The sequence below is a fragment of the Plectropomus leopardus genome, chromosome 1, assembly GCF_026936395.1.
Source record: "Plectropomus leopardus strain MGB_pleo_1.0 chromosome 1, ASM2693639v1, whole genome shotgun sequence".
In the NCBI taxonomy this organism is placed as follows: domain Eukaryota; kingdom Metazoa; phylum Chordata; class Actinopteri; order Perciformes; family Serranidae; genus Plectropomus; species Plectropomus leopardus.
In genome coordinates, this window is record NC_142176.1 from 18,460,656 (window position 1) to 18,732,071 (window position 271,416).

Sequence of the window (271,416 nt, forward strand, 5' to 3'; positions counted from 1 at the left end):
GATAATCTTCATAAATGAATACCACTTTTAGGATTTTTGAAGCCTAAACGCATTCACCAGAAATAAAAAGCTATTGTAGGCCAGAAACGATCTGTACCACTGCTGCATCCCTCTACAAGGCTGTAGAGCCGGGCTCTGTGCGGTTCTGCATGATGACGTTCTGTAGTCTCATTTAGCCACTTGTTAGAAACAGCCTTTTCAAAGACAAGTCAAAGCTTAAAAGTTTGCCTGTGGGGTACTTACTAATGTATTTTATGATGCAGAATAAACCTGAAAGTCTCTTAAGCTTGTGTTAACCACAGACCTTATTCAAGGCTTCTAACATCAAAACAATTCAAAAACCCTGTTGACTTTGAGAGGAGGGAACTGAGGGTGCATAAATGCTAAAGGATTTCTTGGTTTTAGGACTCATTACTGGGGTTCTCAAAGTGCCCCTAAATCCTACATAGCGGACCTTTAAAGGAGTGCATCATGTACATTTGGAACAGCTACTGAGACTGGATGAAAAACAGTTTCAATTCCTGTATTCAAATAAAAGTGATTTGGGTAACTCAAAAAGAAACTGTCTTTCAAATTCTCATAAAACAAACCGAGCTGCCTTCGTGTTGTGATCTCCAATTCACCAAGATTGACCAAAAACTCACTGTTATCCTTTATGTGATTTTGCGTGTTAACTGAGCCTAAATGTGAACATCCACGACTTAATTACTAGCTGGCAGATTTGTTCATTGGGTTTGTTATCTTCATTTACCCACCCTTTCAGTAACCTCTCCTGAAGTCTCCTCCTGAATGTGGAAAACGTGTCTGCAGTTCTTTGGGCTAAAGTAACTTCCTATAATCTCCCGTGGGGCGGGATCCATGTCTGTCCCGGGTCTCCCCTCCTCCTGTTTACAGTTTTTTCTCCCCTCCAGGATCCTGATACGTGGCTGTTTGGGGGAGCAGCGGTGGCGGACAGTAACTGCCGTGCTGCAGCTAGCGGCTCCCCGCCTTCAGCTGCTGGGAGTCTGGAGAAAGTCAGCGGCGTCAGCCTGCATTCATTAAGTCGGCCTGGATGGCAGGGACACACTGGTGCAACGACTGCCGAAACCACAAGGTATTTAAACACAAAATGTCCCATTCGTGTTTGAATTTGACGGTAGCGGGTTTCCCGGCCCGTAACGTTAGCATGAACTTAGTCAAACTGATGCTAGTTGAAGCCGTTAAACCCGTTAGCGTTGATTTGCAGTGATTGCTAGCTAACCTCTGTAGCTGTGAGCGTCTACATGGCACTGAGTGTTTACTAGCTAACGTTAGCTTGCTAACTTTTATTCACAGAGTTAGCTAGTGAGTAAGCCGCGGTTAAAAAGCACGATTATCAGTGCAGCTTAATTAGCTGTTTGTCATTTTAGCACCGTGCCGTTTTAATTTTATGTACATTTTATTTTTAACTGTAGTGAGTTAAGTGGTACTTCATCTGGTCGCCTTGTCCTGTCAAGTCCCAGACAGGAAACTGATGAGCAGCATGCTTTAAAACGCTGATAAATACTTGTTGTAGAGAGAAAGATGAATAATCGGTTGCATTAAGGTTAATGCTGCAATAACTTAAAACTGCACATCTGGCCAGACAGCCGCAGGCAGCTGCTAAAGGGAAGCATACACTATAGTATTTCTGGACTTTTCTCTTCTTGGCACAACTTATCTGACAACTGAAGCATGTCAGCAGCTGGTCAGAGTGACATCAGTTTACATCTGGCTGGATTTAACATTCATTTGTTCAAGCAAAAATGCAAGCAAGCTTATTCCGCTTTGACTTGTGTCATAGACACATTAATATTTTTAGTTTTAGATTGTCAAACAAAACAAGTTGTTTAAACTATTGGCTTTAGAAAGTTATAACAGGAGTTTCTTCTGAAATTTAACTCCAGACCAGATTTAGTGATAAGTAAAATAATTGTGAGTTGCTTAATTTAAAGGCTTAGTGTGGGGCGTATATTGTCAGAAATGGAATATGGTTCTATAGTGTATAATGATGTGAAAATTAGGAATTTTTTTCTAGTATTTTTTACCTCAGAATGAGCTGCTTTTATGTGCATATGGAGCGGGTACTCGTTTGTGAATATTGCACGTTGCTCAGCCATGTTTCTACAGTAGCCCAGAACAGACATATCAAATACTGGCTGTAGATAGGGCCATTTGCTGTTTTACATGTTTGACCACCATAGTTAATATGAGAGCAATGAGATGCAAGCATGAGAGCAATGAGAATACCAGAAAACAATGATTTTAAAAAAAAAAAAAAAAATTTTTTACATGTCACTGCTTCATTCAGTGTTTTTATCAGTTTAAACACTGGGTCTGTTTGGTTTGGAGAGGAAGAGACCTCTACGGATAATTCAGCATCAATTAACATTGAAGGAATTCTAACCGGGACAAGTTTCAGCAGATTGCAATCTGCAGTCTGCACTGTTATATGCCATTAAATCCTCCTAAATCTTTCACACTGTTCCTGTAATGCTAATTAAAAATGTTCATATGTGTTTGAGAAGGTTTGTGAGAGGCCTGTTTGTCTAAAAGTGTGCCCTTCTTGCAGCATTACTGGTTGCAAGTGCTTTTTGGACCGTGGGACGGATGAACGGTAGAAGCTGTAGGAAGCCCAGCTGGGCTGTAGCTGCTCTTTTTATCCCCGTTACCCTGCTGATGCTGACCTCCAGGGGGGCATCAAGCAGCCACAAGATGACACAAACAGCTATGGCTCATGCAACAGACAGGGCTGCAGGACCAGGCCCCAGCCTGACAGATGACCTCCCAGGCCTCCAGGCAGTAGCAAGCTTCTTATCCAGCGAAAATGCCCATGTGTGGCTCTTGTCCCTCGTGGGCTCTGTTGCTGTAGGCCTCAGTGGGATTTTCCCCCTTCTTGTCATTCCCATTGAAGCTGGAGCAGCCCTCAAAACAGAAGGTAAGAGACGGTAGCATGTAACCCAAAAATGCCTGTAAATTGCTTGCAATGCAATATTTTGCTCATGGCAAGAATAATTAACAACCAGAGTCATGAAATTCCTGGAAAAGTTATGAAATTTGAAGTACTGTTTTCCAGGCCTGGAAATGCTTTGGAATTAACAGAAAGTTTTGGAAAAGTTTATGATATTCATTGTTTCAACTATCTTTGAAATTCTGTCCATAAAATTCCCAAAACATGTTGAACATTGCGCACAATATGTAAAATCGGCGCTGCGTGGCCATGGATTGGACTGACAGTTTTTTATCCCCAAAAAAGGAGATTTAGCCTTGGCATTTTGTGAAGTACCGGTATGTGATGGTTTGGTCTAATGGTATATGCAACTAGCTCGTGTAAATTTCTAACTCGCAAGTAGAGATATCAAAGCTTTAGCAGTTTGCTTATGTAAATGCGTGGGAAGTGTTTGTTTACAGCCTACCCGTTTTAAACTACTTAAATAAAGTCATGGAAAAGAAATAAAACATGATCTGGAAAAGTTTTGAAAAGTAATTGGTAAAAACACACAATTGTGCAATATTCAATATTATACAAAACAGTCATCTATAATAAATCATAGCATCTGTGTAGAAGAAGAGGTGCCTTTTAAATGTAATGTAACTTTTTGACAAGCAGAAATCAAGTCATGTCCTTTCCCAATGTACTTCATTGGAGATTGTCTTTGTGATACTAAGACTACTTAAAAAATACTACTTAAAAATAGGTGCAGTATTTTTTATGCATGCATGTCAACATAACTACAAATGGCACCATGAAAATGCTTAACGGCTATAAACTGACAGAAGACGGAAGCATTTAAAAGCAGAAGAGTTCAGAGTTCAAATAGTCGCAGTAAGGAAATATTTCTGCCTCATTAACTATATACGTAAAATTCCAGCTCTTTAGTGGCTCTGTAGTAAATGTCAGCTCTCCACACCCCATAACAAGAGAAAACAACTGCTGTTGGGTCAGAAAGTAGTTCTGTTGGTTTTTTTGTCAGTGAGTCCTAGACTCAGCTGTACCTTCTTTAAATTCTTAAGTTGTGTACAGTTAAAGATCCCATAAAATGGGCACTTGAACTTCCTGGAAAACAGCAGCTTCCTGGAAAACAGAGCATCTTCAGTCTAGTCTAACTGAGAGTGCGGGCTTTGAAAGCAGGCTGCCCAGTAATAAGTATGTAAATTTATGTGAAACTTTTCCTTAAAAACTTTTTTTCTCTTCTGTAACATGACAAAATTGGTTGCAAGAGTTGCATTTTGTAGTGAATAGGAGGAATGTCAGACTGTTAGTTAAAAGGTCAGCCAGTTCCACATTAAATAAAACTGAATGGAAAAATATACGGTGGAAAAAAAGAATATTTAAAAGTAGGTTGGGTAATTAAAGGCACTATGTGTAAAATTTCCACATTGTCGTGTCAGGCACCTCCAGAGGTACCGTTAAACCATAATGAGAGTCTACAGCCTTGTGTTTAGCTTTGTGAGGCTGCACTGAGCATACTAATATGCTTGCAATATTAACAACTACAATTCATCCTGAGGGGGACATGAATGCATTTAGTGGAAATCCATGTAAGTGAGACATTTCACTCAAAACCACAAACATGAACCTCAAAATAGCACTAGAAAAGGGCACAAGGGATCACTGAAGCCATTAGGACGCATTGTCTGTCAGGGAAGCATGAGTGTCTGGACAAAATTTCATCACAGTCCATCCATTTGTTGATGTCCTCTTAGTCTGGACTAAGTCGGAGGAAAAAATGACACAGAACAGACTCCAACAGACACTGTGGCAGACAGTAATGTGCACTGGTTATGCCCAGAGTCCATGTTGATAGCTGTTTCATCGGAGGGATTTTCGTTCCCTTTTTGTAGCCCCTAACACCCGGACCGTCGTCAGTTTTCATGTGCTGCATTTAGATGCCTTTCACAAGCATTTTGACCTCTGAACCCCAGACAGTTGGTTTGATTTCTCTCAAAACACATAGTGAACAACTTCGTGAGAAATATCCCTCAAACTGAAAAAAGAAAAAAAAAAAAGTAAAAGGGGACATGGAAATAATAAAAATGAGAAAATAATTCCCAGAAAACTTTATTAACAAATTTCTTAATTATATATTTAAATTCATGTTACAGAAATAAAGGAAAGAAAGTCATTTTAATTAGAAAGAAAATTATTTTTGGGTACTTTCTTGTGGTTATTTTCTCTTGTTTTGTTTGTATGTTTGTATTTTTACTTCACGCCTCCTCACTGTTTCAGCGGCTCCTCCTGGCTGCGTGCTTATGATCTGGCACCTGGCGGCTACGTTTTAATAGAGTCCTGCCCTCACACGCTGTACACTGTTATTGGCTGGGGGTTATTGCACACTGCCCAAACGGTGACACCCAGAAATGTCCTGAACACAGTACAATAAGAAAATACAGGCAGAGGGCAGACTCTCTGCAGATACAAATACTGCTGAAAACTTAGTCTATACATTTTGAGTCTATACATTTTTTTTTAGATTTTTATTTTTCTGCCGAGTATGCCTTTTAATTTATGCTTGAATACACAAAGTAGGTTTCAGTGCACCTGTTTCTATGTGCATTTTCAATTTGCACATTCAATAATCCAGCCCAAGTGATTGTAGGTCAGCCTGCAGCCTCTTTAGTGGCCCCACCCATAGAAACGTGGCATTTCAGATGTATTTTAGGCCGTGGGGTTTTCATGTGCAGTCCTGACCGGAGGTTAGTCATTACAGAGGAAACTCCTTAAGAATAAAAATGTTCTGTGGGGTGCATGAGTGATCACTGTGTATATTAGTAGCCAGAGACACATTTGTGAATTTATGAGTGCGTCATGTGATTTAAAACATATGATTTAATCAGTAGAAAATTTCCCATTAAAAAAAGGAAAAGGCAGAAGGAACTGTAGAGCTGTGAATTTTTATTTGGGGCTGCAATCACAAGCCAAAATGAAAGAAGATCCTGTCACAAAACTGGCCTGAAGTTGGTGTCATAGAAAGGGAATTACTCATAAAATAAGGTCAAATAAAAGTAATGATGTTAATCAAAAAGGAAAGTAGAACAGTTGATGAATGCAGTAGAAGGATAAGTGTTTGATGAGTGTAAACAAATTACAAAATCTGAACCAAACGTGCTGGTGGAGGCCTGGGAGGAAGAGAAGAGAGGGGTTAGAGATGAAGCCGTTTAACTAGGCTGAGACAAATTCATTCATGTGTAGGCTTTTTCCTCATGTCCTTTCCCACTCTGCCCATTGACTCCCGAACCAGGAAGCCAAGCCAACCATACAACCAACAGGCAGAGAGAAATGTCACAGTCACGTTAAAATCAATATGCCGTTCATTATTAAACACACCGTACAGTAATTGCTACCTTTTCCCCCTTCTGTCTTTCCCTGTGTTTTCTCAGCTGGAGGCCAGAAACTGAAGCAGCTCTTGAGCTTTGCTATTGGCGGTCTCCTTGGCGATGTATTCCTTCACCTCCTTCCAGAGGCGTGGGCGCTCTCTGGCTCCTCAGGTGGGCTTCCTTTCCACGAATGCCATCACCACTATTGTATTAAAAGTTTTTTCATGTCTTTGACCCCTTTTAAACATACATGAGAATAATGAGGACAGGTCTCATCAATTTATAATACTTTGTTAGAACACACACAAACCCCAATAGGATGAAACATTGTGGAATAAGAACTTCTCTGAATCCACAGACTGGAGCAAACTTTGTGGAAATGTTTTTCACAAAACTTCAATAAAATTAACAAATGTGAATTTCATGTATAAAACCTATTTGACACCAAAGTTACTGTAAACTATGTGACTACATACTTAAAGGCTGCTATGGCTAGTAGCATGCACTGTTGCTAAAAAAAATGTTGGTGGTTAGGTGCAGCCACCACACACTCTTTCTGTTTAGCATTGGATTCATTCTTTAACTGAGATTTTATTTGTGGAGCTCTCTGTTGCTAGGATAAATCATGCAGGACACTTTATGCTTGAGGCAGGGGAGGAGGCACTCAACTTGACTAGAGATATGATATGAGTTTGCATTCATCTTTTTTCCTTGTTGTCACTCTGTAATGCACATACGAGAAACTTTGAACGTGTATATTGGAATTTAGAAAAAGACCCAAGGGGAGGAGGCATGTCAGGTAATGTATTAAGAGAATGTCAAATATGTATTTCATTTGATATGTCTTTTTTGTTATTTACCTGTCTTTTATTGCCCTGATATTTATGTGTTGTGGTAGTGACACAGTTATTGGTTGATGTAATCTGTGCTGAAAAAAAATACAGATATAGATATGATTTTATATTAACAATAATGATTAATATATAATATTAATATAATAATAATATATTAATCATGCCTTATATTGCTTTTAAAAGTAAATATCTATTTTGCAATAATTTATTTTTATTTAATGCAACTCTTAGTTTTAGTCATTTTTAACCAGGGATCGAAATAATTTTCCTCTTTGTCCATGCACTGGTTTACGTATCTTTTCAAAATTACATGCACCAATTTTTTTTAACCTGCATATGAGACCAATTTGCTGTCATTTTAATCATAACGTCCATTACTATTGTTATGTCAGCATGAAGGTGTGGAAAAAAACACTGGTTTTGCATTATTTAAACAGTAATACATTGATGATCCCTAAATTAGCCCCTCTAGCAGTTAAACAAAGGGCTGTGAGGTGACCTCGCCGTCCTCCTACTGACTGCATCGGGCAAAACTGCGTAAGATGCTGCTGGGTTCGGAGTGAATGTCGGTGAAATATCCAGCTTAAAACTGACTTCATCGTGGCGCACCAGCCACAGCTGGCTTGACAGCAGTGTTTTATGATGCTGCACTGCTCTTTCTGTCTTTCTGTCAGTGTCATCTTTTCTCACAGCAACGTTAAGTGCGTTTGTTTGAAAATGGACGAGTAAACAGTCAGTCATGTTCGATGTGTGACAGTTGGCAGCTGTAGCATTTTACATGCACAAGTGCCTGTGGAGCTGAGAATTATATGCATAGCTCAAATTTTATGGGCATTACCATGCATTTGCATGAGGTATTTCGATCCCTGTAAACAGTGCTGTTTGTAGCGCTCATGTTAAAGTTTCGTTGTCACTTGCTGCCTTTGCTTACACAGTCTTATGTGCAATCTCTCCATTTCCATCCCAGCTGGTAAACACAACCACTACATGACCCAGGGCTTGTGGGTAATCGTTGGCCTGTTGGCCTTCCTCCTCCTGGAGAAGATGTTCCCAGACGAAGACGGCTATGAGGAGCCCACTTCAAATTCAGACCTGAATGCTAACTCTGCTGTAAGTGTTTCAGCTGAATATATATATACATTTTTTTAGGAAAATAAGCTCATTGCCGTCCACTGCAGGAGTCTCACTGCAAACAGACATGTCACTACAAGCCTTCACATATTTGTTTTGCATAGGTCTGTTAGTGCTCAGTCTGCATATTTATGACTGTAGCATCAGATGACCTACTGTACCACCGGCCTATCAGTGATCTGCTCTAACAGGGAGGACTTTGAAGGAATTTGTTTGACATTTTCTTGCTGTCTTGTTGTCACTGTAAGGATGCCAGGCAACCACTGGAGATTGGGGGATGTTACTGCGCCCAAACAAGAAATAGCCCAGCATGTTACCCCCACAAAACAGCAAGGTGTTGCTTTTACACTGAAGAGTTTGTTCAGATTTAAACAGACAAAAGATGAAAACTTTTATTAGTGAGATTTAGAGACAATTGTTGGTGGATTTTGTTACCCTTGGACAGAGCCAGACCGCCTGTTTCCAGACTTTATGCTAAGCTAAGCTAAGCAGACAGACACAGAGAGTAGCATCAATCTTATAATTTAACTCTCGGCAAGAAAGCAAATAAGCCTCTTTATCAACATGTCAAACTATTATTTTTATCCTTGTAGTATGAATAATTGCAAAATAGATGTTTATCAATGAGCAAACTCAGACATGAGGTATTGTGTCTTTACTGGGTTGAAACATTTTTTCATATCTATTATTTAATGTGTTAAAGTAATACTTGATCCACAAAATGACAATATGTATATCAATAAGTCATGCCATGTTACCTTGAAGTCATAAGAAAATGTTGATTTTGTGCACTCCTTAATAGAAAACACTACACATATTAATTTATTAATTAACTGTTTAATCAATGTATTTTGGAGTATAGCTTTGAATTTATTATTAAACATTGACCCCAAGTTTCACTTTCAGTTCTTTTATTTTTTTTTATTTATTTCTTTTTATTTTATTTTAATTTTTAAATGCATGTATTTGGGAATTGCTGAGCATATGACTGTATAGATGAGACTCGGATTACACTGCAGGAGTTGTGTAAGAGTATGTTAACATATATTAGGATATACTTTTGCTGTTGTTATAAGTGGTCCTCAGTCACTCAATAAATTGTTGTGCTCACCATTTTCTAGTGATGTGAAAAAAAAATGAATTCAGGGTAACAGTATAACTAATTTATACAAGTAGTCATTTTGTGGGTGGAGTATTACTTTTTACTGATGTCAAAATGCTTGGTAATGATAGAATAAACAGTATAATCTGAAAAAGCCCCTGGAAGACTGACAAATACAACTTTTGAATCCTTGGCCTCTTTATAGACAATGAATGGCTGACTGCAGCGTGTGTGTAAAGGTCGTCTCATCCTCCCTCTTGTCTTCATATTGCCAGTGAGGGAGAAGATTGGAATCCACGGCTCAGCTCCTTCACCAGTGTCTATTTATAGTGCCAGGGTGAAGCAGCTGCTTTAGCCATTTCAGTGTCCACAGGAGAGCACTCAGTTTATAGACAGAGGCAACAATAGGCGAGGACGGTGTGTGACAGTGTGTGAGAGAGAAAGTTACAAGTGTTTTTTCTTTAAAATATTGTGTTTAAGCATATCTTACAAAATCTAACTGAACTTCTTTTTACTTGAATTGGGTCAGTGTTTCTGATGGATGTGTGATATGTGTGGAGAGCTCTGATGCTTGATGTAAAGTGCGATGAAGAGATTTAATCACTTTCTTATTTTTAGGTCATTTTAAACTAGTTGTGTTGCAACTACAATTTAACTCCAATCTGTCTTACAGCAGGAGGAGATTTATAGCCCCGAAAAATCATCATACTCTATTACTTCCTCATGTTTCAATCACAGACACGGAGCAAACATTTCCTCTTTGCAACCAGAAGACAGCAGGCTATTTTCCTCCCACGTAATTTAACTATCAGTCTAAATGGCAGCGTAAGTGTTTTCTGAATGAGGGAACAGGGAAGTTGCACTGTTCTCGGAAAAGGAAAGGCCATAGCCTGAAATGAATCTGTCTCTTGTTTTATATTCAAAATATAAACATGTTTAGCAGTTTGGGAATTTAAAGGTCATCTGTTGTGTCGGGAAATTAAAAGCAAAAGTACAAATGGCTGCTTATTACTAAATATGTAGGATGTTAGAAAAATAATCAGGACTTTTTTTCAGCAGCTGTTCTGCCGGCAGGAGGTGAAGGCCTTTGACGCACAGTAGGAGCAACAATAAAATGCATGTTTATTGCGCTGTGGAATCCAGGGTACCATTAACTTACTGTTTTTAGAAAGACTGGTGTTTTTCTCTCCACGTGGTTTTCTCAGGGGAGATACAGTATGCCCTTCCAAGTTAATGGCATTTTACTGATGGTGGAACTTGATGGTTGATAATAACATAAACAGTATTTATGGAAAAAAAAACTTTAGTAGTGTGTAAAACAAAGGTTATAGTGGAGAATGCATCTTCATTCTTGTCTTGTTATTCTATATTTTTTCCTCCACAGTCACAGTCAAATTCAGCTCTCAGTGGAAAGGCAGTGGCAACGCTCAGAAATGGGCACCATGCTGAGTCATGGAAATCCTCCAAGCAACAGAGTCTGCAGGAAAGATCAGAGAAAATCAAGGTAAATCTGACAACCAAAACATTTTCCACTTAACTGAAAAGACAGAAATTTATTTTGTATTTTTTTAAATAGACACCGCTTGGGGTAAATGCTTGATATAGGTTGCTTATATGGGGCAGCAGTAGCTTAGTCGGTGGGGACTTGGCTTTGGAATTGGTGGGTTGCTGTTTAAAGTCCCGTTACGTACCAAGCACGGAGTGTGGCCCCGTAGCTGAGCAGCCAGTTCTCCTTGTGGACACTGCTGGGGTGCTCTTACGCCAGGCACCAAACCCCCAAAACTGCTCTAGGGGTATCATACTATGGCTGGTTATGTGTGTAGTATCTAGGAGGGATGTGTGGGAAAATATATTTCAGCTTCCTTGTCTGAATTACCTGGTGTATTTTTTTTTTTTTGGATAAACATAGTGTCTGTCTTTTCTCTTCTTATGTAAGAGATTTTGCATTTTCATTCCTCCAAACTGATTCATGTAGTTTAATTGATAACCAGCAAGTTGGGCAAGTTGGCTCAATAAAATAAAATAAAATAAAGTTTGGGTTAAAATCTCCTCAACCAGCTTTCATCAGCCAAACAACAAGCAATTGCCAATATATTTGTGTAAGTATGTGTGCAGGTCACACTTAACTGTAGTTTCAGCTGGGAGATGTGTTCACGCAGCAAGTGTGCTTTATTCCACATGCCCTCCGCAGCTGCCAAGAAACTCACAAAATAAATATTCTTACACGTGTTTTCCTTCTAACACACGTCTTGTTAACTCATCATAAAACACACCTCATTTAAACTGGACAGAGACAAAATAAAACTCTCCAAAACCATCTCAATCAATGTTTTTCCACTGTTTCAGCAATCACCAACTCTGGTTTGGTTAAAATAAAACATTAATTCACCAAGCTGCGGCTCTCACTTGTTTTTCTGACATCATTAATCATTAATCAAAGATCATTAAATTACCACAATAAAATATCAAAAATATTCCAAAAACAACTAGCAATGTGAAACAAACAAACAATGAAAAACAAAAAATGTAAAGTAATGTAAATAATGTAACAGTGGCATTATTTTATGTGTGTTGCAGACAAGTGGATACCTAAATTTGCTCGCCAACTGCATTGACAACTTCACCCATGGACTGGCGGTAGCAGGAAGTTTCCTGGTTAGCAAAAAGGTGAGACGCTGTGATAATTTTAGCACTAAAAAGTAAGAAAATAACCATCTTATTTTGGAATATCTGTCTTTCTCATTCAAATGTGGTTAACACACACAAAGAGAAGATTTGTTTTTATCAATGAATGGGAGCACCCACAGTCTTTCACCCTTTCCTACAGTTATACTAATATGTAGTATGTAGATTAAGAACTGTTTGTGTCGCTTAGATGTTTAATGTTTCTCTTAAGTAAAGATCTAGTCTCGAATTTGAGTTTTATAGTCCTATAATAGCTCTGACTATACAGCAGTAAATATTACAGTATAGTTCTGACGATCTCAGAATGCAGCATATGTAATACACGTTTAGTTATTTCATGCAATCAGTCCTTGAATCAAAAATTTAAATGTTAAATTTGATGGTAAAATGTCTTTCAACTGCTTCCCAAACACAGAATATGAAGCAGTGAGTAAATTGTATTTTAAAAGAAGAGTGCACTGCAGTAACAGACCTGATGCTTCAGTTATCAACAGCGAGTAAGCAGGGTTTTGTGCCAAAAATGTGTATATTTCTAACTATAATGGTAAGCGAATGACTCATGCGTAAGGATGTGATTACATTCACATTAAGTCCTCAGCATGCATATTAATACACGAGCTCCTGGTCTTCATAAAGTATAATTGCAGGTGAAATAGCTCCCTGGGGTTGCAGACCAAATAAGCACACAATTATGAACTGACAATCATTGCTAATGAGTAAAATGCTGATAACTGACACTGGACTGTCTGTCACTTCAACATGTGGGACTATTGAGATACCTATATAAAGTTGTTGTTCAGTGTCTATTCAGTGTAACATTAGGCTGGTTGTTTGCTCTTTAAAAGTATGCAGGAGTGCTGTAAAATGCCCAATGAGGAGCGCTATAATACCTGATTTAAGCAAAGGACTAAAATATATCCAGGGAATTTGGACATATAACACCTTCCTTGTGAGTACAAGGTTTGGCAGCGTGTGCTGGCTCGCTGGCAGAGCAGCAGATCTGTTGTATCGGCAGTCTCACAGTCCTAAGAGTTTAAAGCTCAATGGATATTTAATACGGAATATAACAAACTTTTTTTTTAGTTTGAAATGCATTCTTGTGTTATCTCACAAGCTTAGTTAGGAAAAGGTGCACTTTAAACTGCAGTAAGATGTGTTTGCGTTGCCTCAGTAGGTTACTGTGTATATGTAGCTGTGGGAAGGAGAGGGTCCAGCTGGAGAGACATAAGGCTAGCAGCATGAACTTTGGATCATTGTGCCAGAGAGGAAGTTAACTAGATTCCTCAAACATACACATACAAAACATCTCACCAGTGTTTTCTGTTTTCTCTCATGCACGTTTATCACAATGTGACTTTGCCACAGTGAAATGCTGTATGAAAATGATCTGTATCAGCGCAGTGTTGATTTAATATGTAGATGTTCGAGTTCACAGTTTTTAATTCTGAATGGCCACTGAACATGTTAAACTTTGATCTTTCATTAATTAATAGCAATTAAGGGATATCAGGATAATGTACATTTGTGGATTTCCTGCCTGTGGTCAATAAACTTTTATTTTGAAGGGAGGTCAACGCTAGAACCCAATTAGCTTAATGTGGCTTAAACCACAAACCACATTACGTCATTCAGTTATCATGTTTTCATCCTACAGTGCTGATTTGATGAGTGGAATTATGAGCTTTTGCATCCCTCTGCTTCCTGGACAAAGTTTAATATTATAATCATCATTTAATTAGGCATCATTGTGCTTTTCATTTTTAATTTAATTTTGATGCTAACAGATTTTTCTTACACTTATACTTGAAAACATTTCTCATTTACTATGATACACTCTTTGGCTCTTATCTCCAAAATATAATATAATATAATTGTAACATTAAAATAAAAAAATTAAGATTATTTCAGAAGTAAGTTATTAAGCTTTATGATACCTCATGGCATTTTGTCTGTTTTTCCAACTTTTGTCCTTGAGATGATGAAGAGATACAGCTCAGCTATGGTTATCAATCGTTTACATAATCCTTAAAATTCAGTTAACTTTATTTTGACATAACATTTCACCTACATGGTGTATAAAACTACGCTCCCAGCTTCATTCTGATGCACACAGTTGATAGGTCTCATCTAGGGTTGCAACGGCAACAGATTCTCACAGAACCATAACTGTCTCAGAAAATATCACATTTCACAGTATGACAGTATAAGGTATTGCATAATTGTTGTTTTCATTTCTTACAATGATTCTTAAAGGAGTGAAAACAGAAATGCTTTTTTGATTGAATAAAATGCTTTATTACTATAATTGAAATTTAAAACCATTGTTTCAATGGTTTGATTAATATATATCTCCCTTTTAGAAATAAATTAAGCTGAAATTCATCTGGTTGCATCTTTTTTTCAAAACCATAAAAAAGCAAATGTACACATGTGATAACTGACATTTTTCAGACCACATTATACCTTGAAACTGGTAAACTGCTGCAACCCTAGTCTCATGCTCTTCATGTCGGATTATAAAAAACGTATAAAGACTTTAAGCTGTCGCAGCTTTACAGCTCTTTTAGTAGCTCAAAGTCTGTACTTTGTCTTTTACATTTTCCCTCTCTGCTCTATGCACTGCAAGCTGAACACATACAGTAGAGCTTAGCACTTGACTCAAGTGCTCTCTAGGATGAATTTGTTGTATATTTTCCCTTTGATACTTTTGAGCACATTTCTGTACCGAGCAAGACGAAACATTATTAATGAGACTTTTCTTGCAGGTTGGGTTCCTCACCACCCTCGCCATCCTACTCCATGAAATCCCGCATGAGGTGAGATTTACAAATCCTTGGTTAAACTGTACAATATCATTTCTAAAGGTTTACTTGGAGGTTTTGTATTTACATAGCAGAAAGTGCATAGGAAAATTTGACTGACACTGTGCTTGTAAACACACTGAATGTTTAGCCATTCCTCTGCTGAGGGAAATGTCATCGTCTGCAGGTGGGGGACTTCGCCATTCTGCTGAGGGCCGGGTTTGACCGGTGGAGTGCTGCCCGCATGCAGCTATCCACAGCGCTGGTTGGGGTCTTGGGCGCCTGCTTTGCTCTGTGCGCTCAGTCACCAAAAGGCACAGGTAAGAACCTCAGTGTGAAACACATTTTATTCAACTGGAGACCATTTTACAGTTTCCAGAATCAGTCTCTCCTACTGTTTCCAGAAAATGCCACAGCCTGGATATTGCCATTCACCTCTGGAGGCTTCCTCTACATCGCCTTGGTTAACGTGGTGCCAGACCTGCTCGAGGAGTCAAGTTTAAGGTGTGTATCGCTGTGGATGTCGGCATTACAAACAGAACAGTGACTCAGAAAAACATGAATCCATAGCACAGTTAATGACTTCAAACAGCGCAGTGTGTGCAGAAGAATAGTGTGTCTCTTTACCTAGAGCACCACGCCCATCCCTCACCGCAGGGCAGGGCACTTCCAGCACGAAGGGAAACCAAACACTGTTCATCTGCACACAATGACATGACATGACATATAGCTGATGAAATATCAGCAAAGTTTTTCTTTAACAGTGTTCCCACAGTCATGGAATTAGTAAACAAATATTGCAAGTTTTGGAAAAGTCATGGAACTTTGTTGTGGGTAACGACATTAATGTCTACAGTAACCCTCTGCGGATATGCATTGTGTGTCGACTCAGGGCTGCACGATATATCATTACATCAGTGTCAACACTGTGATGTGCAGTAGCTGCATCCAAGGACCTACAGCGCCAACTCAGGCAAAATTACTCAAACAACTAATTTGCTGCTTGGTACAAAAGGAAAACTTGCACAGTTTTCTCATTTTCCATGACTCATACTGACCAAGCCCTCCCCTTGGATACTTTTAAGCGCATCTTTGTACCAAGTAAAACATTATCAATGAGACTTTTCTTGGAGGTTACGTGTTTTTGTGATGTAGTATTTAGTTTTAAGCTGTTTTCAGTGCAGAGGGAGTTAAACATTATGGAAACATCTGTCAAATGCACATTGCAGTCCCTTATTTTTGCTTCCCTCTGAACACCCTTTTTGGTTTTTGTGTTATCGTTTTTTTTAAATGCTGATATTTCTTCAAGGAGTGCAGTTAGCTCCAGTAGCTTCCCGGACATTCACAAAGGGGCGTTTACCCAGGGGCAAGTTACCCCTGACTCCTCCTAAAATAATCCTTGAACTATCATCCAGGCAAAGCTGGGAGAGCTGGTGATTTCTCCTCTTTCTGAGGGTCGCCAATTTCTGTTTCCCTGCGACATATCAGTGACGGCAAATGCCCTCCGACTGTCCAGTTTTCATGCAGATTTTAAGGTACATATCTGCAAGTTTGTTTCACGGTAAAATAGTGGTTACGCTGAGGGCAGGTGATTCTGTGGTTGCCTAGCAACAATTGGGAAAAAAAAAAGAACCAGCAACCTGCAAAACATGTTCCTTCTTAGCGGGGCTAAGAGGGCTGTTTACTGTTGAACAAAACTTTGTATATGTTGTCCTGTGGTGTGTGAATGTGGCAGATGGTATTTTTCTCTAATATCCTTGAAACTGTCTGAATCTGCCCCCTTTGTTTGTTTTTTCAGGCAGTCACTTCTGCAGATCCTGCTCATTTTCTGTGGTGTGGCCGTCATGGCTGCGCTCTCTGCCATTGTTGACTGAACATGGAGTTACCCCCCCTCTTTGCCTTACCAAACACTAAAGCTCAGCATTCACAATCTACCCGTCATATCTGGTACCTTTCATTTATCATGTTACATCAAAACAAATATCTGACAAGAGAACAGCACTTTATGGATGGATGACTGAACGGAAAACCCTCTTGATCTGCTGACAGGACATTTGTGTGGACACTTTAAAATGTGCCAAACATCAAGGGAATTAAGAGGGTTTGTATGGATATGTGTTACCAAATTGTCTTATATTGTTGATCAGACAATCATGTTGTTTTGCACATACATTTACACAGGTACATCTGACGTACCAGCTCAACAGAACAGGTATTATTGACCCTCTACAGGGGCCTCCCTCTTTAAAATGTATTCAACCCCGAATTGTTAGGACATTGTATGTATTGTTACTTTTTCTGATTTAGCTGCTGCATATTTATTGAAAATTAGACAAGCAACATATAGTTTTATGAGATGTGCACCACCACCACTCCATAAGTTTTTCAAAGAAATAAGTGCCGAAAAGTCAGGATGGTCTGTTACACCAGAGTCAGGTCTACACCAAAGTTAAGTTTTTTTCTGTTTTGTATCTTCCTCACTCAATACTGTCTGTAGCTTTTGATCTCTGCTTTAATACGTAATTGTGATAAAGTGGAAGTTATTGAAGAAAAAAGATTGGTACTATTTGTTAATTCAGTGGAAACCACTTTAAGTGATCTTTTTTTTCTCACGCTATTAATTGACATTTATGAATTCATTACATGACTATTATGGACTAAAACAGACATCTACTTACAGTATTTCACTGACTGTTTCAAAATACAGCACAGCTGTTTGATTTCGTGGGGGCATTATCAATGCAGTTGACAAAGGCGGCTTCAACCACAGGTGCTCTCCTTGTGTGCATTTGTTTTGTGTCTGCATCACCAGCAGACTTTTTTATGTTGTTTGGATTGACATGAGTTGGTCAAAAGCTTTTAGGAGACTACAGTTTCTCAACACAATTGCCAAACACAAATGTTGGCATTGTACTTTTCTGTAAACCTCTGATGTTATGTTTGCACATTATTATGTTGTGGAGACATCGTTAAAAACACAGAGTGATGGGGGTTCAATCCTTGCCAGAGAAGCAGCAACGTCTCAGTAAAACAACAGCAGAATTTCATGCCACTGTTCTGGCAGTAAATACATTGATGTAATTGCTCTTCATGGCACTGTTCTTGCAGGAAAAAATGATAGCGGTCGCTACGAAACACCCACAGTTAGCCTAAAAAGATGCCAGAAACAAAGGTGTGACTCACTAAATCACAACTGGTTTTCTTGTATTCTGGTCTGGAACAGTGGTCTGCAGCTCAGCAGGAACCTCACTAAAATGACACCATATCCACCATCCCTTCCACCTCCCAATAATGAAGTCAGCTCAAATATAACGCCACTTTAGAAACGTTGACATGATATGTCTAAAATTTGAAAATGTTACGTATTTGTGTTTTGCAGAAACAAACATTGAAAACATTTTCTTATGGTGAGAGAAAATGACTTTCTTTTTCCCGTCATGATGTCAGTGAGCACACAGCACCAGCTGAAAGCTGACGGGTTACCATGCAGCAGAGTATCATGGGGCTAAAGTAAAAATGAAAAAACTTACACTGTAAGAAGAGTACTTGATTATTATTATTATTATTATTATCATTATTATATGCAAATTATTTAAACAACATTTGTACAGGAAAGATCTTGTCCCAACCTTTTTTGATCCATATAAGAGGTTTCCACTGTATTAAGTTTTGACTTCTATTTGTTGCCAAGGATTTTGTGAGACTAGGGACCGATAACTCTTAAAAAGCAGGATTATTCAGAGCATTATGTTTTTGATACACATCTTGGTGAAAGTTTCCATTCTCAAAGAAATAAACTGTAAAATCCAGACATCTATGTAAAGATAAGAACTCTGTTTATCAACTTAATGACAAAAGCAGCACACACAATGCAGAAGTACGATGTAAAAGTACTAATACTACACTGTGAAAACACTTTTTTTCAAGTAAAAGTCCCATATAGAAAATGTTACTTAATAATGTAAGTATAATAAGGAAAATGTGCTTTAACCATTAAAAGTAAAAGTACCCAATGCAGAAAAGAAAAACTCAGAGTTATATATATTAATTATATTATATAATTTTAGATGTTTATACATAAATCTTAGTTTGTAACTAGCAACTAAAGCGGTCAGATAAATATAGTGCAGTTAGAAGTACAATATTTTCCTCTGAAATGTAGTTGAGTAAAAGTGTAAATGAAAAGAAAATACTCACGCAATGTAAAAGCACCTAAAATTTGTACCTAAGTGCAGTACTTGATTAAATGTGCTTTGTTGCGTTCCACCGCTTACCACACATACGAGCAGACAGTTAGTATGAAGAACTGCGTCGCAGGTGTTTTAATGATCTCAGAGGGATTAGGATATCCTGATATTGATCGGTGTTCCTGTGTCGAGGTGCTGAGGCAGCCTGGTGTGTTGTGACCTCGCTCCACAGAAACCTGTCCACCGTGAGCATATTTTTACCGCAAAGATCCCATGCCTAAAAATGTCATATGGGAGTGGAGGGAGGGGGGTATTGATTGTGTGTTCACACTTGTCCAATTTCAACACAGTCTGTTTGGCAAGCTTCTGTTGCCATAACGACTCCGCGGCGGGTTGCCTTCCTTAGTCATCAGCCTGTGAGCAGCCTATTGTCTGTGGGAGCCTTCCTCAGTCACAGCACAGAAGGACAACAAGCAACCACTATGTACACTGTAGTGCAGACGCACGAGTGACAAATCTTTCATTGATACTCAACTGCGCTCCCAAAACTTCAGAGCTCAGTCCAAGTGATAAATTCCTGGAATCTGAATGAGAATATCCGATTGATCTTGTGGACGAAAACATTTGAACCGTTTGCTCAGTTGTTGAGTGGATTTGCTCACAAAATCCTGAAATGATCTATCAGCTTTGTGATTTAATTTTCTGTGCTGGAATCAACATGTCATACACACAAACTGTGACTGTCTCCAACATGACAACAAGTTCTTTAATGAAAAAAATATGAAATATCAGTGTTTTATGCTGTAATATGGTCCTGTGCTATCAGGAATGGGTTCCAATAGGCTTGGTAACAGATGGTCATTTACAGTGGCTGACATAAAGTAAGCAGAAGTAAAGAATTAAAGGTGCAGGCTTCCTTTGTCAGCCAATGTAGACATTTCCAAATCAAATTAATTTTATTGACATGATTAGAATTTCAGAAGCAATATAAGTAAAAGTAAACAATAAAAGAGTTATTGTTTATCAGTGGAATACTATTATGTATTTATGTATGTAGAGTCCCCCTTATAGAAAAACAATCTATGCAGTATTTTACATCTCAAACTCACCACCAATGGTGGAATGTAACAAAGTCATTTACTCACACACTGTACTTCAAGTATGACTTTGAGGTACTCTTACTTTGCTTGAGTATTTTCACACCATTTTCAAACCTTGACTACATTTCAGAGAGAAATATTGTACTTTTTACTTTACTACATTTATCTGACAGTTTTAAGTATCTTCACAAATCAAGGTGTGTATAAATGATATAAGAGTTAATAAAATGTGATATGTTATAAATTAAATTACCAAAACAGTTTATACAAGTACAGCTGCAACAAATAGCTGAATAATCAACGAGTTGCTCACTATTTTGATAACCATTTCAGTCTTTTTATAATATAAACAAAATGGCAATCTCTGTAGAAGAGAACCTACTCCTTATAAAGATATTAACCCCTTAAAACCTGGTTGGACATCAGTTTTCTTGGGCTGCGTTCAGACATCTTTCACAAGCTATTTAAATCTTTGAAACTTGAGAAAAATGGTTTGACTTTTTTTCAAAATCATGGGGGGAAAAGCAATGAGCAACTTGGCAAGAAGTGTCCTGTTAATTGCAAAAAATTAAAATTAGTTTTAAAAAAGGAGGGAGAATTATTTGAAAACTGTTGAAAACTGTGGGGATGTCCAGAAAACTATGTTTATAATCACAGTTACATATTTAGTTACAGAAAGAAAGTATATACTTTTTTATTTTCTGCCCTTCTCCAGGCCATTTTCTTGCGGTTGATATATATATATATATATATATATATATATATATATATATATAGTTTCTTTATTTGTTTGTTTTTCTTATTTTCAGCTAATTTTCCTATAACTTTTAACTAAATTCTTGCTATGTTTTGACATGTGTTGTTAAGTTGCTTGTTGCTCAAGGGGTTAATTGACACATCAACAATAATATAAACACAACAATTAAATCACCAGGATTAGGAACATTAAAACTCATCACTTGCTGCTCTTTATGAACATTCAAGTTAAGAAAATAAATAATAATTGATGGAAAAGGTGATTTGCATATGATTAAAAGGTCCCCCCACTGCACCTGTGTTTAACATGTTTACCAGATCCAAAACGGGACCATCCAAGCATCACAAATGACCACTCCCCCACAACAGAGCAGCACTTTCCTGTCTCCCCATCCCGCACCAACCTGGAGGAGAGAGAGCGCAACTACATCACTGCCCCTGCCTCCTCCTCACAGCGTTGGTCGCCATCCATCCCCTCTCCTCCTGTACCATAACAGATGGTGGGAACAACATTGCATCCACCGGGCACCACAACAATAGACCGCAGCATCCAGTCCAGACGACGCTGGCCTTGCACCATCATGCTCCTCGTGCAGGGCTGCGCGAGGCTGTGAGTGCCGTCGTGATCCGTTTCACGCGGTACCACCACGGCCACGGAGGAACCTTCTTGCGACTGTTTGGGCTCTCCATCGAGCGGGGAAGATGGCCGCTATGAAAATATTAACAGGCACGGGGCTCTTCTTGGCTTTCTGTGCGCTCGGGCTGCTCGCCATGGCGATTTGCACCGATTATTGGTACGAGACCGACGCGAGGAGACATCGGGAGAGGTGTAAAAACTATGCCAACAAGCGAAACGACCCGGGCTACATCTACATTTCCAACCACAACCTCCCCCTCCAGATGCCTCCAAAGAGCCTGGAGAGGAAAGGTAACGGCCCAGATGCTGGAGCTCTCATCAGGGGGAAGCGCCACTTTCTGGCCGCCGCGTCTGCCATGGAGTCCCACTGCAGCCGGCAGTTTAACTCCACCATCTCCGGGCTGTGGAGGAAGTGTCACCGGGAGGGCTTCGACCTGGAGACCGAGGACCTTATTTACAAAGGTAAACACGAGCTGTCTGGCTTTTCTTGTGTGCACCAGGCCGTGATGCTCAGCGATGAGCTCACACCTAGCCTGACACAAACAGGATGGCACAGAGGCCCACTGTCTCCTCTCACTTCAGTGTGTGTCTGATTTTTACATTTTGAAGATTATAAAATTAGATAAACCTGTGGGGTTTTTTTTTTAAATAGAGGCTTTTGTTTTTCTGGGATTTTCCCTGTCCATGGTGCTGAGTGAACCCCCCTTTTGCTGAGTCTCTCTCTTAGATAATGGCTGCTCCTCTATTCTCTGTCTGTGAGCAACATCTTGCAAAGATTCATGTCTTAAAATGTGATTTTACACTGCAAACAAGCCGAATCATTGATATATTTGATTTGAGTTTTGGCCCACACAAGACAAAAACATAATGCACAGCCCTCCTCACTGAGCAACAATGAGAAGCCATATTTCAGGCCTCATTCATTTATGTACCTGATTTAGAGGAGGATCCCAAATCTGAGGAGATGCACAAAGAAGGGAACCACTCTGTGCAGAAAAACAGGGGTGTCACGAGCTGTTGTTGTGATTACTGCTGTCAAAGTAGACATCAGTATACTGAAAATCAGCTCAGTGACAGTTTTTCCTTTTAAGCGGTGACTCTAGAAAATGTCCAAAACATCATGTAAATCCATCAAGTCTGAGAATACACCACTTTATCTGCTTGAAAATAATGAATAATGCCATTAAAAAGAATAAATAACACACAAGGCTCTGGAATAGAACCATCCACAGTGTTATGCTTTCAGGTTTTCTAAAATCATAATATACTGACATCAGTGTAGAGTTGTTCCTTTTTTTGTCTTTTTGTTAATATTGTCTTTTATGTATGTTTTGGGTTTTTTTCTTTTGCATTCATAAATTTAGTATTAAATGAGTTACTCATAAGCGTGTGGTAAATAAAAAGGCAGATTTAATCAACGTAAACTTCAGCCTACACCTTCTCAATCTATACTTTTGTTTTTCCTTTCGTTTCCCTCCTAGCTCAATGCTTTGATGTTTATTCTTTATTATGTGCATTCCTCTTGGAAAACTGAACCGAAATATATAACCACAAACCAACAAACACTTAAAATGTATAAAATGTATTTATATACAGTTTATACAATGACAACACAGTCATGTTTTTTGTTTGATTGACCCTCAGTCCAACACTCTTTATGGTCTGACCACATGAATCTGATACTTCTGTAACACATAAAAACTTTATGAAGTGTCTTATCTTACTGTTTTTGTTGACAAGTCTGAGAAAGGTGTGGATTTAGTCCTGTTTTTCAAGTTTTATTTTGTAGTGTTATTAATCCTGACTGCATACAGTCTAAAAATAATGAACTGTTTCTTAAAGATAGTGTCAGTGGGGCTGGGCGATATGGAGAAAATCAGATATCACAATAATTTTAAACAAATCCTTCAGTATCGATATTGCAACAATATTGCCATGTGGATTATTGGTGCTTTAAAAACCTATTTACAGAAAGAGAGTTTTGAGAAATAATCATCAGCAATATTAATATAATGACTGTGTGGATAAATAGAACAGCTTGAACAGTCTGGTAAGTTAAGAAAATGAAATCACTTTATTGTAATGCCCCTTTAAAACATTGAAAATACAACATTTACGACATTACGACATCCAAAATCTAAGATGATACCTAGTCTCATATCATGACTTGATATAATATCAATGTATCGCCCACCCCTAACTGTAAACTAAAAATGTAAATCACAAGCTTCCCACAGGTAATATTTGTTGCTGTGCTATAGGCAATCTACTGTAAATGAACACATTACATTAATCAGTTTACTGAGCCTCGTCTAATTACTAAAATCAGATTAAATCCTTTTCCATAATCATGTTTAGGCCCAACATAGGTATTGATTTCTGAGTAAGCTGATCACATATTAGTAGACTACTGTTTTCACAGATTATTTTTAAAGGTTAATAACTAATAAATGTGCCTCCCTCTGTCATTTGCATGTTCACTACAGAGTAGATATATTTTCACATTATTAGATCTGGCACACCTGCCAAAGTGACACAAATGTACATAATTCAACAACATAATAGTTTATGCTTGTTCGTTTAAGAGCACATTACAACAGCCAGACTACTATACTTTAAGAATATATTTACAGCAATGCAGTTTACAAAACTCTGTTAAGAAATATGTCCTCATGCACAGGTAAAAGGTATCTGCTGTTTGTTTAGTCATGCTTAAAGTTTCAGTGATCACAGTGTTGATGTCAGGAAAATAACAAATGCTGCTGGTGTGGACTCACTAGTAAAGTGTTAAAATAACGCATTAAGTTTTGAACACGTTTCACGTATACCGCAGAGTGCCAGTGAGTGTTGATCTCTGAGTGGTATTTCATTAGGCCTTTTACACCCACACAGGTGTTTTCACTTATTTTGGCTGATTAGACGTCTGCTCAGATTAAAGGGGAGCAGAGAAATGCTGGGAATCAAATCAAGTCACCAAACTCAGTGTACCAGTGAGACTTAAAAAGACATACTTTGTCTCAACCCAATATGAACTACAAAGCCAACAGGAAAGTCAGGGAGCTGTCAATCAAGCACGGTCCTGAGAGGAGCTCTAATCAGGCAAAATAACTGAAATCACCTGTGTGGATCTACCACAGCTGTGCAGGGCATTTACAATTTTATCAGGTAGCCACTATTTTCTCTGTTAAAGTAACTTAAAAACATAATTTCTTTAGAATTGTGACAGTGGAGGAGTCTTAACTGAAGTGATTTTTTTTTTTACAACATGTTTCACAACTGCATTCAAAGCAGCTTGGTACGGGAATCTGGAGTCTTAATAAAAGTGCTGCTGAAGCTTTTTAGATGTGATGTACTTATGTCATGTTGACAGTAAATGGTGTTTGGGATACAGTGCTTTCCATTTCACACATCAGGTTTTTGTTTCTTTGTGTTTTGTTGGGGGTTTTTTGCGTGATTTTGAATACACAAAATGACAAAACAACAAATATAATACAGTGCATGGGGATGCAGAAAACCCACTGGGCTTACTTGAAGCCTTCACCTAGTTAGAATTTCTCAGTCATCATAAAAGTGATGACAAACTAATAACACTAATGATGTGGTTTAGGCTCTAGATGTACAACAGAATACCACAGGTGCCTAAACGAAGCAGCAGGCTGCAATTTGGCACCAGATGTGGGCTTTTCTATACATCAGTCCGTCTGCAAAACATGAAATATTTGGACTAAAATGCTGCTGTGATATTGTAATGGCAGCCTCGGTGCTTTAACAAAGAAGATTCAGATCAAAGTATGGAGATCACAAATCTGACTACCAGAAGGAAAAATTTGAGATTAATGAAGTTTGACAAAAGCTTTTACAGCTATGGGAATTTAAAATTGTATTCTCACATCATTAAGCTCCCATTATCAAAGAAAGACATCTCCTGTGGTTGTAGCCGGTTACATATGTGAAGTAGAAAAAACCTGGTCTTCCCTAAAATGTTCAGTTAGTTAAAGGTCTATTGTGTAGGGTGTAGGGGATATATTGGCAGAAAGGGAATATAATATAAGAAGTATTTTTTCTTTAGTGTATAATCACCTGAAAAACAGTAAAAACTTTCTGAATGTCTGGATCTTAAGTAGTTGGAGAAAATGGTGAGCAAAAAGACCAGCTAGTGGCTCATCTGCCATATGCCAAACAGCATAGGAGAAACACTTGTAACATGAAACTGCTTTATTCATTGTGGGCAGCGTTTTAAATCACTGGGTCTGTTTGTTTTGGAGAGGATGAGACCTCTGTGAAAATTTGGCTCTGGTTCATAAAAACTCTGAACAATGAATGCTAAAGAAATTCTAACCGGGAGTCAATGTTTGCCACATTGGAGAAGGTTCAGCTTGTTGGATGTCTTTATATACGTTGTAGCTGCTTGACTAAAATACTTGTATATGTATTTTGAATATATAGAGCTCTGAATGCTTAGTTTAAACGCAGTTTACTGCACTGACAGTTAAATCAATATAAGTAGATTCACTTGAAATGACAACAGTTAAGATTCTTTATGTAGCCTTCAGTAGAATAATTCATAGTTTTTTCTCCTCCCCCCTTAATAACAGTGTAGGAGTGGCTTAACACAAGGTTAATAAAGCAACCTCAGTAAATTAAAAGTGAGGGTGTAAAGTAAATATGAAGTTTTTCTATAATGTCTGTATATTATTTCACAATCCTACAAGTTGGGCAAAGGTTCTGAATGATATTTATACCAAATTTTCTTCTTTGTTACTTCTCTATACTTGTATTAAAGATATTTGTGCTCCGGTAATAATTGTCTCCATCATATTCTTTTTATTTTCTTGTCAGGAATTATTCAAAGATGTACCCCAGTCAAGTATCACTACTCTTCGTCCATCCTACCACGCAATTTACCCATCAACATCACAAAGACCATACGACAGGATGAGTGGCATGCACTCCGTAAGTCTGAAAGTTTATGTTTGTCTTTATGTTGGTTGGACTTGTTAGTTTAGTCACCGATTATCTACTTTTTGCAAATTTTGTATTTATCAACATTCAGTGTTTGGCCTCATGATTCTACTATACATTCAACGAATAAAGTCACATTTAGTAATAAATAGAGAAAACAAGGAAGAGAAAAGGTTGAGAAAATCCACAATCAACCATTTCATTATACTCCAAGGTCAATTTTAAGTCACTTTATTCAAAAAACATTTTAAAATGTTATCCTTTAGACAAGCTTGTCATTTATTTAGTTGGCTATATGAAATTTGATGTTCCTCAAGGCACACTTTTTGAGACCTTTCTTTTTTCATTGCACATATTTCTATTTTATAACATTATTCACAAACATGTCTCTACCGCTGGCATTCTGGGATGTTTGGGAAATTTTAAGAATAAATCAAAACTGCTATTATATTTTAAATTTACCCCTTCAAAGACTTTTATCAAATGCCAGTTTATTTGTTTGTTTTTTTTACAGTCAAACTAGTGAAAAAATTCATGCCATTACCTCCCTGTGCCTTCATTCTCTTCAGTCCCTCATAAATATCTCATCTACACTTACAGCAGCCAGGTTGTTTACCTAAACCAAAACAAAAAAGAGTCTATATTACAATAGCGTTTGCTTCTTTACACTCATAACCTGTTAATTTCTGAATTTTTTGAAATATTATACTACATCTTGCTCCTGAATATATATCACTGACCTTAAAAGCCCTTCTGTGCTGTGTCTAGACTCATGACCTGAGGTTGTCAATATCAGCTCATCACTGTTAGGAAGCCATTAGCTTAAGAGTGGCTTATCTGAGGGCATTACATCTGACAGATCAATGTCGTCTTTCAAATTTCTACTTAAAACACTTGGATAGGCTTGTATTTCTTACTTGATATCCTTGTTCAAAGCGAGGGGGTAAGGGAGTTGTTTGACCTTGGATTGCATCAGTATGATTTTCAGTTTTGAAACCTTTTTTTTTTTTTTTTTAATCCAGTGTTGTTGTGAATGTGCTTTGATATGTTCTGTTTTGAACATGCTGTACCAAAACCTTATCTGAGCTGTTATTCATATTCGTAGTAGTATTTATGGATACCACAACTGTAAGCTACAAATATCTCTATACTCATGACTGTTTATATCATTGTCATCCATGAAGATTTTATCCTCTATTGTATATTTTCAGGGTAAAGCTAACTGGTACTGACTTTAGGGATAATGGAGACTGTGTTAAATGTATACACTTAATGTACAAACACTTAGTACACTTAATTAATCAATAATTAATTAATAAAGTTGTTATCATGATCTAGTATTAATTTCATTATACATGAAGACTAAAGTTTCTAATTTTAAAAAAAAAAGAATATTTAGTTGGGTTTAATTTGAGGTTTGTTTCAAGGATTGTCTTTCCTTTTTCCCTATACCGCTTTTTTCAGAAAACAAAGAAAATACAATTTTCTTTTAATTATAACAGTAACAATAATGACCATAATAATAAAGCATATTTAAAACAGCAAATGGGATGATATAAATAAATAAAATGAATGAAAAGAAGACAGCACACAAAAGCAAGTCTATAAAGATTGGATTTGGGTCATTTAGTTCTTTAACATTCAAATAATAAAAAAACCCACCAGTGCATTTAAAGGATCACACATTTTCCTACTGACAATACAAAGAAAGAGAAATGTTATAATCATTTTCCAATTATCTGATAGATCAAAAACATTTCAGTGTCCATCAGGTCTGACAGGCCTTAAAAGCATAACTAAAAAACATTTTTCAGCAAACAATTCATAGAAACATACACATAATTGCATAATAAACCTACTCATCCCCCTCGCAACTTCATGCTCTGGTGATTTGAAGACAACAGATTCTAGATTCTAACGCAATGCAAAATTAGTATACACCAATTTAAACAAGAGTCTTCAGCTACACTCTTCAGTTTCGGCAGTGACGTTTCTGCCTTTGCCTGCAGATCTAAGAAGAATGACGGCCGGCTTTGTGGGCATGGCTGTGTCCATCATTCTCTTTGGCTGGATCATTGGAGTGCTGGGATGCTGCCAGCAGCATGACCTCATGCAATATGTAGCTGGGCTACTCTTTCTCATGGGAGGTACTGTGAGAGCACATATGGCCACATCGACACACAAACATGCAGACAAAATCCAATTTGTATTCAATTTCTGTATTTATTTGGTGACAGCTGAGAGCTTCTCTGGCTAAACGTGAGATAGTAGATCAATCATCTGCAGTAACAAGACTCCTGTCCTGCAGTAACATGCACAGTACATGTAGGAATTTAGTATTTCTCCAATATAAAGAAGGCCCTCACAAGACGCAAATACTTTTGAAATTGGTGCTACATGGCCAGAGAAAACTGAGAAAAAGGGTACTTTTATTCAAGAGGTGGAAAACCTACAATTACCAGAATGCTATGTGCCTGACATAATGTGGACCTGTCTGTATGAAACAATGGCGCTCGGACAGATCTTGTATTCCAGCTAAAACGTGTTAAAACATTTGAGGTGAGAAATATGCAACTCAATAACAGAATCTTGGTTTGTATTTGATCAGTACAGCTTAGTTCTTTGAGTACATGATGGTGGCAGCATGGTTCGTGGCGGGCAATACTAAAATGCGTAAGTACAGCCTGTAGTTTAAGCAACAGCCCCAGAGCAAGCGAAACTCGTTCAAATGATATAAATTATGTCGTTTGGAGGATTTTCACCGGGGGGCAAGAGGGATATCTGGGCACTGGTTAGATGGAAGTAAGTTTACCACAGTTCATCTACAAATAATATCGCACATTGTTTTGATAAAAAGCTGGTTGAAAATCGGTGCGATATCCCTTTAAGTCACTGTTTGTCTCCTCTGCTCACACAGGAACATGCTGCATCATCTCCTTGTGCACATGTGTGGCAGGAATCAACTTTGAGTTATCCCGCTACCCCCGCTACATGTACGGCCTCCCTGAGGACATTAGCCATGGCTATGGCTGGTCCATGTTTTGTGCCTGGGGGGGCCTCGGTCTCACATTGCTGGCTGGCTTCCTCTGCACCTTGGCCCCCTCCCTGAGCACGCCCGCTCGCACAACAACCCACAAGCCCAGGCAGGAGAATGGAACCGTGTGACAGAGGCGTCGTGAAGCGACTGACCCACCGAACGCACAAACCACACCCTTTCAACCTTGATGTTTAACTCAGAAACAGTTTTTGTCTGATCACCATCTCACACCACCCTCGACATCGCCATCTCCCCTTGAGTGTTCAGTGTGCCTGAGTTGTGACCGAAAGGAGCGACAAACTTCACACACCTAATCTAGAAATTTCCCAGAGGGACCTCCAGGAACACCAAGACTATCACCTGCAGTGACATACGACTGGGGCACAGCTCTCATAGCACAAATAAGACATTTTTTTTGGTTCAGATGTTTGACATGCTGATCTAAAGGTGACTGTTTTCTCTAAAGAGAATTTGTCTTAAAATGGTGCTCTCTTAAATACGTAAAGCCACACACACTCCCACACAGCACACACACACCAGCACATGCTTTTCCACACATGCTCAATTACTCCGGATGAATCATGGGAGAAAAAAAACCCACATCAGGCCAGAGCATCTTGTCAGCATTCCTCTTTCAGTCGAGTGATGTGCACTGTGTTATTGTTCGTAATGAAAAAAAAAAATCTGGTGTTGACTGCCCATTGCTTATCTTTAGCATAGCACACTAACTGATATGAAACATGAGCCCTGGGGGGAGCGTCTACAGCCTCTGCAGAGCACAAAATGGATCTAGCAGCGTGGTCAGTACGATAAAATAATCTAAAGTAAAACAGCATTGAAGAGAAAACAGTTTGACTTCTTTAAAGATTCTATATGTATAAATGCATCTCTGTGTAGATCCAGATCATTGTTTGTGAAGTAGATTTTGAATAAGACTGTTTGTTTTCTGTTTGTTTAGAGGTGATGATGGCTGACAGGGAGGAGAGGATAAAGAGTTACAGAGTGGTGTTACAAGAGCGTGAATCCATTCTTGGATTCAGCAACGTAAAGGTATTTTACCAAACTGACAGACGCAACCCGGCTGTTTGCTGACAAAACAAGAAAACAAAACTGTGGAGGGAGTGTTTGATTGCTCCATTGTTTACCCTCAATGTTGGTCAGCCTTTTTGTGTAATACAAGCAAGTTAAGCGATTTTTGAAGGGAGAAAAAAAAATGAAACTTCAGTGATCCTGCGAAAAACAAAAGCACAAGCTGCGTTCCAAATCCTCATCTACACTAAGCACAGTAACATAGTAACATCACACATCAATAGAGGGCCAAAGTGTCATCACATCTTGAATATAATCAGCTCAGTGGTGGTTTAAACAATGAAACAAGCACAGTATGGATGATCATTTATGTGACTGATAATGTTCTCACAATGAATTGCACACAGGAAACAGAGGAGCTGTTTTTTTAAAACATGTGGACATCATAAATCCATGAGACGTTTGATTTTAAAGTCTAAAACTAGATTCACAGTTTGACTGATGTGTTGAACACATCTTGTATAATTTATTGAGGCAGAAAATACATATTTATTGTGTACTTACATAGAAAATGGTACACTATGTATCATGTAGTGTACTTAATTTTTGGGATTCAATTGTTGGATTAAAAGTACTTCCAAATTTGGTGTTGAAAAAAGCACAAATAGTAATTTAGAAAGGACTGCAGTCATGTATGTTTAGAGCTGTATTCCAAATACACACTGTAAGCTTATTTTGTGTTTTAATCGGAAAATGACAAAATGAAGTTCACTTAAGAATCAGTACTAAAATGACAAGGTATATTATGCAGGATTTCCATAAAAACAATGTGTAGACTCACGCAGAATCATCCATTATTACCCCCTTGAACTGTGTGGAAGTGTATTTTCCTGCAGAGACTCTGCACTCTGCCTGTATTTTCTATTTTCTGGGTTCAGAATAGTTTTTTGGGCGTGTACCCCCACAGCACTGAGGTGAGGTCGGGGCTTTGGTGTCACCTGATGTGGACCCAAATGCAAGAGAAGGCAGGCGACAGGAATTTGATTTGATCACTTTGTATTACAATGATGGAAACAGCACACTGAAAATCTGACAAATCAATGATCCAACAAAGACTGAAATGATAAATGAAATACAAACTAGTCTTGACGAGGGGATGAATTGCAGGTGGAGAGAAATGGTGGAGGAGCTCAAGTGAGGGAAATGAGGTGATTAGGCAGGAGAACAGGCAGCGAGCTGATTGGCTGGGAGAAACTGAGGAGCAGGGAAGGACTAACAAGGCTGATGCGGGACAGCTGTGTAGATGGACAAATAAGGGAGAGGCAGCACAAAAACACAGCAACAGAATCTTCTAAAAAAAAAAAACAGCAGAGTAAAAAACAAGGACAAACTAATTCAGGCAACTTAAATGAGTCTTTTACACTCAAAAATGCAAATATAGTGAGGGGAAACGCCAAATGAGAGTGAATCTCAGGTTGGCTTTTACGATGATCTTCATTTTCACTGGAGTCTGTTTACAAACACTATCCAAGAATCCTGCATGGTATACCTAGAAGTGTTTGACAGCAGTTCAAAAACTAGGACATTTTGCGTGAAAAAAAGTAATAAAGTCAACATTTCTTAAAATTGTGCTGTTTCAACTCAGCAGTCGGATTGCTGTTTGGTGCACAGCTTGAACTATGTGTCTTCAGTACAAATCAGACAAACACCAGTTTGTGTGTCTCAACTTACAAAATTGTACACTTCATAGTACGTAGTATGGGTCAGGGCCATGTTTCAGACTTAATTTGTTCAGTGGAAAAATGAGAAACAAAAATGATAACCCACAACAGCCATTTTTCTGTTACCCCACCCCAGTTATTAGAGCTCATTTATTTTCAAACTCATGTCACGAGTTCATGAAACAAGAATACTACAGCCATGTGTGTTGAAGTTTTTATAAATCGCTGGAGATGAGTCATGAGATATTCTATCAGCTATGTCAATTAACTTTCATAAAAAAAGGTGTTATAATGTGTGTTGACAACACTGTGTGTGATGTTCAGTCCTCTCACCATCACCATTAACCTCCTCATGAGGCTACCACTCTTCAGAAGTCGAGGAAATTAACTGAGGCATGATTGAAAACTGTATCTTCAGTGTCTTGTTGAATCTTTGCACTTTGCTGGGTCTCATAAAAGTCTGTGAACCTGAAGTCTGAGCAGGTAGAGTTCTAAGTTTTATGTTTGCAAGGTCACATGTGGGAGCAGAAGATGATCAGAGCATGTAATAAGCACCCTGTTGTGTCTTTTACAACAGGTTTGGGTTTATACCATGTTGTGTGTTTAGGGTCAGTCGGTCTAGGCTCTTATTGTGAAAATATTTATGCCAGAAACAAGGACATGCCATAAATATAAAAGTATTTATATCTATGGTCATTACACTAACACCTGAGTCAGTGTGATTTCTGACGTCCACAGAATGCAATGCTGTTTGGTGTTTTGGTTTTATAAAGTTTTAAGTTCACACCCAGACTGATGTGCAGTAATAGAAGTATTACTGTAAGCAGTAATCTGTAATGTATAAGTACATGGTGCAAGTATAATGTGTTGTTAGGACTGAAGCACAATTGCACACAACTCTTATAAGGTTTTTTCATGTATTATAGTTGGGGAATCTGACTTTTCCAGTACTGATTTGCCACCACTGCACATGTGCAGGACTTAGTATTACAAGCAAAACTTTTCAAGCAAATATTAATGACCCCGTATCGCAAAAAGTAAATTACAAGAACACTAACAATTGTCTGTATTTTCAAGCTAAGATTTTGTCACTGATTGGAGTTTCAATACAGGAGAACAGCAGCACACAGTAGCAAGATTGACAAAACACTAAGAATGATGTGCTTTAGAGAACAAATGAGGTCAACGCAGTGTAACTGTATTTGGAAATTGTTGTAAAATCCCTCTAAAGTGGCAACTTCCTTTGTCTCATGAGGAATTTAGACATGTACTCTGTGCAATGAGAGATGCCCTGTGAAAACGCCACCATTCAGAGTGGCACTTGTTTCAGTAGCACAGCTATTATTTTCTACAAGTCATTTATACTGGTTCAATCCACTGCAGATGTTACGTGGGGACTAAAAGACATTACAGTCTTGCATGATCTCATTACAGTTAGTTTCTTTCAATATATTTAAACTTGTGTCCATTTTTAATTGATTTATTTTACTGAAATAAAACATGTAATTACTAAAGTGTTGTGACTTTGTGTTCTGCAGATTGGCTCCTTTTTAAATTTACATGTATCTCTCTTAATCTTGGTGACGAGGCAGTGATGTGTTTTGTACCATTGTATCTGTGGGAGTCGCTTAGTTTATGGAACTGGAAACAGATTTTCAGTCCAACTAAGAGGTGAATGTCTAGCAGATGATTATAGCAGCAGCGTGGACAGCACCCTCCCACAGATAAGCGCGGAGGCGAGGCCTCTTGTCACTTAGGACATGGTGCCATCTAGAGGGAGTATGTGGTGCTTTGCGTCTTTGCCTCTTAAAGGCTGAGGTGATACAATCTCTGGTATAAGCCCATTATGTAAAAAAACAAATACGAAATATTGGTGGTGGTTTTTGGATCCATCATGTGTTACAGAATATTAAATGAATAATAAATTGTGATACAACTATTAGAAACAAAATGATATAGGCTAGGGTTTTCAACATTTTTAAATCTTTTAAACAGCGTTCAAAAATAGATTTTTGAAACATGTTTATTTTTAACAGAAACCAACAAAAGTATTATTCAGTAAAATACAGAAAAATAATTCCATACATTTAAAGTCATTATGCATACTGACTACTACTAAAACTGCTGCTGGAACAAAATAAAATAAAGCTCGCATATAAATTCAATCTACAGTACCATGATACATACACAAATAAATGTATGTTTGCTAACTAAACTAGATCATTACGAATGTGTAATTTAACTTATAATGACTTTATTGCACACAATGCTCTACACTTTCCTTGAAAGAATATTTGATGGTGAGTACACGAGAGTTACATAATACGTATCAACTGTTGCTGCAGCTTTCAATTATTTTCATTATTGTAGTATTGCTTTCACTATTACATATTTAATCTGTAGAATGTCAGCAAATAGTGAACAATTCCTGTGACATCTCATAACCAAAACTGATGTGTTCAGATTTTTTATTCAACCACTGGTCTGAAACCAAAGATATTTGGGTTATTATCATAAGAGCAGTGAATCCTCACATTTAAGTAACAAGGACCAGCAAATGTTTGGCTTTTTTTCCTTTATTTTTTTTTTTGAGAAGTGAGTGAGATGATTAATGGATTTTTATAATTGCTGCCAATTGATTTATACAGACTTATACAAATACCAATTATGCAAGAACCAGTCATATTCATGACTTTTAAGTAAAGGTAAAAAACTTAAAGTTAAAAGAAAGGTTTATGTTAAATCATCGACCTTGTACAGTTTGACCTGATTAAGTGAAATGTTTAGAGCAGTTTTAGGGTCTACTTCTTGCTGCGGCAATGGGCGCCAACCACCATGTAACTGTCAGGTGAGATGTTCAAACTGGGTGGCTTGGTTCTGTCCCTGCAAAGCCTGACCTCAGATCTTTTGGCTGGACCTCCTCCTCTACAGGGGTCGTGTTTCTGCAGGTAACTTATAAAGGTCTCCCAGCCGCCGCCTACACGTACCATCACATGACGCTCATTCAGCATCTGCAAAGGTGACACAAGACAGCACGGTCAAGACGGGAAAATGAGCAAAAAAATGTGCATATATTTTCTTTTTGTTGATGAATAGAACTCTCTATATTAAAAAAGCAGCCCCCCCTCCTCTCCGCACACACACACACCAATCTAATATTTACAACCTTCTTGTGTGAAGCTCTGGCTATGAAAGGTAAATGATCTCTCGGATAGCTTTGTCAAAATCTCATTAAACCAAATGAAACAACACCTCGTGGCACCAGCTGAGCACACGCACAGGACTAATCCACATATGAACATGCGTACACACACATGCAGTGATGCACAAAGGCACACCCACATGGATCTGCAATACCTAACAAACAGTATTTTGAACAAAAACAACTTCAGTATAGCCAGTCTGTCTGTTAACAGGAGTTGCAGAAAGGTCAGATGTATCTCAACACATCGTTCAAAGACAGCCGTCCTTACAGCTGAAAATGAACTGCTGCCATGGCAACTACAGCCACAATATAAAGCCTTGAGAAAAAAATGAAAGGAGAAATTGAGATGAGTTCAGCACAGACTCTCAACTCCCAGCAGACATTAATGTTCCCAGGAGGCCTTGCAAAGCAATCCATTGTCCTATCAGCACCAGCCCACCCCCCCCTCTTGCCTTGTCGCCAATAAACCCTTCATTACGGAGCCATTAAGAATGTGATAATACAAGTAGATATACTCCTCTTATGTGGCGAGGTGTGTGTCACATGCATGGGGTGAAAAAAATCAATGGCACAAGCACAGACGCACACCGACACAGAGGGAACCCCAGACGTGGTCCGTCTCAGCTGTCATCCTGCAGATTAAAATGTTGAGGTTGACAGAGGTCAAGTCTGACAAGCTGAGTAAAGCACTTTACTGTCAGACGTGGGGGGAATGTAATTCTGACTGGTCTCAAAATAAATAAATAAATAAATCCAGTCATCAACCAAAGTTTATTCTTAAGAAATTAAATATTTTTTTTAAAAATCCAGCATTTATTTCCGCTTCCAGATTCATATGTTTAATATGTTATCAAAATTTTCTTTGATTTCTGCGCTCTTTTTATACTGCGTAGTTTTATCTGTAATGTTTAACCCTTTGAAACATGAGCAAATTGGCTTGATTTCTTTCTAAAACATGGAAAGAAGGGAATGAGCAACCAAAAAAAGAAATTACCCCAAAATTAGCAAAAGAAATTAGTAAAAAGTACAAGAAAAATACCTGAAAATGTGTCTATAGAAAGGATGAAAAAAGCAGAGCAAAGTACAAGATCAGCCACCATTTAACAAGAAAATAAATGAAGGTAAATGACTGCTGTTGTCATGTTATGCCATTGTTACTGTTCAGAAAGAACATGTTATATGTCACACTAGAGACCAACACTGTTGTTTCAAAGGCCACGCCCATCACTCCTCTTTTGGTCCCACAATGCTGGCATGCTGTCTAAAATCACACACTGGAGCGGCTTCACGCTGCCATTGGTTAGTTTTATGTAAAAAATGCAAAAGCAGCATAAAGAAGGGCCTTTGGAGCAGCCCTATAGCATAATCTCTGTGTAAAACGGGCTATGACTGTTTCTTGTTACCTGCTTAGATAAACTGACAATATTAACTGTGTTTCGATATGTGATTTGTGTATTTCCATAGCTAAACTCAACCGCATATTATACATTAGAGCTATTCTAAAGCAGGGACACACACTGCAAATCTAACATGATGATCATTTAATGGAAAACAGCCAGTCTCTATCTGTACTGTAATATTAAACACAAGCCCTCTTTGTCAGGCAGACTCCTTTATTTCTGTCTCTACACCTCCCCCCTCCCCCCCGTCAGGTCTCCATACAAAGTGTGCTACGTCTGCAGACCATAAACTACCGCCTGGATTCCCCTGTGTCCTTCCTGGCAGCTCCATTGATTCCCTCTCTCCTTTTCTGCTGAAAGATGTATGAGTGTACTCAGCGAGGAGCTGTCATTTAAGCCACCACCAGTAGGAGGCACGCTTTAGCCACAGCCATCTGGCTTTGATGCTGTTTTGTTTTGGGGGGGGGTACAATCAGTCCTTTTTAAAATTTAAAGTACAGAAAGAAATTAAGTAGCACTACAGTGTATGGGCTGCTGACATATATGTGTCTCATCTCCTATCTTTATTTCTGCTGTATGCAGGTCTGCTTTGATCTCAATGAAAATGCATGATTAAATAAAGTATAATGTATATGATATATGTGGGCTACTGTATATTGAAGAGCCCCTGGGTCAGCACATAGTCTGCAGATAAACTATTCTGAAAATAACACTGATTAATTATCAAAGATTTTTTACCTCTTCTTTCCTTCAAAGCTTTTGTGCTGAGTTTTTCAAGGTTTGATGATAAAAGTTTTCATATGAAGTAAAGGTTGTAAAGCCCTTTGAGCCAAGTTTTTGCTACTAAAATTGACTTGAATTATTTCAGAAGATAAGTAAAAAGATTTAAGCCATGCTATTAGCATGACTCAAAGGATGGCAATGTGAGTCATTTTATCCGTCATTTTGACATCCGGTTCAAGTGTTATCATTCCATTAAATGACTGTTATCACTTGTTATTGGGTGCAGTATTTCTGCATGCCATTTATCTCAGGATTTAAAATTGGGCATGATGTCATAGGAGTTAACTGTGTTCCAGTACAACAAGAAAACCCAAGATATACCAGTTTTATCCAGGTTAGACATCATTAGCAATACCAGTTGATAACAATGCACCATATTTTGCTCATACAAACACAGTAGCAACATGTCCAGTACTGTGTGTATGACTAACAGTATATACATAATAAACAGTTCATTATAACAGCTTTCACTTCTGCTGATGCATGAAGAAGCCATCTTGGATTTTGAGGTTGGGGTTGGCAAGGATCTTCTGACTGTGACCTCGGAAATTACTATTACCCAGTTCAATCAGAATGGACCATATGGCCCTATTCTATCTCCCAGTTAGGCCTACGTTTATTACTAGGCGGCAAACTCTAGTGGTTGTGGTAAATAGGCAAACAAGCAAGTCAGGTGACATAGTATAAAGAGCGACAAAGTCACCATGGGGAGAAGTTCAGATTAGATGAATGGGTCAAATAAACAAAAGGCTTTGACCCAGGAGAATGCCGCTTGTGTCCTGTGAGAAACCAAAAGTCACTGTTGACTTAATTAAACTTACATGCATTTGCTAACTTACCTGACCAACTTAACTTATCTCACATATGCTATGTCCAAATGATACCTACATTATTTAAAGCCCAAACCATGACCTGTTCCCAAATCTATTCGAGTCGTTTTGGTGCATAAACCTAATGGTGGGTATGCACCTTATGGCCTGCTGGTAGGTGCAGTTTGCCGAAGCATTAATAGAAGAGCTCTCATGGCATTTTGTACAGACATTCATGTTCTTCTTAGCATTGTATTAGATGAATATTAAATGTAATGACAGAATACCTGCAAAACGAATGACATTCCCTTCAGCATTAGCATAGCTTAGCATGCTTATGCTAAACTAAAGTGGTGGACATGATAAAAATGACACCTGCTTAGCATCAAAATGTTAGCATTATACAGTAAGACTATGTTACTAAGACTACTAGTAAGACTATTACTAAGACACTAAGTTCACAAGTTACTGTTGGCATGTTACATTTGGCTCAAAATCCGAAGCGATTAATTGAAGTCTAGCTCCAGTGTAGGTCAAGGGTCACCTACAGAAGCAAGACCATGGGGCTTCTAGTCAATGACACTTAAAAAATGATGATAAGAGGGTTGTCTGCGAAACGCTGCTCCGAAGGCAAGAAAAACTATTTTATCACACTAGTTTGGGTCCTGATTTTGGTTCCAGTCTTCATAATAAGACCTTTTCATTTCACTTTTTAGGTTCATGTCTTATGTAGACAGCATGATAAACAGGAGAATTGATGCTTCATGATATTAAGAGGTGTTTTGAATGTCTTTTCCTTCCATTGACACAGTCAGACAGTGTCGCTACAAAGCCGAAGGAGAGCCTAATTGGGCGCAGAAAAGAAAGAAAAGCCTTCCTCTTTTTCAACACCAAAGAATGGCGGAGCACTCCGGGGCCAGTGTGATTGAATAGACTCCAGAGGGAATAGAGAAAGGGGGAAGAGGTGGGTTGGTGGGGTAGAAAGTTACACGTGAGGAGGGGGCGGTCATGCTCAGCCGCTCATTAACAAGCTGTCTGATTAAACCCCTCACTAATGACTCTGTCTCGGTAATCAATAGTATCTGCTCTTTAAAAAGGTCTGTACACATTAAATGGGGTGCTCTCTCCTAGGAGCTGCACAGGGGTTATCGTGGTATATGGTAATTGAGGTTTATGGCATGTTTCCCTGCACGCACGTAGGCAGCTCAAGGTAATGGATGGAGTCAGGGTCGATGGGCTGTGGTGCTCTATTCACACAGCTGAGAAGTGATTGAGAAAAGGGAGGGGAGCCGTGCAAGTAGTGTCTACAAACTAGTAATTATAGCTTGAAACTGACAGAAGGACACAGAGTTATGGTGAAATATTGTACCTGCAAGGCTGCATAAAGCAGTCAAGCACAAAAGGTCAATAAGTCAAGAAAGAGCAGAAAAACAAATCCTTGAAATATTGAAATATGATTTTTCTTGCATTTTGTTGTATCTGACTGTAAACTAATTATACGCTTTGGTTATCACATCTTTATTGCCTTTCTTTGATGTTTTGTTCAAGCCCGTGCTCCCCTGTTATTGACAGGTGTGCTGTCAAGAAACAGGTGTTCTGTGACTTAAAGGAAGGCATTTTTTTCTAAATGGGCAGTAAAAACATGTTGTCTGTCAGCTGGTCAGAAATATAGCTGTTGTAAACGGATGCTCCAGCATTGATTACCATTTTAGAGAGTGTCGGGTCAATACAATCTACAAATCATTAAATCAGTTCCAACCATAAACTGTATGTAAAGATGGACAACATGACAGTTCTCAAAAGTGAAGCAAAAACATCTCGATCGTCCTGGGTCAAAGTACACGTCAATTTTTTTTTCTCCTGAAGATGGTTTCTGTCATTTTTAGATAGTTCTTTTGAATAAATGAAAAATTTAATTGCCCCAAGGGGAATTTTCTTTGTACAAATGTGCATAAGGATTTGACATCGTGACTGACAGCAGTGGTGCCTCTTGCAGTGGGTCAGACAGGTGTATTGGCAGAAACTCGAGATCGCTACTGCACAGACTCTGTCTCCAAATGAGGTCACCAGCACAAGATGGAAGCGGCCATATCAGGGATATCGTGGCTTCATTTTTGTACAGTCGGAATGAGTGGAGATGCATCATTCTTCTTTATATATAGTCTATGGTTCCATTTAGCGACCAATTAGCCACCAAAGCTGTGATACACCTCTGAGTGACTCTGTTTGATATAGAAGATAGCTTATATGGTTACATTTATTCTGCTGAAAAATAGACCATTTTAAAATTTGCAGCATGTGCTTTTAATAGATTTATAAATAATGCCTTGCTTAGACAACATACTCTATACAGTGTTCACTAAATATATATTGAAGCTGTTATATTTCCTGTTTGTATTGCCTGAAGTAAAGTAAAACCTTCCTCTTATGTTCACAACCGTCTATACCCAGGAAGACTTGAAATCCTGAGTGGGCTGCCATTTGAACCACACATCACGTTCATATCTTTGCCAAATCATCCTGAAAGAGACATGTATGTTTTTCCTTCAGATTTGAACTCTTCGCTGAAGGTCTATGTACTGAATAAAATCACTGTCAACCCAGTCTTATCCTGACCATTGGTTGCCAAGCAACTCTGCCTCCCCGAAGGCAATTCCTCGAGCCTTTGTACAGACGCACACGGCATGGTGCACGACTCAGGGAGGCTGAAAGGCACCAACGTCTCCATCCCAAATGATTGCTAATCAGTATCTCTGACACACTGCACTTGTTGCTGACTCAGCTGTTGATTAATAACCTGAGGGCCTTCACACCTCACATCTCATTATGTTTTAGCATCTATGACGCATCTTCACCGGATGAGCCATAAGATTATATTTAATAAGTCATGGTATCAAACTACAAAGTGATAATTTCACACATCAGAATTCACACGAATGCATCTAATTTTACACAACTGAAGCTTAAATTTAGTTAGTTTACAGCCTTAATGCATGTATCTTATAAAACAGCATATAAGCAGTTTTATTATCAATCTAGTGGAGGCGGTGTGCATGAACAAACCATCAACCTGGTTATCAGAAGAAAACGTAGGCATTGCATGTTTAATGCAAACCATAGATATGTTGTATTTGTTCATTTTATTTGCATCAGTAACGCTTTTTAAGTGATGCAGTTTTGATTATATGTGTATGAGCCCAGTTCCTCATTAGGACGTGGAGGGGAAGATGGACTGTAAAACAGCTGCCAAGCTGCAAAGCACTGTTAGAGCCTAACAAACAACAAAAGGGGTTGTTTTTTTGCACAACATCTGCAGCATTTTTAGCCTTAACTGTGGCACTAAAACCTAGTTTCTAATTTAAAAACATGAATTTTTATGACTAAAGAAGTTTTGTGATTAAATATGACTATGTGTTAATCGTAGCACTGTTGAAATGTAAAGAAACATAAAGTGTCCTATTATCTGCTACATGTATAAATATTACACATGGTTTGCAGAAATTTACAATGCCAACAGTTTATTCTGGCAACTGGGTTGCAGTCTTCTAGAATATATACATTTATAGCTGATGTAGCTGTTCTGCATCAGCTAATAGGAATTCTAATAAAATTGTGAATCCTAAAATGTGTTTTTAGTACCACTAATTTGTTTTGTTATATTTTTATGTGAAACATAATTATAATTCAGTAACTATGCTCAGTGGGAGTCAATTCTCAAGCGTTAGGAAGTGCTTGATATCTACACAAGTGGTAGGAAAGAGGTCAGGGAGGATGGTGGACATATGACATACATTTTGATTAGGGAATAATTGAATGTTTGGATAAATAATAGTAAACATGTCCTGTCTCAGGCTTACAGTCTGGACTTTTTCAATATTTAGCCAAAACCACCATATTTCCCAACCTATGTGTTCTCTTATTTTGATAAAAAAAAAAAAACTGGAGTGGCATACTACGTTTGAAACTTAATTTCTAGTAGACAGAGTAAACGTGAACATACTCACCCGTATATATAGAACTTTATCCCCAACACGGTAGCAGCCTTTAGGTTGCTTTTCAACAAGGAACCTGGTGGGACAGCTGCAGGGAGGGTTTCCAATAATATTCCTTACCTGGAAGGGATTAGACACAGAGATGGTCAATCATTCATTCTCTGTTAAGTCGAATAAGCTTACTTTCACTGTGAATAAAATACGCACAATATCATCCAAAAGGTTGTTGGCACTGGTGCTCCTCCTGCTTGTGGATCTGCTGGAGGAGCGAGGAGCCGCAGGTGGGGAAACGATTGGAGGCGTAGCTGTGGGTGTGTGGTTGATTATTGTGACTTTGGTCGATACCAGGGTTTGGGTTGGCGAGGGTGCTGGCAGTGGAGCTGGAGCAGATGTATCAGCGATGCAGGATGAGGAGAACAAAGGTGTTTGTGTGGAGGCTGTGGTTGAACAGGGGTTAGAGGCTGAGAGGGAGGAGGACTGAGGAAGGGATAAACATGTAGGTACTGGGTTTGTTGTGGCTGATGGAAGATCAGAGGCGAGGGAGGTAGCGAGGGGTTCAGACAGACAGGTTGTGCTTGGAGTGAGGGGCGCAGGTGGATGAGGAGGAGGAGGAGAGGGGACTGGGGGTAGGGATGATTGTGATGGTGAATACAATGATGTAGGAGGAAAAAAGGAGAAGGGCAGAGGGGATGTTGGAGATAAGCACCCTGCCTCTTCCCTCTCTATCTCCCTCTCCAACTTCACCAGCCCCGGAGGCTCCACTCCATACCTAAGAGAGGTTTAACAGATATATCAGCAATGGTTGGATAAATCAACACTAAATTACACAGCACATTCCCAACCAGGAATTTTTGAACGCCAAGGGATACTTGTGCAGTCCCCGCAGGGCATGTGGAAAGACTGAAATTGGTATAGCTCAACTAATTTGAAGAAAACATACATTATTATTGATACTGAAAAATAAATTCATTTATTCAGCCATTTGTAACTGAACACCATGAGTTTCAAGAGTGTGTGAAAACTTAGATCTGAATAAGTTTTTCAATTAGGTCATTTAACGTATTAAATAAATGATTGACCTTAAAGGAATAAGCTAAAAATATATAGACGGTAGATTTTTTAATTCATTTTTAAACAAAGTTTAAAACTGTCCTTAATCCTGCGAAGTCTTTGAAATTTATAGAATGAGTTCGTTAAAATCAGCAGCTACTATGATAATTCCATCCCGTTGCTTGGACATGTTGCTGCTGGTGGCATCATTCAATATCTGCAGTGCATTTTTTGAATTTGCATCTGTCTTGTGTCCTTATGGCTCCCAACAAGGTCTGCAAGTGAAGCCAATATGGAAGTGCCAAAATCTGCAATTCATCAAATGGCCACTTGAGGTTGGCAGCAAAACAGAGTTAATCCTCAGAGACTCCCATGTTAAAATTCATGACTTTACAGCAGAAATAAATATGTTTAAAGTTACACATATTTCAGGGCAGGGCCACTTGAGTCACAAGCTGTCTGCGAGGCTTTGCTACAGTCTATGAGTCAGATCCACCCTCGCTTCTCCGCAGCTCCAGCCTCTCATCCAAATTTGGTCACTTCAACCTCCAAAAATTTAAGATGGCGATGGCCGAAATGCCAAAACTGAAGGCTTCAAAACGGCATTCCATAAACCAGTGGGTGACATCACGGTAACTACGTCCATTATTCATACAGTCTGTGGTTTGTATGCAGATTTGTGATGTGACTGCAGCACCCCCAAACCCCAGTGTAGCACAGTGCCTGTCATATATATAGACTTTTATAGAATTACCTGTGTTAAGTAATAAGCAATTTAAATATTAACTAATGAACACATTAGGAATATTAAGGGTTGAAAGGGTATTCAAGTTCATCTGTAAGGGGCTCTAGGGCATAGCAAAAGCAGATATAAAATAATTTAGACATGTAGGTGCTCTGTGATGGTTTAGCATGCTGCATCTTGTAAATGTAAAATCTAAAATGTAAAAAAAAAAAAAACAACAACAGATAATTTACTTTGTCAGTAAATGGACACTTTCTTTAACCAGGAGAGCTGAAGTTTTCTGCTCAGTGTGATTTAGTTGTAATATTTTTCAGTAGCTGTACCAAAGGTGGGGCAGTTACCTGGCTGCAATCCTTCCCAGCTCCATTAGGCACAGACACACCTCCCGAGGCTGCTTGTGGAGGACTTCAAACAGCATACACAGAGAGCACAAACAAAGAGGGTGGAGGGGGAGATATAAAAGCATAAAAAGTCACTCATCTGAAAGGAAAGATGTTTCCGGAGATAAACTTTTGTCTGTGTCAAAAGCAAACAGGAGCTGCAGTCTGAACAGAGAGGGCACATGTTCTGTGTCTATTGTGAATCTCTGTCTTTGAAGCTGAGCAGAAATTCCTGTGGAGGTGCAGCTGAGGGCATGATAGCATGAAAGCTTCATAAACAAGTCTCCTGAGCAGCTCGATGCAATCAGTTGGGACAAGAAAAAGTCTTGGTTTGTTAATTTGTTATGATGATTTGGTTGAGCATGCATGTCCAATATGTGCAACCAATCTCTAAAAGTCCACAACAAAACAGAAAAAAAAAAAAAGATGTAATGAGCACAGAATATGTCACTAATGGTATTTTTATTCACCTGTATTTGACATCCACCATTATCATCATCATGGCTGCAGCAAGAAAAGCAGATGAGAAAAGATAAAATGTAATAATCTGTGACTTTGTGTCAGTGAGGCAGAAAACTGCAGAAGCCTGTCAAAGTACAATAAGTTTACTCTCAATTCACCTCACTCAGTTAGTAAAGTAGGTTAATCTGCCTGCAGGATGGGGGGAATTTATTGCTAGTGGGGATTAACCTGCAAATTATCATTCTCACGCACCTGCCGCCCTGCGTAGACATGCCAGAGTAAAATGTGGACGTTTAATGATACAGAACAACGTTAGCATGTTAACTTCATGTTGTTGTCTCCTGCAGGCACACATCATAGCATCATACATGCAGAGGGTGAAAGAGAGAAATGATACAGGGAGTCTGAGAGCAAAGAATCATATAATCATCACATTTAAAATGTTACAGCCCATCCCATACAGCTAAATCAAATTCCCATGCTTGCTAAAGCTATTGTAAATCACCAACAATACCAGTTATGTAATGGTTTTCAATTAGACTTTGTTCATTTATCATTCATGTATCCACTTGGTATGTTTGTGCATTGTGCCACTCCCTTTGCTGCCCTCATTCCACCTGCTGTTCATCACTCACCTGCTCCTCATTCCCCCATTAGCTCCCAGTATATATACCAGTCCAACGTTTGGCAGCTCTCTGCGAGATTGTCTTTGTGCCCTCCTGCTTTAGCTTTTCAGCATTTTTTATCTGCATTGTGACTTTTTGATCAAGATTTTGACCCTGCCTACATTTTGGATTCCTGCTCAGCCCAACCCCTTTTTAATTTGTCAATTGCCTGAATTATTTTGCATCCTTGTACTTTGTCCTGCTCAGTAAAGACTCTGCTTTTGTTCACCTGCCTTCTGAGTTGTGCTCTTGGGTTTTTCATGAGTGCACTGTGATAAATTAACCAGAAAACATACCAATGCACAGGAAAAATTCAAACAAAACACATTTATACACAACCCTTTTGTTTTTGATCCCTTTGTTCACAGATTTAACTTAAAGAGCTAAGGCTTTCTTTATGCACGTAAAAGATATACTTCTTTGGTAAAATCCATGTAAGTGAGCACATCTTCTCCAAGACACCTGACAGGTGTGGCATATCAAGATGCTAATAAACATGACTGTTGCTTACAGGTATGCCTTGAGATGGTCACAATAAAAGGCCAGTTGGATGTAAAACCAAATTCATGGCAATGACATTAAAGTCATCTTATGGTACTTAAATGAACATTCAGTTCACAGGCATCAGGTCTGGTGAATGTTCCTGCAGCCAGCATGCCAATGGCACGCTCCTTCAAAACTTGTAACATCTGTGACACTGTGTTGTGTGATCAAACTGCACATTTTAGAGCAGCCTATAACTGTGACCATCACAAGGCACACCTGTGTAGTAATACTGCTGTTTAATCACCATCGTGATATGCCATACCTGCTGGGTGAATTGATTATCTTGGAAACAGTGCTAACTAACACAGATTTTAACAAATGTTTGTTCAAAATTTAAGATTAAAAAATCTATTGAGTGCCTATAAATGTCTTAGATCTTTAACTTAAAGCTGTGAGAACTTGTTGAGAAAACTCAACAACTCAAAACTAAATGCTTGTCCAAGAAAATGAAAATAAATGTGTTATTTCTTTTAAGCATTAAATGGTGCAAAATGCTGAGTCCCTCACATTGATTCAGACAGAGTTTCGCAGGTGGAAAAAAGCAAGGACATAGTAGACAAGAGCACTAAACACATCAGCACAGAGAGATTTAAGAGTAATGGAAAGATAAAGCACATGATGTTCTCACACAACAAACAGAGCCTACAGTAGATAGATATGAATGGAAATAAAAGTCTAGAGACGGCTCTTGTGACTTAATGAAGGTGAAAGTCCAAAAATTTTAATTTAATTAATAACACACTGTAAGTGTTGCATGACATGATTCACTTTAGAGCTTCTTAACTTCATAATGTAAGGCCCAATCTCCGGCCTTAACTCACCCAAATCCTCTGACTCGAAAAGGTAAGCCTCATCAACGCCAATCTTTCGACACCAGTAAAGGAAGTTGGCTGTGTTGTCTCGGGCGAAGAATGATCCAGAAGTTGCATCGGCTCGCCAGTTAATCACTCTTCTTATTAAAGGCTGTGATTACACACACACACACACACACACAGAAATGGTATTTCATTGTACTTATATATAAATGGTAAATGGACTTGCATTTGTCTCGCACCTTTCTCTTTTTTTGACTACTGTTATACTATGTATCACATTCTCACACACACATTGAGATATTGGCGGCTGAGGCGCAGAGGCTGAGGTGCCCCTTGCTACCCAGCGAGTATTTTTTCCCCAAGGATACTTTGTACGAGCCAGGGATCAAACCACCAATCTTACGAATAGTGGACGACCCGTTCTATCTCCTCAGCCACAGCTGCATTGAAGTGAGAATATAAAATATTCAATATGATGAATTCTGAGCTCATACAACCAATGAATCTTTTTGGGCAAATGTATCCTGGCCCCTCACTCATACGCTAACATACACATACATGTTCAGAGCTGCCAATTTTGCAACTTTCTCGCTAGATTTAGTGACTTTTCAGACAGTCTTTGCAACTTTATTTCTTGCCCCTTTGAAACCAGAGCCAAGTGGCTTGATTTCTTTCAAGAACATAAGAAGAGGATAATGGGCAACTTTACAAGAATTGTCCCAAACACCAAAAATAAAAGAAAAGAAAATCCTTAAATTAGAAAACAAGAAATTAAGAAATTACCTGACAAAGGTGCCACATACTACAGAATTTTTAATATATAATCATAAAAATATTTTTTAAAAATCAAGACATTTTCCCCATTTATATTTTTTTATCGATAATTTTCTAATAATTCTGTCTATCTCGCTTTTTTTTTTTTTTTAGGTCCTTTTCTTGTCACTTTTTAATTATCCCATGCTTTTTGAAGGACATTTCTTGCCATGTTGTTCCTTCCCTTTTTTCTATGTTTTTGAAAGAGAGCAGACCAATCTACTTAACTGTTTACATGCGTATAAAATGTGTCTGAACGCAGGACAGGAAGACCGGTGTCGATCCAGGTTTCAAAAGTTAAAAAAGCTAGCTAGCAACCAATCCGACAAATGACTCTAGATGATTTGATTTGAACCACAGTGAACACCCACCATAATGATTGGCTCATGGGGCACGAGAATGGTTATTTAGAGGCATCCCCTTCTCTAACATCGAGGCACAGCTGGCTCTGACTCATGCTATAGTTAGTTATCAGTTCATCATGAAAACACACCAAAAATGACAGCACACAATAATAAAGCTACGTGAGGACATGTGGACATTCATGGTTATTAGCTAAAGCACATATGGTCTAATTTTTTTAAGATCAAGATTAAGATTTGGTGGAATAAAAATACTGGCATGCTGTGACTTTATGTTTTAGCAAGTTGATTGAATCCTCTCTTCTGTATGCATGTTTGCGTGTGTGAATATGTGCATGATGTTGTGTTGTTGCAGCACCTTGCCATTGTTGGTGTGCATCATCTTCTCCTGGAGCAGCTGTGCCAGTTGACAGAGGAGAACGCCGTTATCCAACCTCTCCATCAGACCGTCTGCTGTGAGGTCCACACCTGAGGATCCACACACAAACACCAAACTGTGTAAAGTAACTTATAGTTACTACTCAAGGCTCATCATTTTACTTTCTGCCAAAAAGAAAGAAACCCAGATCTTTCCAAAGGAGTACTTAAAACAATATTTCTCTCACACTTTATATCCCAATTCATGCTAATACTATTGAGAACTATTTATATAGAACATCTAATACACAAAATGCAGCTCTAAGTGCTCTACAAATTTAACATCGAGAGGAAAACAACATTATCTGTTTAAATCTAGTCCTCATTTATGGATTTACAAAATACCAAATGTAGCCACAGGAATGTTTTGACTAAGAAAAGCTGTTAAGTGGCAGACTCATCCTGTTGGAGTCTTGTCACTTACCAGACACCTTCCAACATGTTGTGGCATGTGCAGACCCTTTTTGTTTTCCCTCACAGTGCAGTAAAGTGGGAAAAACATCCCTTTCCCTGGAATCCCAGCCACAATACCCGCCGTGGAGAGGTGTTTCAAGGATTTGGGATAATAAGTAGGTTAATGTGCTTCTGTGTGCAGCTTTTTTTTTTTAACCTTGTCTTCAAAATAAAAGCTCCAGTTCCAAACTTTCAAAGGTTATTTATCTGTTGATTACTGTGAGTAATTCAGTTCTCTAATCTGTTTACTGTTGCTGATGTGGAGCCGACGTTGTTAACATGAGTTTGCTATATGAGGATTAATGGAGGTAAAATGTCTCACCCATGATGGTGTTGAGCCAGAAGGCCAGGTCTTCCTTCATGGGCAGCAGGCTGGCGTCATGGCGATAAGGCAGCCACTGGTTGTACTCCTGAGGACTGGCGAGGCCGGGCCCAGAGTGTCTGTACTTTGGGCTGAGAAGACAGTTCATCCCCAACCCGGTCAGGTGCCTGGGGCTCAGGGGACTGTCGAGACTGGTGTTCATCGCTTCCACTTCACTGTCCATGCTTCAGCTCAGATTGGTCTTTGATGGACCCTGGAGGACCAGATTACGCATGTTTTTAATGCTTTTATTAGGTTTTGATTTTAACATTTTGTATAAAGTGAGTATGCTCTTATTAACAGTTAAATTTACCAATGTTTTCATCACAATCAGAGGGTTTGGTTTAGATTTAGCAACATGTTGATTGATGTACAATTGACCATGAATCTGAGTCCCTCTGGTGAATCTACTATGCTAGGGTTTAAGTACTTTAATTAAAATTAAAATCAGATAACAATTTTTTGTTTTAAATTGTAATTGCATTGCAATGAACTTTTTTGGGGGGGTACAGTTTGTAAATATTCTGATTTAGTAAACATGTTAAACAAGCTAATGAGGCCTCTTAACTTCAAGGATTAGTTCACTTCCCCCCAAAGTGTAACTTTTCAATCTGGATTGTCCCCGTATGTCTGTCTGCAGTATAGGTCATAGAGTCCTCCCCATCCATGTTAGTGAATGGGACAAACTAAAAAGTGCACGCCAAATAAATTTTACTGAAGGTAGTATTCATCACCTTGATGTTTGATCAAGAGCTAATTGATATAAGTTTGGTTTTAGTTATTCAGTCATGACTGATGACTGTGGAAGCCTATATAGACCTACATATATTATAATTTTTGTGTCTATGTATTCACATGTAAAGCTTATAAATATAAATACAAATATTTATAAGTTCTCAAACATGCAAACCCATCTCTTATAATGGAGTCAAAAAACTCAATATTAACCCAGCTAGAATAAAATTATAGGCTTATTCTACATATACTATTGAAAACTATCAACAAGCTATTAAAAACGATTCAATCAAATGATTATTTTCTTATTTTCTTTTATGTTTATTTTGCATACAGATGCAGTGTAATTGCTTTGTAAGGTATGCATGTTGTTGTCCAATCGTAAGTCTCTATTTGATCATGTGACAAGACGACGCCACTCCAGCAGGTGAAGCCAAAATCTGTCAACACCGAGCTGAGTACAGATAGGCAAGCCGAGGGAGCTGTCACGCCGTCAAAAACACAAAAGCGGTCGCAAGAAAAGCCAGGAGAGAGAACAGGAGGAGACGGCAGCAAAGCTCCCTAAATTAGACTTTAATAACAAACAGTCGCCAGATCAGGAACAAGCCCCTCGCGCTGCCCTCAGCGTGTCAACGAGCATGTAGCAGGTAAGCTAACCTTGGCAACAAGCGAGATAATGCTGGTCTAAATAATCGTAACGTTTGGTTATTTTGTCATGCGAATTTAAAGACAAGGCATGCATGTATTGTGTAGGCTACGTTGTAGGTTACTATTAAATTAATGTGTCTACCAGGTGGATAGCCAGCCTATGAATTATTATGCTAAGCTAACTAATAGCCTAGTATATGCTAGCTGTTCCTAGCATCAGATAACCGTTATATTTACATATTTTCGGTTGCAGGACTAACGAGTCAGAGTCAGAAACATTCAAGTTGGTGAGTACAAGTGACTTTTTAAGGGGATTTTGGGTGTCCGACGGGCCGCCGTGCCCTTGTTTCTAATGTTATTTTTTTGGAGTCAGGTGGCTGTTTCATTGTGTGTGTGTGTGTGTGTGTGCGTGTGCGTGTGCGTGTGTGTGGTTAACTGTGCGCGTGCTGCTGTAGCTGGCTAGTTTTCGTGATATGCTGTTGTTTGTTGATAAGTGCAGTGGTTGTTGTACTAAAATGCCTGAAAAAGTTTGCGGTCATTTCAGCAGACAGTGAAATGGAAAGCTGCTCTGCTCTCAGGTGCTTGTTGTCAAGCGTGTGAACTTTGACTGTCACAGCACTGTCCATGCTTTCTCTTTAACCTCTGTACTCTGCAAATACAATAGCACATTCTCACTTTAAAATCCAACACAAAGCGGGTATTGTATATGTACGCTTAATTGTGTTTGCATGTGGAAGTATGTGCTTATGTGTGTGTGTGCTTAGTAACTAATGAGCCCCAGGGCCCGTCATAATACTAACTTGATACTAATCTACTCTTAGACATGTCAAAGATGTTAGCCAGTTTTAACTTGAGTCAGCCAAATCAAGAGGGTATTTTCCAAAATCACTTTGTGCAAAATTCTCTTTTTCTGTCAGACATATTTGCTTGCTGAGCTCTGATGGAAAGTAAACAAAAAAAGATGTCTTAAAAAGCTGTGCAGCTATCCTACAGGAAAGCAAAAAATAATTAAAACAAAATGTTTTTTGAAAATAATAATGGTGCAGTGAAAACATAGAGCTTCCTTCCCAAAAACGTTGTTGTACAAAAGCAACAGTACTTGCTGAAACACATTTCATACACTGGCTTCACTTGCATTCACAACAAAACTACTCAATCATTAATCAAGGGGATTAAACTGACTGACTGCAGGTTTAATAAGATGTACAGCTGCAGCCCTGAGCCAGTCTCCTGGTGCCGCTATATGGCTCATTTGTCCTGTTCCCAGAGCAGCCTTCATCATAAAGCTCAGCCCCATGCAGAGACATGCTCTCACTGCCAGTAACACTCGCTGCTAGTCAGCTGGAAATAAGACAACAACACATGCAGCAGGTCACACTAGGTCTGCTGGGTTATATACAGTAGAAACAGAGGCTCAGTTTGTGCCAGATGTAAAGCAACAGGCAGACATTCACATGAAAAACAGCCAGTGGGCGACGTGAAAATGTGAATGCCAGTGTTTGCAATTTGATTGAACATAGATCTGACTGTAGCTATAGTCCACGATTTTAAGATCTGGGGTTGTTATCTGTTCCTATTGCACAGACTGAGCTGGGAAAGAAAGCTTTTATGTGCTCTCCTCCCTTCACTTGGAATAGCCTCCAAAAATATTTGAAATTAAGAGAACCGGTCTCTCTGCCTGATTTAAAAGCTTGCAGCATGTTGGAATGAACATTTGGGACTTGTCATTTTGCGTGGGTGTTTTAATATTTCCACATCTTGTGGTTTATCTTCTATGGTTTGTCATTGTGGTTGTTATTTGTAACATTGCTGATGCTGCTGTTTTGATCAGGTCTCCCTTTAAAAAGGGCTTGCTAATCCAACGGGAGTTACCTGGTTAAAATGGGTTAAATAAAAAATTGAGAGGCGCCCAGCAGCTCATATATTAGAGGCTACGTCCTTGCCACAGAGGCTGCAGGTTCAATTCGGCCATTTACTACATGTCATCCTCTCTCTTGCTCCCTTTCGTGCTGTTTCTAGCTATCCTATCAAATGAAGGCAACAAGCTACAAAAAATAAATTAAAATAAATAATTAAGTGTTTGGTTTGTCCATTTGGGGCTACTTTAGAAACATAGTGGGGTCTTCAGTTAATTTTTCACTAAAGAAAACAAACTTTTTAAGGTAATATTCATTTTCTGCTAAAAAATATCCCCCTAATTCCTACACAGTGACTCTTCACTGTTTCGGATCATCTTCAGCAGTTTAAGTGCAGTTTCTTGTTAAAGTTGCCTCATATCAGCAAAAAGCAGTTGACAAATCCCTCTCACATGATCACAAAGAAACTAGGGCAAAGGCGTACATGTATTCATGTATGTCAGTGAATCCAGAACGCAGCTTGTTTGAGACAAATGTGAGGATGTTGTAGACACACAGTTTCGACTGGACAGTGTGAAAAGGGTCTTTTGTGAACACATCGTCATGCAGAGGTGGGACAGAGACGAGGTATATGTAGAGGGGGCTGCCTGCCAAGTTTGAGGCTGGTTTACAGGTTGACCAGCAGGGCATGAGAGCGTCTGTCTCTAACAAAACATCCAGGTGCAATATTCACACCTCTGCTACAGGATGGCTCTGTAGGGAAGGGGAAGGCAAAGGTCACCTACTGGCCTAGCTCTGAGACACTACCAGCCTTTATACTCCTGCAGAGCTGAGGGTCCATGTCTGTAAACACACACACACACACACACACACACACACACACACACACACACACACACTCTCAGGCCCATGCATGTATCACTATTTCTATTCCACCTCATTTACGTTGCACAACAATCAAGTAAGATTAGCTTCAGTGGTTTTTCACAGCCTTTAATTGTGTTTTCGTAATAAAAGTGAACTTCTTCGCAGTCAAACTGGCTGTTAGGGGGGAACAGCTTAAATTACACACCAGCCCACCTGAAAAATGTGTGCAAAATGACGGATCTGCGTTGAAGCATTGGCTTTCTACATGTACTGTATGTATGTAAGATGACACAGTGATTGATGATTTGTTTGCAGCACGGCTCTGACACTGGTGTCTGTGGAGAATAAAACCAAAGCTCATGTCTGGTAAACAACTAACTTCACAACTAGTTGACAAAATTCTGTTTCTTTACATGACAGTCACGGCTCTTGTGTTTAGTTTGGAAAAAAAGTAGCACATAGGTCACTGAAAGACTTGTCTCTTCTGTCAGGAATATTTGTTAAAATCACAATCACTTGCGGGCTTTAGCATCTGCTTTTATTCTCAAAGCTTGTGCAGAATCTATATCTCTATTTTTGCATCAAAACTATTCAGAAAACATAATTGGCAACGTCAAGTGCATGTCCAAAAGCACTGCTTGTAGCTCTGTCCGTCAGCTTTGACTCATTGATCTGCTATCTAAGGTGTCAGTTTGTAGCAGCTTAAAAGAGGTAATGTTAAACTCGTGATTGAATAAAATGTATTGAATGGATCCAGCAGCATACTAGTTGAGGTATAGGTTTCAGCTATAGTGGAGCTTTCTCCCCATGGCTTTCCTTCAGCTGCTTCTAGACTAAATAAACCTCACATCAACACAGGATGGAAAGGTCTGTTGCCTGCTGAACAGCGGAGACTCACTGTAACTCCAGCTCCAGTAAAACCCAATAAAATCTATTTTGGCACCAAGATTTCAAAAAAAGAACAATCTTTTTGAGGGATTGTTATAGTGTGAGGTAAATGACACAATGAATGGTCGTCTCTGAACAGCTTCTTCATTGAGGAAGGTCTGACTCAACTTTTATCAGCTTTTCTTTATTCGAATCAGAAAACATGCACATTGTTGGAGGATTCATTTCTGTGCTGATATGCTGAGTGCCTGAGTGTTAACTCGTTTTCAAAATGAATTAACACTTACTGTTAATTTACTGATTTACACGGCAGTATAAAACAGAATATTTTAGGACATAAAAAGCGTGCAAAATTTTAGGAAGCAAAAGACGACACTCAAGGTGTTTTAAATTGTACAGTGATGTTAAGGAAACATTGATAAGAAGCCTACAAAATCCTAATATAAAGTTTAGGAATAATTTAAAACTTTTTTTGAATTTCTGAGACTACTGCATTATCCCTGCAAATGACAAGCGATATAATCATATTTTACATAAAAAACTGACCTTCCTTCAAGCTATATCAACATAACAAACAAACTTTTGCAGAAACACTGAAATAATCCCTATTTGTGATTTTCACATGCTATTTGCAGTTTGTTTTGATTGACATCATAATCTGTAACATTCTTCACTTTTAAAACGTTAAAAACACAGTATCTTTAGCTTTTTATCATGCAAAAATGTACTTACTAAATGCGAACAGTAACAGCAGGATTTTTCAGAAGGTTTCCTTTTTCATAAAAGTTTCCTCTCTGTACCTTCCCGCCTGCAGTTTTCTCTTACTTGCATGCACACATCACTCTCAGCCAGATGTTCACCGCCCTCAGGTTCTCCACATGTAAGTACACACGGCTCTGCAACAAGCTGCAGGCTGCCGTCACTTTTAAAACACTCTCTCCTGAACACGCCTGCAAGTTTGTGGTGTCAACTTACAAGGTAAACTACTGAAAACATGTTAGACATGAGAGAGAAAAAACATCCCATCGGGCTGCTCGCTTTTCTTTGTCATCTTTAAAATCAGAAAATTTTAGTGAGCAAAGTTGGCAAACTGTGATTCAGTTTATAATAAAACAATTTAAATTTGCCCCAAGTCGATGTTTATTGGTGTGGTTGCTGCACTGTAAAATCTGACAAGTTGATCTTGGAAACCGATTGCGTTGATAAAGGAAAACAAATATAATAACTATAAATCTTATATCAAATCTAAACATATCAAGCTCATACATTTTTTGCAATTTGTTAAATTTCTCCCCTGACTGAACTGACCTTTACAACCACAGAGAGTGATGAGCTTATTTTATGACTTGTCTTTAGTGTTAAATGGACAGTTACCCCCAGAATCAAAAATGCATAACCTATTTTTCCTCTTACCTATAGAGCTGTTTATCAGTTGAGATTATTTTGGTGTGAGTTGCCGAGTGTTGGCAGTACGTAGATGCATGCTTACGTCTGAACAGTGATATGGTTGGCAGGTGTAGTTCAATAGAAAGAAAATAGTTACTACGTGAAACTGCTCACAACAAGGTCCGTGGATTATCTGAGTATCTTGAGTCATGATGTCTGGAAACAGACATTGCTGTTGAGTTTTTCAAATGTATTTTTTTGGTGCTTTGAGCACCAAAAGCCGAGACTAGTTCCATTATGTCGGAGAAAAGGCAAACAAATCTAAAGCCAATATCGCCAACACTCTGCAACTCACAACATAATGATTTAGGTTGATAAACAGCACGACAGGTAAGAGGGTGAACTGTCTCTTTAAGCTTGTCTTAATTTTTTCACAAAATAAAGAGTGACCTATTGTAAGCCTACAATTTGTGATACCTGCTGAGTAGCATCAGAGGCAGGGGGGACACTCAACACTGAATTTCCCAAGTGAAAGGAGCTGAGTGCTTTGACGTGGGTTTCCCAGTCAGCCATGTTTTTTGGTCTAAAAATATATCTTTTACACAAAATTTATTACAAATTAGCCTTACGATTGTTAAGAATTAGACAGCTTCAGGCAACAGATCAACTGATTCATCCACCTGAAGTGTCTTTTAGTTAGATAAAAGCCATGGTCAAAATCTGTCTCTTTGTGAAACTGTCCTTTTTAAAACGGAGACAAAAACACCCCTGTTTTTGTGCCACTGAATCAACCAACACTTTCATAACATGTTGGAAATGTTGGCCCACCAGAAGAAGCACATATGCTGGATTAAGTTATGACCTGCAAAAATCGAATGATTGCAGGAAATCATTCTGATGGAGACGGGATAGTGTTATTAGTGTCATGCATTGTTGTCTGCTTCGGCACCATTGTCAACACTGCCACCGGATGGTGCTAAAGTAAGATATTTTCAAATCCTCCACATCGACGCTTTAAATTTTAGGCCTTGCAAACTATATTATTCATAGTTAGTATGCCAGCTACACAAGTGGGTTACATAATCTCATCATCACAAACCTCAGTGGCATTCTTTGTAATAACCCCAATTTATTGCACCACTAGTGCACAGTTATGCAGAGCATAACTTATGTCACAGTTTTCTGTCAGAAAGAGACAACGTCCACAGTATTAGATCATTTCAAACAGTTATCTTAAAAAAATGTTTTTAATTTGTACATTAACCCTCTGAAACCTGGATTGACATCAGTTTTCTTGTGCTGCGTTCAGACGCCTTTGCAATCATTTAAACTTTCAAAATCTGAGCAAATTGGTTTGCTTGCTTTGGAAAAACAAACCAGCGACCATTTTCAGGTCATTTCCATTTGTTGTTGTCTCTTATTTTTATTCTTCTAATTTTTATTTATTTTTTTGCTAATTTTTGGGCCATTTCTTCTTAAGTTGCATATTTCCCTTTTCCCATGTTTTTAGAAGAAATGACGCCAATTTGCTCAGGAATCTTAGGGTTATTGTACTTTTATGGGCAGCTTTAAATCCCAGAAATACAGAGCGAAAAACTTTAGAATCCATCTTATTACAATATCATATTGAGATAAATTGTCTCACTATCAGTATTGACAGCTAATAACTCTTATAATAATTCTTCTGATTGATATTTTTATTACTACTGTCTGGATGATGTTGGTGTTATTTACACATCCTCAAAAGATACAGTGTTTTATTTTGTTTCTTTTAGTAGCAGAAAGCAGCATCATGTTTGTGTGTGTGTGTGTGTGTGTGTGTGTGTGTGTGTGTGTGTGTGTGTGTGTGTGTGTGTGTGTGTGTGTGTGTGTGCGCGTGTGTCTGTCTGTTGTGTAGTCCCATGTGTGGCTGCTGGTTCATTTGCAGCACTCTCCCAGGGGACGAGTCCCTCATGTTGCTGCGTCTATTAGACCCTCCCCTCTCCTCCGTCAGTACACTGCACTGCTGCCTCTCTACTCATTTGCACTGGTTAGCATTCATCTGACTTGTGCTATTGTGAATTTTAATGAGTGTTTGTGTTGGTGTATTAGTCTCGCTTCATGCTACATGAAGTTTAGATTATGTATAATCTAAACATCTATTCTATCTATCATTCTATTTTTTAAATTCCAATCCCCGAGATACATAATGAGTCGTTTGAGTGAACTGTTGCGTTGGAGAAGCGTCTGAACAGTGAGCACTAAACTGAGTGTGAATCACATCCTGTCTCTGTTATATACGCAATGTGCCTTTGAGCCGGTATGGTATAGCGGACATACTGATGATGTTTTAAAGACCTGTTAAAGCAATTTAATAATGACTCAGAAGCACCCACAGAGTTAATAAATGGCCCCTCAGCATCTGGAGTGCAGCCTGGGTTGTAAAATGAAGCCAGACAAACAAAGTGACGTACACATTTTTTTCATATGCTTTTCACACAGCTTTCTGTACATTTTATATATTTAATTTAATTTTATTTTATTTGTATCGTCAACGAATACCACAAACAGACAAAAACCAACAATGAGCTTCTGCTGATAAGTATTTTTGTCTTAGCCAAAGCCTGAAGTCATTTATCTGTGCCATAGAGTTTCACTGTTGTCCAAAATCTATAAATTAATTTTGCTTCAGAGGACATTTTCTTAATGAACATGTACACTGTAGTTTATTTTGAGTCAGTTGAACATACGCAGCTGAAAAAAGTCCCTAACAAATGCATTAACTACCCAATTTTGAAAGATTTACATCTTCAGTAGAAATAAATAAACTTTGGATCAGAGAGCTGCAGATGGGGTGGAAATGTCTGAAGTACTGAAAGACTAATTGAGAACAAGTTCATTGGTTGTTTTGGTCTTTTTTATTAGATTTCTTTGATGAATATCTGCCCGTGCAAAAGTTTCACATTTTGGGAAATAAACGTATTTACTTTTTGGGCGAAGAATTACATGAAAAGATTGAATGTTAAATTTTAGACTCGAGCTTATCTTAGCACAAAGACTGAAAACAGGGGAAATGGCGGGAAAATTTGGACCAGGGCTAAACATACAGGTACTTTGCAAAAAATCAAGGCCTCATGATGTTTTTGTGGGATAGAAAACTGAAGATCCTGTAGATGTCAGTGGAATTTGACATGTGTTTGGATTGTAATTTGGACATGTCTGTATGTATTTCTTTCTTGTTAAACAAATGTTTGTTTGATAGTCGTGTCAAATCATTATTTTAAAGCCTTGCCTGAAATTCAGCGTTTGTGATACCTTAATAAATGAAGTTTGTGACTGTATGTCAGCAGCCTTGCAGTACTAACTGTCACCAGCGTCATTTACCGATTTAACACACTGACAGTGAATATTCGGGAATCTTATGTGCCTCAAATCTCAGTGTGAAAGCCTTGGTTAACATGCTAAGCGACAGCTTTTCAGCATTTTTACATGTCTGTCATTATGTGACAGCGTGTTTCCTTCCTCCAAAAGGGGGCGTGGCCTTGGCAATGACAAATAAAGTTGCTGCTCCTGCTTAGAGTAGTCCACAAAATAAAAAAAAACAGTAAAACAGTGATTTTACATTTTTACACTTTTTTTATGGATTAAACAAATGAAAAACAGGCAGAAAGTAAATGGATCTTTTTTTTTTACCTTTAAAACAAACCAAGTTAGCAGTATCCACCTATTTCCAGTCATTATGCTTCGCTAAGCTGACCAGCTGCTGTCTTTAGTCATTGGATGCACAGACATGAAAATGGCATTTTTCAGCTGTAGTCTCTGCATCGTGTCTTACATTGTTCAACGTGAAATATTCCACCACTAATTTTAGTAAAAACCCATCTTATAACTCAGCCCTGCCTGTTAAATGCTGACTGTGTTGTTGTATTTTAACAGCAGGTCTGTCTGGCAATGAGGAAATGATTGAATTAAAACAATGTCTCAGCTACACGATGTGCATCAGCACACACATGACAGATGGCATCTCAGGTTGCCAAGACAACTGAACCCTAATCCGCCTCCCTCTTATCCCCTCTGCAATGGTGGTGGTGGTGGTGGTGGTGGTGGTCGATAATTCAGCACAGGGCACCATGTGCTGTGCTACCACTCAAATTGGTCCCCAGGGCCCAGAGGACCCGAGGCCCATCAGATGGGGACACACTTATTAGAGACTCAAAAGTGTTTTATCACTCTGTCAGATTAAAGCCAATCTCATTTTGAGGTGGAATGAGCTGCGTTCATGTAATTGATTGTTTTTTGGTGTTGCTGCTGTTAGCCTGATATGTGCATGCATCCATTTTCTGTTCAGGTTTCAAATACGCAAATTGGTTTGATTTCTTTCAAAAACATAGGAAGAAGGCATGTATTTCATTTTATTATATTTTTCTGTTACATAATTTTACATATAAATGTATTATAAATATAGTTTTCTGGACATTTTTCTATTTAAAAATAAATAAATAAATAATAATTTTACAAAAACCAAAATATACCAAATACGGCCACTTCCATTTTGCACTGGGGACATCATTTGGAGTCTGTGAAGTATCGGGTCTCAGCAGTCACCTGTCTTATTCCAAGCAGCACCACTGAACGGCAGCCCAACTTTTGACTCACACAGCTGTCAATTATGACATCACAGCTCACTTTTATTGCATTAAATAACTAATTTTTAAAAACTTAAAACTTAAACGTCAGTATTTTAAGAACTAACTAAAATGTCAGAAACTGTCTTCAGAAAAAAAATGACACATACTTTGACCTTTTAGTTTGTCCCATATCCCATTTATTAACATGGAGTGGATGGGGTTTATGACCTATGCTGAAGCCAGCCACAAGGGGGCAATTGAAATGTTTTGGCTTCACGTTTGTCCTCTTATAGGCTGCTGTCATGTCCTCCATCTGGAGGAATTGTCTCCATGGTTACTTAGGCACAAGCGTAGAGACAATGAGTGCCTGTGTTACAAAGCACATGGAGTTTGAAAGATGTGTGTATTTACCAGGCAGGGAGTGTGTAATGAAGAGATGCTGAAGTGATGCTGAGGGTTTGTTTTTGGAGCTTGACTTACACTACAGACGAAAACTCAAGATATCTTGGCCTCCGCTGAGTCAAGTTTCACAATTTCTTCTTACAATGTGTCTCTTTTGAGTCCATAAACTTTATGGAAGATCAGTACTAAACTTAGGACAATTGCCATTTTTACCTTACCCTTGTGATAACCCCTGGGGTGTCATCTCTATGCTGTGCGATTTACCTGTGTGTGTGCTCCCCTGCTGCAGGCAGGTGATTGTTAGGGTAACTGGGAACACCTGAGGGTGTTTAAGTCTGTATGCAGCTGGTAGCTCTGTCTTTGCTGCTGCAGCTCTCTGTCCATCTTTGGTTTGGTTGCTTAAGTTGTTTGTTTTGCTTATGTGCTTCTGTGCAACACCTGCAAACGTTTTCCACTCATGCATCTATGACCACTGACTTCCATATTCCACAAACACTAAGATAAGCTTTAATTTGGGGTAATGTGGTTTGATTTGATAAAGTAAATATCTTTTGTTCTACTTTGCCATGGTGTGTCTTAGGGGTGGGAATGATAAGGGGCCCTATGATACGATATCACGAGACTTAAGTCACGATACAATATAATTTCAGTTTTAAATGTTTTGTGATATGCAGAGTGTTGCCATAACATATATTGAGAAATATTATGAGTTATTACCTTTTTCAAATGCAAATTAAGCTATAAGAACACTTTAACAAACGTTTTGTCTAATAAGATAGCGTTATTAGTGCATTCATCTCACCTCAATCTTTTTTTGCAGCACCAGCAGCAAAATGTATTTAGTAGACTGAAAATACAAATAATTTTATTATTCTAGTAGGCTAAAAAGTAGTCTAGTAGTAGTATGCCGAAATGTTAGCATCTTTATATTGTGATTGTATGCTGTATTGACCAAAGATTGGCCAGAAAATCAGCAAGAAATTGGTAAAAAAAAGTAACAAGAAAACTGTGAAAATAATTTTACAAAAGTTAAAAAAAGAAAATTAATTATAAATATTAATATTGATTAATAATTAAAAATAAAATTAAAATATAAATATAAATAGTTTTGTGTAATATAATTGTAAATATATAACAATTTGAAATTATAAATATAGTTTTCTGAACATGTTCCCTATTTTTGATCATAAATTATAATCTCCCGATGGCTTATTTTCAAGTCCTTTTTTCCTCATGTTTTACTAATTTTTTTGCAGCTGTCGGGACATTTTTTTTGTCAAGTTGCACATTGCCCTTTTTCCATGTTTTCAAAAGAAATCAAATCAATTTTGTCAGGTTCCAGAGGTTTAAATGCTTATGAAAGGCATCTGAATGCAGCACAACATGACCAGTGTTCATCCAGATTCTAAAGGGTTAACTGATTAAAAAAAAAGAAATATCATTCAAAGCAAATACAAAATACTTTGTATTTTTGCATTTTATTGAAGAAATGAAAATAATTTAAAAAAAAAAAACAAAAAAACACTTCCATCATCATATTATGCTCTGTGAGGAAAACCCCTCTGCCTTTTCCATCTCACAGGAATTGATTGTGATTTAGATCACATTAGCATGGTCTTAATTACCACTGATCATCCCCACAAAGCATTAAACACCTGTCTCACTGTCGCAGCCTGTCAGCAATGTGTGGCTGTGAGGCATTCATATAAATGACTAATAAATAATATGTCAGCCAGTCGTGCACATGACAAATGAATACTGGTTACCTCGGCTCAGGCTGGCAGGCCAGGGGTCAGTAGCTGCAGGGGAGACCTTTTCTTTAATTAAACTACCTGTCACACTGAGCGTCTAAATGCAGAGCCAGTCTGGAATCATAACCAGGAAATGACTGGGCTATACCTTTGAGTCTAAAGTATAAATGTGGGAACAAAGGAACCTAAACAGATTTATTCATGCTAATATGTTGCATAAATTTTGCAGTTCACTATACTATACAGCAAAATGGTTTTTAGTGAGTGTAAAGAAATGGCAACCAGAGGGCAGCATAGTGACTTCATCAGAAGCTCTTCAAGCCAGACTAAAAAAGGAAACAGGAGGAGCCATCTTTACTTTTAATGGAGTGGGGTGCAGCCATTGTGGGTTTTTTATGTATCTGCTTTTAAGTTAAAAAAATAATAAATAAATAGAAAGATTGTTCAATTCATTATAAAGCTGCAAACAGCAAATGGACAGATCTTTGATGGGAACCAAAAAGGAATACCTGCATTTAAAAGTGCATCTCAGCACCTGTATGCATTTGCAGCTCCATGGTTACCTGAAAAAAGCTATACGCACTTCAAAACCCTCAGTCAGATGTAGAGAGGGCTCTGCTGCACCGGCAGCTGCCTCACTGTCATTCGTCTCTCTGTCACTGCGATCCCAATCACTGGGATTTTAACAAGATTACCGGGAGCGAGTGGAAGCAATGGAGTACCAGTGTAATGTAATTATCAAGTGATGGAGTGCCTCAAACAGCTGTATTATCACTGGCCAGTCGCTTAACCCCTGTCAACACGTGAAGGATCACACCCTCACTCCCTGTGTGACAATGAGCAAACGTTCATCAGCAGTTATGAGTGTAAATGTGGGTTGATGTTTTCATTAATTTACAAACAACAGAAGGGTGGATGGGTAGTCTTCTGTCTTTGTGTCTATATATTTGTGTGACATAATGAATGGGGAAAAAAAGAAATTACTTAACTGTTGAGAAAATCGGAACCTTGAGTCCAGACACAGTCTGCAGGATCACTCTTTCAGCCTCAAACTCGTTAAAAAGTTTGGTGTGTGCCATCATGTTCCTGTAAAAATGCAAGTGCAACAACTCCCTTAACACCCGCAGGTGCAACACACCTGACCGTGTGGTCCCAGAGTGTTGCCTGACAACCACATTTCTCTTTTTGCCACTTCCCTTTCACACAAGTATCCCAGTCTCCATAGCAACTCACCTCAGTTTTAGAAACATGGACAAAAGACACAGGGGAAAAAAAGAAAATCAGGCAAGGACATACACCAATAATACGTGTTGACGCACATTAATAATCAATAGAACATGCACACATGTACATTCAGAATCAGGTGTACGCAAATGTTACAACAACACCTACTTCCACTATTTAGAAATTATTAAAAAAACACAGGAATTATTATTTGGATTTTGATAATGTTTCATTGCATCTTGTCATTTCGTTGATTTAATTTCCTCAGTCACAAAGGAACTAATATCAACGTCACTGACATGTTTGCACATCATTATGACATCACTCCAGCCTGAAAACGCCTTGATGAAATGACTAGTATTGACTAGTATAGTATAATATTTTTTATTAAGATGCTTCGTCACCTTAACAGTCCAATTTCTTGCTTTGATAAATTCTATAAATGAAGTTTACAGTTGATGTTTCATATGAACTTTTTCTGAGTCACTTCTTTATTTCCAACTCTGTTGGCCTAATTCCGCTTAATTCATTTGTTATGTTACAAGGTAGGCCATTGTCATTCAGTCTAACTCACGTAATCATCAGCCAATAGGTGTTGATCTTATAACATATGCATATCAGGCTGTCCTCATTATATGACTGAAGCAATAGAGGAGATCAAGTGATGTAAAGAGTGACACAAAGGGAGGCATTTGTGTTGGTTGGATGGATGGGTCAAACAAACACAGGACTTTGACCCAGGACACAGGTTATATTTTGTGAAATCAAATGTCAGTATTGAGATATTTTAAGTTACCCATGTATGCAACGTAGTCACACCCAACCATAAGTCTTTGCCTACACCTAACCTAATAAGTAGGGGACATGTGAGGATACATTGGATGGGGTATGGGAGGCACATCTGTGATATGTCATGCAAGTTAAAATTGTGTGCAAATTATATATATATATATATAATTGTCTTTTATTACTTATTTTATTTATATCTGCCAATTTACAAATGGAAAATAGTGTGTTATAAACAAGGGGTTATCTCCAGGTCTGAAAAGTGAAGCCAATGCAGGAGTCTTGCAGAGCCTGCATTCTTTCTAATGGCCAGCAGGGGGCAACTCCACCAGTTGCAAAAGAAGTCAAACAGTATAGAAGTCTGTGAGATATTTAATCTGCTTCTCACTAGATTACCTCAACAAACATTTTCCTAATGTGTTCATGGCCTCAATCACTAGTCTTTTATGGTAAATTATGGTCCCATGTAGAGTAAAACAGACAGTGAAGCAGGGTGTGCTGTAGGGCGTTGCTACCTTGTGCACCTCATGTTGCTACCACAGTGGTTTCTTTAGGTTCTCAGTCAGATCCACCCCTCACTCCTCCACAACTCCACCCTTTTGTCCAAATATGGTCACATCTGGCCAAAACGACAAACTTGAGACTTCAAAGCAGCAATCCACAGACCAATAGGTGACTTCACGGTGGCTGCGTCAACTTCTGTTACACTGTCTGTGGTTATAAACAGTTTATCGCATATATATGTTCTTTATGTAAATGCTCAACAAGGGACTTAAAGTGGAGTGTTACCTTTAAAATGGTAGTTGATTGACATGTTGCTAATTTTAATGACTTTTATGAACTGTTGCAAAGTCAAAGTTAAAAGTACAATTTCACATAGCATGGAAATACTCACATAAAGTATCTCAAAATTGTACAATGCTAAATGTACTTGTTGTTTTCATTCACTGCTTGCAGAGAGCTGCTGAGCTTGACTGACTTGTTGAAGCCTGCGAAACAAAGACTTTGCATGTGTTTATGTTTGTGTTAGTACAGAAAGTAGAGTGTGTAAGTGATTTAAAACTCTCCGTTTGACAGATGACAGATGACAGATGGACAGAGCGAGCGAGGGAATGAAGAAAAAACTTGCCCCTCTCTGTTGTAGTGGATTGACAGATTTACTCTGTGTGTGTGTGTGTGTGTACATGTTTCTTGTGCAGCAGTGGTCAGGGCGGTGTGAAGGAAACACCATTAAAATCAGCTTGTTTGTTTTGTCAGGAGGGAAGGTGCAGAGGAGAGTTTAAACATAAGCTATGTTGGATACGTCAGTCATGGCAGCTCACTGTCTGTAGAGCTGAATCTGCCAGAGCTTTAATGGATATAAGTATGTGCAGCCTTTCAGTGCCAATGTGTCTTTGTGCAGTGTTTGTGTACGTGTGGAAAAAACTTTTCAGAGGTGGACAGCGTCCGATCGGTGTGTGACTCATCCGATATACCATTCAGATGTAGCATCTCTGCAGTGTCTGAGTCACCATGCAGCAGTGACAGAGTGAGGAAAAGGGAGGGAGAGAGAGCAAAAGGAAAGGAGCTGGTAACAAAGGAAGCTGATATGATGAAAGAAAGATCATGACATTATCTTCTTTTCATCTGACTCTTTTCAGCAGCCTTACTTTAGTCTGTCAGAGGTGTTATCTGGTCGTACAAGTGATATTGTGTCAATCTAGAGCTCACAGGAGGTACAAGCTTTGTGAGTGTTTTGAATTTTCAAAATTTTCAACATCTTCCTCAATAATACTGCACATATCAATAATAGTGAATAATATTTGATGTTGAAAGGTGGGCAGGTGTTTCTGAAGCATTTCTTTTACCTTTTTATGGAGGTAGGACAATATTTGCAATTATGAGGAGAAAATGAGACATGAGAAAATGAAAGACAGCGTTCAATATTTCTACATTGAGTATAATATCAGTATTACAGATAGTACTGCTTAAATATGGATCTATTTTTTTTTTCTTTTGCTGATGAATAACTGTATATAATTCAATTTCACTGATTTCTAGAAACCTCCACTCATGACTATATCTCAAAAACTCATTAACTCTTGGTGTAATTTTACCAGTTGTGATGTAAAACTAATGGGAGTTGTAGCTTTGCTCTCTGTTTCCATGTTAAATATCAAGCTGCACATTTTTCCATCATCTTTCCAAAGCAAATGTCAGAGGCAGCATCTCCTGTGTGTTTTACCCTATTTGTTTATTGTCTGTCCCTTTTCTCTCACACACCCTCGTCCCAAGGTGTCGCCTCTCACAGGCTCAGCTCTTAAAGGCGCCATGCATCAATATTTCACCACTGCAAAATCCATTAGCTGAATGCAAATATGTGCTGTTAAGCTCACATTAAAAATGGCTGCAGGAAGTCACTAACAAAGAGTGAAAAGAGCAACCCCTTCGACTCTGCAATTTCTTTCAAATGAAGAGCTCTAGTGTTTGGCTGCTGCTGTGGATGGGGAGTAATTGCCTGCAATTGCAAAGCAATTTTAACCCTAATGGGTAAATTGCAAGGCGTTGTTGTTGTGCCATTCATACTGGCAATTACCACAAATGGTTTAACATGAGATGATAAAAGGCCTGTTTTAAAGATTACGGTTGTTAAACATGTGTTTTTATCTAACACAAGTGAAAGAAAATTGATTTATCCTGTTCAGCAGTGGCAGGGAGGAGTGCGTGCGCAGCCGTCTCTCTAAACACAGAACAAAAGGGCAGACGGTGATAGTGTCGTCCTTGTGTTATCTCTCCGCTTTGAGACCTCTATCAGACGTGTCACATCACTGTAACTAATGAAATCAGATGGACAAGGATTGTCCATGAAATCAATAAAGCATCCAAGGGTGTGTGTGCACTTAAGTGTGTGTGGTTTACCTCCATAGTATGAGTAAAAATGTTGTTTCTCTTATTTTATTACTATAAATGTTGTGATAATGTCATAAAAAAGCAACAAAAATGAATTGCAAAAAGTGAAAGTAGTCATAGTGATGTACTTTCAATGCTCATATAACACAAAATTGCTTACCTAAGTTATTGCTATTAAATATGTGTCCTCCAGTCCCCATTAGACATGAAAGCCCTCCCCCCATCTCTCACTTTTTAATGAGATTTGGAGTGTGTGTGTCACCCCACTGCGAAGCCATCGGTGACAGGCAAGAGGACAAAAGGAGGCCTGATGCTTTGGTTTTGGGAAATACCCCCCTCCTAACCACACACACACACACACACACACACACACACACACACACACACACACACACACACACACACACACACACACACACACACACACACACACACAGCTCCCATCTGGTGATGAGGCATTAAGAGGCGAGGCTGAATAAGGAACTACTGGCACACACGCATGCATGTCCATGCACACACACATACACACACTTCAATCCAGGTGCTTTAGCTGCATTAATTGAAAGAAAAAAGAAAAATGCCTCCCTCCCTTGGAGCCCCATGTTCCTAATGTTCTTCTGCTCGGCTTCCACTCGTGCTGCAGAACTGTGCCCCATCGGTTTTGTCTCAAATATTAAAGCACATCGGGCTGCAGAGGAGAAAATAAAGCAACAAGCCATTTTTGTTTGCAAAAAATAAAACCAAAAAAAGAAAAAGAAATTAGTCTAAAAAAATTTCAAAGCCTGAAATGCATTACATTGAATTTGTAACAAGTTGTTTCTTCTTAGAGCTTCTGTGAGAGTGCAATGAAAGGCGTGTTCAACAGATTTCTTCCCTATATCTCTCCAAGATATCAAATGTATGTTTTATGCTGAATAATGTAAGAATTTGTGATCAAACCAGCAGAATCCCTGAAGTATTTTCAAATTAATCCTCCTGAGAGAAAATGACTATTATTTATTTATTTTTGCCTATTTTGTCTTAGAACTGCTTCAGTTTGAAACTGGTCCAAGATCTGAGGTGGAAAAAGAGAATAAGACAAAGAAAGATCATTGTTGTGAACTGTGCACACCTGCAAACTTCTCGGTTCCATGCACATTTTTTCAGATGTCTTTCTTTGTGTGTGTGTGTGTGATCACGCAGGAGGCCTGATGGAGGAGAGTTTCTGACTTTGTAATATTATCATGCCTCGCCCCAGAGGCTCCCCCTTGACAAGCCTATGACGCACTTCCTGACAAGGTGGTAGGAGACTGCATATGAGGAGAGGTAGGGGGGAGTAAAGGGGGGGGGGGGGGGTGATGGTGAGGACCAGCTAAATATACACCAGCTGTGGTGATAGTGCTGAAGGCTGGCATGTGCACCCAATCATGCTTCCTGACTCGTGCGGGAGGAGGATCCTGCTGTTGTTTCCCAAGCCAACCAGTGCTGATCCAGAGCCTGTTGTGGAGGGGGGTTGTTACCCAGCATTCTTGTAGAAGCGCGACATATAGAACAGGATCATTTAAGGTCTTGAATACCACGATGCCATGCTGTATTCTGCATATCTATGTGCCTCTTTGTGGACACGCCCATGGTCGTGTTACGCAGTGATTCTTCATTGAGCATCATGGACAGCTCACGTGTGGATGTATGTGACTGCAGAGAGCCGGAAAGTTACAACACAAAACAAAGATATTTCTCTGTTTGCAGTTATTTTTAAGAAAGCAACTCCTAAAAATGCTAATGAGTGACTCAGAAAAGGTTTAATAATTCATGAAGTTTGGAAAAAGAAGGCAGAGAAAGCTTTGTTTGTGATACTTTGAGGATAATAATTCAGTCAAATGATCCTCAAATGCATCCTGCTTTAAGTCCATATCCTATCTAAAGACATATACTTTCTCATCATCCCATGACTCGCCCAAAGGTGCTGGAGGCACATTGTGCAAATCAGGAGCTTATTTATGGGCAGCACATGGTCTCAGGGGCCCAAACACAACATGAGCACAGCCCCCGAGTCATTAAACAGTGATTTTGGCATCCACTTCTACTCCTCTCTCACACCCCCTCTGCTCCCTCGAGACTGGAGCACCACCTGCCCCCCACCCACATGTGAACAGCCATTTAAGATGCTAAACATATGCGCACGCATTCTCTCAATTTAGCGTCCATGCTGTGAAATGCACACGCCCACATGCTGTATTTATATACAGTATGTGATGCAAATGAAGACATGAAAACCCAAGAGAACATTTAAAGAGCTGCCGGGTGACGTGTTTCTGCACAAAGACTTGCATCAGACGCAGAGGCTGATGTTACCTTCATTTTTTTTTGTTTTATTTTTTTACGTGTTTAGAGACGGTGGCAGGTTTTGTGTAATAGGCGGATTGATTGTCACAAAGGGTTATGGGTCACCTCCCTCGCTTGCTCTGGGACAGGATGACGGTTCTGGCTGGTTGACTGTGAGAAAATACCATTTAGGACTGGTGACACGTTTATTGAGCCTGTCAAATTAACAAAAGCAATGAGCTGAGTCGGGACAAGAGTCGCAATAACACACACACACACACACACACACACACACACACACACACACACACACACACACACACACACGGACAGAGAGCATGTTTTTAATATCACCTGATCCAGAAGTTGTGCATCAATAAAACTCTGATCTCAGTCACCTCTGGGCTTTTCAGGGCTCCTGCAGAGTTGTTTGAAGTCAGTGATGTTTGGGGAGAAAATGGACTAAATTTTACTTCTCTGATTTGTCTCCGCACATTGAAGGAAGCCATACTAAGGGACTTTAAAAATAGGCATCTACGTAGGGTAAACTAGCTATGTAGGAAAGAGATGAGCAGGTACACAGATGAAGAACCAGGGGGGCAGACACAAAAATGCAGATGGCCCTATCTAGAGCTAGTGTTTGGCATGTCCCTTCTGGGCTACTGTAGAACAACATGGCAGACTCTGTGGAAGAGGACCTGCTCTGCATGTAGATATAAACAGCTAATTCTGAGTTACTAAAAGCACAACACAGAGAAATTAAGTTATTTTCAGGTGATTATACACTAATGAAAATGTGCTTCTGCTTATAATATACCTTTTTTGGCCAATATGCAACTAAATCACTGGCCCTTAACCCTTTAAGACCTGGATCGACATCAGTTTTCTTTTGCAGCGTTCAGACTCCTATCACAAGCATTCAAACTGGAATACCTGAAAATATTTCTCATGTTCTTGAAATAAATCAAGATAATTTTCTCAGGTTTAAAGGGGTTAAAGGAGATAGTTTAGCAGAGCTGGATCATGTCTCGTATTTTACATAGCTGCCATTCATCATCTATCTTATCTACGTGGTCACACTGTCTACTTACTTGAATATTCATAATTGACAGTACATAAAGCTGCTTTTGAATTATTTTAAAAGCCTTATGGCACATGTTTTCAGACATATATAAATAATAGTGTCCTTAGAATCACTGTTTGGGTCATCATTTTGTAGTCAGATGTCTGGTGCTCACATGTTCTTTTGTTTGTTTATAAAAACTGAATATTGTCATGGAAAACTATGGCATCTCAGTCGCTCAGGTGTGCTGTTTTGTTTTGTTGTACAGTTTCTCCTCCTGGTGATCATCTGTGAGAGCTGTGTGCCGAAGCTTTGTTGGTGGAGGTAGGGATCGGCTTCTAAATCGAAATAACACCTCCAAATAGCTCAATAAGTGCTCCTCCTCCCCCTCATCTCCATTAAGAGGTTAGAACAGTCGATAGGTCCAGCCGAACACTGGGGACCCACCCTATTGATTTCACAGACGGGGAGGGAGGGCAGCCATTAACTGTGCACTTCCTGTGGCCTTGGAGGAGCAGCTAACACTCACTCTGTGGAAAACACAACTGTCATTTTTTTACACTGATCCCGTGCATTTTGTAAGATCATTTCTTCAATGCCAGTACGTGATATTCCTAACTTTTCTTTTGCTGCATTTAGACACCTTTTACAAGTATTTGAACCTTTGAAACCTGAGCAATTGGTTTGATTTCTTCCAAAAACATGGGTAAAAAGGCAATCAGCAACTTGACAAGAAGTGTCCCACAACGTGAAAGAAATTAGCTTAATTAAGCTAGGAAAAAATCTAGAGAAGACAATACTTTTAATGTTCATAATTTTGTATTTATTTATTTTTTTTTACATAATTATTACTACTTTTTAATTGGCTTTTTCTTTCAAGAACACAGAGAAAAAGCAATTAGCAAATGCTCCACACATTGCAACAGATTAGATTTAGAATTTTTTTTTGTCAAGGTGAAAAAAAAGCTAGGAAAAAACTATAGACCTGTTTATTATTATCGAAATTGCATATTTAACATTATGTGACATTTGCAAATATAGTTTTTAATATTATTATTGTCCTTTTTTATTTTTTATTTTCACATAATTTTCTTGTTCTTTTCACTAATTTCTTGGTAAATTTTGGATCATTTCTTCTTTCGTTGCTTATTGCCATCTTCTCATGCTTTTGGAGGAAATCAAACCCATTTGATCAGGTTTCAAAGGGGTAAGTTAACCCTAGCTCAACAAATAATGTTTTTTTTAACTCAATCTGTCAGGTGGACTCCCTAATTGTCACATGCACTTAGCCAGTTTGTGACATATGTTTGTCAGCACTGTCTGACTTGTTCCATTACTCTTTTGTTTTCAACACAAAAACTCAGGACACAGAGTTGTTTGCTTTTTTTTTATCAAAAAGGATATAGAGTATTTCATTTGGACACCAACAAATCTCCCAATTTACACAGCAACAGAAGCCATAGAATCACACTGTAACTTCAGAGGCACAAAAACAGGAAACTTTTAACTACTTCAGGTTGCACATTTGTCATTTTTGAAAATGTAGAATCACCTGTTCAGGTTTCATCCTTAATGTTGATGGAAACTGTAACGATGAAATCAGGGTTGATTGGGGGTAGAGGTACATGTGGTTAAGTAGGGGGGTCCAGCCACTGAACGAAGAACATTAATTAAACAAAAAAGTGAGGAAAGAGAGACGGAGACAGAGGGAGAGAGACAGAGAGAGGACAACATGGACCACACCAAAACAGAAACGTGAAGAAGAGCGTCCGCTTCTCACACGGAGCTCTTTTTATCATTCTCATCGGGTGAGCAGCCCCTTCACAAACTCCTTGCACTTCTTTGTGATCAAAGATGTTTGTGTTGGACTCTATTACTATATTTTTTCATACATATATTTATATGTTTTTTTCTTTACAAGTGTTTATTTTCTACATTTGTTATCACAAAAAACACGACTTTTAAACAAATGCATAAAAACCTGTTACATAATGACTGTTCGTGACATTAGACAGAACTGTTACTATGGATTTATTGCTTTGTACACTGAGTAATGTTTGGTGCCACCTGCACACTGGGGGTCCAGATGTTGGAACCTCGCTGCTGATGGTCTGTACTCCCTTAAAAATATTTGACTTCCAGCTAAAAACCCAGCTCTGCTCTTCACCTTTGGTTAATTGTGCAAAGAAATTGAAGCATCAGTAACAGTTTCTGTGACAGACAAATAAGTTTGAAAGAAAAACAGAAAATTTAAAAAAAGGACATACTACAAATTTCACTTTGTTCCATGCATAAATACACATCCACACACATCTATATTGTGAAGTGCTGACTTAAGGTCTCCACAGACAAGTGATAAATTAAACAAAATTGGCCCCCTTCAGACCTTGTCAGTGTAAGTGCAGAATGAAGACAGAACAGATGCTGGAGGTGTTGTTGCTTGTTCTTTCTAATCAGAAGACGAAAACACTTCTCATTACCAGAATCCCTCAAAGACAGGTCATTGCATTGTACATCAAAACATAAAATGTTTCATCTCACTTCCATTCTGTAATGGAAATGGACAAATAGCAGTTTGTCCAAATTGCACACATTTGTGATTGCCCCTTCTGCTGTATCTTCTCAATAACTGTAAATAGAAATCTCCTGTTTTGGTAAACTTTATGCAAAGAATTATAGATATATGTAAACATTCAAATACTAGTTTATTCATTTAAACTTCTATAATGTCATTTGACAATTTAAACTCTTCTCTCTTTACATTTAAAAGCCCTGAAACACATTTTCTCAGTCAGCTTCTCTCTTTAAAGGGGACCTATTATGCTGGAGGTTTATGTTAAATGTGGCCAAAGTTTCAAATAATGACCTTCTGTGACTGTCTTCCTCCAAATTACACCTGCACGGGCCATTTTTTCACGCCACCTCTAGCTCAACATGCAAGCCTAGTCCTTAGCAGCAACCCGTTTGCTGCATGTTATCCCCATTCTCTCTGCTCCATTTCATGTCAGTCTACACCTACAACTGTACTATAACAAAGAAAAAAAGAACCTCATTTAACCATATTTACGTGTTTTGTTTTGTTTTTTTGGGTTATGTGGTGACCTCTAGTGGTCATAGTATTTATTATGGGAGCAGAAGAAGAAGTCAGACAACGTATAGCCTACTGAAAAAAGAGAATTGTTGACTGACTTTTAAAAAATACTTCAGTCAATAACACATAAACGAATTTCGTTTTTTCATATAGTACCAATTGAAGTAATATTTTAAGTTGGCTCACAATTTTCGTTTTTCAGTATAGTGTAAAAAGCCAGCAAGTCTGCTTTGGGTGGGAAGGAGGGAAAGAAGGTGGATGGGTCAAACAAGCACCGGACTGTTATACACAAGACTGGTGTTGGTGTCCTGTGTCAAACTAAATATCAATGTAACTGCTGACGAATCAGAGCAGACTGGGCTTTTTTTGGAGGGGTTCTTAAAAAGAAAGGTGCTAAAGGGGATCGTCTCAGACAGGGTGTGAATAGGGGTGCATTTAGGAAGACAGTATGAGGAAAATAGTGTTGTTGTTTTTTTTTTTTTTTACCATTAAAGCATATAAACATGTCCTACAAGAAACTTAAACACTTGTATAAACCTGAAAAAAACATAATAGGTCCCCTTTAAGCAATGTGTGTTGAGGTTAGATTAGTTTTGATTATTTCACGAAACAGATGCTTTGATTGTTGCTTCTTTTGTCATAATTATTTGAAGATTTAGAGAAATACATTGTCTTCAGGGGCTTTATACTCTTTTATCCATTTTATTATGTAAATATCTATTTCAAGCTATTTTAGATATCCTTTTGCCTCTTCTCATTAAACATTATAAGGTTTGCTGCTCTAACGTAATAAGAATCTCATACTGATTTTGGTTAGTCTCTGCTTAACTCTTTGCATTGCACAAACCCCTCATAAGGTTGTGTACGATCATGAATCTCTTGGCCTAACCTTAATTTATAAACTCTTAAACATGTTTATTTCTAGTAATCTCTGTCATATATGTTTTATCTAAGACAAATCTTTCAACAACGCATAGGTACAACTAGACTTTTGACGGTAACGGAGAGTATAATGATGAGAATGGCTTTACTCCTGCACTACACTGCTGAGATGTGACGGGTTGAAAATGCTAAAATCAAGCGCTCAACTGCAGAGTTACCAAGTTACAAAATGGATCACACGTAGCAAACATTAGATACACGTTTCACCTTATATGCAAGTGTAACCAAACGGTCGTCACAGGTCATTATAAGCCACTCAAATCTCTACACCAGGTCACTTACATGTTAAGGACTTTAACACACACAAAGAAGCCGGTGATAAGAAAACAAAAACCATCATATTGTGCATTAAAAGGACACACTACTCTGAGTGCAGTCAGGAGAGATACAGTACAATCTAGAGTGTCTAGTTTCTGTGTACGACGCTGTGCAGTGACATAGCTACACACTGTAATGGCTGGCTTCTAGGACGTTTCGTACTGTAACAGTTAGTTTGATTAATAAGGGGTCAGTTTAGATGGGCGGCTTCTATGTAACCCTACAGGCTTCAGAGTGGTCAGGAAGCCTCTGCTGATGGGATGGAAATGTTCACATTTACACACAATTGTACTCCAAATGAATATATCTATTATCAATATGCATAATAATACATTTACAGACTGCCAATTTGATATGTGTCACACCTCTATTAATCGAATATCTTTGCTTTTTTTTTTTACACATTTTAGTCATTTTTACATCAAGTTGATCATTTTTTAGATTTTTTCTTTTAGAATTTGTGCAAACGATACAACGATGGATTGTAGTTATTCTCATTTGTTGATATTTTTTGGACTAAACTGATGCACACTCAGGAAAATAAGTCTACTCGTGTCAGCGACTGTGTGTTTGGTCTAGGAGTATCCCTCATCCTGCCTGTATCCGTAGCCTCCTGCCTGCGCCTCTTCCTGGACGTACTCCTCCGTCTTCTCCCAGCCTGAAGCCCAGCCTCCGTTCACCTGTGTAGTCGCACCGTACGTCTTAGGCTGACCTCCAAAGGCACCGTAACTTTGAGTGATGTCGCCCGTTTCTTCTGCCAGCTCATCCTCATCTATGAAGCCACACTTCTCCTCGCTGGTCAGTTCTGGGTCGGCCCACGGCTGTTTTTCTCCCGAAGCGAAAATCCCATAGAAGATCACACCACCGTAATGCACCAAGGAGGCGATCAGGAACACATACTGCCACTCCTCTCGAGTCTAAAGAGATAAGAAAAACAGAATGTTGTATATATGTAGGTTAGGGCTGCCCCAGGGCTGACCCCTCAGGCGACCTGATCCTTAAATCGAGCAGTTTTTGTGTCAGTAAGTCAGTATGCAGTATACTTCAGAGAGAGATTAAGCTGCAGAGTAAGTGCTCCTCGCTTTTAAGCTGCTCTGCGGTACAGGAAGCTGAAGACTTAGACTAAGTGTGAGTGTGAGTGAGATGGAGGCAGCTGTCTGGAGGAGAGGCTTTACCCAGTCAGGCTCTGAGATAATGTTTCCTTCTTTTTGCTTAGAAGTTGTGAATGTACAACTTAATACAATACAGTCTGTGGCTCTTGTTTGATATCTTGTGTCTGCAGAAAAAAAAATGTTGTTGTACATTTCCAATCTTTTGTTATCGTAGTTAGCACATATTCGCTCAGAAGGCTAAGTGGGCTTGTTTACTGTATTACATGCACGTCTTTGTCACTCTGAACATCCCAGTAAACCCCTTTAAAATTCTTAAACTCTACATAAAAATAAATGAATAAAAGTCAAATATTCGTTTTAACAGCCAAATCTGATTTTACTGACATAATTCTGAGTTTGGTACATGTGTGATGTAGAATTAGGTGTTAAACTGTATAAATGCTAATCAGGGGACTCAAAGTGTTGACAACTTATGGCAACAACAGTGGGGCCCCCAGAAGGTTTTCATTGGGATAACCAGATGAGGCTAATGAAAATCACCAAAACCAAAAGCCACAATGTCGTGAATTCTATAATGCTGTTGAGGCACACAAGCTAGTTGAAAAATATGTCAACATGAGGTTTAAGGATGACGTATTTTGATTTCTTATTTTACAGTTAATGTAACCAATTATCTGATGTGCAAAGACTTAAAAGAGCAGTTAACATTTTGACAATCCGGTTCTAATGTGTTTTGTGTCTCATATACACCTTAACCCATTGTTCTCCAAATAGGCTTGTTGTCCTTTTGTTAGAATGACAAAGATACTGATATAATTTGAAGGAGCATATTGATTGTTAGTTTGATGGCTGAGTGCGGAAGCCCTCACCTTGTTCTTTGTCATGGTACCAACAATTAGCGGGCACACCATCCCAGACAGGGTACCCACACCATTCGATATTCCCATTAAGATACTGGCGTAGCGTGGAGCGATGTCCAGGTGATTGACATTAAAGCCTGATGGAGAAAAAACAAAACAATACTGCTGATAAATTTTACACTTGTGAATTATGACGAGGCCAGACAACCAGATAAAAATGCCAAATTGAGGCAGACACTGGCACAGTATGTAACAAGTAGTAAAAGCAATAGAAGCAGGACACAGTTGTGGATAAAAGCAGCACAAATGGTGACCATCTTGTTTCAGAAATAGGCAGCAACTCGCCACACATCCTCCTCCTCCCCCACACTGACTGGCTGAATGAGTAAGTGTCCTCGCGATCTGCCTCACACTGCCTGCCTGGCAAATCCCCCGAGACAGCTAGCACTGAATTATTAAACACTCCAGGAGAAAGCTCAAGAACAACAGGCAAGAAACTGATTTTGCACACAGTCACAGCTCTCTGCATCTTCTCTAAAAAAAGCATAAACAGGAAAAGATCTGTTGAATGAATGGTGGCATAAAGCTGAGATATTCATTTTGCCAGTCAGTGAAAACGTGTTACAAATAATATCTGAAATCTGACGTTGATTAAGCTCAGTGTTTGTGTTATTTGGGTGTTGAACATACAATTTGAAAGAGCACACTGACATCCATCTGCAACATCATATTATCAAACATATCACTGCTTTGGATGTTAACACAATTTCCATATAATATTCACTAATTCTTCATGTTCTCAGATTGCACAGAAACCCAAATAAGGCAACAGTGTTGGTCATTCTCTAAAATTATGTGTTAATTTAGAAAAAAAAAAGGAATTTGGGTTGAAACAAAAGAAGAAATGGTCAAATAAAGACTAAAAAAAAAAATGACTAAAGAACAACTACGATGTCTCAGCTATCACATGTAAATTAGTGAGCTTTAGAGGTGGTAGTTGATTTTGTCATGCTATTAGGTTTTGTTTCCTGTTTTATTTTGTATTATCACTCCTCGTGTGTCATGTCTGGTTTTACTTCCTGTGTTTGTGTGTTTTCCCGCCCTTGTGTTTCTCTGATTAGTTTCGCCTATTCTCACTTTCCCCTATCATTTTCTTGTGTCCTTAGTTCTCCCTGCCTTTGTCTCTTCCCCTCCTGTTTCCTAACTCACCTGTTATGTTTTAGTGTTATTTGCTCTAATTTTTAGCCAGTCCCTGTTTCCCTCCTTTTCCGTGTCCATCTACCTTAGCTGTGTGTTGCTGTCTTGATTAGTTCCCTGTCTGTGTATACCTGTGTGTTCGCCTTTGTTCCTCGTCAGTTCGTCTGTTATCCTCCCTCTGATCCTCCGTGTTGTTTGCCGCTGCCTTCATCTGAGTTCTTCCTTGTTTTCCTGGTTGGTTTCAGTTTGATTCATGTTTTCTTTGTACTTTGTGTTTTTGTTACCTGTTTTTTTGGACATTATTATAGCATCAAAGCTCGCTTTTTGTTTGTATACCTGTCAGCCCTTTTTTGTTCTGCATTTGGGTCTTCATCTTAACATGAGTGTGTTCTCGAACTTCTCATCTAATGTTCAGCAAGTGTATTTCCCAAAAATGTCCAACTATTCTTCTAAAGGGAAAATTCGCCACCTGTTATGTGGATGTCCAGTCAGTGTTGATGGTAAATGTTAACTGAAGCAATAAGTTCTTCGGTGCATGACACATTGACCAAGGAAGTTGAGTTCTCTAGCCTACATGTACCAAGATGCATTGCGTGACATGTATCACCACCTTAGCCTGTTACTTTTTCGGTCAAAAAATAGCTTTAGGTGACAAAAATCCTCACTCAGTGTTATCTGCGCTCTCTGCCCTGCTGGTCTTAGTTGTCTTTCCCAGTTTATCTTAGGGACCCTGAGGAAGGTCTCCAGCACACCTCTGTCCAAGTGAGGAGTAAAACTTTAAGGCACAGTGAGGCTCTCTCGGGGCTCTCCCAAGGTCGACAACAATATCCAACAAAAACTGCCCATGCTGAAATTTATTGCAGCAGAATGATAAAGTTTACATTGGACTACAAGGGAAATTTGAGCAAAGGCACCACCAATCGATTTTTGCTCTCGGCAGTTTATGTTCTTGAGGGTCCCCACTGGTCATATCCTCAAGCACAGCTCATGCAGCTCCAGCCTCTTGGCCTCTTTCTGCTGCATGTCTTCAGCTGTATAATATAGCTTGAATAAATACATCTCAATATCCCAGTCAGTCAAAACACTAAAAAATATTTTCCCAACCATAACGTCCTCTGAATTCATAATTTGGGATGAAATTTCTGCTATTGGATTCAGAGCTATGCCATACAAGCGAAGAGAGCAAAGGACGTTCTGTTCTTGAGCGGCATCTAGAGCACGCCCTCTGGTTACCTGGAGCCTCAGACTCACAGGAAGTGTGCCAGGCTTTGAAACCGATTTTGGAAGTGGCCAAACTCCGGAATTACAACATGTGGGTCCATCACATGATGCCCTGCAGCCGAACAAAGACTTCTCCCGATTGGCTTACATTGCAAAAGACACTTCTGTAAATTAGTGGGTACATTTAATTGATTGCCAAAGCCTCAGCAAAGTCTAGAAGAGCCACACAATTGAATTAATTTATCCCTGCTCAAGATAGCAGAGTGCTACGCAGAAGTAGTAGTGCTCTTGCTTTATGGGCTGCACAGTGCAGAAGCAGTGTCGGATCATTTGGGTAATTTTATACGCAGCAGAACCATTTCGGTTTATGCATCACTGAGAAACTGTGATAGGAATGAATGAGGCCCTGCTGTAAACAGTTCTCTTGATATGACCATACTGGAAATCCAAGATTGAATAGCCTTTAGTTCTTCCTCCTTCCAACTACGTCAGTCACGTCAAATGACAGCACTGGATGCTGGAAGAACAGCCCATTTAGCAGCTGCGAACTCAGCCTTCAACAAAGCACACACTGAGGAATTAATCACTTCATTTGACTACATTTATTATCAACACTGACGATATCCACATAAATGGTGACACACTCTCCCTTTAACTACATTTTTTAATTTCATTGTTCACTTTCTCTAAAAGTGCCGGTGTATTTTTAAAATTATGCAGAGAAACAGTACTGTAACCCCAGCAATTGTTGTTGTGAGCATATATCCTCTTCAAATGTGGCTTATTATCTTTCTCTTTGTCGCCTCACATCCATTGGCCATCCATTGAAATCTATGCAAAACCAAACTACATGAGATCTGACTCCACAACAGTGGTCACATGATTTTATCTAAATAACACTGTGTTTTTCTTGTACCAACCTGATATAGCAAATCCACTGAAGCCCACTGCCAGCACCAGGAAGGAGATGGCCACCCCTTTGCTGTGGGAATATCCGACCACCAGCAGCAATGTGGCCTCCATGCCAAATCCTGACGGAGACAGACAGCAGGTCGAGAACACACAGAAACACACACACAGAAACACACACACAGAAACACACAAAGCCCGCAGGCTGTTGGTTATTGCGGTGCCAATTAAATTAAGCATGATACATGGCCTGCACTCAATTACATAAGTGACAGCTATGAAATCAATGCACAGTCACAATCAGCGAGTCAACTAAGTATTGAGCAGATAGATTTTACAAAAATATAAACCCAACTATCTCTCTGGCATTGAAGCGCAGTCAAAAAGAGAGCAGTATGGATCCAACATCATGAGGGTAACACCCTGTGGCTGTGCAGAGGGAGGTGTGAAAAATGATATTTCATCCACAGTTTAGACTTCTCACCTCCACAGTTCATGATTTTCCTGACAGTGGTAGTCGACAGGATGTTCTTGCTGCGTAGGTGGTCGGCCAGCTGGCCGCCGATGGGCACGATGATGGTCATCACCAGATGCGGCAGGGCAGACAGTATGCCGACCTACAACCACATGCAGAAAATCAAACAAAACACCATTGAGATAATACAGCACAATTAAGTCATAACGCCTTTTTGGGAAAAATCGTTATAAAGGGAATTAGGTTGCAGATATAATTTTACATTCATTTATTTTGATTCTTAATGAATCACTCACTTTTTGGCAAATTTTAAAAAGATGTCAGCGTCAAAGACTTTGTGATAGGAGTCAAATGTTTGCGTCCTCTGTGAAACCGATGCTGCCTTATTATGTAATCAGTGCATGAGAGAGACAGACTCACAGGCCACCAGTTGCACTGATATTGATATTGATTTTGATAATGAATCATTCCAAGAGCAAAGTATCACATCCTCAACTCTAAAACATCTAACAATAGTGTTGTTTTTTCCCCCATAGCATTTGAATCTATCATTTTGATCACTCGGGTCATGCTCAGTGTTTGTCACTTGTCCAGTGACTTGTATTAAGACTTGTATTAAATCAGTAATCCCACCTTGCTTATCTCAAAGCCAAAGACTTCTTCGAAGTATGCAGGCTGGCTGATCAGCAGCAGGTAAAATGTCCAGCTCCTGCAGAAGTTGGCCACGATGATTGCATAGACAGGCATAGAGGTGAAGAACTTCCTCCAGGGGGTCTTGAATTTCTGGAATAAATGATCACAAAGGATTGAATTTTATGCATAAATACAGTCTCTCTGTGGCAAAAGACAAAAGGTGATAGAAATAGCTTATTAAACTCTGTATTTTGTTGGTTCTTTTAGTGCCTTCTACAAGGCAAAGACCTGAAAACAGAGAGTGCCGGGTGGAGTAAATTATATTTATTGTCCTCCTTAAGCTGCTGTTACCTCGGCAGGACCCGCTAGCCTGGCGCTCTCTCCAATGCTCTCCTCGATGTAGCAGCGTTCCTCATCCGTGATGGTAGGATGAACAGCAGGGCTTTCATAAGACACCAGGATCCAGAACAAATACCAGAAGATGCCAAAGCATCCTGCATATCAGACAGATTACAAGTCAGAACTTCAGATGATTACAGATGAAGAACTGCAGTTTATTTTGACCTCAGCAGTAAGGCCATGCAGAATATTTGGCAGTCTGATCTTTCCAAAATGCCTGAGAGAATAAAACCCAGACAGGAAAGCTGACTGTATCCAGTCAAGAGAGAAACATGGGGGGGTTATTTATTGACACACCAAAGCATCGGGGGGAGGAAATCAATACACAGTCTGCCTGGATAAATCCATTTGACTTTCACTGGAATCTCTGAGTGTCAAACTCTTGAAGGTTTCAGCCAAGCTTACAAACACTTTAGCCAAACATTTTTCCACACATTTTGGTCATTATTTTACCTCATCTCATATTCACGTTCAATGACACACACACACACACACACACACACACACACACACACACACACGTCACATGCATCATCAGTCTGTCTTACCATAGACATAGAACACGGAGGACCAGCCTGAATACTGAACCAGGATCCCGGCCAAAGGCATCGCTATCACAGCACCAGCATAAGAGCCTGACAGAGCGTGAGACAAGGAACTCAAGTCAGATTTCTTAAAGATGTCTTTCACTCCTGGAAAGATGGTCTTTTCATAAAACTGGGCTGTCTATGCAGTAGAAAGATGCAAACATTGAAACTGGTGCTACTATATGACCAGAAAAAATGGCTGTGGTATTCGCTTTTGCTCAAAAACTAGCAAACCTACAGCTACCAGAATGCACTGCACCACACTGGACCAATAAACTCTCCCGCTGTAAGGTGATGTTATGCTAGCTTGGAGGTTTTTCCATAGGAAACAATATGGCTGCCCGGCCGTTAACAAAAAATCTCGAATAACAGACAGTAAGCTAAAATAAGTTTCTGAAAACAATTGACATTTTGTCTCTCTTTTGATCTGTTTTCTATACTCTTTGTGGTGACAGGCAGCAAATTTGCATTTCCTAGGATGGCAATGGATTGACCCGCCATACTTTCACTCTGTTGGTGGGATTGGTTAGGTTTAGTCAAGAGGAGGAAGGTTGGTTAGGTTCAGGGTGAGAATATCAGGGTACGTCTATCAGAGTGGGACAGGTCATTCTTCACTCTCTTCGGTATCACAAATTTGCTTGGGGCAATACGAAATCCAAGGCTATTCAATGACAAGGTAATTCAACAAAGGCTTGGGCACGGCCTCCGATCCCATGGGGGGTATGACACGTGCATTGTAACTGGAGCTGCGCTCACTCTGAGAGAACGTTTTGCACATGCTTGAGTGGATGGTTGCCAATATACAATAAAATCTTTTATATAGAAAGCATTTGTTTATGGTCACCCGAATCTTTTCAAATGTATTTCAACCCAAGGCCGACAGCGGATACCTGAATGTAACAAATCAGTCATGTTCTATGATAGATCGCCGGCTACTGACTCTTTCAGTAAGTGCAGACTAGATTTTATGCACGTAATATGATGCAATAGGACACTGCGACTTCTCCTCTTTTTATCCTTCTTGCAGAAATCAAGGAACCTTGATGGAAATGCAGAAGTAAAATCTATAGCCAGCCAAAATCTGCTAGATCATCCAACAGATGATGTGAAACAATTTACGCTGGGAGACGAGCAGCGAGATCTGGGTGCTGCTAAGATGGAGGAGTTTACCACAGTTCATTTAAACATACTTCCCACATTGTCGTGATACAAGGCTTGCTGAAAATTGGCAGAGTATCCCCTTTCACCAAGTTGCTAATGCTTCAACATTTCTGAACCAAATTTCGAAAAAAATAACAAAATGATGAATAATGGTTATTTACCACAGAACGAGAGGGTGGCCAGACGACTCCTTTCCAGCGGAGGAGCCCACTTACTCCAGATGCCATGACAGGCCGGGTAGGTCACTCCCTAAACACACCACACACCAACAGTCTGTGTTAATTCACGGTGAAGAAACTTGTTAGAAAATTAGCAGCAGGCTGGAACTACAAGTTCTTTAACTTATCATTTTGGGCTCTCTTACAGTTTGAAATGTCAGTGCTCCATGTTGGACATTTTTTGGCATTTGGTTAAAATAAATGTACAGATTTGTACAGTGAACAAATTATATTACTATTTTCCATTTTTTTGATGGATCCAATAAAGTATTGTTCCAGTAGATAATATTCTTAAAATCCCTTTATAAATAGCAACAAAACCATTTTACACATCTATTCTGAGCATTTCAAAGGCGGTATACTGCGTTACATTTGTTTCTGGACTCATTGAGTTTAGGGATGTTCTAACAATGAGGGAATACCCTTTCAGATATGAGCGTGAACCAACAGATGTCTGATATAATAACTAACAAAAATTAACATTTTCACCCTTGTAATTAACGTCAGCAAATTGCCACAGTGCCAGGAGAAAAGAGGAGCTGTCCGTGGAGCAAAGCAGCCCTGCAGCTATTAAATGTTCATCAGCCACTAATTTGGACAAATTGTGCTGACGTAAAATACAATCTGCATAGACTTTCATTGGAGTGCAGTCCAGTGTGTTATAGATTGCTTTTATTTATTCCACACAAAAATTAGCATGTTGTACGATGCAAAAGGTTACGGTGAAAGAATTCTTTGCCATTATGACTAAGCAACTGATACCACTTGTCCAAAAAGATTGAAATTAAATGGAAAATCCTCAGCCAGACCAACATCTTGAAATTCCTTAAAGTCTGCCATGTTTGCATAATAATTTCAGTGTCAGCTTTCTTTTTACACCATAATAGACAAATTTCTTCAACATCAGCTACAGGAGACAGATATCTGAGTTTCATGTTTTACTACAAAGCCAGGGGATTGATGTGCTTTTGCCTGTCAGCATTTCCTTTTGCATCTCTCTGTAAACCAGCACTCTGCTGTTGTGTTTCCAAGATACAAAGCGTGACAGCAAAATAGGAAACTGGACTATCCCACAAACGCTCAGCTGTAGTGGACTGGATCAATACAGCTCGCTTCACATTTCCTCTGTTGAATATCCAGTGCATGTCACTTTCCTTTGCTTTTTTGTGGTGTTGCATTTGGAGAAAGCCCCTTTGTGTTGCAAATCCTCAGACATTGATAACCACAATAACAGAAAGTCACATCACAAATGCAGCTTTTATGTTCTGTTAATACTGAGGAGGTTTTTTACTTTTAGATACATTAAATCCATCCATGATCTTCATAAAAGGCAAGAAAGAAAGAAATAGTTTTTTATACTGTAGACCTTTAGATATTAAAATGCCCTTACCTCCACTAACCCTTGTAATATCCTGACAAAGATGACACACCCATAGTGGACTCGGGCAGCCGAGGGAATGAACATGTTGAGAGTCGAGGTGAGCACAATGGCAGCACCAAATACCCTGGAAATGATAGGATGTATTTTAAATATAGCATTTTATATTTATTTGAAATGAACTGACATAGTTTAGCCTTGAGCCACAGTAACAAAGACCAGATCATTAAAATATGACACAATAGACAATAGATGAAAGGCTTTTTTGTTTTGTTTAGGAAATATTCAATATATATGTATATATTTGTGGCCTATTCGTTTTTTTTAATGACACCTTACTTTTCTAAAAGTATTGTGCAAAACTATTGATTTATATTTTACACAAAAGGCCATTAAACGTCTTTTTGTCTTAATCTCCTTCCGGAAATAACAGACATTTCCCACATTGTAGTGCATAATCCATACAAAAGCTCTCATTTGATTTCTGTGCTGGCCTATGATCATTTATTGCGATCAACAAGAGCAGCATCGACGCAGCTCGTAGATGTCTCCTCTGTTCTGATTGGCCTTGCGCCACACGCGCTTCTCTGGCGTCATTGAAATAAATATTTTAAGCAGCACCGCCCCGAGCACACTCACATCAGCACCACGCGTTGCCTAGCAGCCGTTTTCACTTAGCCTACTGTTTTAGGATTTTTTTCTTTCATGCAGAATCATATTTTAATATGGCTTTAAAATAAAGAGGCCTTATTTATAACAAATGCGGTGGCCATTCTTTGCTAATTATCTGACAAAGGAAGGCTTTTGTTAGAAAGCTAACACTTGGAGGCGATGGGAAATAAAATAAGGTTTCTTGGGCTTTTTTTTTTTTTTTTTTGTTACCGCGAGGACGCAGCTGAACAAGTGAAATCACGCGCAGGGAGGGCCAGGCCATCCATAAACGCCGAGTTATTTCTCATGTATGTCACGTTTCCCGCCCCTCTCATCTGCACGTGGGGGGCAAATCCTAATCCGGTTGAGACTACTGATGGGCACGAGACCAATTGATTCGATTACACGCTCGTGTCAATCATGAGGACGAGAAGCAAACAGGGTGCAAGAATTTAATGTAGCCTATCTCGCTTGAAAAAATATATATATATAGCTATATATATTTACATATATATTTTTTAAACTTAGGCTGTAGCAGGTAGGCTATAACTATAAGCGGTTACCTTTTTCACGATTAGTAAGCTAGGCTATTTCTCAATATTTGGCTATTTTGTTTGACTTTTATGTTAAAACATTTATTGTAGTCCTAATAGCGGTTTATAACTGGAACTATTTTTTTCTTTATCTAATGCTGTTTATGATTAAATGACAATTTTAGAGCCATATATCAACATGCAATCCCTAAAAACGTGCACTTTCGTAATAATATTATATCCTATAGTGTCTATAATAATTATACTGACGCTTTGGCATAGCTCGTGTGAATTAAAGCCTTTGGCGACAGGACAGGGTCTGGTCTCCATGCCCTGAGAGAGCGACAGATTAGACCCGGCTCTCCCCGGGGAGCTCATTAACAGGTGGCAGAGAGCCCTGACACCGGGAGCTGCAGGCCTGCCAGCCCGCTGCATCTCTGCGGAGCAGCTCACTGTCTGTCTGCTGCCTTCATGGACTCAAATCAGCCTGTAACTGTCAATTCTCCAATAATTCACAATTCAGGCAAAAATGACGCCATTTTTTATGTCTGGCCTTGGCTGCGTTATTTTTATTGTCTGAATTTATTCCAGTCCCCATGTGTTCATTTTCGTTTCCTACGTGCTTTAAAAATAACAAACAATACAGAATGACAGCGAGGGGGAGAGGAAAACCAAGCCAACTGTTCAGTCATTTTTGTTTAATTGGCCAAAAATGATTTTTTTAAATAAAATTTGTATTTTAATCACAATGATTCATCAGCCGAGTGAGTGTCGCTGTGTTGTATTTATGGTGATTCACGGGGAGCCGCCTACCTGTTTGCTGCTAGTCTAGAGGAGATGTATCCTCCCGGGATTTGTGTAACGATGTAGCCCCAGAAAAAAGATCCGTGAATCATTCCCACCGTCTCTGGATCCCAGTTGAACTTGGCTTTCTGGGAGATAATGTGGGAAAAATAATACCAGTTTAAAGAAGGAGAAATAAGCACTAACATTTTGTGTTGTCAAATAACCTCTGATGAACAAATTTTAGACAATCAACCAAGAAACAAACGAAAGAAAAAATCTGAATGAATTGATCTAAAGCCAGGCCTGTTTATTAAAGGCCTGAAACGGTTTGTTTCGATTAGATGACATTGATCTGTGCACCAAAATCATCCATGCGTCCTGCACGGTCAAAGAAAAACTATTGAGAAATGTGTGGAAGTACTAAATGGCTATCTGTTTGATGAGAATACAAGTATTTAAGTGGTTTAAAATTTGGCCTGAACGTAAAAACAAAAGTATGAAATTAATATCTTGAAATAGATATACATATAGACTATAGGCTGTTGTGAATTCGCCTACTGTGATATCTTTTTAAAGAGGTGTGTATTTTGGCTTTTTAATGCAAAACTGAAGATGTGTATTTTAGAATAACGCCAATTGTCATGATTTAGGTGTTTCACATAGGATCCAGACATGCATTTGATACTAAAAATGGCATCACGTAATACCGAAAGGAAAAGCGATAAAAGATATAAAAACTGTGTGACATTATTACATTATTGTCATCTCCATGGCGCATGAATGATTTGGGCATGTTAAAATACCTTAGGGCTATGGAAGGTTTTTTTTCTATGGTTTCTTTCTTCTTCCTCTTCTTTTTTTTTTTTTGCTTAATATGACAGTAGGCTTTATATATTCTATATCTTGCATGTAAAGGCGTATATCTTTATACATTTTTTTCTCCTGTTTTTTTTTTTATCTCTTATTGAAAATAACAAGCAGGTGTCTCGAGGCATGCAGTCTACGTTGTTTTCTACGTCAGGATGTCGCCACACCTCTTTGATGATGATCTTGCCGTTCTGGTGGATGGTGCTGTTGTTGACCATGCCCACTATGGCCACGCCCAGGTTACACCGGATACCGAAGGAGATGCAGAAGCCCAGGCCGCTCATGATGGCGATGATGTAGCGGCGGGGCAGACCGAAGCAGTTGCAGTCGCACAGCGGGGGTTTCTTCTCCGCGGCCTCCCGGGGCCGCCCATCCTCCGTCAGCTCGATCACCTCCCCGGTTTTCTGTTTCTTCTCTATCACCCTGCAACAGCCAGGTGAGGACAGTGTCTCCAAAGTGTCCTCTTATATAAAATGTCATCACATGAGAGGATGCAACCTCAAAATCTCTCCTGTTGTGGGAAATATATCTGAGGAGGCCCCCCTTTTTTTACTTCCACCTTGTATTAATATTTCATAATGAGTTGGGTGCTTGGGTGGTTCATGTGTCTGTCTTAGATTTTTTGTCATGTCAGTCAAGAAAATGCAGTAGTAAATTCTCCCTAAATCACCATAATAACGCAGCTGTCTGGATGGAGAGGCCTCAGTGTCCTTCTGTCTCAACATGAGGTTCAAAGCCGAATGACTCCAAAGACATGAATAACGATATAAAGCAAACACTTTTTTTTCTGTATTTAGGGCTTAAGAAAAATGATATTATAAGTAAAACAACGAACGAATTTCGCCTGTAGCAGAAACCAGGCGAACATGTCCCTGACTGTACCGCATTGCAGCAGCCCGCTCACTTTCACACTCATTAGCATTCACGGGACCGAGCAGCAGCTCCAGCCTGCAGACACATTTCTGTGGGCATTCCTCAAAGTCCCCCCTCTTTTTTTTCCCTCCAGGAAAGTCACTTTTACTCGGCACACTCCATTTGTCCAAATTCAAGATTTAAAACGATGCATATCGAAATATTTCAATTATTGTGTCTGCAAACGAATGCAAACCAGCAGGGCTAATATAGTGTAGAAAATAATAGCCTTTAATAAAATGCAAGTTGGTGTACGACTTGTAACGAAATCAAAGGCCTCAGAAAAATATAAAAATGCTTTTTTCCCCTGAATGATCATTTAAATCCTATTTCTGCAGATTTTCAATACATTTGCATGTGATTCTACTTCACATTATTATGAATAAAGCACAGAAACACCCCCCCCCCCCAAAAAAAAAAAATACTCGAAGGACACATGGGAATAATCTAAATATAGTTGGAGAAATCTTAAAGACATCCTGCCACATGAAATGGCCAGAGTGATGCTTTTTGAGTTAACATGAGTCGCACGTTGCAGGTTTATCATTAGCCTATGCGTGCGTCACTGGGTTTAATGGATAATTTGAAATGCATTATAAATTATGAATGAATCCCCCCCAAAATTCGCGCGTGGCCTGCACGTCCTGTCTAACCCGCCAGCTAATGAGATTCACGTACAAGCAGGCCCCTGCATCAGGACCAACTGACTGCGTGCACGCTTCCATCCAGTGGCATCTGGGTTCATCCAAACCCCCTGCCGTCACCACATACACACACACACACACACACACACACACACACACACACACACACACACACACACACATTTGATTGCATAATTTTCTTCTCACTTCTAGAGGCGTGACTACAGATCCCATAAGTTGTAAAACAGTTTTGGGTGACCTGCAAACCTACACATCTCCCTGACTTGTGTCTGGTTAAAAACAAGCATGCAAACAATCACACTTTCACGCGAGGAAAATGGCACGCGCCAATTTAGATGAAAAAAAAAAGCCTGTCCTTACCTGTACATTTGACCCAGGGTCTTCCCCGCAAATTCCTTCACCCCCGCCGCGGCTTTCGTCTTCACTGACTCCATATCCAGTTTCTGTGTGTCGGCCTGTTTCTCACTATTATTTTTTACTGCTTAATCGTCATGTTACGGCGCAGGATGGCCGACTGCAGCGGCTTTGAGGTAAACAGTCGAAGTTGTGGTCAATCTGAGTCCAGGGACAGTCCAAAAGACGAGTGTAATTTTCAGAATGAACGCGCTAAAGCGAAAAAAGAGGCGGAATCAAACGATCTGTGCGCCTTCATCCACCAGCAGCTCATCTCCTGCCTGGCGTACAGTAGCCGCGCCAAGTGCCATCACGACGGAAAAGGAGTGAAATTGATAGCCAGCGTTGAGCATCTGTTATGGATTTTTCCGGAATAATAATAAAAAAAAAAAAAGATAGAGAGAAAGACGGTGCGAGAGAACGAATTGAAAAAATAAAAAAAAAAGTTCAGAAGGCAAAAGTGTTTTTTTTGAGTAGCTTCAATAAATCAAAGAGGGAGTGAGGCTGTATCGTGTCTCCTGTGGTGCGCGCAGGTTCATCTGACGTCGTGTTCAGCACCGAGGTCAGCGACAGCAGCTCCGCGTCCAACATCTGGCCAGCTGCTCAACACACATGAAGGCCTGAGTGGAAATACAACATGCTAATGCATACATATGAGTCTCTTTATATTAGTCATTTCATAAAACACTGGGGGGAGGAGAAGAAAATGTTTAATGACCTCCTTGCTTTATGTCGTAGCCTAAATGATATAAAACATACCACAACTTTAGATATTTCGATTCTATTTTTTTTATTTTGTGTTTTCGTGATTTGAAAGCATTTAAAATAGAAAAAAAACAAGGACAGTCAACCCCGTGTATGAAAGCTGCAGCTCTCCTGAGGGCGGTGCTATGGAAACCAAATGAGTGGATTTCCCCCTCCAACAAGCTCCTCTGCTCATCGTAGGAATCCATCAATAATTCAAACCTACTTTCATCCCCCCCGATAACCACATCTTCCCACAGAAACATGCACAACATTTGGGAAGCGTTTTTTAAACATGTATATTTTAAAAGCCTTTAAAGAGATTTTAAGGATATGTTGTGTGATAACTGTCCCTCTGCAGACAAAATTTAGACAAATAATAAAAGGCAACGAATGCATAGAAAATGTATGATGATGGCAATAATACTGATAATAGCAGCAATAATTTAAATAGGCCACAAACACTACTACTACGACTGATATTATAAATTTAAGATGTAATTCTTAGATATGCGATGAGGACAAAAGAGAGAAGAAAAGCGATCAGTGTCTCTTTTCATTTGTTGGTATTGGGCATCATCTGGTGGTCACACGTGTCACTGCATCTCGCTCTCACTTTCTTGCAGGTACACTATGTATTCCGCTAAATCATGTTTTATATATTAAAGGGGAACATATCATTGATATTAATATATTATTTATCATGTCACAGTTTATATCCAACTTGACCTGTTGGATATAAACTTTTATTTATTTATTTATTGATAATTTTATCCTATTAGGCATCTGTGTGAAATTTTGAGTTATGGCCAAAAACTTGTTTATTGAGGTCACAGAGACCTTGACCTTTAAACTTATTCTACTAAATTCTAAAAAGAAAAAAGTTCATCCTTGAGTACAAGTGGAGGTTTGTGCCAAATTTAAGGAAATTCCCACAAGGTCCTCTTGTCTTGAGATATCTTGTTCACAAGAATGAGTTGGACAGATGGATGGATGGAAAAGGAAAGACCACCACAAAGTCTGTTTTTCTTGCTTGTTGGAGAGGTGGTGGGGTCTTTAGCAGGGGCCCATTGTTTCATATGTTGTTCAACATAGAAAAAGTGAAAACACTAAGTGGAGCTATTTCTGTTTATATTACTATCTGATAGCTGAGCCCAATATGTTTTTGATATTTGCATATGTTTATTTACATGGTTTGGTGAGAATTATTTGTTTCTTTTTATTTTTGTAAGTGCTCTTATTTTGAAGGCATGACTCATCTATCATCTTTAGATATTTAGGATTGTTTTGCAGGTGTGTCATTAGTAATTTAGCTCAGAGAGAGGCCAGCACACAGTTTTTCAACCTCTTTGTTTGTTTTCCGTTGTTACTTGCAGATATTTTTGGATCATAATCACTTGTATCTTCAAACTGGACCGCAGAAACCAACGTGACAATATCAACATTTTAAATAGGTAAATAATGCAACTCAACTCTCTCATCTGTTCACTGTTTGGTCTGGAAAGCATGTTTGAATCTCCGTTACATGTGGAAATTTGGGCAATTAGAGGCCACTACGCTGAGAATAGACCTAAAAGTGAAGGTGGAGACATCTAGTGTCCAGTATAAAGTCTTGAAATTAACAATATAAACATATCAATACATTTTTTTAAAAATTAAATGAGGGAGACAGAGGACTAGTACAGAGCCCCTAAAGGGACATAAGTGGGAAAAAATATGGTGGAAAAAAATGAAATGGTGGAAAAGAAATTAGATGTTGAAAAAAATATATGATGGAAGAAAATTGATTTTGAAAAATTAATTAGTGAAAAAAGGTGGGGAATTTTAAAAAGAGTGAAAAATATATATTTTGAAAAAATAGACAGTGGAAAATATGTTTTAAAAAAACATTGGATGGTGGAAAAAATAGATAGTGGAAAATAAGTGAAAAAAAATGTGGTGGAAAAGCTAGATTTTGAAAAAAATACTGAAAATTAGTGGGAAAAAGGCCTAGTCTGAAAAAAAATAGATTAAAAAAAGATAGTGGGGAAAACATTAGATGGTGGAAAAAATTGATTGGAAAAAGGAAATTTTTTCCACTAGTTTTTCTCCCTCATGTCCCTTTACAGGCTCTGCAGTTTTGTGAGAAGTTTATTGAACTTTTTTGTGGGCAACAACTTACCAGTCTAATTATTAGAGCAGAGCAGGGTTGTTTTACGTGTCATATGTCCAGAGGGGTGAAGCTCCACAGTGTTGATGTAGTGTTTCTCAGCTGATTCTTATTTCTTTTTTATCAGCTTTTGTGTTGTGTAGGCTACATGCAAATAAAATTCATACTACAACTACTTATTACTTTATTTATTGTGAATATTAACACTTTTACTGCATTTCTGTACAATAGGCTACTTTGAACTCAAAATACTTACAGCAATTAATGCACAATAAAGCAAACAAAACAGCTACTTTGCAGTGAATAGCAGCAGCAACAAATGATATGAAACAGCTTTTGACTTCGGATAGGAAACTTTGTCTTTACAAAACCATACAAAAACAAGTAAACACAGAACTTTAAGGCATTTGTTAGTTGGGATATACATCATGCATGTTGCAGCATCTGGTCTGCACACATCAGACATCTGCATACGGGATCAACAAGCACTGCTCAACAAACAGCAGATGTTTAATCCTGAGATAGTTAGTTTTTGACTATAGCTGGAATCACAATTGCACCATTTACAGAGTAAATTACAAAAAGGGTTCAATTTAAACACAAACCTTAATGTATGTCAAGCTTAAGAAGATAGAAAATGCATACTGTATCTAATAAATGTCTAATCTACTGTAAAGAACAATGATCTCAGGAGGTTTTACTTCTCTGGTCCCTTGATAAAGTAAGTAAATTTTAGCATAAAATGTGAAAAACTTTCTGAACCAGCACAGCTTGATGGTCATTTATAGATAGATGAATCTTGTAAAATAAGAAATCAGGTGTTGCAAGTTATAAGACAGATCCCTAAAAGATGATTAACTCTTAATGCAAAAGCTTCCCGCTGCAGAGCAGAAGCAGATCAATAAATTAATTGCACTACCACCCATTTAAATAGATGTAATGTTCTTTATATCTACAGCAACACTTTGTAACCAGCTAATCAGGTTACTATAAAACATATCTTTTTACTGAAATCACTCACATGTAACCAGGGTACAAGCAATTCTTTTCATTCTGTTTATCTGCGACATGAAGGTTATGATTCCACTATGTGGAGAAAATAATAATGTGAAATCTTAAAACACAAATGTAGGCTATTTATTATGCATGTGTAACACAAGGAGTAAAGCCGGCACACGACTATCTCGAACTCACGCACACAAACTGACTATTAAAACAGAAAATCTGTGGAGAGATTTTCTTCGTGGTCTTTTCTCTTGAAATCCTAATTGGTCCCGTAGCAGGTTGGAAATACATTTTGAGACACTGGCCTGCAGATGCCGTCTCAGCACATTATTAACTCGGGGTGGAATGATTGTTACAGTATGACTGCAGTGTGATGGAGGTACTTGGTTTTCAAATGCACAGTTTTTAAGAGCCGTTCCCTAAACACAATACACTCAAAAAACACAACAGGCAATCTCATAGCCCAGCAATAGATCATATGTAGCTACCAATTAAAGTTGTAAGTCTACATTCATAGTTAAATGAGAAAAAGGATATGCAATGTATGAGAAAAATATCCTTAACATGATATTTTAACTGCAAATACTTTAAAGGCTGGCACGTATCTTCTTGTCCCAACAGCTGAGTCCTTTGTATTCTTATCAGAAGAATCCCATGCAGAAAATGTGATGAATGATATCATAATTACACCGAATGTCACATGTTCAACATCACAAACTTTAACTCTATCAGTACATACAGAGATTATTTTTTTCAGTCACGGCAGATGGAGAGCTTGAAGGCATCACATGGGGAAAGATACAAGCTGCAGTTGCAATCTGTTTTTTAGCTTTGTTTTTGTTTTCCAACTATGGCACAGTTGATTGTTTCATCCACTCAAGAAACTGATTTAAAAAGAGCTTTATGAGACATTCAGAGCATGACATGCGTCATTCATTCACAATCCTCTCTCTCTTTCTCTCTCTCTCTCAAACAAATCAAATTTCATGTTGCTGCTGTCAAACTTCCTTGTATCATTTTGGGCAGAATCGTCGCACCTTCCTCCACCCCATCCACCTCCAGTCATCATTTCCAGTGCCCAAGTCGGGCTTATCAAAAGTCCAGATCCTCCTCCCTCATCTCATCACCACCATCCCCAGCGTCTGGACTTCACAGGTGAGGAGAGGTTCCCTGTTCTACTACAGCTTCACCACGCTCTAAATTATACTGTATGAAATGATGGTATGGTCTAATCGCCTAAGATTATTCACTTTCCTTTTTTGCACGTGTACATAAATATTATTTTCCTCAAAAGTCTCTCCTGATTGAACTATGATTCAGTGTCTGAACTGGGATTGTCTTCACACGACTTTCAACATGGAGGTGGTTGAGTCGGCAGCTAGCAGCTAATGGTGCAAACAGCTCGAACAGTGCTGACAACAACTACAGTGTCGACAGAGCTAACGGTGTTAATGTGGGGTGAACGGGCGGGCGGTCATTATCAGTGGTGTAATGGTTGATGAGGCGGGTGTACCACAAGGTAGACGGGTAGATTCAAATTGCTTTTTGGCTGATAGCTTTGTTATATCCAGTTTATCTGTGTGTTACCCTCCACTACACCACTGAGCATTATGCTTCTGCAACGAAACTGTTGCACCACCTTCGGTTGGGACATCTTTAACAGCAGTAACCATCATAGAAGCGCAGTGCAGACTGGCAGCGATTAGCTAGAATACACACAGCGACTTACATGCACTCTAAAATGCACGCGTGGCTGGCCCGGCTACAATAACAAAGATCAGAGAAGCTCACATTTAGATGACAACTGCCCCACTAAAAAAAGTCTTTCATATGATAACATTGTTAAAAACAACGATTCTCATGCACACAGATCTGCAAAAACAACCAGAAATGCTGTAGTATGCATGCCAGGGCAGTAGTTGGCGGTTTAACTTAACCATAGAACCACAGAAGAACACCACGCCTATGTGCGACATGCACATGTGACGTCACTGTTCTCACGGGATCCTCATATTGCAAGTTTACACAGAGACAGAAGGGTTTTCAAAAGTACTCTGGCCCCCAAAACACTGTGAGAATGAAAGACCAAACTGCAACAAAAGTTTAACGTTTCATGCAAGAACCGTTGCCGTGTAAACGGCCCATTAGATTACAACACACACACACACACACACACACACACACACACACACACACAGAGGCAGTGTGTCTTTACTGCCATTGCTCCACTATATCTTTACATAGCTAACAGTTGTTTGCTGCTGTCTTAATGCTCTGAACGTCACATAAAGCTCCTTTAAGCAAAGTGACAAGGTGAGTTTTTTTTTTTTGATGCCTCCATACAGATCCTAATATAGTAGTCCATTTAGTAAGAAAACAAGACAGCATTTTTTTCTCCCAAAAGACAGAAGCCCTTGTGTATGGATGTTCTCAGAGAGGAGAAAACTCCAGACATGTCCCGTCTTGGTTTGGTCAGCTGTGAGGTGTGAAGCAGGAGGCTACAGGCACTCAGACAACACCTCATGCTTGTCCATCATCAAGGACATCTCTGACTGTGGATCTGTGACGAAAGTGGCACTCAGCTGGAGTTTGAGCTTCTCTACCTCGTAGTTATGCAGGTACTCCTGAATCAGGTAGCGTTCTCGTTTAATCCGAGCCTTCACATCTGATGGGACGTCTGGGATCATCCACGCCACAAAGAACTTCACCACAAAGACCACATGCTGCGGCAGAAAAATGATCAAATGGTCAAGATATAATCTTTTTACTCTTAGTATTTTGTTATTTGAGTAAGGAGCAGAGGAGAGCGGTGATTTCTTACTTCCATGATGATGATGAAGGCCATTTTGGCTGCCAGGATGTGCCAGAATTGCATGGTGTGAGTGTACTCCTTCTCATGGCCTGGAGGGTAGCGGTAGTCACGATATCTGAACAAAACAACAAAAAGAGGGACATCGTTCAGTCAGTAATGTTTCATAATGTAATCAGTAAACAAAATATTCTAGTAAATCAGTAAATGCGACAGAACCCCAAAACTTCTCCAATAGTTCCAACGACAGATATAAACACTTTTAGTTCATTCAGATGGTAGGTTACACCTTTCCCGTTCAACAATGATGAACACACTGTCATAAAAAGCTTTGCATTGAGCCATTCACGCCTCCACATCAGCCATTAAAACTGATGACTAAATTGACACAGAGTCGGGCATTAACCCATACATAAATTGGATATGATGAACATGTTAGCAAATATTTGCTTATTTCAACATCCAGCAAACACAGAGCACTAGCATTCATTTCAAGTCGTGTTTCTCAAATTTTAGTTCAATATTTACTTTTAGCTCAGTTTTTGGTTTCCATCTACTCCTGAGAGAAATACCTGACTGTTTAGCCACTAAATGTACTTGTATGTTCACCGGCTGGTCTCTAAAGGTGAATTCATAGTTTCTGCGTCCACGAGGGTCCAGTTTAGTCCATGTGACATAAATGTCATCCACCCATATCCACAAGGATCCCCAGGCAGACATCCACGTGCAGCCCATTTTTTTGTGACCAGCAGTCCAAAACACCATAGTGGAGCCAGCCACAGCCGCTGCACTGCGGTGAAGTTAGGTCTAAGTTGGATATTTTACAGATGTTCATTCCAGATCCCACAGTGTCTTCTTAGTTTCAGTGCCACCCAACACTGGCAGTAGGAAGACAGTAAGCTCACTTCACAGCGCTCCCGTTTACTTTTGTGGGCTGGCTATCAGCTGTACTGTCAATAAAACTGTGTGCACATCTGTGTGACCACAGCTGTACGCACACGTTCAATACGGAAAGTTCATTGTGTATTGTGTGCTTATCTGAGTGCTCTTTTGTTGAAAGAATGCCGTGAGAATGGTGACACTGAGTCAAGAGTCTGGCAGGCTGCAAATCAAAAAGGATTAGCTGAAATATGCTAAAAAAATCTAACTAAAGAGCCTGTCAGTTTTGCCACCATGAGCGAACCCTGTCACAATACAGTTATTTGATCATTAGTGCCGCTTTAAAGCTTTTCAGATATTCAACAATGAGGTGGATGCGCAACAAGCTCTTTAAGCTCCATTACCTGCAGGTGGTCGTCGAGTTTTCAAACCAGTTGGCTCGTTCCTCGGGCATGTTGTGCTCAAATATCTGAGAGATTTTGTACACTGACAGGCTGTTGTTGACGTAGCCTCTCATGCTTTTATCTTCACCGTAGGCATACAGGAAGACCAGACGGGGGATCATGTCTGAGGTGAACGCCATTATGAAAGCCTGGGACAGAGGTAAGCACAAAAATCTTTCAATCAGATGTTTGTATCTGCACTGAAATTGCTGCAAGTTCCTAATCAACACAAACATTACACACCACTACACAGAAAACACTCACGTTGGTGACAACAGACAAAATGGCCACTGTGTTGAGGATTTCCTGCCACGCTCCGATGTTTCGGGCCTTGGACGCCACGGGACGTCTAAACTGGGTGGTGAATTTCCAAGCGTCCACCCTGATTTCCAGGATGTTGTTGAACAGAGCCAGGAGCGGAGCCAAGGGGAAAGAGGCCACAAACAAAGTGATGAAACCAAACTGGACCACTGAAACGACAGGCAGCGCAGACAGAGACATTAGGGATGAAAAAGAAGGGAAACGGGGAAACGTGATAAAGGAATAGAAAAGACAACAGGATCAATACATCAAACAGCCATTTATCTTGATCTCTGTGTTGTAAACAGTGTTAGGGAAGTATCTCACCCATCTCCAGGTACTCATAAAACAATCCCAGCTGGCTGAAGTTCAGCAGGACATGGTCCTGCTCCCAGCGGCTGTAATGGTTCTCAGGATGGTGCCGTCCTTTTCTGCCACTCCACCAGTTACGCATCAACCTGACAAGAAACAAACATAAAAGAAACAAATGTCAAACTGCTGAGACCTGATGTTGGGATTAACATAATGCCAACATAACATTTCCAGGGTAAGATGGCAGTCAGTGGATCAGCACAGTGATGGGATAAAAACATAAACACTTGACATAAAAATAAACTTACATGTTTCTATGTTTTTGGTGGGAACAAGATCAATATGCTGTGCACACAATTTACGTATTTGAAGGTAAGAAGTTGTTTAAAAGTATGCATGAAAGTTTGCAATAGTTACTCAGCATTTTATATAATATATATAAAGGCTATATAATTCTTCAGTAAAACAGCTCATAGTATCTTTAGGTATAAAATTGGCTTTTTTTATGGGCATTTGGCCAAATGACCACTTGAAGCCGTCAATACACTCAACATTACGCATAGCAACCTGTCACACGTGCCTAAAATACTGTAATTTGTTTCTTTTGACGAGCACTGCCTTCTGTGAAGTCGTTACTGTGTTTGTGCTGAACACTCAGGATTCAGCTTTGCTAATAATGTTTTCTTCTTCTAAACTCCGAAGCATTTTCTTGGCGATATGCAAAGTTTAATTTACCCTGTTAATCTTCCTCATCATTGGGTGAAGTCAGAAATGGTCTAAATTTACATTCCTCTTCCTCCTCTAAGCCGACTATTGACTGTTTGTATTTGACAGTTTGTTATTTTATTTGATATGGACCTCATGTTAGCATTAGAATTGTACATTTATGCACAAAACCAGACGTACTGTGTTTGCAGTAAAATGCTCATTTACAACACTTGTCCACAGGAAGTTAAAATAGCAAAAAGGAAAGAAAATGCATTCATGCAAAATGCAAACTACTGGTGGATCAAGTGTGAGAACAATTTTGTTTTGCTTTTAGCCATGAGTTTAAAACCACCCTCTACTGAAAACATTAAAATTGTTTTGCATTTTAAATTCAGTTGGTGGTTCTGTAGTTTAACAGATAAGACTGTTTTTGCCGTGGGTGTGTGCAACTGAATTGTGCAAGCTGCGTAATAGAAAATTATATTTATCGAGGTTAAATCTACTTGCTCCCACTTGATGATATCTTGTGCAAACATTATGATCTCATTATGATGAAAATCTGAATTTAAAATTCTTCTCTTATTGTGGCTATTTACTATTTTTTCACAGAATAAGTGGTTGTGGTGAATAATAAACAGGTGAAAGATGTGATGGACTCACGGCAGCAGAGCTTCCTGAATGTTCCCCCAGAGTTGTTTTCCTGCCATAACAATCACCAGCTGTGTGGTCAGCTCAATCAGACAGCCTCCAGGATCACACTGGAACAGCAGGAGGTTTTTAGTTTACATATCACACTTTTATTTGATGCACTTCCTGTCAGCAGCCTCAGGTTATATGAAGCTGTCCTCGCTGGTAGAAAACTGTGTTAAAGTGTTAAAAATATGACATGAACCTGTGCATAAAGTAAATAACGTTTTATAAAAACTCACCTCCTCATTCCTCAGTGTGCTGGAATTGCCAAACATGTACGTGTACTTGCCAGGATGACCCACAAATTTGCCCTTGAAGAAGGCCACATAGAAGCACGATGAGTAATAGTTGACAAACTGGAAGAGAAACATCTTCATGGTCAACCTGTTCTCGTACTCGAGGTGAGTCTTTGGGATTTCTGCAAGAAGCAAACAGCAGACAGAAAACTAGTATTAAAGGTTCAGAGTGTCTGATTCATGTTTTTTCCACATGTAAATAGAAAATAATGATTTTACTGTACTTAAAGTTTTTCTTTAATTCAGTAAATGTCAGATTAATATTATAGCAGCCACAGGGGGCATATTACTGCAAAATGAGTTAATTTACTTTTTATTTTATTTTAGTTTAGTTTATTTTTATTTGTTTATTTGTCAGAGACCATGTTCAATGGTCATAAATCAGATCAAGAAGAGATGTACTGCACCAGATATCGCTTTTAGCTAATTTGACACTTTAACTAAAATGTACTGACAATATTTCTTACTTTTACTAAAGTAGGGTTTTGAATGCACATATTGTTTAACCCGTTAAAACCTGGAGAAACTCTGTTTTCTTGTGCTGCTTTTATATGTCTTACACATGTATTTAAAGCTTTGAATTAAATAACACTGGACAAAAGGCAATTAGCAACATGGCAAGAAATATTCTACAAATTGCAACTAAAAAAATGAGGGAAACACCATAATTAGAATGATCATAAATGCATATTTAATATTATTTTACAGAAGTATTTTTTTAAGGCCTTTTTCAAAGGTCTTTTCTTTTTTGTTTTTTTACTTTCTGTTTTTGTTTTGCTTTTTATTAGATTTGTCCTAATTTTCTGGAAAAAAAAAACCTACTTTATACTAATTTCTTGCTAATTTTTGGGTCATTTCCTTTGTTGCTCATTACCTTCTTCCCATGTTTCTGAGAGAAATCAAGCCAATTTGCTCAGATTTTTAAATATTTAAATGTCTTTACCCATATCAGTGATCCAAACAGCCACCCTCTCATAGAAGAAGTTGAGGATCATGATGATGACAAAGTTGATGCAGGAGGCAGTGACAGAGGTGGCCAGCTGTGGAGTGATGAACCTGCCCACCACCTGGATCTTCCTCATAGGGTCTTTAATGATACTTGCAAAGGCAGCATACACGGCCAGTCTGTACGCTATGACTCCAGTAATACAGGCGATGATCAGACAAATCTGTGGGAACACACACACACACACACACACACACACACACACACACGTAAAGCTGTTAACGGTGTAAGACTGTATTTCAATAACACACCCTGTGTTATGGTAGACTATTTTCTTTCATGCCTCCACAGTGAACCAGGAATCCAAAAAAATGAGAAGATTCTTCTTGAATTGAAGTCGTAGGGGTTCGTGTTAAAAAACCATATCAAAACAACAGTATACAAACCCTCACACAGCTTGTGCAGTGTAATCCAAGTGTCATTTATTCAGTCAAATGTTCCCAAACAGACGGGCTTTTCTAATGGGGAATTTTTCTCTCTTCAGAGCCAGACTCCATTAACAAAAACAATAATTTTACTAAACACAGTAGCTGCTGGTCCACTGCTGCCTCCATCAGAAGTTTGTTTGTTTCCTTTCAGTACCCCGTCAGAAAAGGCTGCTGTTTGCGACGTACTGAGCATAGGATGAATAAATGATAAATGAGACTGAGATTATCCTGCGAGTTCGAAAGTGAATGTTTTGATAAAGTTTTTTTGTTGTTAAACATGTTCAACCCCCCAAGACTCCAATTCAGCAAGAAAGAAATATGTGGAAATCTCAGTTTCCAGATTCTTTGTTCACTGTGGAGGTGTAAGAGAAAAACAAAGTTTTCTTTATGAATTCAACATAACAAAGGGTAGGTGATTTATGTACAAATGGTCATTTCTGTGGTGAAATATTTAAGTATTTAGTTACCCAGAATAAAACGGTGGCACCCGACAGGCAGAAGCGAGCACACTTGCTGGTGATGGGGAGATATGGCTCCATTTCCTGTAAAATATTATATTGGATATAATGTTATTTACTGTTCTAGAAGTGTGTCCCATGTTATTATTTGCAAACCACATAGTAAATTATATTTGTCATGTTTGTTTCCATGTTTGAGGCACCTGGGTGATCTTGTTGAGTCTCCTGTTAGTGCAGCGGATCTCAAACTCAGGTCGGATTTGAAGCTGTTGCTGTTCCTCCTCGAAGTCAACCAAGTCCCACTCGTACTCCAGCCGGGCTTGGCGTCTCTTCCAAAACTCCAAAAATAGAGTTACTGCCAAAAAGATTTGAAGACAAGAAAAAAACATGCAGTTATAGCATCTAAAGTTTGGGAGTCACCTCTAACAAATAGATTTTATTGTATAATGAGAGGTATGACGCTGCGCAGGTGTGTCCATCCATTCTTTGGACAGGCCTTTTATGACCTGAGTCATGTTGTCGCTTTAACACTAACTGAAAACAGAGAGCGCCTGTGTTCAGTTTTAGGAGTTTAATATGTTTCAGCTGTGCCACGACACTTTTTGGATAACTTGTGCATGAGGCCTGTTTTTAGGCACGCTTGGCCTTCAGCGAGCTTTCCGACTGTTTAGTACATAATGACATAAACATGCTGGCATCCTTTTCTGGGCTCAAGCAGTACAGGTTAAGGTTGATGCTTTGGTGTGAAAAGACTTAAAATGTGAAAATCTGTCTCACAAGGGGGGGAACAAACTAGATCTGCTACACAGGTTAAACACAGTAAGACCAGCATCGACTGACACTTACCCCAAATCCCCATAAATATGGCAAAGAAGACGGTTCCCTCATTATCAAACAGATGGGATTGCTGGAAGAGAGAATATGAAATTAGATAAGTTCCCCAGAGAAGCAGTAGACGCTGGGCATAAACAGGATGACCTACTGCTGACTCAGCAGGATACAATTATCTGCAGATATTAGAGTAAACTACTTTTGCCACACACTTTAGTTTCTTTTATTCATTTGTAATGTAGAATATGAGGTCTACGTTTTATCATGGCCCTCGCCTGATACTCCTCCAGAGATCTTTGTTCTACATTTGTTTTGCGATGTTTGATATTCTTGGTGATCTGGAGATCTCTGACATAAATAAATCTCTAAATATGGTTTAAGCCTTATCCCCCTCTATGTGTATTTTTTCTATATTCACTGTGCGTCACCTGTTTGTGTTTTTGTGTATTATTACAAGTATGGCTTCCCTTTGTATGCCTCACAGTACTCCACTGAGTACTGAAAAACTACAGTTCCCAAGAGGTGTCGCTTCTACCACCAGGATGTGCACCGGTGTGTTGCATTATGCCAGTGATTAGTGCGGGATTTGTTATTTTCACTCACTGTTGAATCCTGTGTGCTCTTATACAGATGTGGTAGACCAAAACCCCCAAATAAGGTAAAACATGCCCTGTCTCTTCTATAAGTTTCAACATATATGTAGTAAAACTAAAGTCTGTAATGTGTCCTCTCAGATGATCACTGTTTTTAAAGTGGTTTCATATTAACATATAATTTGCACAGATGAAGTGTAAAGTTTTACCCAGGATGAGAGACACGTAGAGTTGAGTTTCCAGAAAGGGCACTTTTTGTCGCAAAGTGGACACATCACAATAGTGCCTCCAATATCTGCATTACATATTTCTTTGCTAAAAGGAGAAAAAAGAACGAGACTTTAAAAAGTTGAATGTCTAAAAAACAATTATAACAGCATCCAGTTCTAACAAGCCAGAATTTTTTTCTATCAAAATCTTTCAAGAACATGTTATTATAAAATATGCTGAAAAGTATGTGGATACTCCTGTACACCTGCGTCGAGTACTTTTGGTCAGAGGGTGTTTTTCATGGTTTGGACTGGACCTCTATGCAACAGCATCCAATTTGTGGCCACAGTTTAGGGAAGGTTATCTATTGTTTCAACATTACAATGAGCGGTGCACAGAGCAGCCTCCATAAAGAAATGGTTTTACTAAGTTTGCTGTGAAGGAACCTGACTGGCCTGCACGGAGCCCCGGCCTCAACGCCAAGAGTGTAGCTATAGTTTTAACATTTAGGACGATGTATATGACACGCATCAGTTTGTGCCCAACTGCATTATCTTATAATGTATTTAATTTTGTCAAAACAAAAGTCCTCTGCTACTTTAATGTTTCTATTGGGAGATAAAAATACACGTTATAAATATTTATGGTAATGTATCCCATGCACCCCCCAAATTCTATACCTTTGCTCAACCTAAGTCAACATTTCTGGGATAAACTAGCCAGGCCCTATTGCTGAACATCAGTGGACTTTATTAATGCTCTTATGGCTGAATGGGAGCAAATTCCTGCAACCAAAATTGTGTGGAAAACCTCAGAAGACTGGAGGTAGTTATCGCAGCAGATTGCTGCTCATGGTTTAGGAATTAAGTGGTCAAGAATTACATATGGGTGTAAAACACAGGTGTCCATATACTTTTGGCCATACATTCATCAACTCATGCATGCCCTCTGGTGGTACAAACCTCGACACATTGTCATCATAACTGAGCACTCCATAGGTGAAACATATGAGGCCCATGACGGCTGCAAAGAACAGCATCTCTGTGTAGAAGCCCAACCAGGCAAAGTAGATCCCAATCTTCTCCCCGTAGTACTTCCTGCAACCAAAAACAGCACATTTAACTCTGTCGAACTTTCTTTACACGCACTTCAGTGAAAGAAATATTCAATCTTGTGTGAAGACAAAAGATGGCAGCCTTTTGTGTTTACTTGATGAGGTTGAGAGGCTGCTCTTTGTAAAAGCAGAGAAAACGGGCCCAGTGTTTGTACAAGTTGTAGCGCTCACTCTCACACTCAGCATTTCTTGCCCTTTTCCAGTATCGACACTGAAAGGAAAATAAATAAATGCAGCGTAAAACCATTGTGCAAATAATCCTTGGAAATAAGATGAAGTTTTCTGCAATAAAGTGAATGAGTGCATTTCTGTAAATTGAAAATTATTCTTTATATTCCTTCTCTTGATATTAACATTTTAGAACAGTTTCATCATATTTCCTTCTGTTATATAATTAGTAAAGAAAAAATAAATAATGTATTATGTTGAGACCATGACGACTACAATAGAAAAAAAATGCACAAGAAACAAAAGACCTGCATTCAACATTTTTCAGGTCAATTTACTTTTACAGAACTGCTTTATTTTTTTAATAAAAGTTACAGTACTAGTAGCAGAGAAAGTAGCATTAACATTAACAATATCCTCATTTTGCTCCTGTCAGTGTGATTAATCATGGTGCATTTAAGGGCAACGTCCGTGCAACTTCTATTCTCCATGTTTTTGTATTAAAGTGATTAATGTAGACAACAATTTGTTAAATTGGTCCAGCATTTAGCAAGATGGCTGCAGCCAGCGGCTGCAAAACAGGGTGTATGCTGCTTGGGACATGTCTGTCCATTTAAAAGGGCTTGTTTTTGCCACTGACATGCTCAGATTACTATTCTAAGTGTCTGACATCATTATAGAAAGGATACCTACAAAGATGGATCTTTATTAAAGAGTAAGATCCTTTTTGTTAAACCAGAACCCCCCAGAAACCCACCAGACTCCATTTAATAAACAGTGATTTTATCATCATAAAACACAGTTAAATGGAAATTAAGCAAAAATAAAACTTACAAAAACTGTCTTAGTTGTTCTTACCAGTTTCAATAGACACCAACTCTGGTTTGGTTGAAATAAATAAATATGCTGGCTCTAATGGCTAAAATTACTGTTTATATTGTAGTAACCATGATATCCTGTTGTGTAAGTCACACTCGCACTGACTGAGATTTCTAAGACGCTTGTGTTTGCTTTAATAAAAAAGTGGAATGTCAAGATGCAACTCAAAAATAAAAAATGTTTGTTTGCCACTTGCTTTGCACTGATTGCAAAAATAAAACTTAAATAGAAACTAAATTGTACTGGCTGATTTACTGTATTATACATACATGCAAAACTATTCAATTCAATTCAATTCAATTCAATTCAAAACTTTATTAAAGACTCAGCTCAAAGAGAGGTCCATAGGTCATAATAGGAGAGGAGGATGAAATTTTAGACACACACACAGCACACTTTTAAGACTGTGTGCTTTCCAGTCAGCCAGGAAGCAGCACATTCAATGTATAAACTTTGAGATCTGCAGGGTTTACAGACTCAAAGACTGTTTTAATCACACATTACACAAAGTAAAAAGTAAATAAATAAATAAATGTAAATATTTTAATGAATAAGAATAACTGGAGTCCAGTGAGTTTGGCGATGGCAATTTTGGGGTTTGGGGTTAAACAAAAAGGTTCTTATTCTTTCACAAAAAAAGTTTATCTCTGTAGGGAATCTTTCCATAAGTTGCCAGATACTTAAAATGACAATCTGAGCCTGTCAGTGGCAAAACAAGCACTTTCAGTAAACGTGAATTGACGGTGTATAATTGCCCACAGTGGTTACACTGCAGCCTGTCTTGCTCAATTATGGACCAATTTAAAAAAATGTTGTTTCAACTGGTCACAAAACATGGGAATAAATGGTCCAGTTAGAAAGAAAAACAGTCTTTTGATGTTGTTTGCAGTCTAGGAAGCATTACCCTCAAATACTTAATACGGATTGGGTTGCTAATATTCATCATATCATAAATATTCATGTTGAATCTGAACATGGATTTAAGAAGCAGCTGGACATTTTTCTCCCTTTGTAGTGATGAAATACAGGTGAAAAGTCTTGTGACTTACATCATGTAGTGGAAAGGCTGCTGTGTACGTCCCATTGCTGAGTAGTCTCTTGATTCCCGTCTTGTCTTTTTCTTTCTGTCCCTCTTTGTAGTACGGACAACGAGCCAGGATATAGAACACCTTACAACAAGAAAGGGATTAAGGGATGTGGATATGTATATGTAATTTCTTAGATAAATTAATTTTGCGTTTTGCTTTATTGCTCTGACACTGCAGAGTAAAACCCTGAAAAGGCAACACGTCTCTTATCCAGAAGAACAGTGAGAGTTACATATATTTATCAGTTATGAACTCTTAGACTGAAGAGACATTTAGGATGAAACATGAGAATTCTGATATTAGATAAGAAATACTTACAATCCTGTTTCTTGTGGAAGGCGGGAAGAAGGTGTCCTTGTCAGTGATGAGAAAAAAGTCAGTCTTGTTTTTGTCGAAGGCGTGTGTAAAGTAGTCAGGTTGTGGGTGCATGACGTGCTCTGGCAGGCGGAAAGGATGCGAGAGCCACTCCAGTGGGACGTCCTGACCGTGGGGGATATCACTCGGCTTGAAGGGAACTTTGATCTTTAACACATCCGCATAAGTGGCCAGTACATCCCACGGGGCATGGATCTTCAAGAAATATGTTTTTTGGTCTTTAGAGTCCTGGTACAAAGATGGAGAAGAGGAAAATATACTTATTGTCAGTTTCTTTTATGTACTTAGAGGGATGATTTGGCAATGTGTCTGTTACGGAGCCATCCCTTTAAGGCTTTTTTTCTGTAGAATAGGTGTGCCTCAGCACTTTATCCACTAGGTGGTGCAGGTATGCTGTGGTTGAATTTCTTACTGATTTGTCCTCTGTCTCCAGCTGCAGTCCGGCTTTCTCAAGGTTGGCCTCAAACTCCCTCCTCCTCTCCTGTACATAAACGCACAAACCACAAAAATGAGAGTCACACACTCACACAGTCTGCTCATTTTGTTTCTTCTACCCAACAAGGTTAGAGAAATTAAACAAAGTCCCTGTCTGAGCTTCCTCACTCTTTGACTCTTTGGTTGTGGGGTTACAGACTGGTCACACAGGGGGCGAGAAGTGGGTGTGATAATGGGTGTGGTTTCGCACCAAAAAAAGTCGCAGTTATAAAAATACTGTTATAGCTTCCAAATGGATTTAAGAGACAGTTAACCCTTTGAAACCTGGATCAACATCACTTTCCTTGTGGTGCATTCAGATGCCTTTTACAAGTATTTAAACATTCTTTCAAAACTCAGGTCAAAAAAGGCAATGAGCAACTTGGTAGGAAATGTCCCAGAAACTCTAGGAAATTAGTAGACTTAGAGAATTATTTATTTTTTTAAATAAAGAGATGCAACCCAGAAAAAATAGTTATAAACCAAATCAGCACAGTGTGATCTTTGGCACTGTGGCTGTTCTGTGCAACTTCCAGAGTGAGAACGTGAGTATAAAAATAGCCTTCCTGAAAATAAGAGTGTTGCTCTTAGTGAAATCTCCCTGGATAAATAAAGTTTGAAAATGTGGCACTTACGCTGAGGGGAGAAAGCAACTTATTAAGATCAGACCCCCCAGGAAGTTTGCTGGACTTTGAAACCAATTTTTGCTGTGGCCAAACAGTGGAATTATATCTGTAATGTGATGCCATGTTGCCCAAAAATACTATTCTTACAGACTTATATGGTTAAAGAGTTGTCTGTGAATCAGTGGATACCTATTTTTTAACTTGTTTCATTATCATCAGTTCAGTCCAATGGCACTGAGCAACTTTCATAGGAATGAACAGTATCCAGAACCTGTATCCACTTCTCTTTATACGTCCATGATTATGACCGATATTTATGTTTATTGTTAGGCAACGAGACCTCTGATGGCTTTAGTAATCATGGTGGGAGCAGGTCAGGTGATGTAGTGTAAAAAGCAACAAAATCCACATAGTGAGCTGGTTGAAGCGGAGGACGGCGCAAACAAACAAACACAGGACTTTCACCCAGCAGACTGGAGTTTGTGTCCTGTGTGAAACAAAAAGTCAACATAAAAGACATATTTATTTTCAAACACAAGCATTATTGTTTGCCGTGTAACTGCAACTATTTCACAATGTTAAGCACGTGATTATAATTTGCGACCATTACTGCGTCATATATGTTGTTTTGGAAGTTACTGGCAAATGACGTATTCTGAGCTATGAGGATGTGCTGCCTTTTCAGATTACTCACTGATCACGATAACTACAACATGCTTCAAAACAGGAAGTATTTGAACATCCTTTGGCCGTCGCTAATGTTGGTGGACAGCTGTGCAGAGAAGACAAGGGTTAGGCCTTTGAGGTCTTCTCTGCAAGTAATTGTGGAAGAATTAATGGATAAAAAATTCAATTATAGTGATTATAAATAAAACAACAATGAGATTCCCTATACAAAATTTAATTAGCACAACAAGAAGGAAACTTGATTAACTAAAGTTTAAATTAGTTATCAAATGAGTTACATTGTGATTCAATGTCCCAGTCAATTTTTTTTTGGTCCCAGTCTGAGTCCTTTAATAACTGGTACCAAGTAAGATCTGATCCATAACCTCAATATTGATTAAATAAATCTGTGATACACCTAAATAGCAGATGTAGCTTTCCAAGTTCTGCCAATCTTATTTGTCACACGCTACTTCACCCAAATACTGAAGTCCAGAGGTGTCCTGTGTCATGTGGAAAAAATATCATCAGAATCTCACTTCCTCTTTGTAGTAGCATGTATTCCTGTTCTGGATAGGAGTTGTGTAACATTAATAGAGTCACAGTTAGTTGCACCGTAAAATGCACCATAAAATGCTGTGTAGTCAACTGACAGCAGCTTGTCACTTTTCTGTTACCTGTTTCTTTTCTCCATCTTTGTCATCTACATAAGATAACACAAAGTCTATCCTCCGAACTCCGTCCCTGAAGAACACGGTGTCTTTGTTTGGTTGTAGCTTGTCGGTCTAAAGGAGAAACAAACAAACAAACAAAAATATTACTACTAGTTGTCTTACAGTGGGAAGTGGGAACCGAAAGCAGACATGCAATACTTAATACTCAACAGATACTGACAGAGCAAGAAATCAAACCTTCTCTAACTTGAAGACAGACACAAAAGGCTCAGTCTTTAACACTGATAGATATATTAAGAAGAACATTGTGTCCCTGAGTTATACATGTAATTAGGGTTACTGTAGACTATTGACTCCAGGGAGTAGACATGCACTTGTTGGCTCATGGGATGGTATTGAAAAGTATTTCAAGAGGATGTTTTTTCCTTGGGAGAAAACTTTAGAGGGAGGCCACGATGGCTGAACAAAAACCACATAAAACAGAAAATTCTGGACACAGTACAATCACAGTCTTTCATTACACAGAAATAGCAGACAGTGGCAAAGAGACGTGCTCTACATGTTCTGTCAACTTCTGTGTTTCACCCACTGACTTATCTCACAAACTCCTAAACTGAGTTAGATGGGTTATTTTCATTATAATGGAAATGTGTTTTAGTGCACTAATTATATTCATGGTCATTTGGAAATGGCACTCTTACCGAAATGATCAAATTACGAAAATGGATAAGATCAAGTGATCTACAGTAAGTTATTTACTGCAGTGCTGCCTCATTATTGTGGATTACAGGAATGCGTCAACCACAAAATGACCATTTGTAATAAATTACTCATGTTACTTTGAATTCATTAAGAAAACATTGTTGTTCTCATATGCCTTAATGGACAACAGCAAAATATTTATTCACTAATTGGGGATCACATTTAAAAACTGCAAAACTACATCAAATGTACTTCACAAGCCGGTGAGAGTTTGTAACTGAAAGTTTTGATGTAGTTTTCTGTTGTTCAATGTGTTATCCAATCAATTGATAAATTATTATGTTCTCTGTTATCCTTGGAGGCATGTGAGGAAAATTACATTTTTTTTACGCATTCAAGGTAGCAACGCATGAATAACTGATATAAAAATGGCCATTTTGTGGGTCAATAATTCCTCAAATACATTCATATATATCTCATAACTTTTGAAATACGACTATAAACCTTTGGTCTGCACTTGTCAAACAATTGAAAGACCCAATTCTTATAAACTGTTGCACAGCTTTACATTGCCATACATTTGTTTTATAAGAATAGATAAATGTAAAATGTTTGTAGACAAAACATTGTTTTTATATGAATTATTTTACAATTTGTCTTATGACAGAAATGTATTGACATGCAATGCCAAACTGGAATTTTAAAAATAATTGGATTCTTTATAATGTATAATGTAATTATTCATATTAATACATATTACAATTTTAAGCATTACATTAAAAAAGTCCACTTTCAACTCTCCACTAAGATTTATGCTGTTAGTGTTTGCACCCCAGAATAAAAAAACAGAGAATAACATTTTTTTTTAAAGCATTAATTTAATAGTTTGTTGAATTTTCAGTTGTTATACCTGGGCCCTTTTAGTGAAGCCCATCTTATAAACAAATAAATGACCAAGCAAACTTAAAGGGCTACTCTTTAATGGGTTAACCACAGCCTGGGGTACCCAGTATGTCAGTAGCTGACTGAACCCCACCCATCTTGTTTATCAGACCCTCACATCCACCAACAGACCTTCCTGTGACAGGGGCGTGAACGCTGCTCGTTTACGCCTTATTTAATCCCGTTCTGAGATAATGAGAACACTGAAAACACAAGTGTTTGATAGATTAGTGCTGATCCATTCATGCACTGAATCCTGAAGTCATACATCACAGAAACATAATATAATCAGTGTGGGATAAACCATCTGTTTTTTTGTCCTCAGTGTACTGCTGAAAAACCCAACAGACTGATGAACAGGCTCCTGTTTGAGCAGCGACAGTTTATTTATGCCTCGCTGTGAGAGAAACGAGAGGAGCTCTGTGAGAGACAGAGGTCTTGTGACTCAGCGCTGAGCGCAGTGAGTCAACAGAAGGTCAGTCATCTAAGCCCACAAAATTACACAAACACAAACAATTTTATGACTACAAACAAAACAGCACAGGCTTTGAAAATCTAACAAAAGCCACCTACACCTGCATAAGTATTGCTGAAAAGCTTGCATAAGACAGCTGATTTTAAAATTGTAAAACAAAATGTTATTTAACAATGTGATGATTAAAGGAACAGTTCAACATTTTGGGAAAGATATATTCACTTTCTTTCAAAGGGTTTGACACCACTCTTATGGCGGTACATTAACCCTTTGAAACTGGAGCAAGTTGGTTTGATTTATTTTTATTTAAAAATGGTAAGAGGACAATAAGCGGCTTGATAAATGACTCAAAAATGAGCAAAACTCTGATAAGTTGCCTGCAAGAAAATTACTTAAAAATTAGCTTTTTTGTTAAAAATGTAAACATTAAAAAGTGTTAAAATATGATCATGTTAATATATATATATATATATATATATATATATATATATATATATATATATATATATATATATATATATATATACATGTTTTGTGTAACACAGTTTTAATTATATCATTTGATTAATTATTATTTTTCTTTTTTTCTGGTCATTTTCCAATAATTCTCTCTCTCTCTCTCTCAAACCAATTTGCTCAGGTTCAGGTTTTAGAGGGTTAAACATGAAGCTACATCCAGCAACTAATCATTTTTGTACAAAGACAGAAAACAGATTAAGCTCTTGTTGTCGATGAAAGGTTGCCCAGCAACCAGTGGAGAAACAGGAAGCTTTAACACATAGATTTTTATATTGATTAAACAAATTAAATATAAAAATATGTTACTTTGTAACATCGAGACGTGTCGGTATGCTGATGAGAGTGATAGTAATCCACTCATCTAACTCTTGGCATGAAAGAATATGAGCTTATATCCCAACATATCAAACTTCTTCCTTAACTATTAAGTGTGTTGAAACATCCACAGATAAACACGAACTTACCTCTGTATGTCCAGGCAGTGTTGCTGTTTCAGATAATGAATTGAGACCACTTCCACCATTTTCATCTGCAAAGGACAAAAATTATTATATTTTTATGCATTTTTTCATATATTTATATAAAAATAAAATAATGCCTTATCCAGCTGAAGAGAAAATGATGTACAACAATCACATGTACAGAGGCAGGTAATATTGTCTGTAGTAAGTATAGTAAGATTAAATTTGTGTAGTATAAGCTTCATACAACTGAGTGCAGTAACAATACTGTTGTATTGTTTTGTTTATGTCTTGTGTTTAACTTAGTCCTTGTGATGTAATATGTGTGTACAGCATCAATTACAATCATAAAGAAAATTTTAGTTTAATGTTTAGTGAGTTTTGTTTTGAATTGTGTTACTATCATGTTATATATTTTTCCTTTGACACTGGTGCATATGTCTTAAAAAGGGATAGTTTGAGTTTTTTGGTTATTTTTTATATTTATATTTTTATATTTTTTTGCCTGCAGTTTGAAGGTGTGTTGATGGGTCATATAGTCTAGATATGAGCTCCGTCAGTAGACGGCTGTAGGATCTGGAGCATGTGAACTCACGCAGAGGAAGATATCAGAGAGCAAGAGCCGGTCAAACTAAACTACATGTGCAAATTTTCTTTAAAGGTCCTATGTTATAAAAAGTCAGATTTCCATTCAGGTTTTTTTTTTTTTGGGAGGTGTTAATATAAAGTAAGTAAAGGGGCTATAGAAACTGAAAGGACCAAAATGCTCAATCCACAGGGACATGCACACAGTCTGAATTCAGAAACCATGACCATAATATATATACAATGTTAAACTTGAAACATAGAACAAAATAGGTCCTTTTGTAATTTCTGCTGGTATGTTTTGAAGCGTATGTGAATAACATCAGCTGACAGTAAGTAAAGACTCAAGCTGTTGCTTAGCAGTGCAATTCAAATGAAAAGAGATCTATCTATAAAGATTTTTAAAAAGTGCTGCTACAGTGCTGTTACACTAATTTCACTTACAGAGACAGGTGATAAAACAGAGCGTCTCAGACAGAGGGTGAAGACAGGTGTACTCAGGCAGGCAGTGTGGGAAAAAATCTATGTTTTTTGAACATTAAAGCATGGAAACATGTTATTGTAGAAACCCGAAATGAAAATTAGAAGTAAACCTGAAAATGTGCATGGGGACCCTTAAAGAGGAAAAGTTGGCTTTTCAATCATCTGCTCCAGCTTCCTGTTTACATATATCCACAGCCATCAAGGGAAAAACAGCTCCAAAAATAATGTCATCAGAACAAACAGGGAAAAATGCTCACACTAGCCTAATGGGTTGACAGTATGGTATTAAATCGAATAGCAGTGGAGTGGGTATTCTCATTTACTTGTCCCACCAACATCCAGCAATTAAGCTAATCTTGGTTAAGCTTTAATCTCTGTTTATATCCACGCAGGGTACGTGGTGTACAGGATAATATAAGACCAAACTGTCCCTTTAAGAGTAATGAGCCGGCAAATAATTGTTATAGCGGTGCACGCATCTGAGACAAACTTAATTTCACAAGGGCCTAATAAAAATCCTCCAGTGTCCTGGCAACATCAGCAGATATACTGTTGCCATATTGGTTAATAGGAGCTGAGAGAGATGAGAGACACAAAGGCAGCGGCACACACACACACATACACTCCTCTTCATCTCTAATACAATGACACAACATTCCTGCAGTGCTTTGCTTTCCCTCCACTCTGGCAGAGAGAATGTGCTCATGTGGCATTGCTCTGCTTGCTGCTTGCTCCCCTATTATCCCCAAACGGTGGGAACGCGGCACTTCCTGTGGGGGAGGCTGGAACATGCATGGAGACATCAGTAAAGGGGGAGGGGCCCCGCAGGGATGGTGTTGCTGCTGTACCAGAAGTCTTACCTCCCCTTGGTGAAACACATACAGCACACAAAGGACACAAAGATCCTCAGCTTCAACCCTCTGATTAGACACAGTGACATGACGGACAGCAGCGTGAGCCAATGAGAGAGGGACTGTGGTGTCTCCATGTGGAAGCTCAGTGATAAAGACTCACTGGTAAAGAATGAAAATAAGCCATGAGTTAGAGACAGGGAATCCCTGTGGGGTACAAAGGGCAAAAGACAGAGTTTGATTTTCCCAGTTGATTCATGGGAAGCACTGATGACTGTGCAGCTGATTTTTTTCCCTTTAATCTTGGCAGCTTTCTTTCTCTTTCCTTTTTTGTCTCACTTTTTTTGGTCTTACTCCAACTGTGCACAGCCAGTTATCAGAGCCTCACTTAGGCAAACAGAAGCAAAGGCCAGCAGTGTGTTATCACTACTTTCACAGAGAGAAAAATAGATGAAGCAATGGGTCATCAGCAATACAAAGAGCAAAACTGAGCAGTAATGGTAGACTACAGCACAGACACAGTGACTGGCACAAATGAAGAACCCCAGTAATGAGTCCTAAATCCCAGAAATTAATTAGCATAAGAGACTTTTACGTTTTGTTCTACAACATAAAATACATCAGTAAATACCCTACTCTTTTCTCTTTATGCTTTTCTCTGGCTTAAAAACGATGGCTGCTAACAAGTGGCTAAAGAAACGTCATCAAATTGATAAGTGCTGAACATGGCTTCACAGCCTCATAGCGTTGGCGTTGGCTTTTTACTTTAGGCTTCAAAAATCCTGAAAGTGGTATTCATTTGTGAAGATTTTATGCTGAACAAAATGTGTGAGTATCATAAATGTTTGTTTTCTACAGAGCTTATTTTCTGCAATGATCTGAAATCCAATGGAAAAATCCCATAGGCTTTTTGACGATGGAACCACGGTGATGTTAGCTTCTGGGTTGGCCCACAGAAAAACATCATCCCTGGGGCACTCAAAATGTTAAAAAAATAACTATTGTATATGCAAATTACACAGTTATTGATTCATGCAGTTAAGTAATCTCAGACGGGAGGGAGTGCTGTTCAACTGTATATCATCACGGCTGTGATTTGGTTCAGGCCACCAGTCATCTGAAGTTTGGTGGAGATGTTATTCCAGAGCCAGTTTTTCTTTTGGTTGTCCTTTTAAGTTGCTAGTGCTGTAACTCCCGCTACCCAGACACCAACATTATCACCACCAACATCTTATCTTCCTTCTAATTCTGCGGTGACTGCTATTTCTATGAGCAGCATGAGTGCGATGTAGCTCTTTCTCTTTGCTTTTGATCTACTGTCCTGTTATCAAAATCTTATTATCAAATATAGGGACATTTTACATCTTTTTATACAGATTCTGACTCATAAAATTTTGCAAATGTGAGGGACAACTTACTAGCACAAGTGTCCTAAATAAAGCCACCAAAACTTACTAGACCTATGCAAAACTTTCCATAAAGGAGCAAGAACCTTAACTCCTGGCTCCAAGGACAGAATCAACTGGTCTGTTTTCCTAAATACATCAGTTCTCTACAGAGACACATGCAAAACACATGCAAGTCCCACCACTTCAGTGATTCTTTGCTTTCTGTAAAGATGGACTCACATAAGACAGATTTTTAAAGAGAATGGTCAAAATTGAAGCAGCAGCGGCTGAGACATGCTGGCTTTCAATCCCTGTTACAGGTCAAGCTGCACTCTCAGGTCAGGCCCATAGAGAAATATGTTTCTAAGACAACCCTCACCCTAAAAAATTCAACAAATCAGTGGCCTCCAGTATAACAGAATGGGAGGTCGTTCCTGCCAAACTCTCACTTCCTAGAGGCAAGTGCTAATCCTGCAGAGAGGGATAAAAAGCAGAGGTTTTGCGCTCTCTCTTGAAGTAATCATATCATAAATTCCCCAGCCGATTCATGCCAAAACTTAATTCACTACAACCTGATGAAGTTTCCATTCCTGATGATTGCCTCTGATCAGAATATCCTCCTCTAACTCCATGCGTGGCCCCCATGAGAAGCTAATGTAGTGCTCCACAGTTTCATTTTACATGCCAGCATGTGTAACTGGTAGGAGAGCGGCCCCCTTCAGTGTATCCCAAAGTGAGTCACCAAAACAAATGTTATGAGAGGGAACCTGCTTCTCTCCATCTGAATAGACATCCAGGGTCTAGTGTTTGTCTGTCAAGGAGATGTGAGATGATATCTCAGCCACCCACACACCCACCTTCCTACACACACAGGAACATTATGCATTAAATATAATGAATATTTTCCATTATCAAAACACCATCATAAACTCGCCTTCTAGTTCGACACTTGAAAGGCTACACCAGCACTGGTGGGAGGTAACAATAGTTTACACAAATAATGTAGCGTGGGGTGAATTGAGCTAGTTTTTACAGTATTGATGATATTAAGCGATGATTTTTTTCATTTATTTATTTTTTTAAATTACATTAAAAACCACAGTCCATATATTTTTTCTCATGTAATGTGAGACATTGGGTACTTTTTGGCTTGACATTTGCAAATGGACAAAATAAAATATCCTCATCAATTCCTCATCAATTCCAGCTTCTATCTCTCTAGATAATATTACATTTTCACTTGAAAAACAAAGAAAGGTGAATGCTGCATATATCAATACAATTCAATGTCTTACAAAAAGAAAATCATACATAAGAACAGAATCCTGAATGCCCCTAATTATATTTTTGTTAAATTAATTTTAACTGTGCATAAAGTATTTAAAGCTGATAAAAGGACTAAAAGCACAAAAATCATATGAGATACTAAAGCATTCCCCTACTATATCAGATCATTGAGATTAATGTGTATTTCCCCTTGTATGTTGTTGTTCATTTTGTTATTATTTCTTTTAACATTAGGTATAAATTTCCATTCAAAATTTACAGTCAAAAGCACTTCCTCCTGCTGTAAGATGTTTACATGTGTATTGTTAGATTTGGAATTCTTTGCACTTTTCTGTACATAATATATCTGATTGTTGCCATAATTGTCCTGTACATTTTCAATAAAATCACATCAAAGCAAACACAAAAAACTGACTATATGCAGCACTCTGTGTTTTGCACGGATGATAACTACAGTGACGCAACCATGGATGTATAAGAAAACCTGGATACAGCAGGCACCTCTCGGGCGTGACAAGTGACGTAAGGAGGACGCGTCAGTACATCGATAGGGGAAGTGATTTGATGGCGCGGTTTACAAAATGACAGAAGTGGGAGAAAATACAGAGTGGTAAAGAGAAAATAAAGGCTAGAGAAAATGACGAAAAGTGTCCAAAGTTTGGGGTTATTTCACTCTGAAAAAAACGGAAACTCTACAGTGTTTTTGTAACGTTAGCTTAACGCGGTAGCAGGAAGTCAACTTCATGTCAACAGAAAGCATCACTGAGCGGACCGACGCACACAGGTAACGCCGGCGTTAGCATTAAGGTTAGCCGCCCTCCGGGCTGCCTGGAGCTCCACGTTTATCCACCGGGAAAAGTTCGGAGGGTGACGCGAATTCGGACACCCGCCGGCGGATGAACGGGAGCACCACAGCAGCATGGACGGAAGCTAACACCGTTTACCTGCAGGAGCTGCCCACACTGCAGTGACACTGAGCTGTTTGAAAGGAACATTAATTGGTATGGTGACTAGTTAGGCTTTCCCAAATTCACTTCTGCATTTGATTTTCTGTGTTTATGAGAAAGACTTTGGGACATAAGTGCTGTTTATGGAAGCTTGAGCTTCTCTCCTGTTATCATGATAGTCACACATACTCATACACCTGATTTATTTCAAGAAATTAAGAAAACAGTGAGCAACTCTGCAAGAAATGACCCAAAAAGTTAGCAAGAAATGAATAAAAGCTACAAGAATCTCCTGATAAATAGCAAAAAAGAAAATAAACAGGAAAAAAAACAAGGAAATGACCTAAAAACCTGCTAAAATATACAGAAATATATTTCTGTAACATAACTTTAAATGTATAAGTATGTATATATGTATATATATATATGTATATATGCATATGCATTTCTTTTTAAAAATCCTTTTTATTTATTTATTTATTTAATTTTACATTATTCAATTTTCAATTTTTTCCTCTCTCTCTCTAAGGACATTTAACTTTAACTTATTTCTTGCTTATTTTTTGGGTCATTTGACAAGATGCGCATTGCCTTTTTCTTTTTTGAACGAAGTCAAACTAATTGATTCAGGTTTCAAAGGTTATAAATACTAATGAAAGGCATCTGAATACAATAAAACTGACATATCCAGGTTTCAAAGGGTTAAAAAGTTTGAAAAGGCATTGAATTAATTAATCTAAAAATAAGGCCTTATAGATCTTTCAAAAGTCTTAAAAATGCTCTGACATGGGAAATGGAATTTTATGATTTTTTTTGCATTGCACTGTAACATTTAAAACAAACTGGTATGCTTGCGTGTATTGTGATTTATTTAATTATTTTTGCCTTTTTTTGAATAGACAGCTGAAGACTGACAGGAAAAATGTGATAAAGAGGATCACAGGTTGCACTCAAAAACCTTGGCCGTTACAAAGGACTCAGCCTATATGGGGCACAGACTCCACCAGGTGAGCGAGAGGTCGTCCAAATATTTGTGATATTTTTATTATTAAACTGTTTATGATTTAAATAACCAGACAGGACTGTCTATTTTTGCAAATCAAGAAAAGTAAACACCTTAAAAATTAAGGAACTTCATTACAATGATGAAAAAATCCAATATTGACATAAAACTGTCCTGCTTATTGATTTGTAACCTTTCCCACTGTGACACAATGCAGCTGGAGATATCAAAGAGACAGCTATCACTGTATAAACAGCAAATTATCTGGGTGACAAAGATATATCTCCTCACAGCATAGATTGTCAAATCACCAGGCCTGACCTGATTTCCACATGCTTATGCTTCTCTTCAGTATATATGTACATATACAGTATAAGTGAGGACATGCATCAGTGCAGATTTTTTTTTTCCAGCCATGAACACAGGACATAATACACTGAGCTGCCAGGCTCTGCAGATGCAATCAGAAGCTGAGATGGAGGCTGATAGAGCAGACAGACATCTGGGTCTGATTAGCAGACCAACCGGAAAGCAGAGTCAGAAGAACAGAAACAAAGACACGGTCCTTTACTGAGGAGGAGAGAGCGAGCGAATGGATGATAAGCGAAAAAGCAGGGGGCAATGATGATGTGAGGACGGACAGACAGGCGTCACATAAAGCCTCTTATCTGCCCGTACCTGAGTGCAGGTTTATCTTGAATGCGGTCAACACTGCAAGTCCATCTTTAAAGGACAGACAGATAAACACAGGTTAGTGTGAAACTGGAGGTCAGGAGGGATGGACATGCATGCTTAAAGAGTGCTGAGACACACACTTGATCGCAGAATCCATCAAAGAGTCTCGCAGTGTTAAAAGAGGGCCAAGAGCCCACTTATTCTAACCAGTGCACAGAAAATCAACGTTAAAACGCAGCAGAACATTTATCTCTTGTGGTGATCAGACCTGGGGCCAGATGCATAAAACTGTGTCTAGATTCACAACTAAAACTGTGTGTACGCACAGAGGCAAACATATGCATAAGGATTCTCTTCATTGGATTTATAAAGCCACGTGTACACCTGATTCTGTTTTAAAAATCTCAATCATTGGTGCTGGGCCTATTTTCCACAATGCTCTTAAAAATTTGTTTTCATTTGGATGCACATGCCCCTCCACCATTCATCACACCTGTCAGGGAGAAACAGCAATTTCACCGACTGTGTTGCGTTGGAGAGGTTCTCTGACTGCCAGAGCAGCCGTCATTACTGTGGATATTTGTAGTGTTTGTATCACAGTTTATCACATTCATCACATTCCTGCATGTCGTTGTTGTGATGAAATCTCAGTCGTCATTATTAAATATCCAAAAGGACCAATGATTCATTTATAGCGCTCACATGGAAACTTGACTTTCCAAAATGCTCCACATGATAAAATTAAATGATCACTAACAGGGAGATAAATTTAAATAAAAAATAATGCTAAAATGTAGCCTATCATCCATAAATAATTTAAAATTAACTTTAGAAATGCGCCTCCAATTGACTTTTAACTGAATGCAGAGTAAGCTGCAAAATGAATAAATAAAAATAAAACAATCAGTGAAGTTGGCAAACAACCTTGAAACAATGCTTCAACTTATATTTAATGTCCTTCTTATCATTGCACCTGCAGCTCTCTCAACTAAAGCTGTGTGTAGGCCTGCTCTGAAGAAAGTGCACATATTCTCACCGCACATTCCTCCTTTATAAATTCTTGTTAAAGTTTGGATAAAGGCGTACTCATGGTTTTTGTGTGTACACATTGTTAATGCATCTGGCCCCAGGTCTTCCATCTGTACAACACACATCTAAACAAGCCGTGATAATAACCTGAAAATGATGCAAGTGGTTATACACATTTGATTCAATAACAAACCAAATTGTTTTTTAACTATGACTCAAGCCGGCCATGTGGGCGCCTACTGTCTGAAAAAAAACCAGCACTAACAGCTCTTGTGTTGCTCTCCCACGAGGCTGGCAATCAGCGAGAGCGCCCTGCTTAGTCCTCTCGAACACATACACCTCAGATCAGTGCTTTGCTTTGCACTTCAAAAAGTGCATACCACAACCACACCTCTGGATTATGATGACATAAACCTTTTCTCAGGGGAAGTGATACAAACATGTCGAAGATTGCCCTACAACTTCCTTTAACTTTAACTTTAACTCGAGTTAGTGGCAGAATGATTGCGTGTAGATGTGGATGAGATATTGATGTGATACAGGTTAGTACTCTTCTGATTTAAATCTGATGGTTCAGCCACTATACAGTCTCAGAAAGGCTGAGTGCCTGTCTTGGTTTTTAAGGGTAAATTATGAAGATGTGGTGGCAGGAACTCACATATATACTAGTAAAGTACTGTACTGAAATATTACATTTCATACTAAAACACGTGAGGGAAATGAGTACTGGTGTTGTATACCAAGATACAGTGAAACCACAACATCCTGAGCTAAAACCGGGCGCAGGTCGTCTATGACAAGACATCCTCTCTATCGCTCACCCCATATTTCCTGTCAAGTCAACTAACTATATACAACAGGAAAAATATAAGCAACTCCAGTCAAATGTGAATGTGTTATTAGATCCCTAGAGAGAAGACACCAGGCTTGAAAATTGTGGGATTCTGTTTGAACAGGCGTTTAAAAGCAAAATGGTTACAACTTTTTCAGTTCATTTTTGATCTTGGAAATAGGAAGTTAACCAAAAAAAATCTCACTTCAAGGTCTATTTCTTAGCTGCTCTTGGACTTTCAATCATGTCACATGACTTTCATCAGCATATGGAGCACATGCAGTCAACATGGAACTGTAAACTTTTTTCTCTGAGCACTTTAGGCTGAAAAAAACCCAACTTAGATTACAAAGTAAAATAATATCAAACAATAAAAAACAAAACCATCTCACCTCAAGGCTTATTTTAGGCACATAAACCCTGTGAATTATGAACAGCAAAGAGGGAAAACATAATAAAAATAACAAAAAAAAAAATCCTACTTTCTTTTTAGTATTATGTTGAAAGTGCGAGTCAGGTTTTTGTGTTAGCATCAGGCTTGTATTTTCATAAGGAAAATAAATTTCCTTTCTTATCATCAGGATATTGTGGTCCCAAAGGGAAGAGTTCCTGACAATCCCCGGAACGCTTGAGAAGTGCGACAGCACCATGTGTTCAAGAGGTCATGTATGAGTAGATGAGGTAAGGTATTATATTTAATAATTACGATATGACATAAAATACCAAATTTGATGTCTTTGATGGGTTGTTGAGTAAGGCATATATGAGACATGAGCCCCTTTTACACTACCTGTTCTGCCTTACCATTCTGTATAAACGGTAGGGTCACGGAAAGGGGGAGCAGAGCTGGCAAGCGAGGGAGTAACGGCGCCAAATTGACGTCTGTGAACAAAAGGGCAGCTTGCAGGACAGATGTGACGTTTTGATGTTGTGTTATAAGTGCAACCATCCGCAGGAGATTCAAATAGCTGTTAGCAGCTACCCTTAATAAAGAAAGTGGCAGCTGAAAATGTCTGCAAATTAGGGAGACGGTAATGTTGGGGAGCTCCTTACCCTCCAAGCAGAGGATGAGATCAGCTGCTACATTACAGGGTAAATTATTGTTACTGTTATGCTGCCATTATTATGGTTGTGCCACTGCCACTGATGTGTGTGTTATATGTCACACTAGAAGCTGATGCGGTTGTATTAAGGCTCATGTATACTCCCTTTATGAATGAAAATATTCCTTTTACAATATTATCGATTTATTCTGTTCTGCAGTTTTTTATATGTCTTTATCTCTAGTTATACTTCGCTTGACTGTCACTTGACTGCACCCATGATTTCCAGTTTTACTGCTCTGTTTTACCCGTATGCGTAGGCTTTCAGAAAACGTGCACTAATATGGACAAAATGAGCACAGGGTACGGACAGAAAGCCCCATCCATGTCTGCACATTTTGGCATAAATCTGCCCTTACATGTCATAACTGTCACATCTCCTTTGCTTCCGCTATGCCAGCATGCTATCTGAAATCACACACAAGGGCAGCATGCCTGGTTCTGTGTAAAACTGCAAAGGTGGTGTAAAGAAGGGTCTTTGTAGAGGCTGTATAGCACGATATCTGTATAAAAATGGCTAGAGAGTTGCCAAGGAGATCCTGTCAACATAGACTGTGACACAGAGTTGTTCTCTTGCATGACATTTAACCTTTGACCTGGATTTTTGGCACTGTAAGATGACAACAAAAGTATCCTTGTTTCCTTACTATCAAGTGCCTTATTGCTCAGATTAGGACACTTTTATGAAGACATACAGTTCTCTACTACATGTAAAAATAGAGTTCATATGGGCACAGCTGTTCTATAAACAGCTACCATACATAAAACATGGATTAATGGCCCACGAGAGTGTGTTTGTTTTCGCTCAAAGTGTTTCATGTCCATGAAGGCCAGAAAAATATGGGCCAAGGCCGAGGGGAGGCATGTTGAAGCCATGTTCTAAACTTAGACCACAACATTTTTGTTTCAATCTATGAAAAATAAAGTCTGGAAAATAGTCCAAACAATTCTCCTGTAGATGTCATCTAGTTTGTAGAGAGGAAACCTTGTTTGCCCTCCTTGTCTTATATAGTATCATGCTTCCATCAAGGAGGTAATGCAATTACAGCCGGTTTCCATAGTAACTCTTTGGCTCTGTTTCACCTCTGACTGGAAGATGACTTCATCTGCCATGGATACAGAGAGCAGAGTGGGATCACCTTAAATGGAGGCAAATCCCATAAAATATGTGTTTTTACTACTCAGTTCTTTGATAAGAATTACTGCCTAACTGTCCCCCAAAGCTTTGAGTTAAATTAAAAAGATTAACTGAATGAAGACGACACATTGTACCTGCATCATTGTGTATCATGTTACATGTGGCCGGCCAGGGCTGCCTATAAATCAGTGTTTGAGCAGCTGTAAACGAGGTGATACACTTCAAATGCACATTTAAATACCAAGGTGAGGACAGGGCCCTTTCTCTTCTTTCCCACGTGACTGCAGAGCTGCCCTGATAAGAGCCTGAGCAAAGCCTCTGCAGAATGAGAGCAGTCTATTAACCCACAGCTCACCCGAGATAAACAGACACATGTCTTCATTAACAACACGCTAATGAACACAAAAAAGAGTGTAGGATTTGCAAATGGAAAAGGTCTGATGGGATGCCACTGTGTTCACTCAACACACATTGATTCAGTGTGAATGCTGGAGAATAAATAACCTTTATCTTGTATTTCCATTTAATGGTCTTTTACGTGATGCAGTGTTATGAGCGTGTCTGATTTTAATCCGGTTTTTAGATAGACTCGTGCAGGGTTACGATACAAGTCTGTTATTATGACATATTGTAGCTACACAATTTAATCACAGTTAAGCTGACACATTTTTTCTTATCTTGTTCTCTATTGCTGCTGGCCACTGAAAAGTGTAATTTTGTTGTATGCCTAAAATAACAAAGTGTGTTATGTTACATTTTAATCATCTTAAAGGTCAAGTGTGTAGGATATAGTAGAATCTAGTTGGGAGGTTGCAGAAATGAGACCTCTCCTGTGTGCCAAACATGTAGGAGAACTACAGTGGCTGACGCGAAAATGTGAATGGCGTTTTATAGAGCCAATGTTAGAGTTGTTCATTCTGGGCTATTGTAAAGATAACATGGCGGACTCTGTGGAAGAGGACCCGCTCTGTATATAGATATCAACATCTCATTCTAAGATGATGAAAACACAATATTTCTTCTTTCAGGCGATTATAAACTAGGGATGTTATTTTCATTCAGTTTTGCTTTTGAAAGGAGGACAACCATTAATCTGTAACTAGCCAGTTACTTTAAAAAATGAAAAAAAAAAAGACATGAAATACAAGAGGCCTTTCTTTTAGTTCACCAGCACTTTAGTCATTGACTTTTAGCGCTGCATTTCAAAGCGCTATCTATTTAGAGGTGGTGAAATTTGAATGTTTAGTGATGTAAATGCCTTTTTACTTTTTAAAAATGTTTCTGTTGGCTTGGCTATCAGACAGCTGGCCAGTCGTTTTGTATCGTGGAAACATGCCCACTCTCCAGCCTTTGGTCTGTTTGGATGCTCTGCACTGCACACTTCCCGGGCCGCTCATCCAGCGATCAGCTGGTGCTGTACTGGTGCCTACATCGGTTGCTACTGGAATATAATGCCTAACCTTCAGTCTCTCCCCAGGTCACCCTGGTCAGTTAGTGGCTTTATTTCGACTGCAAACTACTTGAGCATTGTTGGCTATGTTAGCACCACTAGTGCTGACACTGCTAACTGTGGTAACAGAGGTAACAATGATAACATACTCAACAATGCTTAAGGGGTTTTACAGCTCAAAAATGTAGCTGCTTACTCACTGGGGCGAGCTGGAGGGCGACTGGAGGATCCACACACTGTTTCCATAGAAACACTGTTGGGTCAAGATGGCATTATTAGCAGTAATTGCTGAATGAGCCTCGCCACTAGCTAGCTTTAATTTCCCCATTGTGGGACTAATAAAGGATTATGTTTTATTAACTATGGACCAACGTGTATTACCCAGTCAAAAATACTCTCTGTTGACATCCCTTTTATTAACTAATGAAACGTTTTTCTGAGTATTATATGCCACTCCTGCCAATACATGAAACTAAATCCTGCTCTCAGAGCTAATGATAAAAACATTATATGAGCTCGACATAAACTATTTCCCTTGGAATCAGTATCATCAGATTACATTCATAGCAGCGCTGCAAATCTTAATATACTAATTGTTTATAAAGTTCTAAGATGCAATTGAGATATTAGGCTACATCATAATGATGCTTAAATGTACATTTGGACTTATTCTATTATTGATTTTCCATTAAGACCAGTAACTCTACAAAAAAAAAACTTTCAGTACTAAGTGCAAACTTTAGTCTCTTATTCTCTGACAGAACCTCATTAGAACGCAGTACTGCAATCAATACATGCTATGCACTTATTGTATCTTAGAGTGCCAAACATGCTTACTTTACTTTTCATGCCATGGATTCCCAACCAGCAACTTTCTGTGGAAACCATGATGTCTCCTGACCTCTCTGATATACTGGACTTCTTCGGGAATTGAAAGAGATTCTGAGAGTTCAAAATGTGCATGATAAGATACGACAGGTTCAAATGAGGAATTTTAGCCCCTGAGATAAGTGAGACATGGATTACAAATACAGGGATTTAGGACATCAAACCAGTGTGTTGGACACATTGTCAGAAAGTCAGCATTTTATCACTTTACATCACACTAATCTGCTTCCTTTGAAATGGAGGAAAAATTTGTTTTTGGATTCATGCATTGTTAATAAGATCTTCAAAAAAGCCTAACATTATGGTGGAGCAATTAGACTTTACCCACAGCTGGTCAGTAAGTGTCCTTTTGCATTTGTAAATTCTTAATTTCCTTTCCATTTAACGGTTGATGAGGGAAATCTCAGATATTAGAGAGAACACAACCACTTGTATCCTGGCTGTGAAAAAACTTCACTAACACAGGCTGAACTGTTTTGTGGCATATACATTGAATCTTAGGGTGAACTCTCTGTTGTTTAGTTTGGCAGATGTGTTGGGTAATAACACCACTGGACTGTTGTGTTGTGGGACCTATGGGAGACATAATGCAGGACATTAAAGACCACAGCCCACCATCATTATGACACATGGAGCTCCATGGAAGTGAAAACTATTAATCTTGACTCATTTTCTGGTGCCCTCAGAGATCACTGTGCAACAAATAATGGCTAATTCCATCACACTAATGGCAGAAGCAGATATGAACGGGTAAACTGCCCCTACTGTTAACCTCCAGATGGACTCTAGTGACCACACACTGTCTGAAACCACAAACTGAAAGTGGTTTGCTGTTTTGCGAAGAGTCAGTGAAGCCTGACTGTGTTGGGGGTAGCAGTCTAAATAGATATGGACACAAGCTTGACAGGTAGCAGAAAGGAGAAAAATTGATTTGTTTACTCACATGCTTCACTTAAGATTTTTTGTCCTTGAAGGGGAACTACGCCCATTTTCAAGATTCATACATGTTATTCCTATGGTCTAAGACAATCCAAAAATATTAGTGAACTTGAACAACTCTCTCCCAAATCCAAAAGCGAGAGTGCTACAGCTCAGATTTGTGACGTCAAAGGGTGTGAAGTCTGGAGTTGCCCCATAGATGATAAATTGGGAAAGATGCTCTACATGAGAGCAGCTACGGGGATTGCTGCTCTCAAATGGGGTCATGTTTACTGTATTCACAAGAAGGGACCATATAAATGTCCCCCCTAGTGTGGTAGTCATGACCTCATGAGCGAAAGTTTTCAGAGGGCTTACGACCTCACGCTTTTAACATAAATTCAAGGGTTCGATTTGAAGACAGCTAATGTTCATACATTTTCTGTTTCAAAAGTGACAACACTACAATAGAATAAAGATCATTTGGGGATAAAAAAAAAAGACACCATTCTGTCGCTCCACACATTCAGTCTCCCATTCATTGTCTGTGGAGCAGCATCAGACTTAAAATGCCATGACAACACAAGTTTGAGACTTTTTTTCTGGATTTGAGAGAGAGAGTAGCTCATGTTCACAACTATTGATTGGACTTTCCTCGGCCATGGAGATAATATATTGGAGCTCTTAATTTAGGTGGCATTTCCCTTTAACCTAATTTACATTGAGGGTGATTACATGGACATGAGTAACCCACTATGAGACCTATCCTGGTTATGATTGTATTCATATACATATGGTGTTTACATGTGGACAGAGAAAGTGGATTATTTATATTTCCTGTATACATACTGGTTCCTGTTGGAGCACTCCAGCTCACATATTCAGGTTTCTCATGAACAGAATATGGTGTTTAGATATTCAGACACAAATAGGATACTCTAATAACCTGATCATAAACAGGCAATAAATGTCCATGTTGATGCACTCTTTAAAAAACAAATTCAGGCAGAGATGCTTGAGCCCAGATTCTACAAATGTTCCTGAAATTTAAGTTTGGGAGAGACCTACCAGAGTTCAAGGACATGCCTGCAAAGCAAAGCAAAGAACTAAAGCCCCCATCACATACACAAGCATGCATTAACCCCATACATGTCTGTTTTGAACTGTTTGCCTCCCGGCTTGTCATGGGAGCTCTGCTAACTTGCCATAAAATGACAAACAACAGATAGAATGAACTCTCTGTGTTCAAAATGTTTTATTTTTATTTTTGGGGTTCATCCTTCTGCTAGAAAGCATTCATTGAGATTTGATGGCTGTGACCTCGTGTTTGAGATGACTGTAATTAATCCAAACTCGCCGTCTTTCTATTCATGAATGACGTAATTGCGCACTATCTGAATGCTGAGAACAGCTGCAGAATTGAACCAAAGGCATAATTTAAAAAAGAGTAAATAACATGCCTTTAAAAGGTTAAATTAAACTGTGGGCAAAACATACACATGCCAGTTAACCAAATTGTGTGTAATAGAGCGCCACTCATATTTTTTATGCTTTACGACATACTTTAAAACGACTATAATTTGTACAGTTTGCTGTTATGGCAATCTACAAGCTGTTGTTTTGGCATGAGAATATATTCTTCAAAAGTTAATTTTAATTGTATCATCCATTCTTTGGTATTATGATCACTACAACATGTACTCGTACTGTGATGTGTTAGGATGGTAAGCAGTAAAAGTAAGGCAGCCTTTAAGACAATTAACACTATTTGACACACTGTAATCCTCCTCGTGACTCCCTGGCGCTGCACAAGCTTTTATGAGCGCGTGTTTATTTCATTACCTGCAGTCTGTGAATCCGTCGCGCTCTGCAGCTCGATCAAAGTTTCATCCTTCGCCTTTCCCGTTATTCGTCTCATCGCGGTGTTATTGTAAAGGCTTCACCTCCTGAGGAAAGTGTGGCAGGGCAGTGAGAGGATGCCGCTTTGATCCGGTCGCGTGAATGAAGACTCCACCATACAGGCATCGGCTGATCGCTCTCTGAAATCAATGAGTCCGATTCAGATTAATGGACGGAAAATGGATCACATTTTTTTTTTAGCATTATGTCCGATCCGCACTGTAACTGTACCCTGCTGGGCTCTCTGGCGCTACCCGAGAAGACCAAGCACACATAAAGGGGAGTGGCGCAAGGGATGTTTTTTTCCGTCGGCTGAACGTGTGTGTGTGTGTGTGTGTGTGTGTGTGTGTGTGTGTGTGTGTGTGCGTGCGCGCGCGCGTGTGTGTGTGAGAGAGAGAGAGAGCTGGAGATGGAGAGAGAGGAAGAAATGTGGAGAATGTCAAGTCTATTAAACATGTATTGTATTGGGAGATTTGTAAATCATGTTGATGTCATAAAACAGCAACAGGAGCAGGTCACAGGTAAACCTTAAATCAAACAGAAATTCAAACACAGGAGATGACAGTGGGATTAAAGTCATCAATACGATGGGGACATCTTGTGGACATTTTTAATATTGCATGATGAATAAATATATAAGTTGTAAATGTTCTTTTTATGTTTTATAGCTTTCTGTGTGTCTAGAAAGTAAACTATTTTTTATTTTATCATTTTCTCAATGAGAAATTGGTACATTTTTTTTAAAAATAGTAACTGAAGGATTGATAGAGAAGATGTAGGCAGTGGTGTAGCAGTAGTTGATGAGGTGGGTGTACTATTATGGGTAGATTACTGAGGCGGAGGTGGATATATGTTGCTCTTCTATATATTTAAGAGGCTTTTTGGTAGGTTGGTATACTGTAAACGACTAGAAAAAGATGTGGGTATACCCGTTTTATTTTCTTATCCTCCGGTACACCACTGGTTACCGGCCATTATTAAGAAGAATATTTGGGTCTCCAGGTCGTGAAAAGCAAGTGTTTATCCTCCGGCAACTTTGTCCCTTGGTTCTTTAGTTCACCTCTGTCTTTATTGTCCCACATTGGAAATTTGGCTTGCAGCATATATTTCAGAAAGAATAACACTCATAACAGTTAAAAAGTTAGTAAAACAATTACTAGCGGCAAGTTATAAACAGTAAAACAACAAGATGAAGCAGAGGCCATGGTGTACATTTACAAATTAAGTGACTTATTTTTATTATTTTTTTTGCACATTTACTGTTAATTTATTGGATTATTGAATGACTCCTTTATCAGTGTCTTTTTTCAACATTTACACTTTATTTGCATGCAGAAAACTTACTGCCATAACTTTCTAGCTAATTGGCTCATTATAAATTGGCAAAGTTAGGACTCTTTCATCATTTGTGTTTTCCTGTGTTAATATAGTTTTTGTTATTAAAAAAATGCACAGCACTGTTGTGGTTATTAAATGTTCCTTTTAAATTAATTTGGATTGCATTGGCTCAACAAGGGTATTGCCATGTATTACTGCAGAATTAATAAAATATGACCCTTTATTAATTGACAATATTGTGGACATGAATGCTAGAAAATGAGAAACAGATGAGCATCTGTTAATGACTTGAATCAACAGCAAAGGTTTTTCCCAACCTGTCAACACAAATGAGGCTCTTATTAGCAGGTAATAAGTGATCAAATAGATGTTTTATTTAACCCTTTATAAATTGTGGTTTATGAGAAAGTAGTACTGAGAATTAAATCTGTATTGTCTTCCAGATGCATTTAAATCCAGTGATCATTTCGGCTCTCCAGTGAAAATGGTGATGGGTGCATTAGAGTAAACAACAGTCCAGTACAACCACGCGTCAAACTGCAGCCTAAGAAATGGATCAATGAACTTTGTCAGCTTCAAAATGATGGCAGGGTTATTGTGTTGTATTCCATACTCTACATTATTTATCTTAATATGACTTTTCCATGTTTGTTATATGGCAAAAAAACATTTCCTTCAATAAATCACCACCATCTTTATCATCATTAGCATAATCTCTCTCTTAGAACATCTTTGGGTTTGCACAGAGCAGCTCAACTAACTGCAAACCACACTGTACCAGTCACCAGAGGTTAATGGGATGGCTGGCTTTTCGGGTTTGAAATGCCCCACTCAGCAGATTAAACAAATACCAACGATGGCCTTAATTGGTATACACTGTCTCCATCTAAAATCACAGCTGCAGTGTTTTAGCTGATAAGGAAGTCTCTTTATGACTTAATAGAGGCCCTGGTTACAAATCCCAGACTCCCTGAACAATAAACAAGTAGACTATTGCAAAACAAAAAAAATCCCCATATAACTTTCAGCCTCACTGTGAGGCACTAAGATCCTTAATTCAAACTCCTACTTAAACCTATGTACTAATGTATTATTAGCAAAATGTAGCACTCATTAAGCATAAAACTGCCCCCTGTGGATGGTTAGATACAACCTAAGACATTATTACAGTAGATTGTTAAAATTATTGCTTCAGTACATAAGCAGAAATTCACTGTTGTAACTACACAGCTTTTGTTTTTATGTTTGTGAAATGTTGTTTAATTTTGCTGTGTTTATCCTGTGTTTTATATATTAAAAAAAAGGCTAGCAGAGTAAAATGTGGGGTATAATTTCCATCTGAAAGGTGTAGTAGAGTAGAAAAATAGCATTAAATGTAAACACTAGCAATGTACAAGTGCCTTAAAACACAGGGCCTATGCACAGTGGGATGCTTAAAGAGGTATATCATGGCTGGAAAGTTGCTCTTTATGCAGTAGAAAGCTACAAATACTTTTAAAATGGTGCTACATGACCATAGAAAACAAATAAAAAGAATTGCAGCATTTGCTTTTGCTCAAGACGCTCAACTACCAGAATGCACTGCGCCACACCAGATCAATAAATGCTCCCGCTGGTGGGTGACGTAATACAGTTAAACGGTAAGCTTGATTATGTCTCAGAAAACATTTTAGGTTAGAAATGGGCAACGCAGAAACAGAATCTTGGTTCATCTTTTACCTGCACTTCCAGTTTTATTGTTTGATCTCAGTTTTTCAACCTTTGTTTTTTACAATACAGGAAACAGTATGGCGCCCACTTCCTATTTACAAATTGTGGTATTACAGCCAAACAAAACACTGAAATATGTTTCTGAAAATATTTTAGGGGAGAAATAGAGAATGTTGTACCATATTCTTGGTTTATATCTGATCAGCACTGCCTAGTTTTAATATTTGATCAGAGTTTGGACTGTGTGAGAGAGAGGTTTGGTCCCTCTCTTGATCTGCTTCTATACTCGTTGTGTTGTGGTAGTGGTGGGCATACAAAAATGTCAATGTACAATTGGTGTTTCAAGCAACAGCCCTGCATGAGACAGTGACATTATTTGAGCTGAGCTGAGAGATGCAGGAGGAGCTGTGTGCTAATAAAATGGGGGGAAGTTTTTAACATACTTTGTTTTCACATACTACCATCATAATAATGACACAAAGCTGGTTGAAAATTAGCAAAAAATCTCTTTAAGTAAATGGGTAAAGGGTATTTAAGTACTTCCCTTTGATGGCACAGATCTTTAGAAACTGTTGACTGTAGCGTTAGTTCAGATCTTTCATATTTTTTTCCCTTCTCATGTTAATTCTTTCCTTTTTCTGTTTATCCGTAGTTCTCGTCCAAAACTTGGTGAGACTATCTGGACAACAAAAGATGACTTTCCATCCAGCACCATTCACAGGTCAGATGCTCTACTTTTTTAACACTTCCATTAATGGCAGGTTGGGCCATGAAAATGAAAATAAAGGTGAAAACACTGTAAAGTGAATGTGCTTTATATCCAATACCTGACACAGAAATGGCCACTTTAAAATGGTTACTTAAACTTTTAAAAGTTTGATTTAGTGTTAACGTATTATTTTTCAGGTCAGTATCTAAGTGTCCCCCTATAATATTTCTAGTTTGCTTTTTTTCTCTCACTTTTGGCAGTATTAAGTAAAAACATATTTTTTAATGGTCCTTTGGTGCTTATTATTTTATAATCATAATGAATCATACAAGTGCATTAGGGCTCAGAGGGAAAAAGAAGCCATTATATTGTGATTAGGCGCATATAAAACCCCCGTTCATCTAAATAATCTTATCCTGGATACTGTAAAATAGTGATGGATGCAAAGAGACTTTTTGTTTTTTTCATATTTTTTAAGACCTGAAGTGCATATTTACTTCACTAGAGGGAGCTCAAGTACATCTAAAGAAGCACAGCTTTGTACTAATGAGTGTTGGAGGTTTAAATATCATACCACACGCACTTTTACTCAACTATTGGCTTTGCGATTAAAAAAAAACAAAAAAACACCACATATAATGCAGTATTGCTGCTGTTATTCTCCAGTTTCAAACTGTGTCAAAGAAGGAAGCTTTGGATTGCTGGTCAGATAAAACAAAAGATTTCAAGACTTCACCTTGGAATCTGAGACACTAGGATGGCCATTATTCTCAGGATATTCCTGATATTTTACAGACTAAAGTGGTAAACCAGTTAATAAAATAATAATAATAAGAGGATAAGTGAATCATGAAATAAATCTTTAGTAGCAGCCCTGATTACAAAAGCCTAGTCATTAAGCCTGATTACAGAGAGCAAGGAAAACATTTATAATACAGTTTAGTATCTATTTATTTATTTATTATTATTATTAGTAGTAGTATTAAGTAACTGGCATTGTGAAGGTGTATTGTCAGTAAAGCACCAGCTGTCTGTTTGTGATGTGAGCTCATGCACTGGGATGTAGGGTCGGTTTACCATACATTACCTCATCTATGGGACTGGACATTGGCTACTGCAATAGCAAATGGGCGAGATATTTATGTATTTATCTTTTAGTTAAGATTCAAAATACGTGTTTTTAACCACTAGGGGGTGATCGAGTACAGACAAATATCCTCTGCTTTGTTGTAACTGAGTGCTAGAGGTCCTCCTTGTTTATTTATGATATCAGCTTCACGTGTCCAACCATAAAAATAAAACATTCTCTTCACAGTATTTCATAATGTTGCTTTTATTGTCCTTATGAAACCTTATGAGTCTGTCTTAAAAAATACACCATCATGGTGCCATGTGTTGAGTGTGGCTGTTTTTGACATTTGTTTCATCATATAGGCTATTTTGGTTACATATGTGCAGTGATTTTTTTGTGATCATAGTCAGATCAGATCATAGATTGTTTAAAAACAATATCAGTTGCATTTTATTCAATCATAGGTCTGTTCTTATGAACATGAGTATCACATTTTATTTGTTAGTGGCTTACTGTTAAGAAATTTGCTGTTATTGTGATTATTGGTCTGTGTGTGCAAAAGTAGTGCTAGTTGTGGCTGTTTTGTTGACATGCAGAAATCATGCAGTTTTTGCAGGTTTCTCATGCGCTGGGAGCGAGGCAGTCAGCAGTCGGCTCTTTTGTTCCAAGAGCGGATTCAGCGAGTGTGTACGCACACACACACACACACACACACACACACACACACACACACACACACACACAGAGAGAGAGAGGGAGAGAGAGGGGGGAGGCAGTCTTTGGGATACAGCAGCGTGAGTGAGTGAGTGAGGAGGAGGAGAGAGCGGGATGCTGACAGATTCCTGATAGATGGCTAAAATGGCGAAAGCGTGTTCAACCCCAGCGAGCCACCAAACTATAGCACTGTAGGTCGGAACATGTAGTAGCTGGAGCTGGATATATCTCTGTGTGTTTTCTTTTTTTTTTTAACCCCATCGTCTATTCACCTCACGTTGTCTACTGCAAGTGCTGGAATAATTTTCTATAAGTGTGTTTAAATGGCATCTACAAGGCGCCGCCGCCTTCTTCTTCCGTGCTTTTTGGGAATACTCCTAAATGCTTTAATCGGTAAGTGGAATTATCTCATTACCCCGAGCAGAGAGTGCAGTGCTGCAGAGTGTGATAGCTTTGTGGAGGATAACTGCTGGTTAGTGTGCTGCTCTCCGGAGCATGGTGCATGCTGCAAGCAGCGATAAGTGCGCTGCTGACCAGTAACCCTGAACTTGGCCCCTCTCCGGTGTCCGTTAGTGTTTCGGCTGAAAATGCCAATGCGGAGACTGGTGCCGGAGCCGTGTGCACTGTGGAATTTGTACCTGCAGGTTACTGAGTTACACACGTATACTTAAAAGTGTGTTTAAAGTTAAATCTAGCGTGCATTCTGCAGAACTTGAAATGTAACGACGGTGAAGTGAGAAAGTCAGATTCGTGCTTTTCAAATTGAAGTCACTGTGCAGAAAATAGTTTTTTAAAAAAAGTAGTTCTCCACATGAACGCCTTTTAATCTTAGCAGGGCTACAGAATCAGAGCCACTTTCCCAATGTTATTGTTAATCACATGGTTCTGATATAACAAATTCAGCTCTGAGGGAGGGGATGAGGACCATTAATATTTATAAAACTTCATCAGACAAGATATTAAGATATTGTAGTTTTTACATGCGTTTGAGGTTGAATTTAAAAGTGATAAAAAAATATCCTACTACTTATCTCTTAAAGCTGACTTTACTTTTCACAAGTAGATAGAGTTTCATTTCATATCAGGGGACTTCTGAAGTAGAGTTCCTTACTGGTCAGTCCTTACAGCACACCACCCCGAGGCTGGGTGAGATGACAGTGGTTATTGCGCCGAGGATAGATTAAAAGACTGGTTATTGCCTGCTGGGGCGAATATTTGTACAGATTAAATGTCAAGACTGTTCCTCTCCTCCTTTTCAAATTTCCTTTTATTTTGGCCCTTTGTTCGCTATGATAGACAGTTTCTCTCTCTATGTGAGGCCCCTGAATTCAAAGGCAGGAGAAAGTATTGAGTATTTGCAAAGCATACCACACGGGGACCCACAAAGGCCCCGACTGCAATCATAGTACACAGTGGTTCATAACATGTTCAGTCAGAGGAGCGGGGAACAAAAACTTCAGAAACCGCTCTGTGATGGATTAAGTTCCAATTAGATAAACTGAGCTCTTTTTGAATCTGCTTTGGAGATCAGATTCAGTTAAGACAAAGGCTCTTTTTTAAAAATGTCATTTAAAGAAGAGTTGATAGGAACAATATCTCGGTGCATCTCTTATGGCCTGAAGAGCTGAGGAAACTTCTGATCTTCTGAATGAAACGCTGTTGTTCATTCAGAAGATCTCATGATGCGAACATATGAGTTTATCAAAGGGTTATCAAGTGTTTGCTTTGAATGGACTGTATGGATGTAAAGTCAAAGCATCTAAGAGGAAAACAAGTGAGAACTTAATGTTTCAGCACACTAAACTGTCAAAAAACTTGTTGTTTTGACCCAAAGCTATCAGAATGTATGCAGAGTGAAATAGGACTGCTATAGAAAAATACTACAGATGAATACTTCTGCGAGAGAGGGTTGTACAGTACATTAAGAGGTTAATTGTGCAACAGCTGCCCTACATCCACTACCATGCCAACACGTTGACTTTTTCTCAGGATTCTTCTTTTGCATTTTACTACTGTAACCTCTATTACCGTCATTTCTGTGTCATTTCACTGAGCTGCTGCTTTCGTAACAAGTGAAAAGCAGATTACTTGAAACTACATGCTGATGAGCGTTAGGTCGCTGGAAATGAAAGGGTTCTGATTAATAATTTATCAAGCACAAGCCTATAGGAGGTAATGCAAGTATCAATGCTGCGTGCGTGGTCTTCCCCCTGGAAGAAGAATAAATATTGCTTTAGTGCCAGAGACTATAGGCTTTAAAAGAAGAAATTGAGCAGTTCTCTTGATGCTCTTTTCAGTAGCTCATATGTACTGGTGACTCCCTGCTGTTTCATACACATATACATAGCATACATGATCTAAATGCAAATATGTGACTTTTGCTGTGCATGCTGGAATACATGTTTAAAGTAATGCTTAATACGTTTTTAATGTAATTCCTATCTATTCCTTAAATCTATTCCTATTCAATACTCACTGCTCATGCATAGGCAAAGATTTCAGAGGGGTTGGTTGCACACAGGGGACATGTCCCCCTCAATAAAACAATGTATCCTCATAGAACGGTTCATATACCAAAATGCACACACAACAGTTTCAACTCAACTCAACTCAACTTATTATCCTGCAGGAAATTCGATGTGCAGCAGGCATCGAAACATAAAAATTACATAAAGAACAACATCAAAAATAAAGAAATTCCTGAGCTCAAGTGAAAACAAAGATACTCCTTTCACATTGAAATAGAAACTGAAAAGTTTTGAAAAATAGCACTGTAAGTAAATGCATCATCAAGTCAGGTAAAGTGCTGTGCGGGGCAATAGATAAAATTCAGCCATAAATAATCATGGTAAGATAAATAGGCAAATAAATAAGTAATACATTTTTAAGATATCATATGAATTACCACCCCATGACTGACGTTACATTATTAACGTACAGTTACGCATTTACCATGAACTTACAGAGGCTGGGTTAAGGCAAGTAAAGTTACCTTAGTTAGGTTCAACTTCAGGGGGAAGTCCCAGGGGAAAGTCCACAAACACTTGAGACTGCGTCCTTGTTTACTCCTGTCAGCGCATTGATCACATGATTGCAGCCTTTCAAATTATGTAAGATATGTACCAATTTGGGTTCATTTTTTTTTTATGTGTTAGGAAAACATACAAAGAGTTAAGCAGAACAGCCTAATTAAAAGCATGAAAGGAGCAGAGGACTTCTATTTTCACTCAATTAAAGACATTACACCATTAATTGATGTTTTTAAAATCCACCACACTGCACAGCATTTTTGATGCTCAAATTTTTCTAGGTGAGGAAGACGTCCTCAAAAGCTCCAGCGTAATATGCCCTTCCCTCCCATGTTTAAATGAAACCTTCACCCTTGCGCTCATGTAAAACGAAGGTGGCTTGCATCATTTTCTTCAAAGTGCTACTTCAGCTTTCCATCTACAGTTCAGTGAAATTAATGGAGGATAAATCCACAGCTCTTGTGCAGTGTACAAAACATTACGCCACATTTCAAACAATGACGCAGCCTGCAGCAGTCTGTCACAGCACATTTAACCGGTTATTTAAAGTGTGTTGTATTTATTGTTATGATGAATAAGAGTGCGCTGCAACAGATGGATGCTGAGAGACTAAGGAGAGAAAACAAGTCATTTAGCAATAAAAGCTGATCCGAATTGGTATTATTTTGGACTATTCTGTTATGTAGCATTTGTAAGATACAAGTCTGATCATTGCCAAAAGAGTTTTTCTACATGATGCCAAGCAGTTGCCTTGCTGCCTGTAACAAGCCTGTGGTGTGTCAGTGGTGCTTGCGTCTGCTAACTACATCTGTCTGTCAGTAGCTGCTGGTGTGTGATCCAAACTTTACTGTTGCAGCAGTAAACCTTGTGCCAGCCAGCCACACTTATCTGTCAATAGTAAGCCAGAGCATGAGGCACACTTAGCCAACACTTGTCTCTGGTCTCACCCGGTAATCCGACATGCTAGTCTCTCTTTCTACCGCATTAGGACGTGTGTGTCTGTCTGTCTCCTTATCTAACCATGAAAATCCACGCCTGTATAGATTCATGTGTGCGGACATGTGTTTCTGTGGATAGGCGGTGTTCTTGCCACCAGCCTCCACAGCTGTGCTCTCCTCTCTGCTGTACTGGATGCTCAGTGTTCACAGATGGACTTAAGCTAAACCGCATGAAGTGCAAAATCTGACTGTCCCCTTGTTTATTTTGTCCTCTTATCTCCTTTGTCTCATTAAATCTATCAAATGATTCCGTGTTATCTAAAAAAATGATTTCCTTTAATGTGCCTCAAACTGTTGTTTGTAACCTTCCACCCTCAGCAGCTCAAGATTGCATTAGCCAGTCACTCTGGCAAGATGCTTTATTCATTACGAAAGCCAAAGCCCAAGAACTTTCACATTGTTCCAGCTAATGGAAGAAACTAATTAATTGAAGTCATGAGGACGTATATACAACATCGATAAAGCTGTTTAATCAACTCAAAATCAATGACATTGTATCACATTGAACACTGAACTGTTATTAACCTGTTTGCTGCAAGGCGTGATAACATTGACTAATGTTATTTGACAGCTTTGAAAGCTGAAAATACAAAGCCCCCAGTATATTCCAGTCAATATGATCTGATGTAGAACACACTCGTGTGTTTTACATCCTCAGATTTGTCCAGAAGCCTTTTGCTCAGTATATAATACTTAGTTTATTTGAGAATCATCCATGTTTCGATGAAAGCATGAAGTGTAACTGACTTGATGTGTGGCTGCAGGCTTGTTGTATGCAATGTTCTTCCTCCGGTGGCTGTTTCCCGTGTGAAAATGTGATCTTTGTAGGAGATGGCGCTCAGTGGCCAGCATCATTTTAGAGAGCAGGGGGATCACCGCCTGCCAGCTAAGGGTTAAATATTTCTCCACCACCACCCCCTTGTTTTTCACAAGTGGTAGCACTGATGTCTCTCTGGTCCCATGGCCATTTACTTTCCGTGCTTGTTGAGTGAAAAAAAAAGGGGGTGGGTCACATAAAGAAAGGATACAGAGTGAGAAGAGAGGGAGAGGAAATGTTTCTTTACATTATACTCCATATGTGATCTTCTTGGAGGAGTGTGTCAATGAATTCCTTGTCTGCACCTAAGGGGAAGTATTCTCGGCTGGAATTTGAGGGATGAAGCCGGAGGTTCTCCGTTTTGACCCCTGTGCTTTGCTCCCCCTCCGCTGCCCTCCCCTGGCCCCCCTCCCACCAGATTCCAGGGCCTGGGGCAGAGACTGGTAGTGCTTAGTCCATCAGCCACTGAAACATGATACCAAGAGAGCCCTCTGAGCTCCTCTTTTATAGTACAGAGTCAGGTCAGGCTGTTTACATCCTTTATTTATTGTTTTCCCGCTCCCCTCCTCTTTACCATCTGAAACCGCAAATATGAAAAATCAAATCTCACATCGTTAGAAAGCAGAAAGCATCACTACAAACAAATCACATCATTTCGTGTTGAGTGGTGATAAAGAGGTATCAGGGGGACAAAGTTTCTGTCACTGGTTACAACACATACAAGACAATGCATGTGTGTGTGCATGTATAGTACAAGAGTACACATGCTCACATGGTGTATTCGATCTATAGCCTGTGAATTCCCTTGTGACTGTAGCCTGGAGGTAGCCCAGTCAAGACTTTTTATCTGTGAGCTGGATGCCTCGTGAGCTGCTATGACATAAGGAGCATTCCTCCTGTTTGTTTAGGTGTGAGGGTTGTTGTGAGAATGATATTTAGTCCCTCATGACCCTGTATTGTGTCGAGCAGGTATGGAAAAGGCATGAATGGAAGAGTAAATACAGCTTTAGCGCTGCGGCTCGAAGTCAGATTCCTAACCTTTAAATCCCAACTCAGTGTTCACTTATTATCCTTTTGTGAAGCTCCTGAAAAGACAGTTTGGCTTTTTGAAGGGTGGTTGTATGGGGTATTTATCCACAATCAATCATAGACAGGAGAGGTCAGTCCATGTTGGACTGCAGCTTGTATCTCCATACTGAGGCCGTTGTGAATGATGTCTATTTTTTCTAATATACTGTCTATTAGTAAATAGTCCCTCATACTAGCTCACTTCAAAAAAAAATCTAAACAATCCCTTTAATGATTTAGATTATAACAGCTGAGCAAACCCCATCTGCTGAGGAAAACTAAGAGCTTAAAAGGCTAAATTGTGGTTTATGTGTCTCTCTTCAGGTGTAATGTGTGAAGCGGAGCTCTCCTTCACGCTGGAGCCCAGTGACATCATCGCTGTACAGGAGCAGCCCCTCATGCTTCACTGCCAGGTGGACGGCATCCCGCCAATTACGACACAGTGGAGGCAAAACGGCCTGCTTTTAACTCAGGATCAGCATCACACCACCTTCATCAATGGCTCACTTCTGATCGCTCACTTCCAGAAGACCAAATCTGATGGCTCGTCGGATGAGGGCGACTATGAGTGCGTGGCTGAGAATTCTTTTGGGCTTGTCGTGAGCCGCAAGGCTCGTATTCAGGCAGCCAGTAAGTCTTTTCTTCTGTCTTATAGTAATTCACTTTTAAAAAGTTCTTTACATTTAGATTGATTGCATGCATTTGCTCCAAAGTCAGTTTAAGGAATAGTTTTGGGAAATATACTTATTTGCTTTGTTGCTAAGAGTTACCGTAGATTAGAGGATCAGTTCCACTCTTATATCTGTCTGTTCACTATAACTTATGTCAGCATAAAGAATGGAAACAGAGGGAAACATTTAGCCTGGCTCTGTCCAAAGGAAACAAAATCCACCTCAATTCTCCACTAGCCTGTAGCCTGTCAACTTCACAGTGACAGGAGGCAACTGTACCTGTCCGAGAAATAGTCCCAACAACAGACTGTATATAGAGATGGATTACATGACAGCTTCCCAAAACTGAAGCCAAAACATCTCAATTGCCCCCTACTGGCTTGCTGTAGCATAGTTCTTAAACCCTGCCCTCTCTGTGTTAGTGAATGGGACATGGACCAAACTAAAAACTCAAAGTTCATGTCAAATAAATTATTTACAAAGATGATTTCTGTCAGGTTAGTACAGCTGTGTGCAAATTCAGTCTTAGGTGGGAATGGCAGCAGTCGTATCCGAGGTATTTTGCCTTAATTTTTCATTTACAGAGGTGGTAGGAGCGATGCGATGTCCATTTTTATATGCAGTCCATTGTACAAACACATAACCCCCGTTACACCCCAAGGTACCATTTGGATGCGTCAGTTTTAGTAGTGATGAAACAAATGAGAGATAACGTCTTAATTAGTGCTTTAAAGATGCTGGTCCGGCTGTTGCCTCTAATTTCATATTTAATGTACATATATGAGAGTGATATTGATCCTCTTATCTGACTCTTCTTTAAGAAAATATCTCAGCTGGGTTTTAATTTCTTTCTGCTTTGTGTTCATTGCGGTTATCTTAAAATTCAGGTTTCTTCATTTTAAATGATCTCATTAACTTGAGATACCAACACAATATAGTAGTTTTTATGGATTTTGTTAGTATGAATGAATGAAGTCTCAAGTGTCCAAAGAAGAAGTCATGACCGATCAATGCAGACAACTGCATCCTCAGCCACTTACCTAAGTTTGATTTGTGATTTCCTTCAAATATAAACAGTGTAATTGAAATATTGCCATAAGTTTTCACATGTCACTCCAGTCGCATTCATTGGGGTATTGCTGTGCTGTAAATGTACTTAATCTCCCCGGCTGTGCAGTCATTTGAATATTTTAATGTCATTCTTTGAGTGTAATGAACTTTCTGATGCTCATCTACAGTGCTGCTTAGAAATTCAGGCTTTTGAGTTTAGCATTAACAAGCGCTCATGCTGAGAGTCTCCAAGCTGCTTTGTCAGAGTGCAGTAAGCTCGAAGCAACCCAGCAGCCCACTCACTGGTGGAGGCATCAAGATAAATCTTCTCTGGCTTGACCATTAGGTCTCTTATTTGAAGTCACTCTAGTTCAACATTAAGTTCTCAGCGTTGTTGCCGTGATTCATTTACAGCATTTTCATCATATCACAGTCGATCTGACTCTCTGTACTCCTCTCCTCTCTATTCTCTCAGACAAATCCACTGCCTGCCTCAACTTACTTTAAATCGAAGGCATCAGGGATGTTAACATTCCTCTGTGGACATGCTGGGATGTTGCAGCAGCAGCTTAAGTGCTGCTCTACTGTTGCACACTGTGTTGCGTTAAGACTTTTGAAGCCTCTGATATATATACTCTGTAAAACAGAGATGGACAAAGGCTCGCAGAAGCCTGTTGATTCCCGGGCTGTGTGCAGACAGCACACTGCTGTGCTGTTGTGGCCAATACAGCTTTTCCACTCAGCGGGATTGGGAGGTTAGCATGGATGTCTCACTGGTCGAAGGGTAAAGTTACTTTAGCTCAGTGGCTGGTGCTGTCAAACACATGCAACCTTTTAAGGCCTCCCCAAAGGTTCTTTCTTCTCAAAGGTCAGATTGTAGCCGCTGTTTTATCTTTTTTTTTTTTTTAATTAATTCTGCATCAGGAGAAATCCTCAGTATGAACCCTTTTTTATTTTACATGATTACTTTGACATTACTTTGAAAAGTAAGAAAGAAAGTCAAGGATATATATATATATTTAAGAACACATAGTTTATCACCTGAAAAGGGTACAGAGAGAGAAATAGAAATGTCTTGGTGACTAATACTGAGCGCAGTATTATACTTGGTTTCAATATGTGGTAGTTTTTCATATGTTATTAATTTGATGTTATGGCTTTTATTTTCTTGAAATTATTTTTTGAATCAGAGCGAGAATCTGTTCGATGGCCAGATGGATCAGTGTGCTTTAGGTAGAGTTGTGGACTTTAGTCACAACTTTGGCGACCTTTGATTTGACACGATGACATGAGATGACCTCAGAAAATAATAAAAAAAACACTTGCAACTCGACTTGGACTAAACACAAGTGACTCATGTCTTCACTTGGACTTTAGCCTACAAACTTGTTTTAACAAATAAATACAATTTGTAAATATAACATTGGCACGGCTTTTATTGTAGATGGTACTGTGACTTGTTTAGTCTTCGAAACTTAAAGTTCAGGACTTGGATCTTTAGTGCAAAGACTTGAAACTTAGTTGTGACTTGCTAAAACAATGATTTGGTCAAACCTCGGCTTTGAGTTGTGATTTTAATCTGGTGCACATCCTGAAATGGATTTAACTTTTTGCAATCAATTTAGCTTAGTATACACTAGCCTCAAAGTGAGGCTACATGTGTTTCTCTAGAAGGAAACTGATGCATATTTTGGCATATACATATTTTCTGTCTCAGCTGGGTTTTGCTCTCCTGCAGAGCCTTTCCAGTGCTTCCTCTCGTGTTGTATTGATTAGGAAGGGACTGAAGGATTACAGAAACTCTCATTCTGACCCTTGACCCCTAATCTTTTGGGTTGTATTGAGCAATCTTTCAAGGTCAGGCATTGAGTGAGTAGAGACTGTGTTGTAATGATAGCCTGTCCTTCTTTAATGGAGTCTCACTTCTATGGAAGCAACAAGAAGCCATCACTGTGAAAATAATCCTCTAGAGACCCTTCACAGGGAAGATAAGAACTTGTGATTGGAAATGTCCCCATGTTACCCATCATTACCCACTAATACCTCTGGTATTTTGGAAGATTATCCATAAGACAGTGATGTTGGTATTTCTCTGTGGATTTGGCCACGTTTCCATTGTTTTGCGGTGTATGAAAGATGCCACTTTCATTGCACCATTAGTTATGATCGTTGACTTCCAGTCTAACCTAGAAATCTTTCCCTGTTGTATCACATAAAGCAGAATCCCATATTTCCACTGTTCATAAGTGGGCATAACGGCTTTCCCACCTGCAGTGTTTCTGTTCAGCAGTCTTGAGAAGGCCATATAGATGATTTTTGTACTGTACATTCATAAAAAAGGTAATCATCCTTCATTGCCCAGCCTCTCTCAGTCCTCAGCCTCCAGGTTCCTACAGGCGCTTGTTCAGTGCAAAAGTGTTCCCCTGCCGATCAAGCCTCAATTTGTCAGGCGATTATGTTTTAGGTCTTTAATATAAGGCCTTAAAGCAGCTTAAGGTGAAGTATATTCTACTGGGATTTGGACAATTGCAGGCCTATTTCATATCATCTCCCGGCCCACCAGATTTCAGTATGGGACATAAATAATTTAAGATCAAGTGTTTTCATTTTGTTTATGAGGAGAAATGGCCCCAAACGAGTCAAAGCTCTCCTCACAAAGATCACTGACTAGTGTTTGTTTCTTGTTCTATTCCAAGTGTTTGTTAATGTTGCTGCTCTCTTTGTGTTTTTGAGGTAATTTGCTGTGTTATAGTCCCTCTTACAACAGAGCTCTGACTTGTACCACTGTGATGCAATGGGTGGTGTGATTACTGAAGCCACTTTATAGCCCTTCCAGTGGATAAAGCTTCCATCTCACCCTCCAAACTACCTCCCTCCATAAATTTCACTTTTTATTTGCTTGACAAGCATTTGTGTGAGCTCACTGTCGGGGGCTGGTATAGGACGGACGTCCCGTTGCCCCTCTAAATCGGTGGTCGGCCCAGGAAACTCTTTTTTCCTCCTAAATGTTATCTCTTTGATGGTCGATTTCTCTCTCCGTCTCTCTCTTTCTTTCCTCACTTTCTCTAGGACCTCCTCATTAGCTTACGTTCAGGAAGCTTTTCATCATTTGGATGAATGACAAGCTGGGTACAGTGGGCCCAGCCACAGCTCCTGCCCCTCCCCCCACAGCACAGCCGCGTCACCAGGCAACACACCACAAAAGCCCCCCTGTTACAAAATAGCTTTTAGGATCAATTGAAATGACTTGCTTTTGTCTGTTTGTCTGGAATTAATTGGAAAGAGTTGAAGCTCTGTTAGGATATAATTTATTTTTTTCTCCCAGTCCCATTCATATGTGGAGACTGCAATTGACCTCAGGGACCATTCGAAAAAGATTTGCAAACACAATATGAAGTGTCCTGAGAAAAGGCAAAGTCAGTGCAAACATGAGGAGGGTGACAACACAAACAGTAAAAACATGCAAGGTATAATAACCGGACATTATACATGTTATTTATTTTATTGACTCTTTCAGTATAGATACAGTGCCCTGGGCTGCTGGATGATAATTTCCACCTTGTTTAATTCTGAAATGGTCATGGTGAATTGAACTGCCGTTATAATGGGAGGCTCCTGAATGAGACTTTAATAAAAAAGAAGAACCCAGGGGGCTGTAAACGATGAAACAGGAGAAGACACAGGATGCCTGTAAAAGTGTCTCAGTTTATACCCATACCTCTCATTTGTGTGAATTTAACTGCTTTCAGGGGTGTAAATGTAAATAAGTGTGATGTCGAGCGGGCAGAGTCCGATACAAACTACATGTGGCAGAAGATGAGAAGTTGCTACATTTAAAAGCTGCGTAGATGGATTGCCACAAGCAGTAGACACCAGTTAGTGAGAGTGATTTATGGGCAGCTCCTGTTAGTTTATGTGAGAGTGTTTGTGCGTGGGCATGTGTTTGGAGGGGTCGACGGTGGCTCTCCGTCACCCCTCCGACCTTCCTGTCCCCACCCCTTTCATGGCCTCCTGCCTGGGTGAACGCTGAAGCGCTATCCCTACATCTCCTTGTGGCTTCCTTTGTCTGCCAGCCAAACCCCGCCCTCCAACACCCCCCTCCACCCTTGCTCGTCCCTGCTCGCTTGCCACGAAGCAAGTCATCTCTCTGTCATATAGATTAGCCAACTAAATGCCATATACGCTTGTTTTGACATTTAAACCTGAAGCCTCTCAGTGTTTTCTTCTAATCCTTGCAAAATCAAGATTAGTTCATTGGAAAAATTCATGGCATGTTTGACTCTGGAGCACTTTAACCATTACAGTTTTTGTGGAAAAGTCATATGGCATCCCATTTTATGCCACAAAGCAGATAAAAAATAGTCATTTCTCTCACTGATATTATTCCTCTTATTGATATTCCTTTCTTGAAAACATTACACGGTAGTAGTATGGACATGGCCTATGACTGCCCTTTTCCTTCCTTTGGGCATGTATGTGGGCTGATGTTAAACCAGAGTGTTCCCTCCTGCTGTGTAGTCAGTGCCCCTCCATCTGTCTGCCAGTGTGTCTGAACAATTGAGGAGGAAAGGGCTATTTTTTGCGTACTGATGAGGCAGGCTGAAAGGATTACATTACAAATCGGTTTATTACTGTACACCTGCGGACTAAAAACTAAGATCTGATTGCCTGATAATGCACGTTCTTTTTGAGCTGATTTAGAATTGGCAACAATAAAAATGAGATTTTATTTCATATTATTGAAGCAGCCTTTCAGAAGTGGCTCGAATCAGGCGCTTTTTCCTATATGGTTATATACAAGTTAAGGCAAGGGTAAACAACTGCCGCTCTCATTGTGTATCTCACTCTCTCTCATGCCTATAAAGATGCTGCTTGTCCTTTACGGGTTGTTTTGTATCTCAGCGAGCTGAATAAACAGCAATACTGAACGCCCCCAATGCCAACTCTGAATATATGCATTGACAAATGCTTAAGCTGTCCATCTCTCCTGTGGAGAGGGGGCAGAGCGAATTCTTATAATTTCTGAAGATGACACATCATTGACCTTGAAGCAGTGGAAAATCACTAAGGGATGCCATAATGCCTGCAGTGTGCTTTATTGTCTTTGTTTACCGTTTACGGTGGGGAACTATTAGCTGTAATGTAAACTTTTATTTAGAAATCAAACCGCTTCAGACAGTTTTAGTCACATTTCTGATCATTTCTAATCCAATATTTGTTAAATATGTCAATATTATAATCTTACAGTATTGATAATGCTGCATAATTGGAAACATAAATGGCATGCACCTTAATCTTCTTCACATGATTGCATTTATTTATTTTCCTCTATCTCCAGATGTCAGGAATGAACAGCTAATACAACAAAATCAGGAGCACAATGGTTGCCAGTGTGCTTAAATCCTGAGCTGTGCTGACAGGACTCGAGCCATGCACAGAGCACAGACATGCATGGAGAGCTAAAACAGTTTTCTGTTAGAGGAGAGCTGCCTCATAATGTGAGCGATGAGCTGCTGCACCCTTGTGCACTAAAAATACCCGCCTGTGTAAACAGCATCACTTGGCAAATCAAGACAATAAACAGGGGAAGGGATACTGACGAATGGTGAAACAGCTGGGTGATGGAAATATTGAACTGTTGAAAATAGCAGTTTTTATATTCCTCCAGGCGCACACTGTCTTCGTGTTTGACATGGCTTTAATCCTGCTTATGTCTTTCTTGGAGTGATCAAATAGCAAATGGAAACATGTTATATGTTTGTTTATATGGCGCTTTGAAAAACAAATAAGATTTGTGGCAATGTGCTTTTTACACAAGAGGAGAACAAAGGCACGATACACACATGTACATAATATGTACCTAATGCTTATACACGTATATCCACAGAAAACACATTTAACTTGGGTAAATTGAGAAAATCATATGTCACAATATTATCGACGAAATACATCTATCAATATCGCAATACTGTAGAGTTGACGATTAGCGCTTTCATGTGAAATGATTGATAAATGATAATCAATTTGTGGATAGAATGGCCAAGTAGGTAAAGACAAATAACAGAACAGCTTGGACAGTCCAGTAAGTTTGGAAAATTATTGCTCTGTAATGCATGCTTTAAAACCAGGAGAAGACATTACTTATGATACTACAATAACTGAAATCAAAGACAAAAGACAATACCTAACTAATCACTAGAGATGGTAGCCATGCCAACTGACTTGTTTTGTTAGAGTTTTAAGAATTGAAGCAAAGCATAGAGTCATAAACAAACTATGACATCAAGCAATAATAATAAGAAGACAGGTTGATTTAGGACAGCCTTGATAACTGTCTTTCTCATTTATAGTGGTTGCCATTGTTGCTGTTACTCCTCAGTGGTTTCGCCACTGCTTGATGATGACACTGGATTGATTATCGCTGTTTCCTGTCACAATGTCAGACCAATCAGTCAACTTGGTTGAGTGGGTGAATTTCCAGTTGTGGACCCATACTATAATTTTTCATAAGTTTTATGAGGAAAAAGACAGACATTTAAGGGGAAAACCACCTAAATTAAAAATTAAAATATGTTATTTAGAAGGAAGAAGGTAGACTTATTAGTCATGTTTTAAACAAAGTTTAAAAAAACTAAATTACATTTTCCTTGATCCTGCTACATCTTTGGAGTTGAAGGATGAGTTGATTAAAATCAGCAGCTATTATGAAGATTCCACCTGGTTGCTTGGACATGTTGCTGCTGCTGGCATCATTCAGTTCCTGCAGTGCACTGAATTTGCACCAGAGTCTTGTGTCCTTATGGCTCCCAACCAGGTCCGCCCTTCCATATGGGATGTTAGGGGTTAAACATGTTTCTGTGAAGATGTACACAGAGCAGTCTCTGATTTCCCCTTTCTAAGTGAGCCTCAGTCGCATCTCATCCACTTTATTCTCCTGTGACTGGACATTAGCCAGAAGAAGGTTTGGTAGAGGAACAGCTCTCGGTCTAAGCCGGGTCAGCCGCGCCCTGATGCTGGCTCTCCTTCCTCATCTGGCGCTTTCAGTTACGTTCTCCCCTCTGGTCTGGCTGGCCACTTGGTGTACGCTGTTTGTTCGGGACCCTCACTTGGCCTGCTTCATTCAGTCCAAAAACCACACTACTTTTCCCAATGTTGAGTTTCTATCATAGAACAGCCGTGCTTCAGCAGCAGAGGCCATGGAGTCGAAAAAATAGAAAGATATTGCAAAGAAGTAAAAAGAATTTGAGGAGCATCTACGTGCGCTGCCGTCGTCATAGCAAATGGCCTAGGAAAGTTCAGTTAGTAATTGTGAACATGAGCTACTCTCTTAAATCCATGAACTGGAGAAGCAAGTCTCAAACATTTGATGTCTTCAAGTATAAAGTCTGGAGCTGCTTCATAGACCCATCAACGGGAGCCTGATTTTGTGGACCCACAGAATGCTTGATATATATTTTTATTTCATTGAAGTGTTCTCAGTTCTGGCATAGAAAATGTTCCCATACACTCGGAACATTTCCCTGGATGCTCTCAGTGTCGTTTATAACATCTTTACCAAGTAATTGTCTATTTTTTGAAAATATGCGTAGTTCCACTTTAAGTCATGGTACAAAGTAACCAATAGTTCTTCAATCATCAGCATCCTGGATTCCAGTCTTTTTTAACTGGTTTAATTATTTTTTTTCCCCTTTTAATGGTGCTCTTTAGACATTTAGCTAACATATTTAGCTCTTATTCAGAACGACTTAAAATGCATAGGAACACTTTGACCTTGTCATTAGAGGGTGCTCCCTCCTGCAGCTGCTGTTATCAGCTGTGTACACTGTAACTGATCATCCGGATAATGCCCATTCAGATTATGTCTTTTTTTATTTCATTGTCCAACAGAGCAGCGGTAACTTTGAAACAGACTCTAATAACACTAACAAGTCCTTGTACCGAAAGCAAGTGGCACATGTGCTTTTGACAATATGATGAATTTAAAATAAAATAAAAATACAGCTGGCCTTTACCTGTTCATTGTATAAAGATCAGATCAGGTCGTGGTTGAAATTCAAGTTCAATGTTGAAGTTCAGTGAAGTCTGTGTTGCTCTCCGGATGTCTCTGGACCACCCGAGCTATTCTCAAACAAACAAATGAAAAGGGGGGCCTAAAATTCCTGCTGCCTGCTTTTAAGGCTCATGGGAGGAATTCCTTCGTAACAGAGGTGAAAGGTGAAAGAGAGAGCAGAGGCCGGGCCAAAGGTTGGAAAGGTCGGGCCATTTTCCAAATGCGGGAGTCTGGCTTTCCAGTCTATACACAGCGATGTTTCATTGACTTGTTTTGATTTTGACAAATCCTGTATGATCTTCTCACTAAGAGTTTTGTCTACATGAAGCATGTGTTAGTGACGAATCCTGTGTTTTCCTGCCAGCACGTGTGCCTTTTCATCATCCTTTGGTCAACTCTCCCTTGGATGAGTGTGTTTGAATTGCAGTCCTCCAGAGTAAAGACAAAAGTGGTAGTTGCTTCTTCTTTAAGAGCCTATGTTAGAGTTTGAACCGTCATGTAGTGTTAAGATCAAACTGTGGATGTGCTTTAGGTTAAGGTTGGGCAATTTCATCAACAAGGGAAGAACAAGAATATGTGGGTGTGTATTGCGTGTGTATGTTGGTGTTCCTATGTTTCCAGGCTTCACTAGGGGCTTGGCTAGCTCTCACTACTGCCCCGTCACCGCGCTTCACTACACTTAACAGAACCTTTATGGCCAGATTGGGCAGTTAAAAGCCTTTACGGGGTCTGCACCATCCACCAATAAAAACACCAAAACTCCCTCTTCCTGTCTTCTCCTCTGGCAGACATTTTGTTTAGCATGTGTTAAAATGTGAGGTAGTTGTAGAAGAGATAATAGTAATTATAATAGTGTTATATCTCCCCCTCAGTGTTCACAACACACACACACACACACACACACACACAGAGGGCCCCTCAGTCCAGTTTTCCATTTTGTTTAAGCAGGGATCAGGAAATCTCTCTGTGGTGGCCAATAAGCAGAAGAGTCGGAGACAAAGGCCAGTCAGTGATGGGCAGGCAGCAGCTCTCCTTTGGGCCTCAGCAACCTCTCCCCTCTTTAGCCTGTGTGTGTGTGTTTGTGTGTGTCGGGGTACCTCTCGGAGCGGAGCAGCACCTATTGTTGGTTGTGAAATGCAGGGCAGTGGAGTGGCTGGGAACAGGCAGAGGCTGTGGAGATGTGCAGCCTCTGGTGGCTCCGCTTTGTGACGGTGGCCTGAGCGTTTGTTCTCCTGACCGACTCAGCTAGCTGTGGCTGAGGCCCCCTTTTGTCACTGCTGACTCTGGATGGGTGTGTTTCCCCTTGCACCCTCCCCTCGCCTCCTTCTCCCTCTGTTTCAGCATTGACTCAGAGGGGTTAGAGGTCACGAGGGGCTGGACGATGGGGAGGGGGGTTTATCTGGGAAACGGTGACCTTTTTGTGTGCACTAGGGCAGAATACCCCTCCCCCTTTTTTTATTCTCCTCCTATTACGTTCCCCCTCCTCCAGCACTCGGCCTCCTGCTCATTCCCCAGTGGGGACCCATCCCCCTGTCTGCTGGCCCCTGGGCAGTGGCAGTGACCTTGGCTTTGGCAGTGAAATTAGGTGGCCCAAACCTGCCACAGCATCACAGCTCTCACCCTGCCCTTTCCCAAACAAGCAACGCAGCAGCCTGGAAGAACAAGCGCAAAATAAGCACATTTTCACTCACTCAGAAAGGACATTTATTTGTCTCTGTCATGTGTTTTCTGCTCTTCCACAAAGGCTGAACAGTCGATGCAAATAAAAGCCAGTCCTACACAACAAAATAGTTCTTTACTATTACCGCGGTTATTTTCATGTGTGTTTCATACATCACTGATTAAAGTTGGACTTAGCTTGAGGAAATGCGTGGCACTGTTGCAATTACAATTGTAATGATTAGGGCCTGCATTAAAGGTATTATTTGACCAACAACATGCTAGAAGACTTATTTTTCACTTTCAGTGAAGGATAACTGTTATTTCTGTATAGGGAATAAAGAGCGAGGGCGAGCATGATACTGTGAGAGATTGTGGGAGTAAATGATGGAATGGGCTCAGGGTCTGCGTGTGTGTGTGTGTGTGTGTGTGTGTGTGTGTGTGTGTGTGTGTGTGTGTGTGTGTGTGTGTGTGTGTGTGTGTGTGTGTGTGTGTGTGTGTGTGTGTGTGCGTGTGTGTGTGTGTGTTGTAATCATCATAACAATCAAATACTAAAATAAGGGATGTACTGAAAAAAACATGAGCTCATTGGGATAAACACTAGAAGTAAAAAAACAATCCATACCCTTGTTTTTGTGTAGTTGTCACAGAGAGACGGAGCACCTGAAGTGTTTGGGGTTAAAAGCATGTCAGGCTCCAGTGTGTGTGGAGTCGGTCACCAGGGATGAAATGAATTCCACAGGAACCAATTAGAAGAGGTTGCTGCTGGCATAGGATGAAAGATTTCTGGGATGGCCGATTTCCTTCTGACAACCTGTTTGCAATGTCTATGGTTTGTTAGCATGGATCACTTTTGGGAATCTAATGAGCAAGAGGCTTATATAGCCATTTATTATTATTACATATTGTCATAACATTCAGTGAAAATTTATGATATTTGTGACTTAAGAATGATGCAATTTAGTGTGGTTTCTCATCCACATGTAACAGACAAATATCAGGACTTGCAATAATAAAAGAACCACCAGAAGTTTCAGTAACCACTAACTATGATAAAACCTGCAGTGTGATTAACCCATCGCCCAAAGGTGGTGCTTGTTCTCTGGACTCACCTTATGCACAGATCTAAAAAAAAAAAACTGGGCAATTGATTAATGAGGCACAGCCATTTTCTTATAGTCTTTGGGCACATGGGACTACTGTTTTTCTAAATGTTTCTATGTATTTTAGTAAGAAAAACTATTTGAATGTGCCCAATAACTATTAAAAAAATAAGCAAAATCAATGTTTGGTATCTATAACCTCATATTAAATTGAGTTAAAATATGCACACACATAATAATAATATTAATGTTAATAATAATAACTTTATTCTAGGGCTGTCAAACTATTAATTTTGTAAATTGCAATTTATCGCAGAATTTCAATTGTTAATTGCCATTAATCTCATTTCGTAATCACATGTTTTTAATTCCATTCCTTTGCATTTCAACAGTCAAGTTATGAAGGCCATATTTACAAGGAAAAGCATTTTAGTTAAGGTTAAATTAAACAAGGGATAAGAAGCAAAATATATCAGAAAGAAGACAGATGATACTGAGAAACAGATAGAAATGATTACAAAAAACTGTACCTGTTTCAGTAAATACAGTAAAAAGAATAAAAGCATCAATCAAATATAATAATATCATGGAGTATCATACACAATTATAAGGTAAAAAGGTAAAAATATGCAATGTAAAAAATAAATTAATAAAAGGGAAAACGTAATAAACACAACATACTCTTTTCAAAAAACCTGACTGTAAGTATCAATACATTTTTCATGTTATCCCAAAATTTCAAAGTTTTGCTGTCAGATACTTGCCCAAAGTATGTCCTTACCAGATTTCAAGACTTTAGACCCATCAGAGAAAATGTTGCATTTCTCTTTATCATATTTAACATAGTCTTTGGGGAAAAAATGGGCCAATTATTTGTTTTGATTATTGATCTTTGCATCATTTCTGAACAATCCCTTATTCCAGCTTCTCAACTTGCCTTATGTCTTAATAAACTTAATATCTTTAGTTTTTGGACATATGAAGACATCATCTTGGACTTTAGCAAGTCAGTGTAGAGCAAAAAGGTAACTGATTAATCAAGAAAATAATCAAGTCAGAAATACTTTATTTATACGTGGTGAGATTGTGAGAGCAAGTTATATAAAATAAAACAGCTAAAAGCAAGAAAAATTAAGAAAATGAGCAGATTGATCAATAATCCAAATAAATGCAGCCCACAGCACAATGTGCATTTATTCATAAGTACTGTGTGATAAAACATACTTTTATCGCGTCCTTTGAGTTTCCTTTGATGGTGGAGTTAATTCAGTCATGATGTAGAAGTGTAGGTGACGTAGCAGCATTAATTTGAATGATTAGAGCGGCAGAGCGTCCATCAGTAAACCATGCAGGCAGGGATAGATGAAAGCAGAGAGAGGTGGGGAGTAAAATAGATGGCGCATGTGTCGGTGGTCTCAAATGATCTCTGGGCCCCTCTGGCTCTGGAGGCTGGACCTTGAACCAGGAAGGAACATTCCATTCTGATGCTGTGCTGTGACCTCTTGACCTCGGCAGCTTTGTTTCAAGGGCAGCTTTCGACAGGCAGCAGGATGCAAAGCAACAGCGGCGGGCTCGCTTAGCTTGAAGAAGCACGCCTCTACCGTTAGAACATGCGGGAAAACTGCTCCCCTGACCCCATGCTCGTAATTCCTCACTGTAACACACACGTTATTCCCTACGCTTAACATCAAATAAATGCACTGACATGGACATGTGGGCTCATGGTTAGTGACTGTACATACCTAGACCTGCAGCTAGTAAAATGCTAGTAACTAATGTACAGTGTGCGTTCCTTCAGTAGACAACATGAATCAAACACTGAACAAATTAATACTTTTGAATGCTGAAATTAATATTTGAATGTGTATTTTTCAAAGTGTTTATTGTGTCCTAACAGCAAATGATCTTCAGACAATTGCATTGCATCAGACACTCACCGTCCAAACTGAATCTGCTAAATATATTACATCATGTAAACAAACCACATGGCTATCAGCTATCAGATCAGACTGTAGATATAACCACTTAAAAGATGGGTGAGTAGCCTGCTTGCTATCTTCCTATGTGTGTACTTTTTAAACAGAAAACATGATTTATGATTTACTGTAAACGACTCACAATTTAAACATCAATCAAGCCAGTTTTTACAAGTCATTATTGGTCATACCAGCAACTTTTTCATACACCTTATTGAGGTTTTGGTAGTGAAAAGAGGAGGTATAGATTATTCCTCATTTCAACTTCACCAGTTGTTCACTGTCCATTGCGGCGATTTCAAAGCGAGCCATAGATATAAATAGAATCAGGTCATGACAAAACTGACAAAAGTTGCTTCTGATGAACAATAAAGTTTTCTGAATTACAATCTCACGTTCAACCATTGATGTTAACTTCTAATGTTACAATATCAGAAAATGTAACATCAGAGATGTTTATTAAAGTTGACAGTGAAATGTTAATTGTTCTGTGCCTAAGCTTAATCATTGCCTAGCAACAAAGCTATCACCTAATGATAGTCTGATTCTACATGTTGCTGCTTTTTCTGTTGTGATCTTAGAATGAATAATATACTAACCTCCTTGAGTGTCGCCATATTAATTGTTTATATCAGGCAAATCCAAAAGTTCTTTATGGTCTGAGTTCTCTGTTGTGTAGTGTAATCCTTCTGTAAAACATGTACGTAGGAAAGTATGTGAATGATTACATTCATGATGCAGCCAGTTGTCTATGTGAACATGTGGCCAAGAACCAAATGTATCTCCAGCCTGTTAGACTTGTTACTGAGGCCTGTTTTTCTCCCAGAATGCATCATTGAAACATTTAATTCAATTACCACGTCAAGTGATGCAGTAGCAATTTTAGGCTCCATCGTAAGAGATGTTTCAGCGTTTTCAGGCGCTGCACAGAGGATGAGATGTGTTTATTTTATAATCATATAAAGAATTTGTGTCATCTGTCCAACTGCGGCCTTTAATCATAGTTATGAATGTGTCTCCATTTTTTTTCCTTTACAGAAGTGGTTTCATGTCATGTGTAAGTAAGTCGTAAGGCGGACCGTTTCATTGCCTCAGCGTGAAAAGATGAAGCATGATTCTAGTTGTGTAATAGCCCTCTCCATTTGCAAGCATAGGCATTATTTGTGAGTGGGGAGACAGTTTTAGAGGGTTAGCTGGCTGATGGCAGGTTGGAAGAGCCAGTGATATGTGCTTATGTCTGACAGCTTATGGCAGTGCTCCTCCCATCCACTGCAGGGAACAGACGAGAGGAGTGCATGACAGTCAGAGAGCCACGACCTCAGGCTGCTTGTGTGTTCTTTGTCAACCTCTGTGTTTTGAGGACAGTAGTTCACATCACATCTCATAGATGAGTACACAAGCATGATTATGTGAGCGCTCAGAAACATCCCAGATGTTGACTTTCAGTCAGGGAAATAGTCATTCTTTGTGGAAGTAAAAAAAGGATCTATTACATGATGAGCTGAAAAAATGTTTATCAAATAGTTGTTTATTAGACAATTAGTGGAATATGACAGGAAACTGAAAATTTCTGAATTTGGGTTGAAAAAAATCAAGCAATTTGAATATGTCACTTTCTGACATTTACAAATAATAATGTGAATCGAGGAAATAATTGAAAATAATTTTTAGTTGTATTCTTAAGGCAGTCTATGCAAACTATCACACTAAAAGAAAAAATATAACAAGAAGTAACCAACAATTACTGTTTTAAGCTGCTTGAAACCACAGTCTAGCTCTAATTGAAAATCCTGATATTTTATGTACAATAAGAAATACAAAGACAAAGCCTATCTTTTTATTCCATTGTTCATAAGCCTGAGCCTTGGGATTCCTTTTTCTATAGAAATAAAATATTTCTCTCAATTTATGTAAATCCAGAGCAACCCTTTGTTTACTCAAGTCCTGAAAATGGTATTTCATTATCTGATAGAGTAGATATGCCATTGCTACAAATACAATGTCTGCGTCTTTGTTTGCACACACGCTGTAGGTAGAGGCTGAGACAAAGGGCTTTCATTTCTCACCCACTGTCTTGAAACGCTAAGTGGTTATGACAGGTCCTGCACTTGCCTCTCCTCTTTCCCTTCGTCTACTCCTCTTCCTCTGTGGTTATTTTTCCTGGTGAATTGGTGTGAACTAGGCGCTCCATGCAGGGGGCGTGGCAGATGAGTCGCACATGTGCGTACAAAAAGAGCTAGGGGTTACTGACTGCGTATTAGCATGAATTCATCAGGATTAGCCAGTTTGGAGATGAGTGGGGGGCTGGCTTCCTCGGATCAGCAAGGGGCAGTAATATCCCTGGTGACCGCAGTCAGCTGGCAGCCTGAATGGAGGGAAAGAGGGAGGGCAAAGACAGTGAAAAGAAAAGAATAGCAGGCAGACTTTGAGTTTCCAGCTGTCTCAATAAGAGGATGTGGCGGTGACAATATCTTGACGTCACAAAGCGAGGCAATGGCAATTCTCCATACATTAATGGCTGCTGCTCTCTTTGTTATTATCTCAAATGCCCCATGCACTTAAAGGGCCGCTGTCACTGCAGCTGCCATGGAATTACTTGCCATTTATTCCACTGCCTCTCCATTTGCTCCATGTTATGTTTTAAAGCATTAGCACACACAACAGTTCTTTCTCCGCTTACATGTGCATGCATGTGTGAATATATATTGCTAAAAGTTTGTAAAGACGTGCAGTGGTTTGCAGAAATATGTCCCACCTATCTTGTTGACCTTGATTGATGTTACTGCATTTCTTCTCCCAGTAATTGAGCTCATATTTACAGAATAGAGCATCTGGGCTTTTGATACTCCCTGTCTTTATCCTCCATTTAGCCCAGTGTGAGCCAAGGCCCACACTGGCTCTCAACAGAAGGAGATAATTTACCCAATACTTTTTTATGAAGCATTATTTTGCTTTTTTTATGGTGTTCCTCATTTCTTCGTCATCACTCCACTCCCTTTGTCTTTGTCACAAGCTCCTCCTGCACTATGTTGTCGTCCCGTTGCCCCCCACGAACGCATCTCTGTTTGCCACACACGTGATGGCACTGTGTTGCCCGGGATTGTGATTAATGGCCGCAATTCAGCCTGAAAAATTCCCTTGAGTGGGTGCCAGTTGGCTTACGCAGAGAAGAAACTCATTACTGCTGTCAGTTGAGCTGACGGAGCAGGGAGGGGTGTGAGTGATTGTACGTGTGTCTGTGTGTGCGTGCATGCGAGGGGGGGGGAAACTCATTTTTGTGCATGTCAGTGAGTGCATGCATGTCTGTCCACCTTTGCCATGTATAAGCCATCATGCGTGAATGAAGTGTGTCCACTTGTTTTAAGCAGAGTGTAAAAATGACAGTGTGTCCCAGGGCTGGTATCCAAGTAACAAGGGACTGAGCCCGGTATTGTTATCACCCTGGACACACACACACTTAAGGCTTTTAATGGATAACCTGTGTGCACAATGGTGCATTATGAACACCGTCATTCTCCTCCACAGTATGTTACATATGTTTGGAACATACGGATTTTTGTTTGTCCTTTTCTACACGCTCATATCTCCATTCACAGATAAAGGTTTTCTCTGTGGTAAGGTACATATAGTGGATAGTGCGGATATTCCTCCTACTCATTAGTCCTATGTTAATGGTAATACTTGTTAAATTACTGGAAAGGTTTTCATTTATAACAGGGTAATTGGCTGACCACTTTTAATAAAGATCAGGAGGTAATTAGAAAGTAAAGTAAGGAATTAAAAGAAAAGAAAGAAAGGGCAGGAGAGAAAGCAGTCTGAAATGAGGTTTGGCTTGCATAATATGGATAAGCAGAGGAGAGTGCAGCTCACAGAGAGATTGCAATCTGCATTCAGTGACACCTCAAACACCGCCAAAATGAAGATTTGAGGACATGCTCATATACATTGCACATATGGGAGTTGGTGCCATATGTGGCTCAGGCTTTTCGCTTCTTAGATTTAAACGAATGAACCAGGGCTGTGAGATAAATCTGATTATGTTGGTTAATTAAAAAATGTTTGTACAATTTGTATTGTCATGTCATGTTTTTGTGCTATGGGCTATGTGTTCTTTTTATCTCTAGGACTGACAGGAACCCTGTATTCTGAGAGCTGAAAGCAGTGGTTGAAATATAAGATTTAAGCAGATTAGACTGGTATGAAGGGGCATATTTCCTTTCTTACATCAGAAGCACTTGAGGTCTGATCTGACATGGATGGGCAGCCAAGGCAGGGAAGCTAAAACAATGGCTTAACAGCAAGACATGAATTAGGGTCTCTGCATCAGCCATAATGCATGAAAAGACTTAATTTTAATTATGTTGCTTGATGAGAAAAGGCATTCTTGGGGATATCAGGCACACACAGTTGACTATTAGCATAGCAATGTATGCTCAAAGTCCATTACTGGCAAAGAAGTGAACTATAAAGATAGAAAAACAGCAGGCCAAGAGCAGAGCCCTGAGTTACTCCCATCTTTCAGATCAGAAAATTACAATTATTATAGAAAACACACTGGCTTTAACCACTCAAGGTGATTGGTGTCTCAAGCCTGGTGGCCAGAGACACCAAATTGTTTTTCCAGTTGGTTTAGGAGCATGCAGTATCTACGGTGTCAATGAGATCCAGTAATAAAAGCACTGAAAAGGAATCTGAATCAATAGTAAGCAGAAGATCATTTACCACTTTATTAAGTGCAGTTTCAGTGGAGTGAGTGACAGGCCCTGACAGCAGATTGAAAAGATTACAGAGATTCTGGATCAAGGTCTGGTTTCTTGAAGGAATACTTTGCTGACAAAGTTGACAGTTGACAGTGCTGTCAACCACCTGAAAAAAAAAGCAAACACGTCATTTTGTGTCATCTGGCAGATTTTGGCTTGTGGATGAGCAGGGAATTCCAGGAGCTGGGAGCTCTGGGATGCCTTAACACCATTTATCTGCACAAACTCCCTACAGCACAGTGACACTGATTGAAAGTCAGCAAAGTATCCCTCTAAGTAGAAGTTTAACCATACTGGTCTTAAAGATAATGGGGTGGCAGTCGTAAGTGATAATTTAACATGATTCGGCATTGTAGATTAAGAAGGCAGGTAGTTTGTTTACAAGCCACCACCAGCTGAGATGTTTCAAAATAAATAGTCTGATAATTTGTAAGAACCGAGACCAAGATCTGAGAATCAAGAAATGAAGCCACGTGAGTATTGGAACTGAAATTATTCAAGTGAATATGAGAACTTTATCAAGTTTTTCTACCTTGAGTGATGAGTGAAGCCTTAGGTTCGGCATGTCTGATGCCATCTTGGCTTTTGGAGACAGAAATGACCATACTTGGCCAAAAGACTGGTGCTTCAGAGGAGTGAGGGATGGATCTGACTGAGAGGCAGATGATACCAGCGGCAGACAGTCTGTCACTCAAAAAATCCCACCCTTAATTAGGTATAAATTTAAGCCTTAATTAAAATGTAAACAGGTGAGTTACATATAAATTCTCCACTGTGTAGTTGTCATGAATCAGAAAATTAGCTATAGAGACTAAAACCGTTTTCCGCACCAGACTCTAAACATGTTTATTTCTTCTATAAAGTTTGGCATTTTACTATGGGGGGTTGACAGGGATTGACTTGCTTTTTGTGCCAGGCTCAAGTAACCATTCAAAGAAATCCAGTTTTTGGCACATCTGTGTTGGCTTCTTTTTTCAGCTCCAGAGGTTTCTGCTTAGAGGAGACATGGATACTTGTCATTGTAAATAATGTGCCTTTGGGTCATAGTAACCATAGTTATTATATCCAGCCTCAGGTCTTATCATATCTGGTATCGCCTACATAATAGGTGGGAGGACATTTGTTAGTCTCAACACAAAATATACAAAAATGCATGCAAGCATTGTGGGGTAGTCAAGGATGGCTGGTGTTTGCTGGAAGTCATTTTGAAAAAAAAAGAATTGGTCTATATTGTTGAGCTCTAGACTGGAGATTTATAGGAAATGGACCACTGGAGAATTCAGACGTGCAGCTGTCAGTTTGTTGATGGATTTGTTCGTGTGAATTTTTGACAGGACTGCATTTTTGGAAACTGTGATGTGAGGATTTGGAAACCAATAGGGACACTGATAAATGCCCAGTGGGAACCACGCAGCTGAGGCACAGTGGATCTCCCTCTTACAACTGCCAGAGGCTTCGTGTGTGTGTGTGATTTACAAAGCCGTTTTCAGCCGTTTGGGGAGCCCAGTTTTCAGGGTGCTGTGAGATGCAGTGGAGCGCATGGGTCGGTCCCGCCCTGCGTCTTTCAGATGTCCCGTGGGAGTGCCAGATGTGGGGTCATCCATCTACCCCTGGTTCAGGCCAGCCCCCCTCAAAATCACTGTCAGATGCATAGTTAACACGGCATGCTACGCTCTCAGAGAGGACCACACTCACACATCAGGCTATATTCATCTCAGAAATTTCTCTAGACTTATCTTCTTTCCACCAGCAATATTAGATCGAGAAACAGCAGGACAAAGGAAAGACTTTTCAGTCGAGATCCATCCTGGCTTCTTTAGACTGGCCTCACTGCCCAACAGTTGTCCTCTAATGAGGGGGAAGTAATGAGTGCTGGACTGAGGAGAATTGTGATGCCAAATGTCCGTCCAGGTTGTTATTCAGAGCTGCTGCTGTCTGCGGGCCTCGCTTATTTCTGGCTTCACAAAACAAGAGGCGGAGACGAGCCAAAGAAGAATTTAATGGCATTTCCATTTGAATATAAATGTTATCTTACCCCAGATGTCTCTTAAACGTTTCAAAATATTTCAAAGTCTCCAACACCTAGAAACAACAAGACAGGACAGGGATAAAGCAGTTGTGGGGTTTTGCTTTTGTGCAGAGGGCGTACAGTGAATGAGCTGAATAACAGACAGCACATAATTCATGTGGATATGTGCTCATATATACTGGTCGAATGACGGCAGAGAGGCATCTCATTTGAATTCTAAAGCAGGCAGTTGCATGCTGAGGTATGGGCGATATTAATTAGATATGTGGCCTCCGGGCAAGTAGAGAATGGCTCTGTGAAGGCATAGCCTCTTCCCAGCAACAATCAGGTGTGAAAAAGAAGAGTGACAGATTATTATTTAAGGGCGCATTACTCTCTGCAATAAACGCACGGAGAATGATGTTTTTCATAAAAGCGTAATTTCAAAATTGACAAAAAAAATAGGAGGTTAATCACTTATTTTTTCCTGACTTGTCTCGGTGACGCTGTTGTGCTACGAGTTGTATGAGCAGGATTGTGTAAAGAGTGCATGTGTGAGTAAAGTAGGTGAATTTCTTCCACTACTACCAATGGATTTTGAACACAGACCCTTAAGGAAAGCTTAACGCTCCCTGAAATGCTCAGGAGAAAATGATTCCATTAAGTTAAAAAGATTTACTCTCAGCTACTGAGCAAGTTAAAGAAAAGAGAAAAGGTAGGAAATCAGCAGTCTATAGAGAGCCCCAATCCTGACCCACTTACAGGTTAGCCGCTGGTAGCTTTCAGTTCTTGTTGTCTTTCCAGTAGAGGCTTTCTTTTAGTACTCTTTGAAAATACTACTCTGAAAATATGTTTTCTGTTAAATAGATATCGATTACTATACTGGACAGTGTATTAGTGCTATTTAGATCAAGATAAAAGAGTGATTTTTTGGCCGTATTCAAAAACTACAGCTCCCATGAGTCCCTTAGCCACTCGCGTACTAGCAAAAGTCATCAGGGATAAGACAAGGTAGTCAAGTTTTACAATCCAGAACAGCCCTCCAGTATCATTATGAAGCGTTTCAAACTCCCTTTGCTCTGTGGAGCCATCACACATGCAGTGTCCTTAATAACGTGGTAATTTGGCAGACGGACAAACGGAGGGGACAAGTTAAGAGGAGGAGATCAAATTTTTTCAAGCAGAGTTCCCGGCTGCAGTAACGGGAGAGTACGCTCGTTCACTGAGCAGTCTGTGTCCTCAGACACTCTCTTTCTCTCTTTTTCCATTTTTTTTTTTTTTTTTTTATACCATTGCAGAAGCAGAATTGTGTCCCCTGAGTACAGAGAGGAAACAGAAATGGAAAGCTGTTTGGCTGAGAGGTATTTCTTGAAGATAATAAGCTACATACAGGTGATAGCTGCACATCATATAAGGATATAAACATGAAGTCCTCATGTTGCACTGGATAGTAAGTAAGGTTTCTTTTCTGCATCAATCTTGAAGTGATCAGGATGTTTGTCAGTGTGGAGATGCCTGCATCTGCAAGGATGCAAAGCATACACATGGGATGAACCCCAGTGAGACACTAGATGGTGCTGAGACTGGACATCCTGTGGCCACCTGCATGTTAAAGAGAAAGACCTCTGTGTTTTACAGTCAGGGTTCCTGCCAGTATATTGCAAACCATACACATATACACTGAGAATCAGGGAGTTTTTAAAAAATGTAATTTTAAGATTTTATTTTTTTAACTATTGTAGTGTAGAGAGTAAATAAAAACATCCGGCTAAGATGATCTCTGACCTCAACTGCCACAGCTGCAATGACGAATTCAACCCCCATCAAAACATTAAGCTTACAAGAATAATGTTAACAGTACCAGTTAGCTAACATTAGACTGTCTGGTATTGATGGTAATGTTACAGGTAGTCCTAGCTAATGATAGAGGCCGAAGTTTGCATTTATTATCATTTATTTTGTTAGCTACGAGGAGTTAAAAGTCTCAGTCGAATCAAATCATGTTACCAGCGCTACCAGCTACTTTTGAGCTCACTGCTCTGCATGCACATCTCTTCATCATGTTTTGTCCTTGACAATATGCTGCATCTCTCCCTCAGACTGTATATAAAGATGGACGACGTGTCCCGACTCACCGCCCCCCCTCAAGTGAAACCAAAATGTCTCCTGAACGGCTGCTGCCATCTTGCACACAAATTGGCATACACTGCTGTCAGTCATTATGGAAAATCCTGTTTTAATAGATTTAAATAACAAATATATACCACACTAATCAGAAAAACACTTGAACAAACATCAGGGAGATGAGAACTACCTTTAAATCACAAAAAAACATCTTTCAGAAAAATTTATTAGGTCTGTACTTTGAGTTTTTAGTATGGCCAGTGTCCCATTCGCTAACATGGAGGGGGCGGACTTTATGACCTAAACTGCAGTCAGACACCAGGGGGCGAGGGAGATGTTTTGGCTTCACTTTGGGGAAGCTGTCATGTCATCCATCTTTATATACAGTATATGGGCTCTCCTGATGATGGGTGCATCTTGCCCAGTAGTCACATCAGCTAACAGGGCTGTTTTTGGCATTTTGTGGGGCTATGACAAAATCTTGTTTTCTAAGATTTTAATCACTCATGAACACACACCACGTCTACATCATATTCTGTAGGCATATAAGATCAAATGCAACTTTTTATACTTTTAAATATAAAAAAATAAAATAAATTACTTAGCTGTATGGTTAACGCCAAAAATCAAAACAAAGTCTACTGCTAGCCCATCAAAAAGACTCTTGGCTGCCGGCCTGCACTGGGCTGCCGGCCCACTTCAAAAGATACTTGCCACCCGACTTGACTTTTCTTAGGGAAACCCTGAGAATAAACTAAATTGTGTGATAGGAGGAGTGGGAAACACAGAGCAGAATAGGTGAGGTCTCTGGACAGCAGGAAAGACTTTTGAGCCACGTCTCTGATTATCTTGAGCGAATGTTTGAAGCCATTTGAGTACGCAGTTTTACGCTCAGTTAGTCCTAAAATGATACAAGAGGCCCACTCTTTTTGTTCTCAAACGTCAAATCCCTTTTTTGTTGCTTGCGAGTCTCACCGTTCACAAACACAATATAAACACTTTTTAAATTAAAAAAAAGGACGCAGTATCAACACCAACAAAGAGAAACACTGGCAGTTAATTCTAATACAAATGCCACTTTCATGGCAGTGGTTTGTCTGTTATTTTAACCCGCCTCTCTCTGTTGTCCTCCCCCCAGCTCTCTCACTTTTTTCTAATCTTACCCAAGCCGCTGCAACTGGGAATCATTTAAATAATCCCTTAATTTTTAGCATCTGTTGTGCTTTAATGGGTCTCTCTTTAATTAGGGTCTGCATGCTGAAGTGAGTGTAGGAGGCTTAGTGAAGAGATTTGGGGCTACCAGGGCAGAGCGGCATTGCAAGGGCTGGGGGTGCCGGAATGGGAGGAGCAGGGGCCGGAGGGATGATGGGGTGTGGTGTGGGGTGGAGGGTGGAGGGGGCTCGAGGTGGCGCAGGAGTTAGGGGTGTGACGGAGGCACAGGCACAGAGCAGGGCACCAGGGGAGGCCCAGGCTTTGTCCCCAGAGTGGGGAGGTTAGGAGGGGCGGGGGAACAAAAACAACTAGACAGTGAGCAATGTGCCTTCCCATTATACTCTATTTGTGAAAAAAAGCTTTTATGTTCTTACTTTAATTACTTTGCTATTATTGGCAAAAGTGATAACTAACTGCATTTACACTGATGCAGTGTATGTTATATGTATGCAGTGTTTGTTGAGCATTTGCCACCTTGGCAGGCAGTAATATAATGTTTGCTATGACTGTAATGAATATAGATAAACCTATAATGTCATTAACCCACCAAAGTGTTCATAGTAGCAGCATTATAAGATATAATACTGCTTTGTTTAAATAATGCCGAGCAGATGATACAAGATATTAAACAAAAGTTAATTGCTTTACCTTATTTACTGTATGAAGGAGCTAAATATTTGAAAACAGTCATCACATAGCACAATCCAGAATTGAGCTGCATGGCTATGTTTATCATTGAGTAATCTTGTAGATTATTTTTTGATTTATTGATTTACTTTTCTTTTAAGTACTAAGAATACTAAAAAGTGCCCATAATATTTTTTTACTTAATGAAAATGCTGTTAAAATGTCCAACTAATAGAGATTTAGTTTAATATTATGGAGTGCGTTCACATGGACATGAGGCTTATCCTAGTAATGATCAAATTTGAGATATGGTGTTTTATGAGCACAAGGAAATCAGGTTATTTATATCCCTGTATAGATGAAAAATATTCATAACCTGGTTACTGATTACTCCATTCTATTTGTGCTAACGTCTGTGACATTTACAAAAACAACCCGACATTAGGAGATAAGTGCAATAGGAAATATTAATATTATTATACATTTACTACCACTTGAAAACTTAACTTTCAATGTCTTTTATAATTTAATGTCAACCATTGTCTGCCTCTCTTTCTCTCTCTCTCTCTCTCTCTCTCTCTCTCTCCCTGTCAACTACACACGCACGCACGCACGCACGCACGCACAGACACACACTATGTACTGAGCTGACATTTTTCCTTAAAACAGCTATGTTACTCTTATATCACTGTCCTCCACACTGCTGTCAGCCTGTCACTCAGTACCACTGTATAAGACAGGGGAGCAGTGGATGAAAATATGCAACCTCTTTCATATAACTAGAATATTTCACATATCATATATCAGATATATCCTACTCTATGTAAAGCGTCTTCCAGGACTCTAAAAAGCGCTATAGTCTGATGTATTATTATATATTAATATAATTACTCACTACCAAAAGGCAAAACTCTGTTTCTTCATTCCTCAAGAAGTGCAACGCAGTTGCTGCTGCCATTGTTTAGTTCTTTTTCGTCAGTCTGTTGAAGCCTTTCCTACACAGTCGACAGTGCTTAGTAACTGGGTTTAAGTGTAGACATGCAACAGTTTCCCATTTTAATGAGCATATTCAGGTTTCTTATTAACAGGTTAAGATCGTTCGGGTTTCTGAGAATGGAATATGGTGTTTATATGCACAAACGCATAAACGGGATACTTCAAGAACCCACTCATAAACAGGTAATTCATATCCATTTAAATGCACTAATAGAAAACTAAGAAAATCAGTATTGGTGTGCTGAAATGATTGTTGCTGATAATTTTGTTGATCAACTTATAGATTAATCGACTACTGAATTTAGGTATTATTCTGCACAACATAATGGTAAACTATAGCCCCCAAAAATAACATAAGGTGCAAATTTTACAAATGTATTTGGCATAACAACTGCTGTGAATTTGAGCACCATAAGGACTTCCCATTTTTACAACTATAGTATTAATTACAGAACTGTTATGTTGGATTTTATTGTGATATAAATGTAAATACAAAGAATAAATAAATGGGTGCTATTTTCCAGGTCACTCAGCATGTCATTGCTTCTCATTAACTCTCTTGATTAAACAAAAGAAATATTAAGCATTATTGTGAGTGCTAACTATTGTAGCATTGCTGCTCCCTCCACCTTCTACAGGGAGCCTTAATAGCAGCCATCAATCTTACTACATTTAACTTAGTGCACACAAGCACCACAGTATCGATCAACACAACAGACTAAGGACAATCACACCACGGGAAAGCCAAATGCAAACAAGCCTGTACACGAGCAGAAAAAGCAATTAAATAGCAGTCAAAACAATTTAGTAATCTGAGAGGGGGAAGTAAGAAGATCTGTTATTTTCAGCTGTAAGTTTAAGAAATCAGATCTGATCAAGTGAAGGAGAGGCCAGGGAATCATGAGAAACTAGCTTGATATTTGTGGTGGACTGGATATACAGCACATATGTGATCTTTGGTTGACATCTGTGTTCTGATATGTCCAAAAAGCTCATGCCCTGGTGTCTGATTGCACTGTATGACTTTGACTTGTGCTGTGTTGTCAGATTCTTCTCACCATCGTCTCTCTACACTTGGTACAAGGTCACATCATTCAATATTGATATTTTTAAAATGATGCTGTTGAGCATGCAGGTAGTTTTTAGTCACAATGGTAAATGGAATGTACTTGTATGCGCTTTTCTAGTCTTATTGACCACTGAAAGTGCTTTCACACTACATTGTGACATTAACCCATTCAAACACACATTCACACAGTGGCGTCCAAGGCTACCACTCAAGGTGCCACCTGCGTAATCATTCATGTGCACTCACACTCTGACGCAGCATCTGAAGCAATTTTGGGTTCAGTATCTTGCCCAAGGATACTTCGACGTGTTGCCCGGAGGAACCGTGGATCGGACCATTGACCTTTCGATTAGAGGACGACCCGCTTTACTTCTGAGCCACAGACACCCCAATGGTATTGAGGCCCTGAGGATGAAAATTTGGGTCTGTCAGTCAGGTGGTCCACCACTTTGGTCCACATGGAAATATTCAAACAAATAGTGGATGGATTAAAAATATACATTTGTCCATGTTTCCCAGAGGATGAATCCTCATGACTTTGATGACCACCTGATTTTCCTTCTATTGCCACCAGAAGGTGACTTTTCTATTTTGTAGTGAGCTGTCAACCTCTATTGGTTTACTAACCATAAATTTGGTACACACTAAGGTTGCGCCGAATTCTCAGATAAAGCAAGTATCTGGTACGGATGATGTCAAATGTATCAATATCTGTACTTAATTGGGTAGCGTGTCTCTCACTCTTGTGATCAAAAAGTGAACTGCAGCTCAATCCCAAGACTGTCCTGTAAATAGTTTTCTAGAAAATAATAAATGTAGCAACTTCTGATCAAAACATATCAATTCGATGCCACCTATATTTAATAAATAAATTAAGTACCCATTCCAAGTAAAAATACAGATAATTTAGTCAGTTGAATAGATACAGATAATTTAGTTGGTCATACAGATACAGATAATGGTGTACCTGCCTTAATACACATATCCATGGCCCCATCAGGATGTTGAAACAACTTGGATTACATTAATTTAGCACCTCCTTTCTTTGTTTTCATGAGTATATATGCTTGTAAAAACAGAAGTCTAAAGAATAATTTCTTGCATAGTTGGAGTCAAAAAGACAGTGCATGCCTACAACATGTAAGGACATAATTGGTTTGTGCCTGTTGAGTAAAGATTCTAGATACAACAGAAAAGCAAAAGGTACGAGAGGATATATGTTTTTCATCATAAAGTAAAAGCTAGAAAAAAATAATAAAACCTGTAAGGTCCTGCCATAGAAGACATATTACAGGTATATTTGCTGGAGAGGTTTTAATATAAATGATCAATAGGGCTGGTTCCTGAGATTCACTGTTGTCATGCACATCCTTTCATCTGCCAGCTGAGCACGAATGACAGATATGCAGCTCACATCAAGCATCATGCAGGCCTGGACACAGGAAGGTTTTGATGAGCCAGAGCAATAGAAGGAGGGGAATGAGGCAGAGTACAGCCCACATGGTGGTCCCCTATCTACTTCCTATCCAGATACTTCGGCACCCTTGATCAGACCACACCGATCTTCACACTCTGCCTTCATTTTGATCTCAATCACATCTATACATTTTTGTGACTGTATATTGCATAGTTACCACATTATTTCATCAACAAAAAAAAACTGTAAAACATGTCTATAAGCTCCTGCTGTAAAGACATTACAGGTATATTTACTGGAGAGCTTTTAATATAAATGATCCAAAGGGCAGGTTCCTGAGAGTTACTGTCTTCATGCACATCCTTACATCCGCCAGCTGAGCACAAATGACAGATATGCAGCTCAGCTCAAGCATTCGCTCACGCAGGAAGGTGTTGATGAGCTAAAACATTAAAAGGAGGGGAATGAGGGTGTGTGTCGGAGGGAGACAGCCCGCACATGTGCAGCCTCTTCCTTTCACAGGTGATAAGCATCACGCATCACGAACCAGCAGATTGATCACAGGAGTGCCCAAGCTTTGGCACGGGAGGGGGGGGGGCTCGTGGGGCAGGGAGCCAATAAAATATCACATCTGCATTAAAATGCCATCTCTAGGGTCCCAGCACAGGGCCTGCTATTTCAGGGATGCCTATTTAAAGGCTGTTGAAGTGTGGGCTCTCCACGCTGGAATAGCACCGTACACCGTCTCCATTATTTATGGGCCTCATCTCTATTTTACTGGTTTACCGAGGTGGGGGTGGGGTGGGCACGGCAGTCATCAGCGCTGCTTGAACAACATGCGCTTAATGATGTCACAGGTCTGAGAGGGCTCGTGGGGGTGGGGTAAGGGTTGCAACGAAGACTCGAGAAAACGGTTGAAACGTACGATTAGAATGGGGGGTGGCCTGGAGGCGAGGGAAGATGTGAGAGAGGGAGATGACATTATAACATGGGAGTTCACTGAAGCTTTACACCGTGGCTGCAGGTTTGAATGGTGCTGTAGGATGTATGTTCCTCCACTGGCATCATTACCTCTGTCATATCAATTTATCATCCCCAGCACAGGGATAAAAAAACATCCACATGTGACCACAGGTCTGTGGAAAAAAAAAAGGAAACATCTCATCAGATTGATTTGGTGAGTGCAGCAGGAGTCGTCACAGAAAACAGCACAGTTTGGGCTTTTAATCACCTTGTTAATTACTCTCTGTTGAGCATTTTTGTGTGTGTGAGTGTCTGTGTGTCTGTGTTTAACTGAGCAATAAAGAAATGGATCATTACTTTGGGGCCATTAGGCAAAAAAATAATGCAGCCAGGGGTCATTCAAATAATCACCATTTAATCTACATTTCTTCATTAGATGGATCGGAGTTGCTCGCATGGAAAACGCAGAAAAGCCACCATTCTAAGTATTTGTTGCATGTGACCAGCAGTGTGGAATTGAAGGATGGGGGAAATTCATGAACTGCGACTGCCCTTTTAGCTTGTCATTGGCCTTTGAACCCAATAATCAGTACATCACTTGGAGTCAAATTTCATGCTTTGTGTGTCTGTGAGTTTTCAGTGTAAGCATGTCAAATTTCCACTTTAAAAAACAAATTTTCACGTTAATTTTTTGCCTTCTTTGGACTCCGTTTTGAACTAATTGGTTGTAAATTGCAAAACGAACATTCAGGCAGCACTACTCACTTGTTGGCTATTATCAGATGACCAGAGTTTAGACAAGAACTGATTTATAGCTCGGCTACCAGTCTAAATCATCATGCTTCACCTTTCCTGTCTGTGACCTTCCCTCATAATGCTCCCTCACTCATTCTTCTTTTGTGGTTGTCACTGAGGAACTGTCAGACATATGTTCCAGGAGCAGCGTCCTCCCTGTGTGCTTGTGTATGGATTTCTTTTTAGCATGCACCCCAACCATTCTCTGCCTTATTGCAGTAATTAGACCTGCTCCATTTACGCCAACAGCGTCATGCTGGCAGTGGACAGTCTTTAATCATGGGTGAGTGTCTGTCAACACTTAGCAAAAGAAAGAGTGAAGAACAACAGAGGAACATGTCTTTCGGGTGTTGGTATGAGTGATCTGGCGTCATGTATGTCGGTCTGTTCCTGCAGCATCGCGGGGAGATCTATGTAGTTGTTTGTTTCTGTTGCAGCAGGTCTTTGCATTTGTTTGCATGTATGTGCTACAGTTGAGCGTTATCACTGTAGATTGACTCTGCAACCTCTCACACAATAAAAGGCACATGCACAAAGCAGATTACGAACGGCTGTTTTCCTTTTACATCCAGCACAGATGGTTAACAAGTTTCTCCGCTTCTGCATGTGTTTATCTGTGTATGTAACGCCATTGTGATTTCTCTGATTGTGTCTATGAGTGTGTCGATAGTCGCAGGGGTGTGGGCCTCTTAGAGAAGCCATGTTTTATGCATGAGGGCCAAGGGTGGGGCCCGTTAGGGGGGTTGAGTCGGCGGACACACACAACAGCCAGATCAGCGGACACCATGGCTACTTGGCAGAGATGCACAAGAAAGCTCCCTATAGGCACTGCTCCTCCTTTTTAACTCCCTTTGTTCCCCAGCATTCAAGTGCAATTTTGTTTCTCTCTCCACGTCCCCCAGTGTTCCCAGCACGCACGGACAGTACAAACAGCAGTGCATCTTAATTTGAGACTGTATTCCAAGCAAGCAAGCATCTTTGATCACATCAGTCACTTGGAGCTCCTTGTTTTCTGTGCATTGTGTTGTGAAGGATTTCACCACTCCTAACCTTTCTGCAGTGACAGTGCCAGCAGGGCTTTAATTCAATGCTTCACTCTGCCAGTCTCTGCCCCGGGCTCTGCATTACAGCAGGCAGAGACGGAGAGTATCGCTGATTGCTTTTGTCAGCGCAGAGTCTCGAAAAGAAGCCATGAAAATATTCTTCAGGGCCAATATTGTGTCATGTGAGATATACAATAATTTGATACCTCTGACAAGTTTCCAATGATTTTTAGTGTTTTACAGCTTTAGTAAATGGATGTGAAAGAGAGGTATGTTCTAGGGCTTGCAGTTCACTGTGGTAAGAGGAAGTTATTATCTAAAGAACATGTAAAGAGCTGTGGTGGTTTGGTGATAAAATATTGCCTATGTTCTCTGCGTCTTTTAAGCCGTCTATGCTTCACAGAGATGTTGGCCGAAAATGTTTTATGGCCAGAAGGTTGTGGGTCCCAGGTGGAAAAATTGCAGTAGGGCCCCTGAGATAGGCACTTAGGCTGAATTACCCCGCTAAGATATACAGCTGTTTAAGCCTGGCCTCATAGCAGAGAGGCAAAAGAAAAAATATGAGCCCCAGAAATCTGTCAGGCTGAGTAACAGTCAGATTTTCTGGGGCGTTACATGAGTCAAAACAAAGGAAACAGTGAACGCGCTATCTCCTCTCACAGAGAACTCGCAGCATAGGAAGAGTGAGCTGTCACTAGTGGAAGAATACTAAATTAGCATGTTTAAATTTTCATCAGAGCTCCATACATCCACTCAGAGATCTAAGGTCAAGTCGTGTTGGAGAATGCCACACTTCTCATTAAGCTCTGAAATGGAATAAACACAGCGTTAGACCGCTGATGCAGCCACACTGGTCTAAAGTACTGCCACTCTATATGAAGTATCTCTCTCTCAATCCATTAACAGAAATCTTTGCAGTTTGTTTTTTTTTTATATTCAGACCTTTTAATCTGTACTTCGTCTCCATATCAACCCATTACAATGGTGGAAAATAAAAAGGAGTGACATGTCAGCTGAAAAGATTAAATGCAGAAAAAGAAGAAGTCAAACTGAACGCACTATCTGCAGTGCAAAACAAAGACAAAGGGGGGGGACAAAAGAAATTAGTGGCAGGACAAACATGTCTTGGGCATAGTGCTGCCTTCTTCCTGCTGGTCCTGTAAGTAATGAATTAACGCAGGCTGCAGGTTGGGAAGAGCAGGAGGTTAGGAAATAATAAGGGGTCCGTCCCTCTTGTTATGCTAACAGTGTTCAGATAAGTCCTCCTGCGTCCAAGTTAATTATGGTTGACATTTAAATGAGTACACTTGTGCTAAAGAAGGTGGGAGAACTGTGGAAGAAGAGAGGGCCTCTCTCTAATTGAGTTTGTCGCTGGCTCCACCTTCGATGCCGCCTTTGTTCTGTCGGCAGTACACATGTGAAGTGCAGCTGAATGAGGCTCTCTGTAGGGATATTGATATTGGTTTTGCTATATGGCGATGGTTGTGTGTCGTCTTTGTTTGCGTTCGCATGCATTTTATAAAACAAGCCTGGCACATGTACTAAATGTCAACATATGGCAGGAAATCCATGTGCTCTGCACTTTACATGTAGAGATCACCTTCAGCAACTGGTGACTCAGATACTGTTGTACATGTGTCATGTCTTCTCTCAAGCAGAACTGGCAGACATGCTGCTATCATGTGAATGTGTTACTTCAAGGTTTTTGTAGAGAGGTTTAGAGGTTTTTTTGGAAGTTTTCTAATAAATTTAGGACTTGGGACAATATTTGGATCAAAATAGCATTTATCACATGATCATATTGAAAGAATAAGTTATAGGGTTTTATTTTAAAGAAATATACTCTTTATCTCTTCCATTTGGCCCCTGCCACCAAATAACTTTCTTAAATTAAACACAAAAGATCTGGGGCACAGAAGGCTCTCTTGGTAGAGTGTGCACCCCATGTAGGTTAAGTACAACCAGTAGCCCTTTACTGCACATTGTCTGTCAACCACTCCTCTCTAATAAAGGCAATAAAACCACTCAAAAATAATCTCTAAAAAAGGTCTTTCAAATCTGAAGTTCCAGGGTAGATTACACCAGGGATGAGTAAATGCAGTGCAGTGCAGTTTCTTTGAGGATTTCTACAACTGTACAGTCATAGGTTGTGACTATCATAGAGCAAAGACAAACTAACCACCTACCCTTCAGTGTGTGTATCCAAGGATTACTCTAGTGGTCATGACTGACAGTATAATTTCAGTCCACATATATTCTGCACTTATGAAAATGTAGACACACTAGCTGTTTATCATTCTGAAGTGCAAGGTATCTTGAGTTAAGTCACAAAAGTCTTTTTCTCAAGTTATTGTTTTTTCCATGCACAATAACAGTACTGATAATGAAGTGAGTATAGTTTTGGTGTGGATGGCTGTTATATCATTTATCTGTTCAGTACTGCGATGAGTAAAGAGAAAAGTGAGCACTTTATATCGAGCTCTGTTGTAAGATGATGCTTGTGTCCTAATAGCAGCAACTCTATATGGGTCTTTTTCAGCCAGTCAGTTTTCACACTCTGTAAATCTTGTTATCTTGTGTTTTTTTTCCAATGAAGTGTTAATGAATGCATTTTTTTTTTTACTTTACCCTTGCAGACATAATCACTGAATGGTAAATGAAAACATAAACATGTCAGGAGAATTCTCTGTTGTTGATTTGATAGATTTGTTGTTAATTTTTATGAAATGAAAGATGTATGAATCTTAGAGAAATAGTTATTTTCCTGTTGGCAGCTTGAATCTATGACCTAATACCCCCCTCTCCCTCCCTCTACAGCCATGGCAGACTTCCATGTCCAACCAGAGTCTGTGCGTGCTGAAGAGTCCGGCGTGGCGAGATTCCAGTGCCAGATCCACGGCCTGCCAGAGCCTGTCATCAGCTGGGAAAAAGACAGCCGTCCGGTGGATACCAAGGACGAGAGGTTGGACCAAACCACATTGCAGCCTGACACTTATTAGAGACGGCAGCACTTACTCGGTCATTTAAAATGTCTCATTGTATTTGTCTCCTTCTGTCTTGTGTCTCGTAGGTACACTCTCCTGCCAACAGGTGTCCTGCAGATCACAGGAGTGCGTGAAGAGGACAGTGGGAAGTTCTGCTGCGTGGCTCACAACAGTGCAGGAGTGAAACACAGCACAGAGGCACTCCTCACAGTTTCAGGTTGGTGGATTTAATCTTTTTCACATCTACATACCACGAGCAGACTATTGTCCCAGCATATTCCCAAGATTTTCCAAAGCTATTGTTCCTCTTCAGTTGATCTCAGAGATAGCTGCATATCGAGCTAATGCACTCTAGAGAAATCCAATTAAAGGATGCCATCCATCATGCTTGTTCCCATCTTATTCTTCCCTCTCCCCTGTTATTTTTCTTCCAGGCTCTCAGTCATCTGTTTACAAAGAGCCTATGATAGTGGTCGGCCCAGAAAACCTTACCCTTACTGTTCACCAAACCGCCATCTTGGAGTGTGTTGCTACCGGATACCCTCGGCCCATCGTGTCTTGGAGCAGACTAGGTGAGAAAAAAAATCCTAATCAGATCAAAGAAGGTGCATATGTGTTTCTTGAATTTTTCATTCTGTGCTTGTGTGTTTGAGGAATTATGTGTCACCGAGCCAAAGTACAATCACAGTGTGCGTTCGTGCATGAGAAATCTGAGTGTTTCATGTGGGTCGTATGTACTTTGTGTCCTTGTGTGATTGTATGTTCTTCGCTGTGCAGCTTTGATCTGTCAGCATTGTGTTATGTACATGTGTGCACAGAATACATTAGATACAGTGGAGCATCTATTGTGTATACATGAGGCAAAGGGATTCAACATTAGGCCTTGGGGCTAAACATTATGTTTGACTCTGTGTTGATAAATGCATGCTTCATCTCCTCGTGAAGTTGAACCTCCTTCGAAGCACCGCAGAGCCCCTGAGTAATTGCTGTGAGGTGCTGAAACAGATACGATTAGTTTCTCCCTCCTGCCATGTGCGTTTTTTTCGTGACTATCACTCAAAGTCTGTCGTGACCAATTTTTCAATCTGGTATCTGTTTTCTTTACCTATTATCCAATCTGATTTGCTGTTCCAAATGTAAATTGCAGCCCCTCCCAATCAGTTGGGCATAATCAGATTGAGGGTATTGCCTTACACAATGTTGCAAGAATGAAATGCTAACACGATGGGATTTGTATGTATTAGATTACGGCAGGGAGGCTGGGATAAGCTGCATAATGAATCTGATAGTTTCACATCAGTCACTCCTTAATGCTGGAGTTTGTTTGCTGCTATTCATTCAACAGCACCACAGCCTGCTAGCTTGTGCTCTTTCTTTTCTGACACTAAGTTAATTAGTGCCTGACGGAGAGAAACTGATGGAGGGGGCAAGAGAGAGAGAAAGAAATATAGTATGAAAAGGCAAGAAAAGAACAAGAATGCTTTTGTTGAGACAAAAGCTCACTTGACTGAGAAGTTGATATGTGTCCTAGTAAAAAAAATGCAGAAATAGCATTCAAACACCTCACAATGACAGACGCAGAGATAAACGACTTGGCAGGTAAGTTGGATTGATTCATTTCATCTCAGTCACTTGTCATAATTAATTACAAATATTATCCTCTCCATAATCCATCACAACAAAAACATCACTTCTTGTCTAAATGAAGCTGCAGGATTTCTTGCAAAGACTGTTTGGCTGCCAGTAAAGTTTAAACTGTCTTTAAGATTCTCCTGACTACTTATAATGGCTGTTTTGTGAATTTTAAGGCCCAGACACACCAACCTGACATCACAGAACTAGTGGCGACAAAGGCCGAGTTTCACATCGCCTGTGTCTCGGCCAGAAAGTTGCACTTAAAAACACCACAAAGACGGTCAGCTGACATGTATGATCTGTGCCGGCATGAGAGGAATTAACTCTCTATAGCAGCAGGTGGTGGTAGTCTGTATTCATCATTCGAAAAGGGAAACTGGAAGATCGACAGAACAGATATAAGATGCTAGTTAGCCAAATAGTACATTAACAATACAACCTGATGTTGAAAAAGAAAAGGGTATTTCATTTCTCTTCTCATGCACTGAGCATAACTGCTAATCAAAGTGATTTTATTCACCGATGGCCTCTGCTGGCTGACAAGGGTGACTAGTGCCAACGGTGCAGGACACACAGGCAGAAACTGGGTGAAAGATGTTCACCACGGCCCGACATTGGCTTGGTGCGTCAGGGCCCTTAGACTTCTGCTGGAAAGCTGTTAGAGAGGTTTGGTCTTCAGACAAAGGCTTATATTTTTTGCCTGACATCAGGCAGTATTGTCAACTACTTACACTTCATTTCCATCTTCGGAATCAGTCAACTCAAACTCAGTTGAGTGGACGAATCGAGAGGTCTGGACCCAGTCAATTTTATTTTTATCATCTGTTGAAAAAGATCTAGAAGGGTCTTTGTGTTGGCTTTGATTATTGCTTATTACAGTATAGAGCCTGTGAACATATCTGATTAAAGGGGATCTCAAAATTCATCTTTATAGAGCAATTTCTAGCTAAGTTTATTGCATGATTATATTCTCTTTGTTGTTTATTTGTCATATTTAATCTCTTTATTTCTATATTTTCTTACTGTGTATTGTAACATTTTGTATTTTGTTGACATATTCAGTAGCACCACGCTATTCAGAGAAATATTTGATCACAAACTTTGATTTAAACTTGCCTTGCCTTCATAATTTGCATGAAAGATATGAAAGAACATGTAAAAATACACCTTTGACTTGTGACCATATGTTTTGTATCTCTGGCTGGAGCTCCCGCCTCTGCATGTGTCCGGCATGGTGCCCGTCCCCCTGCCTCCCTGACTGGCCTTTTTACACATCAAATGTGGACCATACAGGCTTACAGGCTGCAGATGGAAGTCAAAGATGGGATTAAAATGCCCCCTTGGCCCCATAGCTAATAGACTGCAGATAGGGAGCACAGGAAAGTGTGAGCTTATCGTGTAAGTACAGTGAGAGCAGAGAGGAGGCAGCTATGGATTGTGTAAGGAGATAGGAGATTAGAAGTTGCAGTTAGTTTCTGGTCCCTCAGTGGTGGCTCGAACATCTCCTGTGTAACTGTTTTATGTACTACAAGGCTTTGCCAGACAAGGCCTGAAGAAAAAAAAAATTGCTGCTCATGTGTGAAAGCTTTAATTAACCGAACATCTATTGGAGAAGCTGCACTTACAATAAAAACATTAAAGGAAAAAGCTGCTGATGAATGTCTTTAGGATGTCACTCTGACAACAACCTAACCAATTACAGCATGTATGCTGCTCACACACAGCAACAATAAACTGTGTGACCTTCCTCTCTGCTGTCTTTTGTACTGGCAGCGTCATCATAACACTTTACAATTCAGAGAATCACACACTTCCCTGTGAAAGCTCTATTCTGGACCTCTCACAGGGCTTGAAATAGTACTGCTTCTGTGAAACTGTGACTTTAAACGTGCAATAGGTTTAATTAGTCTATCTTGTGGGCAATTTAAGCAAGCCTAACAAACCTAATCCTGCCAAACCTAACATAAACACATACTGTACATGTGTGCAGTCTTGTTTGCTGCTCTACTTATATAAAGTCTTTGTCATCCATCTGAACTGCTCTCTGTGTCGTTTTCCTCAAATAGACGGCCGTCCCATCGGCGTGGAGGGAATCCAAGTACTCGGCACAGGCAACCTGATGATCTCAGATGTCGGTGTGCAGCACTCAGGGGTCTACGTTTGTGCTGCTAACAAACCAGGGACCCGTGTTCGTAGGACTGCTCAGGGACGTCTTGTAGTTCAAGGTGAGTCCTGGATAAAAGCTGTTTTCAAAAGGTTCAGTAGGAGCCATGGAGGGAAACTCAAAGCACAAAAACACAGTCATGGTCAGGTGATTAGGTAAAGCTTATGAATTCTGTGGGTGGACCTCTGTGCAGGCACACTGACTACTATATGACAACTCCACCGACTTCCCATAAGCCAACACTTTCAGTTGCATTTGTGGGAATGCACAAGTGCAGCATCTTTGCCTGTAGTTCAACTAGTGTCTCTCCCTTCCAGTGTTTTGCTGCTCCACCACTTTCATATAATGTGATAATTCTGTCAGACTTAAGGGTTTTTCATTTTTATGCCAACCAAAAGTTAACACAAAAATTTAGACAGGTTTTCTACCTGCCAGACAGCAGTTAAAATGTTTGCACCAGGCACACTAGAAAGCAGTGCTTTATGTTTCCACCAAACATTACAAATATTAATGGCACAGTATAAAGAGTCAGTGATCTCCTCAGGTGTGGACAAACGGTTTATGAATTTAACTAACCAATCATAGTCTTATGATCCAAATCCTCAACACTGGCAGCCAGGTGGGGATGAGGATATAAAGGATAAAATGTTTTTATTAACATAAACTCTGGTGTCGTCGATAATGCTTAACAATGGAACTAAATAAAGCAAACCTACAACATCATATTAAAAATTAGCAGTCTCTTAAACTCAGCTTTTGTGGTCACTAAAATGTTGTGTAAGGGAGTTTTGGCCCTGCATGGACAGGCAGTCGTGTACAGTGTAGTACATTTGTGGAGCCCCATGTGATTATATCTTCTGTGGCAAACGGCTTTTTAGAGATAGGGTAAACAAACAATATGTTTAGTGTCCATAGAGATACTTGTGATCAGAGTTGGGGCTCAGAAGAATAAGTTAGGAGCACATTTAGAGACATAGTTGTCATGACATAAAGCAGTGACACTTAATAGGCCAAATGTGCCCCCCTAACCATTGTCTAAGTCACAATAAAAATAATTATAATAATTATTTTTGGATTTAAAGTATACATACGGTGCCAGAGTGCATAAAATGGAATCAAAATAGAGCTTGCTTTTTAAAAAAAAGTGCCAGTGGAGGATTTCCTGACAGAGGTTCTAGCTAAAACCCAATATCCTAAATCCTAGAAACATACTAAAATACTAATATTGTCCAAAAATTCTAGAAATGTCCTAAATCCCTGGAAACATGTATATGGCTGCTGTGACTGGCCCCTGGCCTCCTGTCATTTTGCAAAAGTGGCCCCCGAGCAAACCAAGTTGAGTATTTCTGACATAAAATAATCTCGGCAAATCTATGAAGCTATCCTTCGCAGTTAAATCAGAGGATAAGATATGTCAATAGTTTTCGATTTTCATTAAATGTGTAGAATTTCAGAAAGGCTGGACTACGGTTGTCGTTATTTCTGGTGTCCCCACCCAACATAGTCTAACAGGAATACGTGAAATAGACACAACCTCTTAACAATGCATTATAAGGTGGAGGGAACAAAATGTCTTAAAACAATGCCAGTGCAAAGTCTCTTACAAATGGTTGTAGTTTCAAAGACATCGTTGACGTGGTCAAAGTGCTGAATCAGTTGTAGTTTGGTTTGGCTTGGGAAAAGAAAGACCCTTGATGAGAATACAAAGTCAGAGTACAATGAAACACATGGTGAAGTTAAGGAAAATATTGTGGCTTTGGTTATAATAATTATGGGACATAGGAAATAAGTGACATGAACTTACGTACTTTGCTTAACTATGTAAAGTCATGTAACTATGTTGACTTTTGGTCTCACACTGGACAGAAACTTTTGTCTCCTGATTGAAATTCCTACTTTGTTTGACCCACCCACCACCCTTCTACCCGTCCTATGTAGACTTTGTCTTATTTTATTCTCAATTTGTGTGTCCATCTCGAAAAAAGATCACCATTGACTTTGCATTGGCATTGTTTTCGTGTTGCCGGCAAATTATTCAAACACAGTTCTTGCTTACCATTAAATTAAGAGTTTGTGTCACGTATTTCGATGAAACCAGACTGCTTCACCTCAGAAACTTCTCTTTCATGCCCACAGCCTTTAAAAATCAATTATTGTCACAGGAGAGTATTTGTATCTGCTTCTTTACTGTGGTAGTGTCTGCGTCTTTTCCCCTCTCTGTGGACACACATATATATATAAAAAAAAACAGTTAAATTGCAGGTTTTGATCTTTCGATCATTTTTATCAAGACTATACAAACGCTGTCACCACTGAATGAGTGCAACAAGGCCAACTCTGTGAGGTATAATTGTACTGAAACTCTCAATGTCGCAACACAAAGCTGCATCTCCGGTACATCCCCTATGGCTTCACTTAAGGCCATTGAATATTTGCTATAAGAATGTACAATATTTAAATACCGGGACATTAATATAGAATTTATTGTCAATAAATGCAATAATAAATCTTTAGTGTACATAGCATTTATAGTTGATGGGCTGTAACATGCAAAACTGGTATTGTCCTTTAAAGTGCTTTGGAAAAGTTTATTATTTTATTTTGTTCTATTATGTTCTTCATCATGTGAGTGGTGCAAGCAGTACCATGAACTTGTTGACCAGTGGGATGAGGCCAGGTGTGGGTGGCCCCCGCTGCATTAACTGTCACCAAGCAGGAAACATTCAGCATCTGTCAGCCTCACTCACATATTGATCAGATGGACCACACTTTGCTTCAGCCCATAGCAGTATTGATCCTGATCAATATTTCATTTTATCTGCCTGTCAAGTCCAAGACAAGCTCCTACCCGAGCAGGAACAAAGAGGAAAAGCCACGGATGTTAATTACGCATCAGTGTCTTTGGGTTCTGCTATTGATTCATCGAAACAAAAGTGTACTGTTTACTCCAAATAAATGTAGATTATGCCTATTTCATGAGAAGAAAATGATATTATTAGTGAATTAATCTAGTATAAATAAGCCATTAGCACCTCTGTGAATATGTGAGGGTGTCAATGACTATCAAGAGTACAGTGGTCAGGAACTCCAGCTCCAGATGAATGCAGACAACAGTACTCATTAAACCATCACACATCAAACAAATGCACTGATACAGCAAATCAATTAGGTTCATTTTGGTTCCTTCGGGGTACAAATAGACAGACAAGAGAAACAAAGACCGGAGGAGGAGTCAAGCTGTGACAGCCCAAAGGGAAAAACAAGAGCAAGATGGATGGGTAGTGCTGATGATCTAACCCACACCCTTACAGGTGCAAATCAATATCTTACCAAGCTCCCTATGACCTTCACCTTTAAGACAGCCCTCAAAGAACACATCGAGAGAGAGAAAGAGAGAATGAAGCCGGGAAAGAGGAGAGATAAATGAAAGGACCATCACACGCTGTCAGCAGCCTCCATTCAAGTGCCTCAGGGTCCCTCAGCTTTTCCAGTGGGAGAATGGAAATGCTTACATTGAAAAAGTGTCAGACAACATTTTGTCTATTAGGATGGGAACAAGATGGAGGACAGAACAGTAGGGTGGAAATGTTAAACTGGAGAAAAGTAAAACAATAAACAAAGATGTTTAGCTTGCCAAAAATGTAGCTGTTGCACTTAAGAATGAAAGTTGTGCTAATCAGTTTTCTTGTTGTTAACAAATCTTTTGATCAAAATCAACAGGAGGCCACTAACACGTTTTCTGTGTAGCCAACTGCTGCTATAACTAATTACCGTGTGACATAGACCTCCATTATTGTCCGAAATCTATCTATGTACAAGTTTCTTCATCTGAGCACATGGACACTGCGGTTGTAAATCCTTAAACATGTATTAGTTTACAGCTGAAAATGGTCCCAAACAAATGCAATATTTAGTCCTATTTGAGTAACTTTAGCTCAAAACCTCAGTACCTGGCAGGTAAAGGAAATTAATCATCCTTTTTATAAAATGAAATTTCATTTCAATTCATTTATTTTATTTTTTTTATACAGGAAGGGAATTAAAAGTAACATTAGGTATGCTACAGTTATAACTGGACAGTCAGTTAGAAACTGGTTTTCAGCAGCACAAAAACACATTACAATACAAAGTAAAGAAGAGACAATCAACAGAGACAAGACAACAACAAAACTTAGGCACCTACACAGACGTTACAGGTTAGAGCTTTTAAGTCACATGAGAAAGATGGTATATGAGATTTGAATCGGTGGTTGCAGGTATGTCCCCCATATTTCTCTCCCAAGCTCCTCCCACCAGACTTCCGAGGGCATATGCACATGCTTTATACAGTAACTTAGTTTTTCCCGAACATTGATGTATCTAATCCTGTTTCATTGTTGCACACTCATGTTTCTCATTTGTTCAGCCCCTCCTTGACCTGCTTTGTCTGTTTATCAGACCACAAATTAGACAAGAATTAGGTAGCTGGCCTCCACAAGGTCTTATTGCCCCGCTTCCTGCCTCTGTGGACTGCCTCCCAAGAAGTAGATATAGTAGCTCAGGAGAAGGACCATCGGTTGTTGGCTGTAGTGGCTTAAATTCAGCAAACGCGAACCCTCAAGCCCAAGGTGTCACACCGGGCTGGTGGCTGGCAGCAGTGCTTGGTCTAATTCATGTCATGGCAGCAACAGAAAGTTTGCTGATCCGGTGGAGAGTCGGAGCTGTCCTGTCCCCTGGATGTGGGGTTTGAATGAATGAGCCTAAAGCTGAGAAACACAGGAGTATTGTTACAGAGTGTTATTTCACAAGAATCACAACACTGGTCCAGGTTTCTCTCTCTGTGTTACAACAGAATTAAATGCTGTTTTATTCCAACCAGCATCTGTGTTAAAGGTGTAATTTTACAATATGACTCCCGTTACTCAGTCCCACCAGGTAATGATGAGTTAAATGATGGCACAGAAGGAAAGCTAATTTTTTCTTTTTTAACAGGCAATATGATACGCCTGGTGTTCCAGCTTTCTACCGTCTAGTGATGACTCTGAGATATTATAATTACCATAACATTTTTTCTGAGTTAATATGGGCATAAATAATTCAGGTTATCAAATCACAGATAACCATTGGGACAATAATGAGTGCAGGGGAGATGGTGCAATACCTCTCTGTCTGTCAGCTTAAATAAAAACATGAAGCCAGAAATTAAACTCTGGCGGATGTAAGTGTAATTACTCTGTGATTTAAAGAAAGTACCTTCTCTGCTAAGAGAACCATTTCATATGAATAAGTTATTACCACTAATTGACCATAGCTGGGAAGCCTGAAGCAAATATAAGGCAGGAAATGATGAATCTATAAACTGCATCACTGTATTTTCATCTAAATGTGTTGCTGTTTTAAATCATATTAGTCCCAAATTAGTGCTGTTGTTGATTCTCTTGCTCTCGTCCTTCCACTTTTCTGCTCTCCCCTCTCACTTTTTTATTTCCATGTATCTGCATTGATCAAGTGTCTTGTATAATCCTGCTAATTGACCCTGAATTATAGATTTGCAACACTATTTATACCATACACCTACAGTATAATGCAGTACTCTGCTTCTTTATAATAAAGACAGCTGCCTGCAAACCCTGTGGGCTCTTCAGTTATTTTCATAAGTTAAGCTGTGGTACCTCTGGATACTTCTTAAACATCCCAATTTGTTTCTCTGGCTCAGATTTTTTTTTGGCACTGTCCTTTTGATTGTGGGAGTGAGTCCAACTTATCTGACTCTCTGTCTCCCTCCCTCTTGTTTCAGCTCCAGCAGAGTTTGTTCAAGCTCCGCAGTCCATTGCTCGGCCTGTTGGCACCACTGCCATCTTCACCTGCCAGGCACAGGGAGAGCCAGAGCCCCAGCTCACCTGGCTGAAGAACGGGCAAATCCTGGAGCCTGGGGGACACGTCAAACTCAGGAACAACAACAGGTGAAAATTGCATTCATATATACAGGAGTACCCACTGATTCACCAGGGTGCAGAAAACACCCCGTCACTGTCAGTTTTCACAAAAGACACCCTAATTAGTAGTGATGTTAAGCAAATGAGAGGTGTGTTTTCTTGCCAATTTTCTTGGCATCATGTTTTTGTAGCATCTTTTACATCTGATGCAACAATTTACTGTTCATATATTTTACATGTACACATGCAACAGGATGGAGACTTTACCAAAGGTGGATAAGTTTAAAAACAAAGAAACAAAAACAGGAGTGGGATGCCAAAGGGGGGTTAACTGTCATGGGGGGCATTGATGAGCGAGCCTGATGTGGGGGTATGTTGCTTGTTCAAATTGTCATATTGCAATGTTTACTCATGCAGCGGCTCATATGAGATCTTAGGCAAATGCACATACAGTGGTTTGTATTATATCTGACTAAGATGCACTCCACATTACATACTTAATGTTAAGTTACATAGGTTAGGATTAGAAAAAGAAATATGGTTAAAATAATTCAAAGCTTACTTTGTCTCACACGATTCCAAATACCGGTCTTGTGGGTAAAAGTCCTGTGTTTGTTTGACCACCCTAACCTGCTGTGGTATGCAGACTTTCTGTCTTTATGTTACTGCCTTTTTCACTTGTCATGTGATCACAGGGGTATACGCAAATTACTGGCTAATGATTACATGGGTTATATACAAATTGTTGTGCATTACTTTTTGTAGGTAAATTCACAAACTCTGGCATAGTGGGACTGAGCAGATCTGACTGATGTGATGTGATGTAGCGAGGGATCAGCTTTGGATAAACTGCAGTAAAAGGGTTGTTATAAAATGGAATCAGATTGCCCTGTAGTGCTGCTGTGAGCTTTAGATTTGAGTGGTCTGTTTACAGATTGAGCCAGATACTTTAGTTAGTTGAAAAATATGGGTTTCTTGGCCACAGATATTGCTATTAAGATAAACGTCTGGAGATGTTGTCGGATTATTAGAGAGGAGAGAATGCCTGACAGAGATGTTTGTTAGGACTGAGACTTCCTACTAGAGGAGATTTTGAAAAAACTTTCGAGTAAATTACCCTTTATGTAAGGGCTTTGTAAATCTTTATCAATGGATTGTAAATCATTTAGCCCTCTCCAAGAGTAACTTTGGGCTGCCAAGCACCGAAAAATTGTTGTGGCTGCTGTTTATCCTCCAGCTAGACACTCTTAAATTCATCAGTAAGACCCTCTAATGGGGCGCTTAATCCGGATCAAAATCCATGATTTAAAAGCTTGTTAACATGTGTAAGTGTACACTTGATGTCTTACTAGAAACTGTGAAACCCACAAGTATTATTACAAACATTTAGAACTTTAGTAGCTCTTCTTAATGTTTAATAACTGATCTATAAAATGTTATGAACCTTTAATGAAGCCTTTATCGCCTTAAAAACACAATATAAAGGGTGACTTATCAGAAAGGGTTTCAGTAATTTTAATAATTATTTAATGTGAAAAAGAACCATGAACAGGTCGTTACATAATGCAAATTCCCATTAACACAGCCCAGCTTTCCCTCCTGACCATGTCGGCACCCCTCACAAAGTTGGACCCTGCACACAGAAGTAATATGGACGTCATTATTAATCACCACTGCCTTGATCTGATCATTGGCATCATTAAATCTTCAATTTCTCTGCGTTTCTGTTGCTTCTAACGCGGCAGCTGCTGGAATTTACGCCTGCCAAGACATGAGCCTCAATTTATTTGTGCCTTTGTATGCGAGCAGTGTATTGACTGGATGTTGGATGCTTTCCCATGGCAGTCCTCCTCCCAGGAATGTCATGAGGAGGAGGACCCAGCAACTGGCTCTGGCTCTGTTAGTTACCATTCCCAGCACCACGCGTTGTAATGGCTGCATGTTGCAGTGGCTGTTTTCTGCGTTTAGGTACTGTATGTGGCAGTCGAGCACCATCTTAGAGATGGAGCAGAGGAGTAATTATATGTTGGTTGTTCTTTTCTGCTCTTGGAGAAGCTGCATGAGTTGTACAGAATTATGGTTGATGACATGTCATGATCAACAGTTTTCCTTTAGCTTCAAGGCTGTGCTTAAGGATAAAACATAAGTGTGCAGCCTGTTGCTAGCACTAATTGTAAACTGCTACACTCTATCCATCCAGCAAATATGTTTTTGAGTAAATTCTGTTATGCGTTAATGCACGTGGAAAGTTCAATTTTTCCAGTCGACCTTGGCAGCCAACCATCCGTGCATGTTGTTATTATTCATAAAAGAGAAATATGAAGTGAATACATTACATTTGCACCTCAAAAAATCAATACTTGCACTCTGTATCAGTGAGTGAAGGGAGCAGACACCTCCATCGCTCACAGACACTGCTCCACTCCCACTTGCCTACACCAGTCTATATTAGTCAGGGAGATGGAGCGAGGGACTAACAAAGGAGGAAAGAGGAGAGGGATGAAATAAATGAGAGGCCGAACTTAGACGTAGGGGAGAAAAAAAGAAAGGAAAAATGAACGGGTGGTCAAAAGAGAAATGATGAGTCGGCAGGAAGAGCAAATGAGGAGAGAGAGAACAAGACAGAGCGGGTAGTCAGAGCATCACAGCGTTTTCCACTTGCCGCCATTAGTGTATTCTGTAGACCTGCTATAATGTGGATGTCATGCATCACAAAGCCTGCACTGCGATTGGTTAAGGAGGCAGGCCTCAGCTTGAGATCTACCATTAGCTAATTAGCTCATAAACTCAGCTAGTTGACCAGGAAATGCAGTCAGCCATTTAGAGCACAGAGCAGCTTGATGTGCATCTTTTTTGCATTGTGTAGCTGGACTGAGAGGTGAGCGGAAAGAGCACATTACAATCTGATTCGTTATCACAGTCTCTAATTAATGATTGGCGTAAAGATAACTGATTTCTGGATTGCATTTATTCACCACAAATACTAACAATTTTTATCATAACTAATTAATCCTCAGATTGTTTTGTAATTAAAGGTCAGAAAATAATATTAAATGTACATCACAGCTCCCCAAAGCCTTAGTTGAGGGGTTTGGTCTGACAAAGAGTTAAAAAAAATCTCTATCTCTTGCCAAAATGACAGAATAAGTTGATTTCCTCTGATTTCCATGATGACATAAATGACATATATGACCGTACTAAAAATGATAAATATTAACTTGTTAACAGTTGCAGTTCTAAACATGTCCAAAGCAACAGTTGCCGATTTGCTATGAAACTTTGTTGTTAGGTTTTAAAAAAACAACAGCGAATGAGGTTTAAAATTTTACTTCTGTTTCTAGTGAAACATGACGTATGTGGCGTCCATCAGTGGTGCAGTGCAGGCTCTGTGCAGGTATACAGGCTATGCCCACCTCTTTTTCTTGACATTTATGGTATACCCACCTATTAGCCAAAAAGTTGTTGGAATATATATTTTAATAACAACTTTATTTATATAGAACCCTTAAAAACAGGTGTTTACAAAGTGCTTTAACAGACAAAGCAAAGGCAGGAACTCAGGGACAACAGTCAAACAAAAATGTTAGAATAAAAATGCAAACACAAAAGGTCAACGAGAATAAAGCTAATAAAAGGAAGAAAAGTGATGAAACAGGTAGATCCCAAAAGGCATTTAAAATACTAAATGAATTAAGTTTCTGGAAATATAAAAAATAAAAGCAATAAAAGATGATAAAAATGATATAAACACAATATACGAAGGCCACATCAGTGCAGATAAAACAAAGATAAGAAGATAAAAACAGGTGAATAAGAGATAGATGTAATAAATTAAAACATGAAAGGATGCCAAGAACAGGACATCAGATGGATAAGGTACAATAAATGAAGTAAGAGCAGCAAAATGAATAGAGGAAGAGATTTTAAAAAAAAAATTATAAATAAATCAATAAATAAAGGTGATATCACATAAAAGCAAGTCTGTAAAAGTGAGTTTCAAGAAGTGACTTAAAAGAAGTCACTGATTCTGCAAGGAGAGTATACTAACTACACATCCTACTTATCTAACCTAGTAATACATCCAACTCAACTACACCACTGATAGACATCCCATATGTCACTAGCATAGTATTCTACACATACTTCCATGCTGCGCTGTTGTTAATAAAATAACTCAGCGTTGACTTTTGTCCACAAACACCAGTCTTATGGGTGAATGTCCTGTGCTTGTTTGAACCATCCTCAACCGCTCCTCCTGCCCACCCTGTAGGGACTTCTTCCATTTTTAAACAGTTTTACACAGACTTTGTTGATTTTTTTACTTCATCACCTTCTCTGCTCCCATAAAAAATTACTACAGCTACAAGAGGGTGCCACCTTTGAACGGGTCATAAAAAGCTGCTTGCCCGGTCAACCTGTAGAGCTGCCTGTTCCAAAACTAAAATTAAAAAAAAAAAAATCAATATAATCAAAGTACCGTGAAATCCAGCACCTCATATTTACAAAGTGCAGCGTTATAAAAATGACAACTGATCCTCAAAATTGCTGGCAATGTAGTTTTCTCTGGATGGATTAATTGATTAGATCTACTTGCAGTGTTTTTTCCAATCCAGAAAGTGTGATGTTTCTATGTGTCACAGAAGAGGATGACCATGGGTTATTGGCCATACATAACGCAGAACACCAGAGGACAGAATTGGTGTCCTGTGTTTCTCATGTTGTTCAGTTCAGACTTCTGAAACAATTTATAAAGGTTGGGGGAAAAAAACATTTAAATATTTAAAAGGTCAATTAAAAGGACAAGATGCAGTGATGTTATCAATATTTAACAACAATCTTTCACTAAGCAGAGCCAAGTGTTTTGAATAGCTTTAACATTTATCCTGCTTTAGTTGCCAGGAACAAGTGTTGTAGAAAAAACTTAAAATTCATTTAAAGCAAACATTTTGAACATTATCTGACTGATTTTGTTGTTGCATTTCATACAACATGGAAATGTCTTGCTGCTGATCAGTTACATGAGAATATAACGACATAACTGAAACGTTTGTTTTGATGTCTATCACATGACTTTTATCTAATGTATATACATCGGAGGATCAGGGAAGAACCGTCAACCGTCAGCTTTTTAAGTCTGGGACTTAATACCTGGGCTTTGATTATATGTCAATAATTATCACTGGCCTGATGTCAGTGTTTAATTAATAAACTCTATTTCTCACTGTGTGTGAGTGACTTAGACCTTTCTTTTATCTGTAAGGGCCCTGACACACCAAGCTAACAATCAGGTGTTGGTCTATATTGGGCTGCTGGTGAGCTTCTGTCGCCCAAGTTTTGGCGTTGGCACATCTCTGCACTTGTTGGCCCTAGTGGGCTTTTTATGTTTTTTGGCAGATTCAGCATGTTGAAGTAGCGGAGACAGCGGAGTCCCTGGGTGTGGGAAATGACTCTGATTGGCTTTTCATCTCAGAGCATGAGAAAAGCCACAGAGCTTTTTAGAAACTGTTAACTGAAGGAACTGTCATAATTGTTGATTGCTCACTTGCCTACAGTGTATATGTGTTGTTCATTCGATATTGTGTTGTGTTGTTAAAGTGCAAACTGGTAAATAACTACATTGTGTCTTGAATTCCTCCCGTCAGTCTGTAGTTTTTCCCTTTTTTTAAGATGAATACAGACTGCTGCCACCTGCTGGTAGGGAGAGTTATTTCCTCTCACGCAGGTGCAGATTGTACATGTTTGTTAGCCATTGGTTGTGGTCTTTGCAGTGTATACAAGTACAACTTTTTTGGCAGAGACACAGGCAATATCGACAATCCAGGTATCTGAGTCAGTATCAATGAAGTATCAGTGCATCTGCGGCACCAGCCCCTATGATTGGAGGCCAACATGCTCTCTCTCACCAAATTCATAGTTTTACTTGAAGCTAAAAAAGCCATGTGGAGTGTTTTTTAATGTAGTGAAGGTCCTGCCAGGAAGGAAAATGATGTGGCATGGGGTGCAATTTACCTCCTGAACCAAGCCAAAACAAAAGTAATTATATGTAAATAATATTCAACAGCTCCGAGCAGTGCAACGATACTGGTCTTATATAAATACATACTCTACGGGAAGCCTGAATATACAGTGAGTGCAGCACACAGAGAAATTTTAATTAGTGTGTGTGGTGGGTATAACTTTGTGTGTGTGTGTGTGTGTGTGTGTGTGTGTGTGTGTGTGTGTGTGTGTGTGTGTGTGTGTAAAAATATACGCACACTGAGGTTTCTCCCTTCAGCCATCTCTCACGACGCTGACCTTCAAAGCAAATCGGACAAGGGAAGGAAGGGGAATCGATTGTACATTTCATTCACACACACGCATGCACACACATTAATCAAAAAGCAAGTGAGCGCCGCATGTGCACAAATAGCCCCGCGGTGCATGCCATCATTCATTTTGTGCACACGCATAATCAAACACGAAAATTCACAAACGTGTTGCTCCCTTTCGTCCTCATCCGAACACACAGACTCTACACGGAAAACACACACGAGGAGGACATGGCTACGTGAAACGCTGCATAGGATATGCACACACCTGCACACATGTACAAACACACACATCATTGTTACTCCATTCATTATTGGACCTTGCTAACCATGGCTCCTGTAAAACACGCTATTGTGGTTATTTGAAGCCTCTGAGAGTTGTTGCTAATTACATACTAGGACTCACTCTTCAGTCTCTAAAGCTGACACGTGTAATCATCCGACACGTACAGGCTGTGATCTCACATCACACACTGTGTGATAATGGTGAGATGGAATTCCAGCCTGTCCAGTTGTTGTAAAAGTGATACTGTAACTGATAATTAGGAAAATTTAATTTTCGTGTAGATAAGATATGAGAGAAATATCCCATGGGCATTTTTCTAATTTAGTCTCTTTCTCTAAATAATTTAGAAAGTGTAAGATCCTTTTTACTTTGGTGTAAAGAGGGTTTAAACTGTGTAATAAAAAAAACATGCTGTGAGTAAGCTGTGTGTGTGTGTTATAATTAATGGCCAACATCTGAAGGAACAGGCTACCACACAAACCTGGACATTTTCTTGCAGAATCCTTTCAAAGGATTTTCTTTTTTTCCCCTTTTTTCTTCTCTTTCTTTCACTCAGACCTGCCTTTCTTGTTTGCGGCCCCTCTCTGTGCCCCACATCCCCCTTCCTGCCCCCATTACAGAGAGCTGGGGCCTGGGCATTGGCCTTGAACTCTGACCCTGCCTGTAATCAGTCATATCCCTGGGCCCTTCCCTCTTCTCAGGCCACAGACAGCTCATCGCTCCTCCCCTCCCCCTCCCCCATCTCTTCCTCCTGTTCTCTTTTTGTCCCTGTATTTTTTCCTCCCTCTCCCTCTTGCTGGATCCAGAACGGCCACGCTGGCTTTTGATGGGGTGCCGCTCAGAGACAACGGAGAGTAAACATAGCCGAACAACAGGCCCAAGGCCCCGCTGTCAGCCACTCCCCTGGCCCACGGCCTTATCCATCAATCTGTGAAATGACCTTGAACTGATGAGTAAATGATGGTGTCAACCTGTCAGGACAGGACAGCTTGGCTTTGGAGCTCCTGTAAGACGAGCAAACAGCCCAAATTCAGGCCATATACGTCCCAAATCAATTCTTCTCTCTCACTTAGACTTACCATCTTTCATTTCTTCCCCACACATCTTTGGTGGCCCTGCTCTGCTGCTGAATATTAATGTATTTTAAAACTCAAACCATTTAATCGAAAAAGTCTTTTGAAAAAAGGCTCAAACTGAATCGCTTGTCACTTTATAATCTCTTTGGCTGAAAATGTTTAAATGAGAAAAAGTTTTAAGCTTGGAGACTTGTCTTTGACCTTCAGAAATTAAACAGTTGGCCGTACTAAGAACTTTAAAAGTGTAGTAGTCTACTTTACATTGTCTTTATGTAAAGCTACAGTGTGTAGGGTTTATGGGGATATATGGACAGATATGGAAAATAATGAAATGAGTATGTTTTCTTTAGTGTATAAACACCTGGAAATGAGAATGATGGGGTCCATTTATTTTTACCTTAGAATGAGTCATTTACATCCATATAGGGAGTGGGTCCGTATCCACAGATCACGGCATGTTTCTACAGTAGCCCAGAATGGACAAACAACACACTGGCTCTGTAAAGACCCATTCATAATTTCACATCGGCCACCGTAGTTTAGCTTCACCAGAAAAAACGTTTTTGAACAGGAAACCACTTAAATTCAGTGTTTTCACCGTTTGAAAAAGTGACCTGATCCCTTTGTTTTGGAGAAGAAGAGACCTCTGCCAATAAATCAGCTCCCAGTAAAAACCTCTGGAACATCTAGATCTCAAGTTATCAGAGAAAACACGGGATCACACGTTAGCAAGGAAAACACTGATTTGTAACATTGAACTGCTTTATAATTTTAATCACCTGGTGTTTTTGTCGTAGAAACTAAGACCTAGACCTCTGTGGATAATTCGGCACCCTTAAAAACCTCCTTAAAAAAAACCACACTGATTAATTTCTAACCAGGAGAATTTTTCTTTCATTGCAATCTTCAACAGTCACCATTAGATGCCACTAAATCCCCCTAAATCTTACACATTGTACCTTTAAACTGAAGTGGGAGCACTTGGCAGTCCAAAGGATTTTCTTGAATAAATGTGTATTTTGTTTCTGTTGGTCTTTAATTAATTCAACGCAATTGTGATTAACCCTAACCCTAAAATAAATTATTCTAAATATGCAACATCCTGGAACAGACAGAAAGATGTTTTGCCTTTCCAGTTTCAGCAGCAGAGCAGAAAAGAGTGACTTCAAACAGCAACACTATGCTCCTCATTCACCAACACTTTGATCCTGGAAGAAGTAGGAAGTTTTGACTGTAGATGTGGAATTTCATAAGCTACACGTCAGCAAGATCAGTCCGCATGTATGTGTGTGTTCATGCACGTGTATGTGAGTTAGCATACATGTGGTTGGACGCTACTGTACCGTCCGAAACAAGCAACATCTTGTGAAATTTCCCTGCATTCCCCTCAAACATTCAGGAGGCCCATCCAGGCCCGGTGGCATCAGGGCAGTGCGTCCCCGGGGCCCTCTTTGCTGCGTCTGTGGCGTCTGGTCAGAGCTGCCTGTCTGCAAACACTCCATCCATCACTGATATGAAAGGCTGTCAGAAATGTGATGGTTGAGTAGCGAGCCAAGGGCTGGCGACTGCTGTCACCTCGGGGGTCAGAGGTGAGATTGTCTCAGAGAGGGTAAAATACAGGGGGCCTCTTTGACCTTATAATTATCCAGATTGAATCCACCTGGCAGACCGGAAAGAATAATAACTCATCCGCCTCGCAGCCTATTCTGACCCAGATTAGAGCCGTACAGTAATTGTATCCCGACACATCAATTTTGAGAAGGAAATGGAATGATTCACTTCTCTGTCCTGCCTGCTGACCCAGAAGAGCACTCCCCTGTCTTTACAAATCCATCCTTGCAAACCACTTCGAGGCCGTATGGCTTCGGTGGCGTCCGTCGAGAGAGCCGAAATGCCACTTTCCTCATGTCCAATTTCACAGGTCCAGAAGGTGGCCGGTGACAGACCATGTACGGCTGAAATGTCGTTCTTTCGATAAATGGCATGCTTCTCCTCACGGGATCGTCCTGGCATTTCTCAATAAATTTTGATTTAATACACCGAGGATCCAACCTGTCCGTCAAAGAAAGATGACAGTCTGTTCGACAGGTGCCTACAAACTGCCAGTGACAGATTAGGCGGGATGCTGTGGGATATGTTGAACTCTTATGGCATTCAATTCTAGTGTTTCAACTTAAAGCGCAGCATGAGAGCCAGAAGCCAGAGGCTTTTCTTCCTTTTATTTGAAATATGCTTCTGATCTGTCAAAATGCCCTGACCAAGGGCTTGAAGGAGTGAAAATAGACATAGCTACAACTCAAGCCCTTCCATATTCCCAAGATATTCATTATTTGTACATTCTCATTTTTTCTCCTGCACATATTATACCTTAAATACAGCAGATATGGCCTTGATATGAAAATGGCATAAAGAAATGTTTCGCGCCACCGGGTCTTATTTCCATAGTGTGTTAAATGTTTTATTTTTTCTTTTGCCTCGAGACAAATAAGAGGAGTAGATTATGTATTCTTGTCTAATAACACCTACTCAGCATGCACACACGAATACATATACACACACATAAAGCTTATATTTCTTCCATAGCAGCGAGATCACGTGGGAGGGAAGAAAAAGCAGAGATGCAGTACAAAAAGACAAAGAGAAGAGCTGTGCAGGTACGACAGTGAGAAGCGACGGCTTGGAAGAAAGAGAATATAGAGTGAAGGCAGTGAGTGTAGGAGGTTGTGATTGTGTATAGGTATGAGTGATGAGGTGAGTACATCTGTGTGCATGGACAGATGAAAGGTTTCACTGATGTAGGCAAATTACATTTTTTGAACCGCTGAAATAGATTTATCGACTCCGACGAGAGTTTCGATAGAAAAGGAAGCAGTTTGAAAGTACGCGCTCTGCACGAGTGAGGATCTTCTTTACACACTGCTGCCGTCTGTATTGTGTTCTTTCTTTCACTCACTCAAACACACACACACAACTGAACACAATACATCTTGACATACTGTCACATTAATCTTCCTTACTTTATGCAGTCCTTATCCGAGGTACGAAGTAACAGTGCATTCACTCAGCACAGATAATTTACTTTCGAAGACTCAAATGTACGTTTTCAATTTTATTTCAGATAGATTAGTTACTGTGATTAAAGAAAAGACATGTCTGATAGTGTTTGTCATCAGAATATTTTTTTAAAACTAGTAAAAACAGGTTTCAATATGTTTTTGAAGAGAATAGTGTCACCATGTGATCATTTATATTGCACATAAAGGCTCAATGTGGGTGTAACAATTTGTCAATGAATTGTGGTGAACTTTACCATCTACCCAAGACCCAGATATCCCTGCTTATCTCCCAGCTCCAAATTTTATTTTGCTCTTGAGCTGTACAGATTGTACTTCTGCATTTTCATATGCCTGCTACCACAGAAAGAATAGAATAGAATAGAAGCAAATCAAGAGAGAGAGAGAGAGGCCCCTCTTTTCTCTTAAATGAAATGGTAAAGCTAGGGAGTGCTGTTCAAATGCAAACCAATACTTTGGTACTGCATCGGCTATTTTATCATCTAATATGTCTCAAAAATACATATTTCGGTGCACTGGCTCTAATAAGATAATTTGTGAACAGGAAGTGCCACACGATTTCATGTATTGTAAAAATGGAGACTGGAAGTAGATTAAATGGGAAAACTAAGCAGTTCTGATAAATTATAAACCAAGATTCTGTAACTGAGTTGCCTATTTCTCACCTAAAATGTTTTCAGAAACATATTTTAGCTTTTTGTTTGACTCTCATTAGAGATTGCTTGTTACCTGCTGTCCACCATATTGTTGTAGAAAAATGGCCATTGCATTACGTCACCCACCAGCAGGAGTGTTTATTGGTCCAGTGTGGTGCTTTCTGGTATTTGTAGATTTTCAACATGACAGCTCTTATTTTCTGTTTTCTCTGGTCATAAAGTACCATTTTCAAAGGTATTTGTATCTTCCTGCTGCACTGAAAGCCTAGTTTTATGAAAACAGCATCTTTCCAGAAGTATATATCTCATAATTCAACTCCTGATTTCTACGTACAGATTTCCATTATTTTGCATTTCCATTACAGTTTTTTTCAACAATTTACCTTCACATTTCAACTTATGTACACCAAAATAGGTGCATAACACATATGGATGAGTCTGAAAGCAGTCGAAAAATTGTTATTATGGTATATATGTTATATGTTATTGGTTGCCAAATATTTGTGAGTATGGCCTATTTGATATGAACTACTGCAACTCTTGAGAGCATTACACGTATCGTGAGTAATCCCGTAAAGTTAGATGGCAGAAAAACATGTTCTGCTCTGTAACATGTTGCTGCTGCTGTTATTATATAACCCTGGTGCTGGTGTGCATTAAGCGCTTTAAAGTTACACACTGACATACCTTAAAAGTTAACCAACTCAGTGTGCATGTTTTGGTGCACTTCACTGCAAATACGGTATTTTAGTTTAGTTTGGTGGAGATTACCGTTATTTAACAACTATTCAAAAGCAGGATTCACCTTTTGGACTTAACATTTCTCATATACAGTCATACGCAATCAACTCTTGTGTTTCAAATTAGTGTCAGAGAAACTAAACTTCCCCATTTCCTTTTTTCTGTCTTTTCTTCCACCTCTTCTTTTTCGCTCCTCTCATAGCACACTGACGATATACGGCATTAGCCAGGATGATGAGGCCATCTACCAGTGTATAGCTGAGAACAGCGCCGGCTCCACTCAGGCCAGCGCCCGCCTCACAGTGCTCTGGGCCGACGGACTGCCCGGTGTGCCCACCCACGTGCAGGCCGAGGCCCTCTCACCCACCAACATCCAGGTGTCCTGGAGGGAGCCGGATCAGAACACTCAGGACATCATCGGTTATGTGCTTCACATCCGCAGGACCTCAGGTGGGGCTGCGCAGAATTTATATGCAATCGATTACATAAAAATAAGTTACCATAAAATGTGATCATGTAAATAAGCAGTTATACTGACCTAATGAAGATAGACGGCACTGACGTTCGAAGCGAGGGGCCCATTTCACAAAAACAATTTGCAAGCATGCAGATCGCAAATGGTGCAAGCATCTGTTTGTCACTCTGCTCTCACATGCTTTTTCTGCTGTTTCTTCTGATAAATGAAATGTGTCAAAATGAGGAAATGATCTCATGTTGCAAGTTGCGGTTTGTATGTTTCATATGTGTCGAAATGTGTCCCAGACATGAACGGATTATGAGACAATGGGCCCCTGGTCACAGGCATGCAAAAGTCCCAGTACCTCTCCTACATAAGAGCAAGACACACAGACTTTGAGGTGGTTTAGCATCTTGTTGTTGTTGTTGTTGTTGTTTTGCATCTTTTCCTAGTGTTTACACATCCTTCTGTGGCTTTGTGTCATTTTGTTTCTCTTATGAGTGATTTAGCATCTCTTTGTAGTTGTTTTTGTCTCTTTGTGGTCATTTTGAGGCTCTCTGTGCTTGTTTTGTGTCTCTGGTTGTTTTTTCCCCTTCTGTATTCATTTCTGAATCTCCTTGCAGTTGTCTTGTGTCTCTTTGTAGTTGTTTTGGGTCTTTGTGGTATTTTGAGCCTTTCTGAGGTTGTTTTGTCTCTGTGGTTGTTTTCTCATTCTTTTTTGTAGTCATTTTTGCATCTCTGTAGTTGTTTTGTGTCTCCTTGTAGTTGCTTAGTGGCTTTTTTAGTCCTTTTGTGTTTCTCTGTATTTGTTTCGTGGCCCTTTGTGGTCATGTGTCTTTTTGTAGTTGCATGGTATCTCTCTCTAGTCCCTTTGCATCTGTTTGTGGTTGTTTTGCATCTCTTTGTAGTGGTAGGGTAGTGTAGTGGTCATTTTATGTTTCTATATGGTCATTTTGAGGCTCTTCCTGGTCAGTATGAGTCTCTTCAAGTGACTTTTTGCAGATGAAGGCTAGGGCCCCCCCTGATACTTTGGGCCCCTGGGTCTGTGTCCATTCAGTAATTCATCCATGGTACTAGATTACAACTCTATCAACAGTCTCAACAACAGAGTATGGAAAAAATGATAAAAGGCCTTTTGTTTGTTTCCCAATACATTTACTCCACCTTCATGTGGTAGATGCTTTTATTCAAAGCTACACACAGTAAGTTAATTCAAGCAAAAAGGAAATGCATCTCTCCCAATGAACAACTTCAAATGTGTTTAGTGCTTCAGTACAAGTCCCCACACTCCAATACACAGACGAATTTAATAAGTATTATTAAAAAACAAATTGTCTGATTTATTGCCTTGGGATCCGTGTGTGTTGACTATTGATATGATCCCTATGTGTGTATTCATACATGCACATGTACATGCTTGTTAATGTACATGCAAAGTGTTTGTTTACAGCTTTGGGCAAGTGTGTGTGTGTGTGTGTGTGTGTGTGTGTGTGTGTGTGTGTGTGTGTGTGTGTGTGTGTGTGTGTGTGTGTGTGTGTGTGTGTGTGTGTGTGGTGAGGGTCTCATTGTGGCAGCTGCTGTTCTCCTCACTAGGTTTATCAGATGGATAATTAAGGGCCCCAGGGGCCAACCAATAGGATCTGCTGTAATTACCCTTCCAAGATGGTATGGCCCTATGGTTGGAGGGCTAGAGGTAGATGGTGGTTATGGTTGGTTGTCTCCGGATTGAGGGCAATAAAATGCTTTAACACATCCTTTGTAACTCCCCCTTTTACCCCTCCATCTTCTCACTCCACCCCTTCAATTCAGTCAACCATCATCATTCAGGCTCCCAGGGCCAAACTAGATTAGCTATTACCTAACGGAGCTGCTCTGATAAAACCAGTGAAATGGGCAATAACCATAAAGTCATGACAGAAACAGATTGTACTTATTGTTTCCTCTCCTGATCCCGTTTCCATCACTTTAATGCCTGCTCCTGCTTTTCTTTTCCTGTTTATGTCTTCTGTCTCTCACTCTTTTTTTTAATCTCACCTTCTCTTGCTGTCCTTCCACCTCCATCTCTTCTCCTTCAGACCCAGCAGAGATGGAGTATGAGGAGGCCGTCAGTAAGGTGACGCTGCAGCAGATTATCAGGGACCTGGAGCCCTCCACCAGTTACACCTTCTACGTCAAGGCCTACACTTCCCATGGGGCCAGCAAACCATCGGACAGTGTCACCGAGAGCACTCATGGGGAGGGTGAGCTGGAAGAAGGACACACGCGCGCGCACACACACACACACACACACACACACACACACACACACACACACACACACACACAGTGGTTTGTAATAGAGCTTTATGCTGAGAGTAAAAACATGCAAGATTTAAGCTTTTAAATGAGATATGATGCTTTTACTGTAAATGTTACTGCACATAAGCAGCCGTAATTTACACTTCAGACATACAAAATAAGAGCTCTTAGTGCTGCTGCTATTTTCACTGGATGTTTGACTTAACTCAACTCCACTTAACCTATTTTTTGTACTTGGTGCTTTTCTCAATTTTTTTCCACCACAGATAGTACCCTGTTAGTGTAGGGGCTCTTAGCTATGCCTCATTGCTCCATCCAGCTCTCACCTCTCACCTTTAATTGGCATCCAAACAAAGGAATTTTATGTATTTTGTCAATTTTTGAGAAAAACATTTTTTGCTATATCTTGGTTGACCAAATAAAATACGGAAAACATAATATTGACGATAGTTTGGCTATTTAAAAATGGTGGGTTGGTGAAGAATTTCCCGTGTTGCACTTGTGATTGTTCTCTCCGACCGTTCAGTGGTCTGCAGTGTTTTAACTCCCCCATTTAGTATTGACTCAGCTTACTTGGAACCTCAAACAAGGTGATACCAAAAATAGTGTTGGTAATTGATACCATCTTATAGGGCAAACACTCGTCCAGCGCCTCCAGGGCTTGTTCATAGCACCCTCAGGGGTTCTACACTGCTTAGTGTCCGTCCTCCATTGACAGTTCATTTGTAGACATTGAACACGCAGACAATTACTTGATACAAAACTTCATAGGGAATAGGAGGAGACTCCACCGCCTGTCTTTCTCCTGGCACTCAGAAACATCTCTCATCAACTGTGTCTCACGACTTGTCCATATCATCTCTTTTAATTACTTCAGCATGCCGTCTTTCCAACTAACACATGCTCTACACCCAGCCCAAACCACCAAGTCTGAGCACCATGCAGGATCACCAATAGAACAGTGTACCAAAACAGTACTATCCACAACTTTTGCTGACGGAGAACAAGTCGTTTAGCCTTGCCAGTCCCATGCAGTGGAAATGAGGCTCATCATATTGTTGTACCACTCTGGTTGACTGTCTCTGTTGTGTTACAGTGCCAGCGCCTCCTTCCCTCTTCACCAAGGTGGTGAACACCAGTGTGATACAAGCAACGTGGGAACCTTCCTCCAAGATGGGCCAACATCAGGGCTTCAGACTGTATTACAGAAGAGCCCACACACCGCTGTTCACTGGTCCCATCAATTTTCCTCGCAACATCACCCAGTACAACATCACTCAGCTGGGTGAGATGTGTTTCTCAGGACTACAATTTATTGCACCATAGCAGATTGGCTTAGTTTTTTTATTGACCATTCATCTTTGTAGTCTTAATTAAAGAAACAAATATTTGACAATGTGATCTGGCCCTGTAAACAAGCTTTTCATAATTTCCAAACTGGAGCTGTGCTGAAGATTAAAACAAGACTAAAAACACTTCTTGGGGAAGAACTTAGGAGTTGTTTATGAAGCCTCCTGCTCTTAATTTAGGCAAGGAAAAGCACTAAATATCAGCACTTCAAGTTAAAAATGTTAAAAGAAGAACCAGATTTCATTGTCTTAACTTCTTTTTCTTTTCTTTTTTTTACTTTTTTGTCCAGATCCTTCACTGGTCTATGAGATAAAGCTGCTGGCACACAACCAACATGGAGATGGCAACGCGACCATACGATTTGTTTCACTTCGGGAGGCCGTGGAGAAATCTGGTGATTGTCCCCCAGACACAACCACATATACTATAGCTACACATAGTCCCACATCACCACAAGGTTTAATTTGCCTCACTGATTGAAATGCCATCTTTTGTCTTGAGAAGAGTCAAGCTGACCTTCACAGTCACACACTCACCCACATCTCCCTGATGCAGCCGTGTTAACTCAAGCTTTGTTGGTGGTTTGACTGTGAGGTATTCTGTGTCTCCTCAGTGTTGGATGCCCCGTGCGATTGTGTGAAAGACGAACAGAGCAAAACATCCACGACAGGCATCATAATTGGCATTCACATCGGAGTCACCTGCATCATCTTCTGCGTGCTCTTCCTCGTCTTCAGCTACCGCGGCAGGTCAGTACAAACATGACGACAACAACAAAATGTAACGATGGAAATAACTTGCCAATAATTGTTGTTGAAGGTTAATGTCAGTCTGTTGTCTGTTTGCAGCTGACAATAGTTTTATGTGTGTGTGTTGTAATCCCCAGGCTTATGATGTGTAAGACGGTTCAGGCCACGCCTCAGGCGGGGCACAGCACAGTGCTGGAATCCTCTTCCTCCTCCCAGGGGGCCTCTGGGCTGAACGGCGCTGCCAGGAGAGAGATGGAGGTGAATGGCAGCACAGCGGGGAAGAAACTGGCTGACAGCAACGAGCTTGAGAGACTTTTCACTCAATCAACCACACAAGATACATGCATGGTGAGTCCTAAGAATGAGATAACTGTGTTACATTTGAAATGTCTGTACACAGACATAACATGGCTAAAGATATTTTGAAGAGAAAATAAAGTTAATTACAACTTGAATTATTTTTTCATAAATTTGGCTATCAGTTCTGTCAGTAGAGGGAAAATTTCAACCCCAGACATTCTGCTGTAAACATCCACCACAGCTTATATCCAAATTTACTGTTTTAAGTGTAACTTAATGTACTTGTTGCAGTTGTACACTCATGGGTTTCCTGTTGAGAGAATTTTTACAACTTCACAGGTGCACTCACTTATAGTTTTCCCCTGAGGAGATTACCCAGCTTTTTTAAAATGTACAGTGGTCTACTCACTTGTGCTTTGTGCCCTGACATAACTTTTCTTAGCAATGTTGCACTGTTCCGATATCTCCAGAGTTACTTTGGTGTGAGCAATGTTATCGTAACTAATAGAATTGATGCCTGGAGCTCCAAAAAGTAGAAACTAAGTGTAGTTGATCTCCAATCTGTTGTGCTTTATTTCCACTCGTGCCCAATTTATTTCCAATAAACACAGAAAACAGCTCTACAGGCTTTTATTTGTAACATCAGATAAAAACAATCCAACAGTGTAAATAACAAGCTAAAACTATGGTGCAGCGTTGAGTGCAAATATAATATAAATCTTTCTATTTTTTAAAGAATTTTGCAGCAAAGAGACAGCAACAGATGATTTGTTTTTCCTGCATTTTTTCCCCCCAAAATAATTTAATTTTGAACTGTTCAGAGCATATTGACCCTACAGTAAATAAATTGGTTCAGAACCCAAAAATGAGTAGGTTTTCCTTGAACCTAAAGTGTGAACTGAATCTGTAATAACAGAATAAAGTTTGCATTTAAGAAATTAAATTGCAATATTGTTATGACTGGTGATGACACATCCTTGATTGCAGTGGCTCCGTGCAAAAGTTGTGGAAACGCGGCCTGGTTCGTTAGATAGTACCAAGGTTCCAACAATCATGAACAGAACCGATTAAAAAAAAACAGAGCTAATGTAGTGGAAAGGGGGAATCAATGAATCAAGTGTACCGTCTTTCTAACTCTTTAATTATGTATGTGTTTTTAGTCCGACTCCTTCGCACTGAACAACACCCAGCTGTCTACGATACCGCTGGACGAGTTTGCGTTGGAGCGGGAGACGCAGTTCCAGGAGCCTCCTGCAGCAGGAGTGGGTCGGCAGGACCAAGGCTGATCATGTATGAAGGCCAATTCACACGACACTGTTCACAGTGTCCACTTAGACTCTTCTCTCACTCAGGTTGACAAGTGTTTCCTTTCAAAGTAGTTTTTCGTTTTGTGCAAAGATTTTTTTTTATTGGTAAGTTAAGGAGTTCTAGAGGATCTAGGACCGTGTATCGCAGTGTTTGTGGCCTGAGGTTCGGGAGAGCTCTCTTCTGATGGACAGCTGTTTCTACCCAGAAGGCCACTTAAACGCTCTTTATTTTTACAATTTGGTCTTTTGTTAATTTTCTGGTGTTGGGCAGCACACAGAATAGAGGCCCCATAATGTCCTTGTTATACAATGATGATTTTATTTTTAAGTTTATAAATATATATATACATATATATCTTTATCAACTATACTGTATGTCAAAGTGGTTATAAGTTATTGGTCTTATCTCTACTTTTCTGTGGATGTCAAAGACTCCTGCTGCCTGCTCTCACCTACCAATGATTCCAACTTCTCGCTCACAGAAGACCTCAGCCTTCTGTCTCAGGACTTTGTTTCAGTGATATCAACATTTTTTTTTATGAGTTCTCGGCCTTCATACAGGCACTAGACTTGTGCTGTGTGAACCTTAAGATTCAACAAAAACCTACCTCAGCCGGAATGAATGTGTTGCGGGAAGCTTTTAGGGACTTAACCTTCCCCTGTGCTCACAATTACTTTACATGCGGAGGAACTGATACGTTTGAAAATTACAAGATCAGGTGCCGCACTACCTCAGATGTCAAGAATCGTCTCTCTTCTCCTGCTTGTCAAAGCAAAATGAAAAAAAAAAAAAGAAACGAGTATCCAACATAAAGCACTTCCAAATGCTGAAGTTAATGTTCTACCTCAAGATAACAATGTTAATGTTGTCGCTGTTGTTGTTGTTGTTTGTCTGTTTATTGCATAATGAAAACCCCTCTTTTCCCCCCTCTGTGAAACCCCGGCTTCCCTCTGTTGATGAATATGGTGTTTGTAGATTCAGTGTCAGTACTTCATGCAAGATGACAGACTGATAACACTGTTGTATGAATTACGGTGTGTTAGGACGATGTTTGAATTATGCTGTTCCATTGTGAGCTATTTTTATATTTTATATCACTCAAAACATCATATTTTTTCCTTCAGTTGGAAGAAAAGAGCATTAGAGATACACTGCATCGCTAATGATATGTCCAGGTCTATTTACAGCTCAACGAGACGTGATACATTATTTTTTATTAGACAAGAGGCAAAATTATGTGACATACAGACATCATATATGTGTGTAAAATTGTTGTATGATTGAAACTTGTGTGTGTTTGTGTAGATGTGTTTAATTGATTGAATGTTTTTCATACATATATGATGTTTGTGAAACAAAAAGAAAATGTATCAAAATTCCCCAACACATTGTACCATTTTCGCTTTAATCTCTGAAAGGAATAGTTTGACTTTTTGGGAAGAAAAAAAAGCTAATTTGCTTTCTTGCTGATAGTTAGAGATACCACTATTGTGTCTATGTACAGTAAAGCACATTAGTTCCCCTAAAATCACAAACTGCCATTCAAATTAGTGTTTGAGCACAGAATTAAACAGATAAGATGATTTTTTAAATTTTTTTTGGCAGCATTAGAGGCAGGGTTGGACCAGCCAAATACTTAAAAAAATCGGAAGTAACTAGATTTTTTCATTCACCAGACAGAAAAAAGCAAGGGAAATGTACTGAGTTGCTGGTGGATTTTTGAATCCACAAGCCTCAATGTTAGTTGGACAAAAAGTTAATTTTTAGAGGTGCTGTTATGCAAATTTTTTGGACTCTGGATAGAGCTAGGCTAGCTGTTTCCACTTGCTCCGAGTCTTTATCTTTATCTTTATACTTAAAGGAGTATTTTGGCATGCGGGGAAACACACTGTTTTCTCTCTGATGGAAAGCTAAAAGCGAAGATCGATACACTCACGTCTGTACGATTAATATGAAGCTATAGCTAGCAGATGGTTAGCTCAGCTTAGCGTACAAACTTGTAGCCTGTAGCCTCTCTGTAGCTTGCTGTTTAAAAAAGTGGTTCTTGTTTAAAAACAGAAACAATTTCACTAGTTTGCCATTTAATTGGGGATTATGTGCAGAATTATTTTAAAGCCAGATAGAAGTGTGCTGAGCATTAAAGCCATTTTTTTTAGCGGCCAAACCACAACCACCATCACAAGACTTTGTTTCAAAGACATAAATTGTCAAAGACATGTCTGTAAATTAGTGCAAGCATTTTGTGATTGTCACAATTCCTGCAAAAATGTACCGTTTTACTATCAGCATTTGATCCATTATATCCGATAACATTTCAAAAGTCAAGAAGAGTCGCACCATTAAATTATTTTACTCCCACTCAAGTTAGCATAGCGTTAAACCGTAAATTAGCTATTCAGCTTTTGAAAGTCTGTACTGCAATTGCCCAAAGATGCAAGAGATTTTTTGGCTTCATGGGCCGATTTATACATCGATGCTATTTTTTTTTTTTTACTGTGAGCAGTAACTTGTCTCTACTAGTTCCCTGGCAACTACTCAGAGATATGTGACAGAGTGGTATCGTTCTTTAACTTTTTGCCAGAAAGCGAATCAGCTAAGTAAACTATTCCTTCCATTCAAATCAGCAGCAGTGTATCCCTAACCTCATCCTGGATATTTGTTGCTGCAGTGCTCTTAGTTCAATGTGTTTTCACGTCACAGTATCTGCCTCCTTTTTGAACAGATGTAGTAGCCTTTCAGACTTTCGAAGCCCAGGAGACATGACAGTTGCTGATCATGCTTGACTTACTCCCAAACCCACAACTGCTGCTCAGCCTTCTCCCTTCTGACAACACTGACGAGTCAAAGCGCTTCAGGAACAATGTTTTTAATATTTTCCTTGTTGTTGACGACCACAGACGGAGAGCTGGCTGAGGGAGATAGACGGTTGTTGGGTGGCTCTACAATCACAGGGCTTCCCTCACCGGCTCTCCTCTCCTTGTCGTCACTTACTGTGCAGGATTCGCTCTAATGCATCGTGGTTACCTACCTCAACCCTGTTTTTTGGCCTTTCTCTCAGGTCTTTATGAAGGAAACATACAGAGTACGAACAATAGAGGAATACATACATACATATATATAAATGTATATACATATATATTGCAATTGTCGCCACATGCTGGACAGACTGAAAGGGACACATACAGTAAAACACAAATGGAGGGAGAACTTTTTAGGACCTTTATCTCATGCACTAACTATTAAAATGGTTCATGCTTAGTTTCTAGTGATTGTGAAAGTGTAACTTTGGTTATCATCCAATTTCTTGTTTTCATATCACAAGCTTTTAACTTTATTTTCTCTCACTGGTGTTGACTTGATATCCTCTGTTTAAAGTTTATCCATGAATAAGAAAAGTAAAGTGGTTAGCACAAACAACTCCAACATGCACACAATTTATTGATTTGCGTTTCTGGCTCCTAATCTGGAGCATGACACATCGTCACCTCAACTATTCTGCATTCACGTGATATCGTTGAGATTGATTTAATGAACAGTCAAGTGGGAGAAACCGCTGATGTCGGCCTCCTAGATGTAATTCCATGTTTGGAATTTTTGACACCTTGTTTCATTCATTCACCATCTCACCGCTTCCTAACCTCCCTCTTGTGTCAGCGAACAAACTAAGCGAGACATGTAACTTGTTTGAAAAAACACTCGGCCTTGCTCTGCTTTGGGCTTCTTGCACCTCCAACTTATATTCAGAGCAACGGCAAGCCATTGCTTCGACTCCTTCAGGGCTTCATAGGCTCCTGCAGTGTTGTTGTCACTTATTCTGACAATTTTTCATGCTCCATTCACCGGAGCTCGCTCGCTCGCTATATGTGGGAAGTTTTCCTCTGCTGCCTCATTGGCTTGACAAGTTAACATTGCGTTGCATTTTGCAAAATCAGCAAACACCTTTACCTCTATCCATGGTTTATACATCCGTACTATTGAATCCAAAATGTCCCATTGCATTTTCACGCAGATAGTTTAGTGTATTCAGCCCAGCATGCGTTTTTTCAGCTAGCTTTTTCCATTTCGCATAAGGCAGCCGAGCATGCAATGCAAAGATGGACAGGGCATTTTGATATCGGTTTATTCAGCTAATTTTAAAGGAGCTACACACTACTTGTATGTAGTCAGCTATTTCGGGGGTGTGCCCTCCCCCTTGTTAACTTGCCATCCATCTCCATCTTCCAGGTCCAGACACAGATGACGTTTTGCCTGGACCTAGAACCATAACTGATAAATTATTGAGAATTATCAAATTTTGACGAAGCATCATGTTAAGTGCCGCAGTATTTGTAGCTTTGGACTAGCGACCAGGAAACTCGTAGAAAAATGTTATGCCCTAAATCATCTCGCTCATTTTTTCAGATATTGCGTGAATGCAGCATAAGTGTATATTTTGGTTATTTTGGCTGGATACAGCATCACATCTTCTTGACCTCCACGACATTCCACAAGAGTTGTTTGTGTCTCCACAGCAGAGAATCACCTCCCATCTTTGTTTGTTTTGCAAACCTGCATTTTACATTGTAGCGACCATCTTGCATTCTGTAATGTTATGCCTTATAAATTTATTTGTTTGCTGATTTTCTCCTTGCATCCATTTGTTGTATTTAATTGTATGCTGTGGTGTCAGTGTCATGTCACAAGTGTTGCAAAAACAATAACGGTACATGTCAAAACAGCATAACAAATACTTGAGACGAAATGTCTGCTGCTTGTATATTTATTAACTGCCAATGTGATATTTACTCTCCAGGGCTGCTGCAGCCTTAATCAGTGTATTTACTTCTGTTGAGAGTAATTTCACTGGGGAAACAAGTGGTGTGGTTATCTTCCTTCCTTCCTTCCTTCCTCTGTCCCTTGGTGTAATTTAGGGTTAATCTCCTCCAGCAGGAAATTGCCCACATCTCACCAGTGGATGTGTCAGGTTTTAGTGCCATACTGTTTAACCTGATTCACTGGGAATGTGGTGCAGTGACGATCATGTTTACGTGATTAGACTTTAATAGGTCAGGTTGTTGTTTTGCTTTATAATATCAGAACTTGTGTGATTTAACTGAGCCCTCAAAGCTGTCCTCGCTGACTGACTGGCGCTGTAACTCTGTTGCATTTAGTGGGAAAAAAGGGAGCCTTTTGTCTTATATATTTTGCAGCCTTGGGAAGTGCTATATCACCAAACTCTGCTCCTGTCAGTTAGCCAGTCTCCTTTTTTCTTCATTCAAGAATCCCAACGTTTGGACAGGGAGAGTGTGTGCTCAGGGACTCTCTGATCCTCTTGTTATATGTGCATCAGCAGGCCGCACTTGGCCTTCTGGATTTCCTCTTTAAATTCTACTTAGTGCCCAGTTCAGACATATTTGCTGTAAGGGATGCCTTCTTTGTTGGTCATTTACATACATAGGAGAGTGTGAGCAGTATGTTGACTATTTAACATTTGTCCCCAGTTTGTCCCCAGCTCTGCTGGAAACATGAAGGGACGGCTTCTCAGAAAATAGTTCAACTGCCTCCTCAGTGTCCTGGAGGGTGATGGAAACGAGGATTACACATTAAAATGAAGTTAATACTTAAGTGGAAAAATAACCTTTGACACCTTCAGGGAAATCTCATTCACAAGGAGAGTTTAGGGTTTTTTATCCTCAGTGAAGGATTACTCTTATTAGTGATCTATGGTTATGTGTCTTGCTAAGGAAATCTCATAACTAAATGCCGGCTGTAGTTCCAGATTTTATGTGGATATTCATCCTATAGCTGAAACAGTTATTTAATGAACTGGTGAGTCAATTGGCAGTTAAATTGATTAAGCGTTTAAGTGATTTTTCAAGCACAAAAATAAACTAGGCTAGTTAAAACCTCTAAATTGAGAGCATTTGCAGATTTTTTTTATCATATGTGATGATAAACTGAATATTGTGGATGCAGGATAGACAAAATAAATGTTTTAGGGCCTTTTCACACCTGCAAGCCTGAACCAAGCAGTATTCTTCAGGGCTGAAAGACGGAGCCAACATAAAAGTGCAGTTCCTCTAATGGCCACTTTAGTAAAGTGAGTAAATCCCAATAAAACGCCCGACTTTCAAGCAGGAATAAACATGTTTACAGCCTGGAAGTCCACAAACCAATAGGTGACATCATGTAGCTACTTCCATTAATTTCATTCTGTGGTCCGAACAGAGGGTCATGTTTTTGTAACATTTGATCCAGCTGGTTTTGGTTTCACACTGCAATTAAGCGAGTGAGCTTTACATGACAAACCACCTACATCTTGTCGTCATCACCTATGTGAGCTGCTCTTCAGTCCTTTCGTATCCCCTTTCTCTCTTCCTTTTTGGAAAATAATTGAAAATTGTCTATTTTTTATGAGTTTTTCCTCTGCTCCGCTCACTAACACCTGTCTGCTCTGAGCACAGACACCTTCATTCTCTCTGTCATTCAACCCCACACACACTACACATTAGTCGCTTCACTGCTCCTGTCATAAAGAATACCAATGGCATGCCAAAACTTACTGTAATTGCTCCAAAAGTCTGAACTAGTGTTAAAAATGTTCATCAAAGGCCTTTTTCCATGACAAAGACAATTAAAAGATAAAAGCGGACCTTGATAATAAAAACTATGACAAAATGTTTTATTTTCTTTGGTCTGAACCATCCAAAAAATGCTTTCACACCAGAAAAGAATCATCGAACCATGATTCAGTTTGATTCAAACCATTTTGTCTGACTTTTTGGCTCAGACTAAACTGAAAAGTGTGGATGTCTGGACCAGGTGAGAAGTGTGAAAAGACCCTGAAAGAAGTTATCTTGTGCTTCAGGAAATTGTGATTCTTCTGACATTTTAAAGACCAAACTAATAATCGATTAACTGAGAAAACAGCCGACTAAATTTATCTAAGAAATGTTAGGAATCATTACTTGCAGCTGTAATTCCTTCATAATTTTTCTCAGGTTTTTGCAAAGAAGGCGTCCTGGACTGGACTGGGCATGTGCAGGATTTGTTGTGCAACGCCAGTATATGGCGTTAACTGTAACGACTTTGTGTCTGTGCAGTTCTCTGTCTTATGCATTAACTGAACACAGGTAACCACGTCAAGTCAGGACACCATTAATTAAACTGATATGTCCCACTGTATATTGTCTATTAAGTACAATGCTGTAACTCAATGGTTGATTTTGCCGGGGTGTTTTGAGTAACCTGAAATATTCTCGTTCTGGTTTCTCGAAAAATCCAAAGACTGATGCAACCAGCCTCTGCTTGAAATGTTCTTTGCATTATGTGGTATTGATCGTTGTGGCACCACATGATCATCCGATATGATTGTGAATTGATTACATTTCCGATGCATTTATCTCTCTGGTGTTCTGCTCTGAGACCCCGATGACTGTACATGTCAAATAATGCTGAGTTTAAAGATTTTCCAAGATTTATACTCTTGTCAAATGGTGATTTAATGTAAATGTACTTTAATGTTTGAGATCAGTATTATATTTTATATACCCCTGTCAAGAAAGCAGATTGAATCCAATGTGTTTAACGGTAGTAGGCAGAGAGAAACCTACAGTAGATCTGCATGAGAACGAAAAGCTAATGTGTTATTTAAGCTGAAATGAAAAGTGTTAGTTAATCATTATTGGACTTGTGATGGTAGCACTGTGATATTTAGCCAAATAATGGCAGAATAATGTTGTGATCTCAATATGGTGACTATTGATGGTCCCGTCTCACATTGTCGGTCAATCTGTCTTGATGGTGTCTATTGATGAGAATAGGTCAAGTGACCTTTTTCCACTGACAAATCTGAACCTGTCTTGCCCTCGCTGATGCCTGATGATCACAACATCCTCATCCTGTTCCCACCATTCATCCTCACATGAGTGACTCGGGGGTGAGGTTCTGTCAGCGCTGTTACCCATTAAGAGTGACAAGTTGTCTTCATTTTCCTTCACAAACCATCTTTGCTTGAGGAGAATGTTTGTTGTGTATCGATGTTGTCAACACAGTCTTCAGCCGCTCGGTTGTAATTTGGCCACTGAAATAAGAAAAGAGTAGAATCTACTGCGCAGGTGATCGACCCCTCACACCTGTCCTGTGAGGTTCGAGTCAAACGTAAAAGTCGATAACAGCATGTCAGTAAAAACGTCATGGTTTAAGCCTGCTAACAGAGACGTGCATTGTGAAATCTTCTGTGTAGAGCACCACGTTTATGTTTCACAGTCTGAGCTTCGATCCTGCAGTGCTGCAGGAAAAAGATTATTTACTCTACTCTTAAAGGCAAAATTATGCTGACATACTGTTGCTGTATGAAAACATGTAGGTGTAAGAACATTTTATCTGCTCTTGCCTGTTGTTGCTGGTTTGCATCAAGAATTTTACACATATGCATAAAATTGAATTACTGGTATGAGAATAGTTTTCATTGTTTAAACTGAACTTTGGTTTCTTCATAAAACTGGATCAGAAATGTTTAATTTGAACAAGGTTTTGTGGATTTTTTTTAATCTTCAACTGCAAAACTTAAGACTCACCCAGTAGTAAAGTTTAATGTCCATTACTGAGTTTAAAGCCCCTGGTTTTAAAGCCCAAGTATTACTCTGTAAAATTACATATTTCTGATTAAAAAAGAAACAAAAAAAATAAAGGAAGGAAAAAAAAACATAATAATAAGAAGCTCTATTCTCTGGCTGGCACCATAGCTTCTGTTTCTATCAGGCCAGGATTCCCAAAATCCTGATTTGTGCAAGGATGTACATGACATCATCTCCAAGCAATGATCGGGCCGGAAATTTAAAAAAAGCAGAAATCTCTTATGTGAAATCACCAAAGCTGCTCTAACTTTGGCAGACATTGGGTGAGAAATATTGTTGTCAAGGTGCTGGCTCTGTTTAAAAAAAAACAACTTTACTTGCGTTATTAACCAGAACTTCACTCAAGAAAATCAGGCTAAAAATTCACTATCATTTGGAAAATTCACTATCATTTGATAGTGTATATAAATGTCATTTATATACACTATAGTGTATATAAATGATATTTATATACTTAGTCTTTTCTTTTCCAGAATTTTATTTTGAAAGAATCATTCTCTTCCAGTAGAAAATATGACCACAACAAAGGGCAAAAGAACAACTGCCGACCATTTCATTCTCACCTCGATAGAGTTGCTTTTACCAATAACACGGTTCATTAAAAATGATTAAAACTTCTATTTTATCTATGCAGTCTCATTATTTTAAATCATACAGGGTTCAAATGTGGTGCCAACCTTGAAACCAAAAACAATATGCATTACCAGCTGCGTAAACTACTTGTTTAATATCACAAAACAAGCTTAATTCATAGTATTACCTTCGTTTGATCAACTGGTTGACCAGTTGGAATAAAGGGAGTATAAATCTGTACAGCCAACCCATGATCACACATCTGTCCGTCTGCCTGTCTGTCTGTCTGTCTGTCTGTCTGTCTTGTGTGTCTGTCTACTGAGGTCACTGCCTCCGTCTGCTCTTACGGTTTCTCCTGCAGTTTAATTCAGGTCGATATGAGATGATTTAATAAGCGTTCTCAGAGCATTGTCAGGGATCACTACTGTATGTTTCCACAAAGTTATGTTTCTACACTCTCTCTAGACCAAGGTGTAAATCTGTATACATATCTACATATACAGTGTGTACTGTATGTGTGTATGTATGTGTGTTAAAAGGCAAAATAGACCATTTTTAGTGGTTTGTATTGTTTTAGGGTTCATTGTGCAAAACTGAAGAAAAAAAACAATAACAGTGATAATAAACTAGCTCTAGAAATAATAAATGTAGAGACTGTCTCTCTCTCTCTCTCTCTCTCTCTGTGTGTGTGTGTGTGTGTGTTTACACACATGCATAATAAGTCATGTTGTGGGGACTTGCCTTCCTTTTTTTAGAAATGTTGTTTATTTATTAATTTTTGGAAATACGAACATGTGTATCAGCATGACAAAAATAAGCATACCAAAACAAATATGTAAACCTGCAAAAAACCTGCATAGACTTGTGCATGCTTATCTGACATTGTGTACAGAACCATACCTTTTTTGAACTTGTTGCACATTTAATTGATGAATCATAAATTAAAAATATGTTTAAGAAAATGAAAAAGAAAAAAAACAGAAGAAAAAGATAAAAGAATGAAAAGCAAAAGGCTGTAATTTTGCGTAGAACTAACTTAACCTTACCTAACTAAAAGAAATCCAGAGCTGGAGTTTCAGCGGTCTCTTGTTAACTTAAATTTATTAATTTTAGGGGAAAGACTTGTGTTAAAATGTAGCCACGGTGTAAAAAGTAAAACGGTTTGGTTCTTTATAAAGTGGGTGAAAAGACTTCAAAAAGGAAATTAAAATGAAATTAACTGACTTTAATTAAGAAAGAAAACATGGTTAACTGAGCGATTAGAATCATTTATTCACTAACAATGTAAAATGTAAATAGTTGAATGAGTAAAATAAACAACTCTAAATAATATTGTGAGAAAACCATGGGATAAACTAAATAACAAACACAGATTATTCTGATTTTGAGCTTCTTTTCTGTGATTGGTTAATGTAGGCATCGATCAGGATACCTGTGGTGATTGGCTGTAATTAAGGAAGAGCAGGTGAGAGGGCGGGGAGACAACCGTGCGCAGAGACACGGAAGTGAAATTAAAGTCGGAAGGAGAGACGAAAACAGAGCAAGAGAAATACTGAGAAACACAACGACAGATAGCCAAGTGAAAGTTTGAGTAACCGGACTGTAGCTGTGGATAATACCGCTCATTTGTTGCTTAGTTTCAGGTGAAAACGTTAAAAGTTGTGCGCTAAACCGAGGCTAACCTCACTGAATCGTTGGAGCAGAGGACGCCATTGCAGACCGGAGGGAGCCGCCGTCCGGTCTCATGTTTTGGACCTCGGACTGTTTCTTCTGGACTGACGCTGAACTGTAAGTTTTGTTTTAGTCTTTACTTGCTCTGCTGGGGAAAACGATACTGTCGGTTACACAACGTCCTAGCTACTGTCAGGCCTTAAACGTTTTTGTGTTTTTTTGTTTTGTTTGTTTGTTTGTTTGTTTTTAAATCGTGTGTGTGTTTTGTGTGGTAAACTACCACAGTGGAGTTAAGAGTTTAGATAAGTATTGTCAGAGTCAGCTATAGTGGTGATACATATCGACATGTTTATATATAGGTTCATAACAACACATTTTGCTGATAACAGAAATCAATATATCCACTTTTTCCCCCCATCTTATGTTAGCGATCATCAACTCACCTGTAGTGAAATAAAGATGATGTTATTGTGCTGGAGGTGCTGCTAACAGTGGCTGCAGATGTGAAAATGATTAAGAGCCAGTGTTTAGTTTGTTAGTTCTGAGTTTTTGTAAAAACATGGTGGTGCAACATGGCAGACTCCATGGACGAAGGGTCGCTCCCTGTGTAGATATTAACAGATTATTCTAAGATAACAGAAACACAATGACTGTTGTTTTCAGGTGATTATACACCTAAAAAACCCATACTTGTTATACTTTATTCCATTTCTGCCAAAATATCCCCATAAATGCTGCACACTGAGCCTTTCAAGTTCCTTTAAGGGTTAAGTTCAGTCTCCAGGAAATTAATGTAAGTCAATGTAGTGTAGTCTGACTGTGTGTGTGTGTGTGTGTGTGTGTGTGTGTGTGTGTACCTGGGACTTGAGCTTGGTGGATAAAGAGGTGTAATTTACAGCACAGAAGTGTTTGCTTGCTTCCTGCGGTCCGCTGAGATGCAGCGGATCAATCTGATGCAGGCTTCTCTTCTCCCTCCTGCTCTACTGTTCAGCACATTAACTCACGGCCTGCTGGACAGACAAAGAGTATTGAGCATGAGGCCCCGAGCTCCTGGTCGATGAAGGTTGGTGCCGGACTTCTAATCACTGCGAGTCCTAATGCATGATTGAACTTCGAGACAAAGGGGCAGTCTGATATGGATCAGCCTCTTCGTTCTGGTTTCTTCTCACTTGGGCAAGGCATCTGAGGATAATTCCAGTTTATTTTTGTGGTTTTGGCTGTCGTTTCTAGTGGTAATGATCTTGGAAAATCAACATCACTTTATAGAAGTCCAATGAATGCTAAACAGGAGCAGTCAAAAGATTATACAGGTTTTAAACAAACCTTCAGTTTTGTCAACTTATTAGGAAAAGGAAATGAAGGCTAATGGTGAAATGATTTAACAAAACAATTTACTAAAAAAGTCCATTTAGTAACTGTTCCTGGAGCGTTGGGTTACATTAAACAGTTTACCCTTAGATGTTCCACAGATGGCAAAATTTCCATTTTGCTGAGCACTTATCATCCATGTTGACCTCAAAGTTGAGTTCTTCATCTTAGTTAATTTATCGTCTTAACTATGAGCATAAATATCCACCATCCATCACAGTTAACTCAGTGATTTCCTAGTTTTCTTTGACCTATTGTTCTTACAGTTTAATTAAGTGGTTTACACAATCTATTGGCCTGTATACAACCTGATCGCCTGAATGCTTGTTATTTTTGCACAGGACCTCTGTGCAGATGTGGCCGCATTCACGGATCAGAGATCTCACAATTAACTTGCAAAGTGCTTTGTTATCATAATCAATAGAAACAATGGTCAAAGCTGTGAATCCTTAGCATCTCTGCAACTCTCGTGACCATGGGTGGATTATGACACAGTAAGCCCATGGGTGCAGATATACAAAAGGCCCCACCACCTCTCCTGCATGCAAGTGAGACAGACATCATGGTGGTTTTGCACTTTTTTGTTGATTTGTGTCTTAATTTTGCATTTTCTTGGTTACTTTGGGTCTCTTTGTAGTCATTTTTCTCTCTTTAGGATAATTTTGTGTCTTCTTGTGGCTCTTTTAGGGCCCTTTGTAGTTGTTTTGCCTGTTTTACTTATTTTTGTGTCTCTTTGCTGTTTCTTAGCATCTCTTTGTGGTCATTTTGAGTCTCTTTCTGATCAGTACGTGTTAATAAGAGTCATTTTTTGCCTGGTGAAGGCTAGGGGCGCCTCTGACAACGCCCCAGGGTCTGTGTCTGGTATGCCTCCTTAGTAATCTACCCATAGTAGGCATCCACATCTCCAACCTGGTCTCGCTACCAGGGCGTCAAAATAAGCCACTTTGGCAGGATCCCCTGGCATCCTGATAATGATGCCATTTAGGGTTTGTGTAAGACCACCAGGCTTTTGACAGACTCCAATATAATTACTGCTGTGTCATTATTAGAGGCTCAGGGCAACAGACGCAGTTTAAAGAGCGTGAGTCCACCAGGGTGAACCAAGAATTGGTGTTCAAGACTAACAAACAACAACATTGGCTGCTGCATTTGTGCCACTCGAGACTGGGTGGTTTTTTTGTTTTTTTAGCAACATCTGCAAATTCTTCTTAATCATAACCAAGTAGTTTGTCACCTAAACCTGACCACAACCCCTTATTAACTTTGCCTTTGTGCCACTCATAGTTAGGCCTTTTAGCGACATCCTGTCTTAAAATGCAAGAAATGCACTAAAATCTTTCAAATGTCCTAAAATCCTGGAAACATTACACAGTCTTAGAAACGTCCTAAAAGCCTAGAAACAATCTAGCCCGAACATGTCTTAAAATCCTAGAAATACCCTAAAATCTAGTTGGCCCCAGAGCAAAGCAAGTTGAGTAAAGGCATCTGCTTATGTGATTTTTGTTTTTTTTTTAAACAAATGGATGTTGTCATCGTATCACTGGATTTACTGTGTTATTCCCAGCAGACTGAAGTCCTGCTTGCTAAAGTTTTCTATCCTCTCCTGACAGCAACAGTAGCTGCTGTGCAACATTGACCGTGAGTGTAAATGCAGAATCTGGTGTATTTGAGTGAGATGAGAGGTGTGTGCAAGTTTGCGGTGGCAGAGAGAATGTTTTTGTGATCATTACAGCGAGTTCCTCCTTTTATTTGTGTTGCTAATAGATAGACAACAGCAGCTCCCCTTTCTTTCCCTCTCATCGACACACACACACACACACACACACACACACACACACACACACACACACACACACACACACACACACACACCAGTCCAGACTGGCCGTGTAAAGCAGTGAAATTCTATCCCCGGCTGGACCGCCTCAACTGGGCCCCGGCTCCTCCTGACCCCATAGCATTTAAAAGCGAGTTGAGAAAGGGGACCTCAGTTTCCCAGAGAGAGCCCAGAGGAGGAGAGGGGGGGGGACAGCTGTCTTCTGGCTTCTCACACCGCACGCCTTTTAGCGGCTCAAAGGGAGCAGCCAAGAGGGAGGGAGGCCGGAGGTCACACCAGCCAACTTTCATACCCGCCTACCTCTGATGTTCCCTGTTTTTTTTCTCTTCTTTTTTTACTGTTTCCAGATTTCCCAGCCGTAACACACTTCCCAGGTGACATCCCTCCTCTCACGTCGCAAATAATCAGAACCGTCTTGTCAGCTCCTGTTTCTTTTTTAAGTGCTGTCTTCCCTTTTTGTGTGCATGTGTAAGTGTGTGTGTGTGTGTGTGTGTGTGTGTGTGTGTGAGACTCTCAGTGCCTTCAACAGACTTTTAGGTATGTTTCTGTCTGCAGTCTTAACTAGTGGGCCTAACGCCACAGTGTAAAATGACTAGGTTTCAGAATCAAAGTCAAGTTAAGCAGAAAAGCAAAATCAACTTTAAATTGTCATTTTGATTGTGTTTCTCATTGCCTCAAACAGTTCGTATATTTGCATCCTATAATTGTCTATTCTTTTCTTTTACATTGTGACACTCTGCCTTACCCACACGGGATTCAGCCGGGTACCTACAGACAGTATTACCATGTCTGGTTTGTTGTTGATGTCTTCTTTAGTCTTCGTTTTTGAAACAGCATGACGCAGTGATTCCATTCAGCTCAGTTTGTTTGGCTGCACTGTAAACCGGTACAAGGAGGCCCTTCTTGTTGCTAACCAAGTAGCCACTCAGGATGCGCTTGTTGCCCCCAGCGGTCGACACAAGCGTCATTTATGCAGCAGTTGTCATTTACTGTTTGTAAACAGTATCACCTGAGAAAGTGAAAGTGAAAATCAACCACAGATTCAGTCGGCTTGCTGCTTCGCCTTGCCATAGTTGCGTCTTTTGTGTTGTGCCTGTATTTGTCATAGCATCCTCTGGGATGTGTCTTTCTTACCGTCTGGTACCTTGTTGCTACCTTTTTATAAATTCCCTATCAACCAACTGCATACTGTGCACAGAAACATCCAAAACGCAGCACAATAACAAAATATAGGGAGAGGGCAGGGTCCATGATGACTGAGAAGGATTGCTTTTGTCTGAGTTGTACATTGTTTTTGAGGAAAATTCTGTATAGCTTTAAATTTTAAAATGCTCTAGTCTTTACCACCACAGGTGTTTCCAGTCAACCAGGTCTGAAATTAAACCTTCATTAAATGATTTTTTTGGCGAGACAGAAACAAGAAAAAAGAGGGAAGGAAAATATGAAAGGTGGACTTCTGCACACAGTGTTTCTGTAAGTTGACTTGTGGATCACATAACAGTCATGTAGCGTGAAAACCACAACAACTTCAAGACTCTCAATAACTAGACAGCCAGTTGTGAGGTGTTAACTTATTTTAAGTTGTTAAATGCTCCACTTTATTCACCAGCTGGTTTCAAACTGTGTCTGTTGTTCGGTGCTGATCCGGTAGTGTACAGTGGGTTTTTTAGAGCTTTTTTGATGCTGATGAGAGTGCGAGACTGAACCAAAAAAGTAAAGTTGTGGGCTGTAAAAACTGAAATGCACTGTAGAGCTGAAGGGAAATGTCTGATGATAATTCTCTGTTGGTTCAGCACTACAAGCTTTTACATTAAATGTCATTTGTTTGATCATATTTTTATATATATTATTGATCATAACCCAGTATCCTTGAATGGCCCATTCAAGTGTAATGTTTTGGAATGAAACATGCTTTAATAATGCAGTACATGTTTAATAAAATGTGCTGTATGTAAATTCTAAAATAGCTCACTTAGCGTATGAACTCTTGCCTGTTGTATAATCCTGTATGCTCATAGTGTTACTCTGTGTAAAGGCCTGCCTAGTTCAAAAACAGTATCATTTCTGCTACTTCCCTCTTCCCTGTGCTGTTGCCTGTGGCTCCGGTTTAAGATGGAGTGTCATGTGGTGGAGGGTGACTGATGGAGAATGTGGGCATTAACATGCTGAGGCCACAGGAGACGTGGCACTGAAAGCATTAATGGAGTGACTGTTTCTGAGAAAAGGAGGGCTGATGTGATTGCAATGGGTGCCGGGGGAATCGTTCCGCAGGAGCCGACCATGCAGGCTGTATAGCTGCCCTTATAACACATTTATATGTATTTGAGAGATAAATCGGGTGGCCTTTTCAATGGCAGGGCTCACATGCAGAGATATGCAGTCATCATCTATGACACACGCCCCCCCACGCCTCAAGTTTCTCTTCATTTATCACTCAAACACACATACACGCACACGTTCGCAACTACTCACCGGTTAACACGTACAACGCACCCAGGCGCCCTCAAGAAAGAAAACGGGGGGAGGAGGGAAGAGTGTGGGGGAGGGGGAGCAGCAGAGATATCGCATCCCCTCTGCGCACGACGGCAGTGATGTGTGGAGCAGGACAAAGAAAGGATGGAGGGTGGGACAAAGGGAGCAAGGGATGGAGATGTGGGGAGGCTTTAAGTTAAAGAGAGCATCGACTGATGCTGGAGGTAGCAACGGATGCCAATAGCCGTGGGGGTATAAAATTTAAAAGAGAGGGAAAATGTGGTGTGTGCTGCTTTGAAGTTACCAAAAAAACCAACCATATTTTGTCATGTCTAGTGGTATCTTTCCGTGTGGATTCAAGCATAGCTTGTGATATTTAACTGATATTTTTGCTGAGGTGAATGAAATTGCTGGTAGGATTGAAGGAGTTATTTGGATTTCCCCTGCCATCATTTTTTTAACATTGTGGAATATTCCCTCAAGAAAGTCTGCTGAATTGCAGTCTTAAGGAAAGTGTGCAGAAATGGCTCAGAAAGGCCACAAGAGAGCCCTCAGGCACCTGCTGATTTTACAGTGGGACACCCCTGAACACAGTCAACAGTTTTGATCAAGACTTTTTTTTTTGTAGAAAGTATTTCCTATGACAACTAATCTGTGGTCAGTTGGTTTTAAGTAAAATACCTCAGCAACTATCAAATAAATTTGCATGAAATGTGTTTTAGACATTTACAATTCCCAAAGGATGAATTACAGTAACTTTGGTGATCCCCTGATCTGTCCTCTAGGCACCACGAATGGGTCAAATTACTTGTATTTTGGGTTTATCGCCATATACCAGCAGGAAAATTCCCATCAGCCTCAGCTGTTTTTTTGCATTTAGTGCTAATTGGGAAATGTTAGCATGCTTAATATTTTAGATGAAGAACCGACCAGTTTACACCAATGCGCCTAGACGAGACCGCTACACATACAGCGCGCAGCAGCAGTAATCCACTGTGCATCCCGACACACAGTGAGGACAGAGGCCGACATACGCATCCACAGTGGGATGGAGGGCTGTTGTCAGAGAATTTCACAGTAAGCAAACAGGCTGTCTTCAGACAGTTTGTAGCTGACTTGGCCAGCTGACTTTGCAACAAGCTGATTGGCTGTTGAAACAGGTGACGTGCCTTACATTCAACCAGCCACTTGCGACTTGACAAGCTGAGTTGAAGGTGACACCATCAGCTGGTTTTAGTCGATCTGAGACAGGCCAGTTAACACCACTGCAACTTTTCTCTGCAACGTTCTCAAGTGGTTTTGTCTTGTAAGAAATCCTTGATCTGAACGGGGCTGTGTTCTATTATTCAGATGTTTTATTGCCTACGGAGCAGCCGAGGTCGGAGGCGTTTTCAGGTTGTCTGTCGGCACATATGTCCGCCCGTCTGTCACATCGCAATATCTCAAGAGCATCTCGACGGAATTTGAGAATTTGTTCAAATTTAACATAAAATTTCACTTGGATTCAAGGATGAACTGATTAGATTTTGGTGTTCAAAGGTCAAAGGTGAAGGTCACCATGACCTAATCTGTCTCATTCTTCTTGTGAAAACGATATCTCAAGAACACTTTGAGGGAATTTCTTCAAATTTTGCACAGATGTTCTAGTGGTCTCAAGAATCCACTGATTCGATTTTAATGGTCAAAGGTCAAGGTAACTGTGACATTGCATCTGTCCCGATGTCATGAACACAATACCTGAAGATGGCTTTGAGAGAGTTTCCTCAAACTTGGCACACACATCCACCAGGAGACAATAATGTACTGATCAGAATCTGATGGTTGAAGGTCAAGGTCACAGTCACCTCATAAAACATGTTTTTTGCCGTAACTCATGACCCTTACGTGCCCACCTTGAAACTTTTCTGATTGTATAGAACCTTTGTATGGGAAGCATCTGCATTTTCACAGACATGGATGTGAATTTTAAGTGTAACTTGACAGGTGCGTTGAGGCATACAGCCGCATAACAGTGTATCTAGTATTTCAATGCTCTCAGTGCGGGGTAGAGGAAGAAATATTTAAAAATGGTCAAAAAAAGCATTTCTACATGTATGGCTATATATTGCTAGAGTGACAAAATATGCGATTTAGTTTTGTCATTTGGACCAACTGACGAACAAGGAGAAAGGAACAAATGTTGGATAGTTAGGCAGAGATTCACACTCAGTACAACAGTTTAGATGTCTGGCCCCTTCTCTTCTACTTTGCTTTTTCTTTTTCTCCTGGTACTTTATCTTGCTGCTTGTTGCCCCAGGCTTGTCCCTCTCCATTACCCCCAGCACTCACCTATCTCTAATCCATACTCGGGAGGAAACCCACTGGGGGATTGTGGTCTGCAAACAGGGCTTTGTTCCAACAACAGGGTCAGGGTTTTGTTCCAACTCTTGTATCTGGCCTTGAGGAAGCGTTGTTTCATAGCGAATGACATGAAAAGAAGATGGTTTTCATTGTCTCTTTGATTTACTCAAACATTTTAAGTATTGATTTTTCAGGGTCTAATCACACTGCTTTGTGCCAAGGTCGGCTTCCTGTTTCATTGCCCTGAACAGAGCACAGTTGTTGCTGGCCTAAGGAAACCGCTAATGCAGCAATATTCTTATCCATCAATAAAGGAAACACGGAGGAGTGGACCCCGCCTGCACACCGGCCCCATCCTATGCTGTCTTTCTCCCCCTTTATCTCCCCTCCTCTCTCTATCTGTTTAATCACACAGAGCCATATGGATGCACAGTGTGTTGTATTAATTAGGCCCCAGGGCGTGGCCACACACCGGGGACTGGAGTGACTCGAGCAGTTGCTATGCTGGGAGCAGAAATCTACCTCCCAGCGTAAACTGGGAGGCTGGAGAAACAGTAGGTGGGCTGAGGGTAGGTCACGTGCAGCAAAATACATTTTTTTCTGGTTTTAGCACGGCTATAACGGAGGACCTTGGTTTTCAAAGATCAACAGATCTGGCCTCAGATCAGGTGGTGTTGGCATACTGGTTGTGGTTCGCTGCTGGCAGTGCATCAGAGCAGAAAGTGATGAAAAAAAAAGTCAGCAAACAGATTACACGGGTTGACCAATTAAGCTAAGTTTTAATTTACCCTACAGTTGGATGTTTGCCCAGCAAAATGATTATCATGTTCATCAAAATTAATCCCTGCAAAAATTCTCTGTTTATTGAGTTATTTGTTACCTTTGGCTAAGAGATTGGATCTTTTTATTGATTCTGAGCACTTGTTTTATTTTTGTTTGCTTGTTTTTGTATAGCTTCTGTTTCCTAAATCTAAAATAGACTGTGGTCAGATTGCATTACTCTCTGTTTGAAAGGTTTCTGGTTAAACAGATAAAATAATCAGCAGCACTTTGTTTTATGGGTCCATAGTTTCCTAATAACTTGCTAAAAAGGAACTTGTATTTCAGCGTTATCTCTTGGAAAGACTTACAGACTTCCTTTCCAGGAGTCTTTCTGGAATAATTATTGGAGGAAGTTGAGAAAGCTTTCAATCTGAACACTTTCTATTAATGACCTTTAATTAGTAATGTAACTCCTTTACTAAAGTAATTGCCTTTTAGTGCAAAGTAGGTCGATAAACACAGAAAAACAAAAACACTTTCGTGCAGTTGTTACTTGTAACAGACACTCAAACAAGAGCTTACCAACAAAACAAGGGTCTAATGATGCATTCACAGGGAACCAGACAGAGGGCAAAATAAGAGTAAGAAAGTAAAATTATGTGAGGCCAAAGGATATGGGCAGTGGTAACAATAGATGGCATTGACTTTAAAATTTAAAACATTTAAACTTTTGGCCCTCCTCCACGACAGACTTGACCACAGGATGTTTCGTAGCTCCTTTACAAAAGGTCAAATCGCAGGTGATCTGGACATTATTAAAATAATTGTTCACAGTATAGCATCACCATGGAAACATATCATGCATGTTTCATTTTACCATCCTACCATTCTGTGGACTGTTTGTTTGTTTTCCCATGCCGTCCAAAAGGTGTTGTCCATCTACTATCTACCATCCACCTGACTGAATGAGAATGAAGCATTGGTTAAGGATTATCAATTTTTGATGACTGAGTAGCCAGTCTAGGGAGCCAGCACATGATTAATGCAGTTGTGAGTTTTTCACTCAAATCACTAACTATAGTAAACAGTACCAACATTAATAGTAGTGTGTAATTCCTATGACACTAGTGAGGTGTCCCGTGCAGCTGTTATTCTAATCTTAATAGACGCTTGTTAGGGAGGCACAGTTTGACCCAGTTGCAGACTACTGAAGAAGCAAACCTTTGTGTGTGGATACATTAACTATAGTCCAAGGAAGAGGAGGCTTTTTGCTGTACAGCAGTAATGCTCAACTGTCGGCCTGCTGGCCAAATCTGACTCCTGATAGGGTGTCGGGTGGCCCCCCAACCATTTACTAATTCACAATGAAAATAAATGATTCACTCTAGGAATTATTTTTATATGTTTAGTATACATAAGGTGTTAGAGTGTATGAAACAGCATCAGAATGGAGCATGTTTATCTTGTTTAAAAGGAGCCTGTGGAGGATCCCCCGCACCACCCGACAGAGGTCCTAACTAAGCCCCTACTGTCCTAAAACCCTAGAAACATCCTTAAATCTGAGAAATGCTCTAAAATCCTAGAAAAGTCCTAAAATCCTACATACATCCTAAAATTCTACTTTGTCCTAAAATCCTAGAAGCATGTATGGGGCTGCTGCGACTGGCCCCCCTGTCATTTTGCAAAAGTGGCCCTCAGTCAAAGCAAGCGAAGTATCCCTGCTGTACAGCTTGTGGTGATATTAGGCTACATAAATACAAATTCATTGCCTTACTTGACTGAATGAATTTGCGGTTTAACTGGATCTCTGTCAGTTTTTACAGTAAGTATGATTTTAGCAGTTTTATTCAACTATTGAAAATCAGCATCTGCTTATGGAACTACATACAGTAATTATTCACTTAGGTATATGTCTCAGTACAATTTCTCCATCAATAAGTACTAAATTACATACAGTTTTACTAGGAAACATCACAGAGTAACCATCAGCCTCAAAGTATTTGTTTAACGGCATATTGCTGTTAAAATTTAACATTGTGATCATGCAAGGAGTTCTGTTTATCATTAACATTCACATTAAGTAAAGCTTCCCCCGAGCAAATGATGTATAAACAAAGTCAGAACATGTGAGCTTTTGTTCTCCATCAGGTTGCACAAAAACACACTGAAGTGACATCTAGTTTACCTGACCTGCTTTTAATACTTAATGCATGATCTTCCAAGCGCATGCTCTACAATAATGGTGAAAAACGAAACAGCTCCTTAAGTTAAGAGATTTTGTTTATTTTATTAGTGTATAAAATTGTACTTTGCAGATTGCACAAGCCTGGTTCCCTGAGTCTTGTAAGGGTGAAAGAGTGCTGTCACTGGGAAATAAATCAGATGAGGGTTGTTTGTTGGTGTATATGTGTGAGATTGTGTGTGTGTGTGTGTGTGTGTGCGCGCGCGCATGCATGCACGCACGCACACGCTTTATACAGAAAACAAGAGAAAGAAAATATGCCTATGTTCAGTTAAGCTTCACCCATCCCTCATCGGGCCGCTGCAGAAAAGGCACAAACAAGACAACAAAGGAATAAAAGTTTGCAGCTATGTGCATGTTGTTAAGAGAGAAAGAAGAAGTTGGCAGCAGTGTCTGGATAGCTGGTCCCGTCTAAAGAAACCGACCCTGCTCCTTGTGTGGAGCGACCTTCTGTATTTGCCCAAACTCTTAAGTGTTCTGAATTCCTGAATCTCACACGTCGCTCCCGCTGAGGGACCACAGACCTGGGTGGGCATCAGGTCCAGTTGCTTGGCTGGCGAGGTGGGCCGCCTGAACGAAGGGGCCAACGCAGGGAGCAGTGGGGACTCAATGGGGAGCTGGTGGGGGTGAGGTCAGCTTAAAGGGTCATGGAGAAAGGGCCAGATACGGGTCAGTGTTTGCCCAGCTGTCCCCCGGGCAGTTAAAAAGGAAGTTCCTGGATAGAGATGGTTGGGATGGTGGAGATGGGTGTGACGTTCTTATTCAGGAATTGTGTGTCCAAGCAGGGTTTTTTTTGAAATCCTGTGTATTATAGTTCTTTTTCCTGTTTTTAAAGCCGCAACAACAGATTTTTGGGCCACTTGGAGGCAGCAGAAACTATCCGTAAACACAACACTGACAGATCATCACCTTATCCGTTGATCGTACTGTAGAAGTTGTTAGCTTATTTACATATCAACAAGGGATGTCCCGATCAATTTTTTCTCACTTGATCTCAATCTGCGTCATTTGATATTGAGTACCGAGTTGCAATCTGATACTTGTGTTTACCTGGATAATATAGCAGCATAATGCAAACTTCAAGTACTTTAAAGTTATTAAAATGACAGATCTTGTCTATCGTGCAAAGGAAAAGGTTGATGTGGCCACTTGTAACCAGTGTGACTTTGTGCTCAAGCTCACCCAGGTTTGTCTGGTGTATTCTTGTTTTGACACAAACTTAGGAGTCAACAAGACATCCTAAAGTGTCCTGGAGGTCTTCAGCATAGTTAGATTCTCTTTATACCATAAAAGCGGTATTAGTGTTAAAATGAATGCTAAATATTTTTTGCTCACAGCCTTGGATCACTGACACAAATCGATCACTCAACTTCAGTACCAGTACATTTCTCAACATAACATATTATCTGCTCATGAGATAGGATGTGTTTTAATAGTTTTAACTACCCTAATGTATAAAGTATGCAAAAATATGAATATAGTAATTCTTTAACATTTGGATTTAATATTGCGTCTATAACTTAAAGTTTAAACTCCACTTACAGCTTTCAAATGCAAATGAAGGCTCTGAGTGAGGTCCATAGGATGTGCTTGAAAAAGGTGGACCTTTAGTTTATTTTGTTACATATGCCACACAGTTAAAATTAGCCCCAACTATGATAATATCAGTGTTGTGTTTACTGCTACCTGCGCTGCTCTCAAGTGACCAAAAATACATGAATCCAGATTTAAGTTGAACTCTATTTATCAACATTTTCTGTTGTCTGCAGGGCGTCTTATTCAACCTCTGTCACCTCTGGTTCACCTTGAAGCTGCAGTTCATGCACTGTACTAAGATTAATTGTCAGGATGTGTATCAACAATTTATGGACATTTTAGTTTGTGGTTATAGAATCTGGAGGAGCCAGCGGTTGCTTATTTCTTGGCTCAATATTTGGTCACTTATGTTAACTGCTCTGACGTTCCTCTTCCTCCAAATCTCTGCGGTCACGATAATCCTCTCAAAGTTACCCTTCATTATTCTCCTGCCCTCTCAGGAGTCCAGGGAGAATTCCTTCATCTGCTTTACCAAATCCTGCCAAACAAAAAGATCCTTAATCCTGAATCAAACGTAACCTCTATTATGAGATTTGTTAGATTTTAATTTTTTATATCACGGTTTAAACTAAAATTTGAAGAGTGCGTTAAATGGAATTGAGCAAGCACTGAACGTGCTCCATAAATAACTCTAAATTTTTGTCTTTCAAATCTAATTAAGCCTCTATTATTGAAGCAAGGTGAAAAATCAGAACTCACATTTTATAATCCTCTCAAGTCAGCTCCTAAAGAAAAAAAGGCAAACAGGGATTTTTCGTGTACACAACATCTTTGATCGAAGCTTGAGGACCACAAACATACACATATGAAGCTGCTGAGCTTGTTTTATTGACAACAGAATCATGTAAAAATGAGGACTGGCCTGAGGGTCCACTTTAATCCCGTTGTTGTACTCCAAGATTGGATGATGTGGAATGATTGCATTGCACTCAAATTGCATCATCACCCGCAGGATGAAAGATAGTTGGCCTAATGGATGGACCTACTTCTGTGCTGAAACACAGGACCAATTTCCGAGCGTCATGTGATGGAGAGTCGAGAAGGTAGAGAGATGGGTGGGTCACAGGTGGAGGTCACCATGGTTGCTGGTTTGTCTTATTGAATCAGAGGGCTGTGAGGAGGCGAGGTGAAGGTCAGGGTGGTCACTGCTGCTGCTGCTGCTGCTGCACCAACCCCCATTCACCACCGCCACCACCATGTTCCTCTGGTCCTTCTTAACCATTGACAGCTCACTCAATAACCATTTCTCTCAACGTGACATGAAGTGGGTGGACCCTGCTGGGCCGCTAATCGCACGATCAATAGGTGACCATAAAAAACCAGTGAGCTCACCGGAGGGATCTATTAGTATAAATAGTGTAACACTAACTGAATCAAAGTGCATAATGATATTAAAAGGGCAGAGAGTACAGAAATAACACGCAATATTATCCGCTTATATACTGTATACTTTGCGCTCATTTTTATGATAAACTGGACAAATTTAAAATTGAATTTTTTGTCAGAAGATATTTTCTCTGGCTCCATCTTGTAATGAATCATTGCAACTGACTGGCCTTTGTCCCATCTTTGCAGCCAGTACAGATAGTCTTTACAATGGCCTTTCCTTTGTTGTCTCAGCCTATAGGCACAACGCTATTGGACTGCATGCTTGGTAATGTATGGATGACGAAACACACACACACACACACACACACACACACACACACACACACACACACACACACATACACACACAGAAAAAAAATTCTCAGTGCACAGGAAAGAAAAGCATTGCCACCTAATGGTCAGCTGGAGTCACTGCAGGAAAAGTTCACCTCAAATAAACACCATAATGTACACATTTTTTTTCATTTTACTTTCATCTTTTAGAATAGGGTATAGTCAAACAATATAAAACAACTTTAAAAAATCAAGGATAATTTAATTTCTCATTTTACAGAGTTGTACAAGATTGAAATCAAAAAGCATGTATGTATGTATATATCCTACTTCAATGTCCTAAGATCTTAAGAGGTGTACTTATAAACACAATTCAGACATTTTGCTACTGATGACATGTTTCAGAGGCTATAAAATTATGCATTACTTCCGTTTGGGGTTGTAAAAACCCCAGCTCTAAAACATGGTTATTGTCAGCAGACCTCTTAATATGTAATTTGTGTTGACAGCACTTTGTATGCAGCACTACTCCTCTCAGATCCTAAATCAGTCCACATGGATTTCTGTTGGTGGAATGTAATAATGGGGAGTCAGACCTCTCTGGGGTTTAATTAATCCTCAACATTAGTGAGTGTCATAGATGTGGGTGTGGTTCATGCAGGTGTTAGGGGCAGGGTCAGCACAGATGTCACACTTGGGGGCAGGGTTTTTGGCATTGAATCATTAGCCACTATCAGCTGCACCTGTGTGAGAGCTTTGGAGGCCTTTGAGTTCTAAAGGACACACCAAGAGGGAGACACTGGAGACAAGACACTCTGAAGACAAAAGAGACTGAGAAAGTGTTTGTCAGGCACACCATCATGAACTATCAGTGTATTTACACCTTCAGCGAGTAACAACTGCACCAGAGAGGTGTCTAGAGGAGTAGCCTGGCCTGAGGTAGCTGGTCACAAGAAGCAAGAGTGGTGGCCTAGCAGTGAGTCAACCACACACACAACCCAAAAGTTTCACCCACCCAAAGAAGCCCAGGTCACATTTTTCACATCAAATGCAACACAGCTCGAGAGTCACTAAATTACGTATAGCCCATATAATTTATAAACACAAGACATGTCCATATTTGGTGCAACATAATGCTTTTTGCTGATTCATGTATTTAGTTAGGGTGCCTGAACTGATACTGAAAAAACAAAAAAAACTCAAAACAGTCAATGATGCTAAAAAACTGCTTTTTCTTTTCTTTTCTTTTTTTTTTCTTTGCAAAGGCAAATTTAAACTTGAAATTGTTACAGCATAGTTGACAGCTTAAAATATACTTACATTTACGGAATAAATATGGATAAATATTAACAAATTCAACTCTCAAATAAAACAAACCCAACTACAACAACTAAACACTAAATCACAGTTACAGGACTACTTGGGAAGGCTGTGATCACATAACCAAAACCCTTATGGGAGTGAAAAAGGAAGCAGTTCCCCTCATAAGCCAAGTTTAGATGGTGATGGGTAATAAAATATAGAACTTTCCAGCAGGATGTTCCCCAGAGGACCAGTGTTTGAAACTATGAGAACTTTCAGGGAACTTTGAGTCATTTTAAAGGTACATTGTCACCATGTTTCTTTTCCTTAACCTAACCACAGTAAGTTTACTGGCCTAAAACTGACTTATATAACTTAATGTGAAGAGTGTTGAATCTATGTTGGTACTAATATGTTGCATATCATGCAAACCGTTGTGTGAGGATACATCGATCAGTTCTTACATAAACATTCAGCAGTTGCAGAGCAACATTATCATAATTTTGGAGTCACCTGATGAAAATTTAATTCTGACATTCACTCTCTTTTAGTTTTGTGCTTTGGTCTCCACAGAGTCCTGATGGATAATATCTGGCTCTTAAGCTGCTAAATGCTCCAGTACAAGTTTGCAAATATATTCATGAAGGTAGTTGCTTACTGTGTCTGTCTGCTGCAGAGCATGTAGTGTACAGTGCCTTTTTAGGGCTTTTTTGCTGGACCCAACTGCTTACTGCAGCCAAAAAATTATGCTATCAGAAGAAGAAGGTAGAAGGTAGATTTATTAGTCATTTTTTAAAACAAAGTTTAAAAAACAAAATTTCGTTTGTCCTTGATCCCGCTACATCTTTGGAGTTGAAAGATGAGTTGATTCAAAACAGTAGCTGCTATAAGAGCTCCATCCGGTTGCTCAGCATGTTGCTGCTGGTGTTTCATTCAACTCCTACAGAGCATTTTTTGAATTTGCATCAGAGTCTTGTGTCCTTATGGCTCCCAACAAGGTCCGCCCATCCAGTGCTCTACAAACTCTCCAAGGCAGATTGTAATTTATTTTTGACTGTATACATAAAACTGAATTTAATTTAAATGAATTGAATTGGGGTGTGTGGTACTGCAAACATGAGAAACAAGCCATTCTTGACCTAAAACAAGGTTTAAACATATTGCTTATCTTATTTTTACAACAAGTTTTTCTCAGTTGTGGCAGTTTAGTGATGTTGCATGCAACATCTCTCTACAGTGTTAAAATGTGACCTTTCAGTGGCATGTGGATGTGTTCATGTGCATGTGTTTGTGTGTGGTGTGTGGTGTGTGTGTGTGTGTGTGTGTGTGTGTGTGTGTGTGTGTCTGTGTCTGTGTCTGTGTAGTAAACTCTAGTGGAAGGGAGCACGCAGGTCGTCGGGGCAGTGATTGACTGCCTTGCTGAGTATTGCTGACAAGGGTGCAGTTTCTTTACCATGTCAATACAAACAGACCTGTATCTCACTGACTAGATGGACAACACGCGCGCACACACACACACACACACACACACGCACACACGCACAACCTCCAATTGCAACAACCATAAACCCTCTCAGGGCAATCAGTCATCTAGTGCTGCATATTGCTGTGTACAGTAAACCAAGTAGCAATAAGGCTGTCAGAGAGACTCACGCTTTCTCTTCACAGTACATATGTCTTTTCACAACATGTAATACCCCTCCAGCTTCCTCTTCTGTAGTTTACAGCGTCTCACCTGAGATTTGAGGGGATCAGTTCAGACGTATGTGTCCAGAAGCTCCTGCATCCAATCAATATCTGAGGATTTGTCAACACTCCCTGGAGAATCTGCTCGGCGTCCCCCTGCCCTAATTCTGCATTCGCTGACTTAACCCCCTCTACCTGTAACCTGTAGATGCCTTTTCAGAGCGACAACATGAACTGACCCTGTGTTGTTATCGATTTGGTGCTAATGTGGTTTAGAGCAATACTGTATCATTGGTTTGGGCTGTCACAGCTGAGGTTTTCTGATAGTGGAGTAGCTAAAACTTCAGTATCATGAAGAGATCTAAATTTAGGATTTATCTTTGTGTTACACGATTGCGTTTATTGCATTCATGTGAATCACCAGTTGGTGATATTTTAGATTTAATCCAAATGTGAAGCAAATGAAAAAGGAGAAAAGGACACAGTACTGGTATTATACTTAATAAGCTCAGCCTTTAGCCTCCGACACCTTTACAGGAACTTTGTTGTTCAATGTGATCAACTGAACAGCTGGATGTAGTATGAATATGCACGCACACACATACAAACAAGCCCTTTCTTCTTTCGTTTCTTTTGTGGTAATGTAGCCCATGCTACAGAATTGCAGTTTTTATTGTAATTTTCAAGTTATTAATCAGAAATAAATTGATAGGAAACTTAGCCATGTTATTATGTTATCTTAAAATTTGAAGGGGTAAAACAACCCATGGCAGCTGTATGTGGTCTTCTGTTGATGCGCTGCAGTCCAGCATGTCTGGTTTGTGGTATGAATGGCGCTTGATGTGTGCCATATGACGCACAGCGTTAAAAGTACAACAAAAAAACAAACAAACAAAAAAAAAAGCATGAATCAGTTTATTTTTACTGTAAATTAGAAAACATTTGGGCAGCCACCTGGCATAGTATCAGCATGTCAATCATGACATGTAACAATAAAGTCATGACGAAAACTTTTTTTCAATCATGCCGCTAAGGATAATGGTGACCATATTTATTTATTGATTAATTGGGAACCATGTTTAACAACAGCAGAAGCATAAAACGTCAGTTTCTCCAGTTGTATACTCAGTACCTCCCAAACACATGCAAGTTTGCTGGACAAGGGAACCGGAAGGGCAAACAATACTGACTCATTTAAGACTTAATTCTGCAGCACTCACATATGTCAAAAACATCAACAGCATTGTCTTAGGTAAGAAGCGGGAGCAACCCATGTTGCACAAAAATATTTTGTCAGATCACATTGTATTTAGCAGTACGTGAGACAAAGTACCTGCCATCACACTTGTAGTTCAGAGCAGCATATGAGCACGATGATCACTACAGTTGTTTTACTGGTAGTTGTCCTCCTCTCCAATCTGTCCGCTTTGAACGATTTTGTGCTTTTTTATTCTTTCTGTCTTCAGCAGACAATCTTTTCCTGCACCCAGTAAATCTCTCTCTGTTGAAGATGTTAAGGTTAATAGAAGTGTTGGCCATGACACAACAGGCCGACATCTGAGAACTAGCGTTGACGAAAGCCCTCTGCTGCATTGCCATGTCTCAGCCAAAAGGTTGCACAGGAACAAACCAAACCGACAGCCAAAAAGCACGTATGTTCTGCGCCTGCATGAGAGGAGATTCCCTCCATACCAGCAGATGACAATTGCCTGTAATAGTCAGTCAAAATGGGAAACCGAAAGACCGCCATGACGCTAGTTAGCAGTTAGCACATTAACATCACAACCCAATACTGAAAAAACAAAACATATTTACAGTGAACAACAACACAACCCATCCCAAAACGTTTCTGTTAAGAGCTCAAATGGTTAAAGAACAACTATCTTACTTCATATAACAAGTTTGTTTTGACCTCACTTCCTTTAAATTCTAGTTGTTTGTTTTCTTCCTCCCGTTTCTCTTCTTGTGCGCTTAGCTGAACGGCCAATCAGAGTGATTTCATACACCGCCGGGCTTCTTGGCCTCGGACCCTGTTGGGAAAAAAAGTCCTCCCAAAACTTCCCATGATCGTCAAGGAGGGCCTATGGTGCAGAGTATACCAAGTATACCACAGGAACAGGCGCTCACTGTCGGCTAACCGTCGGACATATGTGGGCGGATGGCCAACCGTCAGCTTGGTGTATCATGGCCTTTACGCACCTGTTCTCTCACACTCTCACGCTCTCTCTGTCACACACACTTGTTTAGCAACACAATCACACAACGCACCCTCAGAGTCAGCTCCTGTGAGTAATAATATGATGACATATGTAGGCACGACTGTAATTAAGCATATAGTACGTGTGTCATATGTGCATTCAAAAAAGAAGTGATGTGATTTTCAATAATGAGCAAATGAATATATTGAGCTGTGCTACAGAGAGAAATCGTCCCTCCCCTCACATCAGTTACAATCACACTGAAGGTCCACCTTTATTCAAATCACATCATAACTATCTTCAGTAATTTACATACATATACACACCTTGAATAATTCATTATGCATAACACTGGCAGAACTGTTCATATGTAGATGGAAAAAATTCAAAGCTTCCTCACTCGACTCTCCTTGTTAATTCTCCACGCGCATAATTGCATATGCTTCTACAGCGCAGAACAAAGAGTAGCAGGTCCTGCATCCACACTCACATGCCCGACGCAATTTTATATTCCACCCAAAAATGTTGAATGATTAAAGTCGTTCGAGTACAAATAACGTGACAGCAAACTGCACAAGTAATCACTGTGTTCTCATTTAGCGCTGTGTTAAAATGTTTTCGCCATCACATATTTTTAGAAAAGATGAATTCATCTCTGGAGGACTGCGCGTCCCTCAAATCTCACGCTCTCTCGTCCTTTGACCTCATCATCTCAATGTTTGCTCTCCCTTCCCTTCATGTTCTGCTGCCTCTTGTTTCTCTGTGCCTCTCTCTCCTCGTCATCCAATGCAATTATGGAAATACGTAGACCATTTTGGTGAAATTGACTGTATGAGGGAGCTGGGTTTATTGTCCGCTGATTTAGATCGCTGTTCCTGGGGGCTGAGCGCGTTGGTTACCTGCGATATCACACAGTCCTCCAGCCTCCCAGCTTTAATATGAAAAATATGCTGATGGTTGCCACCCCTGTAGTGTTTTTCAAATTAGCATTTCAATAGCTGAAGGTGCCACACATAGTTTCGGGAGAGATAATACCTGTCAAGAACATGGTAATAACGCTGAATGAGGGAGTCTTTCCTCTTCTGGTTTTTCACTCAGGATCTGAATGGAGACACTTAACTGTCAGAGTCGATTTCACAGCTGGAGACACATCCAGGGATTGTCTGCTGCTGCTCAGTATGTACGAGCATTCATAATTACCAAGTCTTCAATTAGTCACTAATGCTCCACGGTCGAGCTGGGCATTGATTTGAATATGCCCGAGGGATGGAAGAAGTGTGAGTGTTTCTCTCCGTGTGCATTTTCTTGCTTTTTTAAGAGCTCCACTGTCTTCTTTTAGGTCGTCTTATCTGAGAAAACATTCTGTCCTAGACAGCTCCATCACTGACTTATTGTGTTTAACACTTTGAAACTTGAGCAAATTGGCTTGATTTTCTTTAAAAAAAAAAACAAAACAGCAATGAGCAACAAAAGAATAAATGACCCCAAAATTATTGTTATTATTATTAATAACAATTTAAAATGGAAAAAGAGAAAGTGTTAAAATAAATATAATTCTGTAACTTAATTTAAAAAATAGAAATATAATTTGTCCCTAGCTTTTTAAAAATAACTTTCTAAATCAACTAATTTCTTGTAATTTGTGGAACATTTGTTATCAAGTTGCTCATTGCTTTTCTTTAACAAATTTTTGTAAAAACACTGAACCAATTTGCTCAGGGTTCAAATGTTTAAATACTTGTGATAGGCATCTGAAAGCAAGACTAGACAAATTATGTTGCTCCAGGTTTCAAAGGGTTAAAGAACCCTTGTTTGTTTTGTCTTTGGGAAATGTAAATGCTGCGTCTGATGTTCAGTGGCAATGTGTTGTTGAGTAGAGGAAGTGCTGCCTTTTTGCACCGTGTGCTTGTAGCAAATTGGTTTTGAGTTTGCATCTTCAGTCTGTAGTGTGGTCATGTTTGAGGAATAATATCGCTTGAAGGTTTGTCAGAGTTGGTTAAATATGGTTGCTTTGGTTGAATGTTCAATGAAAGTACTACAAAATATTATGTTTCTGCTACTATGAGTGGCTATGGAAGGGAAAGCAAATGAATTATAATGGCAGTGAACTTAAGTACAACAGGGCTAAGTTGGGGTGTGTCGCCTATCTTTGTATAGAGTCTATGGTATTTATCCTATATTTATGTTCCCTAAAAAGTTTAACTTTGACCATACTATCTGTGCAAAGTTTGCCACAAGAGAAGTGTTTTAACATGCCTTTACTGAAGGGGCAACATCTGTGCATTTCCTTAAAATTTGAGATTCAAACATACCTCAGGCAAGCTAGATTAGGTTCCTTACCTGTGTGAACACATATTGACATATCGGGGAACAGACATTGGCCAAAAAACTGAAACCACTAACACAGAGAGAACTTAGTAGAATAATATTAAAATTTCTGCCAGATAGAATAAAACTTTCTGCAAACTTTAATGAGATATCTAGTATAGTTAAATAATTATGTGACAATGTAAATGCACTCTGACATCATAGCAGATATCACTACAAGTGCTGTGTCAGCCACTGCCAGTTCAGAGCTAACATGCTAAGAAACAGCATAAACAAATAACAAATGAAAATGCCAACCACAATTACCAGTCTGATACATATGAGTTTAAGGGCCACATTGAGGATTTTTTTTTTTAATATTTTGAGAAAAAAAGTAGTAGTAGTAGGCAGTCTCCTTGGCAACCACTGTCCCCGGTGTCATGCCACACACAGTCAACAGGTAATGTCACGTTAACGTAACAACATGTTTTTCCTCAATGAATAGAAAAAGTCGTAATTTTATGAGAATACACTTATAATATTATGAGAATTAAGTTGGAATTTTACAAAAAAAAGTTATGATATATCCCCTTTCTTGTAAAATTACGATTTTTTTTCATGTAAAACTAAGAATTTATTCTCATAATGTTACGAGTTTGTTCTCATATTATTACTTATCACTTTTTTCCTCAAAATATTATGACTCTTCTCTCATAATATTAGGACTTTTATTCTCTAAATCTACCTTTTTTTCTGGCCCTAATCCTCCATCGTAGATCCATCTAGTAGTTGTCGATTTTGATGAACAACAAACTTGTCATCTTATCTGGGTCTGACTGAGACTCAAACATATGCGGCGGAATCTCTACATTGTTTCCTCTAATGCTGACACGGCCATCTTCATACACAGTTTTTTCACCTGTCTTCCGTACCCAGACTTATTTTCACACTTTCATGTCAGCACTGAAAAAAGTGTACGTGAAACCTAGGGCGAGCAGCCATGATGCGGAGGGCACAGACCAGACCCACAATATCTTCATAAAGAAGAAAGAGTAGATGAGTTTCCAGCACCCTTTCCTTTTATTTGGGACTACCATTTAAATCAAATACTTATCATAACAGAGTACTTTACATACTTTAAAAGTGTTTCCCAACTGGTGGGTCATGGTCCAAAAGTGGGTCACAGGTCCATTCTGAATGGAGCGCAAGTGAATCGTGGACGTGTTAAGACTGTAAAAATCACACTGTATTTTGAAGTACAGACTTTGTTAAGATGAGAAAATCACTCTTATGAGTGTATGATGCCTTAGCAGAAAACCAGGACTAAACAGCTGGCTTACGGGGAACTATTTCTTGGCAAGGTGCAGTCACTTAGAGCTTCTGTCATCACTGTGAGGTTGCGTGGCAACCAGCAGAGACTCCATTAACCCTGTCAAACACCAAAACCCCTTTTTTCCCCTCAACCAACAAGATAAAAGATGTTAATTAGCGAGCTGCTATTAGTGGGTTTTGTCACGGTTTGACAGAGCCAGGCTAGCTGTTTCCCTGTTCCTAGTCTTTATGCTAAGCCATAGTTAACTAGCAACTTAATTAGTTTCATATTTATTGCACAGATATGAGATTGGTATTTATCTCGTCTAAGCCTAACTCTTAAAATGTCAAACTTTTACCTTAGAGTGGAGAACGATATGTTTTCAACTTTTCAATCATATCCCCACTTACCATCTCCAAGTGGTATTATTGTTGACGCCACTGTTGTGAAGAATAGCGGGATTGCTTTCCGTTTTCTACAGAGCTCAGCAACAATCCACAGACAAGCACTTGACACTAAACAACGTCATCAACACTCACAATGATGAAGAGAGAAGAAAAAACATGTTCACTGAAAAGGTTAAGTAATTTTGTAATTATTTTAGATGGTTACATTTTATTTGTTTTAAAATGAAATAAACCATTTCTGTTTCTGTAACCTAGCATTACTAGATTTTGACCTTTGCTATGGACTGCGATCTTTGCAGATCACCTACATTAACCTCCGGGGCTATTTTTCTTTTTCTATACAGAATTTCCACAGTTACTTTACTTGTTCCGCCCTCTGCAATTTCCACTACTGCTGTGGACAATAATGACAACTGTAAAAAAACACTGAAAAATGACTCCTTTGCTGTGGATAGCTAGCACTGGACCTGGGAAAACAAACAGCTATTCCTGCTTTTGCTGTGCAATGGTTCACACACTTCCTTTTGTACCATAAATTGATCCTTAATTGTTCCTCTACCCAGAGGCAGACAGAATTGCGTTTTTGATAGCTAGGCTAATGGCAAACCAAATTTAATGCAGTTTTTGTTATTGTTCTATAGCCATTGCATTGTGCAATAATCATTATATTCAGAATTAAATGTTTAAGCACGTTTAATGCATTTTCCATTTCCTGTTGGCAGTTTTTTGGTATATAATGTTTAGGAGACAGGCTTGCTATACATGGCCTTCCAATAGAAAGGGATTTAGCTGTGCACTTCACATGGTCACAACAACTGTAATTGAAAATAAGTGCTTGTGTGAAGAGGAGATGTGAGGAGAGCGCACAGCATTCGAGGAGCAGAAGGAGGCGTGGCAGTTGGGTTATTATTGTCTGCCGAAGGTCTGCTGAAGGTCAGCACATGGCTGAGCAACAGATCTGTTCTCCCTCTTTCTCTTCCTCCATCCCTCCCCTCCCCCACATCGGAGTAATGTCGTTTGGTCTCATGCGGCCCTGCCGACGGGCTGGCTGTCCCCTCCTGACTTCCATCAAATGGCTGAGCTGCTGCCTATGAACAGGACACCGCTCGGATCAATTCACCTTCTGCCCTTCGTCTGAACCACTCAGGCGCTAATCAAAGAAGAGGAGGAGCCTTGTCATCAGGCACAGTACAGAGCCTGGTATATATTTTACTGGCAGCCCCTCAAGTGCCATTCATCAAATAAAAACATTGGAGAGTTTAATTTGACTACTCAGAATATGAAACACAAATATTGCAGTCCCTTTTAATGAGGTGTCAGGGATATTCTTCAATGTATGCTGCTTTAATGGTGCGCCTGGGACCAATTACACTGTCACTGTCAGAGCCCATCATTCACTCATCATTTTTCAGTCACATCAAATTCACGCTTACCCTCGGAGGATCTTGATGAAAACGGCTATCAGTGTCAATTTACAAGCTCATTCTTTTTAAAACAGGATTTTCTTAGCAATAAAACTGCTAAAACATATTATCCTGTTTCAAAGAGTGCAGTGTGTGTATTAAAAAAAAAAAAAATCTTTAGTCCTGATGGTATCCTCAAGGCCAGCAAAGGTCGCTCTATCAGTCTCTAAGGTAATAAAGGAGGATCTTACAAACTGTGGCCTCTGACAATTGGAAATCCATCATGATTAATTGATGAATAGGGTCCAGGGAATATAACCTGTCTTAGAATCAATTGGCCCAGACCATAGACAGACAGGAATTGACCAAAGTAATTTTGGGCTCGTCGAGTGCTGAGTTGCAAAATCTGTTTAAAATCAATTAGAAAAATTAAAAGCCAACAAAACAAAGGTGAAGAAGCCGGGCAGTTTAAGTATCTTCTTAGTTTCCATAAATGTCTGTAATGGCAGGTCAGTCAGGATCCCCGTTAAGTGATCACGGCACTTGATTACCTGATGATGGACCAATTAATCCATCTACACAGCCAGGAGGAATCGTCTTGAGAAGAGAGGAGAGGATCCATCTGGATCCATCTGAGGTACCCTGCTGATGGATGGACAGATGGCCTGAAAACTGGGGCAAACGAGTAGAGGAGAGAAAATGTGGGAGAAAAAAGAGAGGGGAGAATAGGAAAAAGAACGACACTGGAAGGGAATTAAAAACAAGGAAAGGTTGAGAAGGGAGGAAAAGTCCAAGGTGAAAGTTAAAGCAAGAGGTAGAGAAGGAAAGGAAATAAAAGTCAAAAAAGGCTGGAGGAAGGTAGAAACAACGCAGAAAAGGAAATGGAACACAAAATAGGCGTGACTATAGGCTTTGATAAAATGTGAATGGTCGAGTCATTTAAGAAAAACAAATGGCTTCCTGCACAGTTGTCATTAATGTTGAATTTAGCTAAAGAGGACAAAAGTGCTTTTTTATCAGGCTGTAAACATGTTTATTTCTGCTGTGAAGTTGTAACATAGGTGTCTACAGAGTGATGAAGTTATGAGTCCTAGAACGCGGAAGTCCATTAGCATTTTTGCACTTTCGGTTCCCTCGTCTCAAAGTCTATGCATTTTTTGAATGGATTTTCGGTAAATGCCTTAAATAAGGTCTGTGGTTAACACAGGCTAAAGATATTTAGACCTTTTGTTCTGCTACATAAGATTCATCCGTATAAACCCTATTTTTGAACTTTTAAGGTTTTCTGCATCTTAAAAAAGGCAGTTGCTAACAAGTGGCTTAATCGGACATACAGACTCATTCAACCCACTTGCCGCCGTTACAGCTTTACAGCAACAGTTGCGCTCGAACTTGTAGATGTGTCTGTTTATAGTATTTTTTGATTGTTTCGACACTAACAGGAGAGAGTTTTGTTGAAAATTAAGCATGCTAAATCAAATCAGAAGTTGAATGATTCGGGGTGGTGACGTTTAAGTTGTGCGACCATGATGTAGTTCGTGTATAGTCTAACAATAGCTTTTTCACTGTGGCGATTTCATTTATGCTTCAAAACACACAAAAGTGGTGTTCATCTGTGAAGATTATCATGCTAAACAAAACGTGTAATTATCATAAACTTGTGTTCGTCACAGAGCTTATTTTTTGCGATAAGCGAAAATCTGGTTCAAAAATCCCATAAGGTTTTTGACAAGGGAACCAGTGCAATGTTCTTCTGGGTCGGCCTACAAAAATATGTCATCCCTTAATAGGGGTTTAAGTCAAGTCAAGTCAACTTTATTTGTACAGCACATTTCATACAATGTAGGCTCATTGTGCTTCATACACAACAAATATGCACAAAATAAAATAAACTAGGGTGTAAATGTATACATAAATACAAATACAGAGAAGAGAAAAGAAAAAAGTAGTAGTAATATTTATAAAGGAATAGATTGTTTAGTCCCCACCAACCTGCCAACATAGTATACCCACCCATACATACAGAGAGAGAGACAGACAGAGAGATGGAAAGAAGGAAAGGCAGACAGCGAGATGAAGGCACTAACTAACCATAGGCCTAAGAGAATAGTAAGGTCTTAAATTTGCTTTTTTAAAGACAATATGGTAGTTCTACGTCTTATGTCATGCAGGAGTTTGTTCCAGAGAGTAGGACCATAATAACTAAATGCACCGTCACCAGATTTACTCGAATTTGGAGGGAGCCTCGAGTGGTCATTTGAGGAATTGCTTCTTTTTTCTTTTTTTTTTTTTTCTTGGTGCTTCCGCGTTGTCTTAATTTTTCAGGTTGCCTCTTGTTCTAAGCAATGCCGTTTTATACTTTTGTGCTGGCAATAACCAAGGCCAGAGGCACTATGTTATGATTCTCGTAAACATGATATCTCACCACCTTGAAGTAATTTCTTTAAATTTAGCATAAACATCCACTTGGACTAAAGGATGAATTGACAAGATTTTGTTGGTCATAGGTCGAAGGTCAAAGGTCACTGTGACCTTGTGTGTCTCATTCTTTTGAATGGGATATATCACAAACACTTTGAGGGATTTTTTTCTAATTTGGCACAAACGTCCAGTTGGACTCAAGAATACACAGATGAGATTTTCAGATTGTGCTGATTTTGTAGGTCTGCTTTGTCGTCGGGGGGAAGGTGTGCGAAGCATCCATGTTTTCACAGGCAAGGATGTAAACTGTAAGTGCAACTTGACCGGTGGTTAGAGGCTGTGTGGCGGTACTTCAAGTTGGTTTTTTTATTTGGCCTTTTTTAAAATAAGCAATTTTATTGAGACACAGTGTCTCCTTTTCAAGAGAGACCTGGTTAAGACACAACAGCAATTTGACACAGACAAACAAGACATTTATACAAAGACAAAATAGGCTAAAAAAATCAAACAAACCCTCACAGATGCTCTCTCCAAATTTCTCAATTAAAAGGCCAACTGAATCACTGAAGCACTTGATTTAGCTTTTCTTTATACAAACGGCAGTCTGTGCCCTTTACACAAAGCCTTTTGATCAAAAAGACAAACTTATATCATCATGTGCGGATCTGCTTCAATGAAAAGAGAGCTGAGACGAAAAAAAAAAGGCTGAGAGGCTAAAGGGCATCGCTGGTGCAAGGGGGGTGAACATGTAGAAGATGGAGCTTCTGTGAGGGGGATAAAAAAAAAAAAAGAGTGTGGAGGTCAGAGAGGTCGGAGGGAATGAGAATAGAGGCTGAGGTGGGTTGAAGCTGATGTCCGCGCTGCATTCAGGTCAGACCTGAGGCTGCAGGGCACTCAATCAGTCCTTATAGTGCGTGGCCGATCCACAGGCACAAGGACAAAATGAAAAGCTTTGAAAGTAATCTCCAAGATAATAGACTCCTGCTCTATCCAGAGGTGGATCAATGCTGGGCTGGACCAGGCAGGCCAGAAGAGAGACATTTTCCTTCTTCATCTGCCAGAGATGGGGCCACTTGCGTCTTAACCTCGTCCATTATCGAGACGAGTGCAGGGCAGCGTGGTCGAAAGGCTTCAATCTCTGTCTCCATGCTATTACTGCCAGTCTGTACGTCATCCTTTCTCTCTACTGCACACCGACTCTCTCTGCCGCACAGCAAAGATAGATGGAAAATGTATAAAAGAGGGTCACCCACTCCCTTACGAGAGTTCATTATCTTACGCACTGAGGGAGGAAGGCACACAGAGAGGTGTTCACTAGGGGATCCCATCCTCGGTGGGGAATTTCTCAAAGCGCTGAAAGAAGGGCAGGAGGGATGCTGGTCCAAAAAATGCAGGTCAAGAGTGTCAGACACAAAACACAACACAGCATTCATAGCAGGCAGACACCTCCACAATGCGGGAGAGGAAAGAGAAGTGTACTTTTTTGTACCAGCAACTGTTCCAGTGTTATGGAAATGCACATTTAAAAAGGTGAATTGTAGGTTTTGTGTTGCCAGTGGTGGAGCTTTGTTTTCCTCCCTGACACACACTTAAACTACGCAGGAGCAGAGTTGATCTCCCCCTGTATGTGTGTGTGTGATGAGTGTTACAGCATGGGTATCTGCTAGGAAACTGTGTGTTGGTGAATGTGCACAGACCGCTGTTTGTCCCCTATCGGTATGCTGCCAATTGTCAGACTGGAAGCTGGCTCTTTCAAATCAGCAACAAAGGGCTCTTTCCCAAATGTTCACTCTCTACAGATACACTGCTTTCCTCTTGAATGAAGCAAAGCCAGTAGTGCAAAGACAAAGCGTGAATAAACGGGGCGACACAAAAAAGGATTTATCAACTCATGTAAGCATAGCTATCTCAAGAGGTGTGAAGAAAGAGTGAGATCCAGAGTGGTGGGAGGGGGGGTGTGCGGAAAGAAAGAGCGCCACTGTAAGTAGAGAGGGGAAACGTTCCCATAGCCGCTGTCGTTATTTCTTCCCACCCGGACGGTTATTATGGTTTGGAGAGGAGTTCTGGCTGCGTCCCGTGTGGTCGCTGCTACAGTGTGACCCAGTCCAGATGGCCTCTTCTCTTTCTCCCCTGTGTCTGCAACACACTGCTGGGACTGTGACAGACGCACAGCATAGCTAACGACCCACAGGGAGGATAGAAAGACAGACAGACAAGAGGTGTTTCTGATAGCATTAGAAGAGGAAAAACCTGAATCAGCCCCTACAGAGTGTTACAATGTTGCAGTCACTGTAACTAACACAAATTAAGCCAATTCCTGTGAGTTCTGCTCGATCTTGCAATTTTGTCTAATCACCGCTTTACTGCTAATTTGACAATTTAAAACTAGTAAAATGACAGCCTGTTCTCATTCTGAATTCATCAAATACTGCCACTTTGACAGTGCTTTTGGGACAAGATCCTGTTGCCAAAGTCCACCTTTTGCGCCTGCATGAAATGCTGCTGGACGGCCTCAGATGAGAATGTGGCCAAGCAGAACCGGTCGTGATGTTATTATATGCGTCAGAGAGGCACCAGGTAGAAATGCTGCAGGTATCGACGTAATAGATAGAGCGCATCGGTGCCTATAGGGCGAGTGAGAGGGGCCAACTTTAATGCGGTTGTTCAGGTTTGCGTCCTGTCTGAATGTGATGCTTTATTCCACACCTTACCATGTGCCTCCTTCCCCTGATCGTCACCATCTGAGCCACAATGTGCATTCACTGATGGCCTGGCGTTGGTTGCCACATGGTTTTGTTGCCATGAACATAACCACACATAGTATAATCACAGCATGTGCAGAACGATACCAAGACCATAATATGTCGATGCAGAATTCCACTGCAAAACAGCAATATGTGATGAATTGAAGTAACACAACAACTGAAGATGTGTTGCTATTGATTATTGCTATAAAGAAAGATTGTTTGAACTACAGACCTTTCTTTGCAAAATCGCACATATTGGCCAAACAGTACCTAGAAAACATAATTGTTTCCATGAATGTCAACTCAAACATTAACATGATGTTACAAAGGTGATGGACCAGTCAGAACTGAGCTCTTTTGCCTCACAGGGTGGAACTCTGAAGGTAGCATTTTTGGAACTTCAAAACTAAAGAGTCAAAACTAAATTACACCCTAGAAATTGAAATCAATCATGCAAAGTGTAGTTTGTGAAGCACAAAACAATCACAATGATGATGTTGATCAAACATACAGTTGAGTGACAAATGTAAGATAATACTTGAATAACTGAGTAGAGAAACAAATGCAAATGCTTCCACATGATGAATTAATGGTTTCGTCAGTGAGAAAATTGGATTCATCCCTCCAGCAGGGCTTAAGAAACTTGTGGAGTCTTGTGCCAAGGAGCTCTAAAGCTGTTTACTACAACACCTTAGGTTGGATTTTCCTTTAATTTGCACCCACAGCTCCTTCAGCTGGTGTACACCTGTCCTCACTGTTGTTTGAGAGAATGCCACCCACATCTTGTCAAGCCTGAAATGATCAAACTGACATGGAGAGCTTCATCATTATGGCCTCTGACCGTCTGACCGTGAACCGTTGCCCACCAGCTGCTCCTCTCCTCACACTCCTCTGAGCTACGCACGTGCATCCATCCACTCTATCTAACCCCTGAACACCTGGGCCCTCCTGCAGACCAGCCCCGGCCCTGCTAGTCCCAGCTCATCTATTATCACTGACAGACAGGCACCACACTTCACTTCTCTGCTGGTAACAAGCTCCAAACAACATGTGGGATCTCCTCAGTCCCTCAGACACCTCTGTGCTTTGTTGCCACCTTTAGAAGCCATGCTTCACCACTGATGTACTTTCTATTTAAACAAAAAGATTTTTCCATTAGCTTTCTCAGCGACTCTTCAATATTTGCTCCCTATTTAGTGTTTTCAGCTAACAAAACGTCCAATCAAATTCATGTCTTCTCTTGGCATAAATAACTAATATACTGAGGTTTCATTCCTAACACATCACACTTTACACATACTATTCTGAAATGTTATATTGAACAATGTGTAATTAATTACAGTTATCTGTAATACATTGTAAAGAGGGTAATTATTAACAATAAAAAAATAATCTTTCATAGAGCAGGATCTCCTCAGGGTTTTTCTCTCCTCTGGATGGATGAGTGAATAAAATATCAAATGTTAACACAGGAGAAGACTGCTCGAATCTTGTTTCCAGATAGAGTGGTGAAGGGATGGCGTATTTTTGTAGGCCAACCAGGAAGTTGTATTGCAGAAATAAGCTCTGTGGCGAACACAAGTTTATGATACTTAAACGTTTTGTTCATCATGATAACCTTAACAGAACCATCTTTTTTGTGTGTTTTGAAGCGTAAATGAAATCGCCAGGAGCAAAAAGCTAATGTTAGGCTACACACAAACTACACTGCGGTCACACAACTTAAACATCACAACTACAAACACTGTAAAAAGACGTTAAAACACGATTGAAAAATATTATAAACTGATAAATCTACAAGTTTGAGTGCGACTCTGTCAAGCTGTAAAGGTGGACAAGGGAGGTTTAATGAGTTTCTGTGTTCGCTGTGAAGACGTCTAACGTCCCCAACAAACACTGTAGTCCCATTCAGCCACTTGTCAGCAACCGTCTTTTTCAAGACGAGTAAAACCTTAAAAGTTCAAAAATCGGGTTTAAGTGGACCTTAATTTTATGTTGCAGAACAAAACGTGTAAATATCTTTAGCCTGTGTTAACCACAGACCTTATTTATGGCATTTTACCACAACCTGTTCAAATAACCCATAGACTTTAAGACGAGGGAACCGAAAATGCTTTCTCATTAAAGCCCAAAAGACGATCTTTTCCTAAACCTTAACCATAGTCTTATCACATCTTAATGCAAATTTTGTTTCCTTTCAGTGGTTTGTAATGCATTTAAAAGGCACAAACAAATGATGTAATGCTGCTGATCTCAGATCAGAAAACGCTTCTAAACACAAAATATTTTGTTGTTTGATTGGGACAACTTGTTGGTTGTGACATGCTTTTCAGATGTATGCAGATGTATATGAATCCAGTTGAAGTGTGTTGTGATTTCCACTCTGCATTTGCAGCACTTACAGTCCATGGCAGAGTGGTTTGTAAGCTCCTGACCAAACACATCTTCATAACACACAGTGAGCCAGCACACTGGCAGATAGCGAACTTAAGTTTCCAAACTAAGAGTAACAAAAACATTCAGGGAGCCTATTGGGCTCTGAGGGAGCCAAAAGGCCTATTGGCCTACTATTGCTCTGAAATTAGGTTTGAGCTTCTGCAAAATATAGAGCTTAAATGATAATAAATTATTAATAAAAAGATGCAAAATAGAGCCACGTTGAGCATTTTTTCAAACAAGTGACACATTGCTAGCCTGTTCACCGATGTATGGAGGAAGTGAAGGCACTGGGAAACACTGAAGCAATTTAATGTCCCCTTGTATAATCATTTGTATCGCCTCCATTTAGGAATCTGTGTAACACTCAAGATTAAAGCATCTGATATTTGATATTTTTTGCTGCCGCAGTCCTGCAGTAGATGTTGACTCTGAACAGCAGAGGATGTAGTTTCACCATCTCTCAGTAGTGTTTGCTGGCTTAGAGTTCAAAGGGTACAAGGTAGCATGCAATTTCGTAGTGGCTGTTGTTGTCAACAGTAAGAAGATTTATGAATGACATTTTCTTGTATAATATACTTATCAAAATCCATTTTATGTCTTTGTTAAATTCAGTATTGCGTGTGGAGCAAGTTATCTGTTATTTGATCTCTATCTGTTATTTGTCTTATGTATTTAGTATGGATAGACGCATTTTGTTTATTTTGTAAGTAGCCTCCAACTTCAGCGCAAGTAGGCTACAGGGCAGTGTTGTGAATGGTTTTCTGTTCTCTCCTCATTGAGGGGTCATTGTTGTATTTATGCCATATTTTGCTGAAATAGTGCTCGTTTCCTTTTCATGTGAACAATACCTGTTTCTTTTGTAAATTGTAAGCCTTTTCGAGAAGTGAAAGCCAAACTTTCTTTGACCTGTATTCTTTTGTGCATTTGTTTTTTGCGTGATTCATACTGGCTTCATTTACAATAATAATAATGTATCAATGACAATGTGAAAACAATGTGACAGTGTGAAAGGGGTCGCTCAGAGACTTATCGCCTGAATCTTTAGCTCCCCTCGGCTTTATGGAGCGTTATAGAGTTTCAACTCATTGTTGAGCTGTCCATCCGCAACTTAAATGTTTTTGTTTACTCTCATGGTGTAGCAATGTAGCATTTTTTTTCCGGCCACAGCTGTTACCAGTGAAAAGGCTCTAAAAGCCAACTGTTTACTACCTGCTTAGCACCAGTTTTCGTTGGTCATTTCATGTTTTACATTTGGGATTTTTGTATTATAAAGGCCTATCTGCGGTTGTGCATTGCAAATTAGCTTAGGCTATAAATGCTGCAGTATGTTTTATGTTTTGCTTTCTGTTGTTATTGCCCTCTGAGTATCCTGGTTCTGCTTTTGCTTTGCTTTTCAAAACACTTTATAAAGTACAAAATAAATAGAGTCATTAGTATTTATTCATTCATTATCATAGCTTTCGTCCATGCTATGTCCTTGTACCTATAAAAAATTAAATTGAAATATTGATGTTCTATCAATATTGCCAAAATATTGCTTTACAGTTCTTTTATCTGACATGAATTCTCACTTCTTTGGCTGGGGAATGTGTGAGGATACTATTTGATATATAGCTAGTTGAGTTCTTGTCAACTCTGATGTAGAAATACCTTTTTTTTGTCTACATAGTGCCATTATTGTGCTGCTTCTGCTCTGTTCATGTATTTGTGCTGTAAACATTACAAGATATGACTGCTGAATGGACCTCATGCCGTCAAGCTAAAGCAGAAGACAGTAAAGAAAAACAAATCTGTCACATAAGCTTTAATTGGGTAATTAGGAAAGCGAGATGAGACACTGCTGGGAGGGGAATTGCCTATTAGCCGGTGATTTTCTCGAGCATGACTATTACTTATAGAATGTAAAGACTTTATGCTACAGTGACCAGTTAATTACATCTATTACCCGAGACTGGGTGGCGAGTTCACACCTGGAGAAATACACACACTCAGAAGAATATACGATCACGTTTGCGCTCATGTGAGCACATACATACAGGGGTAGACGTTGTACATGTGTTTACACCAGGAAGTGGCTGTTCCCAGTCGTTTCTTATTTTCCAGAGCTGCAGCCATTTTTCGAGTAGAATGATTGATTCCATAAGCTGACAGAGAAAATGTTGAATGTTTAAAGAAACAAAGACATTTCCTCCTCTGAGAACATCACCACTCATAGGTCATGCCAGTTCTGACCTTTAAAGTCGTGCATGGTAACCTTTAAAAGCCATCATGTTTTAATGTGAATCTGGGCTCTTAACTGAACAGCTGGCTGGATGTGTAGAGTCATTCAGTGCAACCGCTTTTTCCCACCACAGCTCCGTGTTTGAGTTCTGCTGGGAGAGATTTCTCTTCTTGAGTGACGGATCTTATATGAACTCTCATTTGTCATTTCATGGGTGTCGGTGTGATGGGGCGAGTGGTGGGAATATACTGCCAAACAGTGACATCTACTGGCCAATTGAAATAGTTTGTTCTCATTTTGTTAGTACCCACTGATTTTTGGGAGTCACCAATGTTTTCTTATTTTTGCTTTTCTCTCACGAGAAAAATAAGAGATAAGAGAACATTTTACGAATGGTCCAGAGCACTCATACCAAGATGAGAGAAAAACATCTCATTTTCACAGGCCACAAGTTGTTGTCCAGCACTTGGAAAAATCAGTTTTACATTTGAGGAACATTTTAGAAATGCATTCATACCATTTAATCAACTTTAGATCAGGTTTTAGAGTAATTATAATGACTGGATTATTGAATTTCATGGCTATAGGGATACTACTGATCAGTCCATTGATCCAAATTGCTGTAATTTCAGTTGCTGTGTATCCCTCTGCTGACCAGAGCTGAACTGTCATTAAATGCATTTACTCAAGTACTGTACTTAAGTACAAATCTGAGGTTACTTGATTATCTTAATCTCATGCCACTTTCCACTTCTTCTCCACCACTCTTCACATTACACTGTTGTACTTATTCCTTAACAACTATTATTAGATCACTACTTTACATATTAAGATTTGTTTCGCTCAAACTAAAAAGCTAAAAATATTCAAGTGCAGTTGTACAATTAGTCCGTTAATTAGAAAATTTAGTGGTATCTATTTCTTTCATGTAAGTCATTTTTAATGCAAAAACAAAACAAAAAGTTGCTACTTTTTCTTTAAAAAAAAAAGATAAATAAATCATTTTGATTTATTAAATGTATTTAAACCTTTTTGCATGTGTACTTTTACTTTTAATACATACATGCATTTTCCTGAAATCACATTTACTTTGTTAAAGTTTATTTAAGAGTAGGCTTACATCAGTTTCACTACTACAGAAGTTCTTCCTCTTCTTCCAGCCTTTTTTGGTGTCATCTCCTCAGTCTTTGTCATGTGCCAGAGTCTTTGCACACGGCACAAAACCGGCCTGTATATAGTGTTTAGGGGGAGTTACCTGTGCTAACAGGTGACTTAAGATAAAGTGGGATTCATTATTGAGCACACCTGAGTAAGAGCAAATTTTGATGGTCAAGAGCATTTGGTGCATCTGGAGTGGACTTCTCTTATATTTTCTCTTACCAGAAAATTAAGAGAAAATATAAGAGACATTTAAGAAAATGTGGCTACATGAGGCCCAATGTGTCAAATGTATGTGTCCAAAATAATAGATCAAAATGTGCCACTTTGTTTGACTTTTACAAGATCTTCACCAGAATTGTTTTTCTGTCTTTTTACTTTTAGCCACATTGAAGAAAATCAACTGATAAGCAAACCTGACAGCTTCACAGTGGAAATAACATGGGAACATTTTCAGATGGTTTTCATGTGTTGATATCAAACCCAGGCTGCCACTAGAGAGCAGTAGTGCCATTTGTGACCTTGATGGCGACTAGTTTACGCTTAGCAAAGCATGGAATTATGTAAATTATATGTAAACAAATTGTAAATTCACTTACATAAGCTGGGATGTAGATTACAACCATACAGACAGAACAAGGAAAGAAATACAGCAAGAGGGAGAGCTCATTTTTGGCTCTCTTGGGCAAAGAAGCTGCCTGTACATGGCTGCACCAAGTAATCAAATGTGTGCATACCTTATTATCATTTGTTAATGAATACCTGAAGTACACGTGATCTGAAGTTGCAGATGTAGATAGACATGGGTCTGTGTGTGTTTTTGTTGGCACATTTGTGCCTGATGGCTTTCCCAGCTTCAGTGTTTCCTGCCTGCAGAAATGGCTGCACAGAGTGGCGTTGAACTTGTGTGAATTTTGGATTGTGTAAATTGTAAGCAAAGAGACATGGATGAATTCATTTCTATTATCTGTGCACATCATCCAAAGATCAATCCTCGTTACACACTGATGATTATCTAAACATCAGCGAGTCTGTTTCAATCATCGTGTAAAAATTAAAAACAGAACAAACTGAACAGATTAAAAAATTGAAGCATTTAGTTTGGAATAAAAATCACAGATAATAAATAAGCTGCTTGTTATTCAGAAGATAAGTAATGTCTGAAGAGGCGCAGTGACTAAATGATGCGTGTGTTTCGTATCATGTTCTTCTCTCGAGTAAGTGACTTACAGTTGGAGGATAGATCATGTAAAAGAGTTTGGAAAAGGAGACAGGAATGAGGCTACATCCTCTCCTGTAGGAGCTTTATACTTTTCTTCTACATGCCAAACTACAGTATACAATCGATAGTAATAAATGTTTGACGCATGATAGTGAAACATATTTAAGTTTAAAGGTTTTGTCTGCAGGAACAACATGCTCTCATATTGCCTTCATAAAACCACAGACATGACATATATAAAATGATAAAACTGCTCACTTCCTAACAGATCAGCTTTTCTTAGAACAATTTGTTTTTGTTTTTTTTTGTCTGAATTCAAAAAACACCCGCTTTCTCCGTCCAGTAGCCAAGATTGTGTCTCAGATTGCAAACAGATGTTGATTCAAAGGGAGACTGAACAATAGATTTCAAAATCTCTTCAGCCTGATGTTTTTACATAAGAGATTATCACTGTGCTATATGTAACACTTTTCTTTCATGTATGCTCACGCAGATCAGCATGCCAATTTTATAGCCTACAATTTTCCAAAATAACCCTAATTCAAAGCAGGTTTCACACAGTAATTACGCATAGAAAATTGTGTGACATTTTATCAGGGAAGAAATATGTCCTCACTTCCACAGATGAAAGCCGAGCACCAGACTTAACTATTACCAGCTCTGAAACATTTCAGGCTACTTTTGGGAAACTGGATCACCTCAGATTTAGTTCATGTTTGTGTTGTAAGAGTGAATAATAATCATGGGCCGACAGGGAGTATCAGTTTTCCACTGTGACTGCTGCTGGTTTCATAAGTAGTGAGTGTGATGAGGGAGGGAGCTCCTAGACAGTGATGTCATACTTTTTAGAAAAACTTGCACCAGAGTTGATTGCACAATCTCTTTCCCACTGAGGTCGCCGGGAGCTTGTGTGTGGCACTGGCAACTTATTCTGCTGTATTTCACCGGTGAAAAGAAAATTAGAAAAGAGAGATCAAATATGTTTCATTTAGTTCTCCTGGACAACTATGAGATCTGTGTAATACCAAACTGAGACTAGGGTTTATTTTTCCCGTCTCTCATTTTTTTTCTTCTGAGCAATAACATGCACAAAATCTCACTTAAGTCTCCTGTTGAGTATAAAAGAGATCTCATCAAGCTCTGATGTAATTCTCAGAGTTTCTCAACTTTTGTGCCTCTTTTTTTGGATCAGGCAGAGAAATCAGAGAGCTCTCCCAATTAACTATTCTCATCATAATCATGTTTAATTGATGACTTAAATAAATGTTTTAATCATCTGATATCTTGTCATCCAGACACATTTGTGATTATGTATAACTATACACAGAATGGTGGAAAGTTCACGATTGCACACTGCATATACATGTTGCTTTTATATTAATTATAAATTCTTCAAATAATTTTTTAAACCACTTCATAAAATACATATTTAAGACTTGGTAAAGTCTATTAATTTTATTTTTATTGAGTAAAAGCAGCAACAATTTATGACAAAAACATTGATTTATGTGAACAATTTTAGGGCAAGTAATTTTCACCTGAAACTGTGTATGTAAGATTTAGTGAGATAATTGTGCAGCCCTGTTGGTCAAATTAACACTTCATTTGTGGCTGTGCAGTTTATTTGAAAAATGATATTACAATACATACTTAAAACAGTATTTTCCAGAAATGGACATGAGATGGCAAATATCTCATAATGGTCTAAAACAATCTTAACTTCTTGAGATCTGCAGAAACTCTGTCGCCACTTGATTGTTAATTTTTAGGATTTGATTATTATTGAAAAAAAGGGGCGGGTTTGAAACAAGGCAAGACAAGGTGACAAAAACAGAACACAAAGAACATGAATAGGCTTAATTACATTAATATGTGAAAATATACATTACATTATATCATGTTTAAGTAAGGTTATGATATTTTTGCCTATATTTGAATAAGCATTATTTACTTCATTTAAATAATGAAGTACACAAAGATTATATATCATCCAGGCATGAACATATTTGATTTTCTCATCATTGTCCTGTTCCTCTTCAGCACATCCAGTTACAGCTAACAAGGGAGTTTTGGGGCCAATGGGGTGCAACCAAACAGACTTCTGTTTTTGTTTTTTTTTTTGTTTGTTTTTTTTCAGATCAATGCAGAAAGCAGAAAAGGTCAGATTTTACTTGAGTAACAATAAATCTGTACTTATATTTCAAAAGACGTGTCAGTTAAGGAACAAAGTGAGCCAGACAGTGATGGACAAAGCTGAACAAATCGATCAGGCACAGAGTTTTGTGAGTCAAGCTTTTAGTAATTTCTAGACAGTTTTTCTTGCCTGGATCTCACAAGATCTTTCTGCCTCTGAGTGAGTCATCTGATCAGGGAATAGTTCCTTAAGCAATACATCTCCCTCTTCTCCTGTTCAGCAGAATAAAGCCAGGTTTTTAAACGACTCATGAACACATATGTTCTTGTGCGTTTCTTCCAGCTGTTGAGTTTCCTGTCTTTTATCGGGGGACCAAAAGCACGAAAAACTGATTATATTCACATCAGTGTTTCATGATCTGGATCAAAGTCTGTAATCCTTCCTATTGTTATTCCATGTGAATTTTATCCGCTCTGAATAAATAAGTGTTCTTGAACATTTGTCATTATTCATGTCCAAGATATTTCAAGAGGATTGTGCATTAAGCATTATGCAACAACTGAGAACAATGAAGAGAGAAGGAAATTATATTAAAGGAATAAGTTTGATGTTCTGTATTTTTGTTAATCAACAAATCGAGTAAAATGACCAAATCCGACAGCTTTTCTGTCAATGCTTTTTTACTTCCCGGGCTGTCTGTTGCTCTCAGGCCATGAATAACTGTTAATGTAAATAAGAATGGTAGTCAAGAGTAGGTGAAAAGTGATTGGTTGAGGACTGTTTTTAGGCATGTTTCTTTCTTTTGTTCAACCATAAATACAATTATGTATCAAATTAAACTAGTCAAGGCGCATGCCACAGTGCGCTGTTCTAGATGTGTCCCTGACAACGAAACATTGTTTACACAGTTTTTACTCTTCTCAAAAGGAGAAATAGGGTCATATCGAAAAAAAAAACTTAGAATTTGTAAATAAAGTCATAACATTACAAAAGTATAGTCTGCATTTTAAGAAAAAAAGTTGTGAAATTATAGTAAATTCTAGTTATAATTTTACAAAAATTTTACCAGAAAAAAAATCAGGAGAATAAAGTTGTATTTCTTAAAGTATAAAGTCATAATATTCAGAGAATAACATAAATTTGGAAAAAAAAGTTGCAATGTTAAGCGAATTAAGTTTTAATTTTACAAGAATAAAGTCATAATATTCCATTTTTTTTTTAGAAAAAAAATATAAATTTACAAGAAAAAAAGTTACAGATTTAGGCCGGAAAGTCAGGTAATATACATCATAATAAATGTCATCCAAGTTCACTTATTGTATCAGATGTGGTGGATATCGTGACTTTATTTTTCAAAATTGAATATTTTTTCCCCCAATATTGTCCTAATTCTCCTTTGTCCTTTTGAAATACAAAAGAGAGAAACTGATCCATTTTTGAATATCAATCCTATTGACCATACAATCGATCTTCAAAATGGTAAAATGTAGTATCTGTAATGGGCCTATAGATATTTTGGTATTGAGCCGCCCTCCTGTAGTGCACATACAAATGGCCAAGTACAATCTGTAGTTCTAGCAACAGCCCCAGAGCCAGGATTTAAGCTGAGAGGTGAGCTGGGAGATCTGGCGCTGGTAAAATGGAGGGATGTTAAACACAAAACTCCTCCTGTCTTGTAGGCGTTACAGGTCACTTTATGCCAAAACAACCCGACACAAAAACTGATTCTTCCCCTTGGCTGTCACTCTGATGAGCTCTCACTGGTCACAGAGTGTCAGAATAATCACTAATGCAGTTTTTGCAATCTTTTTAACTTGTAGCAGAATGAGATGCCTCAGCTTCTGTCCGTCTCTAGGCTTGTTGGCTTATCACAACTTGAGGGTAGTCTATATAAGGGTGCGGTGAATTACATGGATGAGGAATTATGAGGAATCAAAGCTCAAAGAGTGGTTGTAGTTGACTTCAAGATTTCTTTAACAAGAGATAAAACAGAGATGGGGACAGCTTTAGTCACAGATCTAAATGAATGTCAGTTACACACAGATCGTATTTGAAACAGAAATCTTCATATGACATTATGCAGCCGTTTCTATCTAGTGAGTGGGTTACTGACAGACTCCTTTTTCCATCCAATTATTGTTATACAACGACTTGTTCTTGACAGTGATATATCTGTTATTCCATATTGGAGCGTTATGTGGAGTGAAATTAGTTTTCAATATAGAAGGACTTGCTGGTGAAAGCTGCAGGTGGAGCTTTTGAATCGTGAAATCACACTTGAGTAGAAATTATATACCTCCTAAATTCTTAAAAACATGTGCAGGGATATTATACCAAATGTTACTGTAGCTTAAAAGAGATTTCAACCAGTTCATTTTTAAGGTTCCATTAGTGAAATCAAAATCAATGGCTTTTAGGCCTCCATCTTTATATTCTTTGGTCATCTCTGCTCTTTTGATGTAGTGAACTCTCTTTCTCCAAATATGATCAAAGTTAACCTGGTTGGTGTTTCTGATAGCTCTATTCGAAATAGCAAGCGAGTATGCCGGATAGATACACCTCAAAAGACTTTCCATTTTAGTCAGAAATATTTGACCCAATAAGCTGATGTCTCTTAGTAACCACACATTAAGTCTAGACTGATAATCATCAGTTACCTTCCACATATTTTTACCTACAGTTTCATCTGAATCTTTGGATATTTATGTGCCCAAATATTTGACAGTGGATTTTATAGGGATGTTATATGCCTGTGTTAGACTGGTTTTATGAATTGGCATCAGCTCACACTTGATGCTATCGAGAAAACGTCACTGGTGCGCAGAATCTTGGGGACTTCAGTCAGGTGCTTCATAAAGATGGTCGTATCATCTGATAACTGACTGATGATTATAGACTTCTCAAGTACCTCTAACGGAGCAATGTCTGAATTTTTAATAAGTAGACAGCATTTCAGTGGCTATTATAAAGAGAAAAGGAGAGATAGGACAGCCTTGTTCGACTCCATGCTTTATAGTGAATTGTGGTGAAGTGCAACTTGGTAAAAAAAAAAAAAAACAGAACTATTTGTATTTTCATAAAAAGATTCTATAATATTTTGAAATTTATCCCCAAAACATAAATGTCTCAAGCTTCTAAAAAATCAATGGGTGATCGATTGAGTCAAATGCTTTATATTAGTCAAGAAGTTAAAAAACGCGATTTTATGCAATTGTTTTTTTAATCTACTGGCATATACCAGGGTTACAATTTTGTAGTCAGTATATAAAAATGTTATTGGTCTGAGATTTTCTATAATTTTAGCTTCCTTACCAGGCTCTGGGATCAAAGTTATTATGCCTTTTTTCATAGTGTGAGGGAATGTCAAATTGTCAGTAGCTTCCTTTAACATAAGAGAAAATGGACTTTTTAACAAGTCCCCAAAATGTTTATAAAAGTTGGCTTTTCACATCACATCACAACCTGGTGATTTATCCAAAGTTAGACTCTCTGCTGCTTTATTTAGCTCATCAGAAGTAATATCGGCATCACATAATTCTGGCAAACGCCTTGTCTATATGGGGAATAAGAGCTGTGATCAGTGAGAGGAGCTGCTGACATACAACAGTCAGAAATATGGCGTAACATTTGAAAAGAAATTAGCCAGAAGTCTATTCTGGATTTGATTGTATTGTTTGGTTGAACCAGGAATATTGTTTGATATCTGGATGTCTAAGACGCCATGGATTTAACAGATTGTGGGTGCTACAAAGACCAGATAGGACAGGATTATAGGAGCTGTTTTGAGATTTTGGAGGATTTCTATCAAGACAGTCATCAATAACCATATTGAAATCCCCTCCTATAATAATGGTAGTTGTTGGATAAATACGCTGAAGGGATTCAATGGCATTAGAGACATCCAAAATCAACTGTTTGTTTTGAGTTATGTTATTAAAGCCATGAATATTGTCAAAAATGCAGAATTGCTTTCAATTTCCAGGACACAGATTAGCCAGTGACCATTATTACTAATTCTAGAGGTAGTCGATTTACCAGGAAAGTTACAGAACAGAATAGCCAAGCCTGCTGATCTAGTGGAACCATGGTCAAAGACAATTTTGTCGCTTTATCCAGGATTTTTCCTCTAGTTTTGAGCTTTTTTCACCCTTACAAAATAAAAATATTGATTTTCTTTTGGCTTGGCTCAGCTCGGCTCTGGGCGTCGCCTTAACTGTAATGCTATGGCTGACGTGGTGTGGGCCCTAATGTAGTTTGTTTTAATTGTTAACTCAGTTTTACTGGTCATTTAGTGTGTAGCCTGTGGAGTTAACTCCTTTAGGTTGTGTTTACTTCTTTTTTTTTTGTTTCTGTATTTTCATGTGGTTCCTGGTTTATTTTGTATTAAGTAGTCTGTTTTGAGTAGTTTCCTTTTTTTGTTTCTTCTTTTTGCTGCGTATGTGTGCTGTTTAGTTTTGATTATTTTGAGCAGTTTGCCATTTTCATTAGTTTCATTAGATCAGGTATTTGATTTATGAAGTATTGTGTTCAGCCTTTTGCTTAATCTCTGTGGCTGTCATTCTTTTTGAAGTAAGGAAGGTTGATTTATCATTGACTTTGGGTAATTGTACATTTGTTGGTTCTGTTCTTTTTCTTTTGTTTGAGCTGAGTGTACCCCACCAACCCTGTTTTCTTCTCCCCCTTTTAGTTGCTGAGTGCCACAGTGGTGGTCCTGGTGTCCCGGGTGGTGGATTCCCCTTCCTGTGTGCTGTGTGTCCCCCTGATCTTGGTTTTCCTCCCTCACAGAAGTGTGCATGTGTGTGCAAGTGTCATGAGTGGCTGGGGTGACCTTATTTTCTTTGGGATCCCTCACACCCCTTTCCCACACATCTCCCCTGCTGGTGAGCCTCAGCACTTTTAAGTTCCTCCCCTTCCCTAATCCCACGTGCATGTTGATTTTTGTTTGGTTTTTTTTAACTGTTTTTAAATAACATTTTGTAATAAAATTTGTTGCATTTGTTTGTTTACCCAAAACCATGCCTCCTGCCTCTCTCTTAATTGTAATTTTGGTACTGTCAAATTGAATATTTCCTGGGGTGAAATTCCCCATGGTGGCGTTGTTGGTCATCAACCTTTTACAAAATTTCTCACCCTCATTTTTGTTCTCCTGTCACCACAACCTGGCAAGCAAAGACGTGTGTTTAATTTTTAATTTTTTTTTCATTTTTTTTTGTCTTTTCAGTGGCCTTTCACGTTTAGTTTCAAGGCAAAGCAGCAGTTGGTTTCTTGTGGAGGAAGCCCTGGGAGGATCTGTCTTCTGTGTACTTTCACTTCGCTGCCCCAACGTTACTGTGAAGTCTCCATTCTTCACCCGATCAGGCATTTTTCTTTCCACCTCGAGTGAGAGGCGCGTAAGGAGATCAAATTTCGTTCCAGTGCGGAACGGGAGGACCCAACCTAGATCATATCCATGTTACAAGAGCTTTATGGTTGTCATCAGGCCAGTGTGAAGGCCTCTGGTAGGGTTACGATGAGTGGCAGGAAGGCTTGTCGTATCCCGGGTGGTGTGATGATCGTTGCAGCCGCATGCTCGGAGCACTACTCCCGCACCACTGTTTTGTTTGAGCCTTTGGACTCCTGCCTCCCTGCTGGACTGCTTGCTTCTCCAGCATTGGTTCGAGTGGAAGAGGGCACTGCCTACATTCCGATGGTGAATGTGGGATCCACAGACGTGATGCTCTATCCCCGCACAGGTTACTGTGGTCAGCCTGCCTGCTGGTGTCACTGAGGTGTCACCTGCTGTGGTTACAGAAGCGTCCCAGTCCATGTCTGACCCTGTGCAAAATCAGATAGAGGCTATGAATTTGTTTCCCTTGTCTGCTGAAGAGCAAATTAAGGTGAGGTCTCTTCTCACGAAGTACACCTGTCTTTTCAGCCCATGATTGTGACCTGGATTGCACCAACTTGGTTGCCCACGAGATTCCTCTCTTGGTCGATGTTCCTGTCCGGCAGCGCTACAGTGTATTCCTCCGTATGACTGTGAGGTGCAAATTTTCTTGGGGATCCCTCACACCTGTTCCTGACACATCGCTCCCACTGGTAAGCCTCAGCACTGTTAAGTTCCTCCCTTTCCCTAATCCTGTGTGCGTGTTGTTGTTTTGTTATTTTTAGTGTTTTTTATCGACATTTTCCTTTTCCAAAATTTTCACCTCTTGGACAATGTTCCTTTCTGGCAGCGTTACAGGCACGTTCCTCCGTCCGACAATGAGGTTGTGAAAGAGCATATTAACCAAATGCTTGAGTCACAGGTAATCAGAGAAAGTAGCAACCCAAAGATGGCAGCCTCCACGTGTGTTGACTACAGGCAGTTAAACAACGAGACTAGAAAAGATGCGTCTCCTCTTCCTCACATTTAGGAGTCCCCTGATGCACTGACAGATGCCTGGTGGTCTTCCACCATGGACCTAGTCAGCGGTTATAACCAGGTCCCAGTCACTGAGGCAGATTGGTCCAAAACTGTGTTTTGTACTCTGACTTTTCGAATGGAGTCGCACACCCTTTGGACTTTGTAATGCAGCACCTTTCAGAGATTGATGCAAAGGATTTTTTGGTGACCAGCAGTGCCAATCTTTGCTCCTGTATGTTGATGACATTGTGGTCTTCTCCTCCACAGTTGAACAACATCTGGAGAGGTTCGAGGTGCTGCTGGGGTGACTGCAGCAGGAAGGTCTAAAACCAAAACTTGCCAAGTGTTTCTTCTTCCAACAAGAAGTGTGCTACTTGGGGCATGTGTTTCTGACAGAGGTGTCTCCACTGACCCCAGCAAGGTAGAGGTGGAAGCCAACTGGCAGCCAACCACTACCGTCTCTGAACTGCGGTCATTCCTCAGCTTTGCCAGTTACTGCTGTCGGTTCGTGGAGGGTTTCGCCAAGTTGGCTGCCTCTCTTCACAAGCTGGTTGCGGAGCAACCAAACAATGCTGGGCAGCCCAGCTTATGTCCTTTGACTTTGAGATCAAGAACCATTCAGGGAAAAGCAATAAAAACGCTGATTTTCTATTCCACCAGCATCCAGCTGGAGCACCGGACTTTGAATCTCTGCTCCCCAGCACATCACTCCCAAAACCCTTACAGCAGGCCTTGGAGGTGCAAGAGGTTGAAGCAACACATGCCACATGCCACATGCCACCCCTTCTGACCTAAGCACCCTTCAGCAAGCCGACCCTGTCATTCATGAGATCTTGATGTTCTGGCAGCAGAAGTGTCGTCCCAACCCGGAGGAGCGCAAGCTGCTGTCTTGGCCTGCATTGGCATTGCTCTGTCAGTGGGAGAGCTTGGTGAAGTGGGGTTCTATATCGCCAGGTCTTTCGCCCTGACAGTGCTGAGTCAGTGTTTCAGGTGCTTCGACCTGCTGCTTTAAGGGAAGATGTGCTCACTGAGGTCCACCAGAGGCATGGCCATTAAGGTGTTGAAAGAACCTTGGAGCTACTCAGGAAGCGATGTTACTGGACTGGAATGGCCTCTGATGTGATGTACTGGTGTCAGGCCTGTCACAGTCACCAGGTTGCCAAGGACACCCAACCCGCTGCTCGTAGCTTCATGGGGCATCTGCTGGTTTTGTGGCCAAAGACCCTCGCCATGGACTACATGGACTACCCACTCACAATGGGATCGATCATTGCTTTTAACTTAAATACTGTGAGAAAAATCACTGTGCAATAACCTCTAAGCTCATATGAATCTTTTCATTGTTTTTCAATACCTTGTGTAAATCTCCACATCGTTACATTTGTTACATTGTTACTGACTTCTGTATAGAAGCCCTGAGGCAAGTGAGTATTTTTTTCTGGCGATCCATTTTCTAAGTTCATGAGTGAAATAGAGTGGCAAAAAAAAGTGAGATTTTTTTTTTTTTTTGCGAGAATTTTTTTTTTTATTCACTCGGTTCCACACAAAAAATAAGATCACGCGAAAACATTTTTTTCTCCAGGTGTGGAACCTGGTGAAAAAATTTTTTTCAGGAGGCAAATAAGGCTTATTTTTTAAAGTGTTTGTTTTTTTAATACTCATTTTGACCACAGGAGGCTGAAGCGCACCACCACCATGTCCTAAATTGGACCAAGAGCATCCATGTTTTTCCAGGGGACTTTTCTCTCCTGTCTGCACTCTAAACACAACATGCATCTCATATATGTCACATCTTTCTCTTAGCCATGAATGTGTCATACTTGGCGCTAATCTGCTGTTAGTGCTATGGGTCCTTCCTGCACTGTTGCGTAGTCTTAAGTTTAAACATCACCTGAAACAGAAATGCAACAAAGTCAGACAGAAAAATAAACAAAGCTACAACATCACTTTATTTGTAGAGCAGTTTTTTCAGCTTACAAAAGAAACGTGTGCTATGATTAGATTTACTTAATTTACACTCACATTTGTTTTGCAGACATGAAATTGAGATGTAATTTAACAGCTTTTCTATAAGATTGCACTTAAGTAAATTTAGGGTTTAAATAATGTGGAGACAAAAGTTTTTTTGAGGTGGAATTTTCTGTTTTTTTCTCCCTTAGTCATATATCCTCCAGACCCTCAGTGCTGGGGTCTCCAGAGGTATTCAAACAACAGCCCAAGAGGAAAATGGACGACCTCTTGGAGCACATATCATCCGTCTTCCAGGTCAGCCCCACATGTTTCTAATCTAGCCCTTAATTCTGCATGTCTTCATGCTTTACTGAGCTGGAGCGGGCCAGAAAACATTAAGGAGGTGCTGTAACCTTTACATGTGCTCTCCATAATGCGTCAGCAGAAAAACATATGCCCTTCTGCTTATAGCCAGGTTAACATGCAGTTGCTTTACAGCCGTGATAGTGAAAATAAGTTTGCACTTAGGTCATTTTGTTGGCAATGATAATGGGTTTGATCGAATATTCACTCTGTCCTGCTCTTGTCTGTGACCAATAAACTTTAAGTTGATCTTCAGGGATTTGTTTAACAGTGCTGTTTATTTTCTGCATGATTGGCAAATTAGTTATGTGTTAAAAGCAGGTGAATCTTACACAGAAGTGTGTCATTAGTGGAGATGTCATGTTCGTTTAATTATGTTTTATTGTCTTTATCCTCTCTTGCCCAAGTAACTTTATACAGTTAGACCCTTGCAAGTGAACATAGGGGATTTGATTTAGCAACTGAAGATATTTTCCTTAGGGGCTAAAAGAGTCATTTGGGCACAAATGCAACTGTTAATAAATCATAATGTTGCTACATTTACAACATCTGGGTGTGTAACTAAACAATTGCCAAATCCACATCAGTGTTGCATTAGCAGCTTGTTTTTGCTGATCTCCAGTGGCCAAAGTAAGTTACTTGTTGTTTTCTCTTTTAGATGATATTTGCCTTTATTGATGGTACAGCTTTAGAGAAACAGGAATGTTTGGACAGAGAGGGGCATGACATGGTGCATGGGGTCAGAATTAAATTTGCACATTCTACCAGGTAAGCTAGCGGTTGCCCTGAGTTGGTGTATTTTTGAGATGAAATTAATTTTCGTGAGAAATTTATTTTTTGAATTAACTTCGTTTACCTTTCTTTTGGAGTTTATCGGGATGATGGACGTGATTGAAGGAATGGCTAGTATTATATTTATTTAGTCATTCAACCTGAATTTAAAAGTAGAGCCTGTGATTCTCATCCAATACCTTTTTTGTCAAATTCTGTGAATATGTGCACTGAAAATAATCTGGTGTTCATACACAGCCCTGGCTCTGTAAATGTGAAGCAATTGATCACTATTGTAGCCAAAGCTTGTTTGTACTTGTGCATGGGACAGGGGAAAGGCTGTAGATATGAAGAAAGCCAATGTAAGTAAGAGGAACAGCTTTCCAAAGAGCATTTGTGTTTGTCCAGAATCAATCGGAGGTCCCTTGAAATTAAAACCTCTTTTCTGTGAAAGACCTTGAGGTGATACCGTAGCAAAAACGAGGATACCAAAAGAAAAAGTATATGTCATATTATGTTTTGCTGTCCAACTTTGGTTGGACAGCAAAAGTTGCCCCAGAGAAGCTGTCTGTGCTTTTACTTTTACTCGTACCAACTGCTTACATTAATTGGCAATGCACACAGTAGAAAATAAATATGTTTAATGTATTGTAGAAGTGTTGCACAGGCAAGGTGATAAATTCAGATCCCGGCAGCCTGCAGGTGAGCAAATGTACATAAAAAAACCCTTTTCAACCACAATGTCGTTTAACATTTTAATCATCGGATGTCAAAGAACAGTGTGTCAACCTTTAGCCTGTTTGTCTTGCAGACTTCCTCTGTCTACTCATATTTAAAATAAGCACCTCTGTCCCCGACTTAAAGTGGCCCATCTTTAATCTCCAGTTACATTCCCTCCATTAAGATACAGACACACCAATTTTATTTTATTGGCTTTGAGTGTGAGTAACACGGTCCAGTCTAATGATAAGGTGTTGAAGTCACAACCAAACATTTGCAATAGGTTACGTTCTAAAACTTAAGTGTAGTTCTGATTCAGAGCAGTTGGTAGATTAAAGACAAATTTGACATTATGTTCAAAACAAGAATTATAAGAAAACACAATGTTCTGTTATCAAGTGAAAATACTGTACTCTACAAGTTAAAGGATGTGAAACTTTTTGTAGATTTAATTTATCAATAAGTCAGTCAAAGAAGATTAATCAGCAACTATTGTGCTAATGGATTTATCTTTTAAGTTATTCAGTAAGCAAAAATAACACACTTTAACTGATTCCTGCTTCTCCAGTGTGAGGATTTGCTGTTTTTCTGTTTTAATTTTGTTTTTTTGATTGATGGTTGGACAAAACGTGTGGCTTTTGGGAATTACACTGTGAGTTTTCACTTTTCTCTGACATTTAAAGACTTTTATTTATTTGATTAATACAGAAACTAACTGCTATATTAATTGAGAATGACAATTAGTTGCTCTACATTTTTTCAACCTTATCTTATACTTACATGTACACTCAGAGTTTTTGGTTGATGTTATTGTTCTTCCTCTCTGGTTGTGATTTGTGAAGTGAACCCTTCCTAATGCAAGTTTAATGAAAGAGATGGGAGACAAAATCCACAGTTGTCACTCTTTGCACATATAACAACATTTAGTTGAAAGTAATATGAGTACAGGGAAAGCAAGTGGGAACATGTTCAGTCTTTGAGTACACAAAAAGCAACACAAAAGAGCATTTTCATAGTAGACAACGCATAGACATGCTGCATCTTTACAACATGAAAAACGTGAGTCAGGACACTGGGTATTACTCGTGCCTATACTTTTGGAGGCAGGGTGCACCTTCGGTTTATAAATGACCATAACCTGAGCTTGAAGGTGATCCTCTTCCAGGCAAAGTTATGTTGAGTGTCCATTCAAATAGTGCTTGTGGGACAGATGTAAAGCTCTGGGTAGCCCTGCACAAACCTCTCCATATTTACAATAAACTACCAAGAAAATAAATACCCAAGATCACATGACACGTCTAGATTGACATCAATGTATTTGAGGGCAAAAAAATGCGGGTTGTGTTCAAGCTCTAAATCTGAATACTGCACAGGCCTCATACTAGCTTTAACTGATCTGTGAATTTTCTACAACTAATATTCTGTGTAATGTTTAGATGGCCACGTGGGTACTGCTGTGACAGAAAAAAAATGTCTGTTGACCTGAAGAGTCGTGGAGCAGAAATACAACGTATTGGTGACGGCTGGTTAAACAAGGAAGACTCTTGTTGCTGAGACAGAGACTGAGATTTGTGAATGTTTCCTGGACAGAGAGGAGACAGAGGTTAGACAGAGAGCACTGGGGTTGGTCCATTTAATGACTCTACCAGTGAAAGTATGCAGAGCAACTTCTGCTACTGTCATTAGGGGCCCGGCATCACATAGAGGGAGAGAGAGACCCCTCTACTTCCTCCACGTTAGTTCAGGGAAATTGTTAAGACATTTAGAAGTCAACACCTTTGACTTTTGGGCAAGCACATGTCTGATGAAAACAGGCCACCTCGATTACCAGGACAGGTTTCCCCCATTCATTGAGGATGAAATTAGTTTGGATCACAGACAGCACCTCTGAGAAAAACCTGATCCCATCACTGGCAGATTGTTGGGAAGGGTTCACTGAGAGTGCTTCATTTCTCTTACTAAATACGCTGCCGGGTGTAAAGCGATCAAATACTGTTAATCTTCAGTGTGGTGAGAGACACTCAGAGTGTGTAAACTAAAGAAATATTTTATACTAACTCAAAGTCCCCTCCCCCCTGCTGAGCTGCTGGGACTTCAAAGGTTTTGAATTGTTTAACACCTTTTGTAAGAAAGTCCTTTTTTTGCTTTTCTGTAATTATTTTTTTAATAAGCAAACAATGGTATTAATGAAGAACCTTTTTTAAAGTGTATGTTACACTAAAACCTTCTGTGTCCTTGTCCCACATGACGGTCAGTAAGAGTGGTGCACTTTTGACTTAGTAAGTATACTATGACATATTTTTTGACAGATTATACCTTGACCTTTTTTTCCATGTATTACAATGTTACTTATTACAACACACTATACTGTGAATTTTTTTATGACATAGTGTCGTTTTTTTTGTTACATATGACTTTTTTATGACAAACTATACTATGCCGTTTTATGAGATACTATGACATTTTTTGACACACTATAGTGTAACTTTTGTCGACATACTATACTATCACTTTTATGACATACAACAATATGACATACTATGATTTTTAATGGCATTGTATTATGACTTCTCAACACAGTATACTATGATGTTTTAGACATTATAGTATGACTTTTTTACGACACATAATATGACCTTTTAACAACATATTCTGTAGTTATACTATACTATGACTTTTCACTACAAATTATACTATGGCCTTTTTAAGACATACTATTCTATGACATTTAATGGCATATTATGTTATGACTTTTTTTATGAAACACTAATGTATAACATTTTAGTATGACGTTTTTTGTGACATAGTCCACTGAAATTTTTTTTATATGGTATGACATTTTTTGACATATCATATTGTGACTTTTGAAATACGATAACTTCTTTGCACATAGTATATAGTATAATATTTATTTTTGACATTTTATAGGTTGAATTATTCTGACAAACTGTTTTCTTACTTTTTGATTACAGACTATACTATAATGGGTTTTTTGTCCAAAATAGCACAAAGAAGTCATGCTATAGTGTGTCGTCCAAAATACCACCAAAATGCCATAGTATAATATGTTGTAAAATGTCAAAATATAGCAAAAAAGAAAAAAAACTAGATGAAAACCAAATAGTATAGCATGTTGAGACACGTCAAAATTGTTGTTTTCTAGGCATTTTTCGTTTAGGGGGATGAGCTTAGTCCGTTGGCACATTGTGAATACTGTCGTTTCCAGCTGTTTTTTGGATATGTCATATTTTGACATTTTTTGAACATGCTATATCATGGGGTTTTTGGACATTTATGGCACATCCTATGCCATTGCGTGTCTCACCACGCTATTTTATGCAGATTTCAGCTGTTTTGGGGACATGTCATATTTTGACATTTTTTGCCATACTATAGTATTGCTTTTTAGGTCATTTTTTCAACATGCTATATAATGGAGTTTTTGGCAATGTTGCAACATTATATACTATGGCGTGTCTCGGCACACTATTTTTTGCAGTTTGTAGCTCTTTTTGTAACATCTCATTCAAAGACATTTTTCGCCGTAGAATAGTATTACTCTTTGGGTCATTTTTTCAACATGGCATATTATGGTGTTTTTATCAGTTTTTTGCAATATTCTATCCTATGGCATTTTTCAAAACACTATTTTATGCCGTTTTCAGCAGTTTTTGGGACATGTAACATTTTTACTAAATCCTTGCCTTTTCAGTCATGTTTTCAACATGCTGTATCATGGTGTTTTTGGCCTTTTTTGCAACGTTCTATGCTATGGCGTGTTTCCGCATGCTATTTTGAACTGTTTTGTATTTATTGCTTGGTATGGTATTTTGAGCCATTTTTGGGACATGTCATATTTTGACCTTTTTACCATACTACAACCTTGCCTTTTTGGTCATTTTTTCAAGATGGATACCTTAGTGTTTTGGGCCTTTATTATGAAATTTTTATGCTGTGTGTTTCAGCACGCTATTTTAAAATGTTTTGTGGTTTTTTCAGCCATTTTTGGGATTTGTCATATTTTGACTTTTTTGCCATACTATAGCCTTGCCTTTTCGGTCATTTTTTCAACATGCCATATTTTGGTGTTTCTGCCCTTTTTTGCAACATCCTTTACTATGACGTGTCTCAGCACGCTATTTTAAACTGTTTTTCTGTGTTTTTAGCAATTTTTGGGATTTGTTATATTTTGACTTTTTTGCCATACTATAGCCTTGCCTTTTCGCTCATTTTTTCAATATGCCATATTTTGGTGTTTCTGGCCTTTTTTGCAACATCCTGTACTATGGTGTGTCTCAGCACGCTATTTTAAACTGTTTTGCGGTGTTTCTAGCAATTTTTGGGACGTGTCATATTTTGACTTTTTTGCCATACTATAGCCTTGCCTTATCGGTCATTTTTTCCACATGCCATATTTTGGTGTTTCGGGCCTTTTTTGCAACATTCTTTGCTATAGCGTGTCTCAGCACGCTATTTTAAACTGTTTTGCGGTGTTTTTAGCCATTTTTGGGATTTGTCATATTTTGACTTTTTTGCCATACTATAGCCTTGCCTTTTCGCTCATTTTTTCAACATGCCATATTTTGGTGTTTCTAGCTTTTTTTTTGCAAAATTCTTTGCTATGGCGTGTCTCAGCACGCTATTTTAAACTGTTTTGCAGTGTTTTTAGCAATTTTTGGGATTTGTCATATTTTGACTTTTTTGCCATACTATAGCCTTGCCTTTTCGGTCATTTTTTCAACATCCTATATTTTGGTGTTTCTAGCGTTTTTTGCAATATTCTTTGCCATGGCGTGTCTCAGCACGCTATTTTAAACTGATTTGAGGTGTTTTTAGCCATTTTTGGAACTTGTCATATTTTGACTTTTTTGCCATACTATAGCCTTGCCTTTTCGGTCATTTTTTCAACATGCCATATTTTGGTGTTTCTAGCGTTTTTTGCAATATTCTTTGCTATAGCGTGTCTCAGCACGCTATTTTAAACTGTTTTGAGGTGTTTTTAGCCATTTTTGGGATTTGTCATATTTTGACTTTTTTGCCATACTATAGCCTTGCCTTTTCGCTCATTTTTTCAACATGCCATATTTTGGTGTTTCTGGCTTTCTTTGCAACATTCTTTGCTATAGCATGTTTCAGCACGCTATTTTAAACTGATTTGCAGTGTTTTTAGCCATTTTTGGGATTTGTCATATTTTGACTTTTTTGCCATACTATAGCCTTGCCTTTTCGGTCATTTTTTCAACATCCTATATTTTGGTGTTTCTAGCGTTTTTTGCAATATTCTTTGCTATAGCGTGTCTCAGCACGCTATTTTAAACTGTTTTGCGGTGTTTTTAGCCATTTTTGGACCTTGTCATATTTTGACTTTTTTGCCATACTATAGCCTTGCCTTTTCGCTCATTTTTTCAACATGCCATATTTTGGTGTTTCTGGCCTTTTTTGCAACATCCTGTACTGTGGCGTGTCTCAGCACGCTATTTTAAACTGTTTTGAGGTGTTTTGAACCATTTTTGGGATTTGTCATATTTTGACTTTTTTGCCATACTATAGCCTTGCCTTTTCTGTCATTTTTTCAACATGCCATATTTTGGTGTTTCTGGCTTTTTTTGCATCATTCTTTGCTATAGCGTGTCTCAGCACGCTATTTTAAACTGTTTTGCGGTGTTTTTAGCCATTTTTGGGATTTGTCATATTTTGACTTTTTTGCCATACTATAGCCTTGCCTTTTCCGTCATTTTTTCAACATGCCATATTTTGGTGTTTCTGGCTTTCTTTGCAACATTCTTTGCTATAGCGTGTCTCAGCACGCTATTTTAAACTGTTTTGCGGTGTTTTTAGCCATTTTTGGGATTTGTCATATTTTGACTTTTTTGCCATACTATAGCCTTGCCTTATCGGTCATTTTTTCCACATGCCATATTTTGGTGTTTCTGGCTTTCTTTGCAACATTCTTTGCTATAGCATGTTTCAGCACGCTATTTTAAACTGATTTGCAGTGTTTTTAGCCATTTTTGGGATTTGTCATATTTTGACTTTTTTGCCATACTATAGCCTTGCCTTTTTGGTCATTTTTTCAACATCCTATATTTTGGTGTTTCTAGCGTTTTTTGCAATATTCTTTGCTACGGCGTGTCTCAGCACGCTATTTTAAACTGTTTTGCGGTGTTTTTAGCCATTTTTGGAACTTGTCATATTTTGACTTTTTTGCCATACTATAGCCTTGCCTTTTCGGTCATTTTTTCAACATGCCATATTTTGGTGTTTCTGGCTTTTTTTTGCAACATTCTTTGCTATAGCGTGTCTCAGCACGCTAATTTAAACTGTTTTGCGGTGTTTTTAGCCATTTTTGGGATTTGTCATATTTTGACTTTTTTGCCATACTATAGCCTTGCCTTTTCGCTCATTTTTTCAACATGCCATATTTTGGTGTTTCTGGCCTTTTTTGCAACATCCTGTACTATGGCGTGTCTCAGCACGCTATTTTAAACTGTTTTGAGGTGTTTTGAACCATTTTTGGGACGTGTCATATTTTGACTTTTTTGCCATACTATAGCCTTGCCTTTTCGGTCATTTTTTCAACATCCTATATTTTGGTGTTTCTAGCGTTTTTTGCAATATTCTTTGCTATAGCGTGTCTCAGCACGCTATTTTAAACTGATTTGCAGTGTTTTTAGCCATTTTTGGGATTTGTCATATTTTGACTTTTTTGCCATACTATAGCCTTGCCTTTTCGGTCATTTTTTCAACATCCTATATTTTGGTGTTTCTAGCGTTTTTTTGCAATATTCTTTGCTATAGCGTGTCTCAGCACGCTATTTTAAACTGATTTGCAGTGTTTTTAGCCATTTTTGGGATTTGTCATATTTTGACTTTTTTGCCATACTATAGCCTTGCCTTTTCGCTCATTTTTTCAACATGCCATATTTTGGTGTTTCTAGCTTTTTTTTTGCAAAATTCTTTGCTATGGCGTGTCTCAGCACGCTATTTTAAACTGTTTTGCAGTGTTTTTAGCAATTTTTGGGATTTGTCATATTTTGACTTTTTTGCCATACTATAGCCTT

General features: G+C 39.3%; 6 protein-coding genes and 3 long non-coding RNA genes across 12 annotated transcripts; 5 read left to right on the plus strand and 4 right to left on the minus strand.

Annotated features, from left to right (window-relative positions):
• The first annotated feature begins 690 nt into the window (after positions 1-690).
• On the plus strand, positions 691-18,705 carry slc39a13 (solute carrier family 39 member 13). Of its 2 annotated transcripts, XM_088076943.1 has the most exons (11): positions 691-824; positions 912-1,093; positions 2,570-2,935; positions 6,379-6,486; positions 8,137-8,279; positions 10,787-10,906; positions 11,980-12,069; positions 14,853-14,903; positions 15,076-15,208; positions 15,293-15,392; positions 16,687-18,705. In XM_088076943.1, exons 3-11 carry the CDS (start codon positions 2,608-2,610, stop codon positions 16,760-16,762), a joined length of 1,149 nt encoding a protein of 382 aa, XP_087933069.1. In that variant the 5' UTR covers positions 691-824; positions 912-1,093; positions 2,570-2,607; the 3' UTR covers positions 16,763-18,705. The 2 variants fall into 2 exon arrangements, with proteins under 2 accessions (XP_087933069.1, XP_042336845.1); XM_042480911.2 differs by having other exon boundaries at positions 762-1,093.
• Positions 18,706-21,275: 2,570 nt separating this feature from the next.
• tmem276b (transmembrane protein 276b) lies at positions 21,276-33,851 on the plus strand. The gene is made up of 4 exons (XM_042484402.2): positions 21,276-22,030; positions 26,408-26,521; positions 28,540-28,677; positions 29,448-33,851. The coding sequence occupies exons 1-4, from the start codon at positions 21,634-21,636 to the stop codon at positions 29,693-29,695; spliced, it is 897 nt and encodes a 298-aa protein (XP_042340336.1). The 5' UTR covers positions 21,276-21,633; the 3' UTR covers positions 29,696-33,851.
• Positions 33,852-34,697: 846 nt separating this feature from the next.
• LOC121947598 (growth arrest-specific protein 2) lies at positions 34,698-49,759 on the minus strand. Its single transcript, XM_042492706.2, has 7 exons — positions 49,537-49,759; positions 48,703-48,812; positions 47,176-47,317; positions 44,643-44,706; positions 42,714-43,275; positions 42,519-42,626; positions 34,698-35,328 (listed from the first exon to the last, which is right to left on the minus strand). Exons 1-7 carry the CDS (start codon positions 49,757-49,759, stop codon positions 35,119-35,121), a joined length of 1,419 nt encoding a protein of 472 aa, XP_042348640.2. The 3' UTR covers positions 34,698-35,118.
• Positions 49,760-50,729: 970 nt separating this feature from the next.
• Positions 50,730-76,077, plus strand: LOC148190396 (uncharacterized). Of its 2 annotated transcripts, none has more exons than XR_015776469.1 (4): positions 50,730-50,957; positions 51,212-51,245; positions 71,250-71,305; positions 75,942-76,077. It is a non-coding gene; the product is annotated as an uncharacterized LOC148190396 (long non-coding RNA). The 2 variants fall into 2 exon arrangements; XR_015776473.1 differs by having other exon boundaries at positions 75,912-76,047.
• Positions 72,173-91,245, minus strand: slc17a6b (solute carrier family 17 member 6b). Its single transcript, XM_042486328.2, has 12 exons — positions 90,257-91,245; positions 88,487-88,742; positions 87,480-87,598; positions 85,495-85,609; positions 84,048-84,135; positions 82,687-82,773; positions 82,091-82,233; positions 81,740-81,889; positions 81,116-81,248; positions 80,643-80,753; positions 77,314-77,441; positions 72,173-76,249 (listed from the first exon to the last, which is right to left on the minus strand). The coding sequence occupies exons 1-12, from the start codon at positions 90,328-90,330 to the stop codon at positions 75,908-75,910; spliced, it is 1,746 nt and encodes a 581-aa protein (XP_042342262.1). The 5' UTR covers positions 90,331-91,245; the 3' UTR covers positions 72,173-75,907.
• A 2,110-nt stretch (positions 91,246-93,355) lies between these two features.
• On the minus strand, positions 93,356-130,061 carry ano5b (anoctamin 5b). Of its 2 annotated transcripts, XM_088076962.1 has the most exons (21): positions 129,733-130,061; positions 120,536-120,580; positions 113,317-113,381; positions 110,218-110,325; positions 108,187-108,255; positions 107,718-108,002; positions 107,361-107,480; positions 105,360-105,475; positions 105,113-105,247; positions 104,150-104,255; positions 103,363-103,423; positions 102,720-102,871; positions 102,526-102,600; positions 101,568-101,793; positions 100,568-100,746; positions 100,299-100,396; positions 98,946-99,076; positions 98,583-98,788; positions 98,280-98,467; positions 97,009-97,114; positions 93,356-96,910 (listed from the first exon to the last, which is right to left on the minus strand). In XM_088076962.1, exons 1-21 carry the CDS (start codon positions 129,806-129,808, stop codon positions 96,686-96,688), a joined length of 2,772 nt encoding a protein of 923 aa, XP_087933088.1. In that variant the 5' UTR covers positions 129,809-130,061; the 3' UTR covers positions 93,356-96,685. The 2 variants fall into 2 exon arrangements, with proteins under 2 accessions (XP_087933088.1, XP_042343394.1); XM_042487460.2 differs by lacking the exon at positions 120,536-120,580.
• A 5,344-nt stretch (positions 130,062-135,405) lies between these two features.
• Positions 135,406-208,685, plus strand: igdcc3 (immunoglobulin superfamily, DCC subclass, member 3). The gene is made up of 14 exons (XM_042488616.2): positions 135,406-135,725; positions 141,569-141,874; positions 175,585-175,729; positions 175,838-175,968; positions 176,186-176,323; positions 179,453-179,611; positions 185,327-185,492; positions 197,809-198,056; positions 200,139-200,303; positions 201,458-201,646; positions 202,001-202,105; positions 202,325-202,460; positions 202,598-202,808; positions 203,921-208,685. Exons 1-14 carry the CDS (start codon positions 135,656-135,658, stop codon positions 204,044-204,046), a joined length of 2,295 nt encoding a protein of 764 aa, XP_042344550.1. The 5' UTR covers positions 135,406-135,655; the 3' UTR covers positions 204,047-208,685.
• On the minus strand, positions 197,926-202,384 carry LOC148190397 (uncharacterized). Its single transcript, XR_015776476.1, has 3 exons — positions 202,248-202,384; positions 200,098-200,308; positions 197,926-198,062 (listed from the first exon to the last, which is right to left on the minus strand). It is a non-coding gene; the product is annotated as an uncharacterized LOC148190397 (long non-coding RNA).
• A 6,066-nt stretch (positions 208,686-214,751) lies between the features above and the next one.
• LOC148190398 (uncharacterized) lies at positions 214,752-263,108 on the plus strand. The gene is made up of 3 exons (XR_015777453.1): positions 214,752-215,047; positions 260,081-260,244; positions 260,819-263,108. It is a non-coding gene; the product is annotated as an uncharacterized LOC148190398 (long non-coding RNA).
• The last annotated feature ends 8,308 nt before the right edge of the window (positions 263,109-271,416 follow it).

Bases quoted from the DNA above. Each gene is read 5' to 3' on its own strand.
- ano5b (XM_088076962.1), bottom strand. From the start codon at position 129,808: ATGAGACGAATAACGGGAAAGGCGAAGGATGAAACTTTGATCGAGCTG. The intron at 105,476-107,360 runs GTAAGTCACAAG...TTTTCCTTTCAG, and splicing joins CAGCCTTTCCACTACATGAT to TGTCGATACTGGAAAAGGGC. The intron at 104,256-105,112 runs GTTTGTACCACC...TTCTCCTTTTAG, and splicing joins TATGATGACAATGTGTCGAG to CAAAGAAATATGTAATGCAG.
- tmem276b (XM_042484402.2), top strand. From the start codon at position 21,634: ATGGCCGCTATGAAAATATTAACAGGCACGGGGCTCTTCTTGGCTTTC. The intron at 26,522-28,539 runs GTAAGTCTGAAA...CTTTGCCTGCAG, and splicing joins GGATGAGTGGCATGCACTCC to ATCTAAGAAGAATGACGGCC. The intron at 28,678-29,447 runs GTACTGTGAGAG...CTGCTCACACAG, and splicing joins GCTACTCTTTCTCATGGGAG to GAACATGCTGCATCATCTCC.
- slc39a13 (XM_088076943.1), top strand. From the start codon at position 2,608: ATGAACGGTAGAAGCTGTAGGAAGCCCAGCTGGGCTGTAGCTGCTCTT. The intron at 6,487-8,136 runs GTGGGCTTCCTT...TTTCCATCCCAG, and splicing joins GGCGCTCTCTGGCTCCTCAG to CTGGTAAACACAACCACTAC. The intron at 15,209-15,292 runs GTAAGAACCTCA...TACTGTTTCCAG, and splicing joins TCAGTCACCAAAAGGCACAG to AAAATGCCACAGCCTGGATA.
- LOC121947598 (XM_042492706.2), bottom strand. From the start codon at position 49,759: ATGGACAGTGAAGTGGAAGCGATGAACACCAGTCTCGACAGTCCCCTG. The intron at 43,276-44,642 runs GTAACTGCCCCA...AACCTCTCTTAG, and splicing joins CTGGGAAGGATTGCAGCCAG to GTATGGAGTGGAGCCTCCGG. The intron at 35,329-42,518 runs GTGAGTATGTTC...TCACCTTTGCAG, and splicing joins ATAAAGTTCTATATATACGG to ATGCTGAATGAGCGTCATGT.
- igdcc3 (XM_042488616.2), top strand. From the start codon at position 135,656: ATGGCATCTACAAGGCGCCGCCGCCTTCTTCTTCCGTGCTTTTTGGGA. The intron at 185,493-197,808 runs GTGAAAATTGCA...CTCCTCTCATAG, and splicing joins AAACTCAGGAACAACAACAG to CACACTGACGATATACGGCA. The intron at 198,057-200,138 runs GTGGGGCTGCGC...CTTCTCCTTCAG, and splicing joins TCACATCCGCAGGACCTCAG to ACCCAGCAGAGATGGAGTAT.
- slc17a6b (XM_042486328.2), bottom strand. From the start codon at position 90,330: ATGGAGTCAGTGAAGACGAAAGCCGCGGCGGGGGTGAAGGAATTTGCG. The intron at 82,774-84,047 runs GTAAATAACCAT...ACGCTCTGTCAG, and splicing joins GGCCACCCTCTCGTTCTGTG to GCTCTTATGCTGGTGCTGTG. The intron at 82,234-82,686 runs GTAAGACAGACT...TCTGATATGCAG, and splicing joins CTCCGTGTTCTATGTCTATG to GATGCTTTGGCATCTTCTGG.